Source organism: Marmota monax, unplaced genomic scaffold (genome assembly GCF_021218885.2).
Source record: "Marmota monax isolate L192 unplaced genomic scaffold, Marmota_monax_Labrador192_F-V1.1 WCK01_AAM20220418_F8-fsc00071, whole genome shotgun sequence".
Lineage (NCBI taxonomy): Eukaryota > Metazoa > Chordata > Mammalia > Rodentia > Sciuridae > Marmota > Marmota monax.
The window spans coordinates 8328756-8616089 of NW_026695217.1; the positions used below are offsets into that span (position 1 = coordinate 8328756).

General features: G+C 52.5%; 2 protein-coding genes across 3 annotated transcripts; both read right to left on the reverse strand.

Moving 5' to 3' along the window:
• Positions 1 to 13465: 13465 nt before the first annotated feature.
• Disc1 (DISC1 scaffold protein) lies at positions 13466 to 214145 on the reverse strand. 2 transcript variants are annotated; one of them, XM_046432128.2, is made up of 13 exons: positions 213939 to 214145; positions 179409 to 180424; positions 177619 to 177688; positions 158244 to 158391; positions 148617 to 148746; positions 146254 to 146489; positions 140892 to 140946; positions 137475 to 137577; positions 124640 to 124828; positions 70493 to 70553; positions 38151 to 38388; positions 25064 to 25181; positions 13466 to 17072 (listed from the first exon to the last, which is right to left on the reverse strand). In XM_046432128.2, exons 1-13 carry the CDS (start codon positions 213991 to 213993, stop codon positions 16777 to 16779), a joined length of 2715 nt encoding a protein of 904 aa, XP_046288084.1. In that variant the 5' UTR covers positions 213994 to 214145; the 3' UTR covers positions 13466 to 16776. The 2 variants fall into 2 exon arrangements, with proteins under 2 accessions (XP_046288084.1, XP_058430987.1); XM_058575004.1 differs by lacking the exons at positions 13466 to 17072; positions 213939 to 214145 and adding an exon at positions 210212 to 210702 and having other exon boundaries at positions 23490 to 25181.
• Positions 214146 to 249925: 35780 nt separating this feature from the next.
• Tsnax (translin associated factor X) lies at positions 249926 to 276756 on the reverse strand. Its single transcript, XM_046432110.2, has 6 exons — positions 276598 to 276756; positions 276315 to 276419; positions 270659 to 270773; positions 268718 to 268848; positions 256152 to 256279; positions 249926 to 251667 (listed from the first exon to the last, which is right to left on the reverse strand). The coding sequence occupies exons 1-6, from the start codon at positions 276611 to 276613 to the stop codon at positions 251290 to 251292; spliced, it is 873 nt and encodes a 290-aa protein (XP_046288066.1). The 5' UTR covers positions 276614 to 276756; the 3' UTR covers positions 249926 to 251289.
• Between the last annotated feature and the right edge of the window lie 10578 nt (positions 276757 to 287334).

Genomic DNA, 287334 nt, shown 5'->3' on the forward strand with positions numbered 1-287334 from the left:
CACCCTTGCTCACCTGTCCTGGAATGTGTCTTACTGTTTGCTCTCCTGGCTGTTTCTGGGTGTCCAGAACCTGCTTTCCACGTTCTCCTCAGCGTTGAAACCAGGTGTTGACTAGATCCATCTTACCCTCTGCAACCTATGGGTGCAGAAGACATCCTTTCACCTTACTAAACAGACAGGAGAACCACTCCTACTCCAGCCATGTCAGTTCAGTGACTTTGATGTGCATGCATTTGGGGACTTTTTTTTTTTTTTTTTTTTTTTGCATTCAGAGTTGTTAAAACCCTAGTCAAAAGTGTACACAAAATTTAATATTATTTTTTATTCGACATCATATTAACATTGCTCATGTGGTTTTAAAGGTCTTAGAGTCCTGCTTTGTAATGACTGTATGATATTCCGTTAAGCTAATTAGCCATGACTGATGTAACCACTCCTGTCTCTTTGTGACTTGTTACTCCTAATGCTTATTTGCTAATATAACATCTTGACGCATGCATATTTGTCTACATTCAGATGATTTAACTAAGATAAATTCTAAGAAACAATAGTCTTTTTGTGGGGGAAGGCATTTTCTTATAGCTTTTGAAAGACATTACAACAGTTTTCTAAAATTACCACATCATAAGGCATGATTAGCAATTAATGTGAGGTTATCCCTTCTGTCATCTATAAATGTATAACTGAAAGATGTAAAGACCACTTTCAGACATCGCATACCAGGGAGCCTAATTGTGACATCTGACAAGAGGGAGAAAAGGAGCCCCCGGCAACCCAGCTCCTCTTGGGAGCCCCTTCTATGGTGGAGATGCAGAGAAAGCCCCAGGCCCTGCCACTTCACCTCGCCCAGAGGACAGGTGTGGTTGGGGGACTGAAGCTGCTGGAATGTACAGCGGGGAGAACAGAAGGAACTGGAAGCTCCAGCTAAATGCTGCATTCTCCTGGGCAGTGCAGGAAACTGCGGGTTCTAGCAGAAGCAGCCATTTGGGGTCCAGAGCACCGGGGAAGAACCCTATGTGACCGTGGGATGAACAGCCACCTGCCCTGCACACAGGAAGACATGCTAGGCCCTTGGCAGCAGGCAGGAGCTCCCTGTAGAAGCACTCGTGGGGACCCCTGCGAGACCAGGGTGGTGCTGCGGGAGCAGGGATGGAAATTTGTAGCTCTAAAAGTGTTTATTAGAAAAGAAGAAGGGCTTAAAACCAAAGTTCTAAGATTAATTGTTAGAGGCAAGAAGGAGAAATTAAATCAAAGCAAGGGAAAAATCTAAAAAGAAGAAATCAGTGAAAGAGAGAACACAGAGCCAATGGAGAAAAGTTTGTTCTCTAATTAAAATGGAGACATTGATCATCTCCAACCAGAAAGGACAAGAAGAAAAGGGAGATAAAATAAGGGTCCTGGATAACAGGACGACGTAAGACATCACTACAGATCCCACAGAAGTCATAAACAACTAGGACAATCAAATCAATATGAAAGATTGATCTCCCCAAGCCACGCCTTATAAAGTAGGGATTCTGAGTGCTCCTACACCTGTTGAAGAAGTTCAGTTCAGCTTAAAAATCTCCGCAAGGACGCTTGCTTACAGCCTGGAGCTGAGGCTGGAAGGCAGAGCGCTGCTTGTGAGCCGAGCTCCGGCCACTCCAGCCTTTACTGCTCTTCTCGTGTCCATGATGGCCAAAGGCTCCCCGAGGCTCACACCACCTGGGGTAACAGATGCTTCTTGAGACCAAATTTGCAAACACAGAACCCGCCAAAAATGAGAACCAACAACATCAGATTGCCCACGAGCGTGACCTCGCAGGACAGGCAGAACCCACCAGCAGGGCAGGGCTGCTTCTTGTGGGTGGATCACAGGGTGGTCCTCAGACAAGGGAAATACTCTATATCCCTTGGGGTGTGGGATATGGGGGACTGAGGGGCTCATCAGGAACCTCTGGGGCTTGTGTATGTCACAGTGTGTGAATGAAACCCCAATAAAATAATACGCTACCAAAAGAAAGACCCCTCCACAAAAAGAAACAACAAAATAACGATTTATCAAATTAAAAGGCAAATTGCAAACTAAGAAAATTTGCAAGCATTTAAGAGACAATTAATATAGATGATGTTACAAATTAATTAAAATAGATTCTTTGATAGAAAAAATGAATAGATATGGAAAACTGAAAGAAAAGTGACCACAACACTCAGAGCAACCAAGAGATCTTTATTGCAGCAGTGCAACAGAGGAGAAAAGAGAGAAAGAGAAGAGAGAGAGAGAGCAAGAGAGAGAGAGAGAGCAAGAGAGATAGCAAGAGAGAGCAAGAGAGAGGGGCCCGGCAGGAGGGAGTTTTTATAGCCCAAATCTAACAGGGTCTCTAGGTCTGCAAGCTGCCTTGTTGGCATACAAGGGGGTTAAGTGTTCGGCCTTGAGCGGCAGGCTGAGTGTTCAGCCTTGAGCAGGGGGGCAAAACGCTCAGCGTTGAACGAGGGCTTGGGCATTTGGGCTTGAAGCAAACAGGTGATAAAGAACCAGACAGAGGGTTTGAGTGGCCAGGTCATCCTGCTGCTAACTTTGTTTGGCATGCCCTGCAGACAGCTTACTCAGCCTGTCCTGCACCTAACAAAAACCAAGTCACCAAAGAAGAAATGCAACATCCCTTATGTAAAATAGGTCAGAGTTGCACAATTATGTTGTTGAAGAGCAAGGACTAAAGTTAGATGTCCCAATTCCTTTTCTAGTATGTCAAGAGAGTGGCAGAGTTATCAGCAATTTTAAAAGACATTTGGGCGTGAGAAGACTTGGTGTTATAGCAATAACAATACTCTCTAAATGACAAAGTAGTTGTCAATAGAATTTTCTTCTCTTCTTGGGTTAATAAAATTCAAGTAATTTTGAATTTTATCAGAATAATAATAGGAAAAAAATACTGAACAATTCTGTGAGACAGATTTTAATGATAGGATAATAAGTAGCAAACATATTGTGATGCAATGCTAATTAAAGTGTACAGGTACACGAATATCCAGAGACTCCTGGAACATAGTGTTCCATCCTTCATATACAACTTTTGAGAGGAGGAAGCCTATTAGTTAATTTTCTTGAGATAATAAGCAAGCAGTTGGGGAACAAATTCAGTTTAGATTCTTATTACACCACACGTTAGTACAGTTTTGACACAAAAATTCAACCGTGAGGAGCATAGTATCAAATATAAATAAAATGTTTGAGATTAACAAATAGGCACAGAAGCAATTTAAAAAGCCTTGCCAGAGAAGAGACTGAGGATTCTTAATTTGTTCAATTATGATGAGCTTGAGCTGATTGCTCACTGATTCAAAGATGAAACAAGAGGCAGATTTTGCCAAGGAAAAGCTTATTTTTAAACAAGATTCTAACTTTAATTGAAGTAGGAAACTTATACAGAATGGTATACAAATCCTCCTGAGTGCAAAAGTAACCTACGTCCCAGCTCCTGTTCACATATTGGTTTGCACTACTGTCAAGCTTTGCCTGGTGTAGGCCGCTTTGTGATGCTTCAGTCAACACTGTTTGGAAACTCCTCTCCTTCTTGTGCATCACAGCTATCCATTTCCTGGCTGTATAGTATTCTTTCTGCTATTTGCAGTTTTCATCTATTTTAAATATTGCTGGTAGTAACAATATTGCACGTGCCTTTTGGTGCATACATGTATGGGTTGTTGGTTCAGAACGAATGAGTGTACATAGATGTCCCGAGCAGAGTCTAGAGTCCACACTGTTCCACGTTCTGATCCTGCTGCTCCCACACAGGGCTGGGGTGTGTCGGTGCCTCACTGTGATCTCATTTTCTGTTCCCTGGGCTGACCGTGTTGCTGAGCTGTGGTTCCTCTTTTATGAAAGTACCCATTAAAGGTTTGGGCCCATTTTTGAGTTGAGTTGTCTGCTTCCCTTAATGACACTTAGTGACACTTAGGGTCTTAAAGACACTCCTGAACACGACTCCTGGCTCAGGGGGCTTGTTCCTGTTCTCCCAGGTGCCTTCCTGTCAGCAGGGCATCTGCATTTTAACAAAACCCATTGGCCAGTCCTTTGTGCCATGTGTGCGTGGTGCTGTGATTCCCTGGGAACCTCTGCCTCTCTGGGCGGTGGCCTCTCCTGTGTCCTCGGAAGTTCCTGTCTCACCTGCACATTGACAGCTGCGATCCACAGGCAGCTTGTCTTCTGTGGGACACGAGGTGTGCTACCCATTAGCCAGCCATGAGACCACCCATGAGATCACCCTCCCCATCCTGCAGGAGCAGCCTGGCTGTGACCCGAGTGACCCAGTGACCACACACCCAAGGCGCAGGCTTGTCTCACTGTCCCTGTGGCCTCTTGGTCCTTGTGCTATCTGTGCCCAGCACGCCTGTGCTCCCTGCAGCCACCTGTGCAAATGCTGGTGCCCAATGCTGCCAGTGCTTCACGACACTTTGGTCTTCTCACTCTTTTCCTTGTCACAAAACTCTGAGAATTCGATCGATTGATTGATTGATTGATTGATAGATACTGGGGACTGAACCCAGGAGTGCTTAGCCACTGAGCCACATCCCACGTCCTTTTTCTAATTTTTATTTTGTTTTGAGACAGGGCCTCACTAAGTTGCTGAGGCTGGCCTTGAACCTCGGATCCTATTGCCTCTGCCTCCCAAGTCACTGGGATTACAGGGGGCGCCACTAGGCCCTACTGAGAATCCCTTTTAAATTTCAATTTTTAAAACTTGCTTGGTTTTTAGTATGATTCCATCCAATCTATAGATAAGTTGAGAGAGAAGTTGCATCTTTGAAATAACGAGGGTCCCAGCCTTGGTGTCCATCAGCAGGTAATGGATAAAGAAAACCTAGTGCAGACATACATGGTGTCTTATCAGCCTTGAAGAAGAAGGAAATCATGTCATTGGCAGGAAAGGAATGGGACTTGAGGCCATGGGGTTAAGTGAAATAAGCCAGACTCAGAAGGTCGGGGTCCTGCGTTTCCTCTCATATGTGGAAGCTCAAGAGGAAAAAGAAAAAGGAATGGGGAAGGGTCTCATGAATTCAAAGGAAGAGGAGCAGAAGAGAGGAAATGGGCGGGAGGGAGGGGGAGGGAGAGGGAAGAGAGCTGACCCCCCACCCAGGGCAACGAGCAATTCTGTGGGAAGGAGCCAGCTCTGGTCCCCAGGGCAGCCACCCAGCGGTAGCCTGACACATCCCCACGCCCCACATCCCATGAGTCCAGGTAGCAGGACTTGCCCTCCGAGAACACTGGTCACACGCCACAGGAAGGGGCTCTCCCGCCAGGGGCTTGGTCCTCAAGAGCCCTCTCCCACTAAAGAGTGTTCACCCTGTAAACATGGACCCACAGGGGGTCACACTTCTGCTGCCAGTGGCCAGGGAGATGGCTCGTCTCCTGGGTGACAGAATCACACTGGGAACCTTAACAGGCTGGAGTGGGGAACCTCGCCGGAGACAGGGGTTGAATGAATCCACAGGAAGCCCTAACTCAGGTCATGGTGACAGTGACGTGGGAACCGGCAATGGCAGTGCCTTGACAAGGACCCTCCAGGCTCGGCTGAACTGCAGCCTGCGGGGAAGTTCCCAAGCAGGCTGAGGCAGCCAGGCAGGCTCACAGCATGGCCGCCCTTGGTCACGGGTCACTGAGGGCGACATAGGTTATGTGACCACAGAACCTTGGAGGTTAGACTAAGAGCAGGTGGCAGGATGCCAGGTAGGTCCCCTCTGGGAACTGCTGCTGGAGGGAAGCCTGGGAGGGCTCTCAGGAGGGAGGCCTGACAGACGAGGGCTCTGCACGGGCTGGAAGGGAACCTGGTGCCCCTCAGACTCCCGCTCACACCTGCCCATCACCTTCCTCATCTGCACTCTCAGGCCGCAGGAGACCAGGGAGGCCAGTGTCCCCGATGTCCCGCCCCCTCCACAGAGGTCAGTGCTCTGAGGTGCCCTGAGCTCTCCCACGGCCCACTGGCCGCTGGGCTCCCCCGTCACCCACTCTTTGCATGCCTTTGCCTGGATTCCTTTCCCTCTGTCCCCACTCCCCAGCCCCAGCCCCCCAGGTCACCTGGAGCAAACTTGCACTCAAATCCTCATTTCAGATCAGCCACTGGGGCCTCTCCCAACCCAGCTAAGTTGCTGTCCTGAGAGAACAGAGGAAGTGACCATCACAGCTCTGGTGGGGACAAGGAGGACGTGATGGACACCAGATCCCTGGCAGACTGGGATGGGAAAGACCAGGGCTGGGAGGGGCTGGGTCCCCAGTCAGTAGGAGGCAGCAGATGCAAGGGTGCCAGTCTAGGAAAGAGAGACCGGAGGTCAGAGGTGGTCTCCAGTGACACAGAGGCCATCCAGCACTGAGGGTGAGCATACCACTGAACCTGGCCACCCTGGGCACTGGGCTCAAGACTGCCACCCACCAGGTGGGCCACTTGGACAGTTTCAAACAGCACCTCAACTTCTCAGACCCTCGTGTCCTTGTCTGTGGTACAGGAACTGGAGCCCCTTCCACCTCTACCTGCGCCTGTGAATGAATGACACACTGCCTGGCCCAGGGCTAGCTCTCAGGTGGACAAGTCCCTTCAGCTTGTGTGGGAGACAGGGGACCGGGTCTCAGCCATCCAGGTGCAGTCACCATTTACCACCCTACTAATAACCCATTGGCTTCCTGTGAAGGGCCAGCAGGAGGCAGAATGGCTGAGCCGGGGGTCCAGGGCTCCTCTCCCTGCCCCTCACAGGCCTCTTCCTCCAGCTTCTCCTGGATTGTTTAAATCCTCCAGGGACCTCTTCACTTTCTGCTGTGTAAGCGTTCTCCTGGTCAATGGGAATCTTGAGGGGCTAATTTGGTGCCATCTGGACCCGGCACTTGGGCACTCGCCTCTAAGTGGTGTCTGCACCAACCTGAGGGCAGCCAGCTGGGCACACAGGGTGGCCAGCTGATCAGGGCTGGGACCAAAGGTCCATGCAGCAGGAAAAGCAGCCAGCAGTGATCCCACGAGGCTGCCCATCAGCACTGGGTGGCTAGGACTGTGGGACTGTCATGTCCACAAGGACTGCCGGCCTGTCTCAGCTCCCGGGGTCCCTCCTGCCTCTGTCAGCTCCCCACACCACTAGAGGGCCATTTATCATCTCTCATCAGAGGATGCGCCAGGACACACCGCCACTTTAGAAAATATCTAAAATATGAAAAAAATGTGCTCACCACTACTCACAAAGTCCCCCGCAGACATGGACGCCACCCACAGGCTGTATGCATGCCCTTACGTCAGTTCCATCAAGTTCAGAGTGTTACACGTAAAAATATCACAACACATGGAAATGATTTGCGGCTTGGGGTTTCTAGCCTCCTGGGATTCCTGAGGGGATTTCTAGCTGGCCATGGCATCTAAGTGGACGCAGATGGCCACGAACAAAGCACACTTCCTTCCCACAAGCCTGGCGGACGGTCTACCTGCCAGACACTGTTTTAGGAGCTGGGATTGAAGGTTGAACACAAAAGACATCTTTGACCCTGTGGAGAAGTTATTTCAACCATTTTTTTTAAATTTCAGTGTGGCATGAAACTGCCTCCTGATGCTTGCAATGACGAGGTGGGGCTGTCACAGAGCGCCTGGACTGAGCTCCAGACACAGCCCCATCCACGTGGACACTGTTCACACATAACTAAGAGATGAACAAAGCACAAGGAGAAGTTCTCAGCGCGGCTCCGTGTTCCGTCCATCCGAGGCGTCTGGAGGAAGGGGCCCAGCTCACGGGTCCCTGAGACACAAAGGCACGTCTTGTTTCTATGTCACACGCGCCTGGCTATCACAGGAGCCCACGTGTTGGTAAAGCTGAGAGCCCTCACCTGGGGGCTGGTGTTACAGCTCCTGTCTGACCCTCGGGACCTCTCTGTGGGACATGGCTCTGTTCCCTGGGATGCACAACCCCCTCCAATGCCACTGTGCTAACCGCAGTGAGGCACGCAGGTCCCTAGCTTCCTTATTCCTCATCTTATCCACTGAAGACTTGCTGTTAGTTGCAAACTAAGGTAGAGCTGTTGCAGAGCCATCAGAGAGCACGTCCATCAGAGGGACAGAGGGTCTGCTCTCCTTCCTGCCTGCAGCCTTCCTGGTACAGGTATGGGCTCAATTTTCTCCTGTACATTTTGTGAAGTGTAACCGGAGAGAAAAAAAAACCCTGACTCATACCACAGGGGACACAAGCTGGTCACTTCAATCCACCAAGATCAGCGGCTAATCAGGCCTGAACCTTCAGTGACTAATCCTGCCAGGATCCATCTGCCCCGGGGCCACTTCCAGACCTATGTGTGGCCCACGGTTGGCCGCTGAGGTGGATGGCTCTGATGTTGGGCACCATGCTGGACACTGCTTCTTAAGGACCTGGAGAGCCCCGGCAGGACCTGGGTGAGGCAGGAGATGCCCATGTTGCAGGCAGGGACCTTCTTTACCTTGTCTTTCACCTGGACTCAGAGGGGCAAGCCTGCAGGTAGGTCCTGCACACATCCACTGGAGGTCCCAGGAAGAGTGAGGTAGTCCAAGCAACCTACCCCATGGGGGCAGAGGGATCACACTCAGCCTGAGGAAGGCCCTGCATTCCTGATTGCACGCTGGACCTCCCCTGGGGCATCATCACTGGATTCAGAAAGCGAGAGCAGAGGGGATTATTACCCCAGAGGAGGGAGCAGCATCCCCTGGGGGGGGGCATGGAATTTTTCAAGGGTGGGTGGTACCTTTAAGATAGAGGAGAGTGGCTCTCGCTAATGCAGGGGCAGACCACCTAGGCACCCCACCAAAAAGTGTAGCTTCCTGCTTTTCTTCTCCCTTGGGCTCCTTATAGCCACACTTAGCATCCAGGGTGACATCCCCCTACTGTCCCTCCCTCTGGTTATATCCCTAACTCCAGCTCACACACACACACACAGGCAGAGTCACAGGACATGACGGACATATGAAGGGACAGTAAGGAAGACGTGTCCTCCATATCACGATGTTGCCATGGCCACATGTCCGGAGGCGACTGCTGTAGTTGGGACTGGGGAGGTCCCCAAAAGCCGGTGTTGGTAGAACCTTGAAGAGATGGAACCTGGCAGGGGCCATTGGGGGCAGGTCCTCTCTGTGACCGGCCCTCCAGAAGGACTGGTTGGACCTGGGACCCTTTCTCCTCTCTTGATCCCTGGTCACAAGGTGGGCGGTTTTGCTTCCCGTGTGTTCCCACTGTGATAAGCCTCCAAATCCCAGAGCAATGGGGCCATCAGCCATGGACTGAGCCCCAAGACTGCAAGCCAGGTGAGGCTTTTCTCTCTGTGAGTATCTCAGGTGTTCGTTCCAGCAACAGCGAGCTGACCCTCACAGTGGTCTCCACCCAGATCCCAGAGACAACAGCTCTTCCTGTCCAAGAGCATGTCAGGGTTTACACGGACAGTTGCAGCTGGGACTTTGAGCATACAGTGTGTGAATTATTGAGTTTTGCAGATGGGAGCCTGTTTAGCTATATTTCCCCCTGATTCAGGTTTGGAATATAGTTATATTTGACACTGATTAGGTTACTGATATCCAAGTGGGTCTGAAGAAACTTATTTTCAGCCCCCGAAGTATGTTTTTCCAGTGTAAGAGGAATCTCTCCTTCTAACCTTGTCCTGGCTCACATGTTTCTTTTTCCTGTGTGTCCCTGTGAAAATGCATTTTACTTCTCAAATTTGCGATTATTATGCTTGTTCTCTGAATGGTTTGTCTCCTTCTCCTCCTGTTATTCCTTCTTCAAAAGTTACTGTCATGGGTTTTTTCCTTTTTCTGAATATTTATCCCACCAGACTCTGCGTACTGCCCCCGGCTCTAGGACTTCAGAGCCTCCCATGAGCAAGACCCACCTCACACCAGGGCTGGACAGGACCTGTGTCGAGCTTGGACCTGTGGAGGTGCAGGAGTGGTTTATGCTACATTTGAGCAGAAACGGAGCCTCTGCAAGTCCCACCACTTGGAGCCTCTGACCTGGAGCCAGGCCTCCCCAGGGACGCACTGCAAAACGTTTTTGAAGCTCCCTTTTGAAATTGACTTCAGAGCCAGTTTTTAAAAATCTTTTAATAGTTTCAGACTTGGTTTCTGGAAGGCACATGTACTCTCTGGAAATGACCAGGTCAACTGCAGCCGGGGACACTGCATGGGGCGGGGGGGTGTGTGTGGTGCACTTCTAGTCAGGCCGGCCTGGGTCCATGCCAGGGCTCTGCCGTTGGCTTCTGGGCAGTTTCTTCCATAATCAGCCATAAATGGGAGCAAGACTGTGACTGATGGTATCTGTCCCCTGCCCTCATCCCAGTCCCTTATAATATCTTTCCCGTATCGCTCCACTCCCAGGCTCCGACTCCTGGAGGAACAGTGTGCTCTCACGAGAGTGCTGGACAGGGTGGCTGAACCACATTACTTCCCTGGGGGTGGGAAGTAGGATCCAAACAGTGCCCCCAGGCACATGAGGCCCTGGGTGGCCCGAGGTGCTCTTCCTGCATCCCAACCCTCTGCTGAAGGTCATCTCTGACCACTGCTACAGTCTCCTGCGGTCTCCTAGTATGGGCAGGAGCAGTGAGTTCCGGAATCTCTAAGCCACGAGGGGGAACCTGAAAATTTGCGGTGGCCTTTCTCCATTTTTCTTTTCAGCCCTGACAGCAGGTAGTTCCCAGTACCACGTCCCCATCGGTTTACACCACTAGCAGTGTTTCCAGTGTCCTGAGTGACCAGATTTGCCAGAGGGTTAGTGAATAAATTGAATGAGATGAAATATTTAAAACACTTAGGATGGTGCCCCAAATATACCATAGCTCCTAGTTCCTAGTGCTGTGAGGATGGTGACCAAAACAGGCAGGATGTCATCCAGTCAGAGGAGAGGTGGCTGTCCAGCTGAGGTCAGCACCCACACACCCACATGCCCACCGAGGGAAATCAAGGTCACCTCTCCTGATGAACGATTTCTGCACCTACCCATTACTGAACAACGTTCAATAAAGAGAACAGGAACTGCCGTGTGTTGGCAAAGGCTGCTGTCCTGATCGTGAGCAGGACAGACCTACTTTCTGCTCCATTTCTGCACTTGGGGTCAGCTTCAGGATCCAGTAGGTCCTCCTGTGTGTTCTGATCAGGATGCTCACATTTCCTCATTGGCCCTTGGAGTCCTGAGCACAGGCCTAATGGCCACACCCTGCCCTGTGCCAAGCCTGCTGCTTGCTGAAGGGACACATGTGGAGTCCCCAGGCCCGGGGTGGACAGGTTCATCATGGCTTCCTGGACAGCAGGGCGTGTGTCTTGTGGTCCGACAGGCTCTGACCTTCCTGGGTGGAAAGTGGGCACCAGCTCTGGAGGGTGGGCATGTCCTGGTCCCCCCGGAGCCACAGGGAGCTCCCTCTCTGTTTGCTCTTAAGAGTCAAACCCCAGCTGGCTGGACATCATTGCCACACGCCCTGTGTTGACAATGTCCCTCTCAGGAGAAGGAACAAGTCAGAGTCAGGCTTCTGCCCTGTGTTTCTCTCTCATCCCTCATTTTCTGAGTGTTTGCTTTGCTGCCATCTTCATTTCACACCTCCCCTGCCTTCAGGGAGAGTCTGCCCAGAGCCTGTCCACCTGTGTCCCTCTCAGGCCCCTACCCATCCCACCTGGTGAGGAGACCCTGGACCAGCCAGAGCATGGCTGCCTCTGTCCAGCCAGGGACCTGGGCCTGGGGCTGCCCTTGCTGAGGGTGAGGCAGAAGCAGAAGCACATCTGTTCCGTTGTCCCCAATGTGTGACAGTTACAGATGTCATTGTCCCCAGGAGTGGAGGCCCGCTGAGCAGGTGAAGAGGTTCTTTGGCGTCTCTGCCAGCCCACCAGCAGGCTGTCAGGCAGTCAGGCCCCCATTGCCCTTCTCCCCAGAGAGGCAGAGAAAGACACCAGACGGTACGAGCCAGCCCGCAAGGCTGCCGAGTGGGACACGGATGAGGAGCTCATGACATGGGTGGGGGACAGGACTGGTGGCTCCAGGGGGCAGTTTACACGTGCACCTGCGAAACCCACAGGGCCTGGAGTCCACAGTCCCATTTGGCCTGGGGCTTACGATCTGCAGTGGGTGGGGGAAGAAGGCTGGGGCCAGACTGCCCAGCCCGGCTCAGGTTGGAGATGACTCTGCTTTGGGGAGGGTTTTACACCCTTGGGTGCTCACGAGTGCTGACCCCTCAGCTCTGCTGGGTACAAGCTGCCCAAGCGCTAGCTCAAGCATTGGAGTTCTCCCGAGTGTGGGAGACCAGTGTGGTGGACAGCGAAGTGGGGCCACAGAACCACACATTGGAAACACTCCCTTTATACAGAAAACAGCCAGAAAGGAGGGCGCCTCTGAGAGTCAAGCCCTTCAACACGGCACCACGTTTCCCCCAGGGTTCATGTCCCTTTGGTTGGTTCTGTTGGCTTCCATAGAAGAAATGCTCCTCATTTTTATTTTTATTTTTCTTGGTACCAGGAATTGAACCCAGGGGTGCTTAACCACTGAGCCACATCCCCAGCCCTTTCTTATATTTTATTTAGAGACAGGGTCTGGTGAGGTGCTTAGGGCATTGCTAAGTTGCTGAGGCTGGCTTTGAACTCTTGATCTTCCTGCCTCAGCTGCTCGGAAGGACCAGGGAAGGGCAGAGTGTGGCTCCTGCTCCCACCTCCCCCCACCCACACCGTCACCTTCAGATTCCCTCCTCGAGGACATGCCTGTTCCTAATCTGAACGCACCCTCACTTCCTCTGCTGTGAGGCCACTGAAATGGGTCTTTTCTTACCCCTGTCTTGTGCCTACAGTCCATCATCCGTGATGATCATCCAGCTAACAGGACATCCCTAGGCACACTGAGGCTGTGTCCCCTCCTGCTGAATCTGACCCTCACACATTTCTAACTGAAGCAGCCCGTTACCCAGGGAGATTTGCACCCATATGTGGGAGGCCATCCTGGCACGTGATTTGAGTTACCTCCCTGGCTGGGTGAGAGGCGCTTAGGCACATCTTGGGTCCAGAGCTTTCCCCACCCTTCTCAGGTCCAAGGGCTTGTCCGTGCGGAGGCGTGTCTGGCCACTACCCTGAAGACTCAATTGTCGCCCCTGACCTTGGGATGCTGCCCCCCTTAATCCTCATTAGATGGGATTTTCTCCAGAATTTTTTGTTCCCCAATAAAAGTCCACTCCCTGGTGTGTTCTCTCTCTCTTGTTAGCCTCTTCGTAAACCTTGCTACCACAATAGGTAGCTTGAGGCTGGAGCTAGGAGGAGCCATCCTAGAGCTGGTTTAAAAGTAATTAGAGTCTTGTCTCTTTAATTCAAAACTCCCTAGAGGTTTCTCACATTTGGAACTTTCATCCATGAAGCCTACGCTGGTCGCGGGCTAAACCCATATCTTGTAGTGCTAATGCCACCTTCCCTATCTGAGGGCCCAGGGTAGAAGGGTCCATGGTCCTCTGATCTGTTGGAATTTGAAAGCACATGGACCCAGTTTTAAAGCATGGCTTTATTACAAAGGTTGGTGTGATGAGAAGAATAGTGCAGTTAAGCACCCTGTAACCCAAAGACGAGCTGAATAAACCTGGTGTTTTCCTGTCGTCTACACAGCAGAAGATGAAAACCTTGGGCAGAAGACGAGAACCCTGAGCAGCACCCTGGTTTACATATCAGTTCTACTTTTATGAAATGAAAGGGAAAATTACAGGAGCAATAAGCTACATGACCAAGTTCACAGATTAGACAGGGCAAGGACATGGACAGCTGTACAAGGTGGATGCAGACGGGAGGCACTGACCATAGGGCATGGGCTGCTTCCTCCACAGTAGGTTTCACAGTTGGCTCACAACGCTCTCTGGAGAACCCCTGTCCTGGGAGGGTTGTCAGGAACACCTGCTGGTGTCGGGCAGCCAGGGGCTGTTCCTGGGTGGTGGGTGCTCTGGGTCAGGACCAGTTGGGCTTCTGGGTGCTGACCCTGTCCAAACCTTGACTGCATGGGGGGGCTCACCTGGGCCCACGAGGCTGGTTTGTCTCCTCCAGTTTCTGACTCTCTGGTCAGGATTCTCAGGGTGCAAGTGTGCTTTTAACTGGGTGAACAGACAAGTTCCAGTCTCACAGTGCCCAGGGACAGTGCGGCACCAGGAAGGCGTAGCTGGGAGCAGGCGCCTGCCTCTGGTGGCCCCTCGCTCTCAGCCCTCCTCCTCCTCCAGCTTGGGTTGGGGGGATCTTCCTGGGCCTCTGTCACCCTCAGATGTCCTCCCAAGGCTGCCATGAGGGTGGCTGAGCGTGGAGCCGCCCATGCGTGTTTCTGGGGGGACCCCAGCTTGCCCTAGAGGAAGACGTTTCCAGTATGACACATCCACTTGATCTGGGGAAGGGGCAACTCAACCCTGGAATGCCAGGATGTTGGAAGGAACCCTGACTGTGATGGAGAACGTGCTCTAACTGGAGGCCCTGTGAGGGCAGTGGGCCGGCAGGTGGCAGTGTGATAGATATGTCACTTCCTCTCTCCTGCTACGTCTTGGTGACACGTCCCAATGTAATCAGGCTCTAAGCCATCAGAAGGCCACTTGCTGTGGGCTCGGCTATCTCCACTTTTGTTAAGTTGCTTTTAAGTCCACGTTCTAACCTTCCTTGCCTATTTTTACATTGCTCTGTCAAAACCTGTTCTGTAGCCGGGCACAGTGGTGCACACCTGTGATCCCAGCTACTCTGGAGGCTGAAGCAGCAGGATGGCAAGCTCAAGGCCAGCCTCAGCCACTAAGCAAGACCCTGTCTCAAAATAAAAAATAAAAAGAGTTGGTGACGTAGCTCAGTGGACGAGCAGCCCTGGGTTCCATCCCCAGTACAAAATAAAAAGGAATCAGATAACCCGTCCTGTAGTGTGGATAGGGATGCAGGGTCCTAGGTATTCTGGGATTGGTGTGGCTGGACAGAGAGGGGTTGCCATGAGGAGGTAGTATGGCCAGAGGGGGCACCTGGCCCTAGCAGCTTTCCTGGGTGACAATGCAGGACCAAGCAGCAGCTGGAGCGCAGGCACAGTACGTGGTCACAGACATCTGGGCTTGGCCCAGAGCCTCAGCCAGGAGGGAACACCCCATCCCCGAGGCACCAAGGAGCCCTTATTTGAGACACACTCAAGGAAGTTATTAGTTTCTGGAATCTTCCAATACATCGCAATCTCACAGAAGCATTTCACAGGCTGTCAGTGACACAAAACACCCAGGCCAGGGCCTGTTAGGTGTCTTGAGCCCGGGAGGCTGTTTAAAAAACTTGTCAAAGTAGGAATTTGTTCCTGGCAAAACGGCTAGTCCTGACTCTTCAATTTTGCCTCACTGGAATACGTTAAGGATTCAAGAATCCCCGTGCCACGTGACTAGCTCATGATACTTTTTGAGACACGATTATAAATAATTCAGGGATTTGGTCCATTATTGAAAATTGAGTCCAAGAACAAACTAATTACACCTATTATTCAAATATGCAGAATATACTTTTGAAAACACCCAGGATAAAACTGCAGGACACACAATAAGCTTGTCCACAGACTGTGCTTTTGCCTGGCTGCTGGGCCCAGGATAGTCGCTGGTGAGAGCAGGGCCTTATCCTTGCCTGAGGACCAGGGTGCCCATGCACGGAAAGGCTAGCAAACAGAAATGGCAGCGTGGCCAGGAAATGACAAAACTTGCTGTGCGTCCCTGGGTCCTGGTGAAGGCGGGAAGGTCACTGTCCCCGACACAAAAAAGAGATGCACAGAAGCAGTCGTCGCTCGGTTGACCTTGCCGTCCGTGGCAGGTGGCTACGGGGCTCAGAGCTCTGCACAAGTCAATGTGCACGTGACCCAAGTCTACATTCACACCAGGATGGCCCCAGAGAGCGTAGCTGCACCACCCGTGACTGAGGAAGGAACTGGGTTTATTGGGGGGTGGACAGATGCACTCAGTGTGGGAGGCTCAGGGTAGACAGTTGAGGGGCTCCTTGCTGGCACTCGCAGGCCCACGTCAGGTGTGCTGCCCTGTCCACACAGGGGTGAGGCCTGGCATCTTGACCAAACAGACCTTTGTTCTCAGAGCCTTTCTCTGGAGCGCCTTTCTTGGTGCACGTGGGATGCGATGCAGGTGCCCCGGGAGTCCCAGGGGCCTGCGGTGGAGGGTGGAGCACTGGTCTCCCGCCTGGTCTGCCCTGCTCAGAGGGTTCCACGCCGGATTCTCCCATCACAGAAGGAAACAGATTGGGCAGGAAATAGGAGAGACTCAAAAGGGCCCACATCTCCTGGTTGGTTCCCGTCCCCGCCCCAGTCCCTGCCCCATGGTGAACTTCAAAAGGTCCAGACTGGCATCCTCTCCATAGGTGCCCCCATTGCCAGGAAAACCCCCAAAGCTGCAGTTGCTGAGGCTGGTGCCTTGAAGAGCACCAGCCTGGAAGCTCAGGTCAATTCTCTGGGGAGAGGGGAGTCCAGGGAGTGAGGGGAGGACCAGCCAAGCCCGGCTGGGGTGACTGGCTCTCGGGGATAAGGTGGAGGGAAGTGCGACAGATGTCCTGAGGCCTGTGCTGGTTTCCTTTCCACAGGTTCTTAAATCATGAAATATTCTAACTGCAGCAGAGTCCAAGTTGAAACTGGGAAACAGACACTCTTCCACCAGAATTCCCTCTAACCCCTGTCCAGTGGGGGTGGAGATGAAGACATTTCCAAATCCTGTGCAGCACACACCCATAAATGTCATGGAGGTGAACCTCTAAGTGACATTCAGAAGGAAAATCAGCAACCCACTCCAGTATTCCAATTTGCAGACGCCCCAATTCAGCTCATGAGAATGGACGACCACCCCCCCGGCTGGGAGACCCCCAGGCTCTGCGTCTCCACGACTGTTCCAGGCATATCAGTGAGGCCCCGGGAGCAGGAGCCTGAGTCCACCCTGATGACAGAGTGGCCCACCTCCTCCCGGCCCCTGCCCTCAGGCTGTTCTTCCAGGACACCAGCTGCTGGGCAGGAGGCCGCTGCCTCTCCTCCTCCCGCCTCCTCCGTGGCTGTCTGGAGCGGCAGGATCATGGCCTGCAGTGCTTCCTTCACCATCTGGAGCTCTCCCTTGAGGGACTGTGTGAGTTGTTAAGGAGCAGGAGAGGTGATCAGCCCCACCCCCGGAGACCTCCGAGAACCAGCGCCTGGAGCAGATGGAGCCATCCAATTGCAGTTCCGAGCTCTTCCAAATTGTAGGAATTAAATATTGATACAAATTTTACACTTCTTTTAACAACGGCTGAGATTTCTGTGAGGCCTGAGGTTATTAACTATCTGAAGCACAATTCTGAAATGTGGAAGGAAGAGTCGGTGCCCAGGCTGAGACAGATGGCAGGGCAAATGCTCAGCGATACGTGGTTACCAGCACAAGGCTGGGGAGCCCCAGGCCAGGGTGGGCGACTGCCAGACATAAGAGCCCTGGTGGCAGAAAGGGAAGGATGCTTGACAAAAGAGCCTCCCCAAGAAATCCAGGACCTGGGGCCACTACAAGTACAGAGGCCTAAACAGGACCAGCTCCTCACCAGGAACCCTGGGCCCTGCTCACTGCTGGCCAGCCTGGTCTCCTTCAAATCTTTAAACCTGGCTTCTCAGGGATGACTCTGAAATGGCTCTGGGATCTCACCTGATGCCCTGTTGCTTTACTCCCAGGTAACTGCAGGGAACCCAGATTTGATGGAGTACAGGCACCGGCCTTTTCTGGGTTGTTTGTTGCTCTTAAACTGATTTTCTACTTATAGAGTTGTTTCTCATATAGAGAAAAGTAACAAAGAACTCAGCAAATCAGAGAACAGCACAGATGAGGCTCTTCTGTTAAGAAACCGGTTCACTTCCTGCAATCCCAGCAGCTCAGGAGGCTGAGGCAGGAGGATCATCAATGCAAGGCCAGCCTCAGCAACTTAGCAAGACCCTGTCTCAAAATAAAAAATAGAAAGGGCTAGGGATGTCACTCAGTGGCAAAGCACCCCTGTGTCCAATCCTCAGTACCAGAAAGAAGAGAAGAGAGGAAAAGGGAAGGGTAAATCATCACAGGAGGTCAGGCTGCTGGAACATTCCAGAGGAGATGTGGAGGAAGCTTGGGGAAGGCTGTCAGGGAGGGCTGACAGCTCACAGGCCACCGCCTGCAATGCTGCTCCACCTAGGAGCAGTGCCAGCGCAGGAAAGAGTGACACCCACAGGGTGTGACCCTTCTAGAACAAGGAGCTCAGAGGACCTGGGATATGCCAAGGAGCCTCCCCAGCAGAAGCAAGGGCCCAGCCACCTGCAAGCTCCAGGTAGCTCTCGACTGCCCCGGGTTCCTCCTCGCCTGTCATTCACAGACATTTTCTACCCAGGCTCACTACTTGCACTTGAACTTGAGGGGGGACAAGAGTGGGGTTGGGAAAGCAAGAGAGGAAAAAACCAGTTTCTCTCTCTTTTTTTTTTTTTTGAAAGAAGCTTTGCTTTCCCCCATTTGTACTCATCTTTAGTGAAAATTTCATGCAAGCCAAAGCGTAAGTAGGCCCAGCACAAATACCAGGCTGAGTTCAGCACGAAGTCAGGCTGACCACAAAGAGTGATCCTGGGGAACCCCGGGACTTAATCACCTCGGCTATGCAGCCTGGACTACACACCAATGTTCGCAATCTGGTAAGTGAGGACCAAGGTTTTCAGAGAGAAGTTAAACCAAAATGTGATGTTTCTTTAAAACTTCAGGCACTGACAGAACAAACTGAAAAGTATAAAGAGAGAAAAGCTGCAAAAGGAAGTGACTGTTGCCCCATTAGCCATCGGACGGCCCTCAGACGACGCTCTCTGCTGACCCTCATCCCCTGCATTCTGGCCCGGCCAACTCTGGGATCCAGCAAACCAGGTCTGGCCACCCACCCCAAAACCAAACCTGTGCCTTTCTCACAGGCAAGGACTGAAAAAATAAATGTCTTCCTCCCTGGTGATAGTATAGTGCCTTGTGTGAGAGATTTAAGGTTTACTTCCTAAGATAAGGTGGAGTCAGGGCAGCCACAGGAGCTGTGGGCCATGGCCTGGGCCTGTCCTCCAGGCCCACAGGGGAAACCGCAGTCCACTTCAGGCTTGGACAGCACTGGCTGCTCTGCTGCTGAGGCTCATTTTCAAAAAGTTCAGGGTTCTTTCTCTTCCCCTCTCCCCTCTCCCTAACCCGGGGAAGGGAAAACAGGACCCCCCGTCTTTCCATCCTGGGCAGAGTTATCTGTCCTGAGCACATGCCCCCCACAGGACCAAGTGATCCAGATTCGGGGATGGCACCAGAAGATCTCAGACATGACCATCTCCCAGATTAACAAGTGAACCCCAGCTCTGCACAGAACACCTGCAATAGCCTTTGAATCACCTCCTTAAACCCCGTTCCCCCTGATGGGGGAACCACAGCCTCTGGGACAGGAGTCTCCTGTGCTTCCCCTTTGCTGACAGAGCCTCGTCCTCACTAGTGGATGGGCATGGGGGACGAGGACAAAGCTCCTGGTAGCAGAAGGACTCTGAGGTCAGTGAGAGCAAGGGGGGCTTTGCACAGCTGCCCACGCTGTGGGCCTGGTTCAGACAGGGTCTGTCCAGCACGTCTCAGGATTTGTGGGCGGGGCTTGCGGCAGTGAGAAAGTTGTTGGGGACAGGGTGTGACTTCCACCCATCGCAAGAAGGTATGGATCAGACCTGTGTTCCTGGAGTCCAGGATGACTCGGCAGAGGAGGCAAATTGGAATGGAGGCAGAGTGAAACCTAAGTCCTCATAACACTGAGGAGTCAGAAAGGTGGGATTTAGGATTGCAACTCCCAGGGAAGCTGAGAACACGGTGACTGCCTGGTTGTCCCCATCATGAAGCAGACAAACTACCTGTGCCTTTCTCACAGGCAAGGACTGAAAAAATAAATGGCTTCCTCCCTGGTGAGAGTATAGTGCCTTCTGTGAGCGAGTTAACGTTTACTTCCTAAGATAAGAGATGTAACAAACAGGGCTGGGCTGGGCTCAGTGGTGGGGCACTCGCCTCGCACGGGTGAGACCCTGGGTCCCATCCTCAGCACCACATAAAAAATAAATAAATAAAGTTATAAAAGTATATATTAAAAAGAGAGAGAGAGAGAGAGAGAGAGAGAGAGAGAGAGAGAGATGTGATAAATATCTTCTGCTCTGTCAGGGCAGAGCCAGACCCCAGAAATCCTGGAAGCCTCCCATGAGATAGTAACCATTAGAACAATTAAAATCATGTTTCCAATTACAAGATCTTTCTTTCTAACCACCCGGCCCCACGCTTCCTTGCCAGATGGGAGTTCCAGCACATTTTGGATGTACTGAAATGGAAGAGAGTCTAGGATAAAATATGAGCAAGGGGGGAAGAAAAAGCAAATTGCAGAACAATTTTATGGAACAATCTTAATTTTGCAATGACTACAGTGATAAGCCATTGACAGCTAGAAGGCATTTTAGGAGGTCACCACCATGTCCAGGTAGTGGCCCTGGGAAGGAGACCGCAGCTCTGTGATATTCACAATGGATGTGCACGGCTTTCTTATTTAAATCAGCACGTTTATAAAAGAAACCACTTGCAACATTTCCTGTAAAGCACGCAGGAGAGATGACAGCTCAGGTCCACATTCTCATCTTTCCTTTCTGTCACTCAAATATTCAAATGCTGCCTGACTCGAGCCATGCATTCAGAAATGCTGTTGGCTGCACAAGGGTGAGCCAGGATTGCTGTCCTGGTCCAGCAGAAAGGGACACTGAGGGGCGGGTAGCCTGCCCAGGAAGACTAAGTGCTCCAGGTGAGCTGGGAGCAGAGGGGCCGGGCAGAGGCACAGAGAGCAGGGAGAGGCTGCTGGTATCGAGTGTGCAGGGGAAAAGTGGTCACCGCTTGCACAGGGCAGTAGCAATGACGCTGAGAAGTAGCCAGGCTCTGGCTTTAGCCTGATGATGCAGCCCACAGCCGTGGTGTCAAGAGGGACACCTGATCTTAATCTGAGCAGCGAACCTGTGGGATCCAGCGGGCTCGGCCTGGACGGGGAGAGCTGGAGAAGCCCATCGGCCAGCCACGAGGAGCTGTGACAGGAGGCGCAGGGGTTGGAGATGGGCATGGAGGGTGTGTTGAGCCTCATGTTTGCACAAAAATGAGTTCATGTTTCCTTATTGATTCTCAGAAAAATGAATGATCCTGTTTGCTACAGGAGCCTCGGTTTGTCGAGCAGCAGAAGCTAGTCTCTGCTCACTAATCCACCGAGCTCAGAGTCGAAGCCCTCTGGTATGTGTGACCTTGAGTTTTGTCCAAGGGCTGGACCCAACCGCAGGAATGACGGCTGAGGCCTCTGTAATTTAGGTGCTTGCTGCACTGGAATGAGGGTGGGGGCAGACCTCTAGGAGCTGAGTTAGCCCAGGGACCTGTGCCCGGGAACCTAGAGGCTGAGTTTGAATGTCCCCAGACATGCCACCAGGTAGCTCAGTATCTAAGAAAATGAGCAGGCTAGTTAATCATGGCCCAGGGCTTGGCACTGCAGTCTGCAGAACGCCCCTGACCCAGGGCCATGCTCTAGCACCTGGGGCAGGACCACCCTCATCAGGCAGGGACGTGCCATGAGGTGCTAGTGAAGGGGTCCAGGAGCACAGGGCACTGTCAGGAGGGCAGCCACTGTCCAGTGGAGTCCTGTTTTTATAGGACAGCACTGAGCTTTTCTGTCACTGGGGCTTCCTAGTGGGCACTCATGGCTAAGTCAAAAGTGGGTCCCCTGCTCCTCTGACCTGGCTTGGTTCCAAAAGGAGCCAGAGGGTGGCTTTGAAGCTGCTAGAGGTTTGCTCCACGGCTTCTTTCAAGCCACACTGCTCCTCTTGTATCCACTGTGGCCTGTGGTACTGGGGAACCACCTGGAAGGGACAGCAGCAGGGACCTCAGCCACTCGTGGGCAAGGAGGAGAGCCTTGGCCACTCCAGAGCCTGGGCCAAGGGACTGGATGACCTGCCTACACCATGCCAAGACCAAAGTGTGCCCCTCTCCACGCTGTCGTCCCCAGCTCTTCTCACCCCAAGGCCTAGGTGGGAGCCACAGGGGAGCACTGTGGCCACCAGCCCTGTATAGTCCTCCTGTCGGTGAAGTGAGTGAGCTCTGGGTCCTTGAGCTTCCCCCCTCCAGCTTTTCAGCCCTAGAGGCAGAAAGCGTGTCCAAGAGGGCAGGGCACGCTCCCACAATGGGCTACCTTGGTCTGTTCACGCTACAAATTAGAAAGTTGAACCAGAGGAGAGCTGTGGGATTTCTGCACGAGTCTGGATGCATTTAGACTCTGCACACCATTGAGCACCACCGAAACTAATCCACTGGGCGCCAGACATTCCACACAGCAAGGAACAAAACTCCGCCAGGGCTTCCTAGACACGGATGTAAATGCAACCACAAATAGAACCAGGCTGTCCCCACCTTGTCTCTGACCCAGACTGGCAGAACTGCCCTGGGGGCTTTGCAAGATGCCCCAAATGTGCAAATCCAAGGTGAGCTTCATTTCCTGTGATAGTGTGTTGCCACAGTTGAAGGAGAAAAATGGGGAGTTCCCTGCTCAGCTCCCCTGCACTGCAGGGTTCTCAGTTTGCACCTTGACCGTGGAGAAGCCATCGTACATGCTCAAAAGATTCTTCAAAATGCAACAGCTAATTGGGACACAAAATGACTGTGAAATTGTCCTGGGGCTGAGACGGCTGCTCCTGGAAGCCCAGCTGGCAGGCTGTGAAGTCTCAGCTCCCGTCCTCTCCTCTGCTGCTAGAGTGGCCCCTCTCTGCTGCTTGCTCTCCTGGTCAATGACACAGACTCTGTTGGATGCTCACTGTGCCGTGTCTAACAGGATGTTTAGTCCTGCCACATGTGAGGCAGTGGGCCTCAGGGTGATGAGGAAACGTGGCCATCCCTGTCCCTCCTCAGGTTGGTCAGTCCAGTGCCCTCTTGGGAGAGGCCAGGGGCAGGCTGTCCATAGCCCTGACACAGAGCAGGATGTGTGAGAACCTGCTTGTGCACAACCACACTGCCCATCACTCGCTGGCCACTTGCCAACACTCTGTGGTGCACACGCTCGGCCTAGGCAGAACCCAGCGCCTTCCACAGGAGCGTGGACAGGAGCGCAGGGGACACAGTGTTCTCTGCTGGCCTATACCAGCTACACCCTTGTGTGGCTTGCAGCAGTTGCTCTGTGTGCACACCACGTACACAGAGCTCTGGCAGTGAGTCCAGGAATCAAACGTGGTGGCTCGTGGTCAGCTCTCCCTGCCGTGGGCAGCAAGTGCTTTCCTCCAGCCTCACTCGCAGTGGGTTGCCCATCAAGAATGAAAACTAACCAGTTGGGCTTCAGCTGGCAGCCTGGAATCTCCAGATAAGCCCTCATTTCTTTTGTCAGGAGGCTGCAGAGAGCCAGGAAAGATGCGTCCTGTCTCAGGGCATAACGTCTCACCCAACACTGGGTGCCACTCTGAGCAGGCCCAAAGGCACCTTCCCAGCATTTATTCCCAACCAGGCTACAGAGGGAAGGCTAGTTCTGTAAGAGGCAGGAAACTGTGAGGAACAGAACATCAGTTTTTAGAAATCTACCTTGAACAGTGTTAGAATACTTGCTGATTCAGTTAAAGAAATACCCTGCTAAGCTTAATAAGCAAGGTCAAAGACTTAAAGCTATAGCAAGGAAGGAACAACATGGATCTATTATGAAACCATAGATCTGAATACTTTTGATTAAGATGAATCCTTTCCCATTCAGGATCATTTACACACACACACACACACACACACACATACACACACACAGAGTAAGGTGAGAACTGGAATTTTAAAAGGAAGACAGTAATAAGAAGGAAAGTTCAAATAGCTAAATTTCCCATGAACACATCAGTTATGGTTTAGGTGTGAGCTGTCTCCCAAAAGCTCATTTTCAGAGGTGAAATGCCCGGATTATGACAGCTGTAGTCTAATCAATGGATCAATCCACGGATGCATTAACTGGGTGCTAACCGTAGGCAGGAAGGGTGTGGCTGGAGGAGGTGGTCACTGGGGCATGCATTTAGCGGGGCTCCCTTTGCCTCCTGGTGCCATGTCCTGAGCTGCTTTCTTCCTCCACGCCCTTCTGCTACGATGCTCGGCCTCACCTCGGGCCAGAGCTACAGAGTCAGCCACGTGGACTGAACCTCTGAAATCATGAGCCAGATAAACTCTTCTTCCTCCATGATGTTTTTGTCAGCCCTCTGGTCACAGAGAGGAAAAGCCACCTAAAATACCTAATAAAAGTCACAATCCTGAACAGAAAGAACAAAATGAAGAGAAAAGTGCACGTTAGCCACAAAGTGTCCATAACACTTACTCACCAAAAACATGCAGGGTGGGTTGCACATCACTGTATCCACCTGTGCACCCTCCACCTGCCCTAGAGAACTAGCCAGTGGTAAACAGCCCCACGGATCACCTGGGACACAGGGCTTTTCATGGACACCTGCCCCAGCCAACAGTCCTCCTGCCCTTGCTCACCACAGCCAACTTTGACAGAGGAGACACCAGGATATGGAGCCGTGTGAGAAGATCCTATCGCTAGGAATTAGAAGGGACTGGTTGAGCTTAACCCCGTGTACCTGGTTAGACACTGAGAAGGACTAATCCAAAATGCTGCTAGTTTGGATACTCTGTAGCCCCGTTACCTGGCGGAATGGTGGAACCAAGAAATCAGAGGGTGGGTTTGGTTTCTGGGAGTTAGGAAAGCTCTTAAAAACCAGAGCCCGTCTAGAGTTGGCCCTGATCACTCCCCATGGCCACTCAGCTCAGCTCTGCACTCCCCAGAAACTCCACCTTGCTTTGGCTTCATTGCATGCATGTCTGGCCTCAGTGGCTAATTTTTAGTGGTCAGACTTAATAATCAAAAAAACATTGGATGGCTTACCAAAGACTAGAGAGAAAATACTGGACACGGGCCGCCTCAGACCCAAGGCGCACTACGGGGCAAGCAGCAGCCCCGCCTGCTTCCACCTGCTGAGGCCTGGAGAAGTGAGGCAACTGTTAAGACTTTCTTTTACAAAATAATCTTGCAGGTATTCAACCCGCAAGCTGCAAGGATATGAATGAGCTCTCCGTCGTGACTGTGCATGGCCGTGTGAAGTGCATCTTCCAAGTCCAGCAGCTTCCTGCCTATGGCTTCACATTGTTCTTCAAGTTCTGCAGACAAGATGTAAGATTCCTGGCCAGAGAACAAGAAAAGGTCATGAGTGCGCCACAGGGACTTCAGGACTCTGTGTGCAGGCAGGACACATGGGGAAACATCTCAGGCTTCCTTGGCTTCCACACCCCTGGGAGTCACACAGGAGCCTGTGCCACCCTGGAGGAAGTGACGGGGAAACGGAGCCCAGTTCAGGCTGTGATTGCATGAGGGGGCTCATCCACATAGTTCCCCAGCCCCGCTCCCATCTGGTCATTTCCAAGCCTGACTTCCCGAGCATCAACTCCTGAAAGGGTTTATCAAAAGGAAACCTGGACTTTCCAGGTGCCTTCACAGGGGACTCATACTCTTATTGGAATTCTAGCAAAAGCTGGGTGGGAGAGGGTGTCACAGGAGCAAATGGGCTGAGCTTCAAGGACAGGGGGTTTTCCTTGAAGGGCACAGGAATCTGACTGGGTCTGAACACTGGCCACCCCGAAGCACGTGGGGGTGGAGACATGAGTGCACACTGTCTATTCTGCTGCCACCTCCTCCCTTCCCTGGAGCACAGGCCCCGCAAGAGCAGGGATGACCATGGCACCTGCTGCTGGGTCCCCCTGGGCACCTGGCACTGGGCAGATACTTAGAATTCATCAGTTTGGTGAAGGAACAGTTGAGTCTCAGAATCGCCTGCTCCTCTAAGACTTCCCCTCCAAACGCGTGCCCCATACAGGAGCCAGTAAAGGGCCCTCTGTGTCACTGTCCTGCACAAACCACCATAGAGCAGAGTCCACGCTTTGCAGTCGAACAAACTGGTCTAAACCAGTTCCAGCTCCTCAGCTCTCGGCTGTGGTCTGACATTTGCCACCTGCCCGCACCTGAGTCCGCAAGCCCAGTTCCTCCCGCTGTCATCCTGTACCCCCTCCCCTCCTTCAAGCCCCACAGGATGATCCCCCTTCCTAACTCTCCATTCTGACATGTGCCAGGTCCACCGGGGCGACTGAGAACTCGCTGTGGGCAAGGGCCTTGGGCTGGCCACTCGTCCCAAGGCCCCAGCGTCAATCCTGAGTTCTAGAAGCCCACAGATTCTTAAAGGAAACAAGTAAACAAGACCAAGAAAATTCAGAGAGAAAACAGTGAATCTTGGTATAAAAGGAAGAGAAAAGCAAGAAATCCGTCCAGAATTAAAACTTGACCAAATGTAGAGGCAGTATTTTCCCAACTAGCAGCGAAGGGCTTACAAGATACACTAAAGGAATTGTTCATAAGGGAAGAATGAAGGTGTGTGTTCAGATTTAAGTGCTGGGCTGCCACAGAGCAACATGGGGTACCTAACAAGGACCCCAAGGGCCCAGGTGTGGCAGCGACACTGGGCAAAGCCCTTAGTCATCAGTGTCTGTCACGTGATGCTGAAGTCAGGGTCTGTGAATGACACTGAAGGCCAGCCATGTTCTCTGACATTGCTCTGTTAGCTGTGGAAGGCTTTAAAGTTCACGTCCCAATGGTCCACTGTGGTGGAAGACAGCTGTGCCCATGGGAACCGTCATCACTACTGTCACCAAGCAGAGGGCACGTGGAATGCAGGGAAGTGTATATATGAAAGAAAGGGATCTGGTGACAAGGTCACTGTATTGAAGTAGAAGATGGTAATTATGCAAAGCCGATGGCATTGGAAGTCCAGGAGGACTTCCTGTCCTCACAGCTCAGCCCACTTGCTCCTGTGACACCCCCTCCCGCCCAGCTGCCAGATTTGTGATTAGTCGTTAAGAAGACTTAACGCAAGAACAGCTGATCACAGGAAATACTTAAATGGGCAAATAACTGCAATGATTCACAATTATTTTGAGGGGTGGTATTATTGAACATTTTTATTTTCTTCTCTATACTTTCCTAAAGTTTCCCATATTTTTAAAGTATAGTTAGAAAAAAATTACCATAAATATTATTTCAAACAATAATGGTACAGTATGGAAGCAATACAGTGGAATTTTTTTTTTTAAGTTTTTTAAAGATTACAAAGACACAAACTCAAAGCACCATGTCTGGTGACAGAAGGTCTGATTGGCACACACTAGTGGGGTTGGTTGCTTTTCCAAGGCACAAGTTAGAGAATCTGCCAAGCCCTGCACCAACCATGCTGGTGCACAAACCTCCATATTGCAGGTTCTGCATCTGTGGAGTCAACCAAACTCTGGATTCTTGCCCCACCACGTTATCTGTTCCTCATGTCGTGATGTCATCTGCCATGATGTGACATAGCCAAGGGGCCCTCCCCAAAGACCAAACACATGGATCTGCCTTATTATGAACTTTCAGCCTCCAACACTGTGAGCTAAATAAAGCTTTTTTCTTTATTAAGTATCCAGCCTCAGGTATTTTGTTACAGCAACAGATAATAGACTGATACAAAGCTTTTGAGGATGTTTTGCTCTTTCTCAGACTGCACTGTCTAGGAAATAGTCTTTCCGTGGTGTGAGAGCCAGTGGGGGAACTGGTATAAAGACTTTTCCAAACGCTGCCCAACTACAGCCAAGAACAGTCTTGTCTGGGATAATCCCTCAGCCTCACAGCAGCCTCTGCATCCTGCATGACAACCCCAGTACTTGACACGTGTCTCTGTTGGCCTCAGAGAAAGCCCTGCAGCCTTGCATGGGAAGGAGTCAGTAGCACGGCTTAGCCAGGCAGCATCTCAAACATAACTTGCTAAGCTGACCTCACGAGCAAACCTGAAGGCTTGAATGAAGGGCCGGAAAGGTTCAGCTGTGTTGACTTAGAGCTGACGTCACCTTTCTGTCCATGTCTCCCACCTCAGGGAACACGATTTAAAACAGAAAACAGGATTTCCTACGTCGAGCAGGATTTTCTCATTAAAATGAATTTCTAAAAACACTTGTCTGTGAAGGTGTGGGCTTGCACCCACGAAGGCACCCGGCTGCTGACCTGAGCAGGTGCTAAACCATGCACACTGGTAAAGCGGGTATAAATCCCTGACCAGGGTCTCGGAGGGCTCTTTTTTTTTTTTTTTTTTTTACTTAGTTTTATTTTCCACAAACAAGGCTAAGTCCTTGCCTGTGGCATTTAGAAAATACCAATATTTAAAATGTTAGACTTGAGCTCATGTTCAGAGGGCAGGGAGTGCCCAGCCAACAGCCAGGGCTCTTCCCTCAGTGAGGACACGTCCCTGCTGACAGTGGCCACCAGGCTGTTCGGGGCCATGAGACAGCGTGTGTATTGTTTCTGTTCTGAACAGAACCTGCACTGGGAACAGGAGATGTGTCCAGCTAAGTGTCTGGGGTGGGCACTGCTGCAGGGCCAGCTCTGCCTGGAGCAGCGCCAGGGCTTCTGGAGTTGCTGCTCATCCCGGAGCTCACCACATTGAGTCGTGGCTGGGATAATCCAAGATGGTTGAATAGTTGGCTTCTTCAGTTGCTGGGGAAAGTCCTTCCAAGGGAAGAGGCAATGAGAGGCCCAGCAGGAGCCACGCACAAGATAGAAAAAGTTTCATGGCCACAGCAGCAAGTGCCACTATCGATCTTAGTGGAGCCTGGGAGGCTCTGGGCACCCTGCGGATCTGGCTCCCGTGGGAGATGCATGTGCTGCGGCTGTGGGTGCTGGCCGTCGCGCTCTGCTCCTGCAGGTGGGGGTGGAGGGCACGTGGTGTCCAGAGCCCTCGCCTGAGCCCCGCCTGGGTGCTGGGCTCTTGGCTCTTACCTGGCCAGCACACCCAGGTCCCCACTTGCCTTGGCCATGGGTTGAGGCTCCACAGTAGCTGCCCACCCATGATGACCTGGTTCTAGCAGCCAAAGCCACAGGTGACACAGTGAAGAAAGGACAGGGCAGAGGGGTCCCCCCTGATAGCGCAGCCTTCTGCGCTCAGGGCCATCTGCGGCACTGCTGAGGTTTGACGAATCCTGGAAGTAAAAGCCCTGCTCCGCTCACATGAACCCTGACCCACACCACGACTGAGCCTCAGGATGTCTGTTCCGGCCCCGAGTCTCACCCCGCTGTCCCCCGAGGTAAAGCAGACATGCTTGCCACCCTCATGGGCTCAGCGGGGGCTGAAGGCGTCTCCTTGGCTCAGACGTGAAGCCACAGCCTTCCACATGTTCTTCAGGCCATTTTCCAGAACATTTGCGTGGCAAATGCATTCCAGGAATGCTCCATGATTTTCTCCGCCTTTTTAAAAATATGGTCCATAAGGAATATTTACCCCAGACAGTGGCCTGTCTGTTACACAAACAACGTGTTCCACATCTATTTGGAAGAGATTTGTGGTGAGCATTCCCCTTTCCTCATAAACGCTGAGGGCCACAGGCAGCGTATGAACACCAACAGGTGCAGAAGCCCAAGCGCCTCTTTGTTGCTCTGGATAAAAGCTGTAGCTCCCCAAATGCCCAAGTCATGTGGCTACACCCTGAGCAAGTGGGTGTGGCCCTGGAAGCACCCAGTGGTTGGAAGGGGTGAAGAACCCACCCGAAGTGTCCAGACCCCTGTAGATCACAGCCGGCAATCTGCTGTCCCCAAGGACCCTCACGCTTGTCTCAAAGAAGGCATGAGAAGGAGTTCGGGACAGGAGGAATCAGCAGAGCCAAGAGAGCTGGTAGGAGAAGCTGCCTCATGCTGGGTCTGCGGCGACCGGCCTGCCATCTCTGGCCTGCATGAAGGATAGCCTTAGAAAGCCACTTTCAGTGCTACATGGCCACTCAAGAGCTTCTGGACTGCTGCCCTGTTGCACACTGGGCTCAGACTTCAGAGCTGAGCAAGGTCAGACCCCACCAGCACCATCAGTAGATGGGACCCTATTTCAGCTGGTACCTGAATAATCGCCACCCCACAACAGATCCAGATTCTGGGGACTGTGACATCAAACTCCGAAGACATACAGGAAATAAAAGCAGAGCACCGCAGGGGGATGCTTCAAGGGATGTGCCTTTGAGCTGCCTGTTGCCGAGAAACACCAGACTGCAAGAGGGAAGCGGAACTAGGAGAACTAAAGCCAACGCGAAAGTTGTTCATTTTTGTATTAGAAAAAAAATGAAGTTCCAAGTGTTTTGTGGAAACCACACAACATGAGACAGGGTTACGTTTCCAGGGCCGCTGCTCAGGCACCTGGGCTCGCGGGGACTTTGGTTGAGTGGCCCCTGCTCTTCCCTCACAACGCACTCCATGCATCCCACAGACGGGGAGCGCCGGCCACTCTCCTTCTCACACAGTTAGGTGGGATAATTGCCCTCAGGCTTCTAATTATGCCAGAGAAACGACAGCCGCACATGGCTCCCAGAGCTACCTGGGGCGGGCGTAGCCAACAGCCGGCAAGGCCAGGGTCCCAGCGTGTCTGGACGGGAGCGCTTCACACTGTTGCCACTGGGCAGGGCAACTCCATGTGGGAGTGCCACAGAGCTCAGCCCAGGCCTCCACCTGGGCTCCCTGCTGGGACATGCGTAGTGGTCACCTGCTGGTGGCTTGGGAAGATCCTATTTCCAGCAGCCCTGTCCCCAGGCATGATGAGGGGCAGAGATGAGCTTGTTTCCAGAAGCAGGAACCTCCAGATTGGACGCCCTCAGCTGCACTAGGAGTCCACTGAGCTGTCGTGAAGAACGTGTGGTATCCTGGCCGCTGGGGGTGGCCATCCCGTTGTGGACCTCAGTCTTCAACACTGAAGGACAACAACCTCCACCATAGTGGCAGAGTCTCCAGGACCCCAGAGGGTGTCCTCCTCGGGGGCACCAGCTTGCTTGGTAAGGGAGGAAGTAGCGTCTGCACTGGAGCATCCAGGTGGTGCCTCAGTGTCCCAGACGGAGGGGAAGAGAGTGGGCCTCCTCCCTGGGGCAGGAGGAGCTGGGAGTGAGGACATTAACCCAGGGGCCAGGGGGAGCCTGCTGAGCCCAGTGAACAAGCCCAGGCAGGCAGGGAACTTGGGCTTCCATTGGTGGAGCTGTTTCTAACTCTATTCATGCCAGTTGTAGGTAAAATCCTAATTAGACAACATAAGCTCATACTATGTAAATCCATGAAATATTGGTGTGAAAAAAGTTCTTATTTCTGAAAAAAAGAAATCAAAAACCTTGGAAAGACTGAGTTGTGTTGAAGCGAGGGAAGGGAGACTGAGGATTGCCAAACAGGAGCGTGCTACAGGTCCATCCCCGGGAAGGGCCAGCACTGGAGACCGGGTGCCACACAAGGCGAGGATCACGCAGGAGGGGCCTGGGACGGGCCCAGAGGAGACCCAGGCACACAAGATCAGATCCATATTAAATGATTGGCAGATGTACGTGTTTTTAGTTTTAAAAGGAGATTTAAAGTGCACTTTTAAAAAAAATTCTCCCTTGTCTGACTTCTGAATGGTGAGCACCAGGCTGGTGTCCTGATGGCTTCCCTGCTCGCTCCTGGGTGCCACGCTGCTCTGCCATGCCGGGGGGGTGGCCTTTCCTCACCCCACTCTCTTCTTCTCCCTAAGACATTGAACCTTGAGAGCCATGCCAGCAACAGGAAGGTACCCGCCCCCGTCAGCTCACAAACTCTGAGGCTGTCGAGAGACCAAGGCCAGCACAGAGGGGAAGCAGGCCCGTGCCCGCCGTGAGCCCAGACGCAGGGCGCCCATCTACTAGAGACATTTCCAGGTGAGAATTCAAGCTGGGAGGACCCACAGCCTCACCGCGGAACCTGGGCAGCACAGCTGAGTAAAACGAGCTGGCTTCATTCCCAAGTCTGGGGGGATTTTTAGGTTATTGTGAACGGGATAGTTTTCCTGATTTCTTAGTAGATTCATTATTGGTGTGTAGAAAAGCTATTGAGTTTCATATACCGATCTTGTACCCTGCTACTTGGTTGAATTTATCAGCTCTAGAAATCTTCTAGTAGAGTTTTGGGGTCTCTTAGATGCAGGATTATGTCTTGAGCAAACAGAGACAGTTTGACTTTTCTTCTATTTTAATTGCATTGAATGGCCTCCTCTTGCTGATCACTTTGGATGTTAGTAATACTCCTCAGTATTTATCCAAAAGAACTGAAGTCAGCACACTCCAGAATACAGCCACATCGTGCTTATAGCAGCACATCTCACATGGCCGCGCTGGGAACCCGGCCAGGGGGCCGTTCACAGATGAAAGGACAAAGGAAAAGTGGTGTCTGTGCACAGTGGGGCATGACCTGGCCATAAGGAAGGAGGAAATTATGGCATTTGCTGGGAACTGGAGATGGTCATGCCAAGTGAAATAAGCTAGTTCCCAGAAGTTAAAGGTCGTCAAATGCTTCCTCTCATATGTTGAAGCTATACCAAAATAAGGAAAGAGGGGAGCAGGAATCCTGTGAAAACAGAAGGAAGGTCAGTGGAGTAGAGGGGGACGGAAGGAGGAGGAGGGGAAAAGGAGGAACTGCTGAATGAAATCCACCCAACTATGCTACGGACACACACGTACACTAGGGTGGATTCCACCTGCATGTGTCTCTGTGGAACTTGTGTCCATAACATCATCAACGAACAGAAGGAAGACCATGGGGAGAGGAAGGGGAATGGGGGAATGGGGACAGGGGGGCAGTGGGGAATGACACGCCCTGGGGACTGACATGGAGCAAATCACAGCCCGCACAAGTCGTCACGTCCAAACGCATCCCACTGTCACGCATGACTTAACGCACTAAGGAAGACATCCGCTAAGGAAAGGGTAGAGATACCCGTGGGGTGCAGAACATGACGCCCCAAAGGGCACACCTCGGGGTGCTGCGTGTTGGGACTGAAAGGCATGGGCAGGCCTCAGTCGCAAGGCCTCCTGCCTTCCTGCTCCCGGCCCCTCCGCCTCACCTAAAGTGGGTCACAGGAACAGCACTCCCCGCTCCCAAGATGAGCCACAGAAGCCAGAAGGCCCCTCCCTGAAAGCCATCGTATCAAGGACAGCCCCTTCTCTTTGGAAGACCCTCATTCCAGAGGGCTCTGCCCCCAGGCAGGGGAGGACTATGACACAGAGAGAATAGTAGGGACCTTAGGTGACCCCTTGGCCACCACACTACACGGCTGTCCATCAACCCCAGCACAGAGCGGTTCTCCCTGAGTCCCTGGTCCTCGTTTCTCTAGGCTCCCCTGTCACACAGTGTCAATCTATCAACCTGTTGTTTCCTCTGTCTACCCGTCTTGCGTTTGGACAGCTGGCCATGACGCTGAGGGTGGGCCAGGAGGGGATCACACCTTTCCCCTCCCAGACCTACATGCTCGGGGGACTTAAATCTGACAAGTAAGGCTGCCGTGTCTAGTGAGCCTTGTTGCTGGATCCTCTGGCTGCTCAGACACCACAGGAGGTGGCTGGAAGCTGCCAGCTCCTCTCTTGGCCTCTTTTCTTTCACCTTCGTGGAGGCAGCTACTGGCTCAGAGAGGAAGCAGCTGGGATGTGAGGGGTGATGCTGCCCAGGGACCCTGCAGGAGGGGAGCCCATCATGGGGCAGAAACAGAAAGCACCCAGGCAGCACAGGCTGCAGATCGTGGCCAGAACAGCATGTACAAGGGAAGAGCTTCGCAGCGGGGCAGCTGCCCACCGGCTTCCCAGCCTCTGTCTGGCCCCGTGCGACTCCTGGAGCATCCATAACCAGGCTGACAGCAGCCAATGGTTTCTAGGGTCCCCAGAAACTGAGGAAGCTGAGATGAGAGGAAGGGCTCTTACAAGTCGACAAGGCACAGCTATAGCGGGCCCGAGCCCCTGCTGACCTCCTCTGAGACAGAGCCCCATGCAAATTACCAGGCCTTCACAGCCCTGCTGTAAGATGGGGGGCTGGTGCCAAGCAGCCTGGCATGGACCCCCAATGCCAAGGTGTTAGTCCACAGCAAAGCTCCCGCAGAAACAAAGTCCCACCACAGTGCACACCCTCCCCTTGGCCAGCCACACTCAGGGGAGGCTCGAAACCCATCTCCCTGCAGACCTCTGAAAGGAGCCAGCAGTCTCTCCTGGAAGATCTGCATCAGAAAGAGACTGACTGCCCAATGGGTGTCGCGCTCCACTGGGGAACCCGTGTGGGTGGCCATGCCCAGCAGGCCTCCTGGCAGACCTCAGCTGGCAGCAGCCACTTTAGCTACAAGATAATACACCTCCCCAGACCCCAAAGACTCCCTGGAAACCAGGGCAGGAAACAAAAAATGCTTGCCTCTGAGATCTTGGGTCCTCTCTTGTCTGTGCCACGGGGGTCTAGCATCCTGGGCTGTGGCACAAACGGCTTTCCCTGTGCCAAGTGTCTTCCCCTGGGGGCCTCCACTAACTGCCCGGGACACTGCTGCTCCTTGACAGAAGCATGTGCAGCATTTGAAAATATTCCAAGGACGCTGTGACTGCCAGACAGTGAGCCCAGCAAGACCTGCTCCCTGAGCTCACAGACCGAGACTGGGGTGGTGCCCATCTCCTGCTCTGCTCTGTTTCAGCAGAAGAGGACACCAGGCTGCCAGTGGCCATCTGGCACCTGAGCAGAGGCCTCTTGTTCTGTTTTGGTCTTTGCTGAGACGGAGTCTCGCCATGAGGCCAGGCTGTCCCTGAACTCCTGCCTCCCAGCATGCCTCCGTGGGGCCTGCAGAGGGTCTGGGACTGTGGCATGTGCTCCCATGGGGCCCACAGAGGGTCTGAGACCACAGCATGTGCTCCTGTGGGGCCCACAGAGGGTCTGGGACTGCGGTGCAGGCCACTGCGCCCACCTCAGCCGCTGTCTTCTGCCACATGCCACCATTCAGACCTCTACAGCTCTCATCTTGAGTAGGAAGGCATTTTAAAAACTTAGTCACTACTACAAAGTCACCCACAGTAAAATCCACTCTTTGGGGTGTAAAATTAAAAATTCCTATCTATGTACACAGTCGTGTCACCCCACCACAAGATACAGGGGCTCCTTGTCCTCCCTGCAGCTCCCAGCAAGCTCCTCCCCTCTCTGGCAACAAGGATTCGTTTCCTGGCCCCATAGTCTTGCCCCTCCCAGAAAATGTCCATCATCTCGAGAACCTGGACTCACAATTCCCAGGAACGGCTGCCCCTCTGCGGGCACCGTGGCCCACGCAGAGCGGATTCGCTCCAGGACCCCAGTGTGTATCCAAAACCAAAGGTGGCACTCACCTTGTACACACTGCCTCTTCCTACACATGCACACCTGTGGCGAAGTTTAATTTATAAATTAGGCACAGAAAGAGAATAACAAAAAGCATTACTAATAAAATAGAATAATTATAACAACGTAGTGCAATCAAAGTTGTGTGAAATGGTCTCTCACTCTCTAAATATCGTGCTGTCCTGGGGGTTTTAGCAACCTCCACATGTGAGTTTTTTTTTTTTTCCCTTAGTTGGAGAACTTCTATTTTTTCACTTAAAGGAAGTACTTTGCAGCTTCTCTTTGGTACATCTGAATTGCCTCCATCACTACTCCTGTACTTTGGAACCATTATGAAGAAAATAAAGTTTACTAAAACAAAGCACTGTGACCTAGCTACTCAGTGACTAACGAGTGGGTAGCACATATAGTGTGGATACCCTGGACAAAGAAATGGCTTACATTCCAGGTGGGCGAGAGCAGGAAGGCAGGAGATGTCTTCATGCTGCTCAGAGTAGCACACAATGTAAAACCCATCAATTGTTATTCCAGGAACTTCCCATTTAACATTTTCCAACCACATTTGACCACAGGTAACAGAAACCCTAGAAAGCAAAACTGGAGATGAGGGGGAATCACACCATGGCAATACAGGAGCAGAAGATGATGAGGCCCCCACTAGGGCCCTCCAAAAACGTGACAAGCAATTGACGGGGCACCTGGTCAGTAGTGGGGAGGGCCCAGAGGGCTGAAGCTTGGAGGAGAGCCGCTGCAGGACCTGCCATCAGGCAAGAAGGCAGGCGTTCTGTGATGCGACCCTTCTCCTCTTCGTCCTGGACCTGGGGTTTTATACTTTCCAGCAAACAGCTGTTTCCCACAGCCAAAGACTGAAGTTGGTAGGTGCTTCTGATCTGCTGGATGGAGACCAACCCCTCCACACTTGGGAAAGCCATCAGAGAAGCTGAAGGGTGAGACCACGGAGGAGGGAGAGGGAAGGAGGCTTCAGGACATACCACCCCAAAGCTCAGCCCTTTGGCCCCAGAGGCAGCCACAGAGCAGGAGGTCTCCCAAGCCTGCTCTGCCCTGTCACCTGGGGCAGGGCACAGCATCCCCCACCTGCCTTTGAAGCAGGCCCTAAGACCCTCCCTCCACCTGGAGGGAAGGAACAGCCTCGTGTCAGAAGGTAGGGGACACAGGGACCTGAACAGGCCTCACGAGGACCCCAGGCCATGAGCCTTGGTCCTCACCCGCTGACCCATCACAGTCCTCCACTGCCCCCTCCCAGTCCGTGGTCAGTGGGTGGGCACGAAGGCTGCTTGTGTCCTTGGCTCTGCCTTTCTGAAGGCCTGTGTCACTGAGGACTCACTCTATGTGCTTTCTGCTGCCATCCCTCTTATTACAGGTGCCTCGGGGCAGACTTTGAATGGCTCCAAGAGGAGCGGGCAACAGGGCACTCCTGACAGGCATCCTCTGCTGTGTCTGGGTGGCCCTGGCCTGGGCAGCCCTGGCCCAGGAGACCCCTCCCTAACTGGTATGGCCCCCTCCACGCAGCACCGTGCTCCTCCTGGGACCTGCCACCATGCAGCTCTCAGAGTCCCCCAAAGGCCCAGGGGTTGAAGGCTCGCCCCCAGCACGGCACTGTTGGGAGAGGGTGGAAATGTATGGGGCCTTGGGAGAGGCCTTAGGTCCTCGGGGTGCACCCTCCAAGGACAGCTCTTTTCTGCTCCAAACCACCCAGTAAATGGCTCTGCTCTGTCAAGTGGTTCTGCTGTGATGGCCACCACAGGCCCCAAGCATCGGGCCCATGACCATGACTGAAGCCTCCAAGCCACGAGCCAGAGACAGCCTTTTTTCTCAGCAAGAGATGGTCTCAGCTTTGTAGACGTGACAGAAGCTACTGACACAGTCACCTTGGGCAGCCAGCCCTGCCTTCAAGGACACGGCCAGGGCCTGCAGCTCGTCACCCAGGGCCCCACACCCATGCTCAGGTGGTGCTTCCCTCACACGGGAACATTCTCCCAAGCCACCCGCAGCAGGGACAGGTTTTCAACCCCTCTGCCTTGAGCTCAGGAGGCCCAGCCTGGGAATGGGAGGTGGCCAGGATCAAATCTGAGCTGCTGTGTCAAGCCCTAAAAACACTCACAGCTGAAAGGTCACAAAGGACACATGGCTGCCAACCAGAGCTACTACACAGGGCACCAGAGCCTGTGCAAGGACATCTGTGACGACGTCCTGTTCCACCTTGGATGGCACCACCCTGCGACAGGCCCTGTGGCCCAGGATTGCTGGACTGTCCGTCCCTGTTTGGCTCCTCATTTAGCCTTTAGGGGCCTCCTGCTTCAGCGTCCTCCACAGTGCATTCCCTATGGCCAGTGCCCACTGCAGCGTCCCTTCCCAAGCTTGCCACCTGGCCTCTGAGGACCTGCCTCTGCTGCTCACTCAGGCGACAGGAGGTTCTGCCTGCCAGCTGGGTAGCAGAGGAGCTCCCACAGGAGCTGGGCGGAAAACCTCATGGTGAACACCATGTGTGCGTAGAATTACACGTAAGCACATAGAACACCTGTAGAGTCACTATATTTGACTCTAAGTTAGAATAAAAATAAAACTAATAGCTAAAAAATTTTCTCTATTTCTCTATAATACTTCTACCAAAAAAAATGGCATTTTTTTTTTACTCATATTCAAGAGTTATTTGGGCTGGGGATGTGGCTCAAGCGGTAGCGCGCTCGCCTGGCACGCATGCAGCCCGGGTTCGATCCTCAGCACCACATACAAAACAAAGATGTTGTGTCTGCCGAAAACTAAAAAATAAAATACTAAAAAATTCTCTCTCTCTCTCTCTCTCTCTTTTAAAAAAAAAAAAAAGAGTTATTCAGACCTTAAAGTTTGCATGGTTGATGGGAGCCACCCAGTACTGACCACCCAAAAGGTGCCCCAAGAAGCCACGTGGAAAAGACCAACCTCTTTCTGTTCTCCTGCGCAGTGCAGCTCAGGGGTGTGGTGAGCCCTCCATTCGGGTGATGCCTGCCACAGGGCCTTCCCCTGGTCCTCGGATTGGGCCCAGCTCAGGCCGTCCCTCGGCCCCTTGTCTTCTGCACATGGGCTGCCCACTGCCTCCTGGAGCTTCAGACTCTGCAGCAGGAGCCGGCAAGCCTCCAAGTCAGCCACCCACACCTTCTGGAGCAGCGGATTCTCGCAGCTAGGATGGGGAAGAGGCAAAAAAATGAGGTCAGTGCTGTCTCCTGACACATCTGGGCCTGTCAGGCAGGATAAATGTCACTTGGCATGCGGGCATGTGACAAACTAGCCTCACAGGGTGATGGGGCACTTCAACCAGAGGACTCAGAGGGGCTGGCTATGTACAGCAAGCTGCTGGGACACAGGTGTCAGCCCTTCCTAGCTGCTTGTCTGTAAGGCCACCCAGAGTCCCATCTGCATCTCCAGAAGCATCTGCCCAGTCCCACACAGTCCCTGAACGTCCCTGCTCCAGCCTGCCGCAGTCTGGCTGGGCACAAATCACCGAGCCACCACAAAGCACTTGTATGTTCAAACAGGAAACTTTATTGCCTGAACTCCAACAGCACTCCACGCACACTCCCCGGGAACTCTCCCGAACGCCACCCATGCGGCAACTCTCCAGCACCCCACACACCAACCAGAACTCCCCACCGGAACGTCACCAACCAACGCGAACTTTCCAGGATTCCCCGGGAGAGCTCCAAAGTAGCAGGCACCCAAGGCAGCAGGGGCTGCCCTATTGACACAGCTTAACTTAATTATCATCATCTTAATGGCTCGCCTCGCAACCATTACTTCTGGCAAAATGCCAGGGGCCATTCCGACTTGGCTGTGGCTCTCAACACCAGCCAGCTGACTATAGTCCTCAGCTACCCAACCCCCAGACCAGGCACTTATATCTATACTGCCCCACACCTAGACTGTCACCAGCACCTCACCAGCACACCCACACCCAGTCACCCACCACCATCCCATCACCCTCCACCACACCAACACACACACCCCATCACCAGGCCAACCAACACACAAATGCACCCTGTTCCTGATTGCTGGACCCTATCAGCACAGGTGGAGAGCAAATTCCTGGTGTGCCCGACACTCAGTGTGGACAGGAGCAGAGAAGGGCCACAGAATGATACGATGGCTTTGCACAGAGAGCAGAGCAGGGCAGGCACCGCAGCACCCTCGGCAGCCCTTGGGGAGCCTGAGAGGAGGAGTGATCATGCAGTAGGAGGGCCAGAGCCCCACAGGTCACATACAGCCGCTCAGGAACGCGGCCCAGCAACGCAGAAAGTCTTACCTCTCATGCAAAGCAAGAACCTGGGATCTTAAATAAAAAATTCATCTTTCATCCATCCATTCAGCTTCCTGATAGATATTTTCTACAGACCTGTGTTCTATTTAATAATCCTTCCTTCTACTGTGTCTGTTCTGCTGATCCATTTACTGTGTTCTGAATTTCAGTTACTTTTCAGTGTGATTTCTTAATATATTCCAGTTCTTGGTTGAAATTCTCCAATATGTCCTCTATATTCCTTTTTTCTGCTGTGCTGGGGATCAGACCCGGGCTGTGTACGTGCCAGGTGAGCACTCAACCGCTGAGCTACAGCTCAGCCCTCTGTTTTCTTCAACATTTCAAATCATCACTATTTTAAAGCCCATGTCCATGAAGGATGAAATCGGAAGGAAAAAGAAAGAGTGAGGCAGAAACTGTATTAGAAGATCTGTCAGCCAAGAAGTTTTGAGTATTGACAAGGGGCAAGAAACCACAAGTTCAGGAAGCACGGCTCTACCACTCAGGAAAAAGTCCAAGGAAGAACACACGCGGCTGGTCACAGCGGAACTGGTGGCCCTCAGGGCAGAGTGCCACCCAGCAGCTCCACAGGAACCAAAATGTGGGTGACAAAGGGCAGAAGCCAGAACACAGCCAAACCACATCCTTCAAATATGGCAAGAACTAATTGCCCATCTAGGAGCATACAGTTAGTTTTAACTTTCCTCAACAGTAAAAGTAAAGTAAAGACATTTTCGGATGAACAGAAACTGAGAGAATCCATCAGTACTATGCTCATTACACAGGACATGATCCCGGCTAGGAATGAGGCCGAGAGTCCAGCAGGGAAAGGCACAGGGGAGCTAAGAAGGGACACCCTCGTTAGTGGTCCACCCGTGTGGAATTAAGGCACATGACCACCAGCTCACAGGAGCAGGACGTGAAAGGAACAGCAATGTTCTCAGGGCCTTGCACTGTCCAGGAGCAAGAAAATCCTGGTTTATATTTAACTAAAAAGTCAAGGATTCATATTGAACTCTTTAGGGCAGTCAAAAACAAACAAAAACAAACAAACAAACCACAGGTGCTAAAGGAACACATAGCTGGCTAGCTAAAATGGGAGGAATTTTTAAAAATTAAAAATACTGAATTGACAAAGTATGGTTTTAACAAGAGCCATAAAGGAGAACTGAATAAATGTGGTACACATGGGAAACAGCAATATAGAGAGGCATATGCCCAAGTACACATTAAGGACAGACAGACAAGTGCCGCATTGAAGAGGCAAAGATTTTAACCCTGATAAAAAAAATCAGAGTCAGGTTACATGCTGCTCACAGGAAGCAGACATTAAATACCGGGAAACAAGCAGGCTGTAAGTGCAGGAATGAGAACGAAAGGCCGAGGGGGGGGGGGAGGGCTGTGCCTGGGAAAGGACAGTCTATTATCTCTACTGGGTACAGCTAAGGGAGAAAGACTGATCACTGGCTCACAATCGTCGATTCTGGATGGATTGTAGGTTGAATGTGGAAGGTAGACTAGTGAGACTCCTAGAAAGTAACAGGATGATATTATGAGTTCACACTAGGCAGAATAAAAAGATGATATAACAGTATAAAATGCACTAACCGTAAACCAATGGGTAAGGTTTGTCTCATTGATAGTAAGAACTCATATTGATTAAAAAACATGGTTAAGGGGGATAAGAATAGATGCTCACTGGATTAGACAAAGGGGAATGAAGGGAAGAGAGGGGAGGGAATGGGGAAGACAGTGGGATGAATCAGAACCTTCCTGTGTCACCTATGAATACACAGCCAATGAAACGCCACACCACGTACAGCCACAAGAAGGGCCAGTCTCACTCCATGCATGAGTGATATGTCAGATACACTCTATGTCAAGGGAAAAAACATGGTTAAGAGAATGAGATGATAAACCATGGCACGGGAGAAATTATGTGTCATGCAACAGACACCAACACACAGATCCAGAACACGGGAATCCCACAAGTCATGAGAACAGATGGAAAACCCAATAAATCAGGGAACAAACACTGGTCACCAGGCATTTAGCAGAAGAGGGCATCTGAGTAACCAGCCCGAAGCTCATGGAAAGACACTCCAACACCACTGATCGTCAGGAAAAGGCACGTTAAGCCAGGGTAACGCATGCGGCATGTCGCAGTACCAGGCGTTGGAGAAGGTGGGCCATGAGGACTCCTGGCTCCCGGGGAGTGTGTGCACGGATGACAAGCTTTTGAGATCTGAGATCTGCCGACCCGGAACATGCGTCAATCATCCGGCCAGCCGCTCAACCTCCAGGTCTATCCTCCACAACAGGCGTGTGCCGCCAGTTCTCGTTATTCATGGTTGTCACACTACGTGAAGCCAACACAGACCTGAAGTAGCAAACACAAAGCACCAAACCTCCAGGAATTCTGGGTCCTGTTCCCACAGGCCTCTGCTCCCCCACTCCGTCACCAGTCAGTAGTACGTAACCAGTTGTGCTTCTCTCCAAAGGCAGCTCATTTCATAAAGACTTTGATCCATCGACACGGAACCAACAGTGACGGGACCTAATCGCAGCAGAGCAAAGCCTTCTCCACGCAGAGCTGCTCTGTGGGTGCGTCACAGCCTCCTGAGCTCAGGGGCACCAGCTGGCTTTTAAGCACAGAGCTTTGAGGCCATCTTAGAAACACTGACAAGAGCCACAAAACTGAGAAAGATGTGTCCCTGGGTGGAGGCCAAAAGGACGCCTATTTCCAGTCTGAGAGCTGAGACAAGGCACAGCCTCCTGGTAAAAGGCACGTCGGGAGGCGTGAACTCCTTTTGCCAGTCTGCACTGTTCTGTGACTGGCAATGGAAACTGTGGGCAAAATGATGTGGGGGTACAAGTAAATTTCAGAAAGCAGGCAAATCACAAATACAGATTCCACAAGAAAATAAAGGTCAACTGTGCGTACGCATGATCACACCATGTCACTTGTCAAAAACCTGGGGGCTTGAAGCGCCCATAAACAGAAGGATGGATGAACAGGGGGAGCAGACTCTGTCCAGTGGACTGCGTGGTGCAGAGATGGACAGGTGGTGCCGTAGCAACAGGCCTGAGGAAGCTCACCCACACGGCTGGGAAGACGCGGGGAGCACTGTGACTGAATCTGCAGCATCAGAAGTCAGGACAGTGGCTGCTTGGGGAGCAGGGGTCAGGACAGGAGGGCACCCAGGCCCCTGGTGTATAGGCAGTGTCTCTCTCCTGACGGAGGACGGCCGTGAACACCTTAATTTTTGGTGAGAAGTCTCCAAGCAGGCGTGGGTGGGGTGTGCCCTTTCCCCCGTAGACAGGCAGGGGAAGAGAGGATGAGAGAAGCCAAGTAGCTGCTCGGTGAGGTTTGACCTTGAGAAGCTTGGGAGCCTTGCCCCTGGTCTATCAGCATGATGGGCCCTGCAGCCCTCCAGCTGTCTGTGCCTTCCGCTCCAGCCCCGTCCTGCACCAAGGGCATCTGCTGGAGGGGACCTTGTACTGCCATTTCAACATCTTTAAATGTTATCATCTACTTAGAGTTTTCCATTTCTTCTTGTGTCCACTTTAGCACTTTATATCCTTGGTAGAAATAAACCCATTTCCTTGTGGATTTCAAATGTATTCCTACATGTTTGTCTGTAGTTTTTATTTTTAAACCTGTCTCTTAACTTTCCTGGGTTTGGGGTCTCTCTCTCCTTCACACTCTGTGCAGTCTATTGACCAGTCTCATCAGGTTGGTCATCTCATTAGTCATTTCAAAGAACCTATTTTTGCTTCACTAATCCTTGATATTGATTTTTGTTCTCTCTTTCATTGACGTTAGCTCTTATCTCTGTTCTCTTTTTCCTCATTTCTTTGGATTTATTATCTCACTTATTAGTTTCTGTCAAACACTTCACTTTCTTTCTTTCCCTCATTTTCTCCTCTTGCTATTTCAATGTATTAATAAATATATTAAAAGATCTATATTTTTGTTCGAGTCATTCTTTAACAATATCCATAAATGTTTATTCAAAATTTTAAATATACAGAAAAATGTGGGAAATAATCTTAAACATGGAAAATAGTCTTTGTGTGCTGGCCAACAAGCTTATGGATTTGCAATACTTTCCTGTAATGGCATGAGATCGATTTCCAGAATTCAGAGCATTCTAGTCGGGCCCATTTCAGGTAGTATTTTCATTCTTTTCCTCCTCTTTAATTTGGGTCTGTGCCTTAGTGCATCTTGGTTTCTGGACAGAACTGACTTTCTCCAGCTCCCTGTCTGTCAGGCTGGCCTAACTTCACACACTCCTAATGCGCCAAGGCTTCCTCTAGCACCCAGTGCTCCACTGATCCCGGAAGGGTGTGCACTCATTTGCTGTAGGAAAGATGAGGACAGAAGACGTATTAAAAATGAGTGCTGCTTATTTTTAATCTGCACCCTCCATCAGTTTGTGAGATGAGCGTTTCAAGTTCCAGCTGCGGTTCCTGGGACTGTCACTTCTGTCGGCTGCTTTGTGGGTCTCTGACGATAACGTCAGGTGCCTGTGGGCTTCCATTGAATTTCCCACCTTCCCTGTGTCTGATGCTCTTCGTCGGGGGCATGATGTCTTAGACTTAAAGGTCTTTGTCTAATATAAAATTGTCACTCCAGCATTCTTTTAGTTCAATTTTATCTACTTAACTTTTTACTGACTCTTATTTTCAACCTTTTAAAGTAATTTTTAAGTGAATCCAATACAAAATCTTCTGCCAAATTTTATAAATTCTGTTCTGAATTTTTTCTTTGGATTGCTGCCTTTAACCCATGTAATCTCAATAATAGTAATTATTTTGCAGTTACTGCTTTTGTCTAATGGTTTCAACCAAGTTTTTCAATTATAAAAAATTTAATTTTCCCTACCTTCCTTTTTTTCTTTTTATTAAATCCACCACATAATCCATAGAGACCCTGGGGACCTTTCCCGTTTCCCACAGGGGCAATGTTTTGTGAAATTACAGCACAATATCTCAGCAGGATCCCATCCACTCATCTGGCTGGATTTCCCCTGTGTGTGGGAGTATATGTGTGTGTGTGTGTGTGTGTGTACGTGCACAGAGTTGGCATACAGTTCCATCACTTGTGGAAGTCCGTGTGCCCATCACCACTCTCAAGATGCAGAATGATTCCACAAACTCAAAAATTCTCCTCTTATAACCACACTTGCCCGATGCCTACCTGACCCCCAGCCCTTGCCCCTGGAAGCCACTGATTTAAAAATATTTTTCATTTATAAATGCTTTCTGAGTGAATCCCAGCGTGTGCCTCTGGAGAGGTCTTTCTCTGAGCACAACTCGCAGGACACTGGCGTCTACACCGTCTGTTCCTTTATCCTGCCGCAGTCTTCCATGCCCGTGTGTACAACGGAGCATTTGACCATTCTCCATGGAAGGGGACCTGGGACATCCCCAGATCGGTGACACTGGGAACAAAAATGCTATGAATATTTATGCGCGGTTTCCTTGACTTTCATTTCTCTGAAGTAAATGTCCAAGATGCGATTGCTGGATTGATGGTGGCTGCGTGCATGATTTTGTCACAATCGCCAGCTGTCTCCAGACAGTCAGACCTCTTCATATCCCACCAGTGACATGCACCTGACCTCGTCCTTTGCACTCCACCAGCATTTGGTGTTGTCACTATTGGCGTGCGTTGTTTTAGCCCTCGTGACATGTGTGGTTCTCCGGCTGTGGCTTTATCCGCACCACCCTGATGTGATAAAGGGGACGTCTTCTCCAGCGCTTCTCTGCCCCCCGCCTGCCTTCCTCCGTGAGACACCTTTTGCCTGTGTGGTGAGGGACTGATCTGATGCTGTGCTGTTGTCCATTGAGCTTGGAGACTCTGTACTCTAGGTAAAGCCCTTTCTCAGGTCTACGCCTCCCACGTGCCCCCTGGTCTCTGGTTTTCCTTGCCCACTCTCTTCATGAGCTCTTGGAGAGGAAAAGCTTCTTACTCTGATAAGTTTCCATCACAGTGTTTACCCAGGCCTGGCTGGCTGTTGATGGGAGGGGGACTCACAAAGGGTCCCCTGGCTGGGTGCTTGTGGTGGTGAAATTCCCTGTGCCCCTGGGGGTGGAGTGTGCTTCCCAGGCTGGACATCTGTTGAGGGAAGGACCCGCTTGCCAGGGCGCAGGAAGAAAGTGCTCAGAGACAGCCTGAGAGACATATGGTTTGTTGGAGAAAGCTCACAAGAGATCAGTTGCTGCAAGAAGAGTTCAGTGGTGACAGGCAGACAGCACCTCTGTCCCTCATGATGCTCTGCCAATGGTGGCCAGCTGGAGGAGTGACCCGTATCCTTCCACACCCATCCCTCTGACAGAGGGGTTTCACATGTCAGGTGCAGAAGCTGTGATGTTATCAACAGGAGCTTGCTTAGGGTCTTGTCTGACCAGCACCCCAGGGAGCAATGTCCTGGTACAGGTGCAAGGAAGCAGCTTTCAACAGATGACAGTGGCTTGCTGGTTCCCAGCATGCGGAGGAGCTGTGGCCCTCAAGACAGCACGTGTGGCCCTTCAGGCCCAGGCTCACTCTTGTCCCCTTGCCTAGGTTTTGGGAGCAGAAAGGGGCGCTCAGGGCAGGGTGTCATCTGCCCCCCTTTCTCTCTAGAGGGTGCTCCAGACCAGGTCTCTTTGGTCACGTGGGCTCACGTGGCTCCCGCCATGCTCCTGGGTTTGCTATTCATCTTGTTGAAACGTGTCCCCAAGAACTCCGAGAGGTTCCTGCCTGTGACACTGCACTTCACCCTCACCTCAAGACAACGCTGCAGCTCTAAGTCCTGGTCCAACCTTTGGGAACACTGCTGCACAGCCTTGCCCCCTGTGTCCTGGCAGCTCACCGAGGCCAGCCCTCTCTGACCCTTCCCTAGTGCTCTGTTTCAGCACTCTCTCCTGCCTTTGCTCTACATAAATCCCAAGACAACACAGGCTGCCCCTCCTGTCCTGAGTCGCTCTCCCTGAGGCCTCAGATCCGTTCCACCATCCTCCATGGTGACTTTCCCTGCCTCCGTTGGTGACTGTCTCCTCCTCCTGGGCTTCCTGCCTTAGGAAAGCGGATCCAAACTGCTTTGCGCCTTGCACACTTGTCTCGAGCTCCTTGCTGTCCCCTCAGTGTCGACGGGACCTCCTCAATGGTTCTTCAGCGGACTCCGTCTGGCATCCAGCCCAATCGACTGGCAGTTAGGACAGTGCCCCTACTTTGCCTTCTCCGTATCTCCACCTGGCTCTTCTTCAGGGCTGCATGTCAACCTCCTGGTCCCAATGTCCACTCATCTGGCAGCAATATCTGCACGGTCTTGTGTCTGGTCCACTGAGTTGGCCTCCCAGGTGTAAGTCCGTCAGATCTTTATTGTTCCGTAGAAGGCCTCCCAGAAGTCTCCTTTATTCTCCAAATGGGGTCATATTTCCTTAGCCACTGCTAAGTGGTGACAGTCTTTGGAAAGGGGAGTGTGCCAAGGCCCACCTCACAGGCTCAGCAGGTGGGAGGCGCAGGGAAGGATACTTGGGTACTGTGTGCACCTGTGGAACAGCCCACCAGGGCCAGCCCCCAGGAGCAGGGAGGGCAGGGTGCTCAAGTCCTACCCGACACCTGCCCCAGCAGTGCCCCTCCTAAGCTCCTGGTCAGGTCCTGATCCCAGTCTCACTGCCGCCAGGAGCCTGTTTCTCCAGAAGCTAGTGGGCATGGGCCTCCCTGTGCGTGGGAGGCAGACAAGGGACAGCAGAGACCTCTGCCCACCTCATTATCTGTGTCTTTCCAACAGGAGACCAGATCACCTTTGTCCCTGGGGTTCCATTTTTTGTCCACTCTGAGCTTGATGGATCCATCATGGCTCTCCATGGCTGTGGCGTGTGCAGCACTGGAGCCAACAGGAAGAGCCTCAGCCCAGTCGTCATAAGGGTCCCAAGGGCTGGGCACGGTGATGCACACCTGTCATCCCAGTGGATCTGGAGGCTGAGGCAGGAGGATCGCAAGTTCAAGGCCAGCCTCAGCAAGTTGGCAATACACTAAACAACTTAGTGAGATCCTATCTCAAAATTAAAATAAAACAAAGTAAGGGCTGGGATGTTTCTCACTGTTTAAGTACCTCTGAGTGCAATCGCCATACTCCCCACCCCCAACAAAAAAAAGTTTCCCAAGGAAAACTGCCAACCACCTCCCAAATTAAAGAGAGGAGCGCTGTGACATGGCATCTCCTTATCATTGCACAAAACCGTAGGCGCCCCCCTGAGTGAAAGCAGGGCATGCCCAAGAGGTCTCACGCGCCCGCCATCCTGCACCCGCAGCCATGTCCAGCAGAAGGCTGAGCTGTCATCAGAAGGCCCTGCAACAAAGAGCGCCAAGAGGCCAGCACAGGCCGGTGCAGCTTGCAGTCGGCTGAACACTCTAAATGTGAGAAGAGCACAGTGTGTGTGTGTGCATGTCTGCCCAGGGCGTGAGGTGGCCCTGGAGGGCACGCGGGAAGACCCTAACAGCTTCCCAGGCCTGGGGAGGGGCAGCGGGCCTCTCTTGTACATTTTACCCTTTCTGTTGCGTTTCACTTATTTTTATTCAGGTAAACCACACACGTCCTTCACCGTCACAGCAGGAACACCAGGATGCACTGCCCACAGTTCACCTTTTGTCCTTCTGCCAAAACACATGATGTCCTCAAACTCGGAGCTAAACGTCCCCCTTTGCACAAAAGTCCACATGATGGTTTGTGGGGCCTGTTTTGAAAGTCAGGGAGCCGGTCCCCTAACAGGCACTCTTCAGAGGTGCCAGGGCTGCCCGGCTCCTGAGAACCAGGGGATCAATGGGAACACGTGCCCATGTGAAGTGGCCAAGGATTGTCAAAGGGAAAAGGAGCAGGACAAGGAGAGGGGGCTCCCCCACCGCTGGTCTCCACAGCACACCCTGGTAGCCCAACCCAGAAAGGGAAGGGCCAGGAGCCCAGGTGGACACAGCTCTCTTCCAGATCTCGGATGTCACAAGGACTGAGAAGCTAGGGTGCGGGCTGAGAAGGGGACTGCGAAGAGCACATGCCCTGAGTACTTGCTCTGACAAATGCATACCCAAAGAGCAAGGAGGCCAGGCTCACGTGCCACCTCAGGTCACACATGCCTAGATGTTGCAGAAAGGAGAAACCGTAGTGTCCCCAAACCATGATGTGACATTAGAGACGGGTACCCACCCAGGCTGCGCGGCTGCCGGCAGTGCAGTGAGGACCCAGGACCTGACGCTGGGGGTGAGGCCATCAGAGACAGGGACATTGGGGAGAGGGCCACTGGGGGCTGGGGGTGTTGGGAGTGGTTTTGGGGGGAGAGGGCTAGTGGGGGGAGGTCAGCTGCCTCTGTGGAGTCGCCCATCTTAGAAACACTTTCCCCTCACGCCTGGTCCCTACCAACAGACCAGAGTTGGTGACGCCACTGCCACAGGGTGACTGCAGCTCAGGAGATGGTGGCAAAGTCAGGAGGGCAAGGTCCACGCACTGGCCAGGGGAGGGCTTTGTTGGCTACCAAGGGAGTGGGGGGCAAAGTCCACACTAGTGCCAGGAAACATGGCCCCTGAGCAACTTCTACCACCAGCAAAGGAAACCCAGTGTGGCTACTGTGCAAATGGCTGGCCACATGGAGAAGAGAAAGGAAGAAGGGAAGCAGCGCCGGTCCTCCTGATGGCTGTCACCTGTCACCCACGTGCACAGAGGTGATGACTGTGGGAGCAGCATAGTCCCATCCCAAATACCTCCCATCCAAGCAGCCTGGGGCCCCACCCAGCCCCCAGCATGAAACACCTGAAACACTGGGGAGCCTGGGCATGGTGAGCCCGGTGGGAGAAGTCCCCCTGGGCTGGCATCTCTCCAGGACCCTCACAATGACAGGGCTCTCGGTCTGCACCAGGTGACAGGCCTCCTTGGGTCAGAGGGGGCTTGGGGGCAGGGTGTGGCCAGGTTCCCACACCGCGGAGACAGCAGCAGCACTAGGCCACAGAGAAGCACCCATTTCTCCCAGGGGCCCCGTGGTCTGCAGCCCTGTGCTCACAAATAGCTGCTGAGGATGAATGCCACTCACTGGGGAAGCCAGGGGTCTGCAGAGACCACAGGGGGGACGGGAGGGAACCGGCTTCAGGCCGCAGCTCCGAGCTGCCGGTCATCCTGGAAGTGGAGGCTAACTGCAGAGCTTCCGAGACCCCAGCAGGCCCAGGCTCAGGCAGGCAGTGAGCTCACAGGACCTCTTCCTCACCCTCACACTCCTGTTATGAGCAGAGACTGCCACGGGCTCTGTGTGACACACCCAGACCCCCATGTGTCCCCAGCAAGCACCTCCCTGCCCGCTCCGGCTTCCGCTCCTCCAACCTCCCCACTGGGTCCCCTGCAGCTTCTCACAGAGTCTCGGGTGTCCTTGCCCTCAGCCACATCCTGCCGTCCTCCATCTGAAGCAGACCCTCTCAGGGGAAGAAAGTCCACAGCTTCATGGGACCCTGCCTTCGTCTGTGCCAGCTACTCTAACTACCAGAGTCTATGCATCTCATTGAACCATGGAGATTCATTTCTCTCAATTCTGGAGGCTGGGAAGCAAAATCAAGACTTGGGCAAGCTCAGTGTCCAGCAGGGGCCTCCTGAGATGGTGCCTGCTGGCTGTGCCCTGTGAGGCGAGATCTGCAGGGAGCTCTCTGGGGCCTCTTTTACCAGGACAGTAGTTGGCACTGACGAGGATCACACCCTCCCGGCCTCCACACCTCCCAAGACACCTCCTAACCCCAACCAGGGCTCAAGTATCAACATGTTATTGGAGCCATAAATATGCAGACCACATCACATTCTAGAAAAAGGACTATGGTTTTAAAAAGAAAAAGTGACTGATACACAAACAAATCCCTCTGAGTTGCATAGGGAATCCCGGTGAGCTGCAGGCTCTGTCTGGAGGTCACAGAGGGGCCGAGAGTCTGCATGTTCACATCCCTGGGATGCCCATGGTGTTGTGCAGGGCACACTGGGGGCGGCCAGCACCAGGCTGCGGGTCAGACACTCCACAGCCAACTGTCTCTGGAGCCCCATCACGCTCCCACGGGACTCGGCACAAAGTGATCAGAGCATGAGTACACTGGCAGCACACAGAGCCTAGCACCGGCTGGGGCAGAACACGGGCATGTCCCAGGAGCCCTGGAGTCAGGCCCTGCCCTTCCCTGACAGCTGAGAGGGGACCTGGCATCTGGACGCCTGGGCGCTTCTGGGTGGTTCTGAAGAAGGTCCTGTCGAGAAGCCTCCTTTCCCCATTGCTGCCTCCATCAGCCACCCTGGGAAGCTGTCCAGAACTACAAGGGTGGCCATGGACCTGTTTGTTCCTAGAGTTTGTGGGGCGCTCCTTATGTGTGCGGTGAGAAGCCCAGATGATAAGACCCTCAAGGGCGGATGGAGGTGTGAGGCCGCGGGCAGCAGGGACGCACGGTCGACCTCCTGGCAGAGTGCTCAGCCGCCCAGGAGGGCAGTGACGGGGCTCGTGGGGGCTCACACTGCCAGGAACCCTACCAGGCATGGGTAGGACACAGCAGACCCAGCTGTACCACAGAAGGGCGCATCGACAGCTGTGTCCCCAGGTCACCAAGTTTCATAACTGCTGAAATTGAAAATGCAGTCTAAAAATAGCTCCATAAAATGACTTTCCTCTTTCAGGCCACCAGACAGCAAATGGGCTGACACCAGACACCGCAGGGCAGGACCGACTTCCAGTGCCCGCCTGGACAGAGCGGTCACACAACTGCCCTGTTGCCCGCACAGCCCAGCAGCCCAGAAAATGAGGGAGGAAAGCAATTACCCTGGAGCTGGAAACCAAGGGTGGATATTGGATCATGATTATTGATGGGGAGGCAGGAGAGAGACCACAGAGCACCAGACCCTCAAGGCAGTCGGCGGAGGGTCCCGGAGGGGAGTTCGGTTTGGCTTTCTTTTCATCTCTCTGCCAGTCATTTGAATGTGTCACTGACTCTAAGCACGGCCTGTCCCATCCTTATCAATATTCAATACCACTGTGCCGTTGGCACATTATCTCCCCTGGATACACCAAAGTGACAGACTCCTTGCTGTGGGGACTGCTTTGCCTCGACTCTAAACAAGAGGCACATGGAGCCCATGAATTCTCAGAGGCGGAGCCGCATCCTCAAGCTCTGGAGAGCCATTCTGTAGCAAATATTTACTTCTCTGTTTGTTTCCTACGGATGCTGAGCACACAGCATCTAATCTGGAGGCACAGAGGTGCCGTGGCTCATTCTAAAGCAGGCAGTGCCATCGATTCCATCAGCCTGGGTGGGAACAAAGTCCCATTTGGCAAGAAGGAATAAAGGGACCATGCAGTGTGGAGGCAAAGAGAGGGTGTGCGAGTTCTTCAACTTTGCATTGCACTCTAAAACCCAACTCCACGTACCGCCCTACCTGTCCAGTGAGTTTCCAACAGAATGGCGGCCTCCAGGTCCACATTAAACAGCAGCTTCTTCCAGAGGTGGCCACTAATGACTCGAGATCCCTGGGCTAGGAGCACTAGGAGCAGGGGAGGTTAATGAAGTCACCTCTGTGCCCAGCGGGGCCCTAGGCACTTTCTATCAATTATTTCGTTCTGTTGTACAATTTGATGAGAGACGAGTTTCATGGCTCTGGTTTCCACCCCGCAGATGGAGACAGGGCTCGAGAGAACCTGCATTTGCCCAGTTAAGCATCTCACCAGGTGGTGGAGACGAGATGAAGTCCCCTCCAGACGACACTGCCTGTGGCAGATGGCAACAGATTCTCTTTTCCACTCCGAAACCTCCTCTCCACCTGGGAAGCACAGAGTCCTGCTCTGCTCTAAGCCCAGCAAAGCTCGTGGGGCCTCACTGACTAGGCGTCTTGTGCCCCAGACCCAGGAGACACCCAGAGAGCCACCTCGCTTGGTCATTTTCTCACAGTAGGTGTTGCTCAATTTTTGTGCAGACACAGGAACGTCTCATGAGATGATGGAAGCAACAGAGGTCGTGGTGAACAGTGACAGATGGGGTCATTCCCTGAGTGTACAGGGCTGACCGCTCCCCAGGCCCCGATTGCAAACTCAAAGTTTCCAGCTGAAAACGGGGTTCATGCACACATGTGCAGGGACACACTGCCCATCCAGCCTGGCTGCAGCTGCTTGCTCTGGCCTCCAGCCCAACAGGGGTGCCACTGGCAGAGCTGTCCACAGCAGCAACAGCGGCTGCGCACAGGGGTTGGAAGTGAACCATGCTTCCCTTACCATGGTCCTCACAGGGGCTCTGAGGGTGAGGAGGGCACTACTTGATGTCTCTTTATAGATAATTCTCTCAAGGTCACAAACTAGAAGGTGCCAAAGTGGCCAGCCATGGGGTTGGCACAGCGCCGGGCATGGGTCAGTGCCCCACGCGCCTTTCCTTCAAAGCCACATGAGCTCCAGCTTTGCTCTGTGCCCTCTCTGCCCACTGGGGACCAGGGACAGCTCAGAGGGACCGGCCACAGGCTCCTCAGGGACCAGGAATGTGTGTCAAGGGCTTCTGGTGGCTTTTAGAGCCACAGCAATGATTCTGAACGCCCCTTCCCTGGGTGTGTTGGATAAAAGGCCCCACGTGCACCAGACTGTCCTCACACCCTGATTCCAGTGTGTCAGTCGCCTCGGTCACCCGGCTTTTCCATGTCCCCAGCAGAGTTCAGTTCTGGTTTAGGTTCCCTAGCAAATCCTGAATAATAAAATAGAGATAATGGGGAGGCTGGTTCAGCCACAAAGGGTTGGCTACAAAGCTCATGTAGTACTTGTCTTTCCTGATTCGTCCATTAGTCTGTCGAGACTGGGACAACCTGAGGGAGCTTAGGAAGCGATCTGGAGTCAGCCTGCCCATGAGTGCTCCTGGCTTGGCCTCCCTGGGCCTCAGCCTCCTATCTGTACTGCAGAGATGACGGGAGTGCGTAACTCTTCAGACTGTGAGGTGAGGGGGTTGAGTGTGCAAAGCACTACGGACAGCACCTAAACATGACTGATACCCCTACTAGTACCCCTCCTGTCCCCACCATCCCCCCACCACAGCAAGGCCCCCCACAGTCAGACTTGAATGCCTCCACTGCCAGTTACCAGTTCACCACCTCTCTACCTCTCAGCTCCAAATTCACCCTTCATTGCCTGCTTAGCCCAAGGGCAGCTGAGCCCTTCAAGCAATTTCCCATTGCCATCTGGTACAATATTAAGTTATGTCAGTGGAGGGAGCCGGACACACCCTACAGGGAACACTGGAGAGACCTCGGCCAGCTCAAAAGGACTGACCACAGGATCCTGAAGAGCAGACGCTTCTCTAGACCCGGCTCCTGCTGCCTGCACAGCTCTCCCCCATCTGCTTGGAGGCTCAGTGGATACTTGGCTCTGCTTTCTGCAGAAGAACAGCCTCTCCAGCCCCAGCCCCAGCCCCAGATGCAAAGCAATTTTATTAGGAACCAATTTCAAGCACAAGAGAAGAAATACAAATAGAGAATCACAGAAATGAAGCAATGTACTTCTTTGAATAGGAAATAATAGCATAAACCATAATTTCTTTTCTAAAAATGTTATAGCTCTGTCTGATGACAAGGCCAGGAAACAGTGGCCAGCCCAGTAGTCCAGAGCTCCTTGGAGCAAAGGCTGATTCCAGACCTGGGGCAGGAAATGCCCAAGATGAGCCAGAAACCCCCGATTCCATCATAAGATGGGGAAGCTTCTTGACTGATGTCAAAAAATTCTAAAGCCAATTCAAAGAGTCTCTCACTGGCCAAAGAGGGGGCAGTGTGGATGAGGATAATCCCGCAAAGAACTTCAGTGCCACAAACGTGGGAAGCCGTGACGTGGCAGCAGCACACGCACACCGAGGCAGCTTCCTGGTCACCTTTGGTGGACGCTAGGAAACGGTGCTACTCTGAAAACCAGGTTGCTAGGGAAAGAATCACAAATTCAGTTTGCCTTTCACAAGTAGTTCCTCAGGATCATCAACTAGACACTGAAAGGAAACTTGTTCTTATAGAAAGCTCCGGCTACATTTGACAGAATTGCAAGATAAGAACGCTGCTCCTTGGCACCCTGCTGTGGTGACAGAGCTGGGCCACCAGCACCAGCATGGGGTGAGCCTGACGCAGAGGCCAGGAGGAGGTAACACCACCCCAGCCCATGCTCCACGCAGCGCAGGAGAGTGACCGCAGACACCTGGCCCCTGGAGCTGCGTAGACAGCGCTGCTGGCCCGCGCTGGGCCACAGAGTCCAACCTAAACGTGACCAGCCTCAGGTCTGACTTGGGGTTTATGGGAAACCCAGGTAAAAAGGAAGCACACTGACGACTGTGGGGACAAGTTAGCCAAACTATGAGGACAAACTAAGCACAAAACAGCAAGCAAGGACAGAAACAGGAGCGTGGAAGTGAAGACTTAGCAGACCTAGGGCACCTCCTCGTTTGCTGAACAACCTGAAGCCAAAGCTCTGACTGTGGGAAAGCCGGAGCGCCGCTGAATCACCGGGCTTGCCCAGGGACTTCTGCTTAGGCGCGGCTGCGGCTCTGCGTTTATTTTTTTTAAGTCATTATTTTTTGTGGATAAATATACTGATGTGTGTATGGATTAAGTAGAATGTCTGAGGTCTGCTCCCAAATATTCTTGCTGCAGTAGTGTGGGTGCAATAGACTAGCTCACGGTCCCAGGCTGCCCATGTCCTGGTCCCGGGAACCTGTGGACTTTGCTTTTTATGGCGATGATGTCACCACGCGAAGGAACCTGAAGTGGGGTGATCCTGCCCTTGGGGATCACAAGGTCTCATCAGAGGAGGCAGGAGGTCGAAGCAAAAGGCCATGTGACGATGGAAGATGAGATTGGAGGCGTGTGCCTGGGAGGAGGAAGGCCATCAGCCAGGGGAAGCAGTGGCCATGAGGAGCTGCAAAGGGCCAGAATGATTGTCCCGAGAGCCTCCAGCCCTGGGCACTCTGTGACTATGACTCAGTGAGCAGCCATGGGATTTTGGCCTTCAGAACAAGGACAATGGTTTTGTGTTGTTTCGAGACACTCAGTCTGTGGTCACTTGTTACAGCTGCAGAAGGGAACAAGTACAATGAAGAACAGGTGGAGTGGGGCTGGAGCCAGGTGGCCGGGGCCAGGGCCTGCTGGACTTGCTGATGCACACATGGGGTTCCTCTTAACTCCTCTGGTTTATACGTGTTTGAAGATGTCCATGGTAATGCTCTTATTGTTATTATTATTTCTGTGATGCTGAAGATTGAACCCAGGGCCTCCCAAGGTTAGGCAAGTTGTCTACCAGTGGGCCCCATCCCTAGTCCTGTAATAAGCTTTTCTTTAAGATTAGCTAAGTGGATTCAAATCAGAAAGTCCATTTCTAAGGGTCAGTTTTCAAGTCTCACATGGCAGTCCCTGTGTAAAGCTGGGTGTAAAGCCACCCAGCTTTACACAGGGATAGTGTTGGTCCCTCAGCCTGGGCCTCTGAAGGTGGCCAAGAGAGACGGCAGGGTCCACATGAGCTCCTCAGGACCTCGCAGGGCGTGAGGCCGGGGTCTCGGGCCTTCCGGGTTCAGGTGAGCTCACATCTGGTTGAGCTGTCAGGAGGCTGGCACCCAAAGGTCCACATGGAGTACTGAGAGGGTTATCTGACAGCACTGGCCTTGCTAAAGGTCAGCTAGAGGTACTCTCTGCCTGTCATTTTCGGCTTTCCAACAGCACGTGAAAAATGTCTTGCAACAGTCTCTGCAGGAACCACTGCAGTCCTCTAAAATGTATCTGGGCCACAAGTACTTCAAGTCTATTTAAGTCACAAATACTCTTTTAAAATGCTCTTATTGTTTTCCACATGTTATTTTATATTATTTTATTGTTAACTGACACAATAATTGCACGTATTTATGGTGCACAATGTGATATTTTGGTACATGCACGCAATGAGTGAAGGTCAGATCAGGGTAATTAGCATATCCATGACCTCAAATTTGTCTCCTTTCTTTGTGGTGAGAATGTTCAATGTCCTCTCTTCCCAGTATTTTGAAATACATAATAAATTATTGCCAACCACTGTTCCCCTGCTGTGCTACAGAACTCTGGAAGGTATTCCTCATCACTGTCACTTTTTATCCACCTGGAGCCTCTAATTCATGGCCCTCCTGTACTTGTTTGTTTGTTTCAGCCCCTGGGGTGGGACCCAGAACCTCCTGCATGCTAAGCAAGCCTCCACCCCCAGCCCAGCCAGCCTCTCTCCTTCCCTCGCTCCCCTCTACCCTTCCCAGCCTCTGGTAACCACTCTTCTATTTTCTATGAGGGCAACGTTCTTAGTTTCTATACCTTTCTGTGCCTGACTTATTCCACTTAACACACCACACTCTAGGTTCACCTGTTGCCACAGGTGACAGAACCCCCTTCTTTGCCATGGCTGAATAGTATTTCATTGTGATATACTATTTGTAATCCATTCATCCATGGATGGACACTTGGGTTGATTCCACACATCGGCTTTTGTGAATTGTGCTCCAATAAACACAAAGGGGCAGAAGTCTCTTCAAATGCTGGGTCGATTCCTCTGGATGTGGACCCAGTGGTGAGACAGCTGGGTCACATGGCAGTTCTAGTTTTTGCTCCTGATCAGCCTCCCTGCTGTGTTCCACCAGGGCTGGGTGAATCCACAGTCCACCCACAGAGAGCCCCAGCTCCCCCTCCGCGTATCTGACCGTAGTCACTTCAGCGGAGGTGAAATGGCGTCCTCTGTGGGTTTGGCTTGCATTCCCCTGGTAACTAAGGAAGCTGGGCGTCCTTTCATACCCGGTTGGCCAGCTGTGTCTAGTAGGTCTACTGCCCTTTTATTAATTGGATTATTTGGGTTTTCATCATATGGAGTTCAGTTCCTTATATATCCTGATATTAACCTTTCTCACATGCAGAGTTTGTGAATATTTCCTCCCACCCTCAGGGTGTCTCTGGGCTCTTTGATTGTTTCCTTTGCTGCCAAGAGTGTCTTAGTTTGATAAAATCCCTTGTCTTCTTGTGTGTGTGCTGTCACCTGTGAGAAAGTTCATGTTTTGTTTGATTGCTTTGTCTTGCTGGTTTCCTCAGAGAACTCAGAAACAAAGGCATGTTGTTAAGCAAAACAGGGAGACCTGAAAAAAACCTGTGTCCCATGGGGCAGTGGGTCCCTCCGGCCTTTCTCCCCAGGACAGCTGTCCGCATTCCTGGTTTGCTCCTCAGCCTGGAGCTGGGGACAAGAATTCTTCCCTTCCTGCTTCTGAAGGCGCATCTCCCTCCAAGGCAGCCAAAGGAGGGCCAGGCCCCTCCAGGAATGAATCTGCAGTATGGTTGTGTCCCTGATCTCTCTCACCCCATTTCTGCTGCATGGTGACAACAGGCCCTGGGGCTCAAGGCAGTAGTCTCTTGGAGCTGGAGGTAGGCTGGCAACTGGGCACCCATGGGCCACAGCACCTCCCCTCTGCCCCTGAGGAACTGGGAGAAGGGAGGCAGAGCGTCTCTTAGGCCTCTCCCCAGTGTTAGGAGGCACAGGACTGGTGCAGCCCGCGGAGCTGATGGTAGACACTGAGCAAAGGCTGAGAGCAGAATGAGGCTTCTCCCGCAGGCTTTGGTTTCCTGGAGAAAGCCACAGAGAAGGTTGGCATTACCCTTGCACATGAGTGCTAAGCAGACATAAAGGAACCCACCCAAAGATGGCTGGGTGACAAGATAGCAGGTCACAAAACCCAGTTAGCTACAGAAACTTACATCAAGGCCTCCACCCTCCTTCCAACACACAGAGGTTGGTCTGGGTTTCCTGTTACGGACGTGAAGACAGCAGAAGCATCCTGAAGATAAACCAGCTCTCTCCTTCTACCCTCACGAGAAGAGCTGGACCGGCTGGCAAGGTGAGGTGAGTCTGTTACCAGGTCTTCATTTGGCTCGTTTCGCATCAGCTAAAGACCTGGAGGTAGAGCCAACGTTTATTCCTGTGACAGGAAAAAGACCAGCGGGGGGCCAAGTGCTGTGACTCAGCAAACCAGGAGACTGACACTGGAGGATGGCAAGTTCAAAGCCAGCCTCAGCAACTGAGCGAGGCCCTACGCAACCTAGAGAGAGTCTGTCTCAAAATAAGAAGTAAAAACGGGCTGGGGATGTGGCTCAGCGGTTAGGCTCCCCTGGGTTCAAGCCCCAGTACCAAAAACAAAAACAAAAAAAACCCATACAATGGCACATTAGTCAAGATCAGGAAAAAACAACGGGAGCCTGCTTCTTGCCACGCGTGGTGGACCTGGAGCTCAGGGAAAGAAACCAGACACAGACAGAAAACACCGCAGGGCCTCACTCAAGGAGCCACACACACCAAACACAGAAGAAGACAGTAGTGTCCAGGGCAGGCGGGAGGCAGCGGAGGAGATGAGGAACGGCCAGCCAGTGGCCTCAGAGGAGCAGATGTGCAGGATGGACAAGTTTGGAGGCCGCCGTTCAGTGTGAGGTCATTAGGAAATAACACTATCCTACCAGAGATTCTAAATAAGCAGATTTTAGCTGCTCCCGTCACACAGAGTGTATAGAAGAGAGAGATACGTCCATTTGTTCACAATCGGGCCCTCTTCACTGTCTATTCATACCCCATAGCATCACGTAAATCTCAAACACACACAGTAAGATCGACTCTTAACCATGGCCAACGGCATTGGTCACGAGGTTTCCGGTTCACCTCACTTGGCCATAGTGCTTCCAGTGTTTCTTGTTGTTTTCAGTCAGGCTGAGACTCAGACTCTGCAGAAGAAAACTTGCGGAGAGACAGCAGGGAGGCCCGTGGGAGCAGGCCATGCGCCTTGGAGCCCTGGCCTGCCCTGCGCCTCCACTGCCCCTGCACAAGTGAGCTCCGGGGAGGAAACCAGAGGGGCATAGCCGGGAGACAGGCTGCAGACACAGGCAGGTGCGCTGGTGAGGAACAGAAGCCACCATCGGAGAGCCCAGAGACACCCAGCTCAGAGGACAGAAGGCGAGTTTGGGTGAGGAGGTCCTCGGTGTCCCGACCTGCTCCCAGTGGATACACCTGGCGTTTTTGACCTGCGGGCCTGGAGATGCTGTCTGGATGGCCGTGTGGCTGTGGTTCCTCTAGCCTGGATTTTGCCATCCCCTTGGCAAGGAAGCGGCAGCTGGCTGTTCAGGCCGGGGAAGGCAGCTGCAGGAGGGGGAGAGGCGCGCCTGCACCACCACTCACCACCATCAGGATCCAGGGCCTCAAGGCTTGGCGGGTCCTGGATGGTGTCACCACTCACATCTCCTGAGCTGCCTGCCCCACACTTTGAAACCAGATCAGCAGCATCGGTGTCCTGCATGACTGGCAGATTTAAGGACACTGGGAAACCTGCCCTGACCTAACTGACTCCTGGAGGAACAGGCACTATCCCCGAACTCCTGCCTCTGGACCTCTAGGGGAAGCCAGGGCCACCTCCCAAGCGCCTCCTTTCTTTAAAGAACCAGGTACTGGCCCTGATCCAGGGGCTAGAAGCCACTGTGAATGAGTGCAGGGTGGTTCCCAGAGGGAGGAAGAGTTCGAGCACACCAACCTGCTCCACATGGGAACCACTGGCCATTGGTTTCCAGAATCTTCCAGCCAGCTTCCTTCATTTCTTAGTCTCGGGTCTGGACACACAGCATGGACCATGGCGGCACAGGCTGCCATGTTCCTTTTCTGCCTCCCAAATCCTGTCCCAGGGTCTGGTAGTAAGGGTTGACTTGGAGCGAAGAACACAGGGTCGAGGCCAGGAGAGCAGCCAGGCTGCCTTGAGGAGCCACCACAGGATCAGAACCTCCACCACCACCTCACTGACTCTGGGGAGATCCTGCTTCCTGGACAACCAGGGTGGCCTGAGAGGGGACCCAAGCGCCTCTATCATGTGCTGACGACCTGGGCAGCCATGACAAGACTACGCTTATTCTGAAGCCCAGTTACACTTGGGCAGACCCTCCTCATTAAGGGTGCACAGTCCCTTGCAGGTGGGATGAAACCCTCCAGGTGAGATCCCCCAGCAGCAGGAGGCCAAGACCACCAGGAACACCGCCCTCCCCTATATGCTCCAATAAGACTCACAAGTGAGCTCACTTGTGCCGAAGCGCCCTTGGGAGCAATCTCCATTCTGTGAGCAGGAGGGTCAACACAGGCCATCAGGAAGACAAAAGCAACTTCTACTCAACAGCAGTAAATCAGGGACAAAATGTCAATTAACGTGCACAGGCTTGAGTTCATTTGCGAAGCGAGGCTGTGAGGCACCATTAGCATCTACAGCGGTGGATGAGGCCACCGCAGGACCCGGCAGATAACCAGAGGCTGGCTCCTCGTCCCCTCTGCAGAACAACAATGAGGGGAATAACTCAGTCCAACTGCATCGTGAAGTTGCCACAAGTCATCATCCTAGGCATCCCCGTCTCCTCCCAGTCCAGTAAATAAAAGTGCAATTTCTACCGGGGACTTTTTTCCTAAGAAGCACAACTGAAAGGCCTGGTTTTCATGATGAATGGGGCTGTGGAATTATCCTCAGAGGCTTAGCATACACACAGTCACATCAAATTCTCCCAGCTCAAGAAATGTCATCTTTACATCAACTGCAACAGAGGGACCGTCCCCGCCTGAGGTGGCTGTGATAAGGGATTTAGACGCATCCTGGTGTGAGCTCCAGATAAGGACAGAGCCCAGCACCTGAACCAAGCGGCTCTCACCCCGTCCCTGTCCCTGTTAGTGCTCAGGTAGCTGCTCTGGGAAGCAGGGAGGTAGAGGGGAGGGAACGAGAGAAAGGAGCCTAACAGTGGCACAGCATGCGATAGTTGATGTCACCACACCTGCGATGGCTGCTGCAGACGTGTCATCAATTAGGTGGGAAGAGGACATCGGCTTCATGACTGCCCTGCCACTAGAAGGCACAGCTGAGGAACTGAAGGGGCTGTTCTGTTTTCACTAATCACACGTTGGAATCTAATAGTTCGTACCGTGCTAGCAAATTAAAGCATCCAGCAATCTTTTTTTTTTTAAATGTTTTTAGTTTTCAATGGACCTTTATTTATTTTATTCAATTACTTGAGGTGCTGAGAATCAAACCCAGTGCCTCACACATGCTAGGCAAGCACAGTATTACTGAGCCACAACCCCAGCCCACTTCCTGCAATCTTGATGGTGCTTCCCTGAATCATTAAAAAGTCTTCTCCTTTAATAACTGGATGTCTACTGACAGGGTTTCCACTGATACAGCAATTAATCTTTCTCCAAGATTTCTCAATTCTCACTCAAATGCGTCAAAAACACTCAAGCTAAGGTGTTTTCTCTTGGTCTGTAAACATCATCTGAGTCTAGACATTCCTCATTCATGAATTACAATTGTCTTCAAACACGGAACGGGCACCACGAAGAGTGAGCCCCTGGCAGAGCCTGGGCACAACCCCAGCTGGGCACCATCCTGAGTGGAGCCTGACCTGGCGATCTCCCTGATGACTTCCTGCCAATCTGTAACTAAACAGAGGAGGCAGGTGTCCTCGCCCTGGGCACTGCCTGGTGTCCAACCTCCTTAAGTGGCGCTGATGTCTTCACGGCCCTCAGAGGGCAGAGGGCACTGCTCCAGAGAAGAGAGGCTGGGTCCAGAGACCCCTGCTTTACTCCAGAACCTCTTCTCATTTCCATCCGCTTTCTATTCCATTCCTCAAAATGACATTTTCTTTCCCAGACTACCTTTTAAAAACAGACTCATGCCCTCTTGAGTGGAAAACATCAATGACAAAGGACAGGAGGGCAGCCGACCCACACCCCTGCCTCTCCACTCAGAAGCACCTGCCCCGCAGGACCGACCCCTGCGCCTTGCGCTGCCAGGGTCGCTCCATGGTGCGAGCACTAGGAAAAGCCCCCCCACCCCCACTGCCATGCCCACAGGGCTACTCTTCTGACCCCTTGTCTCTGCCGCCCACCTGTGCTCCCAGGCAGCACTCAGCTCCCCAAAGACACCATCAGGGAAGGGGAGCCCATGTATTGGAGTTCATTGCCCACCCAGTACTGTCTCTGAGGTCTGAGGTCCAGACGCCAGGCACGGAGGCCCCGTGAGTCACTCCCTAGCCTCTGGGCTCAAAGCAAAACTCAGGGCTCTCCCAGTCTCAGAAGTCCCACCAGGATCCATAGGCCCACAAGCCTCAGTTGCTCCAGAATCTCTCCCCTGCCCTGCTCTGGCTCTGGGAAACTCTGCCCGCTCCAAGCCTCCTGCCACATGTGAAGGAGGACTTGGCTGCTTCATTTCCCTCCCTCCCGCCCTCTGCAGGAGGTGCTGACAGCAGGTCAAAAGGCAGGCAGCAAAAAACTGAGTGTGGGTACCTGAGCAGGCTGGCCTCCCTGCTGAGCGTGGGTACCTGAGCAGGCTGGCCACCCTGCTGAGCATGGGTACCTGAGCAGGCTGGCCACCCTGCCTGGCAGGGCGCCTTGTGGGGTAGCAGCTGCAAGCAGACCACTCTCCTCCTTCCCTCACCAGGAGGAAGTTCCCTTCCACTTTTGTAAACTAAGGACTGTTCTTTCAACAGACTGCCTTTATTTCATCATTCTCACTGTGCCGGGTGGCAACTAGAGTGACAGCAACCGTGTATCGTGCCTTATTGCCAACAACAAATATTCTTTATCCTTTTCTTTATTAGCCCATTTTTATATGGGAAATTGAGTCTTGAGGTGGTGTATTATTCTAGCAAAGGCCCTGGACTCAGAGGTGGCCTCACTCGAGTCTGTGTCTAGCATCTCCAGGCGGAGCTCGACTTCACCTCTGCATGCCTCAGTTCTCTCTGGAAGTCAGGAGAGAGGACGAGGAGACCTCTCCAGAGGCCCTGCCCCTGTGAAGCCCCCAGACTGACCTCATGTCTCCTCGCTGACATCAGGAAACAGGAGCAGGTGGTGTGGGATGCCCAGGGTCCTCTTTGTTTTGAAGTGATGGCTCAAGAGAAGGGACACCATTTATGCTACTCCAGAACCTCTTCTTCAGCCCTGACCCTGAGCTGGGGAGAGCAGCCTGGTCCTTCCACTGGGCCCTGGCCCTGCGGAGGTCAGAGGATCAGGCTTTCTGACCGCCCTAACTAGGGAGCAGGACTTCTCCTTGGAGCTCTGCACGATCTTTCTGAAGAACTAGATCTCATCATGTGGACACTTGGGAGGAGAAGCAGCTATTTCTGAGTAAAAATTCATCACTGGTGTTTTAAACAATGGAGAGTATTATACATTAGAAGTCAAGTTTATTAGAAGACCTGCCAAGTTCATTAGAAGTCTCTCATTTGCATTGGCCTTTGCGTTGGCCATAAATTTAGTAATTTTTGTTACTAAATTTAGCTCAGTATCCAGAACAGTAACGTCTGCAGCAGGGAGTCTGGTCCTCATCTAAGACTACAAAATCTCCCCATCTTTGTTTTTCCTTCCTTTTCTTTTTACTGTTTTTAATTCATGCCACTTTGTTACATTTTATGTATCACTTTTTCTGTATGTATGCTTGCTAAAGCATCATTACTTTAAGAATACATAAGATTTTTCTGCATGAGAGGAAATAATATAAAAATGAAACAATCAGTGGTGACTTATTAAATTAGTAAGCATGTAGTGATTTCCATTTTACCTGTTCACACCTAATAAAGCATTTTCAATCCTTGTTTCTCTTTGAAAACCAGACAAACAATCCAGCCAAATGGCCTCAAAGTTCAAAGTGGACAAGACCCACAGTGAGTGTTCTCATGACCACTTCCCCTGTGACATGCAGGATTGAATTACCTGCTCAGAAGGGAAACGGGGCCCTGCGGCCATGTCTCCACCCATGGCTGGACTTCCATGCATTCATGAGCCCCCAGAAGCAGTGAGGTCAGAGGCAGAGTTTGTGCCACAGCAGGCCACTGATGCCTCAGGGCTGCAAGGAAACAGGAGGAGCCAGAGAGGCAGAGCTGGCCTTCAGCAGAATCAGCAGGATAGCCACTCCGCTCAGAGACGAGCCTCAGGAGAGGACAGAAAGGATGCTGCACCTCCCAATCTCTGCACCCTCACTGCCCAGGAGAGAGAGAGAGCTGAAACTGTCCCCACCTGGGAACAGAGGTAACCGACGGGGAAAGAAAGGCCTGCACTTCCTGCTCAGGCTCTCCAAGGCTGCAGAAGGAAGAGGCAGGGGCCCTGCGTGGGGAAGCCCTGGCTCTGCGTGAGGACTCTGTCCTGAGGAGGGCGTGTTCAACTTGTGCCCACCAAGCCCAGAGGGAGAGGTGTCCATCAGCAACCAACAATCGAGTGAACTGTAGGGAGGGACAGGGAGGCCCTTGCTTGGTTTCCTCTGATCCCCGGGGGGCTCCCAGCAGGCAGCTGCACACCTACAGGCAGCTGTCTGTCAGATCCATTTCCTTCCATTCCCTCTGCATTGCTGAGATGTTCCTGGGGGTGGGAGGAGCTGGGTGCCCAGGATGTTCAGATTGCCTGGCACAGTTGGTGCATTCCATGTGGCTCTGAGGAGCCCACTCCTCACTGCAGACCTCCCCCTAGGAAGCAGACAGGGAATCTGGGTAGCACAGCGGGGTGGGCAGACTCTAGAGGGCCATGATCTGAGCAGGTCTCAATCCCTGCCTGGAGGCCCCAGTGCAAGCTCAGGTAAGCTGGTTCCCTGCCCTCTGCCCTCTAGCCCCCAGTCTCTGCCTTCCTCACCCCCTGGGTGCAGCTCCAGTGCGACTCCTCCAACTCCTCCTCTAAGGACTAACTAGCTCTTGCTTCCCTTTGTGGATGTGGGACACAGAAGGCCGCTGGGAGAGGAGGCCACTTGCTGGATGTGAGACTGGATCGGTGTTAGGAAGTAAGGAAATGGACATTCTCTCCAGCACTGTCTCTACATGTTTAAATGACTCCTGCGCTTGCAAAGAAAATGACACGCGTGTGTTCTGGTACCCATTTCCTCCCTGATATTCATGTGTGACCTTCTTCATATGTAACATTTCTAAAGACAAAATCTCAATGGGTGAAATGGAAGCATGAAGTACACATTCTAAAATGTCCTTCCCACCTCTTTGGAAACAACTCTCCAGAGGCCCTGTCTTCAACCTAAACCCATCTTCACCAAGCTTGGCAGGTGGCCAGCCACCCTTGTTCTCAGTAGTGACGGAGAAGCCAGGGAGCCTGGGGAGGGACAGGTCTGGGTCTCAGAGAGCATCCTGCACATGCGCAGTGCCGCCTCAGCTGGAGGGCGCTCCCTGGAAGTCCAGCCACTCAGTAGGCTTCTCCCTGCCATTGCTGACACTGCCCGGCTGACGTGGAAGGCCAGCACCATTTTGCCAGATTCTTCCCGTTCCAGGAAGCTGTCTGCTCCTCTGGTTTTGCCAACATCTGGACCAGAGACTGAATGACCACACAAACTGGCTGAGAAGGGGCCGAGGCAGAGACGGCCAGGGCCCTCTCCAGCCCACCTCCCCCCTGCAGCGACCTCTGGGCCTCCTTCAGCAGATGAGTTCACAGGCACCATGACTCTTGGCCTATCCGTGTGCACATTTCAAGATTATTAGAAGATAAATGTGAGTTGTTTTTTTTTAAAAAAAAAACAAACTGAATTACCTTTAGAGCAATTTGTCAGCCTCTAAATTTCAAAGTAAATTTCAGGTGAGACCAAAGCGCTCTCGAGAGTTTCTTCTAAAGCCAAGAAAACCTCTGAAGAATTTTCCAACTACCTCCAAGCTCAAAGCAGATTGTAATGATTTTCCTGTTTTCTTTTCTGATTATAAAAGTGTGATTCACACTCACACACTTGAGAATTGCAAGCAGAGTTCCAGGAAGCAAAAATAACCCACAATCCACAAAACTGCATTCTCTCCAGCACCGTCTCTACATGTTTAAATGACTCCTGCACTTGCAAAGAAAATGACACGCATGTGCTCTGGTACCCATTTCCTCCCTGACATTCATGGTTTATCTTCAACTTCAGGGAAAACCAAGCAGAGAGAGGACGGGAGAGAGTAGAAAGAAGGGGGCTACCATCGGTCCTGCTTGCAAAAGATCCGATAAGTTTACCCAAAACCAGCACACATGAGGCAGGGGGTACCCGCCAGAGATGGGAGTTTGCCCTGCACAACAAAGAATCCCTTTTTACAGTGGTTAGAGACACAAGATTTGAGATTGATGAAAAAAAAGTAGCCCGTCTACAAAGTAAAGATGGAAAGCTTCTTTTGACCCCATGATAAAGGAAGATAACAAAGAGCACATAATAACTGAGATAACCCTTCAGCCACAAGGGAAAGAGCTAAGTCAACACAATCCTGCACTGTCCCCTCTGAATGCAGGCCTGGAGGAGGAGAGTACGTGGCACGGAGCTTCAAGGGCAGGATTGGCTGTTGCCATCTGTTTTAGTCAGGTGTTTCACTTCTGTGACGAAAGAACGCCACCAGAGCAATTTCAGGGGAGGGAAAGTTTATTGGGGGCTCACAGTTTCAGAGGTCTTAGTCCACAGAAGGTCAGCTCCATTCCTCAGGGGTCAGGGTGACGCTGAACACCATGACCGAAGAGTGTGGCTCACATGATGATCAGGAAGCAGAGGGAGATTCCCCTGCCAGATATGAATATATGCCCAGAGCCACGCCCCAATTCCCACCCCTCCAGCCACACCCACCACTGCCGTCACCACCCAGTTAATCCCACCAGGGAATTCATTCACTGATTGGGTTAAGACTCTCACAACCCAATCACGGCTCCTCTGAACCCTCTTGCATTGTCTCACATGTGAGCTTTTGGGGGACACCTCACCTCCAATCTCTCTAATCTCCCATCATTACCCCTGAGATCTGATGGCCAGGATGTGGGTTTGGATGCTATGTCTTCTCAAGCCACTGACTTTTGAATCTAATAGTTAAGAATAAAGTGTCCAGAGGTGACCGCTACTGATCCGTTGATCGGAACACTGAATCTGATTTAGGCTCTCCATGTGCCGGACAGCCTGCCACCTCCAGAACACCAGGCTGGTGGGGCAGGGAATACGCCCTGGAGGAGCAAAGTCTGCCAGAACCAGACGGCCCTCACAATGCACTGTTGCGTGTGGCTGCCAGGTGGTGCCCGCAGGAGCAGGAGGGGCAGGCAGGGCTTCGCAGAGGGGCACGTGCGCTGTGTCCTGGTGTAAGCGTTCATGGGGCAGCAGGGGACTCCGCAGCGGTGCTGCATAGGTGACTGGGGCACCCAGGGAGTCCAGCAAGTGGGGCGCCTTGGGCACCATGCGGTGGGGACTGCAGACAAGACTGGGCCAGCAGGCTGCAGCCCCTCACAAGAGCCCAGGGGACGTGGCAGGGCCAGCAGCTACGCAGGAGGGAAGGGAGCCCAGCAGTGATGATGTTAGTCCTGCTGTGGAAAAGTGCAGGCTGATGTGGGAGAGGCCTTTAGGAAGAGGCTTCACTGCCCTGTGGGAAAAGGAGGGACACTTGGAGAGTGACTGCAGAGCCTGGCTGCTGCCTCCCTCTGGCTGAGTGACACAGAAGAAAGAGGCACCTGCACCAACAGGCAGAGGTCAAACAGAGCTCTCCTGTGGTGTCTCCCCTTTGTGGAGGAAGGAGCCATTATGCATGTGCACCTGACTCCAAGGCAGAGGGCCGCAGCCAAGCCCTGCTCTAGTACCCAGCTCTCTTCTGTGCCATGCAGATACCCTGGGTCACTGCTGGCCTCTACCCTCCTCCAGCAGCTGACTGACTTTCCCACAGACAGGGACACTGAGCCCTCTGACTGCACCTAGCGTCCAGGTCTCTGTACACCTAGAGAGTGACAAAGCCCGTGTGGCCATCTGCGTGTGTCTTTGAACCGCAACTGGCCAGATGGGAATCCCTGTGCACTGCCCTTTAAGGGCATCCCCTGCAGTGGCCCAGCAGGAGGGAGTGGACCAGCCTGCTCTCAGCAGCTTTCTTTCCAAAGCCCTGTCAGGCTACAGGATGCCACGGGGACTTTGGCCAACATCTGCCACCAGCTTTAGTCACTTGATGCCTTGCAGTATGCACTGAGCAGTCACCATGAGGCCAACGGCACCAGGGCAGAAAACCATTTCTGTGCCTCAGGTGTTGTTTCCTTGGAGAGGAAGAGATGTGATGGACCATCAGGGGAGATGGTCATCAGGGCATGTGAGCACAGCCATCACCACTTGGGGACAGCACTGCCACATGAGGGGCTGGCCCTTACCACCCATTTGGCAGTGTCCACTTTGATCTGAGGCACCTATAAAACTGCCTTCTTAAGAGTATACACCCTGGCTGCCTGGTCAACTCCCACCCCACCAGCCACCACCCTGGCCACAGGACAATGTGGAGGCCTTCTAAGTGCAAATGGACGTGAGTCAAGAGGTCAAGGACAATTGGCTTGGGGGCATCTGCATGGCTGAAGAGGCAGAGAGAGCGGCGGAGGTGATGGGAGAGGACATGGGTATCTACCACCTGGCTGTGTTTATTGAACCATCTGTGCAAGCACAGGCTTCCGGGCACCTGACATCAGCACTGGCAAATCCCTGCGGATGCACTCCTGGACAAGACAGGTGGCCTCGTGGCCCTGCCGGATGCCCCAGGCAGCCCGGACAGCACGGTGCAAGACCACTGCTCAGGGGTGGGCAGCCACAGCAGATTCAATGGAGGCACTTAACCCTGAGGATGGGCGAGGACTGGACCCACCAAGGTCCAGTGGTGTGCAGCTGGGCAAAGCCTCGGGAGGCCAGGCGAAGGAAGAGGGGTGGAGCCGCCTGGCACATGCCAGGTGCCCTGGGGAAGGATAACATCTCCCCTTTGAGGTGGCTCCTCTTCTAGGAAAACCCAGAGGCCTAGAAAGAGCAGGAGGACCTGCACACTGGAACAGGGGGATGGCTGGTGACGGTAACCCCCAAGGACGCAGTCACCAGGAGAAGCTATGAGCATTGGGAAGGCATTTGGACATGAGCTGAGGACAAAGGGCAGTCACCTGCAATGCCAGGCTGTGTTTAAGACACACGCTCAGAGCCCTCAGGACTGAGGACAAGGAGGACCCTGGAGGCAGGGAGACGCGCTGTGAGCTGAATGTTCCCGGAGAGGACAGTGCACGAGCAGACAAAGGTGGCCCTGCAATGTGCCCAGGAGGCAGGGTCGACCAGACTTGGGGTCTGAGGGGGACAAGAGGGCAGGGAGCCAGCCTGAACCCAGGGTTCTTGCCTCAGCCAAGCCACACCGATGGGCAGCGCCTCCCCCACTCCCCACTAGCCACTTTCAACAGTCTGAGGTGTAGGAGGCAGGGAATGGCCAGGCAGAGAGTGTGTCGCTTTCCACAAGGAGAACAAACCCTCTAGAGTGAGTGCCCGGCTCCCCCTGACAGCAGGCTCCACCACCTCCCAGGGAGACCTGTGGGCCCAGGGCACTGTCCCAGGACAGGTCCCAGGCATGGCCTTTCTGAAGAGCTACTTAACCACTTCCAAAATAGTAGCAACACATAGCCCTAAAACCAAATGCCTCCCAGGGTGGAGAGCACATTCTGCATTCCCAAACTTGCTCCTTAATTAGGAGCAGAGCCCGGTGGCTGGTTCGTTTTCAGAAGTACGCACGAGGAGAGCCAGAAACATCTCGACATGCCACAGCTGCCAGAGGGTCCTCGTGTCTGAATTCCTAACTGGGTTAAAAAAAAAACAACCAGGAATGTTCACGCTGGTTGATTCAGGATTCAAAACAGAACCTACGACGTGCATTTCTGTATTGTTCAAACCATGTCTAAAAGGATTCACAAGGCATGAGGCGGAATCCCATGCTTGTCCTTACCAAGGGACATGAAGGCTGTCCTGTGTTCTCCCCAGGACACAGCAAGCATCCCAGGCGATTTGCTTTGTAAAGGTGGAAACCTGAGCCGAGAGATATTTGTATGGCACCTGCTCCTCCCCTGGGGGCCCAGAGGACTTCACTTTTTCTTGGCAAGCCCTTTTCACGGACTGGACTAAATTCCGGTGAACCCTCGTGGAGCCTCCAGGTGCACCCGGGGTCTGTGGTGCAGGTATTCTCCTCACCTGCGCAGGTTTCCCTCAAGCACCTCCATGTACTTCACGGTCTTCTCCTTCACACTCGCTTCTGCAAAACAGAAGTGCAACATGAATGTCCCTGAAGTGAGACAGAAACCAGAATCACACAGGCCGGGGACATGTCCAGGATCGTGGCCACGCCTCTGGCAACAGAGGCCTCCTGTGTCAGGAAAACACTGAGGCCCATCACGGCAGGGACCCGTGTCCTGTGCAGGGAAGGAGGCTGAGGTTTCAGGTGTCTCTGAGGGAGTCAGAGATGGGGCACCCTCACTGTGCTGTCCTGGCTTGGTTCCTTCCAGGCCACACACTGACCGCCCGCCCATCAGTGGTCACGGGTGCTCCATCTCCCCACCTGCAGCCAACTTGGCTGTGGGACACAGGGAAGAGAACAGAGTGTGGAGCAACCTCTGCCCTACAGAAGATGCAGCCGAGGACCATAGGCCCACTCACTGGCATGACCCTCCAGTGAGGCCAGCCACCCTTTGACCCTCCAGTGAGGCCAGCCACCATCTGAGTCGATGCAGAGCACACCAGTCACCAAATACACACAGAAGGGGCAAGTGGCAGCGAGCACTGGACATGAGGAAGACCTGAACCCCCGGGCAGGCTCTGAGGACTGGATAGCCCCTCCCCAGGCGCTGAGTATGGGCATGAAGTGCTCCGAAGGGCACCCGCAGGGGTGGCACTTGCAGAGGGGGCTGTAGTGGCCATCCACTGTCAGGGCAGCTTCCCTGCTGGCCTCATTCTGGACTCCGCTTAGTCTCCAGGTAGTCCACATTGCAGGGCTCACTACCACTGTGAACTGGGAACCCGCAGAGCAGAGGCCCGCCTGCCCCAAATGGCGCCCCTGGAGTCTGGGGTCCTACTCTGCCAACGTGTATGTTGGAGTAGGGTCAGGTGTATGGAAGAAGCTGGAAATGCACCCTGGACCTCCTTGCAAAGAAACTAAATATTTACTCAAAAAAATAAAATAATCAGAAATGTTGGTTCATTGCTTCATAAAAAGAGATATTTGGGCAATTAAACTGTTTATGTCATGTGCTAAGTGTTTTTCCAGGTGACTTGTTCAACATAATCATCCCTCATGTCCAGGAGGTGGGCAACAGGACCCTTCCCAAATGCCAGAGTTTGAGATGCTAAGTGCCATCTATAAAAGGGCAGAGAACCTGCATATAACCTATACACATCCTCGTGCATGATCCAAATCCTCCTGGATTCCTGGCAATGCCTCAGACGGTGGGAATGGCCTGTGAATAGTTGTTCCATATTTAGTACAGACCCGGGTTTTGTCAAATAGTCCCAATCTGAGGTGGGTTGGATCCATGGATGCAGAACCCCAGAACAGAGGGCTGACTGGCTTTCCTTTTATTTTAACACCTGCCACATGCCAGGTATTGTCTGCATGTGGGGATTTGCCTGTCACCAGAAGGCTCTACAAAGCAGAGCTCTGCTCAACAGCCGATCTGGAGCAAGTACAGCAAGTTCCAAAAGTCCCAGACGGAGAAGCTCTTCCTGCTCCACATCCCATTCCCTTGGGAAAGGTCAGCAAACAGAAAAGCTCAAGACTCCTGCTTCTGCAGCGGTTACATCCTGACTGGGCGATGATTGAAAGAAGTTCCCTAGAAACTTAAGGTAAGTACTGTGGAGAGCAAGTTAAAGAAAGACAATCGAGGCTGCAGAGCGGTGAGAGCAGGCCTCCTGGGAAGGTGACGCCTGAGTAATAGCTTGCAGAGGGCAGGGGAGAGATGGCAAGCGTCCTGAGCTGAGCAGGGCAGGCGGAAGGGCAGCCAGTCTGAAGGTCCCAGGGCTGGAGCCACCCTGAGTGCACCACAAAGTGGCTGGGGCCCAGTGCTCCACGGAGAGAAGAGACAAGGCAGGCAGAACCTAGGCCCAGTCACGTGGCCATGAGGCAGACTGTGCTCCCAAATGGGGCCCCAGCATGCCTCTGTTCTAGAACCTTCCATTCCCCATCCAGAGGCAAAGCCCATTTCCCTCCCAGGAATCTGGACAGGCTGTGACCTCTCCACACCCAAGTGTAATGGGATTCCATGCGACTCTGCCTGGCCCCCTCTTCTGGGAGCCGGCCACCATGCCATGAGGAAGCCCATGTCCCATGGAGCCACGTGCAGGGGTGGAGGCAACAGCCAGGCACAGGCCTTAGCCCGCAGCCAGCATCAACCCCAGACGTGCCTGACAGGCTGTCGGTATTTTGCCTTTGCACCAGAGGGACCCAGACATCACGGATAGACAAACCAACCCACACACCTGTCCAAATTCCAGCTCTCAGAACTCACAGACCTCAGTGATGGTGACACCGTGCCATGTGGCTGCAAGAATCAGAAAGTCTCTGCCAGGGTGTAAGTCCCAACTAAATGGGAGATGCTACAGAGTAAGGGGGACTGGCTCATAGTCACCAAGCTGAGGATCACAGAGGACAGGGTGGAAGCAGACAGATGCTGGGAAGTTCCTATTATCATCCAGGAGAAGGCCACCAGCTGTCAGGGAGGAAAAGGATTGCTGTACCTCACCATCAAAGTGTCATAGCCCGTCTCAAAAGACCACTTAAGAAGAGAGGGCATAACAGGTTCACCTGGCCAGTTTTATGTCATGCAGGACCCAAGAACCCAGGGAAAACCATGGGAGATGCTGGGTGGTACAGGAGGTACTGGCTGCCAGGGAGGTGCTAAGTGCCACAGTTAATGCTAAGTGCCACAGAAGAATGCTGAGCACCATAGTTAGTGCTGAGTGCCAGGGAGGTGCCAGTGCCACAGTTAGTGCTCAGTGCCGTGGGATATGCTGAGTTCCACAGTTAGTGCTAAGTACCACGGGAGATTCTGGGTGCTGTAGTCAGTGTTCAGTGCCACAGGAGCTGCTCAGAGCCATGGGATATTCTGATTTCCACAGTTAGTGCTAAGTACCATGGGAGATTCTGGGTGCTGTAGTCAGTGCTCAGTGCCACAGGAGCTGCTCAGTGCCACAGTTAATTCTAACTGCCAGGGAGGTGCTGAATGCCAGGGAGAGGCTGAGTGCTCCAGGAAACGCTAATGGATCAAAGAGAAGGGACCCCAGGGCTCCTGATAAAGGCAGGAAGGCATCTGCTTCTCCCCTTTGCCAAGTGATGCTGATTACGTGATCCAGGCCACACCACCAGAGTGGAATGCACGTAACTAGGTTACTCCAACTAAATAAAAACCAGTTGACACTTGAATGTGGTTAATCTGTGAAATGTTTACAGAGTGTAGGCCACAAACACAAACCACCATCCAGGTGTCCAGTCTTGGCCCACTTCACACAAGACGCTATGCCCGACATGCCAAGGACCCCACTCCAGGGACACAGAGATGGCTAGGGCCAGGCGCTGACCCTGACTTCTCCCTGTGGGGCACCATAAACAGTCTTCATCAGAACCAACAACCCCAAAACATCCCATGGGCCTGATGGGAACCCTGACCGAGGCCCCCGCAGTACCCTTTCAGGGTAGGCGTGGCGGGAGGGAGAAGAGCGGTGCGGGCCCAGCTGGGTTTCCGCAGATGACAGCCTGCGTCTGCCTGACAGAGGGCAGCACTGCTAGTCATGGACGTGGGCAGGAGGTCAGCAGCCTCTGGCAGACTGGCCGTGAAGTCGCACAGAACACGGCTTCTGGGAACTGAAGTGGTCAAGAGGGCAGCCGCTGATTCCGAGGCCTAAACGTGGACAGGAGCCAGGGCTCTCCGTGGGGCCGCCCACTCATGTGGTCAGACATTAGCTGCTCCACTGAGGGGCTTGGCCATCACACAGCACCTGGAAGGCCTGGCCTCACTTTGGAAAAACAAGACATCAGATTTCAAAATTTCACTCCTCACTGGCAGAGGTGCCGAGAGCAGAGTATGGGAAAATGCCACATGACCCCGGGACTCAGCTGTCCAGACAGGACCCAAATCCAGTGCTCATCCCTCCACCTCCACTGGCCGCCCTGTGGGAGGCACAGGCTGAGGTTTTCCTTCAAGTCCACTCAGAGGGCTCTGAACAGCAGCCCTGCGCCCAGAGCCCATCGCAAGGGCCAGCCAGTCCTCTGCCCAGGTCTGTAGAAACAGAGCAGGCAGCAGAGAAGGAAGGAGACAGAGTAGGAGCTCCATGGCCAGCGCTCACACACGCAGCCCCAAAGCCCCCGGTCTCACCAGCTGGGCCTGTTGCCAGCCCACACACCTCCCCTACTGGCCCCTCACCTGTCCCCTGCCCTCACTCCCAGGGGCAGATGCCAGACACCACCAGCTAACAGATACCACCAGAACAGTCACTCACACCCCAGTTAGGCCTGCTGCCCTGTGCAGACTCCTGATGCCCTGGAAGCCCTGGGCCCAATAAATCAGCAGGTGTCAGGACAGAAGGGAGAGCCAGCCGATGCCACAGGGTGGAAGCAAGCCGGAAGCAGGAAGGTCCCTTCCAGCCTCGCGCATGCCTCGTCCGATATCCTTGCCAGTGGAAAGAAGCCCCTGCCCACATCGATCCCCACCGACCCTGGGGGCTCCCGGGGCTGATGCTCTACTTTCCAGCCTGTGACTGCAGGGTGTGGGGTCTGGTAACTGAGCTGAGTGTCAGACCTGCTCAGCGAGCTGCTGACTCCCTCTAGCACTGTGCAGGTAAGAGCAGCCTCGTTCTCTGATTCGTCCCTTCCTCCCTCCCTCAACATAACACACATGCACACACACACACGCATACACAGGTGCACACACGTGCTCACACGAACACACACGTGCTCACACGAACACACACATGCACAGATTGAATTCTCGTCCTTCTTGTTGACAGGACAAGGAATGCAACCTGGAACTTGCTTTTTAAGATGAAAAACTTTCTTCTTGAAATATTTGATGTTTAAAAAAAAAAAAAACACCATATCCACCTGATCTTCCTAGGCTAGAGAAAGTAGCCCCACCCCCTAGCTAGCGTGATGCTTCCAGCTGCGTCATTTACTTCATTCAAGTCTCACAATAATTCTCGGAATCCCTTTTGAGGATGACGAGGCTGAGGCTGAAGGAAACCATTTCACAGAGTAAATGAAAACCTCAGGCCCAGCTGGTTTATGCCAAATCTACGCCTTTAACCAACCCACACTTCCGAGGCCCAGGTGAGGAGGCCGCTTATGGACCTCACTGGGGCACTCTCAGTTTCCAGGAGGGAACTTGCCCTCTGGAGCCGGGGCTCCCGTACATGACTCTGGGAGTTTTTCTTGCAAGAGGGTCCTGCGACACCGTGTGTTAGGCTGGGGACAGGCTGACTCCCTGCCCCTGCACTTCCTGGCACAGAACCCAGGGGTTCAACAATTCCCAGGTCAGGTCTCCTAGCGTTAAGAAGCTGCGCTCACCTAGCATCTGAGTGATGGCTTTCATTTCTGTGTTCTGGTGGGGTCTTGCTGACCCCACAGGGGTGGACCCTCCTGGAGTCAGTGACTCCTACAGAACCCGCCCTTCCCACCCCAGCCAGAGCACAGCCCACACACCTCCCCTGCTGGGCCCTCATCTGTCCCCTGCCCTCATTCCCAGGGCAGGTGCCAGACAACCAGGGACCTCCCCTGCACCAGAGCCCTAAAACCTCTCACGCTGGCTGCCCCAAGCCTGCCTGCCCTGCCTGGCCCACCTCATCCCTCAAAAGCGACAGGGAAAGCTCTGTCAACATCTCTCCCTCTCCTCCTGACTACCCCAGTGCTTCCCATGTGGCTTTGCAGAGCGCAGCTGCCCCTTCTTCTGGAACGGAGAGCACCCAGCTCCCTTCTCAGCGGCAGGCATCTCCTGACCTGGGGCCTGGCCACACCTGGCTAATGTCAGAGCCACATGCTAACATCTGTGGGGCCTGCTGCATTTAGCCACTTGCTGGTCATAGCTTCAAGTGCCTGGTGTGTGGTCACCTACTGTCTCTGCCCCTGCCCCATGCTATAGCAATGAGCCTGTTCCTACCCACATCTGCAGTCCATTCTGAAATGGACGAGGGAGAAGAGAAGGGCAAGCCTGGCAGCATGAGCACGGTTAGCAAAATGAATTTCAACCATATGGAAGTGGCTGATGGGGAATGCAGTCCTTCACCTCCACCAGGGTGTGGCTGTGAGCCCCGGGACAGCACAGGCCTGGCCAGCTCTGGGAAGGCAGGCAATGCCCCTGGGCACCAGGGAGCACCTACCTGGTGTGCCTCCCGGTACCGCGGTACAGTGCCCTGACACTGGGCTTTGCATATCTGCCTGTCATGTCTTCCATTCCACACAGCAGAGCTGGGAGGCAGGGAAGGCGGAATGCAGAGCTCAGACAGGAAACGCAGGGTCGCCCTGCCGCATCCTGAGGGGTCAGGTACAATGTTCCACGTGGCTCTTCCCACTGGAGAGGGAGCCCATGTTCCTTCTCACCCCTGTACTGGTCTCCTGGGCCTTGGAACAGAAGCCAAGCACCCACCCAGGGCCTGAAGGGCCTGCCCCCGCATGGGCCCTGTCCCCTCTCCCCTGGTCTGCTCCTTAATTCACCGCAGAGCCCTTACCCCTGCCCCTGCCCGTGAGCACCACCACCCCAACTTCCCTGCCAGGGCTTTCCCGTCCCATAGGCCTCAGCTGTAAGGTCTCCTCCTTTGTGGACGCTCCCTTCCAGTCACTGGCTGCCTGGGACTTCCTCTGTGTTTCTCAACAGTTGCCTCCAAGTCCTTACAACAGTGGTGACTTCCCCTGCTTTTGGTCTGTCTCTCCTATTAGAATCCAAGTTTCCTGACGACAGTGTATCAGCAGCAGGGTGTCTCGCCCCTTGGGTTCCTTGCTTTTCTGGCCATGCTCCTGGTTCCCACTGTCCTTTGTCAGAGCATAGAGTGGCATGTGGGAAGCACCCTGGAGGTGAATGCAAGTGGGGGCTCCTTGTCTCCCTGGGGAAGCACCAGGGCCACTTGTGCCATGCACTCACAGGGGTGGGGTCACAGGGCCCCAGTGTGATCCCAGCACTCGGCCTAGAAACCCTCACCAAGGCCAGCAGAACAGCCACGTGTATCTCTGTGGGCCTGACGGTGGCTGAACGAAACCCTCCCTGGGAACCAGGATGCAGGACTACTGGGGGCGCAGCGGAGCAACCTGCTGCCCACCTGGTGCCTTCAGGCAGACACCTGTGCCCCTGCTGAAAAGTCGCACTCTGCTCTCCGCCTGCTGCCTGCTGCTTGCTGGGTGGGCACAGCCAGGGGACCAGGGCTCCCTGGGAGACAGAATGAAGGAGGTCAGCCAGGACAGGCTGGCTGGCTCTGGCCCCCCACAAGTGGGGAGTGAGCTGCCATGTCCAGGCAGGAGCATGTCTCCAACCTCTGACTCCGGAAATCGTATCTGGGACAATGCTAATGTGAAATCTGGACACACTGAAACAGACGGTGGCATGCAGCGTCCCTAAACATTTACAGCAGTGTCCCACCCGCCCACCCCTCCCTCTTACCCCTCAAGAGCACCAGGTCGTCAAGAATTTAAAAATAGCCTAATATGGATTTCAAGTAGAGTAAGCTAAATGAGCCCGATTTTCTACGCCTTTCATTTTGAATTATGCGCTGGATGTCTAGAGGCACGAGCTTGAGTGAGGAGGATGCGACATTTAAAATCTAATTTTCAAAAATCGGGTCCTAAGGCAGAACAGTGAAAATGCATTTGCACATATAATTGCGCCTGCAAATCGACACTGGCAGAACAGCGCCCGGCTGGCTTGCGCAACGGCCTGGCCCAGGCGCACCAAGCCACGGGAGCCAGCTCACTCGCTCGGTGGGTACTAGCTGAGCCCTGCCCAGTGCCAGCTGGTGCACCCCATGCCCAAGCAGATGTGCTCTGAGCTCACAGGCTGGAGCCCCTTGGGAACTGGCAAGGGAGTGGCTCTGGTGAGGGCCTTCACCACAAAGGGGGGGGGTGGGGGTGGGGCAGGACAGCAGAGCCAGTGAACTGAAGAAAAGCACCTTCTCCAGGCAGGGCAAGGCGGAGGTCGGGCCCTTCGCCCAGCAGAGTGGAAACCTGCCCAGAGAAGGGAACAGGGAGGAGCAGAGGCAGCATGGCCAGGAGCCTACATGCAAGGCCAGAAGCAAAGGCGGACGGCACAGTGGAAAGTGGAACATCAGGCTGACTGAAGACCAAACTGGGCACCAGAAGACAAGAGGGCAGCGGCCAGAAGCCAGCATGGACACAGGTGGTGCATGGATTCAGCTTGACATGACCTCAGTCATCTTGATTCATAGCTGCCACCACCGTCCCTGCCTGCATAAGCTCCCAGCACAGTGTGAGCAGACTAAACCACCAGAGTGGTATGTGGAGCTTGGCAACAGGACCCTGGGGCCAGAAAAGTGCCCTTGGTATCAGCTGGAGATGAACCAGGTGTCTCAAAGTCACTTTTTTCCTGAACACCCCTCTTTCTGACCACATCCCAGGGACCCTCTGGTCTAGCTGCAGCCCAGGGCCATACTGCCATCAGCAAGTTCCCAGCAAACCCGCCCCCTGCCATCCTGGACCTGTCTGCTTCTTTCTTTAGTCGCATGCACCTTCAGCCAGTTCTCATACCCAGACAGGGCTGTTTCAGAACCGGTGTGTGATAGGAGAGGTGCTGAGGATATAGACCTGGCAGGCATTATGGTCAGGTTGGATGTATCACCCACCCAGCTACTCACTGAGCACCTACTATGTGCTGGGCATGATTCATGTATCACCCACTCAGCAACTCACTGAGCACCTGCTACATGCTGGGCACCATCCTACAGCTAGAGCTGCAAGAGCAAAGCCGTGTCAGATGAAAAGGTATCTGTGAACTGCCGAGAGTCCAGCCTGACTTGGAATCCGCCTGTTACTACCTGCTGAATAGCTGAAGGAAGGGCAGAGGGAGCTGGCATCCAGGAGGGGACACAGAGAACGGCACAGTGAATGCCTGGGGCAATATAAACCTGAAAGGGACCATGGGAGCACAGAGTGGCCAGGGGAGGCCCCTGAGACGGAGGCGCTTCCACCAAGATGACAGAGAGTCCATGTGCAGCAGGAGAGCTTGGCCATCTGGTGGACAGCACTGGGGAGGACGGGGACGAAGGCAAGTTCTTGGCCTTTCTAACACTTGACGCTGGGTGTGTCTGGGCAGTTGTGCTATAGAGGGTGGTCGAGGGGCTGAAATCAGGGAGGTGGAGAGCAGGGCCCCTACGTGTTTGCAAAGCCCAGAGAGGAGCGGGGCCACTCAAGATGGGGACAATTCATGCTGCCACAGACTGGATGTTTTAAAGCCACATGACAGATCATCTCCCCATCTGGTCAGCTCCCTGCTGAGGGTCTCCCAGGCTGAAAGGAAGGGTCCTTTCTGGGGACTCAGTTCAACCTGCTTCCAGGAGTTGGTGGCGCGCGGTTCCCATGGCTGTGGGCAGAGGCCCCATCTCCTCCCTGCACAGCAGCTCTCCGGCTCACCGTCCCTCCCTCGTCCCCAGAACCAGCAGTGGCATGAGCTCTTCTCTGCTGGCTCTTCCCCCACTTCTCTCCTGTGCCCACCAGGGAAAGTGTTCCACGTCCAGGGCTCGGGTGGTCAGAGTGGGCCCACTTGGCCATCCAGGATGGTCCCTCAGGATCCACAGCCTTCCTCAGGTCTGCACCATCCTGTGGCCTTATACTAAACGTCTTCACGGGTTCTGGGGTCAGGACATCCTTGGGGACTTACCTACCATGTGGCCTTGTAGCACATCTTCAGTGTCTGGGGTCAGGCGTCCTTAGAGCCGTCATCTGCCTGTGTCATCAGAGCCAACAGAAAAGGAGGCTGGAGACAAATCGCAAGGAACAAAGTCTTTGAAAGATGGGGGAGGAGGAGCCAGCAAAGATGAGGGCGAAGGAGTGGGCAGAAGAGGAGGACCCAGGAGGGGCGTGTGACCACAGGGCTCCCAAAGCCAGCCCATGGGCCAGAGGCCACCTACAGAGCTGGGGAGGATTGCCTGGGCTCCACGATAAAAAGACATTGTGATCCACAACCACCCTCACACACATCCTTGCACACACACCCACGTCCACACACACGTGCACTTAGAATCCCACCAGGTCTGAGCTCCCAGCCCACGGCCGCCCCAGCCTGCTGACGCAGGGCTCTTTCCACCCAGAGCCTTCCCTACCTCAATGGGGCCCCAAGGGCCCTGCCACCCACAGCCCTCACAGTGACCGTCTGCTGGCCTTCACAGACCAGCTGGCAGGCCTGGCGGGCGGAATGACTCTTAGTGCCGCTGGGCCAGCAGGGTGCAGGACCTCATGAGCCGGGCAGCAAGGCCGGCAGAGCCTGGAGCTGAGGAGACAGCCGGCCTACCCCACGTGCCAGTCCTCACTCCTGCTGGAGGAAGGGGCAGAGAACCCAGCTCTCCCTCTCCATCTGCTGAGATGGGTCCCCTGACACCCGAGAGCACTCAACGCCTCATGAAAATCTACCCCTGAACCCGAGGGGGTCTGGCATTTGTTTTACGTGTTTAAAGCACATTAAGCTTGACACCAGAGTAGCTGATAAGTTAATGTCCTAGGTATGAGGAGAAAGGGATAAAATCATTGGTTTAGAATGATCCCAGCAAAACCATTTCTTCTAAGATCGCCAGATGCGCTGTTCCAGTGAGCCATTCGTAACAGCTCGGCTGTGATCAGACGGGGATCGGGTGGATGGAGGGCTGAGCCAGCAGGCTGCAGAGCCAGCAATGCTCCTGTCCCCTCTCCCCCTGCTGAGGACTGGCGATCGTCCTTTTCCTGATACTCTTTCTGTCACTGGACCCAGAGATAAGCTAGCAGCTTCTGCTCATCATGGGGACAGGCTCCAGCTACATGGGTGAGAAACAAGGGGAATAGAAAGGCTAAGCCCAGTTTTTGACTTACAGAGAGCATCAGGAAGGCCTGCTGTGTGTCACCCTAGAATGCCATCGGAGTTTGTTTTAAAGGGATTGTGAAAACACGCTCTGGTTACAGAGTAAGAAATTCGTGTGGAGGAGAGTTCTGCGGGCTTGTTCTTAAGGTCAGTGTTGAGATTCAGAGACACACAAGGCAGCAACCTCAGCATTGTCACATGTGGTTGCTGTGTGACATCAGTCCCCAAGTCCTCAGGGATAGGACTTGGATAGGTCTGCAGCCTTTGTGTGACCCTAGCCCTGCCGTCCATCTCTGCTAGCTTTCCCCTCTGCCACACTAATTACACAGTCCTTCCACATCTACCAATAAAAATCATTTGCTATGAAGAACACATTGCTGCCCTCACCCTCTCCTCGTGGCCTGCAGGGGACGGAGGCGGCTGCCCGTGGCGGGGTGTGTCCTCACAGTGCCCTGTACATTGCTCTCCCTGTGGCATCCCCCTCCTCTGCCCACCCAGCTGGACATTGGCAGCACTACTTAGTACCCTCTATACAACCTCTGCCAAGAGCTGGGCTCCACGGGTGGGGCTGGGATGGACCTCGGGTCTGTGTGGGAGATAACACAAGGCGGCTGGGCACCAGGGCGGGGCACCAGGTGACACCATCGCTGCTGAGGCAGGGAGCACCAGGGCAGGGCTCGCCAGGGCTGGGCCTGGGCCAGAGCACTCTGGGGTCAGCACAGGCGTCTGGGGACTTCCTGCAGTCATCCCTCCCCAGAACAGCCACCTTCGCAAAGGACAGCCCTCCACAAAGGACCCCAGGCCCCTGGCAGGATGACCACGCTGAGGGCAGCCCCCCCCCCCGAGTGCTGGATAGGAGCCCCACGGCCTGTCGTGAGCACAAGGAACACGCAGCCAGGTGTGCTGCATGAGTCCTGGCCGAGCACTCTGGGAAGTTCGACTTGGCCATACACTCGTGTCACTGAGAAGACCCAGTACACAGACCTGCTGCCCTGCTTCGTGGGCAGCAAAAGGAATTCTTGTTATGGGTCTTTGTTGGTTTGTTTGTTTTTCTTTTTGGTCCTGGGGATTGAACTCGTGATCCTCCGGCCTCAGCCTCCAGAACCACTGGGATTATAGGTGTGTGCCATGGAGCCTGACTTGAGGAAGTCTTTTTTTTTTTTTTTGTGGTGCCAGGGATTGAACCCATGGCCTTGTGCATGCCAGGCAAGCACTCTGCCCACTGAGCTATCTCCCCATATCCCCAGCCCCATGACTTAAGGAATTCTTAAGGACAAGCTTAAATGTGCTTGATTTATCCTTGCCTTTTAGTCGTAATGATTTTACTTTCCCCACTCACACACTCTGTGTCTGTGTGTGCGCACGCGTGCATGCACATGTGTGTGGTGCTGGGTACAGAAGCGAAGGCCCTGTGTGTGCCAGGCACCTGCTCTACCACTGAGCCACGTCCCCGCCCAAGTGTGGCTTCAGCACGCAGCCCCTCCTGGCACAGGCCTCCGCTGGCTGAAGTGGCTGGCTGAAGTGGCTGGCTGAGGCCACCAGCCCTCACCAGGAGCAAGTATGGGCTCACCCTCACGCCCTCCATGTCACCTGTCCTTGTTGCGTGTGAAGGACAGCCTGTGCATTTATGAGGCTTTCCCCACCTCCAGCCCAGTCCTTCTTGCTTTGGAAAGTCCTGGATCTGAATTTTGAGAAGTTCTTTAATAAAGTCTAGTGCTTTCCCTTCCCCGACCCTTTGTGGATTTACTTACTCTATGTAAATGACAAAAACCAGAGGAGCCACCCAGAACTGTTCCCAAGCAGGAACAGCCTGCCCGCTACATATTAAACACCCAGTCACACCACAGTCCCCGGAGGCTTGGTCAGTGGGCCCCAGAAGATCCAGGGAGCAGACCGTCTCATCCTGGGTATTAAGACATCTGAAATCCCTTTAGCACGTTGGCAGGAGCACTCGGGGCTGCGTCATCGGCCTCTCCGGCCCAGACTCGGGGAGTCAGTCCCTGCAGGCTGCTCATACGCAGGCGGGGGCTCCACCATCAGCCCCTTCTAAACCTCTCTAAATCAACTCCTGTGGAAGTCACATCCCAGCTTAGCTCGGTCCCTCGGGAGGGGGGCTGGACACCCCCTCGCCCGCAGCTACCTGCAGACCACACTCCAGGAGCTCCGACTTCTATCATGAACCTAGACACTCCCAAGCAGGGAGCTTCCCATTTCACTGCAGAACCAACAACCACGGGTTCTCCTTGCAGGTAGGGAGCGCTGCAGACACAGCGCCCACTCAGCACACGGGAGTACGCTCAGGAGGACCTCACCACAGGGGTCGGTACCGCTCCTGATGTTTGTGCTGCTTTGAAAGCCATTCCCTCTCTTCCTCTTACTGTGCGCTGTGGCATCCGTGACTGCTCAGACACCTCAAGGTCCCTGTGTTCGGCTACAGAGACTCCAGACCTACCTCCATGGAGCGGCCCACACGCAGGGCCCCGAATCTACTCTCACCAGTAATATGGAGCCCCTGAGACTTCCGCCCCATTGAAAGGAGCATGTTTCCACATCTAACCACCCAGGAGGCATCAAAAGGAGGGTCAAAAGGAGAGGAGGGCTGCAGAGACGTTGTCCACGGACCCAAGGGCACGTCCACGCCACGGGCCTGGCGGCTATTGCCTCCTGCACGGACTCTTCTTTCCCCTTGGGCTTCTCCTTCCTTGCCTCACTTTCTTCCTTGTCCCCCGCCTTTGCCTTTTTCCAGAAACCTCAGGGGATGAGTCTCAGCCAGATTGGAGGTTGGAAGGCAGCTGACCCTTGCTTCTCACCCTCTGCTTCCTCTTTAAGTTCATGTTCACAGCCAGAGCCAAGCCAGAGCCAGGACCAGGGCCATCGCGGGCACACAGAGCAGCTCTCCCCAGATGGACCAGGCACCCGTGGAGGTGCTTGGTGACCCACCTTGGCCCCCAGCCGTGGAGGCCCGGAGGCTGAGCCAATGAGAAGACACTGGCCAAGGAGGAAACTTCCCACTTCTGCCCCGGCACACATCAGGGTAGTAACTACCTGCACATTTAATTTACGACATCGTCTTCCTCACCAATGTATTTGGAGACATACATGTAATTTTAAAAGATGCCAGGTTAAAATAAACTTGGACACTGTTTTTTAGAAACTCATGGAGATCCTTACAACAATCAGACATACCACGACATGTCTCAAAGCCAGGGGTGAGAACGGTGTTTGAAGGCCATGCAGCAGGCATCCTAACCAGAGCGGCAGACTGCTCTAAGGTGGACATACATGAATGGATTGTCATTGTGGGCAGGACGTCGTAAGGCTCATGGTCATTGCTACCTGGTTCTAGTTCTGGTTCTGCTTTCTAGGACCCAGAGCTGTCCTCTCATGGGTCAAGACTGTCCCCCAGAAGCTCTGTGCAGCAGCATTCAGAGGTGTGGACTTCGGGAAGTGATGGATTAGGAGGGTCAGAATCTTCATCAGTGGATTAATGCATTTGTAGATCCATAACTCAGTGAGTTTGTGGGGAAGATGTTGCTATAACACCCAGATCCTCCCTGCTTCCCAGCCTCCACGAGGGAGCAGCCCTGCCCCACCTGGCACTCCCCGCCACGCTGCCTCCCCACAGAGTGAGGCCAGGTGATATGGGCTAAAACCTCTGAAACAACGAGCCTTTCAAGTCATCTACCTCTGGCATTTTGTCACAACGAGGCAAAGCTGACTCAAACCCTGCAACCAAGTGACGTTGGAGTGAAAATGAAGTGTATGGCTGGCCCTCAGCTGGTGGGGCGAGCGCTGAGACTTACCAGCTCAGTCCACCATGCTTGAATAAACTTGGAGACTGTTTTTGACCTTCTGATCCACTCTGGATCAGAAGGCCTTTGGAATCTCTGCACCCCACTTCCTTATCTGAAGGTTGGGACAACTCTGTCACTCCCCTCCTAGGTTGGCTGCATGGGTCCTCCATGGTAATGACAGGGATATAAGTTGAGAGTGGTGACACAAGCACATCAGCAGAAGAGCTGGGCAGACTCACCCTGCATGGGAGAGGGACGGCACCTACAAGCCTGGGCAGGTGCAGGCAAGGGCTTTGAACAGCACTGACCCCAAGAAGTCCAGCCTGGAGTGGGCTTCTTTTGTGCAGGGACTGCCATGAAATCAGGACAGCCTTAATTCATGGGTGGGTTCAGCTTAGTCTAACCCTCTGAGAACCACCTTGGCCTCAGAGTAGCCTCTCAGGACAAACACGACGGACTCAGCTAAAGAGGTCTCAAAGGGCATGTCCCAACAAGCATTCAGATGAGGACCAAGGGCAGCACAACCAGAGAAGTGTCCAGCCGGCCTCATGGTCTTCATGAGGTGCCAGGGGTGATGGTGGGTACTCCAGTGGCTCCTGGGAGCCAAGGACATCCTGAGTGGTGGCCTGGTTTCTGGGCCTCCATGAGCAGACCTCTGAGCCTAGATGTGCGACAGGTTTGCAACCTCCTACAGCGAGCTCCCAAGCCATCGGGTCGACAGGTGACATGCTGCGTTCCTGTAGCAGGTGACAGGGTCTGCTGTTGAGCACCTGGGCACACTTTCCTGCCCCAAGGGGATGGCAATTAGGACCACAGAGAAGCCACCTAACCCCACCTGGGGGCAGTCCTGCCGCCTGGGGCAGGTGGGAGGACTGCTCTAGGACTCCCAACCTGAACGTCACTCCCTGGTGTGAGCCTCTGGGCTCAGACTTGGCCACACCGGGCCACAGTCACCGTCCCCAGAGTGGATCAGAAGGACAGCAACAACCTCGTACCCTTACAGGATGATCACACACGTGAACATGCGCCATGCATGCAGAGCTCTCCTGGCAGCGAGAACACGCCAACCAGGAAGGTGAGGTGGAGAGAGCGCTGGAGTAGATGCCCACCTGCCGTGGGCTCCCAGGAACCCATTGGCCCTTGGCCGCCACTTAGATCTCCTGACCTTACTGTAAGCAACGTCTCTTGTCTGTACAGCAACGCATCAGATTACACCATCACGAAGCTCCTTCTTGGTCAAACACCAAAGAAAATAATGGGTCTGTCCTGTTGGGCTGTTTTCTTAAAATTCCCTTTTAAACACTTTCTCTTGAATAGTGGTGTGGGCAGTGAGCACCTGGGGTGGCTATTCCCCAACTCACTCTGGGCCCTAGGGGCTCCCCGGGCCACACTTCCAGAGAGAACTGTTGTTGGCAGGCCGCGCTGCCACAGGGCTCCGGCCAGTGGGCAGCCAGGTTCTACCAGCCGCCGGCCTCCTCTCCAGAGGCCCTCAGGTAGAACGAGGCTGCCAAGGCAGAGGCAGGTCTCCTTCAGGAGAAAATAAAGGTGGGGCCTCTTCAAAACACCATTGTTCTGCCAGACTCAAGAGAAAGCCAGGGTCACCCCAGCTTCCCTCCTGCCACCCAGCCACTAAGCCCGAGGCCCGGCTCTGCCTCTGACCTCCCAGAGCCACACTGGGCTCCCCACCCAGGGCTGCCAAGGAGCCGCTGCTCCCTTGGCGCTTCCCAGCACGGCTGCGACGTGCTCATGGGGGCTCGCTGTGGCTGGGCCGGGTGGTCCAGGGCACTGCCAGCGTCCTGCTGAACCTGGGAAAGCAGCAACCCGGTGGAGGACTGCCCGTGGTAGCGTGAGAGTCAGAGGTCAAAACATTCCTTGGGCCACGAGATGGTGTTTTGTGAGGGAGTCCACGTGGGGACAGGATTCCCATATTTTGTCAAGAGTCGGGAATGCAAGGAGGAGAGGAAGGGTGACGAGAACAGTGACGCTCCCGAGGGCGGTGTCCGCGGAGGGCGAACACATTCAGGACACAAAGGGCACAGCCCCCAGACTGAGGGCACCTGTAAAGAAACGGCCAAATGGCACCTCAGAAGTCACAGTCCTGCCACAACAGGAGTCCTGCCTCTAGGAGCCCCCCCCACGGCAGGGGAGTAGAGATGGAGCGCAGATGCCCATCCAACTCCCAGGCCGGCCTCCACCAGCATGGGAGAGCAGGGGTCACGTCTGACACTCTGCTCTTAGGCCCTTAGCATAATAGGTGGTTTCTCCACTGGATAAACACAAAAGTGGAATGTCAGGAGGCTGCAGAGAAACCTCAGGAGAAGTTCCCAGAGCATACGCTGCCAAGCAGGCTGGCATGGCCACATGCCCTCAGGGCCCGGGTCCAGGTAGGCAGCACGCACCCTAGCACAGGAAGGGGCAGGGACTGGGCATGTGTCCTCACCCTGCCACGGAGGAGCCCGAGTCTGCCCAGGGAAGGCCCCGCACCACTTGCTGACCCCCTGCTCCATAGAAACCTGCCAGCAGCGCTCTCCGCACTCAGTCAGAGCTGGCCACTGTGTTTCCTCGCTGTCCATCAGCACCTCATACCCTGAGTGTTCATGTAACACTCAGCATAGCTCTGGCCCAGGGTGGGGCACAGAGACGGGCAACCTGGGGCAGGGTGGGGCATGCTGGCAATGTGCGCTGGTGGGTGAGGGGCTTCCAGGCCCCTCCACACAACACAGGGGCGCTCCACAGGTCCCTGCCCCAGTGCTCACAGCAGCAGATGTGTTACCGGGATAGAACGGGGACCCGGGACATGACAGGGTTCCAATCCTCAAACACCAGGTGTGGAGAGCTGAAGCTTCAGCTTGCGCGGGGCTCTGTCCAGAGCTAAGCACACCTGCCAGTGGTGCATTTGAAAGTCCCTGGCCAAGACCTGTGTGAAGATGCCTCACCTGAGGGTCATGAGTCAATGGCACTGAGCAGGACTCACAGGCCCTGGCAGCAGTGAGGTGGGAACCCTAAAAGGAAGGAGAATGCTGAGCCTTCTCATCCTCTGTGTCAAAGAAAAGCAGGCCCTCCTTCCTAACTGGAAAGCCACGAGGGGGTAACCGTGCCCTGGCTGCCCGGGGCCCTGGGGCTCTAGCCACGCAGCAGCAGCAACACCCACACAGGGAAGCCAGGGCACTTAAAGAGCCTCGTTGGACTGTCTGAAATTCTCAGTAAAACTCCAAGAAGCCAAGAGACTGCTGAGGAAACCACACAAATAATAAAGGAAATGCTCTGTCCCCTGGGGACGTCCCATTCGGGCTCCCTGGCCTTGGTTGAGGAGATCTCCAAGCAGGTGTGAGAACTGTGTGTGCACAGGAGTCCTCTCACACACCCCAGGTCCGAAGACTTGGAGAACCAACACAGGCTGCCCTGACCTCGACTCCAAGAGCCCTCCCTCGGGCTCCCCTGGGCTTCCTCCTGCTGCCCGTTGAAGGTCACCACTGCCCCGGCCCTCCATCAGCGCTTGCTCTCAACATCTGGACTCAAAAGTGGCCAGTGAAACTGACTCCTCTGTGTGCTGGGCCAGGTGCAGATGTGACAGCCTGGGGCGCGTGGTCAAGCAGGTAGACCATGAGACACTCCCTGGGCTACATGTACCTTGGGAACCACAAAATTGTCTTCCAGCCTCAGCTCCACGTGACTTGATCCTGGAAACGCACACTGAGAAAAACAAGTCCCAGCAGCGATTCTCTGTCAGCGTTCAGCCCCATGGTGCACAGGATAGCCCCTGCAAGGAGGGCCCATCGACCAAAGTGTCACCAGTGCAGAGGTTGAGAAGCCCTGGCCAGAGGGGCTGCCAGGAGGCATCACTGCCTGCCTAGGGCAGGGACACTCAGCCTAAGCCACCGATTGCAAAGAGTGAGTCCTCAACAGGAAGGAGAAGTACACAGATCCTATGTGAACAAACGCACACCTACACTTGTCCTTTAACACCTTGTGCAAACTTCTGTTTGTGGACTGCAACAGCTACTACACAGAGGCAAAAACAGAACCCATGTGGGCTCAGTCCAGCCAAGGGGAAGCTCCTCCGCCCAGGCTCGGCATCCATACTCTTGGCAGCACACTTCAGCCTTAAAACCAAACTCAGGGAGTCAGCAGGACCCCAGCAGAGCTCCACGCACTTGCCACGCACTCAGCCTCTGCTCAGAAATGCCCGACGGAAAGCCAGCATGCCGGGGGAGCTCAGCTGTCCCCACTCAACCTCAAACATGTGGCCGAGCCCTTTAAGCACAGGAGGAGAGGGAGACCCCCCAAGAGCTTAGACATGAGCGTGGCTCAGTCTACAGCAGAGAGTGCAAGGGGCAGCATGTTACTGGCGCTGAAGTAGGGATCAGGACAAAGCAGCAGCTGCTGTCAAAGCAGGGTGACAACAACACACCACCGGATGACTGAGCTGACTGCATGTCGCCATCCCTCAAGGACACCCACCACTGAGGACCCAAGAGGCCCTCTGCTTCTTCACGATGGTCAAGATCCGTCCGTCCACAAGCCCTTCGGCGTGGCCAGTGGTAAGATCTGCAGGCCATAGATGCGGGTGAGCTGAGCCCTCATGGGGGTACAGAAAGCCTCAGGGTTCAGAGAACCTCAGGGTGCAGAGAACCTCAGGGTGCAGAGAACCTCAGGGTACAGAGAACCTCAGGGTGCAGAAAGCCTCAGGGTGCAGAAACCTCAGGGTGCAGAGAACCTCAGGGTGCAGAAAACCCGTCCACAGAACAGCCCCACTGCAGGGAGACTGGGAAGGGGAGGCCCTGCTATGGCCACAATTAGGCCACCCATGACAGCTGCCCGAGCTGGCCTAGGCCATGGAGCACACACAGGCTGGGCAAGGCCTTCACCTCTGCCGCCCACTCCCTGCTTCTCCCTCCACAGACATCTCGTCCTTCCTGCTGACCTGGGTGTCACAGCCCTTGGGAACCCTCAGAGACACTGAAAATATCCAGAACTGTGAGAACAAAGACCCGCTTCTCCTTACTGCAGGCAAAATGGAGATTTAAAACTGTACTTGGATTCTGTAAGCATTGTGTTTCAAAATCCTGTTACATCTGTGACCAGTCACAAATACAGGCGTGGTGTGCGCTGCCACCTCACTTAAATGGGACACAACCGTGAGGTTCCTACACCTGGGAAGCCACCAGAAGCAGGGGTGAGACCCACCAGCCCCCAGGGAACCCCAGGGAGGGCTGTGAGCTTGACCGACCAGCCACTGGGCTTAGGGTCTGTGATTCTCTCCTGCTCACGTGAAACGCTGGCTCATCTTGGTGACCTTGTATTTAAAGTCCTCACAGACGAAAACAGAGCCAAAAGGAAAGAGCAGAAATAGAACAGCTGTCAGACTGTATGGCCCACAGCCTGGAGTGGGGGACCAGGAGGGGACACGAGAGGAGACGACCCAAACCCAGCTGGCCAGTGGGGTTAAGGAAGGCCGGGCACACGCCACATCACAGGCCTGGGCACAGAGAGCACCGAACAGAACAGGAGCCAGACGTGCTTGTCCAGCAGCAATGTGGACCTCAGCGGCCTCCATCGTCAAACGGAGGCCCTGAGTCACCTCCTCAGGTCTTCATGCTTGGCATGCAAACAGCCTCAGGTCAGTTTAATTAACAATTAGGGTACGTAATACGGACTCTCGCCATAGGGAAGACATTTGCTCACTGCCCTGAAATAGGCTCGGGGCATCCACAGCCAAGATGGACGGTTAGGGGTGTTCTGCCCATCTCCAGGCCCCGCCCACTCCGCCCATCACAGCTTCCTATAGGCAGGTGCTAGAGAGGTGGCCTGCAAGGTTCAGAGCTGGGGGACACATTCCATCTGGTTCCTCCAGCCCCTGGCCCCTGGAGAACAGGAGTTTGACACACTCTGGGTGCATCTGGCTCTTTTTAGGACAGTCACACTTAATATCTGGGGAGACTGGCTCCGGGACCCACCAGGGCCACCAAACCTGAGGATGCTCAAACCCACTGAGGGAGTGGCGGGGCATGTGTACTAACTGGCACCCACCCTCCTACATGTGCCCCAACATCTCTAGATGGCCTTTCCATCATCATTACGCCTGACGCAACGGTGCGCCTGGGTGCACCCCACCCTGCTGCCCAGGGGTGGCGCAGGCAGCTCCTACCTGCCAGCGTCTGCACCGTGCTGCACAGGGCTGGCGGCATGTGAGGCGCTGTCTGGGCAGAGGGTGCACGGCACTCCCACGGGCCACCGTTCTTTCCAGCCAACATCAGTGAGGTTTAGAAACAGGACCCTGGTCAGGTAGCTGAGAATTTGCCACTTTGAGATAGGCTGGGTCCCAATGGCTGCCAAGCCTGCACCTGCCACTCCATGTGCCCTCCAGGGAAACGAGGGGCAACCAATATTGGTGAAAGGAGAATTTTCTTCCAAATTAAATGCACTTAAGTTTCAGTTCTAAATAATAATAATAATATTAATAATAATAATAATAATAAGAGGTGTGCAGCACTTTGTACTAACTGTCCTTGTCACCAAGTTTGGAGATTAGTTTTCTCTGCAAGGGAATCACTCAGCTGATGACTTTGTACCTCACTGGGAGTGGTGGGAACCTAAGAATATCTGAGCAGCTATGGCCAGTGGCCCACTCAGAGCCACCACTGCCCCAACGCTGCCTGAATGTGTTGCCTCCAAACAGCAGCGTACCAGTGCAGGGTGCATCCCCCCTCCCCTCACAGAGCGTGTGGCTGACTCCACCCACACCATACCCAGGGGGAGTATACGGGTGCCACAATAGTGCCCCAAGTTCGTCCAGCATCATGGCCACAGTGTCCTGTGTCTCTGAAGCACTGAGGCAGGCTGGGCCCATCCAGTACCTGTCTTGGGAGGTCTGCCTGGCAGAAGCGGCCGCAGGTGCAGGGAGGTAGGCCTTTCTCCTGCCAGGGCACTTCCGACTGGGCAGAGTCCATGTGTGGCTCTTGGGCCTCTTGGGCCTCACCAAAACTCTGTAGCTAAGCAACATCCCCCAAGAAATCTTTGCTAAAGAAGGAAGGCTGAGTCTGTTGCAGCTTTGAAGAGACATCTATTTTTTAACTTCTATAACACACACCTTGACAAGTGAACCTAAAGGATCACTCTGACTGTCACCATTAGTTGTTGTAGCAATTGGAAGACCACCTGGGCCTCAAGCAGCCTCCCTGCTTTCCAACCCTCGCCCAAGAAACCAGCAGTAATGCTGAAGAACTCTAAGAATCAACAACATCTCATCCGGCACACACGAGGTTTGCCATGCCAGATGAGTGAGTGGTCTGCCGAGCTTCAAGGAGCAAGCGCTGACTCTGCTCCTAAGGGAGCAACAGAGGGACAGTTTTGCACAGGAGGCAACAGTTCCCAGAGCTGTGGTTACCTGGTCATGTTGCCGTGACCTTGGGCAAGTCCTTTAGCAGACTGATCTCTGCAGGAACCCGGGGGTTTTTTTCTGAAGGACATCAGTAGGAGGAGGGCCAAGCACAGGCTGTCTGCCCAGCGGCTCCCAATGGGACTCACGCCCTGCAGACCCCCAGGACCCAGGCTCAGCAGCAGCAGCCCTCTTCACTGAACAGGGCCACATGCTGACCTGACCATGGACAAGGGAGCAGGAGCCATGATCCCCACCTCACAGCAACAGGCCAGGTGAGCAGTCCCAGCCGGGCGCGAGCTGGACCTTCAGACTGCGTTCCTGGGACGGCTAGCTCTACCTGCACCTCCTGCCTGTAGAAGCTACACCAAGGCCTCGGATATGCACCTGCCCCCATCTCCTGACTGGCCTTGGCACTCCCTGGGTGGTGCCACAGCCCGCCTCTGGGGACTGTCAATGACCCATCTCTCCCTGGCAGTTGTCCCCAACCGTCGTGTGCTTCTCAGTGTCAGGTTGATACTGGATTTCACGGTGGTGAGAAGCAGGGCCCCCTCTCACTGGGGGAGGAAGGGGTGATGCTGGGTCACACGGGATGGGGGGGCTCTCGGCCTCTGGGTTTCCATGGCTTCCCTTGGACTGACGGCGACAGGCGAAGGTAGCACGCTGTCCCTCTCCTCGTCATGGGAGGAAAGCGTGAGCATAGCTTTAACTATTAAAAGATTAAAAATGCTGAGCACAGCACCCAAAGGAAAAGAGTGGGAACACATTCATTATGGAAAGAAAACACAGCCTCGGGTGGAACTATCAGCACACAGATTTCTCTCAGCCCTTTTCCCTTGTGGTGTAAGACACACAGCATGAAATCCACTGTTCTCCCTGCTCCTGGTGCAGGCTCCAGGGGGACAGCCCACCCGGACTCTGCCTCACCAGTGAGCCACGGTACCCCAAACACCAGCTCCCACTCCCTCTCCTGAGCCCTGGCAGCCCCCACACCACTGTCTGTCTTCACACAGTCAAGAGTCCAGGGAACTCATGTAGGGGGAACCGTGTACAATGTCACCTTAAAGGAATTCCAAGCCCTTGGTAATATTAAAAGAAAATAATAACTAACTGATATACTTTTTCTCCTCAACTTTTGCGTTTGCTTTGCAAAGGTAGATTTCTGCATCCTGTATTTGCTCAGTGCATAATTTCACAGGGTCTTTACTGAAAAAGAAATTCCCATCCCTGTCTTTCAGCAGTCACTCTGCTTCTTGCTTTCCCAAGGTCAGAGCCAGACACAGATCACTCACATGCATAGTGTAAATTAAATACACAGTTTATATTAAAGCTCTGTAGAAGAGAGCCGCCTCCACGGAACTTACGGCACACCTCGAAGAACAATCCATGAAAGAAGAAATGAAATTCTAGCAAATCAAAGGGAAAAAAAAACACTCCTAAGCAACTTTGGGGCTTGAGGAGAAACAAGATCTCAGAACAGCAATCCCAAGGCCCAGGAAAAACCAGAACAAGAAGCAAGGACAAAACACAGCCCCAAGCATTGACCGCTCCTCCTTGCTCTGGAGCTCAGGGGTCATGGCAGGTGCAGGCCGAGCGGTCCTGCTGTGCTCAGAAGGCCACACTCCTCACAGGTGAGGTCCTCACCAGTGGCTCAGGTCTCCTGTCACAGCCCCACATGCCTCAGAGCCAAGGGGATGGAGCAAGAGAGGGGAGGTGGGAACTTGCAAAGAGAAGCATCTGGCAGGAGGAGGCTCCCCACCCCATCCTCTGCTCGGCCAGCTGAGCCCTTTGCTCTCAAAGCCAACAGTGCCCGACCGCAAAGCAGGAAGGTTCCAGAACAACAGCTCCTGTCTCTAAAGGAACATCCATAGTTCAGTCACCAAACGCATTGCCTGCAAGTCTTCCATGATCAGAGATTCCATGTTGGACACACTTCCCATCATGGGAGAGCTCCACCCACGAGCCCGTCCTTGGCCTGGCCTCCCACCTCTTGGGCTCCCAGCAGCCTGGCAAATCCGTTCCCCCAGGCTTCAGCCTCCGTCTTGGCATCACGTGGCCACATGCCACACATGGGCAGCTCATCCTGGGGTGCCCATGTTATCGCCCTGGCACAGGAGGGCACTGAGGCTACAGGAGAGAAGCACCCACCCCGGCACAGCCAGACTTTCGGGTGCTTTCTGGCTGATGCCCAAAGCCCTCTACTGACAATCCACAGAACGTGCCTCATGGGGGTGTCCAGCATTAAGAGGGAGCTCTGGGGCAGTAGGACATGGCTCCCAGGCCCCAAGAGCCAGCATGGAGGCACTTCCACACTCAGGGTGGCAGGGTGGCAGCCCGCCTCCCTCGGAGCACCCCACACAGGGGGTCTGCAGGACTACATCAGGGAGGCCTCAGCACGTGCTCTTCTGGCTACAGTGTACCACAGAGACAGGTGGGACAGGACCCCTCAGGGGAGCACACCTCTGAGTGGTGGCAGCAGCTCTCCTCCCCGCACCCTGCTCCTTCCCTTCTGTGCCCCTGGTACCTTCCCTTCTGCTCATGCAACCAGCCCCTGCCCAGGACCCTTTCCGGTGCTGCTCAGTTCCTCTCCTGGAGAAAACTGGACTCAGTGCCCGGTACCCAGCCACTGCCTGCTGCAGATCCCCCTGCGTGACTCACACCAGTTCAGGAGCAGCATTCTGGGATGAGGGCATACAGCACCCAAGGGTGCGCCCGGACTGATAACTCCACAAAAACAAAGGGAACTCTGTGCAAACAAAACTCCATCTGCCACTGGATAAGACACTGCATCTGGCCCTTAGGTTCATCCACCTTCCTCAAGTGGGAAAGAACAAGTCAGCTCTAGGTCTCCTGGTGCCAAGGAGCCTATGGCTGGCACGTGGAGCCACGCAGGCAGGGCCAGCAGAAGCCAACGCCGTGAAGAAACCGTCTGTCCATCTGTCATCGAGATGTGCCTGAAGGAGCCAGACGCCTGACGTGGCAGAAAGCAGAATACTAACTGGCATTAGGATAAGTCACATCAGGGGGCAGCCAAGGCTGCTGTTGGGCTTCATGCCAAGCACAACCAGTGTCTTGGTCCTGTGTCATTGGCTTTTGGAGGTGAGCATCAAGTGCTTTAAATAATTTTGTGAAACTCAGCTTGGGGAATGAATGATCAGAATAAAGCTGGGGGAGGAACGGGTTGCACAGGCATCCGGCTGACCCACACCTGCTGGCTCGGCTGTACCACAGGGGCCCCGGGGCCTGGGCAGGAGGAGCAAGGAAAGGCCAGGTCGGTCGTCCTGGGCTTTCAGTTTTACTCAGAAATCAAACACACCTTCCTTCTGTGCAGGTTCTTTCATTGGCAATCGCCTCACTGAGAACTTAAACCCACAGAGCCCCCGAGAGCTCTGGAGACCCACAAGCAGATCCTAGGGAGGGAGCCTCGCCCAGGCCCCTGGGTGCATAGGGTCACCACTAGGCCGTCCCCAAGGTTCCTGGTTGGAAACCGAGTTCCCAGGGTGGCCATGTTGGAGGCAGCCCACAAGAGGGTCCAGGGCACACGCAGGGCCCTCAGCCCATGGAGGCCATCACCGCAGGAGCAAGGGTTCACTGCAGGGACAGGTCAGGCCCTGCTCCCTCTCTCCCTCTCATGTCAGCAGATGACAAAACCAGGAGCCATCACCAGGCGCCAGCCCCACCTAGCACTTCCCACCTCCAGAACTGAGGAAATTGTTTCTGTTCTTCATGGGCTTCTGCACTGGGAGATGGGCTACTGCATCTGGGTGATGGGCTACTGCGTCTGTGGGATGGACTACTGCATCTGGGGGATGGACTGCTGCATCTGGGGGATGGGCGTCTATATCTGGGGGATGGGCTACTGCAACTGGGGGATGGACTACTGCAACTGGGGGATGGACTACTGCGTCTGTGGGATGGACTACTGCGTCTGTGGGATGGACTACTGCATCTGGGGGATGGACTACTGCATCTGGGGGATGGACTGCTGCATCTGGGGGATGGGCGTCTATATCTGGGGGATGGGCTACTGCAACTGGGGGATGGACTACTGCATCTGGGGGATGGGCTACTGCAACTGGGGGATGGACTACTGCATCTGGGGGATGGACTGCTGCATCTGGGGGATGGGCGTCTATATCTGGGGGATGGGCTACTGCAACTGGGGGATGGACTACTGCATCTGGGGGATGGGCTACTGCATCTGCGAGATGGGTTAATGCATCTATGGGATGGGCTACTGCATCTGGGAGATGGGTTACTGCATCTGTGGGACTCCAAACAAGACATGGAAAATGACAGCCAGTGCGAGCCGCTGGCTACCGTCCTGGTCCCTGCTCCTTCCAGCTCTGGCCCTTGTGTGTAGGGATATCCCCAGCGGCTCTCCAACTCATCTGGCTGGTTTGGCTGCCAGAGTGAGAGAAAGTGGGCCCGTGAAGACTCTGCCCCTGCACGTGGTGGGAATAGGCAGGCGTGGCCTAGGGGAAGGGCCCTCTGTGGTTGAACTGTGTCCCCCAAAAAGGTAAATTTGAGTCCTCAGCCCCAAGGACCTTGGGATGGAACCTAATTCAGGACCGGTCTTCACAGAGGTAATCAGAGTTCAGTTGAGGTCACTGAGTGGACCTTAATCCGATACAACGGTCTTCTAATAGAAAGGGGAAATTTGGACCCAGAAACAGGCCCGCGCAGAGGGAAGAGAGTAAAAGAGATGCAGGGAGAAGACGGCCATCCCCAGGCCCCCATGCTGGACAGTCCTGGGCCAGCAAGGCTGGAAGAGAGCTAGTGTCCCACGGCTCACCCAGGGGATGTGCATGTGGCCCTCAGGACGGAGCTCGTTATTAGAGGAAACGGTTGAGGGCCTCCCTAGTGTCCCATTGAAACCATGATATTCTTGGTAATTGATGTGGCAGGCACAGGGAGGGAGCATGTCTTTTTTTTTTTTTTCAATCAGAAAAATCTAAGGGAAAAAAATGGCTTAGAATAAGAGACAAAACTACCAGGAGTATGTCAGCTTGCGAGTCTGGGGCCAGGCCCCGCATCTGGGCGTCACTGGTCACGACTACCTGAGACCCTCGTGCAGTGCCCGAAGCCTCCAGTGGCCCTGAGGACTGTGTTCTCTCCAGTCCCTCAGCTGTGGGTGAACCTGCCGTCCTCTGAGCTTTCCCAGGGTCTCCCTGACCTGCCTTCTCTGGGGGGTGCCCCCTTATTGTTTCTGACCCTCCTAGTCCAGCTCCTTGTTGAGTGCTCCCCTGAGTCCCACAAGTGCTCTGCTCGCCCTGGGTTTCTAACCACTCGAGGGCCTTGCTGAGGATCCCCGGGAAGGGTGCTGGGGAGGCAGGGTGGGACACTAGGCATGGACATCACAGAAAGGTGCCGAAATGCAGTCCTGCGACAGCCACCAGGCCAACTTAGCTCTGCCTCACTCTGCCCGCTGTCATGAACTGCTGGACTCTCTGGCTTCGCATCCCTGATGGCAGCCCCAGTGTCCGGCCTCTACCTGTCCGGGGGCTGTGGATGGGAAAGGACTCCTGGACTTTTGTGACTCCATAGGAGATACTGGGTTTTTCCCCCCAGAGTCTCTTTAAAATGGTCCCTTCACGGGGCAGGAGGTCTCGGCAGAACCCTGGTCACCATATCCCGGGCACCGTCGAGTGCAGGCCCGTCATCTGGGTTGGCTTAAAGAGGGACACACAGCAAACAGCATGAGACGGCACAGTTCCCATGGCGTGAGGGGAATGGGGGATATGGAGCCCCAGACCCACCTGGAAGGATGGTGTGCAGTGCCACCTGGCCTTCCTGAGGACATGGGGACATTCTGTGCACAGAGTGGGGGCTGCGGGGGACTAGGAGGACTGCCACCCGCACGGGGCCAGCGCTCGGGGCATCTGCAGAGATTCTATCAGTAAGAGAAGCTGGGAGCCACTGGGAAGCGTTTTCAAACAAGTGCAGAGAAATGACCTCACAAAAGGGCCACACGATGGGCAATGTGTGTTTCATTTCTTGCCAAGATGGGGGCTAAAGAAGAATAAAGAAAACCAACGCTCAAAGCGCAGGGTTCCCGAGTCATTCCTGAGACGGGCATCAATCTGCCCCCCAGGGGAGCCGCCTCGCCTGCCGTCCACAGCGTCCTCACCAGCTGCTCCGTGCAGCTCGGGGGCTGCCCCCTGGACTGCCAGGCCACTACATGGTCCCCTGCCATCCCCCCCAAAAAGGCCAGAGGTGGCCCAGGAGGCCCCAGAGTGCAATGGTTTCTCTGGCCTCTGCAGGCCTACCGCCAACAGCAGCTCTCCTCCTGGTCATCACCCGCAGCGGGCAGCAGGCAGTGGAGACCCTTGTGCAGGATCTGGCGGGGGGCACCCAGGGCAGCATGAAGGTATCCAGAATGGCGGCCACTCTCCGACCCCCCACACAGGTCACACACAAGAATCACACCACAAAACCCACCACACAGCCACACGCACACAACACACAACAGCCACACACACCATATCACATACCCACGTGGACACGCCACACGCCACAGACACCCCGTCACACACAAGGCCCACTCAGCACGGCACACGCCACATGTGGCCCTCCTCCACTGTCTCTCTCCTCGTGGCCTCTTTCCTCCTGCACAGCCCCCGGGACCCTCAGAGGTCTCAGAGCCACTGCTGTCCCCAAGGTTGCTGACGTCCTCCAGGTCTGAGGTGGGACTGTGGCTGGCCTCAGGGGAGTGGGGCTGGGTGAGCGGGTGCAGGGCTGGCAGTCACGCCGCCCATGCCCACAGACCCCTGAGTCCACGCGCCCTGCTCTGTGGCAGGTCAGCTCCTCCCAGGGCAACCTGGCTCTGCTGCCTCGGTGACATTCAAGTTCAGCATGAAGCAAGGAGGCTTTGACACCAGACCCGAGCCAAGGACCAACAGGAGCCGGCTGGACTCCATGTTCTGTGTTCAGAGCTGACATTTCAAACGCCACTTCTCCTAGAGACTCACCACAGTTAAGGGCTACCTACTTCCCGGAGCCATATCACGTGGTGACCAGGAAACCTGGGAGATGGTAGAGCCATCCAAACACGGGGAAGCTGGGCAGAGGCAGCACTGGCCAGGTATCTGCAGTCAGTTCACCAAACATGCAAGCCCAGAACAAGACCACACTAGACCCTCCCAGAACAGAGACGGCCAGCCAGGCCTCCGCGCTGCACAGCCAAACGACCTACCCCATGTGGCATCATCCAGCCAGGTGTAGACCTCAGCGCTGGACATTCAGTCTGGTTCCAGGTGCTATGGCTTTGTTACCTAAAAACCAAGCTGATCCCAAAAGAAGGAGATAATGGGAGAGGCTAGCCACAGCCCAGCCCCCAGAAGCAAAAGCCAGTCAGCTTCCTCTGACAGCTAACCTCAGGCAGGAGATCATCAGCCATCTCATAAGGAAGATGGTGACATAGTTGGCACTTGCTATCTAGCTGGCCTAAGAGGACTTCGAATCCTAGTGCCTGAGACCCTGTATCAAAATAAAAAATAAAAACGGTTGGGGATGTGACTCGGTGGCCAAGTGCCCCTGGGTCTAATCCCCAGTATCCCCACATCCTAATGTTCTGTCATGGGTTTGTTTTTGTTTTTTAAAACACTAACTCTTTTTGTTTTGTGTTATCTTTTTTTTTTTTTAGTCATAGACACAATACCTGTATTCATTTATTTTATTTCTATGTGGTGCTGGGGATCGAATCCAGTGCCCCACACATGCAAAGCAAACACTCTACCAACTGAGCTACAGCCCCAGCCCCTGTCATGGCTTTATTCTGACCTCTAGGTTGGGTGCCTGGGGCCCTGGGCACTTGTCAGGCTGGCCCTGGCCTCGCCCCTGGGCACAGGTCTTTGCCGCCTCGGAGTCCCACTGGGGAACCCAGTTCCCGTACAGGAGCCTCCCCCCTGTCTTTGCTCCACACCCAGACCCCAGCACCTCCAGACCACAGCCTCTGGGTGCCTGGGAGGCTCCTTTGCTGCTCAACTTCAGCCTGGGCCCTGCTTGGTCAGGAAAGGCTCCCCCAGGGCAAAGGTCCTGGGGTTTTCCTCCCCACAGAGCAAGGCAAGACACCCCCAGGGGCCGGGTCCAGACCATTCATCCAGAAGCCTTTAAGAGACTCCAACTCCTGGGGAGTGCCCTCCGGGCCAGGGCTCAGTGGCCTTGGTCAGGGCCACCTTCACTCCTCTCACTCACCCTCCAGCGACCGGCCATCCTGCCTCGTGACAAGCGTCTTGGGAACAAGGGAGCCTCCCTCTGCTGGAACACCAGTGCTCATCTCCTCCCCTACTCCTTCACCGGCACTCAGGCACTCACGGCCCACTGACCCTTGAGGGTCCTGTCTCCTGGACCTCATCTCAGGACTGGCACTCTGCAGGCCCCTGCGAGCACCGTGTCGGGTCCAATAGGGTGAGGGCATACATGCCTCGTGGCCCTCACCCTGGTTATCGGCAACCACCGCCCAGCACTGCCCAGGACTCGCCTCAAACCCAGGCATCCCTTCTAAAGGCCCTAGGTCTGTTCCTCACCCAGTCTTCTTTACCTCTCTCAGAAACGGAGGCAGGGCTGGAGGCTGGTCCCACTCACCGGGGATGGGCCGCCCCCTGAGGGCTACTGAGAGCCCAGCACAGCCCCATAAAACAAGGGTGCTTGAGAGGAGCTCGAAAAGGACAGGGAATAAAAGTGGGGAAAGGAACCCGGGACAGAGTGGGAAAGGGCGGGGAGAAGAGAGGCCAGCCAGGGTGGGCAGCCAGAGCCGTGGGCAGGGAACCGAAGCTGGAGGAGGCAGAGAAGCGCGGCGTCCAGCCAGGCCCTGAGCTCCAGCCACATGCACAGGGCTTTCTTCACAAGCAGGAATGGCCGTTTCTTCTTCCTCCAGATATGAGTGTCCTCTGGGGTCGCTTGGTCCTGTGCCCCGTCCGCTAAGCGGGAGCTTGAGCCTGGCTGCAGCCCACAGTGGCACCAGCAGGAGGCACTAGCGAGGGCCAGACCTTTCCTGTCCCTCTCAAGGGCCTGTTCACCTTCTACGAATGGTTTCACCAGGCTATAGTAAAAGGATATTTTTACTGCAGAGTAAAAGGATATTTCCACCCATGAGTTCACTCGGGTGCGCTGAAGTCCTGCCCAGGGCTTCCAGTGGCTCTGGCTGTGCTCGCTCTGAGGGCTTGACTCTTCCCAGAGGACAAGGAGGGCCAGCCACAGTGGGAGAGGGACCCACAAGAGGTTACAGGGCGGCAGCATGGGCCATGGGCTGTGCACCAGGCTGGGCAAGGACCCCCTCCTGTCCCGCACACTCGGGAGGGCTTGCCAGCAGCCTAATTAATTAAAAACATCTATGCGCCTGACGGGGCCTCACCACAGCCGGGACGGGAGCGCTCTGCTCCTCCCGGGTGCCTCCTATTCCCTCTATTATTACTACTTCTTAAACACAGCTCCAGCGGCTGTTCCGGGCTCTGCCGCCTAGCCGTGGGGAGCTCCCAGGAATCAGCCCAGCTCTTCTGGGCTGCCTGCTCTGTCTGAAGCCGCGCAGGTACGTCGTTTGCATGCTAAACAATTACTTCTGTAAATCCTTCTCGTTTCGGGTCACATGGAACGGCAGTGTGATTGCTAACCAGACCTGTGAGTAGCTGATGGAGGAGTTTTGGAAAAGCGGATTTAAATGGAACATCCGAGTTGTCGTGCTGAATTCCATCCACCGCCGAGAGGCAGCTGCCTGGAGACCACCGCAGTGAGTGTGCAGAGACTCCGGGCCGGGACGCAGCAAGGCCAGGGAACTGAAGCAGGGCGCAGGAAGGCGTGTGATGTACACAGCAGCCCCTCGCTGTGACTGCGTGTTCCACAGGAGCAGACTAGACCCCGAGGTAAGAAGGCTCCAGAGATGCTCATCTCAAGTTCATGCAGGGAGCTGAGCCCAGCGGCCGGACAGCGCCCTCTTGTGGGCAAAGCCCCGCATGGCACTGGGCCCTAATCCCCTCCCTGAGAACCCTACTACTTAATTATAGATTAATTACACCCTTTCATCAAGTTAGGGGGAAATCCACACAAAGCCTGACGGCTAGAGCAGAAGGCATGCGTGCCTTTCTTCTTTCTTTGTACCGTGACGTGATTTCTTTTCAATGCTCCTCCGTTCAGCAGCAGTCAAGAGCTGGGCGCTGAGGTCCGCTGGTCCAGGGTCCCAGTTCTCTGGCTCGCAGGCTGTCTGTGGGCAAGGACAGCCCCTGAGGAGAGGACGCTGCCTTACAGAACGTGCATGCCAAGGCAGCCGTGAACCTGAACATCGTGGACCTTGAACACAACACACCTGGGCCCTGGTAAGAAGGGTTTGCTGTCTTGTTATTGCTACTTTTGTCAGTTAATCAAAGAATGTTATCACCCTTGGGCTTGAAGTGACTTCATAGATAATTAACTGCAACTTTCTCATTTTACAGGTAAGAAAGCTCCAGTCCAAAGAAGCAGAGTGAACTGTCCTTAGCTACCTGGTCACTGGGGGGCAGAACTCAAACTAGAATATAATTCTTCTGGATTTCAAGGTCCAGGTCCCTGGCCTCCTAGCAGAATGGCCCTGCTAGTGAGCAGGGGTGCCCTGCCAGTGTTACCATCCACTGTCAGCCACGGGTGCCAGGACAGTGAATGCTGCAAGACTAAGAAAGACTAGGCTGATGTGGAGTCCAGTCTGTGGGGAATGCTGGCCTGTCCACTTCGGGGAAGGCTGAAATGGCTATACCCCAGAAGTAAACACCCAGTATTCTAGATCTTCTTCCCAAATACCAGCTTCCCAGCCTGCAGTGTCCAGCTGCACAGGCCAGGTCTCAGGAGGGCTCTGTGTGGACGTGGAGCAGCAGTGGGCGGGCACAGAGCTGAGACCTCCCACAGAGGGGTCTGTTCAGTGCACCTCAAATAAGACACTGGTCCCAGAGGACACAGGAGAAAGAACATCACTGGAGCAGAGACGTTCTGGGAGAAAGCAGAGCTGAATCCCTGGGGCTGGGCCAGGGGCCTGGCACTGTTGGAGGTGTATGGCCCACAGTGCCAGCGATGCCTGCCAGGTTTTAAAACCCCACCTCAGGTTTGGGCTGAGGAGCATTCTATCTTGGACAAAGATGCCTAAAGCAACCAAGGCCTGCCCCTTTGGTAAAATCTCCTAGGACGCCACTCCTTTATGGCTCCTGGACACACCTAACACAGAAGAGCACACGAGCAGGTAAACTCAGCAGCAGACCAGGATGAGGAGCCACACCGAGAAGTTCCTCCAAGCAGACAGAGACTGGGCTCCCAGCAGGGAGCAGCAGCAAGCCCGTCAGCCTGCTTGTCTACACGGAGCGTGGGGCAGGAGCCAGAAAGCAGGGTCCCCCAGGGCCTCACCACTCACTCCCTGGGGACCCTGGCAGGAAGGACAGGAAGCTGCCCTCACCCACCACAGCCAGCCCTCTCTGGAATGGGGGCTCTGCTGGTGTCTCGAGACGATCTGCCATCATCCAGGGAACTGGGTGGACATGGGCTGAGTCCAAGCAGGGGACTGTCCACAGCCACGGAACTGGAAACTGCCAGAGATTGGCAAGATCAAGATGACAGTGTTTGTTTATTGAATAAAAACATTAAACTAACTATAGGAAACAATAATGGATTGCACACATCAAAAAGCTAGAAGAAAGAGTTCTGATGTTTCGCAATGAAGATGTAAATAGGGAGACGGCTATGTTCCACTCCGACATCACACAGAGTGCACTTGCATGAAAACATGACTGGTACCTCGCTGCATTAAGGTGCATGATTTTTAAGTTATGTGTCAATTTTGAAAGTTGATTTGATTTAAAAAAATAAAACAAAGTATTTCTCCTTTTAAACAATCAGAGCGCCACCTTCTCTGCAGAATGAAAGCTGCATGCAGGATTGCACACACCAGAGCAGGAGAAACAGTTGGGCATCACTCAAGACTTGGTGTGAGATGGTCCTGATGCCCACCCAGTCCTTTAAATACCCATGCCTGTGTGTCTGTGCCGACAAAGGAGCTGTCAATACCGGTGTGAAGGAACAGAAGCAAGCCCGACAACCCACTCAAACACAAGACAGAGGCCTCCCTGAATCAGAGTAGACACAGAGCAAGAACACAAAAGCTCCTAAAAGTTCTTTCTGCTGCCCTCTGAAACCCTCCAGAAATGAGATGAATCCAAGGTTATGAGTCATTTTGTAGGTATGTCCCAGATGTGTGTGTTTTTCATAGTCGAGTTTGTGTACAGAAGTCAGGTTTAAGCTGAACTGCTCATGTGCTCTGATCTGACTGGACTCTTCAAAAGGGCATCATATAGAGATGTGCACAGTTGACCATTAGTGTTACCCTCTGTGTTGGCTGGTGCCAGGTCAGAAGTCCTGAGCGAGGGCAGCTGGTGTCTTCCTCTAATGGGCTCTGTGAGTCCCCAGGAGAAGGAAGAGCCACGTACTGTTCTGCTGTGCTATGGATGGCTGATCCAGGGGGGACATCCCTCTGCATGACATGAAGAGGGCCAGGAGCAAAGTGGGCTCGGCCCAGGGTCTTTCCATGCTATGGAGATCAGGCACCAGGGACTCGTGCTTTTTCTTAGAAAGTCCAGGACAAAGGAATCATGAACTGTCTGCAGACTGGTTCTGAAATGAGCCGAGACCTACCTCTTGGCAGTTTTGAGTTCAGTCTACCCGCAGGTTCTGAAGGAAACCCTACTGTCACATTAAAAGTCACCGTTCACATTTATCTGAATTTGACATGAAAACTATATTTTGTTTCAAAAAAAGTTTTATAAACCATGCCAATCACAACGGAATTCTGAATAATCTAATTTTGGGGGGGTCAAGGATCTGCAACCCTGAGGGAACTTCACTGTGAACTGTGTGAGCTGCTCCGTGGGGCGCGTGCCACCTTCTGCAAGCCAGCGAGGTGCACTTGCCTCTCGTCATCCCTCGTCACGGGGTGGCCACATTTATCACGTGGACAAAGAGCAGGTCATTCTGCAAACAGGAAAACTGGCCCACACACGGAGCCCAGAAAGCTGGTGGGGACACTGCTGGGGACTTCGTGCCAACATTGACAGGAACAGGAGAAAATTCAGAAAGACTTTCTTTAGATGCAGAAAAATAGGGAAAACTGATGTTCCATCAATTTCACTTGAAGGCAAAAATCTCCTTCAAAAAACTTGGGAAGGCACAGAATCTGTCCCAGACACTTGGCCCAGAAGCATCCAGTGTGGTCAGGTCTGGACTCCACCAGACCCATCCCATGCAGACCCCACTGGCTCCAGAGGAAGCTCCAGATAAGGAAGATCAGCCCCCCGTGCAAAGCACAATGGTGAGAGATACAGGGCAGGGGAGGCGTCCCCTTCAAGCCCCATCTCAGGTCTGTGCACAAAGGTGACAAACTCAAGGAAAGAGAGGACGAGAAGAAGTCTGGTGCTGAATCTGAAGACACAGAAGAATGGACTGTCCTCGCGATAGAGATGACGTCACCCCCGGGCTCCTCTCCCAACCTGTGCTGGGGTTGGACATGTTGGGCAGAGGACTTTCAGTAAAGCCCTGAAGTACTTAATGGTAAACTTGAACCACATGGAAGAAAAGACCATTCTTCACACCCGGCTCCTTTATCTCCATGTCTGAGGTGTGGAGCCAGATCTCTGTGCACGCCCTACACAGAGCTGAGCCGGCCTCCTCCCCCAGCCTCCGGGCCTACTGAAGCCACTGGAGGCTTGTCCTGAATCTCACCCTTGCTCCACTCAGCCCTCAGAGTGTGGGCTCCAGGGTGGACAGAGGGAGGAGGCCCAGGCTGCCTCAGGGCCCTTCAGTGTGTGACCAGCTCAGATCAGCAGAGGACCCAGGCTGCTGGAGCCTTGGGGCTCACACTGTCCCCATGCTTCCTGTTCTCTCAAGAAGAAAAACGCAGTCGAGATGCAAAATAAAAGAGAAGCAAGGGTCGTATTGAGATTTGCTTTCAGAAAGAACCAGAAGAGATGTAAATGCAATAACAAAATCGGCAGCAGGCCTAAGACAGATGTTCTGGGCTGCATGTTGGTGTCCTGCCAAAACTCACAGGTAGAAATCCTCCCCCTGGGGGGACATATCATCCTCACAAACAGGACTGACCTTATAAAAGGACCCAGAGGGCTCCCGCCCCTCCCACCATGTGAGCACACAGTGAGAAGGAGGCCTCTACACAGGGGCAATCAGCCTCACTATACCCGTCTGCCTGCATCCTGATCTTGGACTCCCAGCTCCAGAGCCGTGAGCAGATGCCGTCTGTGGTACTCAGTCAGGGCAGACCAACGGCACCGAGGCAGTGCTGATGAGCAGAGGAGGTGGATGGACATGGATCAATGGACAGGAGAAAGAAAATGAGCTGGACAGACCCAGGCCCGCTGCAGAAATCTTGGCAGACACAGGATTGTTTCTCAGCTGGGTTATCTGGGCAAACAGGCTTCCAAGATGGGGTGAAGGGACGCAGCCTGCTCAGCCACCAGCACCCAGGCACCCTCTGCATCAATGACCCATGGCCAGTAGGAAGCCCTCAGAGGAGACTTTCTAAAGACCTTGACCAGTCAACACCATTTGTGGAAGCCACCCCAAAGTTCTTCAACACCTACACCCCAGGGTCCCTTCCCGACAGTCCACTCTCCCAGATGGCAGAGCAAGGCCAGCCCAAGTGACACACGCCAGTTAGGAGAAGACCAGAAAAGCCAGGGCCGGGCAGCAAGGGAGTTCTGGGAGGCTACAGGAATTGACACCAAATTGTCACCTTCACCTAAGCAGCAAAAGGAGCCTGTGGTGGACGTGTGAGAGGCGGTGAGGTGGCACGCGCCCGGTGTGTGCGTGACCAGAGGGCAGAGAGCGCGCATCACGTCCAACACACAGCCCGGCTCCTCAGACTTTCCTCCTAGAGAAGCCAGTGTTACCCACGAGAAGTCTGAAACTCGGCCCCAAACGAAGCGCAAACTGACCAAACACTGGACACCCTGGGGACCTCCAAACAAAGGCCCCGTCCAGCGCCACCCCCAGAGGTAGGACCCAAGCGGTCCTGAGGCCACAGGCCAGTAAAGGACACTGCTGCAAGCACACTGGGGCCGCGTGTCCATAGGAGGACAAGATAGGAAATGGGCGAGGCTGTCTACTAGAGGGCACCTAAACTACTGAGTGGGTGACATCTGCTGTCTTTCACTTTTTCGTTGAAACGGCAGAACTGACAGCACTGCGGGTGGCATTGATGTCCCAGAGTCACTCGGCTCCAGACACACCTGCCTCCTGGAGCCGCTGGCCCTGTGGCCACACTTGCTTCTTACACACTTAACGTCATCTTAGAAAATGCAGCTCAAAAGTAGATTCGGAGGCTCCTACAGTCAAAGCTGCAGATAGGGAAGGATATTTCCGTACAGCTGTCTACACTCGGCCGCAGGGCACTGCCCTGGAAGACAAGCCCGTGGAGCCCAGGGGCACAGACTTCACCAGTCATGGGCTCCTGGGAAGCACAGTGACCTTGCTGTGCCCTTCACTCACAGCCAAAGCTGGCTCCTCTGTACGGGTGTCTGAGATGACGTGGTGACAGTGACAGCCTCAGGAAACCTAAAATTAAATCCATGAGCCGGCGGCTCCTGCTCCTCTGACGCTGGCTGAGAGAAAGCAGAGCCAGGACTGGGTCCCCAGGACCAGATACCAGAACCATTCACAGCTGCCAACACCCTCCCTTTACATAGAACCTCCCCTTACCATACTTACAGAAGTTCTGACCTGGCCTTTCCCAGCGTCACAGAGCAACCTGCTCCTCCCGTCCTCCCCTCCCCTCCTCTCCCCTCCCCTCCCCTCCTCTCCTCTCCTCCCCTCCTCCCCTCCTCCTCCCCTCCTCCCCTCCTCCTCCCCTCCTCCCCCCCTCTCCTCCTCCTCCCCTCCTCCCCTCCTCCTCCCCTCCTCCCCTCCTCCTCCCCTCCTCCCCTCCTCCCCTCCTCCTCCTCCCCTCCTCGCCCCCTCTCCTCCTCCTCCCCTCCTCCCCTCCTCCTCCCGTCCTCTCCTCCTCCTCCCCTCCTCCCCTCCTCCTCCCCTCCTCTCCTCCTCCTCCCCTCCTCCCCCCCTCTCCTCCTCCTCCCCTCCTCTCCTCCTCCTCCCCTCCTCTCCTCCTCCTCCCCTCCTCCCCTCCTCCTCCCCTCCTCCCCTCCTCCTCCCCTCCTCCCCTCCTCCTCCCCTCCTCCCCTCCTCCGCCCCTCCTCCTCCCCTCCTCCCCTCCTCCCCTCCTCCTCCCCTCCTCCCCTCCTCCTCCCCTCCTCCCCTCCTCCTCCCCTCCTCTCCTCCTCCTCCCCTCCTCCCCTCCTCTCCTCCTCCTCCTCTCCTCCTCTCCTCCTTCCCTTCTCTCCTCCTCCTCTCCTCCTCTCCTCCTTTCCTCCTCCCCCCCTCCTCCTTTCCTCTTCCCCTCCTCCCCTTCCCCCCTCTTCTCCTCTCCTCTCCTCTCCTCCTCTCTCCTCCTCCTCCCCTCCTCTTCCCCTCCTCCCCTTCCCTCCTCTCCTCCTTTCCTCTTCCCCTCCTCCCCTTCCCTCCTCTTCTCCTCTCCTCCTTCTCCTCTCCTCTCCTCCTCTCTCCTCCTCCTCCCCTCCTCTCCTCCTTCTCCTCTCCTCCTCCTCTCCTCCTCCCCTCCTCCTCCCCCCCTCTCCTCCTCCTCTCCTCCTCCCCTCCTCCTCCCCTCCTCCTCCCCTCCTCCTCCCCTCCTCCCCTCCTCCCCTCCTCCTCCCCTCCTCCCCTCCTCCTCCCCTCCTCCCCTCCTCCTCCCCTCCTCCCCTCCTCCCCTCCTCCTCCCCTCCTCCTCCCCTCCTCCCCTCCTCCTCCCCTCCTCCCCTCCTCCCCTCCTCTCCTCCTCCTCCCCTCCTCCCCTCCTCCTCCCCTCCTCCCCTCCTCCTCCCCTCCTCTCCTCCTCCTCCCCTCCTCCCCTTCCCTTCCCTCCTCTTCCACCCACCCCCTCCCCACCACCTCCTCTCCCCTTCTCTCTCTCCCTCCCTCCCTCCCACCCCATGGAGAACTCCATGAACATTCCTGGACAGCAGCACATTGCAATGCATTCCTGCGGGGTCAGTAGCTCTGCAGTTTCTTTTCTCTCCTGTCACCAGCCATGCAATTATCTCAGAATGTTCCTTGTCAGGGTCAAACAGAGGCTCTAGCTTGTGCCTCCCAAGCCCCTGCACCCAAAGGCACTGAGAGAAAGGCATGGTTTGCTGGGATTGCAAACAACCAAGCCCAGCACGTGGGGGCTTCAGAGGGAAGGTCAGGGCCTCTCCTGAGCCTCCCCTGAGGGCCTCGCCAGCACCACCCCAGCTCCCCTTCCTGCCTCCTTCTGTTCCCTGACTAGGTGACCGAAAAGCCACTGGGGATGGGATAAGGTCAGCCATGGGGAAGGTCCCCTGTTTCTCCAAGCAGCTGCCCTAGCTCCTAGGTCTGTCCCTCCCTTGTGTGCCACTCTGAGCACAGGACATGATCGATTTAGCCCAGCTGACCAGGTTGTCAGCAAACTGCCTGTGTCCTGTCCAGGTGGGGCCTGGCCCCAGAGCATGCAGGCCTCCACACACAGCATTGCACAGGGAAGCTACTCAGGAGAGAGGCATCGAGCAGGCAGCAGCGACCTGCCGGGCACTGCCGGGCTCCTTGGCACTGTGGCACCCTAAGATATGGAGCTGCCCCTGCTTCCTAAGCTCTGCTCGAGCAAGTCACACCTGTGAAGTCGGGGCCCAGACTGCAGGGAATGAGACCCAGTCTTCCTCCTGAGAAGGCCACAGCCCACGAGAGTCCCGCAGGAGAACCCTGAGAAGAGGAAGCCAGGGCCTGGCGAGGACTGTGCACATAAGAAGGACTCTGAGGGGACTTGGGGTAATGACAAGCCACACAGCCAAGCACAGAGCAGGGGGCCACGTACTTTGTCCTTGGCCTAAAATCCTGAACCTAGAAAAAACTTGAAGGGTCATTTGACAAGCAGAGAGGTATAAGGAAAGCACACACGTGCATCCACCATGTACACACCCACATGTGTGCACCTACATGTGTGGGCACATGTTACACAGGCACACACATGAGCAGACACCCATGCACACACTCACACATATATTACACACTCACGCACATGTGCATGCACACACACACTTACATATGTGCATGTGTGCCCATGTATACATATGTGTGCGTGCACATGTGTGCATACAGATACACAGATGCACATGTATCTACATAGTTGTGTGCTGTGCAAGTATGCACATGAATATATGCACATGTACAGGTGGGTGTACATGTGTGTGCACTCTCACATGTATGTAAGCATGTATGTGCATGTGTACTGGTATGTGTGTACATGCATGTGCATAATCATGCCTGTGCATACGACATGTACATGTGCATGAACTCATGCGTACACACATTACAGGTATACATACACTACATGCATGCATTTGCAGAGAGTATATGCACATGCATAGACTCATATACAGTTGTACACATACATACGCGTGTGTGTACATTTACAGATGTGAATGCACATGTATGCACACATGAAGCAATGTATACACTGAGACACAGAAATATCACACACATACACACACCTACATACATGCTCATACACACATGCATACACTCACAGATACACAAGACACATACAAGTACACAAAATAGAAATACACATACTTGCATACACACTCATACACACATGTATGTATACCCACATATGCTAAGACACACACACACCACAGACACACACCTGCATACACATATGTGCACATGCACACACACATTCACACTCACACTCACATGCATGCTCACTCACATACACACTGTCAGAAGCTGCTGTGGGCTCCTGGTGACCGACGTGGGCTGGGGGTCTGCTGGCTCATCTCTATGAGCATCCGTTTCCTCCTCAGTGCAATGAGGACTCTGCTCCCACCGTGCAGATTACTGTGAATGCAGAAGCAACGTGGGACAAAGCCTGGCAGGGAGTGTCACGGGGACATCACTGCTCAGTAGTGCACAATCACACTTGCCATTGTTTAGACCAGTGGGCATTTGAACCCAGGTCTTTTGGCAACCAGTAGGCCCACAAGTTCCCCTCTGTTCCTGCCGCCAGAGCGTCCTGCACACAGTCCAGAGCCTGACTATGCAGAGGAGCAAGGACCTGGACAGCCACTAGGAAGGAGCTCTGGAATCAGAATCAGCCCGCTGGCCCCCCAGAGGTTCTTGCTGAGGTGCAGAAGCCCCATCCAGGGATCTGAGAAGCTCTGCCCAGTCGGACTCCGCTCTCTCCTTCCTCGTCTCCCTCTGCGAACATTCACAGTCAGCCCACGACGTACAAGGCACCAACACCATCCCAGCTGATGTCAGAGTCCACGCTGCCTGATCCCAAACACAGGGCCTGGCAAGGACAGGAAGGAAGGCACAAGTGCCGCCTCCAAGCCACCCATGTGCCAAAAAGTCATGGAGTGGCAAAATGCTCTATGTCACCAACAGGCCACCAGGGGGTCAGATAGCTCTGCTGCACTCTCCACCCAGGGGCAGGACCTTAGGTAGCGGCCTCCCCACAAGGGTTCCCACCTGAAAACAAGGGTCTGGACTTGGGAGCTCTCAGGTGCTGCCGGAAGTGTCTCCCTAACCCGCCTGCTTGCCGTCTTCCTCTCAGACCGGTTTGGCACTGTCTGCCGAGGACACTTTGGTGCTGGCAATGCATTGGGAAGAGGTGACAAAGGAGCATAAGTCAGCGATCAGGGCCATGCCAAGGACAAGGACAGAAGGGAGCACTGACAGCTGTGTGGCTCCCAGCTGCAGGGGCGTGGGGCAGGGGGCTGGGGCAGGATGAGACCTGGGCCGGCGGCTGAGGTGATCTCTAATTCTGCCGATTCCCAGGAGGACCCTGGGTTCCCAGAGCCAGAAATGGGTCCCTATGCGGCTCCTCAGGCTGCTGCCTGTTGAATTCTCCATCGCTGTCCTCGGCAGAGTTTCTAAATTCCCACATGCCCTGTTTTTCCACCTTAAAACACTTCCAAGAATGGAGGTGTCACATGGACTTAACCAGAACGTGCAGCCTCAGGGACCGTGCCTCCCGGAGCTGCACCAGTCTCCTTGTGGAAGCAGGAGAGCCCAGGCGTGTCCTGTCCCCTCTGAGAAGGCCACCACAGCCCATGCAGGTGCACTCTGGGTCTGAGCAGAAGCAAGAGCAGAGTGTGGAGGCAACGGAGGATGGACAGAAGGCCAGGGTTCAAGTCTTGGGTGGGCGCCAGGTGGAGCCACCGTGTCCCCCCACAGCCTCCTGGCCTCCTGGAACCTCCTTCCCTCGGTGACCAAGCTCTTCACGCTGGGCCCTGTTGAGTGATCCGCCTCTGCCCAGCAGGGACCTGGTGTCCGTCCAGGTTCCCATGGCCCTTCAGGGTTCCCACACTGGCCTAAGCGGTCGGCGTCCTTCAGGTCTCTGATGAGGCTGTGTCCTCGTGGCTGTGTCCTCTGCTGCCCCACGGCTCAAACCTGCTCACCCCGCAGTGACATGAATGGGTGGTGGAAGACAGGTCCTTGGAGGTCAAATAGCCCCCTCACATCATGTCTCTCTCAGGGGGGCACGGCCAGGTCTGGCCACACAGCTCCAGGCATGTCACCAGAGGTCAGCTCTCCCCTCAAGGACTCAGTCTCCTGCTTCAGGTGGGAGAACATTTGCACCCTAAGATCTCACAAGGAAACATTCAAACGGCAGTGCAACTTACCTGGCGAGGGGTGGGCAAATGGGTGACCTGGGGTGAGGGTCTGTGGATGAGGGGTGCTTGAGATGCCTTCCACCTCAAGCTCTGCCTGGTTCTCAGGCTCAGCCTCCACAGAAACAGGGTTCTGCCCAGGCAGAGCTTGGCTCTTGAGCCCAGGCTGTGCCCCCCACAAATGCTGGGGAGGATCGGCAGCTTCCAACACCGGCACAGAGGCTGGGACAGACCTTCAACAAGTCACCATGAAGAGGGCAAGAAGAATGAGACGTCTCTGCCTTGCTGTCCTCTCCACTCAATATTCCACCCTAGGGTCCTCCGGCCCATCCTGAGGCTGGGAAGTGGGTTTGTCCACAGCCCCACTCAGCCGCAGAGCTGCTGCGACTCGACCTGAGCCATTCTAAGGTGACTCAGAGTGAGCTGAGCCACTCCTGAGCAAGGTGTTCCCTGGGGACCCCATGAAGCCCTCTAGGAGATAGCCACCACTGGACAAGAGGCGGGTGGGGCTGGCGGGAGCTGGGGGGCTTCATCACTGATGATAACGTTTGCAACACTCTCTAGCAGGTCAGGTTGGCCCCAGCAGGATGCTCAGAACAGGGACTGGTCAGCTCCCTGGCTGGGGCATGGCCTGGACCCAGGCCAGGGGCCGTGGCAAAGGCCTATTCTGTGGCTCTTGGGGTGGAACAAAATGCTGCAGAGATGCAAGGCCCAGGGGAGATCATTGTGGCTCACGCCTGACACCACATTCTGGAAGGGGGCCGGCAGGGCAGACCTTGGGGAGCCTCTGGGAGGAGGCTGGCAGGGCGGACCTCAGGGAGCCTTGCCTCGACTATGGGGACAGCCATAGATGAGCCCACAGCAGAAACTGCCATGGTGTCAGTCTCAGGGCCTGAGCAGGCAACGCCCTGACTCACCAGCATGAATTTCGGCACCTTTGAGCATTTTACTTATCCACGCCCAGGAGAACCCACGGTGGTCATGGGCTTAATACACGGAGGATTCTTGGATCCAGTGCCACAACCCGCATCCAGGATGATCCCTAACAAAGGCCTCACACCCTCACCCCCACCATCCCTAGAGGTCCCTGTGGCCCCGGTGGATGTCAAGCGCTCCCATAGCAAGTGGCCTCTCCAGACCAGCTTGTTCCACAGGCATATTCGCCTGAGACAAACCCGCGGGCACCTCAGCAGTTGCTCCTTCTTGGGTCTGAGCCACCCCACTGCGAGGACACACGGTCCGCTACTCGACGTTCAGTCCACCTGTCCCCAGTGTTGGCAGTTGAACTCGCGCTGCTGCAAGCACTGGTTGTACCTCCTGCAGGCATGACCTCTGACCTCTACAGAAGTGGGATCGCCAGGTCACATGACTAGTGCCACGGTTAACCTGAGAGGGAGCTGCCCAGGGTTTCCCAGGCGGCCCTGCCCTGGACACCCACCAGCACCCATGGAAAACTCCCCACTGCACGCTCCCGCCAGCACTTCTCCTGGCTGTACTTCTCATCTTAGCCACAACAGTGGGTGATGTTTTTTCTTTTTCAAGCGAAACATTTACAAACGTAAGATCACATCTAATCGTCTACTTTATGAAGTAAGACTGCTCAGGAACCTGGACATCACACAAGTCAAGTTTCCTTAATGGCTAGACACCAGCTTTGTGGACAAAAGGCCTGTCGGGTCCAGCCCCTCTCACTAGTGCAGCCTCAGGTCCCGTCTCCCACTCGGCCAGTCCTGCCAGAGGGATAACCACATGAGCGATGGCCACTGGGGCCCTGGTGTGAGCTGAGCACCAAGCCTCGTCTACTACAGACATCCTTCATCTCCCCAGCTCACAGCCGGTGAGGCAGACACTGTCCACACAGCCGCCCCTTCTTCATCTGTGGACCCCAGAGGATGCCTGGAACCGTGTTAATACTAAATCCCACATACTCTGCATTCTTCTCACATGTGCACTTGATAAAGTTTAATGTGTAAACCAGGCACAGTAAGAGATTAACCGCAATGATCCTAAAACAGAACAACTACAGCATACGATAGACGGAGTTAGGTGAACACCACGTCTGGCTCTCCTTCAAATACCATACTGTACCTGACCTTCTCAGGACAGTGTGGTATACAGTGCCAAGTGAGATGGAGTGGGTGGGTGAGGCAGGCACTGGACGCCATGAAGGACACTAGGTAAGTGTCCAGTTGATCCAATAACTGGGGCCACTTCTGCATGACCAATGGGAGGGTAGCATACACAGTGAGGATACACTGGACGGGGGCGTGATTCACACCCCAGGCAGGTCGGGCAGAACAGCAGGAGATTTCATCAAGCTACTGAGGAAGAACAGCACGCTAATTAAAACACATGAATTGCTTCCCTCTGGGATTCCATTTAGCATGTTCAGACTACAGTTGACTGTGGGTAACTAAAACTAGAAAGTGAAACCTCAGGCAAGGGGGAGACACAGCCAGGGACCCCCATGAGAAACAGGGCCTCAGGATAAGGGAAGAGACCTCTCGGGGGATTACAACAGCACAGCCAGGCTCAGTCGGACGGGTTGACAGTCGGCCCAGCACATCAGGAGGCAAAACAGGAGGCAGAGCAGAAGCTCAGGGCAGCACAGGACTTCAAACATAAGCCTGCCCCACAACGCACCGTCTCAGAGGTCTGCGGGGGCAAATCAGCGAGTGGAAAAAGGGCCCGAGCCACGCTTACACACAGCTCCTGGCACAACTAGACATCTGTCCCTGTCGGCACCAAGCAGACCCTGGGACGTGACACGGGCTGACAGCAGGGACCCATGACCTTCACAGCTGAGGGGCAAGCACGGGAGGGACACGACGGGCCACCTCTGTGGAGGCCACGGCTGCTTCCTTCTCATGCACACTGGGGCACAGCTCCTCTCCTCCACTGGGTAGGCAGTGAGACTGACTCTCCCTTCCCCTCCCCCGTCACTATCAGGGAGCAAGAACCATTTCTACCACTGAAAATTAGTGATGGTTCATTCTCCTGGAAACACCCAGGGAGCTCCGCCCTGCAAATCTGGACACGAGCCATTCCAGGCACGAGTACAACACACCTTACTTCATGCTCTAATGCAAACGGTCAATTTCTCAAGTGAGGCAGAAAAAACATAGATCAGAAACACACCAGTGTCTTCACGTCAAATTCCTCCACCCTATGTTTAGTGACCTCATGGTGTCCTGCTTCATGGAAGAGGAAGGTCTCAAGCCAGACAGTCAAAGAGAGAGCCGGTGATTTGTTTCAGGGTTCCGTGCCCAGATGTCACTGGAGGCCAAATAGCAGGCATTAAGGCTTGGATATGAGGGATGCCCCCAGAAGGTCACATTGTGTGAGACAATGCAAGAAGGTTCAGAGGTGAAATTATGAGAGGCGGAACCCTAATTTCAGATTAATCCACTGATGGATTAACTGGGTGAAGGCTGCAGGCAGTAGGTGTGGCTGGAGGAGGTGTCACTGGGGTGTGCCTGCAGGGTTTATACATTGTCCGTAGTGAGCAGAGTTCTCTGCCTCCTGGTGCAAGGTCCTGAGCAGCTTTCCTCCTCCACGCCCTTCCACCATGATGTTCTGCCTCATCTTGGGCCCAGAGCCATGGAGCTGGATGACCGTGGACTGAACCTCTGAAACCTGACCCAAAATAGACATCTCCTGCTCTACGTTGTTCTTGTCAGGCCTTTTGGTCACAACAATGAGAAGCTGCCTAAAGCAGCAGCATTTCAGGTTTGGTGATTAGGTGCAAAGAGCCACACTTTGGGACAGAAAGTCTCGCATTGCCCCTGTATTTGCACAAAGTGCCCTAATACGTTTCCCAGGGACAGCCATGGCTAGTTCATACATCTAATGGAGACCAGCAAGACAAGATGACCTTCCTAATTATCGTGATGAGAAGCACAATTGCAAGTGACTTTAAAACACATGGTGAACTTCATTATGCTAAAATATAATAGCTTCTGCTTTGGGGCTCATGATGAATATTAATGTGGGGACTCCAGAGGGAAATTGTGCTCTAAATTTCATATTGTATAAAACCCTTTCAATACCAAAGAGAGCATTTATTTATAGTCATCAGGCTTCTTCATAGATGCTATTAAATATTCCATTAAACATGGCAAAACGGAATGAGTAATTACAGAACACTGAGGGAGGGATAATGATCACCTTTCCCACGTCAGCCCAAATGCCAGGCAGAGTGGGAGCACCAAGGCCCACCAAGCAGGACAGGGAGGGTGCAGAGGGCCGGGTCCTGCCCCAGCTCAGGTGGGGGGGCCGTGGGTGGGCATGGTCCACTGCTCCATCAGAGCAGGGGATGCAGTTGAGAGCAGAGGTCCAGGGCCTGGAAATGCACATGTGGGGTGGGCGTTGGCGGCTGGGATGCGGGCATTCCAAAGGTGGAGGGGAGAGTGAGAAGCCAGGGGAGAGGGGCTGGCATGGAGGGAGAGTCTGGTGCCCTGCAACAGGAGGGCAGGAAGGAACCTTCTGGAGCACAGTGGGTCCTGAAGGGTCCTGTGACTTGTGAGGACAGATCCTTGGAGGAGGGGGCTCAGACTTAATGCCAACACTGCTGGTCTCCCTGGCAAACCCTTTCCCGTGCCTGAAGAGAAGAGGTGACGTGCTGTCTGGCACCCCTCCTAGACGGGGACGGCCTTCATCTTCTTTTCCCAGTACCTCCTCCTTCACACTGCAGCTTCTGGGGCCACGGGAAGGGCGGCAGACGCTCTCCAAGGTCCACTGGATGACAGCAGGCTTTGGGAGGAAGGAGTTCCTGTGGTGGGGTTTCCCTGGATCTGAGTAAGGAAATGGGAACAAAGGGGCGGGGGAGGCCAGAGACAGAGAAGGGCTGAGCAGGAGCCACATCCTGAAGGGACACGTGGCTCCTTTCCTCCACCGCTGCTTGGTGGTGGGGGAAGTGCACACGGAGACCCTCCCGGGCTGATCAGGAGGACCCATGGCAGCAGCTGCCTGCACGGTACGTTTGCCCTTGAGGCCAGGCCCACACAGGAGCCTGTCCGCGTGGTATAAGTCTCCTCTGCCCTCCGCACTAGGAAGGTCAGAGTTCATTCTGAGTGGTGGCCTCCGTGAGCGAGCTCCAGCTACGGGGATGCGAGTGTGTGGCAACCGCCTCAACACAGACGTGGACTTACGGCCCTGCTCTGCCGCCGCTCAGTCTCTGGGAAGGGTGGGGTGCAGCAAAGGACAAGCTGACATTGTCCAAATTCTAGCGCATCTGTCCCCTCCCCCAGCGTGACGGACACACAAGGACCCAGGTCAAACACTGGGCCAGCACAGAGCCAAAGTGAAGGGCTCAGTCACCTGCCCAAGCAAGACAGCCCCCCACGGCCATGACAAGTGCACCTGTCCTCGTTGGGGAAGGAGAACACGATATCTGGGATACATGGGATGTAAAGCAGCCATGGGAAACAGGAAGAGAGAGATGTTCAAACAGGATAAAATAGCCAAAAATCTTAACATCGCTTTGGCAAGTAAAATTTGGGTGCAATTAAATTCAAAGGCAGAGCACGTGGTCATTTGTTGATGACTTAGAAAGACTTCAGAAACAACAGTGCCAGGAGGAACATGAAAGAAGCAGTGACACCACCACCCGGTGACGCTGGAGGAGAGTGGGTCGGACGGAGGCCACTCCGAGCCAGATCAACAGCACAGGAGCTGACACTGCCCACCTGGTGACGCTGGGATCTAGAGAAGAGTGGGTCGGACAGAGGCCACTCCGAGCCAGATCAACAGCACAGGAGCAGATGGGCCCGGAGGCCCACGTGGACTCCACAGGGCTGCATGTGCAAGCATAAGAACACCCAGAGGTCACCAGCAACCGGCGGTCACCACACACAAAGGTTGTCCCCCCGGGGGTGCAGTGCATGGGGGCTTCAGAGAAGAGGAAGTGGGAGTGGAAGGTCAGGGGCTATGCAGGAAGCTGACTTTGTTGTGTCAAAGAAGGAATCGAGGTTCCTACAGAGCTCGTCATTGAAACACTGACAGCTCCCAGGTCGCCAAATTTAGCTGGCCCCAGGGAAATTAGCCTGCCAGGCCTCGGAGAGTCAGGTTCAGTTAAAATGATTCAGGGCCTCACTCCCCAAAGCCTGCATCACACAATGTCCTGCACAGCTCACCATCAAGAAGCCTGGAAGATCACAATCTCGTTCCCTATGTAGCATCCCCCCACACCCGGTGATTTACAGGACAGCACATGGGTCTTCCTTGGTCGGCAGGGCTCCTCACTCCCTCCCCAGGAGCCGAGGAGGTGCCAGTCCTCCAGGCAACGCCTTCCTGACAGGAGCACAGGGCAAGGCTGAGCCGCATTTGGGGCAGGGGCAGAACTGTTGGCAAATACGCAGAAAGTGTTCCAAGAATTACAAATTTGTGTCCAATTAAATGATCATAGTTCAACATCTTTCTGAATTATGGTTTCCAGGTTCCCTTAGTGACCATTCAAAAGTAAAGAATTTGGGTTTTAGTATAAAGTAAGTGATCACCATAAAAGTGACAATCGACAGAGCATCCTGTCACTTAATTGATGCAGAAGAGGCTTGTGTTCAGGTCTGGAATAAAAGAAGGCTCTGGAAAGTTTCAAAAATGAAGAAACCTGCCTCTCTGTTCAGGGTGCTTGACCTGGTCCACAGGGCACTCAGGGTGGGCTTTTCACACCATCAGGAGCCTGTGGCGTGATATTCAAGTTTCCCAGAGGGGCTGAGAAATGGCTAAGACTCAGGTCAGGAGTCGGCCATAAAAAGCCCAGAACAGTTTCATGAGGAAACTTTGGATGCAGAGAGTCAGCCCTTGGCCCTGGTCCTGGCCCTGTGTTGCCACCACTACCTGGGCGTCTAGACCACATTAGTGTCCAGAAATGAAATGACCTAGTTCTGGGGGCTTTGCAACCAAAAGAAAGGGGTCAGCACTTATAACTAAAAAGGAAGTGACGGCATGCAGGGAATCCCTCCTTCCTGTCCAAGAACACACTGAGTCCACCTTGGCTCGTCCACACACCGTGAAGCTCAGGAGCTCAGCCAGACACAGGGCATCAGGGAGGAAATCGCAGAGTGTCCTGTTCTCGTTCTTAGGGCAGTGCTGGGCTGAGCCCAGGGCCTTGGCCAGGTGAGCTCTCTACCACAGGCCATGCCCCGGCACAAGCACTCCTATTTAAAGCTCCAAAACTCTACATAAAAGACAAGGCAAATAATGAGATTAGGTTCTGTCTCCAGGTGGTTCTAACAACCATGTATTTCTCATCATACTGATATGAAAACAGAAGCATCTCACTGAGGTGCTCAGGCACCTGGGGGGCAGCCATCCGGGGCCACATGCTGCTGGGGGTGGCAGGCAGGTTGGGGTTCAGTGGCAGGGAAGTGACAGAAATGAAAAGTGCCTTGTGTGTGCTACAGTCAGTCTGCGAGGACTTTGCACAATGCTCTCAAGCAGTCTTTAAGAATGTTGTGCTTCCCATTCCCCAAAACTGCCACATGGGGTCACTTTTGTGGCAGATGGTACTTCAACCGCAGTTTTTGCTCCTGCTCCTAGGATGCTCCTCATCATGTCATAGTCTCACACCAAATAATTAACACTTGTCATTAGCACTGTCTTCTGTTTCCTTTGAACACAATTTTTATATGATTTTATTATTTTTTATCTCTGTTAGATGAACCTTTCTGGTTCACCATTCCTTCCCACTCTTATCAAAAAAGAATGCGAGACACAGATTTCCTTCTCTTGTTTAATTCATCTTGACAGTTTTTGCTAAACATACCTGACAAATGCATGTGGATCTGTGCGTCTCGGGATCCCTACACCAAAAGCCCTGTCTTCACAGGGTGAGGGAGTTTCTGCAGAAAGCTGCCTCAGTGGACTTCAGTGTCCCCCCCCCCAGGGCACCACTCCCTTTCATTAGCCAGTCTCCAAGTAAGAGCAGGGTCTTGCCACGTGGGCAGCTGGCTCTCAGCCGGAGCCGAGTGCCACCCTCAGCACCCTCATCTGCTCTCCCTGAGGGGCAAACAAGCCAAGGTGGACAAAGTCATTCCCAGGAACATGAAGCCCTGCAGCTGACCCGCTCCCTGGGCATCTCTGACCCACCTGAAGGGCTCACTGGGCCACGGACCCAGCCAGGCTCTGAGCTTGTCTTAGTGCCAAGCAGCCGGCAGCAACTGGGAGACGTCAAAGGTGCCCTGTTTAGAATTCCAGCCCTGATCATTCTGTGGTTGAACCTCTCCCCAGACACCGGCTTGCTTTATAACTGAGTTACACACAAAATCAGCATCATTAATAAAGGATAATACAGGTCACCAAGTTACACACAGGAGATGGGAAAACACGCACGTAAATCGCAAGCTAGTCTTCTTTTCTGGAAAGCAGACATAGCCCACTAAAGAAGTTACCAATTGTTTTTAACCCCACTTTCCCTTAAAAGAAAAAAAACTGCTGAAATCCGTACTAGCGAGAGGGTCTCAGGTAACTTCCGTAGGTGTCTGAGTGGAGGAGCTGGCTTTTCCTCCTGTCTCTTCCCACCTCACCCTGCTCAGGACTCTGCGCTGCTCTCCCAGCCCAAGAAAGACACAGCACTCAGGCTGGCTTCCTCCCACGTCCTTGCAGGACCCAGTCACCACAGTGACAAAGCCCTCGAGCAGGGATGCCTGCCCCTTGCTTCTCCAGGGACTTCCTGTTGTCATCCTGTGCTGTCTGCAGACGCCCTGACCTGAACCTCCAACTCAACAACTTGTCACCTCCCATGGGATATTTCGAAGCCACCACTGGGAATCGAATGAGAAGCCAAAGCCTGGAGGTCCATCTGCGTGATCCAAATCCAAGGGATGGAGCTTAGTCTAGCCAACGACCCTGGACCCTGGCCTATAGCCCCCCAAGTGCTCGTTGGCCTTGAGCGTCTGGTGTGAGACACCAGAGACTGGCTGGCCCCGGATGTGACGGCAAATCCTCCCTGACAGGGCCACTGGGTAAGGGTGCTTCCCACAACCCTTGCCTCTGACTGTCACCACAGGCCTTGGCTGTGGCAGTGGCAGGGGAGTGTGCAGATGTCTCAAAGGGAGCCAACAGGGCTGAGCTCTCCTCTCTTGGCTCCTTCAGGTCGGACCTGGACACACATGTGACTGGCTCAGCGCCATGGACTGAATGGCACCTGCAGGGGCCTGGGGAGCAAGACGGATGAGTCTGGGCCCCTCACACTCTGGGCTGCTCCTCCCTGTGTGCACTGCCCCTTCCCAAGGGCCACTTCTACAACCATGCTGAAGTCACACTCAGGACCACAACGCAGTGCTCGTTCCTGAACATTAGACTTCAATATGTCGAAGGCCAGGGGGAGTCCATCACTTAGCAGGTACAAACACAGAGCATCCTGCACTGTCAACACCCAGCACCCAAAAGCGGCTGGACAGACTCGGCCTAGTTAATTACACTCCCTTTTATTATGCAGCTTGACGGACTCGGGAGTTTATACCTTACTTATCTGTCCCTCGCACGCTTGCAGTCTGGGTTAACTAATCTGAGTCACCGGAGCCAAAGCTCCTCAGACTGGGTAAGAATCAGCTTGGCCTGTGGATACATCTGGGACCAGGGGAGCTGACGCAGCAAGATCCAGGCGCCAGACACAGAGCTGCTCCCCACCCTTACGTACAGCGCCACCGACAATCCAGCACCCGCGGCGGCCACCAGCTCCTTCCACCTGTGCATGTTTTATTCATCACTGTGAAAATCCTTGGTGAAGTGACAAGGACGGGATTCAAAAAACGCTGTGCAGCCCTTTTTAGAAAGGATCTTAATAGCTTTCCAGAGCTCCGCCATTCACATGGAAACACTGCTGCACTCTATTTGCCCAAATATGTTCACAGCCTCTGTATTCCTAGAGCTAATCTCTGCCCCCTCGTGCATGCTGATGCCACGAGAAATCTCGTAGCTTTTATAGTTTGTACACTTAGAAATCCAACAGCAAAAATAAGTACATGATGCTCATCCCTCATGCCCAGTTGGCCAGGCTGGAACGTCTCAGGAGAGCACGTTGCCCCTGATTAGTACTGAAGTTACCTAGGCTCAAGTGTACAGTCTCCTGTTACATAGTTGGAAAAAAAACAAGGCTTGATCTTTAAAAGTGAAAAGAAACTCAGAGAAGCCCTGAGTTGCTGGGCCAGCTTGTAGTGCTGGTTACCAAGTGACCCAGTACCACCAAGCACATTCTGACCCGGGAACTCTGTAGTAACCACAGCCCCTGCAAGCTGATGGACCCACACAGCAAAGTTGATGCACCCTAAAATGTCACACCTAGTTCCTACTAGCTGATGCTACATTCCTTTTTTTGGTTTTTAGACACTAATTTTCATGTCCATCAGCTGGGCACGGTGGTGTACACCTATCATCCCAGCAACTAGGGAGGCTGAGGCAGGAGGATCATGAATTCAAAGACAGTCTCAGCAAAACTGAGGCACTAAGCAACTCAGTGAGACCCTGTCTCTAAATAAAATACAAAACAGGGCTGGGGGTGTGACTCAGTGGTTGAGTGCCCCTGGTATCAAAAAAAAAAAAAAAAATCACGTACATCAATTTGTGGGATATTTTCAGAGATCCTCATTTCAGATCCGACTCCTAAGATCCCACTTCCTTCTTATTTCTCTTCAGGTAAGCATACTTTGTAAAATGCGGCCGCTTATTCACATCTATTTATTCCATCAGAATGGTGAAGGACATTTATGAGGGACCCTGCTGTGCTGTCTCGTCCTCTGCCCTCCACGCGCACACGCCCAGGATGTTTTGCACACAACTCCACGGCACTGACCCCCCATGAGCCAAACATTCTCATCACCAGTGAAGAAGCAAGTTCTAGCATCTATTACCTTTTAAATCTGATTTGCTTCTGATGATTTCATTCAGCATTTTGGAAGGAAACTCGTGAGAAATCCTTCACTTTCTTTAGAAGTAAATGTTTGCTGTCTCTGCTTGGACAGAACCAGGATCCTTGGAGACCCCGAGGCTGGGCCCTCAGGTGGCCTCCGCTCTGGACCACCAGCACAGGAAGGACACAGCAGCACCTGGGCTCTGCTCCTAGCAGAGCCGGGCAGAGGCAGTACCTGCGTGGATGACCTTCCCCAGGAGAAGCCCTGAGAGGCACCTGCTCTCCCTAGCCAGGCTGCAGTGCAGATGGGAAGACTGAGCCTGGGCACAGAGGGAGAGGACTGCCCCGAGGAGGGGCTACAGGCCTGCCCCCAAGGAGGGCTGCTCTGCACAGTCAGGAGCCCTGGGCAGATGCAGGCGGAGGACAGGGTGTCACCCCTGAGTGGCACCACCCTGTTTGCTAAAGCTTCTGACAGAAAATGGAAGCTGTGTGGCCCATGGCACCCCCTCATCAAGGTCCCAGAAGCACAGATGGTCCCGCCTGGCCACCTGCCAGGAGATATGGAGCTGGACATCCCCCCGCCACTCACCGTAGGCCGCAGCCTGGCAGGCCAGCTCCCGGCACAGCCTGTCCTGGTCCTCACGAAGGCGTCCCAGCTTCCCGGTGCTTCTGGAACTCAGCCCCAGCATCTTGCCCAGGAGCGCCTCCAGCTCCTCACGCTCACTGCCCAGGGAGCGGATCTCCTCAGCCAGGTCCTTGGCCGTGCAGAAATGGCCTCCTATAGCACAGGGCGGGAGAGGAGAAAGGAGGCGGAGGCAGCTCAGCTGACAGGCCCCGTGCAGCAGAGGCTGCTCAGCAGCAGCACTGAATGGACCCGAGACCCCAACCCAAGGACCCTGCCTTAATTAAGCCTCCCTTCTTGTCAGGAAATGTTTACGAGGAATGTCAAGGTTGGTAGGGTGTCTGCAGAGGGCTCAGGGAACTGAAATGTTAGGTTTGTCGACATAAGCTATGGCAGAGTCCATCCCAAGCTCTCCTAAGAGTGGACAGAGAGCAACTGTTGCATTCCCACCCACCGTCAGGTAACCATCCACCCCACTGAGGATACGTCCAAGACAATCTCCAAACTCAGGGCCCAGAGACCCTGGCACCGGCCCCTCCGGGCACTGCAGCCTCAGTAAACCTGCTTCCTGAACGTGCCCAGGCCAGCCTCACCCACCCTACCTTTAGTTCAGCATTGCTGTGCCAGAACTGAAGAGGCCCCTGCTTCACTGAAAATGCCCTCTGCACCCCCCAATTCTTGAGTCTGTTCCAGGGGTCCCCTCAGATATTCCTGGCCTGTGAAAATGATGACACGAGACTGTCCCTGTGGGACCCAGGAAAGCCACAGGCACTGCTCCCAGTGTCCAGGAGGTGTGGCACCTCCCTCAGGATGGGGAGGGATGGAGCCCTGGAGTCGGACTGGACCTAATTAACACCCCAGTCATGTTCCTCAAGCTGTGTGATGAGCAGGGAGGAAATCAGCATGCCCAGGACAAACTTTCCATAAACCATTATTGGAATAACACCTGAATCATGGGTTGCTACAGAAATAAACAAGAAATTCTATGAAGCTAAGAGAAACCCCGACACACGGAATATAGCTAGGTTGCAGGGTGCAAAGTCAACATGCAAAAATCAGTAGTGCATGGTGTGTCGTGCCAGAACACCATAGGAAACCATTTTGCTGTGGGATTAACACGCACCAAGGAAAAGGAAATATCCAGCCAAAGATCAGTGACCTTCTGAATTTTCTTGGTTGCCTACATGCATTTAATCATTAAAATTATTTATAAGACATTAAAAAATTATCTACATATCAACAATAAACTATTGGGAGATAATTTTTTTTAAAACACAATTTATAAGATATTTTAAGATGAGAAACACTTAGGGAGAAATTTAAAGAAATATGTGGAAGAGCGCTCTTTTTTAATACGTACTGAGAGAAAGTAAAGATTTAAATAATTAGAAAGACAAACCACAAACACACATTGGAAAACTTCATGTTACTGAGGTTTCAGCTTCTCCAGATTGATTCACTGATTTAATACAATTCCAATCAAAATTTCATGAGGTTCTTTGGCAGAAATTTATGAGCTTATTCTATCACATGAAAGAAAATGCAAAGGCTTAGAAAACTGGGGTGATCCTCAAAAAGTCCATCTTGGTTTTGAGACTCATGCTGTGGTCACCACACACCACGACAGTCCAGCTTCAGCAGAGGTGGGCAAACACATCCACGGAGAGGAACAGAAGACCCGGAAGTGGACACAAACTCAGAGAGTCGACTGCTTTTCAATCTAAGTACAAATCCAACCCAATGAACAAAAGGCAGTATTTTCAACAAACAGAACAGCTAGTTATCTCCATGAGAAAAGGGCCGCCTCCCTCCACACTTCAAACCACACACCAAACAGCACAGAAACGGCCACAGGTCTAACGGTGGTTAACATGAAAGCTTCCAGGGGAAACAGGGAGACCCCCTCCCTGGCTTTGGAGCAAGCATATCAGAGAACCCTGAAGACACGAACTACAAAGGAAAATGGGAACTTTGTCAAAGGTAGAAACTGTGCTCCTCAAGAGACCCGTAGGAAAACAGGAGGAAACGGCCCAGAGCAGGAGAGAGGCTCACCACACGCATCCCTGACAAGGGGCTTGAACGTGCCACACGGCCACCCAGACACAAATAGCACCACTGGAAACGGGAGGAGAACTGAGGCAGACGAACGCCAAGGAACAAAGGCCAGAGGCACTTGTCACAATGCTGCTGCCACTCCTGGTGGCCCCAGGCACCTGCGGCTCCTGGTAGGTTCCAGGACCACTGAGCTCTGACTGTGCAAGTGGGTGTCCAGGATCAGGAAAGCAGGTGCATTTAAGTGTTGAAGTGTCAACAACCCAGCAGAAAATCCTACAGCAGCTTCCTCCAGCAGCACAGAGGACAGGCTGCATGCTTGTGGGGGACAGGACCCTCGACAACTGCAGCCCAGAGCTGCTGAAGAAGTCTCCAAGTGTGACGACCAGCCTTCTCCAGGCACCCCAATCCATACACTCTCCTTTCCAAAGAATGGCCAGGGGGAGAGGGGCAGGTACACATCCCCAGCCCTATTTTGTATTTTATTTAGAGACAGGGTCTCACTGAGTTGCTTAGTGTCTCGCTTTTGCTGAGGCTGGCTTTGAACCCACGATCTTCCTGCCTCAGCCTCCAGTCACTGGGATCCAATGTGCCCCGCTGGCCCATGCCCAGCTGGCCTGTGGTTTCCTGAAAGCCTAAATGTATCTAAGAGTTACTTCCATGAGCATAAATGAAACATTGAATCATTGTTTCATTGACAGCAATTTTTTTTCTCTGTGGTATATGAAAGACTGGCACTTCTCGATGAAATACATATTGTTGCCTCTATAGCTAAGAAAGCCGAATTCTAGAGAATTCCATATCTTTCTGAGGTCACATAGCAAAAAACAACAGGGCAGTTTTCAAACTCAAACAACCCCAGAGCCCTCCTCTTAAATGACACCTGTGGCTGTTCGCCTCTTTGTCATTGACCAACGAGTACCTCCAAACTAATATAAATATCGAAAGTGTCCCAAAAGGTCTCCTACCTTGGGGGCATTCTGAACACCCTGCACAAGCCACTCTGACCTGGAATCGTGGTTTCTGATCCCAAGATGGGGTGGACACGGCTTGACTGCTTTTCTGTCACTGCATTAGTTGATGTGGCAAATACAAAAGAGAGCAAGGGGCTGCCCCTGCCCTCCAGGAGGTGACCGTGAAATAAAGGGTCAAGATGGACTGTAAAGGGCAGGCAAACAAGCCCCAGGAGAGTCAGAGAAGACAGACCACTCCAGAGGGCGGCTGAGGCAGGTTCCACGAGGACGGAATTTGAGATCGCCAGAAGAAGAGACGGGAGCCCCAGGAGATAGCCAGGGTGGGTGGAAGGAGACGGGTGACCAAGGAGGACCAAACCGTGGTACCCACCTGCCTGGGGAAACCAAGAGTGACACTGCAGGGGAGCAGACAGGGCCTCTCCAGTTTTAAACACAGACACGCTAACTCTCCCTCCGGCAGGTGCTTGCCAGCCTGCACACAACCAAGCTGGCCATGGAGCAGAACCCTCAAGGCCCACAGAGAGCCTCAGGGACCCCAGGCTTGGGGGCTTGCAGGAGGATAGCCAGAGGTGTGGCTGATGGCCCCTATACAGCGTGGCGCCTTCCCCTGCCCCTCAGGCTGGGTGAAGGAAGCCCCAACCTTTCTCTGGGCCACTTTTTAAGTAAAAGGTTCATGAGGGCCAGGGCTGGGGCTCAGTGGTAGAGCTTTTGCCTCGCCCATGTGAGGCCCTGGGTCTGACCTCCAGCACCACATAGAAATGAGCAAATAAAAATAATGACATTGTGTCCATCTACAACTAAGAGAAATATTTTTTGAAAGTTCATGAAAAGTGAGGTGGGACAAACTGTGACCCCAGAGACACCATGCAGGACCGCAAAGGTTCCGTCTCCTCGGGCAAACAGCTCAGAGGAATGAGGCTTCTGAGAAGAAACCAACAAAGATGCCGTACACAGAGCAAGTGCCCACGCAGGTTTGCTGGGGACATCCTCCAGCCCCCCACAGCCCACCCGAGCTCCAGAGCCAGGGTCCTTAATAAAACTCGGGAGAGATCACTTATCAACCTGACCTCCCCTGAGCCCAGGGCATAGGGCAGAGGACCTGCTTGGTGAGAAAAGGGGACATTCTGTGTGTGCAGAGTGAATTCCCATGGCAGCATCACAACTTGAGCCACAGTAAAAGGCCACACTGTCCCCAGATGACCTTCTATAAGCACTGGGACCTCTGAGCTAAGCCCAAGACGCAAACCTTGCTGGGTGCAGCTGTCCCCAACTGCCGAGTTGGCTAAGCCTGTGGCAAGACCTCAGAAATCAGAGCTGGCCCTGAAGGAAGCCATCAGTGACCTGGGACCCCAGGCTGCACAAGTATGTGGGTGGAACTGCACCCTGGCCACTGGCCACAGGCCACATGCCTCCTCGGTGAGGACGCTGCAAATGGCAGCTGCCTGAAGCTTCGTTCTGCACATCGTGCAGCTGAGGCCATGGCAGTCTCACTCAGCCTGGTCTTCCTGGCTCTGTGCACCTCCACGCTCCCGGCCCAGCATTCACCCCACAGTGGGGGGTGGGGGTCATTGCACACCTCTTCCTTCCCCAAGGTCACCATCTAAAACCCCAATTTACAGTTTGCTGTGCTCCCTCTCTTCATATGATGGTCTCATTTGACCTCTCCAGCAGTCCAGGAAGGGAGCCTCTTGACAATTGGCCTGAATTTCCACTTGAAGAAACTCAGACCCAGAGAATGACCTTGTCAAGGTCTCAGAGATTTAGATTCCATGAGTGCACAGAGCAGTGCTGATCATGAATTTGGTTCTTCTGGTTTCACAGCAATAAATGATCTGGTCTGAAACATTGGCCCCATTATCCGTGAAGGGAGGACACACAGGGCCATGCACCTGTGCCCACACTGTCTTCCCCTGACCAGGCCCAGGCCTTACTCTATCCTTCACCTGGGCGCCTCCCACATGACCTTACCTGTGCCCACAGACATGTCAGTGTGCAATAATCCTCCTAAAACTCTCCACTGTTACCTACCCCCATTTCAGCTGTACTTACTTACTAGGCAAAAAAACACAGTCAGTGCTGAAAATAACCCTAAAATGAGAAAGAGGCCCGTGTCTTTTGTCCTGCATGACCCCAGATCTCTTGGGGAATGGCAGGCTCCAGTCCACAGGGGATCCTGGTCTGTTTTCTGCTTCTATAACAGAAGCCACAGAATGTAATCTAGAAGCAACGAGGTTCCTTTGACTCATAGCTCTGGAGGCTGGAAAGTCCCAACACACAGTCCACGTCTGGTGAGGGCCTCTGAGCTACACCCCAACATGGCAGAGGGCAAGGAGCAGTTACCAGAGACACAGGGAGTCATGGACAGACTCACCCTTTTACCAGAATCCGGGCTGGCAATCGTGTGCCTGCTGTGCCATGCTGGTATTAATCCATTCGCCAAGGTGACGCGTCCACAGCCTAATCACCTCTGAAGGGCCCACCTCTCAATCCTGCTCCTGGGGGTTAAGTCCCCAGCACATTCAGACCGCAGCACCAGGCCAGGGAAGACCTCAGCCTCGTGGCTCGGCCTCCAGTGTCGAGGCCCAGGCAGCCTGCAGGAGCTGGGCTCATTGAGCAGGGCCAACTGAGGCTCTGAACAAGCCCCTGCTGATGGCTCCCCACCCACCTGGGCCTGCAGGCTCCTTCCACTGGCATTTGCCACTTCCTGTCTGTTTTGTTTCTTCCAGTCACCTGATTTCTAGAGAGAGCAGGAGAATTTCCAGTGAGCAGCACCCAGTGCCAGCGTGCCTGAAACATCTGAAGTGACCCGGGGGACACAAAGCTGGACACAGGAGTTTACACAGAACACGAGCTGCTTCTAAAAGTGGGGCAGTGCGGTGCCTGCTAGAGATGGAACATAGCAAGGACCAGGGCCAGGTGTCTCTCAAAGCAGGACTTGCCCCAAACCTGCAGCAGCGGCCCAGGAAACCGGCCAGGAACAGCCTGCTCGAGGCACACGTGGGAGAGTTGGACACCTTCACTATCGACTGTGGACTTCAACCATTTTTATCTAGAAAGTCTAGTTCATTTCTAGAATGTTCCTACTTCCCTGCAAATCCTAAAAGATTTCAGGCTGCTACTTAGACGACACATTTGTCTTCAACAAGTGCATTTTAGGTGTAGAGAGTTTTCATTCTATGAAGGAAAGGTGAGATTGGATACAGCCATCCTATAAAAATAACATGGGGTCTGAAGGACCAGGAACATCCACGTGCGCTACTTAAAGATAAATGATCTGGACTCTTGGTTCCTTGAAAACGGGTGCAGGGAGCAGGTGAGAAGACAGCATGCCACAACCTGAGGTGGCCCAGAGACACCCAGTCTAATGGGCAGAGAGACACTGACACCCGCCACTCAACCTTCAGTTCTCATAACAAATGCCCACATCACGTCATCCTAGGAAAGGCTCACAGTCCCACACAGATTGGAGGTTCAGTCCTTGATGGATCCGTCTTTGTGGCTTTGGGACCTGTGACAAGGCAGAGCTTCAGAGTGGCAGTGTTTGGCAAAACCACTCACTGATGGCCGGGATATGAGGGCCCACCTCCCAACAGTGCCACACTGGGCAGGGACCCTTCTGATGCATGGCCCCGGGGACACTCCAGGTCCAGGCCACAGCACACGGGGAGGTTCATTCATCAGACCCCTGGTGTGGGCCACCAACTGTCCCTGAGGATCTAAGGCCATCAGAACTGCCTAGTGACAGTGGAAGGGTAACACACATAGCAGGTGCTGCCTTGGCATTAGAACCCCAAGCCCAAGTGGCTCAAGCCAGTGGCTGGTGACCAAGAGTTAGAGGCCTTCCTCTGCCAACAGCCAGGCCCTCACCCCGTCCTGCTTTCCTGATACTTCCCTTAGCCTGGCCATTTAGGGCTTTCCCTCGACATTGAAGTGACCCACACCCCATGTCCTCATATACAGTGCTGGTTTGTCCCCACCCTGCCCCCCCCAGGCCCTTCATCTGTCCTATGTCACCCAGGATGGGGGACTGCCCGCCTGCTTTGTTGCTCCCTCCCTGTCCAGGACCTGTAAGTAAACATCTCTGAACTGCAGCTTCCAGGGGAAGCGCCAGGGTTCCCCAGACAAGGGTTTCCCTGGAAGCTGGGGAGAAGTCCAGGTCAGGTGCTAGGAGTGAGAGTCAGACAGGAGCCACAGGAGAGCTGTGTGGGCGACCCTGCGTGGTCACAGGTGGGATAAGTGGACATGAGGTTGTCCCCCAGGTGACAGAAGCATCCTGTGAAGGCCACTCTGTGAAAGACCCAGCCGGCTGCCCCTCGGTTCCCAGCAGGGCAGGGCTGCAGCTCCGTCGGTGCACCCCAGTTTAGCTGGGCTCTCGGCCCAGTGAGGCAAATAAAGTAAGGAAGGCTGTTGGCCTCAGGCACCCCTCTGGGAAGGGGAAGGTGAGGGAGCAGGCGGGTTCCATCACAGCAGCTCCCAGAGGACTCCCAGCTCACGACTCCACCAGGACCACTCTAGGCAGGTGGCGAGACATGAAGAGGACAGCCCAGCTTCCTCTGGCTGGTCAAGGTCCCGGGAAGCCTTAAAGCCACCTGGAAATATGTTCTCATCCAGGGGCTCTGGCGGAGGAGCTGGAGCTGGAGCTGGGCTCTGGGCATCAGTGCTGTGAATTTCCCTGTCTGTGGTCAGAGAGAGAGAGGCTCATCTGGAGGTGAAATGAACCCAAAGCTCCTCTCCAAAGCACAGGTGGTGAACTCAAAGCCCTTCTGTTGGGGATGGAAAGAAGAAAGAAGTGAGATGGGCACTCCTCACTGCCACATGGCCGGGGTCCCAGTAAGCCGGCAGGAACCACAGGCTGCCCCCCTGGCCCCGGGACCCATGCAGGGAGTGTTCCCACAGCTTTCTCACCACGTGAGACTGGCCTTCATCTTCAGCCAAAACAGCAGGGGCCTGTTGATTCAGCCTCAAGGTGTCCAGGACCAGCTGATAACAGAGGTAAGAGGCCTGCAGCACCCACGGAGGCTGTGATCTGGGTGGTGGCTGCAGAGGGCATCCAGCACCTGGACGCGTGGACATCAGTGGACATGGCCACCTGACAGGATGGGGCAGATGAGAAGAGCCAGGGCTGAAGCCCAGCTGGGGCAGGGCAGGGGGTAGGAACCCTAACCAGGCCCCACGGGTGCAGGCTGCACAGATGCCACACATCCCAGGAACCAGCCACCAAAATGCGAGTGTGTGTTTGTCTTGGCAAATACCCTGTGCTTCCTGTCCCCGGGTGCCAGCAGCAGGCAAAGTCAGAGGAAGGACAGCAGTGTGACTCAGTGGAGGGCCACATCAGCCACAGCCACGGGCCGGGCCTCAGAACCATTCTGGACTCATGGACTAGTACACTGCCTCACTTAACCCTTACCCTAACCTCCCTGGTAGGCATGAGCATTATTAGCCCTGTTTTACAGATGAGGACACAAGGCTCAACGAGGTCAAATGAATTGCCCACGCAGGTAGCACTAAAACTGACCTGAGCACAGGACTCTTCCCCCAGGACTCTAGGCTTCTATCTGCTACACTGCCCAAACTGCCCAAGACCCAGGAAGCCTCTCTGGACAGGCAGCTTCCCATGCTCTGCCAGTGTAAACAGCACTCAGGGTGCTGTCCAACCAGGACAGCGGAACACCAACCCCCTCCTGGGTGCTTCGCACCAAACCATTCTTTGTGGAATGACTTGAGAGTCGAGGCTGAAGTAGAGAATGGAAAGAAAAGAGATGGCCCAGGTGCAGCTGAGTCAAGGCACATGGGCCCCCGGAGGTCTAGGTCCTCAGGATGCTTAGAAGCCATGGGAGCCATGGCCAAGAAAAGTCTGATGATCACCAGGCAGCTCCACGCATAGGGAATGAACTCCAGAGCACAGTGGCTTGCAGAGGCCAGTGTGCTCCACTACATGCCCAGTGGCCTCCAAGGGTTGAAAGACCCCCGATGCTCTTGCCCTTCAGGGCAGCTCAGAGCCCTGTCCCTCCTGGCCCTGCCTAGCTCAACCAGCTTTCTCCATGGCCCTGACCCTGTGCCCAAGTCCATCCAGACTCCTCCGCCTCTTCGTGGCCCAGCTGCGCTTCCCACGGGCAGCCCAGCCACAACAAGCACTGCCCAGGTGGCCAAACCCAGGACAGGACGTCACACTGGAGGGTGTCCCGCCTGCTCCTACAGTATCCAGAACCAGGCTGGCACTTAGTAAGCGCTCAGCGACATCCTCAGGTAAATAAAGCACTGAGGCTCTTTCCTCCAACTGAAAACCTCTCTGTCCACATCTTTGGCTCTCAAAGTCCTGCTGGTGCAGTAGCACCGTGGCACTTTGAACACAGCACCAGAGTTCTGTGGCCACATCCCATGCAGAGTGGCCATCTGCCCCCTCCCCTCAGGGGCCCAGGACTATTTGATGAACTGAACACAACAGGAGTGGCAGCAAGATGGATTTCCATGTGTCACCAAATTCCTTAATATTCCTCCCTTAGGTGGAGCCTGTCTTCCTACTCCTGAGTACAGGCTGAACTTGGTGGCTTGCTTCAAGTCACTAAAGCAGAAGTGACAGTTTGACGGGGGGGGGGGGGGACTAAGTCCTCAAAGAGCCCTTTGGCTTCTGTCTTTTTTGATTCCTCTCTGATGGGTTGCTGTGTGGAGATCCACTGCCGTGCTTGAGGGGACCAGCCAAGGGCAAGGCACTGAGGCCCCATCAGCAGCCACAGGTGACCTTGGAAGCAGTTCTCAGAACAGCCATGCCTCAGAAAGGCTGCACCCAGACCAGTTCTCCATGGCTCCCTCACACGCCCTGAGCCAGCTGAGCTGCTCTAAGGGCTGTGAAGAGACATAGCTCCTCGTTTTGTGCTGTGCAGTTTAGGAGTAATTTATCACACCTTGAAAGAGAAGCAGGGCAGCTTTTTAGACCAAGCTTTAAGAAATAAGCAATGCCTGCTGCCTGTGCCTTGGGATGCTCCCTCCTGGCACCAGCAGCCAGGGTGTAAGGAAGCCAAGCCGGCCATGGTGGGACCGGTAGCGCGCAGCCCACCAACCCACGTGCCTGCACAGCCTTGGAAGTGGTGTCACCAGCCCCAGGTCAGGGCCTCAGCTTCCCCAGGGCAAGCCCAGCCCAAGTCACCAATACACAGGTTACATAAATGACTGTGACATGTTAAGTCCCTAGACCCTGGGGTGGTGCGTTATGTGGCAACAGATACAGAAGACACTGGGCATCTGGCTACAGGTGCCACCATAACAAAACCCCAAGCTCGAGACACTGGCCTTGGTGCCAGGCAATACTTGGGAGCGTAACAGGGCCCAGTGACACAGGAGGCCCTTGGTTTGGACAGAGCTCCTGCACGAGGCCCAAGAGATCAGCCAAAATGGGGTGGCTTGCACTGAAGGCCACCACATCACACCGCAACTACCCTGACCATCCGAGAAGTCGGGAGAGGGAACGGCCAAATCCCCAGACGACTCAGTCCTAGCCGGCACGGTGGGACAGTCACTCGGTGGAACTTGTCAGGAGAGATTGCTCCAAGGACCACCCCTTTGGGCTGTCCACTTCTGCTTTCTCAGCCCTTCTCCCCATGAGACCAAACCTCCGCCTGGTTCACTGCAGAGTTTGCTCGCTTTTATACAATGAAGTGTGGTCTGATTCCAGAAGTGCAAATAAAATCCAATTATCTTTAAGCTAAATTTGTTGCGAGGTTGCCTCTCGAGGAAACTAAAAGGAAAGTATCATGCAGAGCCAGAGGGAAGGGGACTCGTATCCTGGTGGCAAAAAGTCCCCCAGTTATCCTGTGCGGTGATGTAGGAAAGGGCTCCTGATAAATTTAATCACACTGCCAAGGACGTTTCAAGGCAGGTTACAGAAGTGTCCACCAGCTTCCTGTCACTGCCTGTGACAAAATGCCAGGGAGAGATGATAAAGAAATGTTAGATCCAAAATGATCCAGGACTCGCCAGGTTTGAAGATAGAACTATTTCTACTCTCAGCCTCTGCAGATAGTGAATGATTCTCAAATTAAGGAAGGGCCTCAGGCCCTGGATCAGACCCAGGATGGGTCTCCGCATCTGAGACAGCAAATCACAGAAACTTCCAGACAGTCCAAAGGCCCAGCACACTAAGGAAGGGCCTCTAAGAATCTCGGGGGCACTGTCCCTCAGCACTCCCCTGGAAAGCCCAGCTAGAGGAGGGCTTCTTGGCAGAGGTATGTCCCAGTGGCCATGGTCCAGTGGACAGAGAACCTGCCACCCCAAAGGTTCTGAAGCAGGAAAAAACAGAAATGGAATGGTGCAGAAGGTGAAGAGGGCTGAGCTCCCGGCCACCAGTACAGCCCCAGGACAGCCGCAGAGAGGCCCGTCCTGCCAGGAGCCCCAAAGGGAAATGGGAAGCAGAGGTCAGTCAGTCTGTTGGGCCTCACCCATTTTCTCAGCTGGCCCAGGAGCTGAAACAGAAAACCCAGAGCCGCCTGCAACATGCCATCTGAGACTCTTCCCCAGATTCTGAAAAGAGCTTCCAGGCTGGAGTGAGGGCTCCTCTCCTAGGTCTGCAGGGAAGCCATCCACCTGTGCTCCTGCAGAGACACATTGACTAAGACAGAACAAGGCCCTGACTCGGAAGTGAGGCTGTGTTCAATCACAGCAAATGGGGCCATAATTCCAAGTAAATGGCATGAGAGGCTGAGCCAAGCCTCACACCCACAGCCATGTTTCGTGGTTGTAAATTACTCATGTGGATGCACCAGGGACCAAGCTGCTCGTTAGCCGCCAACATTAGCTGCTTAATGATCCAAGGAGCAGAAGCTGCCAATCACTGCTTCCTTCTTAGAACACCATCTAAAACCCACACATGCAATTATTACACCTCTACTAAATGTTTATGATTTCTCTGAAGCTCTGGGCTGTGGACCCTTTCAACCTATAAATTCAGAGAAATCCAGGCCGCCACACTCCCTGGGTCACACATCCATGGATCACATCCTGAGGCATCTGGACTCTAGCCCCTGATCTGCCAGCACTCAGCTGCCCCAGTGAATGTAACCAAAGGCCACACCCCACACCTTGATCTCCCCACCAGGCTGTTGGTAATAGCCTCTCTCCCACTTAATAATTCAGTTGCCACAGAAATCACATAAAATGACAAATCGGAATGTTTGAAAGCTCTATTCAAATGACAGAATAAGGCACTGTTTTCAGAAACGTGTGTTTTCAAGCTATGATTTAAATACACCCCTTAGTATCTGCCAGAGGGAGAAGAAACGACCATCTCCTGAGAAGTCTCTGGCTCCACTACTGGACCTCACACAGGCCCGTCTGCTGGTCTAGTGTTGCCCTTCCCTTAAGAGAGGCCTGGAAATGGGAGTTCATAACCCACTTGAATCAAATGTTTGAAATACGATATGTCAAGAGCTTTGTAATGTTTTGAACAACCAATAATAAAAATTTAAAAAAAAGAGAGAGAGAGAGAGGCCTGGGCCCTCCGGCAGCCCGGGAGGAGGTCTCACCTCACAGGGCTGTACAGAGCAGTACCTCCACCCCCCAGTCTGTTGGAGGAGCGGGAACCAAGACCACGTGGTCACTGCACAGACAGGCATGCAAAAGGTACTTTCCAGGTTCATCCCATCCCCCCATGAGGAAACCTTACTGCCCCCCCCCCCCAGAACATCTTCCGGGTGCCTAGTGTAAGGACCCTAACAGCAGAATATTAAACTGAAGGCAAAGCACCCAAACACAAGGGGGCGCTGTCCTGAGCAGCGGGCAGTCACCTGATATGGCAAGCGCTTTGGCTTCATGCAGGGCCGGCAGTCGGGTTTCCAGGTGGCTGACTCTCCTCCTCAGCCTGCTGCAGAGGCTCCCGCTTGTGCACACCTGGAAGGGGAGAGACAGCAGAATGGTGCATGCTCGAAGACCAGAGACGGTGGCAGAGCCCACTCACTCCTAGCAGCTGGGCTTGTGGAGATAGTTAAGAGCGACGGCAGGAGACCTCCCAGCAAGACATCACAGGCAGAGGGAAACAGAGAAGAGGGGGAAGGAGGGGTGGCCAACATGGCACATGCCAAGCAGACCCCAGACCCTTCACCGCACTCAAGTGGACCAACTTGCCCACGCGCAATGGGAAGGAGCCGCCTCTGCCCTCCCGGGGCTCCCTCCCTCTGAAACATGCCTGCCCAGTGGCTAGCACACCAGCACCCCTCAGGGCCATCTGCCCACTTCCTGGGAAGAGAGGCCTCACTGATTACAAGCCCAAAATAGCAGACCCTCCTGCCCCCTTCGCCCCCTTGTGCCTTAGCCTCTTCTCCAGGGGACACACCCTTCATTTCCATTCCTTATTTTACCCTGTCTCTCTCCTCCAGGGCTCAAGCACTCTGGGCTTTGGTCCCTGGCACGTAGTAGGCAATAGATTAAGGTATGGCCTTTGAGATCAAGGTCAGAGCGGCAAGCTAAATTAAATTACTAGTAGACGGTCTCTAGGGAAACTCCAGGGCAGATCCTTGCTGGCAAGTCAGATTTGAAAAATAGACCAGCCGCTCTCAGGAGGTCTGCTGCTTTTATCATTTATCTTCCCCCTCCAAACACTTCCTACAGTTTTCTTTTCATCTCAAAAAAAAAAAAAAAAGTCTTAAACCTCAATCTCTTTTTTCAAATGCCTCTGGGTTATCTTTTAGTAATGATTTGAGGCTAAAATATCACAATTTTTTCCCTTTGTCTAAGGCTAAAATCTCATATTCATCCGTTATCTATATGCGGATTAATGAGCTACTTAGAAGTGTTTCCTCTTCGACACAAGCACACAGCATAGTGTTAGTAAGAATGAAGAGAACTGCGGAGCTGTCTGGATGGGCCATGGAGGGGGTCACCTGAACCATTACTCTTTTCTTGCCAAAAAATCTGAGCCTCCATTCAAAGATAAAATCAGCCTACCCAGGTTCACAGAGCCCTAAGGATAAATTTAATTTCCACAGAGCAATTGAGAACACATGGGTACCATCAGCTCAAGTGCTTTGCCCATGTCAGATGGAAGAGAGGTGGGTTTTAGGACCTACAAGACCTCGCCCAGGTTCCTACAGCCATCCATGGACTGCATGGACTCAGGGGCCCCGGCCTGCTGGGCAGCTGAACACACTTGCTGGATGAAGACATGGTTGGCAGCCTGCACACCAGAGCCCCCGCCAGCAGTGCCCTGCATCCACACGTCACAGCGATCCATCTCCAGACCCTCTCAATGACTCAGGGTTTGTCAGGGTGTCAGAACCAGGAGCTGAAAGGAAGATGTCCCCAACACCTTCTCCAGCTCTAAGTTTGGGTTGGCTCCGTGACCGGTGACTGGCCCATCCCATCCCATCCATCTAAAACTGTCAATGGAAATCCAAAAGCATTTCTGTTAATTCTACGACATGAGCCAGAATTCTAGATCTCATTCAATCTGTGTCTAACAGTTCCGGTTTTAGTTAATGGTACCTGTTAATCATAATCGGGTCAATTTCTCCTTTGTTGAGCAAAGCCATCCTTCAAGCTGTCACTATCAACATGAAACACCCTTTCTACACTTTCTTATAAGGTTGCAATGTACATTCCTTCGGGCTCTGCTGGATGTAATCTAATATCCACCAATCTCCAGGTATTCCACTTATTTCCAACTATTTCTTTCATCTTGTTTATCCCTTAATTACCTTTGGTTTGGGTAACCCCTGAGAGTTGAAGGAACATGGCGTGGGCAAGAAATTCTCTCCCTAAGAACACCAGGGCTGTGTGTGCCTGGCAAGCTGAGACTTGTACCTCATGCCACCAGCCAACCTGGTCTAGAGTGGAAAGACAGTGTTCTGCATGGCCAGAGAGGTTGGCTGTATTCACTGTGGGCTCACATGTGCTCTCCAACACACACACCATGGATGTGTACAAACACAGGCCCCCACACACATGCGTGCACACAAACCCAGAAAATCTGCACCACCTTCTTACAAATAAAATTAGACCCTGAGGAACTCATTATTAAATGGAGATTTTTATGTTTGCATTTTAAACTCTGAGGCATGATTTCCTTAATTTTATGGAAAAGTATTCAAGTTGTTATAAATATACCAGAGATGGGTGTGTGACAGCTGCAGTGCCTGTGTCCCCAGATGCACACATTGAAACCCTAACCCCTGTGAGCTGGCACCAAGAGCTGAGGCTGTGGGAGGTGGCACAAGAGTGAGGCCTCATGGAAGGGATCAGTGCCCTATGAAAGGGACCCCAGACGGCACTCCTGCCCTCTCTCCACCAGGTGCACACTGGGAGAAGCCGGCCATCTGTGACCACGGGCCCTCCCCAGAGCCTGACTGTGTTGGTACCTGGGCCTCAGACTTCCGGCCTCCAGTGCTTTGAGAAGAGAATTCCTGTTGTCCAGGGCCACCGAGCTGTGGTGCTTGGTTAAGCAGCACAGACAGACCAGGATGGCATGCAGACAAAGCAACCCAGGTCCTGAGCGAATCCAAGGTTCAGCAGCAGCCGGGGATAATCGTGGGGCTGCCTCCTGCTCCTCTCTCTGAAGGAGCACCCCCAGGAGGTGCTCAGGAACACCAAGCAGGTTTCAAGCGTCCCTCGGTCCCTGGGCCTGTTGCCCTCTTACGGACACCACGGCTCCTCAGAGAAGCTCTCCTTCTATGCAAGTACCACCCTTCAAACATACTGCCGAGTGTCCATTAGAACATCACTAGTGCTGTTTTTAGAAATGAGTGAGACCCAAAACCTGAGAAAAGAGCCATAGTCACTGTTACATGCTTGCCAACAACACATCCCAACGTGGATTAGCTGCGGTGACCACCAGGCCCTTAGCACTCCTCCTCCTCCAGGGCCCGAGACTCTCCTTCTCTGGATGAGCACTGCTCTTTCATGACCCGAACACCTTAGGACCTCCCAGGCTCCCAGACCTGAGGCCAGGGAGGAGGGGTTGTTCCCAGGCTCTCTGCCACAGCATCTGGCAGAGAACCTGTTAAGCAGAGGCACTTGATGTGCACAGGAGCCCCTGTCCCCGTCCCTGAGCCGAGAGCCTTTCCAAAAGCCAGGGCCCTGTGGATGGCCACAGATCAGGACCCACCAGGATGGCAGCCCTCCCTGGCTCTCTGGGCTCCCCTCCTCTCTTCCTGAGCCTACATGGTCTGTGACGTAGATAGAAAGTCAGAGAAAACCTCTGCGGTGCTTACCTCAGTGGTGACTTCTTTAAGTGACAGGTTGAGGGATTTTATCCTCTCCTGGAGGCTGGAAGAATCAAAAACAGGACATTGGTCTTCCTGGAACCACAGATGGACACCCCCACATCAGGAACACTGAAAAGAGTGAGTGCTCACCACCTGGGGCCAGAGAGGAGCAGCGGCAAGAAGATGCCAGACTGACCCCCTGGGGCATGGTGCTGACGTGACGCTTGGGAGCAGAGCTCACCTCCTACTGACGCTTTACTTGGCCAGTACTACACCCGCCAACATCCCCAGGGCATGTCTGATGGCACAGGACCGAGACCCATGGGCTCCCAGCAGCAAAGCACTCAGACTTCCTCCCTGTGACCAGCTCCCACTTGTGGGAATCAATCTTCACGTGGGTGCCATGGGCTCAGCGCACGTGCGCGGGTCCCTGCATCAGGGCGGCCTGTTGGAGATGCGCAAGGAAAGCATGTCTGACTCCGTGCCAGCTCCTGGCTCCACCCTCCTCTCTCTCCCGTGCACTCCTCACCCCCACAGAGTGCACCTCAGTGAGTCCACGAGTCCACGTATCGGTGTGCTGCCTGCCTCCAGTTTCCCCAGGGCCCAGGGCAGTCCTGGGGTGGATTAGAAGGCTCAAAGTACACGGCACGAGTAAATGGACACCAAAGACCCGGATCTTGTCCTCAAGGCTGCTTCCCGGTGGAGAAGGCACATGCAGACCACCAACCACAGCACAGAGTAAGATGAGGAGGACCACAAGGTGACATAGGAGGGACCCGCTAAACCAAAGCTGCCACAAGGCAGAACCTGGGGGCAGTTCAGAAACCAGGGAGCATTGGAAGCCACCAGGAGAGGTAGGAAATGAGCCCGGCCTCAGAGCAGCAGGGAGGGCCACAGTGTGGGAGCAGGCGGAGCTTTCCAAGTGGCCCCATGACTAGCTGCACCAGACACAGGCCAACAGGAAGGAAGGTGCGGGGGGTGGGGTGAGGGGACCAGAATGAACAGGGGATGGCGACGCCATCTAATCTCAGTGGGGACAAATAGGCAGCTGGCATGCCGTCCAGGCTGTGTGACTGCTATGCGGGAGGTGACCCCTGAAGGATCGCCAAGCTCTGGTTGGCCTTCAGCAGTCGGCTGAGGCGCTAGAGCTTCCCCAGGCACCAGGATCATTCTGGTATCATTTTGGTTTGGGTCGTGAGAGCAACAGGGAAGGGATATTTTTGGTTTGGGGAAAATTAATTGGGAAAAGTGATGAAAAAAGACTTTGAAGAATAAAATCAGTGTGAAAACCAGGCGTTCCCTCCAGCTAGGCCAGCCGAGGAGTCTGAGCCTGCAGAGTGGAGGTCGGAAAGGAAGGGGAGAGTCAGACCACAGGGCATGGCGAGGTGAAGAGCGTTGAGGAGCCTTTCTCCTTGATGCACTCAGGAACCCACTCATCTTCCAGTGCTCAGCACAAACCCGTGGCCCCTGCTGTCCACCACCTGCAACTGCTAAGAGTGCAAGACAACGTCGTGGTACAGAAAGAGGATGGCCCTTGATAAATGGGGGTCTGCCGAAGGCAACGGCCAGGATACAGGTACCCAGGAGGGACACTTGGAGCACCTCACCAAGCAGGAGTGGCGAGGTCTGGATAGGAGCCGAGCGGCTGGTTTGCCGGGCTTGCTGCCCTTCTCCACCTGTTGCGAGCACACGCAGACTCATTTCAGGTGCCAGTCCCCAGAGCCGGAGCAGGCACAGCCGTCACCAACCTGAGGCCTGCTCTCACCTGTGGAGGGTCTTCCACCCAGCTGAAGTCAACCCACATGAGGTGGTGAGGGTGACAAGAGGCAGAGCACGTGGCACCAGAGACCTCTGATTCGGGTCACAGTGAGGGTGACAGTAGGCACAGTGAGAAACAAGTCGGCTCCTGCCTGGAGAACACCCTGCGCTGCCTGGCTGCAGCCCGGATTTCTGAGAGAAGGTAAGTCTGAGGGTCCCGCTAGCACACAGAGCAGGCAGGTCCAGCCACAGAGGCTCCAGGGACAGAAGGGCAGAGCTCTTCAGCCAGGGCCTAGACTGTTCTGCCTCTGACCCCAGCAGCAGCAGCACCAGCTCCAGGTAGTTCTGTCCCTCTCCAGGCCCAGGGAGTCCATTCAACTCACAGGCAGTTAATAAAGAGTTCCCACAACCTGGACCTGCACCTGCATCCAACAGCACAGTGTGAGCACAGGCTCCTAGACACACCCAAAGTCGAGCTCATACATTGACAGCTGAGTAGAAAGGAGGCTGCTTTTGGATACTGAAACTTAGCTGGCCCAAGTGCCAGCGCCTTGGGCTGACGTCTAACATACCAAACTGAAAACCAGCCAAGCTCCACCTTTCCAGAGGTTGATGTGGTTCACAGGCCTGGACAGATCTGGCCCTGCTCTGGAAAGAACACTGATCTCCTGTCAAACATCCATGATGGACCAAGAGGCAGTGAGGCAGATAATTGGATGCATTGTTTTATATTTGATTTGATTTACATTTAATTTATGCTATATTACTTTTTCAGTAGATTTACCTTCCTAATTATGTTTTGCTCAGACTAATATTAACATAGTTGCATCCCTGGGGTACACACGGAATGAGAGCAGTGGGGGGTGAAGAATATGAATCATCATCACCAGGCTGGGGTTTTCGAGCTATTTTTAGAGTGGTGCCTCTCAAAGTGCTGCACAGAACTGACACATCATGTGGGTTCCAGGGCTCTGTCCCCAGCGCAGGGACACTATGCCCACTGGGCACTGCTGCCATCATACTAAGGTCCCTGAAACACAGCTCCAGAAGCAGGTTTTGAATAGGAAACTGAGTTTAATGCCCCGTGGGCTTCAATCATCAAATGGAGTCCCTGTGTTTCAAGAGCACTCCAGGTTGTTTGTGACGACGGTGAACTCTGCTCTCAGATCCAGTCATGCCGTGCCCCAGAAACACCTGCGGTCCACTCAGACACTGGACATGTTTCCACTAGCATCTGGGTCACTCTATGGTAGTGAGTGTCCTCCCTTAGAGCAGCTGCCTGGGAGCAGCAGAGGCTAGTATTCCCGGGGGCTGCTGTGTGTGGGCACCACTCCCCGTCCTCCACACAGACGAGTGGATCTGGACTTCCTATAGCTCTGAGATGCAGGCGCCATGATTATCACACTTCCTGGCAAAAAAAAAACTCAGAGAGACTCAAGCAACCTGCCAGGGCCAGCCAGCTGAAGAGCCAGGGCTAGGGTTCTGGATCCTCCTGTGGGACAGTGGACAGCACTGGTCCATGTCCAAGGCCATCCTCACATCCATGGGTTCTGTGTCCTCCTGTAAGACAGTAGACAGCACTAGTCCATCTCCAAGGCCATCCTCACATCCAGGGGCTCTGGGTCCTCCTCTAGGACAGTGTACAGCACTAGTCAATCTCCAAGGCCATCCTCACATTCAGGGGTTCTAGGTCCTCCTGTGGGACAGTAGACAGCACTAGTCCATCTCCAAGGCCATCCTCACATCCAGGAGTTCTAGGTCCTCCTGTGGGACAGTGGACAGCACAGACCATGTCCAAGGTCATCCTCACATCCAGGGGCTCTGGGTCCTCCTGTAGGACAGAACTAGACCATGTCCAAGGCCATCCTCACATCCAGAGGCTCTGGGTTCTCCTGTGGGACAGAACTAGACCATGGTCAAGGCCATCCTCATATCCCACAGTTTTGGGTTGTCCCCAGATTACTCTGGACACTGCTCACCATGCTCAAGGTCATCTTCATGTCCAATTTCCCTAATAGCATCATATAGTAGAAGTCACAGACTTCAAAGAATTTGTCCACGCCATGGTCACACATCTGAGCCCTCCCTGGATCTCACCTGGTGTCACATCAGGCTGGAGGACATAAGCCGGTGTACTACCTATAAAGTGTACAGTCCAGGTCTCCGGCCCAGATCCACCTCCGACCACACTCTCCATTTCCAGGTTTCAGACCATACCCAGCATTAGCAAGGAAAGCCCTTGAATGGGCTCTTGCCCTGAGTCGGACTCACAGGCAATGCAGAGGTTCACAGGAGGGTCTCTGAGGAGTGCACTGCCAGGAACATCCACTGGTAAGGCCAGAGCAGCCTGCGTGTTTCCAGGGTGCTGCCAAGAGGGTCATGGAGGTGCAGACAGACAGGAGGACGGGTTTCAATGGGCCAGATCCAGCCTCAGCCTGAGCCTACGCCCCTCCCCGAGGAAGGAGCAAGGCCGTGGATTTGCACAGGGAACTACCAGGGCTGGGAGGGGAATGGAATGTCCTGGGCAGATCCTAGGCTTGCTGCTGGAGTCTTTGGGAGGAGTGACCCCCAGGTGACAGAGCCATCACTTGCTGAACATGGAGCCATGGGCCGAGGGCCAGGCTGAAGCTTCAGGAGACTGACCTTCCTGTACAGAAAACAGCAGCTGGAAGCAGGAGAGAGCTGAGAGGCTCCACCTGTTACTCATTCTCCTGAGCCAGGGGTCACTGTCGTCATCCTCCCCCAATCAGTGGGTGGGGGAGAGGGAGGGAGAGGGAGAGAGAGGGAGAGGGACAGGGAAGGTGCAGAGGTCAGAAGTCCTGCCTCGGCGCGGTGTGGAGCCCCACTGTATCTGCCTGCACGGTGCCCACAGGGCTGCCACATCACTACCCACCTCAAGCCCTGGGCACCACCCGTTTCCCTGTCCCTCGTATCTCAGCGTGTCTTCTGTCTGTCCAAACTAAGATGATGAGCTCCTGAGCACCAGGGGCCGTGTGTCCTGGGAACCCTCCACAGTGCAGAGCACAGGACGCCATCCATGGTAGACAGACAGGCGAGCTGCAGGACAAGGACAGACGCCAGGCAGCAGTTTCCCTCTACTTATCGAGACCTCAGGGAAATTACTAACCTGCTCGCACTTTCCCTCGGCCATGGAATGGGCACGGAGATGGAGCCATTCAGAGAGCAAAGCTCGATACACTGTGTGGTATGGACAGGCTCCCCAGATCCCGGCTGCCAGCACGTCCCCTCTTCCCAGTGGAAGTACCTAGACTGGGTTGCCCTCTCTGTGGTGCCTGTCCCTTGGTGAGCAGCCACCTTCTCCTGATGTCGGTCCTCAGCAAAGCTGGCATCAGAATCTCTAGCCAGCCGTGCCCAGCAGTCCTCAGAGCGAGAAGCTGCTCTGGGGATGTCTGGAAGCTGCCCGTGGGATAAGCTGCCAGGCGGAGCTCAGGACGGCCCCACATGTGAAGAACCTTCCCACCCAGACTCTGATAGTGCTTCCGTCAAAGCATACGGAGAACTTAGGGGACAGCTGCAGCCCAGGGCGGCCAGCAAGCTCCTCCCTCGCCCAGCCCCACGGGGCACGGCCCACAGTCCCCAAGAAAGATACCTTGTTATGTCTTCCAGTGGCTCCGCCTGGAAGTGCAGCTGACCAGCTGCGGCCAGCATGTCCTGCAGGGCCTTGCCGAGTGCCTGCAGCTGGCCCAGGGGCAGCCGGGCCATGGGCTCCGTCACACCACAGCCCTGGCCCCGGAGCAGCTGCTCCTGCTCCTCCAGCTCCCGCCCCAGCCGCTGGTCCTCGGCCTCCAGCACAGACAGCCTCGTTTGAAGAGCTTCCATTTCTTTCTGCAGAGAACCCGGAGGGCAGAGTTGGTGAACTGACCCCACCCCATGCAAAGGGACGCTGACGGTGACAGGTGTAGGTGAGGGCAGGCGCAGGCACCGGAGCCACGGTCGGCCCTCGGAGCCTGCAGGCTCAGAGCTGGCTGACCTCGGAGAATCGCAGCGGCCTTCCATTTCTGGAGGGTTGACAGAGCACCGAATAACGAGGGGGGCAGGCCCCGGATCGGACTGGAAGGGCAGCACATAACAACGGGCTGACTTCACACCAGATGGACAGACAGCAAGGACACGGCAGCAGGCTTCCCACAGAGACCTGAGCCACAGGCCAGGACAGGGAAGGCCGCTCTGTCCCCAGACACAAGAGCTTACAGAGGAAAATGTAAACCTGGCTCTTGGGTCTGCAGGTTGAGAGGCACCGAGATGCTGCAGAGGGGGGTGCCTGGCCCCTGAAGCAAACCCAGGAAGCAAACCCAGGTCCACACGGCCCATAACTGTCACCTGAGCTCGCGGTCAATGAATAAAACAGCAGCAGGTGACGGAGCACCAGTGTGGGCACCGTGTCACGGCCAGAAACCACGGCACCGCCTCGGGCTCCTGAATTAAATCAGAGTCTCAGGGTGCGAGCCCCATGTTCCAGGCACTACTCCCGGCCGAGGAGGACACAGCCTCACCCCAGAGTCTCCATCCCTGGTGCATGTTCTTTCCTACCCCGGGCCACAGGCTCTCTAGTGCTTCTGCCTCCTGAACCACCTCCTGCCCAGGAGCAATGAGAGAAATGTCAAGGGAAACAGCACCCCAAGTCTCCGCACAGTCCACAGGGCCCCTCGACCATCCTCTGGCTCCTCTCGACACCAGCCACATTCCTCACCTTCTTGTCTCTCTCTCTCTCTCTCTCTTTTTTTTTTTAACTGTGGTAAAATACAACACAGGATCTGGCACCTCAGCCAGCTCTAAGTACACAGCTCGGTGGTGAGGTACACACCCAGTGTCCCCCGTCTCCTCCACCACCCATCCCAGAACCCTACATCTCCTCTAACTGGAACTCTGTGCCCCATAAACACCAACTCCCCCGCCCCTGGCACCAAGCACCCAGCACTTGCTGTCTATGCACCCGGCTCCTCTAAGAACCTCAATGAAGTAGGATCACGCAGTCTTTGTTCTGATGCGACTGATGATCTCACTCCCCCATGCTCATCCACATTGTAGCAGGTGTCAGGACTTCCTTCCCTTTTAAAGCCTGCATAATACTCCCTCAAATGTCCACACCACATTTTGTTCATCCATTCACTTCTTGCAGAACCCGAGGGTTGCTGTCACTTTGGCCCATTGTGAACAATGTCCCCATGAACGTGGGGTCCAGAAACTTCTTCCAGTCCGTGCTGTCAGTTTTTGAGAAACATGCCCAGAGTCAGACTGCTGGGTCATGCAGAGGTTCTATTTTTTTTATCTGGAGGAAACTGCATGCTATTTTCCACAGGAGACCTCTATCCCAATCCCAAGATGGAAGCCACCATGATTCTTTAATGTGTGGTCAGACCTGGTCGTTTCACTGCCTAAACACCCCAGGGGTCCCCACCGCAGTCAGCGGAAAGCCCAGGCCCTGAAGAGGCCCTTGCCCTCAGCCCAGCACCCCTGCTCCAGCTGCTCAGCCCCTCCCCAAAGTTTCTGCTCCAGCCTCACTCCTCAACCCACCACCCTGGGCTGCACCCAATCACACCAGTCACCCAATTAGGTTCTTGGCACAGTGCTAGCCCCCAGTGGTCCCGAGCACAGAGGGTCTCCTGCACGTGGTGGGCACTCAGGAAGGCTGTGGAGTGTGGGCCTCCGCCGTTCCCTGAGCGCTGCCCACACTGTGCTCTGGCATCACCGTGCCTCCAGCACGAAGCCCCTGGGCTAACATTGTTTTTCTGTCGACTTGGACATTCTCAGCGACTGTGCAGACCCCTGACTGGTGACCATAATGAAGCATGAGAGCTGGATCTCACGTCTCCTCGCACCTGCCTCCCCACAAGCCCTCCAGTCACTCCCACCCCTTTCCTTTCCAATCAAGCAAAGCTGAGACCCCCTTGCGCAGTGGACTTCCGTGGACAAGGAAACACCTGGCCTGTCTAGGGCTCTTCACTGGCTCACCTGCAGCTGCTGCCGCTCCCCAAGCAGCCAGTCCCGCCGCGCGGCAGTCACACGCAGGCCGTCCTGGGCTGTGGGCTCCCGTGGCCACGGCTCTCCTCCAGGTGGGGCTTGGGTGTCCTTGCTGCAGGCCCTAAAGGAACACACACATATTGGCACAGGGGTACAGAAGTGGATGTCCCCAGGACCACAGGTTTTTTAAGAGCAAGAAGCTTCACAGAGCAGCCCAGCTGCTCTGACCCCTGAGGGAGCCCCCTGTGCGTTTCTGTTAATCACGCCGTCGAGGCTCTAGCTTTTTTTCCAGGCGGATTCCACCCATCGGACCTGCTCTCTGCCAGACAGCAACCCCCCAGCCACATGTGGCTACCAAGCACCTGGCACATGATTAGCCCAAACTAAGCTGTAGTGGGAGTGTAAAATGCACATCCGATTTTAAAGACTGCGTGTGAAAACAGTGTGCGGTAACTCACTAGGGAGGCCTCACGCCCAGCACACATTCCCACGTACAGTTGGACATATTGGAAAGTCGGTTTCACCTGCCTTTTACTTTTGTTTACTGTGACTTCTAGACCTGTTAAGGTCACGAGCAAGGTGCCCATTCTGTTCCACTGGGCCTCACTGACTTGCACCGAAAACAGCAAACGCCAGGCAGAAGAGACCCGAAACAGTTTGGGGTGACGAGAGAGGCTTGGGGCCGGGCTCTGCAGAGCAGTTTGCCGAAAGGCTCCTCAAAGCCCCTTAGAACCCTGGGGACACCCCGGCTCTCGCGGGAGCCAGCACCCTCCTCCAAGCCCCCCCACGCATCGGCCTCAAAGTTGGCTCCTCAGCCTTACAGCACTCAATTTCTACCTCGATGCAGGAACAACTTAGAGCAGAACCCTGTCCAAAGTGCAAGGATCCCGTCTGAGGGACATGTCAACCAGACTCCAAGGCAGTGGCCGTGGGGAAGGCAGAGCCAGGAGGGTGCGGAATGCGAGATCCGGCTCCTTCAGAAAGCTCTATCGATGGAGAGAGAGACACAAGACCCACCAGGCATCACAGAGAGGGAATTACACAGGGTCAAAGACGCAGCTGTCACCAACGATGGTCTAAATGCAAACCCAAGCAGCAACAAATGCCACTGCCCACCGACCAACAGTCACAGGTCCCTGTAAGCCGAGTCCCTGGTGAGAGCAGAGTGTGGGATTGGAACGCAGCAGGACTGGATTCTATGCTCCACCTCTCAGAACCTAGCCTATGTGAACCGCATGGCTGTGCATAGAGTACTACAGAGACATCACAGGATTCCTAGTGGCCTTGCTCTGAGGGCCCAATCACACAGCCACCTGAGGGCCAGAGTGGTGAACCCCGACCTAAGGAGGTCAGCCAGCAAACCTGGGCCCCCAGGGGCCAGCAGCCGCTAAACTAGGTCAGGAAACAAGGCAGCACGGTGGAGAATGCCCCTGCCCACTGCCTTCTCATGAGGGCAGATTTTACGGCAATACGCACAATGTGAACCAACTGTTTACAACAACATGCGCCTGAAATAGGAAAACACAGACTGGCTACCAGCTCTCCTCTCAGGCCAGTCTTGTCTAGGGCTGCGAGGGTGAGCACCCACTGTTTTCTAACAAAAATAAAACACGTTTTCCACTTGTTTCCACACATGCTAAGCAGCTACACTTTGACCTGAACATGCCCCCCACCAACCTGCCCACAGCACGAGGACTTGTCTCAGTTCCAAACAAATCCCACCAATACCTCGACTACAAGGGCACGTCCCCTGCAGGGATCCACACCTCAGACAGCCTAAAGCATAAACTCAAACCCCGCACACTATGCCTGCCTGTCTTCCTCCTTCCCGGCTCATCAGGGGGAGCCTGAAGCTGCAGGTGCTTGCCCGTGCATGACCACAGGCCCTCTGCCCCTCCACAGATTCACGCAGGACCGCACCCCACAGTCCTATAGAGGAAATGCTTAGGGAGCTCTCACTGAGCTGGCCCTGAGGAAGTGTTGGGGCCTGTGAGAGGGTGAGTGCTGCTCTCTGGGGAGTGGGCTCCTGCCCTGAGGAAAGGGATGGTGACTAAGAGTGAGCTGTCGGAAGCCAGCTGGCTCCCTGCTCACTGTCCTCTGCACATTCTCTCTCCCCTTCTGCTTCCTGCCATGTCATGATGCAGCCAGGGGCCCTCACCCCCAGTCAGTGCTATGTTGTTTGGGTCCTCCAGCTGCCAGAATCATAAGCCAAAAGAGCCTGTTTTCTTTACACATCACCCAGCGTCGGGTATTGTGTTACAGTAACAGAAGGTTCAAGACAGTGAGTAACAAGCCTCAGAACTGTTGTGCTTCTGTCCCCTTCCATTCCCATCCCATCCTGGGTACACCTTCGGGAGAGTATCACTGAGCCCACCTACCAAGTGCTAGGGGTTGTGCTTGCTGCTGAGGACACCATGGTAAACAGACTCCGTCCTTCTGTGGAGCAGGAGCAAATCTATCAACAGACACATCACCCTGTAATGGAGACACACTCCACCCAGGGAGCTCGCCCCGGACCCAGCGCCAAGGCGGGACATCCTGGCTTCAGACCTCAGCTGAGCCCACCATCCACGTGCTCAAGAGAAGACGAGGAGCATGTCAGCGCAGCTCCCCAGGGGGCCTCAGCCCTGTGGAGAGGAGAGCATGCCTCCATTCCAGGGCCCAACTCATGCAGAGCCCTGGACACTCTGGGGATGGCCACTTACCAGGGCATTCCCCACGACTGAGAAGACTACCTCCTGGGCTTAAAGGCAAATAACAGCAGTAGTAACAAGAAGCGTTTAGCTATGGTGACATTGACCACCTGCGCTGGGGACGTGCCCCTTCACTGGGCTCCACTGTGTCTGTCAGACCTGAAGGAAATGTCAGTATTGAGCTTGCCGACGAGGGAGCTGTCATGGGAGATGGGGAGGTTTGCTAGAGGAGGCTCAGTGAGATGCCAGGAGAGGGGCGGAGCAGACCACTCCACACTGCGGTTCTCACCAGAGTGCCCGGTGCTGGACCCAGGGGGTCGGCCTGGCCCAGCCCTCTGGACTTTTATTTGGAGACAGGGTCTTGCTGAGCTGCCCAGGTTCCTCAGCCTCCTGGATTGCCCCCAGTGCAGGTGACATCCCATCCACCTGGTGAGAAGTGGTCTGCTGGCTGCTCCCGGGGGCCAGACATCAGGCAGAGGCACAGTCGTCCAACTGTGTCCTTGGACTGACCGGCCCTCAAGTCTTCCATCCTCTTGACGGGGAGGGCAAGGACAATGAGGCCTTCCCTCCAAGGCGGATGTGATAGTCAAGCTTGTGCAAGATGTGACGCTGAGCACCTACTGTGTGCAGGCCCTGTCCTCCCACTGGGGCCACCTGGGAAAGGAGAGGGAGTACCTCTCCTCGGGCAGCTTGCTGTGCCCTTCCTGGCATCTCCACACTTGCCTCAGGAAACAGGAACTCCTGAGTGATGGGCATGTTGTCCTGCACAGGGTGGAGAAGGTCAAGGGCCAGCGGGCCTGAGGATGCCACACAGCCTCATGGCTCCATGAGGCCCTCGGCCCCTTGGCTGTGGGAGAGGGTGTGCATCCTCTCTGGGCCCCATGGCCCGGCACATGCCCGTCCTTGACTACGAGGCAGATGGAGCCAGCTCTCGGTACTGCCCCACTGCCCAGCACGGGGAAGGTTGAGCCAACGTCTGTGGACTGAAGGAAAGAGCCGCAGCCTAGAAACCTGAAATTTTGCATTGTTCTTCCCCCTCTGGTCTTTCTTTGCACTCATTCATTTCCCAATTTGCTCCGCTTGTGCTAATTCAGAGAGTTTCCTGAGGGGCTGTGGCTGGGGCTCAGTGGTAGACGATGGTTCAGCACGGGGTGGGGGGCTGGGTTCTATCCTAAGCAACACATGTAAATAAATAAGATAAAGGTCCATCGACAACTAAAAAAAATTAAATTAAAAAAAAAAAAGTTTCTTGAATTTCCTGAATAGACGCCCCCTGGGTGGGGTGGGAGTCACTGAAGGAAATCGCAGACAGCCACGGAGGAGCTCCAGTGCGTTGCTGGGGATGCTCCGAGTGATGGTTAATCACAGTCATTACTTAATCCATGAGAAAAGCCCTCATGACCAGCCACGGGCCTCTCTAGCTCACTCTCATGTACAAAAGGGCTCCTCAGAGGACACGGCGCAACTCGATAATGAGGCACCTTCCACGTCCTCTGTCCTCAGCACCAGGCTCCCTCTGCCCGGAGGATGTTCCCTTCACATTCCACGAGTCTCCACCCGTAATCCCCCATGTTGGTGCCAATTAGCATCGTGGCTGCAAGCTGATCAGGATGTGGAATGAGCAAACCCGCAGCAGCGAGAACTGAAACCCCACAGTGCACAGTGCCAGCAGGGACCCGGTGTCCGAGAACCCATGCTCAAACCCAGGGCTTCACACTGGCCCCATCTGGGCGTGCCCAGTACCAACAAAAACCTGAGTCTTCCTACTCCACTGTCCCTGCCAGCAATAATTTGAAGAACAAAACCTATTGTTAAAATAAGATCCTTTGCCAAAGAAAAGAGGGGCTGTAAACTGCACAGGAGACAACTCCCCATTCCCTGGTCACATTCAGGATGCAGCCGTTGTGGGTGGCTGTCCCATGATACTGAAAGGGGGCTGCAGCCCCAGTGCCGTGCAGGCTGCAGATCCCATGCAGGCTGCAGGGGGTGTGGCCCAAGAGGAGCCACACACCACCTCCTTGGCAGCATAGCGCCCAAGCTCAGGGCCTACAATGCCCTTGACCTTGCAGGCTGGCACCTCCAGAAGCCTTTGCCATTGAGAATGCAGAGGGCTGGAGCAGGGGCCCAGCTCTGCCCACGAGGTCCTGCCCCACTGCCAGGGTGGTACCTGGCTTGCACAGCCTCATGGGTGAGAGGAAGAGCCTCTGGTGGGGTCAGTCTTCGTGGGGCCAGGGAAACAGCTGTTTTGTGCCACTGCTGGGCCCAGACAATTCTAGTCTCAAAAAGGACCAAAACCTCCAGGTCAGTGCTGGCTGCCCTCCATGGTTGGAGGGAGGCCACTGGGTCTAGCAGAGCCAAGTGAGCCCTTCTGAAGAGCACCGTAGTCACCACCTGGTGACACTCTGGACCAAATCCACGACACACCACCTGCGTGTGGCTCTGTCCCTCAGGGAGAAGTCCAGCCAGTCCTAGAGCCCCGAAGAGTGATGCAAATCTCAAAAGAGCTTCCTCAACCAACTAACAACGTCTCAAGTTACCTGGGCCACTCGGAGCAGAACGGGACGTGGGACAGTTGCCTGGATGATCCAAGCAATATCAGTGTTCCTCCTTGCGGACGTGGTTGGTCTAAACACCAGAGGGAGAAGGCAATAGAAGTCACATCCTTCCTCGTTCCACTCCTGGAAACACCCCCAGGAGGGAAGCAGGATGTGTGCCTGGGCTTGGGCAGTTATGGTGGCCTCAGGACAGGCTGCGGCTGGGTCTGAACCAAGGGGGGACCTGGGAGAGCTTTGTCTGGGAGTTGTAGTTTATGACCCACTAATTCCAGAGCAAGCCCCGGGAGCCCCTGTGGCCCAGTCGACTTACTCCTCCCCTTCTCCCTTCTCCTGGCTCTTCCCAAAGCCATGACAGGCTCTGGAGGGGGACTCCAGGAGTGGGACACCACATGCCAGTGTCCCTTCTGGGTCACCCCCCCCTTCAGCTCCAGTTCAGGATTCAGAAACACTGCCTGGCACGTGTGTAATGATTGTCCCGTGGGCATGGCAGCCACCTGACTCATACCCAGGAAGGTGCACGTGGCCTGCCTCACTCAGTGAATGCCACCTGAGCCAGGCACGGTTGCCACTCCCTGTTAGGAGGGCCTCTGGGGAACCACCTGGGCCTGCAGGAGAGCCAGCACATGGACCCCTGCATACGGAAGGCACAGAGCCTGTTGACCAAGGAGGCTGTGGTGACGGAGGGACGGGATCAGAACCCAGGCAGGGGACACTTTGAACTAGACTGCGTGAAAATTAGTGACTAAAAATGACCTGGACATCTGTGCCTTCTGCCCAAGGCATCCTTAAGAGACAGGAGGAGCTGCTTCAGCAGGTAGGAGAATTACAAAGCATCTGCATTTGTCCCCACTGAGGGGAGAGTCCCAGGGAGTGAGTGTCAAACAGAGGGACACCCACACCAGAGCCACACCAGGAACACAGGGTCCCCAAAGGCAGCCCCCCATAATGTGCCTGCATGAGCATACGTGGCTGCTGATGGAAGTCCACAGTTCTCATCAGAGTCTCAAAGGTACACCTGCTCCCAGAGAGGCTGAGAGGTGTTTATTTGTGTTAGTGTTGAGACTTAACCAGTTAATGCTACTGGTTTATTTCTACAGGAACAGCCCAATTCCTTGGAAAGTTCCTGACTTGAGGGGAACTTTGTGTCCGCGCCCCTGGTGGCTTCTGGGAGAACTGCAGGCGCCTCCCTCCCAGGAGGCCCGGAGTCCAGCCAGGTCACTGGCCGCAGGGGCAGCTGGCTTGCTGAAGGACAGGCTTCTTTAATTGGTAACTATGCAATCATGTTAACATGCATTAGGAGGAGGTAATAAATAAGAGGACTTCAATGCACTGTCGTCTAGCTATGGCAATTATAGAACAGGTGGCCGTGGCAAAAGCAAAGGCAAGAGAATAAAAAACGACCACAGTCAGGAGCACGATCTGACCTGCCCCCTTTTTCTCTGATGAGGGTTAGAATGAGAGGATCTGACCAGAGGAGCCATTGGACTTGGAGGTCAGGGCTGGGGCCCAGGAAAGGGTCAGCCAGGGCCGCCTTGCAGTCCTCCTGGGGAACCACACAGGAGAGGCCACTGAGATGGGGACTCAGGAGAAGGGCTGAATGGGGAGAGGGCAACACCCGTGGACAAGGCATGGATAAAGCGACAGATACTTTTGTGGGTGAAAAGACAAACTCAGAAAAGGCCAGGGAGGTGTCCCGAGGGAGATTGAGGCGTGGGCAGGCACTGGGGACCAGCAGAGGGCAGAACTGTGACACTGAGGGCACCCGACACCTGGAGGTGTCTGAGACCACCCAGATGGTGCAATGTCCCACGTTGTGACCTAATACAGTCATAAATGCAGGATACCAGCTTTATTTTGGTTGATCCCGTTCTATGAGGAGCAAAGCCAAGACTGTAGCAAAAGCCTCACACTCTGTCCACCCTGCATGCCAGGCTGCTGTGGCTCAGATGGGAGGTGTCCCCAGAACACCTGTGAGAGACAGTGCAAGAAGGCTTAAAGGGAAAGTGATCAGCCTAATCAGTGGTCCCTGACAGGAACCACTGGGTGGCGTGAGGCAGGTGGGTGTGGCTGGAAGAGGTGCGTCCCTGGGGCTCCTGGAGTATATTTCTTGACCCCACTAAGAGAACGGTCTCAGCTTCCTGGTGCCATATGCCCAGCTGCTGTCCTCTGCCATGCCCACCCACCATGATGTTCTGCCTCATCTTGGGCCCAGGGCCATGGAATCGGCCATCTACGGACTGAGACTTCTGAAATCATGAGTGACTAATAAACTTGTCCTCCTTTAAACCTGTTCTTGTCAGGTCTTTTGGCCACAGCAGCCAAACACTGACTGAAACACAGGCTGAAGGGACAAGCCTCTGCCAAATGCCCGGGAGAGGTGGCCTGGGGGCCGATCACCCACTACTGGGCCTGCCCAAGCCCTGGGCCTGGCCGCCTCACCCTTCCATCCAGACACAGACGTGGGTGGTTAGGGGAGACCTCCGGTACTTGTGGCCATCAATACACAGAGGTACCTAGCCCCCAGAATCGCCATGACAACTAAGTGACAACTCCTGCCTGTCTACAGGCGAAGGGACACACCAACCGAAGGCCATCCACACAATGAAACTCCATCAGCCTTCAGAAGGAAGGACGTCTGACACCTGCTGCAACATGGTGGACCTCAGGGACGTCATGCCAAGGGACAGATGCCAGTCTCTAAGGACACACACTGTGACCGCACCTCCAGGAGGCACCCAGAGTCTCAGAGGCACAGAAGGAACAGTGACGTCTGCAGGCAGGGAGTGGGGGTGCTGTTAGAGGAGGCAGAGTTTCAGTTCTGTGAGACAAAACGTCCTGGAGATGAAGAGTGGTGACAGGAGTGTCCTTGGCACCACTGCTCTGTGCACCAGACGGTGACTACAGGTGGGTTGTATGTTGTGCACATTTTATTACAACAGAAATTAAACTAGTTACCGAGAGCACTCAGTAACTGTTACGCACGTGTTTGTTAAACAGAGACGATACACAGGCTGTGCAGACTTGGGTGGGAATGAGAAATAGTCCAGGATAAAGGAAGAACTATGGAGAAGGTCAGGCTGGAAGAGTCCCCGTGACCAGGCGGAGGACCGGGGGGAGCAAGCCTGCAGAGAATGGGACTGGAGTAGAGCTTGCCCCTAAGAGGCCACCTCACAATTCCTCGGGGCCCCCACGGACAGGACAGGACCTACAGTGCCCCACCGTGCACGCCACTCCGGGATGCCAACCCCGGGGAAGGAGGGCCTTGCAGTCCAGCCAGGCTTCAAGGAGGCACCAAGAAGAACCGCACAGCCAGTGCCCTGTGCTCAGCAGGGATAGGCCAGCCTTGTGCTCGTGAGGGCAGCTATAAGAGGAAACAGAGCAGGATTGCTGGGTCCACGCATATGTCCAAGTAGGAGCAGACCCCAAGTTGGTCCGTGCCATTGACGAGACACCTGCCCCGCTCAGGCCTCACCACGGAAGGGTTAGGCAGACAGTGGCCCTCCCACCTTTTAAATATGCCAGTAGCGGGGACCCACCCCCAGAAGTCTGGCTTAGCTCATCTGTGGCAGAGCCTGGACAGCAATAGCTTTAAAACCCTTTGGCGGTTCCAGCATGCAGCCAGGTTGAGGCCCACTGGGTTGAAGGTCAGTGCCCTCCATGTCCCTCCTCCTCAGCAGGTCCCACATCTGCAGCTCAACCAACTATGGATCCAGAACAGTCCCTGAAGAGTTGCATGGGTGCTGAACATCACAGGCTGGGTTGCCTGTCGATATTCCCTTAACAGTGTGGTGGACCACACAGGGTGTTCCCATTGTGTTAGGTGTGGAAAGTCCCTAGAGGTGGTCTAGGACCCTGGGAGTTGTGCACAGGCTCGTGCAAACACTGCACCATCTGATGAGGGACCTGAATGTCTGTGGGTGGGAGCCCCAGGATGTTGGAAACACCAGTCCGCAAACTCAGATGACAACTATAGTGCCAATACCAGGGAGCCTGGGGGTCAGCAGCAAATCTGCTCAGGAGCCAGAGATAAGCTCAGGACTGTGGGGCCACCCATGGATCTCACAGGATGCTCAGGAGACCCGGCTGCCTGGACAGCCCCCCCACCACCACCTTCTTGGACCCTTGGCTCCCAGTGCAAGCCAGCACCTCGCTGCCCCAGGCCCTAGTTGAGGCTCTCTCCTGTCAATCAAACAGCAGAAAGGGCTTCTTTCTCCAGCAGCATGACCCCCAGGACACCTCCCTCTGGAAAGACCCACCTGCCCCAACAAGGGACACCTCCCAGAAAAAAGCAGCTGGGAGGTCTCCACGGCCAAGCCCCTCCCAGCCCAAGAGAAGATGAGGGGGTGTGGTGGTGACCACCAAGTACTCACTGCTGAGCAGCAACCTGCAGGATGGCCTGGGCCTGCACCGCCAGGTGGCCCAGGAAGCTGTGCAGAGCCGGCTGCCTCGAGGGGAGCCCCAGCTGCAGCCCGCCTGACTCTCGCTCCAGGTCTTCTAACCTCTGTTTCAGCACCTCAGCTGGGACCCCAAAGCAGAAGAGAGAAGAAAGACCATGAGACTCAAGGCGGATAAGCCAGGACCTCTCCCCACAGCCCCAGCCCTCCCTTGCCAGAGTGAATCAGGGGAAGGGGCTGGTTTCCAGGCCACGACCCCCCAGGGGAGCTTCTGAGAATCGACACTCCAGCTGCAGTGGGGCCGCCACCTCACATCAACTGGGAAACAAGCCAGTGCCCGAGATTTGATTTTAAGACTGTTTCCTCCAACACGCACATCCAGGTAGAGCCCGTGACACCTCCCGAGGCAACGGAGGCAGAGTTCACCTCCCCACGCTGGCCGCACAGCCACATCTGCCATAAAGTGGGGGTCCTGTGATGGGTCCCCTGCCCCCAAACAAGGGATGAATATGGAGTCACTGCAGAAGCCGGGCTCCCCTCCCACAGGGACTCGCCTCGTGAGCAGATTCCTAAAGAACTAGAAAGCTTCCCGGGAAGCTCTGTGGCAGAGGTCTCAGGACACCATTCCTCAGGCTTCTGTCCTGGTGGCCCTTGCCAGGCAGGTACACCCTGGCCACAAACCTCTCCCCCGGAGGTCTTGGATGGGGGACAAGGTCCCAGGGAGCCACCTCTAGCCCGAGCACACTCTGCCCCCCCTGAATGCCTGCACAGCCCCAGAGCCCAAAGGCCATTTGCCAACACGGCCACTCCCATGGATCTTGTCCTAAATTAAAAGTTTCAACAAGCTTGTCACTTTGAACAATGCCTTTCCTCAGTCACAGGCAGTAAACACTAGCCACAGGGCACCTCTGGACTTGACTCTTTTCCCACGCCGGCTCTCTCCCAGGGCACACCCTGGATGAAGCAAAGGCAGTGAGCAGGTGTCCAGGCAGGTGCCCCGACTCGGTGCTGACCACTGACAACCCTTCCCACAAACTGCCAAGAGCACTGGAAGCAATGGCCAGAAGCTGCCTCGGGGAATTTAGCAAAGGTCATTCTCAGGGGTGTGGTGGCCACACCTGTAATCGAGGCCACTCGGGAAGCTGAGGCAAGAGGGTGGCAGGTTCCAGGCCAGCCTCAGCAACTTAGCGAGGCCCTGTCTCAAAATAAAAATTTTAAAGTCTGGGGATGTAGGTCTGTGGTACAGCACCTGGGTTTGTCCCTGGTACCACCAAAAAGAAAAAGAAAAAAAAAAAGAATCATTCTAAGGACACTGGCCAGAGCCCCATCAGGATGGTCACCAGCAACGTCACAGCCTCACGGCTCCCAAAGTGCCTCTTAATCCTGCAGTCCACCAGCCATCAGCTACTGGGGCCAGCTTCACATCTGGATGGCGCTAAGGGTGTGCTACCCGCTGGGTTTCCCAAGTTATTCCCCTGTTCCAAGCAGAGGGAGTTCCTGGCCAGCGCTAAGGCCCTGAGGTGCCACGCACTCCAAGTCTAAGGGACATTCTAGTGGGAAACCAAGGAGACAAGGAGAGAGGGTGTGGGATGGGCTTGGTCATCAGAGCCACACGGACTTGTAAGGACTTTGGTGTTGACCCCAAGAAGATAGGAGCCATCGAAGGGTTTTGAGTGGGAGAGTCCATGACCCAACTCATGGTCGTAGGATCCCTGGTTGCTGTGCTGGAACACCTGTGAGAGGGCACACTGAGGTTCAGTGGAGGCCACCCGCCCGCTGCTCCTCAGCACACCACGTGAGTGCCTGTCCTTGAGCTGCAGGGTGGAGACGAATGACAGGGAGCAGCCTCCTACATCTATGAAGGAAGAAGCCTTCACATGCACTGGCGGCCTGCCGAGCAGGTTGGTCCCCGCTGCTCTGTGGGGTCACGGAACACGCGGCGTGAACTATCTGAGAGGCAGGACAGTCACTCTACGTTCTGAGGGCCTCCAGGGCTGACGTCTTCTCAAGCCACCATTCTCCAGTGTTTACGGAATGGCCAGGAAACGCACTTCCTTGAGAGCTGCTCTTCAACTCACATAGCCACACTCGCTATGTAGAGGACCAGTTTGCTGAGAGTCACGCTGTGATGAGATGCGACCCCACCGTCCCAAGCACCCGCTGAGCCTGTCTGCTCTGGGTTCATTTCAGGTTCACTGCAGCCTCCAGGCACGATGACCACTGCTAGTGTCTGCCACGTGCCCAGGTTTACGTGCATGATCCCCAAGCTTCTCGATGACACACAGAGTGAGTCACCCATGTGGAGAGGGAAACGCCGAGAGCTTAAGTGACCTGCCCAGGCCTTGAGGCCCACCTGCAGCGGAGGCAGGTTGGAGCCGGTCTTTTCTGGCGCCAACCTCTGAGTTTTTCTATTCCGCTTCACAGGAGCACCCCAAAGCTCACCTGCCCTATCATGCGCCTGTGATACAGGCGTCTTGTCTGCCTATTCACTTGCCTGGGCCCTGGAAGTGATGAGACCCACCTGGTGGGTGCTGAGCCTTATCCACCTGTCTTGCCAAGAGCGGGCCTAGTGCCAGCCACAGGATAGGCACTGAGGGCGTGCTGGGTGAACAAGTGAACCAGCATCTCTGTTTCTGTAAACAAGGATGCCACCACCACCTGGGAGCTCTGTGGGTGCCTGGCACAGAGCCGCACGTCATCCATTTCACCTGCAAGGAGGCCCCACAAGGGAGACTGTGATTTCCACTTTGCAAATGAAAAACTGGGGCTTGCAGAAAGCTGAGGAAATTCTTCTAGGTGCGAAACACAACCGTGTGGATTCAGAAGCAAAGACAAGTCTGTCTGACACCAAAGTCCCATCCTCACCCCTGTTCTTCCCATGGGTGGACGTCACCCAGGTTTCGTGTGGCCACTCAGCCAATGTCTCAGGCCAATGCGGACTACACAGCAGCTCGTCCTCCACAATGCTGCCCCTCTCTAACAGGAGGTGCCCAGCAGCCACAGAGCACACATAGGGGTAGTCAGTAGCCCTCAGATGCCCACTCCTGGTAGGAGGCAGCAGGGGGTATTTTAATATTTCAAGATGGAAACAGGGTGCAAAACAACAGGCAGCACATCATCTGCACTTGATGACTACAGGGATGTTCAATGAGAAACAAACCTGAGAGGAAACAGGAGTGTCCACCATCAGCCATGTGATGGGGAGTGATTTCATCTCAATTTCTCTCTCACTGAATCAGCTGCGCAATCTTGAGCTGCTTTTATTTAGAAAGTTATTAACTTGCTGGTTCCTTATGCTAGTCTTTGATTTCTGCATAAAAGTGGAGATTTGGTTTCCTCAGATTCCTGATGCTAAGCTGCTTAGAGTAAGCCTGGCTTCTGTGGGTCACTCCTCCTTTCAGGGGACACCAAAGAGGATTTCTGGAAGCTCATCTTCTACGCGTGCGAGGTGTGGAGGGAAGGCTGGGAAATTGCTCTGACGTGGCATCAAAGGGAAGCAAGCCTCGGGAGGGATGGGAACGCGGGCAGATGAGCACTAATTTGACGGTGATGCTTGCCCACTCAGCACTTCGCTGACGGCCCTGTCCTTGGTATATACTCATTGATTTGCTCTGACAATATTTCAACAGAAGATGAGATTTGAAGCATCTGTTCTCCCCCAGCAAAAATTTACCATGCAAAATAATTAAATTGTGAGTGATCACAAATTGCAAAAGTAGGGGGATTTCCAGTGCTCGCCCTAGGTCCTAGGCACGTGGTAGGATAAGCAGCCTGTGTGCAGGGACGTGTGGGTGTGCATGCATGCTGTCAACACGCCCTGCAGACAATGCTAGGGCCGCAGCGCATGGGCATATCAGAAACCACATGCCCTGAGGGGGCAGCTTCCAGGAAGAGCCCAACTCTGCATCATTCCAGAACCTTCCTTGCCTTGACACTCCACCTGAGTCCAATGTCCCTTCACCGGAGTCCAGTGTCCCTCCACAAACACCAACCACCCAAGGTCCTAGGGAAGCCACTAACCCACCAACTGAAATTTGGTTACTTTTCAGTAAACTCTCATATTTTCAGGATTGTACATAAAAATCCGCCCTAGAGTTGTGTTTTCACAGTGGAAAAGTGGTCACTTGCATATATGGTCCAGGTTTATGGCTCAGAATCAGGGGTGGAGGAATCTCCACTGGCACCTGTCCAGGGAAAGAGGGATGAGCTCATACACCTCTTCCTAAGTCCATGGAAGCCACCAGACCATCAGTGCTACAATTGCCACCACCTCATGGCTATCCCCACCATCATCACCACCAATAATCACCACTACTACCACCATCACTACCATCTCCTCCATAACCACCACCACCTCCATCACCACCACCTGTCACCACCACCATGAGCCCGCCCCCGTCCACCAGCACTCCCACCACCATTGATGCGCAACACCATTCCTGTGGCCCTTACTGATTACCAGGAGACAGAGTCACTCAACTCTCTGCTGTTTGTTAAGAGACCTGAGTCAAAAGCTCTTACTAAAGAAGGAGACATGTTCTTCACATCATTTCCAAGTTGTTATGATATAGAGAACTCGCAAGAATGGGCAAGAGAGGAAACTCCACTCCCGGTCAACAGAAGCCCAAAGGGACACATGGCACCATGCTGACAGCGTCCACAGTGGCCGTGACTCTGTCTGGTATATATTTGAACTGTCTAAAGACTAGATTCAGGGTTGGGAATATAACAGTAGTGTGAGGCGTGGAAAGCCCCACGTCTCACGAGGCTGCTTTACCTGTCGAGTCCGTCCCTGCCCTCCAGCTCAGCTGTACAGAATGTGCCGCTCACCTCCCTTCCTCACAACCCTTCAAGCCTGCATGACCTGAGAGTCCTCGTGACAGTGGTCACCAAGAGGGGACTTGCAGCTTAGCAGGGTTCCCACACCCACGGGATGGGGTTGGGGCTTAAGAACAGTCTGACACCTGCCTCCCACCAGACCCGAGACCTCTCCTGAATGGCTGTGTGGTCTTGAACTGTCAGAACCTCTCTCAGCCTCTGCTCCTCCACAACGAAATGGACTCGCCTGGGGACATCCCTGGGCAAGAGGGCCCAATCCTAGGTCAGGGCTACCAGATCAGCACAAGGCAGGGTGCAAGATTTAGCTTCAAGACCCTTTCCAAGTCCACTCCCTAACATTGTGCCCAGGCTGAGCATGACACTGAGAAGGCAGTCCATGGGGAACTGAACAGATGGCCCTTCCAAGGCACTCCCAGCTGCAGTAGGGGACCTCCATGAGAGTCACAGCTCTTCCATGTAAGAAGTGAGCATAACCCAGAAGCACAAAAAAATATAGCAAGGCTTTAGCAGTAATACTGCTTAAAAACTGGGTTACAACTTAATATCCTTTCCAGGCCCCTCTAATCCTTAAAGCTCCACAGGGCAGCATCAGGAACCCACCAGACCCAGAGCTGCCCCCTTGCTCTGCATTACAGAGACACATGAGCCTTCAAACCCACACAGAGAACTGGGGCTTGCCACCCGTTTAAAAATGTATAAAGTCTGAAAGAGAAGCTCTTGCTAAATGCAGTGAAGGTCCTCCTACATGAAATAAGGTCCATGACAGTTTTCATTTTAATGGAACTGAGATACATGTTCAGTCATTACGGAAATGGGCTGCTTGCTTGGGCAATGGCGGACTCATTTGGCAATCCAGACACACAGCTGACAGGTGGGTCAATTCTGTTCACTGAACACAGGTGTTAGCCAGGTACAACCCACCTAAGAAAATCTTTAGAGCAGACAGGCTAAAGTGCCCCATCAGCTACCTTCAGGACCGTGGGGAATTTCTGCAAGCAACACTACAACCTGAAGGTCCAGCTGTTTCTACAGCAGCAGTGACTTTGAGAAAGACACCACTGAAATCTGGATGTTCACTTTTTAAATTTCTCCTTCACAGGCTCCTTTATCTTCTTCCATTTTCATTAGAGGTTCCAGGCCATTAGTAGATTGTCGTGCCTCTTGGGTGATGTAAATACAACTGGCACCAAGGTTATTTTTGGAAACCACACAAATGGAAGACTCCAAACATCTACTCATTATTTCTCTCTATTGATTTTTGGCCGCACTCGGTTTGCACTATTAAACCAACATGGCACCCAATTAGTTCCTATGAATAGACTTTTCATGAGTAATTTGCTCTGCTGGTGTTTTCATAAAAAATTAGCTGGACACATCTGTTTGTCAGCGCTCAAAACCAGTGCTCATTCACCCCTTTAATGGCAATGCTGCAACCCGCAATCTTTGAGGACTTAATTGTTTTTTTATAGAACATCTCTGAGCAGATTCCTCTCTAATGGAATTTGGGATGTTAGGAGCGCACCATTGAACAGCCACCAACATCATTATTTTAAATACATAATGCAAATCCTGCTGTGTGCACAGCCCTGTCTGGAATGGACGAGTGAAACACACACCAGCGTTGCCTTCAGTGCCAAGGGGATTTCACTAAATTGGTCTCATGTCAGCATGAACAGCTTAAATTCTTTGAGTGGCATAGAGGGATCTAGACACAACAGCACAGTCCAAAAAACTCAGAAGATTAAATTGTTTACACTAGCCTGAGTTCTTCCAATTAGGATGAAATCCAATCCAAAGGAGCAAGGCATGCTAGACTATTAGCTCCTTGGAACCAAGTAGAATTAAGCTGTCTTCTTTTGGCAAAAGCACTACAACGTGAGTAAACATGACCTTCAATTCAAAGGCAAAGTTAATCCAGAAAAATCACAAAATGGCACCAGTGATAAGACTAATAAAGAGTCATGCTCACCAGGTGCCGAGGTCCACGCCTGTAATCCCAGTCGCTTGGGAGGCTGAGACAGGGGATACAAGCTCAAGGCCAGCCTCAGCAACTCAACAAGGCCCTAAGCAACTTAGAAGACCCTGTCTCAATACAAAAATAAAAAGGGTTGGGGAGGTGGCTCAGTGGTCAAATGCTGGGTTCGATCCCCTGCTACCAAAAAAAAGAAAGAAAAACCGAGCCTTGCTTCCCTCTGCCCTGGCTGCAAGCGGCACCTCTGTGAACTGAAGTGGAATCCAAGGACACAGAAGGCCCCACAGGGCAAGCTGGAGAAGTGCCTCCAGGCTTCTCAGACCCTAGCAGCTCTCACAGGTAACGGGCCTGGATAGAAGCACTTCCCAGAGCAGGAACACAGTGGGGAGAGGTGCAGGTGTGAGAACCCACTCAAGCCCTCAAGTGGCTCCCATGGCAAGAAGGCAGCCCAGCCACCAGCCCTCCTGGGTCAGCAGGTTACAGGACGGCACTCCGAAACTCCTGAGCTACGAAAGGACCCTTGGAAGCTCCAGGACTCTTCCTGGGAGATGAGGCCGAACTCCTGGGCCAGATGGAAACTCCCAGAAGGTGCTGTCCGGCTATAGGCCAGGGGTGGTGACACTGGTTGACCTACCTCCCAACCTACTGCGCCTAAACAAAAGGCACATAGTGGGCGTGCAGTAGTGAGGGTGCAGAACAGCACTCAAAAAACAACTCTCCACTGAAACTAGAATCTGAAAACTAAGCATCATAGATCACGCAAGATGCTACTCTAAAGACTAACACCTGGGGTGAGTGAAAGCCAGAAGGGGAGCGTGTGACCCCGCCTCTGATGTAAGAAGCAAATAAAAAAATGAAACCATCCATTTGCTTTTAGGGTCAGGAGACAGGTTTAGTCCTGGATCCATCCAAGCAACTCTGTAGCCTGAGGATTGACCAACCACAGTCACTCTGCCCCTGTGAGGATAGTGACACTAGACGAACCTGTGCCAGGGGTGATCGTGACGAGGAGAGAAGAAAGGGCTGTTAAATACAAATGAAGGGTTGCTGCGAAAGTCAGAATGGCCCTATGAGATGCAGCCACGGTCCCAGCTTGTTGCTGGGATAACTCCACTCTACAGGGGTCTCACACTCAGCGTGGCCCAACGCCTGGGGGACTTCACATTGGGAGGAGCTGACGGCCAATCCTGCTCAGTGCTCCCAGATTCTTAGAGGTACCACATACAACTGCCCCGCCCTCCCAGGCTCAGTTCAGGCCTCCAGCACATGAGAAGGCAGCACAGGCTTCTGCTAGGTCCCGGGTTCTAAAGTACTTCGAGGAACAATATGGCGCATGGAGAGCTAGGTTCCATCACATACATCAGCAACAATATCAGGACAGACACGGGAAGCCGTTGCAACAGGAAACCACTGTGGAAAGCCCAGGTGCTGGACTCCTAGTTCAACTCTACCCAACACAGAAGCCCGCTCCTAATTAACAGGCCTGCCATTACCCCAGATCCTTGCAGGTGAGGGCCAACAAAGAAGTGTGAGGTGTCCAGGAAGATCATTCAAGTCCATCCACCACTCTTCTCCTGGAATCCTAAAGCCTCCTCCTGAACTGGGACAGGAGACCACAGTCTGGGGCCACCTGCAGAACTGGGCCTGCTGGGATTCCAGTGGAGTGACACCATCAATAGCAAGTATGCCACCCGCAGTGGGGAGACGGTCCCTTTGTCACAGGGGAGGGCACACATCTTCCCTGTTCCTTAGGTGCCACAAGGAGGCACTCCCTGTGCCCCAGTTTGTGCACATGTCCCTGCTGGAGGCCTGGGAGGGGAGCTGAGCAGCAAGGCTGGGCACTTCCCCTCCTGCCGGTTGGCGGCTGGACGCTTTGTGGCTCTCCTTCTAGTCTGTCCTCTGTGACCCACGCTTACAAAGCAGGCCCAAGATGGAGCGCTCCTCGCTGGGGCTGGCAGGCAGGTCTCGCTCTGGGGCTTAGTACTAAGGTCCACCTTTGCGGGTTGCCTGAGTCAGACTGGCCTTCTCAGCACTTAGGGCAAGTGTTTCAGAGTTATCTGGGGCTGTGCCAGTTACTTTTCGCTGGCTCTCCCCTCTGAGCCTGCCTTATACCTCTGCTTCATAATGCCGAGCTGGCCTCTGCAGAAAAGCCCACTTCCAACCTGGCTGCTCACGTGGGGAGACTGCCAGGCTGGAGAGGGCAGGGCCGCCCCTCCACTCTGCTCGCTGCTCCTCCTGGCTGCCACGCCCCAGCACTGCCCTCCAGGAGATGCAGGCGACGCCCGTGGGTGGCATCCTCAGAGTGCACAGAACCAGCCTCACCCCTCAAAGACCACCCCAAGCAGCCAGCCTCATGGGCCCTCCGCCTGCTCAGGAAGTACCCGCGGAACTTCCTCCCAGCAAGCCAGGCAAATGCCACACTATTCCAGGCCACCTCCTGTAGGTGAAGACTGAGAGTCCCTGGAGCCCATGCCAGAAGGACCTGGTTCTCCAAGACCATGCCCTCTCCATGGAGCCTGTCACAGGGGCGTCACTGTAGTGGGTACAGAGTGGGCCCGGCCCCCTCCCCACACCTGCTCCCCCGTGTCCCCGTCCATGTTGCACAACGGACAGAAGCTAGGCAGAGAGCCCAGAGCCAACCGTGGCCAGGAGGGCCATGACTCAACCCCCTAGAAACAGACAATGCCCCGTGGGCAACAGGCAGCTCTCCTACAGAGAGTGGCAGAGAGAGCACCAAGCAGGGGGACAGACTGGACACAGAAAGTCAGCGAGATGTGAGGAGCCCTGTATTTGCAAGAATGAGGTTATCTAGACACGAACCAACAGAGAATGAGTGAGGGGCAATGGTCAGCCAGGGTCTGTCCCTCTTGGGGACAGGTGCCAACACCTCAGTGGGGAGATGCCAGTTAAGAATGGAAGATTCCAGGGCCCTCATTCTGAGGCCCACTCTGGAGTTGGCTCTCCTGAAGCCTGGGGTTTCTGGAAATGTTCCCCCACACCTGTACTCAGAGGACGATGGCAAGCAGGAGGGAAGGGGCCACCTGGGGGAGGAGGCAGGGGGCAGCCTGGGGGAGGCCCAGACACTGGAGGGCTCTTGCCCTCCCCATCCTGCAGGCAGGGTTATTGCACACGGTTCTCTCCCCTGGGTCAAGGGCTTCAAGAAAAAATCACCTTGAAATTTGGAGGTGCCTGTAAGAGGGCAAAATGGGGTGTTATCTGGGGCTAAGTGATTCAGAGCCACTCTACTGCCTTCTTCAAACAGAGTCCTGGGGAGGCACGCAGTGTGGAGTGGTCCGGGAGGCAAAGGTCTCCCCCTACCCCTGCTGTTCCTGAAGAACCAGGGACTTCCAGGCTCCCAAGGACCCAGCAGGCAGGGCCTAGCCTTGTCCCAGGAGACAGTCAGGGAAGCAGCTCTGCCCACAGCCAGGCAGGGCACACCAGCTGAGCCATTGAGGCCAGCCCAGGCCCCAGAGCAGTGTATTTGCTGGTCCAGCCTGTGCACGAGGGGCAGCGCCCATGGACTGGATGGCGAGCACATTCGGTCTAATGGACTAGAGGAAAGCCAGTATGCGTCGGAGCGGGCTGTGCTTTTGTCCATGTACGGGAAGGGTCCTGGTGTACTTTTCCCTGGAGGTCACTGTCACAAACTGTGAAAGTCAGTGGCCTAGAGAATTCATTGTCCAGACATCAGCACTGGGAACAACCAATGCTGGAGGTCGCTTGCTTAAGCAGTGACCACCCAGAGGAGGAGGAAGCAGGGCGGAAGGACGGGACAGCAGCTCCTGCCCTGCAGGCCCACAGGGTGGGGCTGCAGAAGTCACCTGCTGGGAAGGAAGGAGAGGCCAGCAGAAGTCAAAGCTTGAGAATGGCAGGGGCAGGGGTGCAAGGACCCCCCTGAGAAGGAAGTCCCAGAGCAGACCACCCTGTGGAGTGGGAATAATATCTACACATCTGCTGTGAGTGGTCATCCAAGACGTCAAGTGCCAACAGACAGGCCGTGACAAGTCTAGACTTGAGGTGACCGGGAGGCTGCATCGAGTGGCTCCCCAGGCAGCAGGACCAGACGTGGTTTTGTAAGAGAAGGCTGCCCGTGGCCAGGGCCTGGGACCTCATTGCCACAGTGATGGAGGAGAGGGGAGACCATCCCCATGCCATGGCCCTGGCCTGGTAGCCAGCCACCACCTGCCCAGGTGTGTGCCTGCAAAGGGTACTTGCAGCCAGCAGGGTTGAGTCCTGACAGTGGCCCCAAGGCCCCGAGGTTTAATTCCCACAACCAACGTGACCAGATGCTACCTTTCCATTGACTTCTGGTTGGGTTATCTTCTTCCCTACAAAAATCTAATTGTCCAAACACAAAACAGTAGTGGTTTTTCACGCCATGACAGAGGCCTGGGAAACGCAGGGTGGGCGGAGTGCCTGCTGGATTTCCTCGGGCCCACGGCCAGCACTCACATGGCTGCCACCCTGAGAGCGGAGGGAGAGGAGCAGGAGGCAGCCAGCCTCGGCAGCCTATTCTCCCGCTGAACCCCCTTTTCCCCATGAACCCATTTGCTGTGTTCAAATCTGGGGAGCCTCATCATCAGCATTTGGCTCGGCGTCTTGAGGCTAGCAGGTGGGTCCTACACAACAGGTCGGCTGCCAGCAGGAACATGAACACAGAGGACGACCGACCCCTGACCAGCACTGACTGTCGGCAGCACTCCGATGCTCCTGCTGGAAAAACCTCTTCCACCTCACACTGGCCCAGCAGGTAGGCAGGGAAGACTCCACATGCCCACATGCCTCTGGGCTCGGTAGGCTCCACAGCTCGGTCCTTCTAGGCCGAGCGCCTCCAGCCAGCTGGCTTTGGACCCTCCTAAGTCGAGTTTCTGCTAAATATGAAAAGGAACCAAGTAAGGAGGGGTGTCACCTTCCACAGGCCTTCCAGGGGTCACTTTCAAACTGAGGGCAGTGCTTTTTACATGCTGTCATTGCCCACCGGGTCTCCTTCGTCTGTCTGCAGCGCAAGCTTTCTGGGAGGAGGCCTTGTGGCCCTCTGACCACAGGCACAAGCCAAGGCACACTGCTACAGCAGGGCCTCCCGCAGCCCCCCTGGGCCCCTGTGACTAGCCACACACAGTTTGAGGACCATGGACTTCTGGCATTCTGAAGAAGACACCTGGGTTCAAAAATGCAGCCACTGCCTATCGCAGCCCCACCGCAAGTGTCTGCAGCCACCCCATGTCCATGTGACACAGGAGCGATCCACTGGCCTCTAAGGAAAAGGAGAGCCTGACCTCTTGACCTCTTTGCCCATGGCATGGCGTGACAGATACCTCTCTCTGGTGCAAGTGGACGTCTGCCCTGGACAGGCCCCCGGCATCGCCCCACCCCACAGCTATCTTGCTGGAATGTCCAACCCAGGGCTGAGGCCCTCCCAGCCTTCTGTCTTCCCATGCATGTCCTTGTGTATTTCCTTCTCATTTTTCCTCTCTTAAAACCTTTTTGCTTTTTGTTAGTTGTGAGGGGAAAAAAATGAAAAGCAGAAAACTTCATCTGGAGCTCCCAGTCAGAGCCGGCCCTGATGAACATGGGACGTAACCCTCCATACAGCTCCCCTCTCTAGGCTGCCCTGGACCTCACACTGGCCCAGCAGGCAGGCAGGGAAGACACCACACGCCCATGTACAAGGTGGAGGCAGGACTCCTCATGGTGCCATAGACCTGGCTCTGGAGGGCAGCTGGGAACAGAGGAGGAGGACACCCTGCTTCTGCCTTCCATCCGTGGCTGAGTCTCCCACTGCCCCTGTCCCCCTCCAGTGTGCTGGAGAGCTAAGTGATCCTGTGGCCATCCATAAGCTGCGCCAGGGCCAGGGACGCAGACTGGTGGCCGGTCCTCAGCAGCAGCTACCTCCAGCACCTGCAGGCTGCACAGCAGTCCCCCACCTGCGCCCTGGACAGGAACAGACCTGCAGAGGCCTCACTCAGCCTCCGAGGGACACCTCCAGGGCATCACGGGATGGCAGAAAACTCCGGAATGTCAGCAAAGCTTAGAGAAAGTCAAAAGTCAAGTCATAGAAGAGAAGAAAACATCCTGCAACCAACAGCCAAGAAGAGGAAGAGAGGCCACGAAGACGGAAAATCGATAGGACGTGGGCAGAGCGGCCATGTCCTGGCAGTAGAAACCCACAGCCGGCCGGCCAGCCTCAACTAAACCAGCTCCCAGAGAAGCTCATTACACTGAGTGTCTGGCGGTGAGTTAGCAGCCGTCGAAGGGTGCGGAAGGAACTGCAGGCCCTGGCCAAGGGGCAGCCTCCCTGCCTCCCTCCCCGCCCTTCCAACAACAGCCGTCTCCACGTTCCCTCCAGCCGTCCACAGCTTCATACTTTGAGTTACAATCAAGCTGGCACATCGCGTAAAGGTCAAGTGGAAACTGTCCCTTCTGCCACATCACTGTCACTGCCGCTAAAGGTCATTCCCCCAAGCAGCCCCGTGACTGTCTGTCTCCTGTGAAATAGTGAAAAGCCCCTCTGTGTGGGCTTTCTGACTTCTCTTTTCTCCCAAAGACATCAAACTAGGCACGCTCAGCTACCCAAGAAATAACCTGTCCGCAAACAAATTGGAACAGAAAAACAGAAAGTTACAAATCCTACCTGTGCTGACAAGTAGTAGGTAACATCTTGCCAGTGTGTATCATCATGGCAGCTAATGTTCACCCAGCGTAGATACAACCCAATACCCAGCAGGTACCATCCCCATCAATTCTCCAAACTACGCTGCCAGTCCTCTTTCACGGGGGAAAATTCAAGTGTGGGAACCGAGGAGCCTGTCCAAGTTTCCAACACCAGACAAGGGTGGAACTTGACTTTGTGGACAAATTGTTAACTAGGTTGACCTGAAAGGGCTAGAACTTTATTATTCACAGACATCGACTACTACTGACTCCATAATGGTGACATAACCATCATTTGGAGATAAGAAATATTTGAATATCCATTTGTTCATCCAATAGCCGTTTCTCTAGATGCTGGGGAACGTTTAGATAAAGGGCTGTTAATTTTTTGAAAACTAGCTATCTCCAGAGTTTACAGAATTTTCAATTATTAAATTATTTTCTCTCTTCCCAGGGAGCTTACATAGTAGCCAAGGTTCGGCCAACACCCATGTTGGGGTGTATAGCCTGTGGGTCAAAAAAATACACAAAGCCACTGAAAAGGGACGTGGACCAAGGGAAGGGAACTTAAGTCAGGCAGAGGCGCAAAGCAGCGTGGACCAGTACACACTCAGAAGCAACGGGGACAGGAGAAAGTCACTTGGGATGGGGAGGGAGTGGCAGGAAATGCAGTTAGGAAGCTGGGCCAGGGCCAGGGCCAGGGCGAGGCATTGTGGCAGGTCCCACTGAGTTGTGGCCAGGAGTAACGTGGGGAAGTGGTTCCAAGGGCACATCAGGCCCATGGCAGCATGGAAGATGGACTGGGCTTGGGGGTGGGGTGGGGGGGTGGTGAGAGCAGAAGCCAGGGCCACGAAGGGACTAGTGCATTAGCCCAGGTGAAAAGGGAGTCAAGGGACACTTGGGAGGCTGAATCTAAAAGACTCAGCAGCCCCACGCACAGGACAGGGAGAGCCCAGGGCCTCTTGGGCACTCCTGCTTGACCTGCCATTCACAGCCCCAGGAAATACAGCAGGAGGAGCTGGCTGGGCTGTAATGGAGAGGGGACATTTCAGAGGGACAGCAGGAAAATGCCACAGTCTCCACCTGGTACTGGAGCTAAGGAGATGCCACCAGTCAAGACTTTTTTCCTGTTAATGGAGAGATCGGGCCTGCAGGATACCACTGGGCAATGAAAACAGCCCCCGGCTGGGTGAGCAGGCGAGGGGGCAGGGGTTGCAGGACTCTGCTGGCTGCCTCCACAGAGCGTGCAGAACTGAATGGCACGGGGTTGGGAGACCCCGCAGCTGGGCGACTGCTGGTGGTTTCTCCTCTCCCAGCTTCTTCCCTCACACCCCCATTCCGTCCAGCCTGGGCCTGGTCTTGCTGCCTTGGCCCATCTGGCCCACCTTTCCTCACTGTCACTGAGACTGACGTGGCCATCGCAGGACCCCATGGCTCACAGCAGGCAGGACCAGACCCCTCCGGCGGCCTCCATCACATATCAGCTGGAGGCCCAACTGCCAGCACCTGCGCCAGAGCAGAGGCGGCGATTCCTCATGCCCGCCTTCCCCCTGAGACGCGGGACAGGTCCTGGGGTCCTGCTGAGGTCTGCCCCTGGCACTGAAGACGTGGTCAGCCTGCAGACTGCTGTGTGCCCTGCCATCTAGGGCGCTGGGAGAGTGTTTGTGGTTGGTTTTCTACTAGATTGATGCAGGTTTAATTAAGTGCCTGAACTGTTTATAAAAACAAATTAGCTGCCTAGCGACGTGTCACGCAGCGCAGGGAACCCCGCGCAGGAGCAGGGCCACCATGTCAGTGTCATTATGCAGAGGAAACGGCCACCTTGTTTGTCAATGACCGTTTTAAATGGAAAGTCTACCCAGTAGTTGGGACAGCTCCCCAACCCTCTCTGCCAATAGAACGAAGACCACACAAAGCAGAGGCCCACAGAGAAAACCGGACACACCCCGGAACAGAAGCTTCGTCCTCTCCCGTCTTGTCTTCCGTGCTCCATACGAACAGGAACACACCCCACTCTCCTCCTTCCTCTTCTCGTTTTTTCCCTTCCACTCCCAGGATAACCAATCTGGGCCCTTGTGCAAAGCCCAAACAGGGTTTCGATTTCATTTTCCCAGTGTCATCCAAAGTCATGCAACAGAGCCTCAGGCAGGGGACAGGAGACCGAGAGAAGCAAGGTAGTGACATCCAGACAGGGAGAAGGAAAGAGTCTACTGTGGGGATGCCAAGAGCATTCAAGTCCAAGTGGTTCACCGTCATCCACGTGTTTTAATGTGTCTTGCTTTACCTCCTTTCCAAATTTTTGTGCAGTTTAAAAGAAATCAGGCTATGTGCAAGTAAGCTACTTACTGCCAAGGAGAGAAGAAGCAGCCAAGTCATCCCATCTTGCTTTCTGCATGCTGCCAGTGCTTACGGCAGAAGCAGCCTTGCTGCATGGGGTCTTCCAACATGTTGTATCCAGGGCTGTGGCGGGGGGGGGGGGTGGGACAGAAAAGGCAGCAAGTAATCCCAGCCACACTGCAGACCCTCACACACGTCACCACCCACACATCAGGACGGGAATCATCACTCCTGCTTTATCCAGGAGCCAAGTGCTCGAGGACAGAGAGCAGGACAGAAGCTGGCTGTCTCCTTACCCCTCACAGGACCCTGAGCAGCCCTCACCCAGAGGGGCCGAGATGGTCATTAAATATTCCACAGTTCACAGCCATGAAAATCACACCACAACTGAAAAAGCACACAAAATCTAAACTAAATATAAAATTGAAGCTCTTGTTACATTTTTCACAGTTCATGAAGGTCTTTTTAATTATCTCAAGCTGAACAAAAGAATTATTTCTCAGTCACTTTATGCAGAAATAAGAGTCAATCCTGCCCACAGAACCCATCAGTCAATTCAGGCCAGGATGGGCCAGCCCCTGGGTATGTCTGTAATCGCCAGGTACAGAGAGGACCTTCCCGAGCCCGACACACAAAGCCCCCAGGACTGCCACAGTCAGAGACCAGCCAAGCATCCTGGCAAACACGAAGGACAGGCATCTTGCACAGGAAGGCCATCTGGGCTGGCCCCAGCTCAGTGGTGGGGTGCTTGCCTAGCCTGCGCCTAGCCCTGGGTTCCATCTGAAGCAGCATTTCAAGAGCCCAGCGGTGACCAGAGCGTCCCTTTCACTCCACCCTGGGATGGCCAGATTTCTCTCCCCCATCTTCTCGGGTGAAAGGCAATGGGAAGGAACCTGGTATCCTCTCTGCTTGTCACATGCACAGTTCTGTGAAGAGAAGGCTGGGACCCTGGGGCTGATATTAGTTCCAGGTCACCACTCGGGCCCTGAGCAGGGAGTGGGGCAGGCTGCCCAAGGAGGCAAGGGACGTTGGGCTGGATAACAAGCATGCCATGAGGGGGAGCAGCCGCAGAAGGAGAGGTCTCCTCAAGGCGGAGCTCAGAGGATCTGGATCCCCTCTGCTGGCCCCTGAGGTGGTCACTTCTGTCAACACATCAAATGTTCATTACAGCAGACTTTCTTTGTAGTGCATGGTGGCCGAGACTGAGGACAGAGGAGCTAAAGCAGGGCTGGCCAGTTCCTTTCCTAGAAGGGAATTCTGAATAGGCAGGGACAGGCCTGGGTGCCGCCTGGACCACAGGGACAGCAGAGCCGACCCCCAGTCTTGCTCTTCCCCCTCACATCATTGGCTCATTTTGGAAGTGAAGCGGTGGATTTGGTCTCTGATGGGCATGGAACATGGGCAGGCGAGGGACACTGGGGCAGAACCAGTGAGGAACAGCTAGGACAGTGGCCACATGGACACTCGCTGCCAAGCTCTCCTTTTCTCCCTCCCAGCCATGCCTTGGGGCTGAACGAGGCACCTCCGGTCTGGGCTTTGGTCCCTTTTGTGGGAAGCTGGGCTGTCACACCTGCCCCTCAGCTGGCCACAGGCCCTGGGCACATACGAGGGTGACGGAACTGATGGAGCCTCAAAGAAAGAGCCTAAGCAGACACTACCAGCCTTGCTCACCCAGGCCTCCCAGCCTCCAGCCTCCAGCCTCCAGCCTCCCAGCTTCCCAGCCTCCCAGCCTGAGGCGGTAATAGAAAGGCCTGTGAACTTTCCTCCCTGAGGAAGAGACAGAGGTGGAGCCCTGGGAGGGTCCCCACGGGGCCTGGCAGGGGTCTTCCAGTATTTGGCAAGGATGTGGAACTTTCTAGTCTGCTAATCGTGCCTTCGCATGGAACACAAAGTCATCTTTATGAATGAAACTAGAGAAAGAAAGAGAAGAGCAACAGAGACCCAGGGACACGGGTCACCCTCCAGCTCCTCCTGGAAGACCCCAAGACGCCGGCAGCCCTTCCCAGCACAAAGCAGGGCAGGCTGGCTGCTCTCATGGCTGCCGTGGAGGAGAGGCTGGTCCACACTGGGTAGACAACTCCCAGCAGTTCCTGCTGGTCATTAGTCACTGGGCAAGGCCAGGAGGAGGGACGTCCCACTCGCAATGCATTTCAACAGACCTCACTGCAAAGCACACCCCTCCCCAATGGGTGCAAACCTCCCCGATGACCCAGCGATCCCTCTGTGAGAACACCTAGTCACCTGCAGTGGGTCAGGCCAGGTGCTGGGCCAGACAAGAGCCAGTGCCGAAATTCAGTGCAGATGTCGGGGAGGCTGGTGGCCACCTGCTCACCTCTGGGGGGCCTTCAGGCCCCAGGGGTCTCTCTCCTCTCCGCTTCCTCCCCACCCTCCCAACTCCAGCAGAAGAAAGCTCCCCCTCCCGGGCCCCGCTGCCTCTCTGTATTTGAGGGACATGTTGTCCACAGCACTCCCATAACTGTGTGCCCTGCTACACGCCCTCCCGGACGTTCTCCCCGGGATGAGAACCTGGGGGACACTGGTGTGTCTCTAAACGTGTTTGCTTCCTATGTCACACACTACCAAGTGTGGCTCACAGGCCAGCAGCAGGAGCTTCACTGGGGAGCTTATTAGAAAGGGGGTGTCCAGCCATGCCCAGACTTACTTATCCAGGATCTGCCTGCTAACAAGCTGCCCAGCCAGGCCACTCCTACATGCACTAACACCTGAGAGGCAGCGTCCTTGCAGTGGATGTGCCAGGCAGGCCTCACATGAGCCAGCTCTGACACGGGACAGCCCCTCGTGCCCCTTCTCTTTCCCTGGTAACCTGAGCTAGCCACCTGGGCACACAGGAGAAGCTCATCTCACTCCTCACACACCCTGTGCCAGGAATCCCAAGACTCACCAGGACAGTTAAGATTCTTCCCAGGCTGACCACAACGCCAAGCCACCCCGCCTGTGCCCAGTTACCCCGCCTGTCTCTGTCCCAACTCCCTCCTTGGTGCCTCATTCTGATTGGTTTTTTGGGCCTGGTCGACCACTGTCTTCTAGTCTCATGTTGCAAATTTCCTTCCTCTCCGGGGTATTTTAGGCCATGCAGGTGGAAATGCGAGGCTTTGGACCCCTTCAGCACAGCCTCACATCTCCAATTGACCCCACTCTGCCTCTGGCCCTGGTGGGGACACAGTCAGAGAACCCCAGACGGCCTCCACTGCTGGCATCACACCTGCAAATGTGTGTCCAGCTTTCTCCTGTCACCTCCTGCGTTACCACCACCCGCGAACACCCTGATGCACGGTGAGGCATAGGTGTGCCACACGCTGGGGAGACGGTGGGTCTGGGGATTCTGTGTTCAGGTTCTCCACCAGCTCTGGACAATCATAACACTACACCTGGGCCCGAGGTGTGCAAAATCCAGAAGACAACCATGTGCAACGGCCAACTGTTCCTTAGTGGAGACAACCAAAGATGTGGTCTGACTCAGTGCGGGTGCAGAAGACAGGACTGATGGGGAGGAGGAAAGAGTCAATCACCCATGAACAAATGAAAACTCACCTTTGTCAAAATCATCATCCTCAATTGCTGCTTCTTGAAGTTTCTGAAGCTTTACTCTTAAGGAGGTCACCTGTGTTGGTTTGGAGGGGGAAAAGGAAAGACAAGTCACAACAGCAAGCTTATTTTATGAAAGCTAAGAACATAAACTATCTCAAAGTGAACCTCCTGTCAGGTGCAGTGGTGCACACCTGCAATCCCAGCAACTCCAGAGGCTGAGGCAGGAGGACCACAGATTCTAGGCCAGCCTCAGCAACTTAGTGAGAACCTATCTAAAAATAAAAAATAAAAAGGCTGGGATGTAGCTCAGTGGTAGAACACCCTATGTAACATCCCCAGACCCCCAGAGATCTGGTGGCTCAGAGAAGTGGCACGAAGACCCTGGGCACAGCTGGACACCAGAGAACCACACTGCTTAGGACCTCCTAAGTCCCAGGTATCCAGAGCCCCAGGTCCTCAGGATATGACCTACAGCCAGATAAAGAGTCAAAAGGAAGGAGAAGCTGCCTGTCGATCTCCGGGGCGAAGCTGGCAAACTGCAGCGGAACCCTGACCAGGGCAGGTCTCCCTAGGTGCGTGTCTAAGGGAATGAAGCTGGCCGTGCTGGCCGCGCAACCTGCAAACAACAGCTGCCTCCCTCGGGCCACACCTGGAACTGAGAAATGCAGGTGGGATGCTAGGTTTGCACAAAGTCTCTGGCAGAGCTGGGCCAACCTCTCCCCAGCACCCTGTGCTCTGTGTCTGCTTTCAGATTCTCTTCCCCTGCCTGGGACATCAGCTCAAGAAATGTGTCAATTAGGTACCTGTGGCCCATCTAAACGAGATTAATTAATTTGCTTTTAAAGGTCAATCAAAGGCTGGGGCTGTGCTCAGTGGCAGAGTGCTTGCCTAGCATGCGAGAGGCACTCACTCCCTCACACACCTCCGCACACCCAGGCTCAGAGACTTGCACACCCACTTCCTCACACACCTCCGCAAGCCCAGGTTCAGAGACTTGCACACCCACTCCCTCACACACCTCCTCATGCCCAGGCTCAGGCACTCTGCACACCCACTCCCTCACACACCTCTGCACACCCAGGCTCAGGGAATTGCACACCCACCCTTGCATACACAACACAATGAAACCTCATGCAGCCTGGAAGTCCAGTCTGGGGTGGCCCTTGTGGCTCCCTGGTGTAGAGCCGCCTCCCCATCCTGCTGCTCCCCCTCTCCGATGACAGACAGCACCTCAGTGCCAGGGCTCCCACCTCCCAGCTCGTCCTAACTCCAAAGCACCTGTCTTCTCACTTGAGCCTCAGAATGTCCTGAAAGTGTCCCCTCTGAATAAGGAAACTGAAAGCCAGAGACATGGAGTGGTCAGAAAGAAACCAAGTGTCCCAATTTGGTGGCAAGGACAGGAGTTGCTCCTTTTGTAGCAGATGAAATGGGATGAGTGGGGCAAGAGCAGGTGACCATCGATTGGGCTGGCCCATGCAGGGTGCGGTGCCCATTTCTATATCGTGCACCCCAAACCTCAGCTGGTTCAATCTCCCCTGCCCCAGTTTCCTGTTCCTAAGCTGAGAAAACCACATGGGGCCCCAGGAGGGCTGTGGAGGAGCTGCAGCCAGAGAGCAAATCTGCACACTTGGGCCACAGAGAAGGAGAGGCAGAGCACGCATTCAAGGGGGGAGACACAGTGTGGCACTGCTGCTCCCAGGGAAGCCGTTCCAAGCAGCATGCCCGGCTCCCGGCCCTCTGCCTGCTGACCTGAGCTCCTGACCCTCACAGCAAGGGCCGGCAGAGACACTGACCTCCAGATGCCTTTGGGTGCTCAGCAGGCTGTCCCGCAGCACGGGCTCCCATCTCTTGAGCAGGGTATCCCAGCCGTGGACGTCCCCTGAGCCACTGCCCTCATCACAGCCACAGCCAGCCAGCGAGGGATCCAGGGAAGAGGAGCAGCCAGTGTCCATGTTTAGGGAAGAAAGCAGACCACACTCCGGCCCGGAGCTCTTCTCCAACACCTGGGCCAGGTCTGCCAAGCCCTGGGCAGCCGTGAGACGGAAGGGCTGAGGGAGACCAGGAGGGTCCTCGTGGGACCTGTCTGGGCTGGTGGCTCTGACTCCCATTTCCTGGGGGCTCTGATGAGTGGTCTCCGCCTCCCTAGAAGGCGGACAGCCTTCTGCTTCCCCACGTTCCCCGGCAGAGCCAAGAGAGAGGCGGATGAAGCTGAAGCTGGAGGTAAAGCTCTCACAGGAGCCAGGCAGGGTGTGGGGGGCTGCAGGGCCGCTGCCCAGACTGCGGCTGCTACCACACCCCTCCAAAGGCGCCTGCCCCCTGGAGGCCCCAGCGCCCCTTGCTCCTGCACACAGGGTTGGGTCCTGGCTGGTGCCTGGGGCAGCAGAACTGTCCATGGATAAAGACTCTTGCTGCCCCCAGGCATCGTCGGGGCCACGCAGCCCGGCAAGCCTGGCAGGCAATCCGGTGCCAGCTCTGGGCTGAATCCAAAAGCCCATTGGGCTTCCTCCTGCAGAGGTCTGGGCCAGGCTCCGGTGGCCCACAGAGGCCACAGCAGGGGTTTTGGAGCTGTTAGGGACACAGCTCCCCAGCAGGGGTTCCCGGTCATGGCTACTCAGGCCAAGGTTGCTTTGTCCAGCCCTGGATGCGGAGTGGTGGAGCTCCTTGCTGCCCACCCCTCTCAGATCCTGGAATGGCGTGTCCACTGCTGGGAACCTGATTCCGGGCCCAGCTGTGCTTCTCATGTAGCCTGGCCTCCGTGCCAGCCGCCGCCTCCGAAGCGAAGCTGCAGGTGGTGAGCAATCCCAGCTGCCTGGAAAGGAAAAGAACAGCACATGGCCCTGGCTCCCCTGGAACAGCATTTGGAGAGTGTGCCCAGGGCTAGAGGTCACTGATGGGTGCACCTGCCAAAGACACGGGTCGGCCCAGAGAACCAGGGACAAGCCAGTATGAAGATGCTGACGATCCTCAGGAAGCATCTGCCTTGAATGCACAGAGCTCGGCCTGCCTCCCAGGCCCTCTGGCACGGAGCAGCTGGCCCCCCAGCAAGCTAGGCCAGCACACCAGCGTGCACACAGCTCGAGCCCCCAGCACTCCCGGGTCTCCCCTGGAAGGTCAGCACCTATTTATCCTGGGCACGGAGAGCAACGGATCTGAAGATGGACAATAGCACAGAGGGAGATCCAGCTGTCTGCTCCAGCCACACGATGAACAATGCCCTTCGTCTCTGAGCTGTCTGTGTCCCCCAGGCCCCATCCACTGCCTTGGGCCATGAATGTCCACCATTTCATCCACACAGGGGCTGCAGGAGACCTTCCTGTGTTCTCCAAGCCAGGCCCGAGTTCCACGCCCAGTTCTGCTGATGCTGCACCTCACTGCACACTTGCTGGATGGGTGACCTTATTTACCCTCTGTGTGCCTTGAGTCCCTTCCAGTAAAGCTGAGTGGGCATGGAAGCACCACCCACAGGGCTGCTGTGAGCACCCGATCACAGGGCCATGCTATGCAGAGCACCTGTCCAGCGCTGGGCAAGCATGAGCCTGCCAGGCAGTCACCATCCTCATGTGGTGCTGCTGCTCGTGACAAGTGTCCTCCATGGGAACTTCATCGCTCCCTACCTTGTGGATCAACCAAGCCAGGAATCACAACCCTCCCTCCCTCACAAAGGCCAGGAGACTTGGAGAAGCTCACCTGGATGTGGCCAGTTGAGAAGACCAAAGCCTCTCGCTCTAGCAGACCTCAGGTGTTCTCAGAGGCCAGCCAGATACTTGCTCCTCCTCCCAAAACATACATGTCCAGCCCTTCGTGCTGTTGAGTGGGGGTCATCAGGCGCTGATCCCACTGAGCTACCATCACAACACATTCAATCCCAGGTGACAAGGGGCACTGATAATGCTGGGGACGTGAGCACAATGGCCCGTGGCTGCCTGTCCCCTGACTATGCACTAGGGACAACAGAGGTCAAGACATGCTCTTGCCAACTGCAGGACCCAGGGAGAGTTATTGCCACCCAATGGACACAGATTCTGGACGCTTACAGCAAAGGGCAGACCAGACCCAGGGACAGCGCAGGGTGGTGGAGGAAGCGGTATCGGCAGGGAGGGGTGTGGGACTCTGCAGCACCCGAGAGCTCACCCTTGGCTTTGCCTGACTCCCCTAGCAGACCTGCCCAAGCCTGGCCAGACAGGGCCCGTGTGATTCGAATCACATCCTTCCCTCCCTCAGCCTCCAGCTGAACCAGCTGGGTCGAGGCTTGAAGGTTAGGAAGGCAGCGGGATTTCAGTCCATTTTCCCGCAACCGAGGCCACACCAAATTGGAACCACAGGGAAAGGAAGACTGCCAGAGGGACCATGAACAGGCCAGGTGGGCACCCTCGCTCTGCTGGAAGGGACAGGGTCCACCTTTTCCTCCAGGGGGTCTTCCTGCCAGGGTGACCCTGGCAACATCAGAGCCCAACCAGCCAGGAGTGCCAGGAGGGGCTGGGGGAGGAGGAGGGAGTGAGGGAGAGGCTCAGAGGTGCCACACTGCCACCAGGTCAGGCTCGGGTCAGACTGGCAAGACAGCCTCTAAGGAGCAAGGACTCCAGAACAGAGAGAACCCTGAATTCTGGCTTCAGCCTCCAGAGAGAACAACTCACAACTGATACCTTGGAAAATGTGTCCAGTGAAGCTAACATTGTCTTTTAGCTGTTTTTTTTAACCCAGTGGCTCTCACCTGAGTGACACTCCTGAAGGTAGAAGATATTGCCAAGGGGGATTGTCTGCTCAAGATCTCACTCCTTTTCTCACCTGGCACAGCCTTTTCTGAGACCACCCACCAAGGGTTCTGAAGCAGAGCTGGGGTCCAGCTCCTATATGATGAGCTCCCGGGTGGGAGCAGTGTTCCCACCAGGGTTCGGGAAGGTGCAGTGAGGCACAGGTGCCCACCACTGAGCTGTTACCATGTGGGGACCTGGCTCCCTCCCCTTCCTGCCGCTCACTAATCCCAACCCTGACACAGGCCTTCAGCAGCAGCTGAAAAGTGGAGGCTGTCCCAGGGTACTCTCCCTACCCCTTGGAGCACTGGAGAGGGCAGGGGCTGGACAGAGGGGCTGGAGCTGTCCAGAGAACCCTGCTGGGATGGGCTACACAGGGCAGATTGAGGTCTCTAGAAGACGCCTGGGTTTTCCTGCAAAGCCCCTTCACCTACCCTTTTTCCTTTCTTCTTCTTACCCTTGAGGAGCTTATGCTGTCTGCTGCAACCAGAACCCAGTAGTCCCCCGATCATCCTCCCTCAACCTCAGCTCTGTGGTCTGTTCAAAATCCAAGCCCTTCAGCTGAGGGTGGGGTGAGGCTCTCTATCCCTGGAGGCAGAGCCTCCTTCCCACCCAACTGAGGTGCAGTCAGATGCAGCAGGACCTTGGTGGGCAGGAAGGACAACAGAGCCAGGAGGGCAGAGCCCAAAGAACAGGAAGTGCAGGTAGGCTCTGAGGGCCATTGGGGAACAGCTGTGCTGCCCTTCCACGTGAACCCAGAGGTGGCTTCCTTCTGCCTTCTGGTCAGGCTGGGCAGGGAGAGGGAGCCCGGCGCACCGTAACAGACTCTAGGCACAGAGCACAGGCGCCTCGCCTCCTCCAGGATACAGACTTGCTGGGACCCATTAGGTGGCCCCGTCTCCACCCACCCAGGCCAGTGGGCCACAAGCTAAAGCAAGTGCCAGACAGGAGCTCAGGACAGACCCGGGTGTCAAGGGGGCTCTAGCTATAGCCCAACAGGGTGTCTGGAAAATCTGCTTAGGGAAACTGGGAGATGCCAGGATCCACCAGCCTGGTGGGCAAGAGTCCTCTCTGCCTCGCCCCTTCCACTATCCCTCCGCCTGCCCAAATCCTTCCTCTGTCTCCCGCATCAGCTACCTTTCCCCAACCAGCCAGTTCTCGTCACCCCTGTGCCCTATTGTTAACCCCTAGCACCCTAAGTGTTTGGTGTCTATCAGGGAGGAGGCTCCGAGGTCCACAGCAGGGCGAGGTCACTGTTGGGGAGCACAGCCAGCTCCAAGGACTTCAGAGAGACCCTCCTCGGGCAGAGGGACCAGCTGTGGAGGATGAGCAGACACCAGGCTGGGGACAGGATAAGAGCAGTCTGCAGATGGGGCTGGGGCCTGGGTGAAGCAGGGCCTGCCTGGAGAGAGCGGGGAACTCCTGGAGACCCAAGGAAGCCACCTGAGAAAGAGAGAGCCTTGGGGAAGAGAGAATGGGAAAGAAGAGGATGGAAATCACCCAGGAAATCGCTGTGTGGCTCCAGGACAGTCAGGGGACATCAGGCACAGTACGCGCATCCCTGGCTGCCCAGCTCCGCTCTGTGGAGCTAGTGGGCTGTCGCCGCCCATTGGCTTACTCTAGCTCTTCAGATGGGAGGGGTCCCAATGTGGCTGTGCACTGGAACCACCAGGATATCTTTAAAGATCCTGGAGTCCAGGCCTGAGGCTGCTGAAATCACAGTTAGGGCCCAGGGCTCAGGGTCTGGATTTGGGGCGATGCCGTGGGTGATTCTGGGAGGCAGCCAGAGCCGGCAGCCTCACTTTACGGGAAAGCCCTATTCAGCCTCCTCTGCACACGAAGCTCAGACCCATCCTAAATGTGACCTCACAGCATCACAGAGGCTGTGTCTTTGCAAAAGCCTTCTCTCCCATGCTTTTTGTGTTGTAAGATACAAATTAGCTTCTACTACAGGTGCATAAAGTGTGGTCTGTATGTGTTAAAGTCTGTCCCCATACAGCTCTTCAAATACTCTGCCCAAAGAGGGCTTCCACTTCCCGTCAGACCACAGGCCCACCAGAGACGTCACTGCCACGGTCTCCTCTCTGATCCAAGGAAGGAGAGCAAGGCCCCCAGCCCTGCACACATAGTCCGGTTGGTGCTCACAGGGCAGAAGTCCTGCGTGTGACACGCAGCCTGAGGGCCTGGAACAGGAGAAGGCTGCTGGTGGGAAACAGTGAGGTCCACAGGCACCTGCAGTTGAGTGTCTTGTACCAGAGGGACTTTATGAGTTTTGATAAGTGGCTGTGATGAAGCCCTTGGCATTGGAAGAAGCTGGTGGAGGGAGCCCTGCGCCCACTTTGCAGCTTCTCTGTGCACCTGCAATCATTCTAAAACAAAAAGCTACTGCAAACCCATGCCACACGGGACATGTGAGCCTGTCCTTTGCTGTAGCAAGGAGTGCAGCTCCAGAGAGATGGCCCAGCTCGAAATCCAGCGCTGCTGCCTCTGAGAACGCAGCCAAGTGCCTCACTCCCCTGCTCCCACCCTCATCTGGACGATGAGACTCCACCTCACAGAACTGCTGGGTCGTGGCCTTGATGTTCTACACTACTGGACACAGGGCAGCTGAAAAAAAACCAAGTAGATCCCCTTTGGCACATGGACAGTTTGAGCAGAAGGTCCTTGGAAACAGCACTTGCAAAGGGCATGGTCTCTGAACTCCTGGGTCTGCCCACAGATGCAGGCTCCAGGAGGTCTCCCCTTCCTGGGTGACTTCTGGGGTGCTGCACCAACCAGGAAGATCAACCAGAAACGGACACCATGCTGAGACGAACCTTCACAGACTGTCCAGCTCCCATTTGCTCTTTCATGGCTCCTGAAAGTCACCGACTCTCTCCCAAGAGGCTGAGGCCACCTCCCTTCCGCTATGAGGCAATGCCCCTTTGGGAGATTCACTTACTTTCCTTGCAAGGCCCCCATTCCACAGCATAAGGACCAACCGACCAGTGTGCCTCCCCTGCCAGCCTGCCTGTGGGCAGTCGCACACCCAGCTTGGCTCCTGGAGCAGCAGAGGAAGTCCTTACTCCTGCATCACCATCCAGTGACTGACATCATGTTCCACTCGGGAATAGAGACCCGGCTCCTGGACACGACCACCTCAGTGGGGGAGGCACAGTCAAACTGGAAGACCCTGCGCTCTGAAGACAGCCTGTCCCTATGCTGACGGGCTCTGGGTCCAGCTCCATCTCACATGCAGCATGCCCACGGAGGGCCACACGGACCCGCAGCCCATGCTCCCTGTGGATTAGCATGTCCCCAACTCTGCTCCATCCATGTCCTGCTTTCTCTCTTTTCAGCCTGGAGCCCCAGCTGAGAGAGGAGATGGAGAATCAGCAGCCGGAGCCCACCACGCGCAAAGGCAGCTCTGGGGTGCACGCTGCAGCCCCCTCCCCTGTGCTGTTAACTCTGGTAAACGATCGTCTTTTTCTGTTCGTGTAAAGTACCACTGCAAATCTCATGGCCATCTGACCCCTTCAAGAGTGCTGCTGGCTACAGATGGGTGTCTCTAACGACATTTTTAACTGCTGCCCTAATGAAATATGGATGAACCAGAAGCGAGCTCTCTGTAGCTGTTATCTCAAAACAACTCAACAGTTTAGGTTTCTGCTTTGTCGTGGTTGTTCAGCCAAGAGCCGCGAGGCACCCAAGGCAGAGGATCGATTGCCTTTTCCCAAGTCCCTCTGTGAAGATCACTTCCCTTCCTAGTGCCATATTTTATTCACGGCTCATTTTCATGCTTTCTAAATGCCCTACTTTGCATGCAACTCAGGGATGTATTTATTTAGAAATGATCCCACATTGTCAGCACTTCACACCTAAGTAGCTCCCTGCAGGCTGGAGCGTCTTCCAAGTATAGTCCCTACTTGGGGACTATAATTCATAAGACTCAGAATTTAAGCTCACATCAAAGGCTCATGCCACTCTAGACGCCTGACCTTAGAAGTGATATGATTACAGCTTTGCAGATGTCCCGCCTGGTCCCACTGGAAAGCAAGGGAGAGGTGGTGTTCTCCCTCCCATTCCAGGCCTGGACCCTGGTGCCAAAGAGGGGACCAGCATGCCATGGTGGCTCCGGGCAGTGAGGTTCAGTCCTCCACACAGCCCTATATGAGGAGATCCTGCCCTGGGTGCACGGTGCAGGTCCTCCAAGCAGTGCTTATCAGGAAGGTGTGCCTCGGGGAAGGGTCAGGGCCTCTGCAAGGCTGAGCCCCCAGCAGGTAAGCACTGGCCAGTAATGTAAGCCCACCTCACACACAGTTCTGCACAGTTGGCCCTGGGTTGAGCCAGATCAGATCTGGGTCTGAGGCGTAAGGCAACACCCATGGTAACAGACCCTGCCTTCAACTCCGCTGGAGGATCCCTGACATATGAACAGCTGCAGGCTCACTTCATGCTGAGGCCACAGCCACGCAGCAAAGCCCAGAGCTGGGCGACTGAAACAGCAGCAGCTTTGGGAGCTGCTGATTCCTTTGCAGGGCTGGACTGAGGCCAACCTTGTGTACCCACAGACTGATGCTTCAGGAAGATTATGGAGGGAAAATTAGAACCCTCGAGACAGCACCTGTTTCCAGAGATTTGTTCATACCCACTAACATGAAGAATTCTCCTTTCTGGCCCTTACAGTGCCTCTTCACCATGGAATCACCTGTACAAAGCAATAATGTGACCGTTAAGAGTAAGTCTCTGGGCTGGGAGGGTGGCTCCATGGTAGAGCACTTGCCTAGCCCAGGTAAGGCACTGGGTTTGACCCTCAGCACTGCATAAAAATAAATAAACAAAATAAAGGCATTGTGTCCATCTACAACTAAAAAGAATATATTAATTAAAAAAAAAAAAGTAGTCCCTGAGGCCTGGGGTGTGGTTCAGTGGCAGAACACCAGCCTGGGGTCAACCCCCGAGCTGCAAAAAAAGAAAAGAGCAGATCTCCAAGGAGCTCCGCTGCCCATTATCCCAAGTGGTCGTTGGCCACCTCCCGTGTGTCCGTGTGTCCGCGTGGTGGGGAGCACAAGAGTCTTCATCTGGCTGCTGCTGGGAGCAGGCATTATGGTCATTAAGTTATTAAAATGAGATGCCAGTGTCTCCACTAGTCGCTGCTAACAGACAGATGTCACAGACACCCTGGGACCCGGCCATCTGCCAGAACAGGCCGAGAGCCTCAGGTGTAGACTACCCCGCCCCTAGGCTGGATGTCAGAGTGTGGTGGTGTCTTGCTCTTGGATGTCACAGCCAGGAGCAGACCTGCCACAGGTCAAGGGGCTAATTGGCCAGTTGGAAATCAACCAAGGGAAGACGCAGTTGCACCCGCAGCAGTGAAAGTGCCTCGGGAAGGGTCCGGCATCTGCAAGGCTAAGCCCCAGCAGCACACGCGGGCCAGAAAGTGTGACTGCCCACTCACCAATTCAAAAGGTCTCCATAGTCAACCCTCCATTCCTCGGGATGGCAACACTTTAGGACCCAGAACAGTACCGCCACATGAGTTCTGAAGCTAACTGAGCTACACCCCCTCCAGGCCCCCACAGCTCTCTGACCTGCCACGTGCCCTCTCTGAGCCTCAGTTTCCTCATCTGGGGAAAGCTGATTGGCTGACTCCTTTGCAAGCTGATGGTGAAGACTGGAGATCGAGAGCCCTTGTCCCTCAGAGTGCCACCTGTCCACACTGCTGTCCCCAGGTGTCAGTGACTTCAGCCACCTGACATAACAGGCGTCTCCGCCACCAAAGCGGCTACCTGCCACCGCACACTGCCTCTCGCCCCCAGCCCACTCCAGAGGGTGTAAACCGCACACCGATCCTAGCGGACCTCCCAGATCCAGGCCAGTATCACGTCTGAGGCCAGCTCCTTCTCTTCGGTCTCATCTGGGTGCTGCATTCCCGGCCCTCACCAGTCACCCGGGGTGCAGAGTGTGCAGACGATTCCTGCGTCACTCTGAAGGTGACCAGTCCCATTGACATGCACCTGGTGGACCGTCAGAGAGGTCTCCTGAGGAGTCAGAGGGGTGGACGTTGGCTCTCAGCCAGGCCTGGCCACACCTCTGTCTGGTCAGGAGCCAGAGGGCACCGAGAGGACACAACTCAACCACCAACATACCCCTTGAAAATCAGAGCCAGTGGCCAGTAACGGTCCAAGCCCAGGAGGCTTTAGTTTCAGCTCTTTCCCAGGGGCTTCTGGGTGCTCGGAGACCACTGTGTGAGTAGATGGGGGATTTTCTGGGCACTGAAAGAGGCAGGACATTGGGCCCCTTTCCCTGCTTGGTTGGGAGTCTGTTGCTAAAGTAGCCGTGTCCAGAGGTCTGCCCCAGACTTACCCCTGAGGCTCTGTAGTTATCTTCCCAAGAGGGTCAAATGCAGTAATGGAACATGATCAGGTGGATGCAAGGACATGGAAGACAGCGGACACTGGCCAGCTCTCAGGAAACACCTGAGAACCCACTTCAGTTTCTGAGAAACCCAGGCGCTGCGGGGTTTCACCAGGTCTGTGTCTCCCCGGGGCAGCAGATGCCTCTGCTGGCTCAGGCCTCGCCCACCCGCTGCTCCTGGACCCCCAGCTCTAAGGAAAAGAGCAGCATCAGCCCAGCCCTCAGGATCAGGGTCCCTCCTTCACCACTTCAGCCTTTGGCAATTTCCTCACCTTCTGGCAACACCCAAAGCCTATTTCTTTTCTAAAAAGGTCTTTAATAGTGAAAATAAACCAGATGAGCCTGTTTCTCTAGAATGGCTTTAAAACTCGAGTTGACTCTCACCGAGGGACTCGAGATTCCTTTGCTTGCAGCTTATTTTGAAATAAATGAGGCAACCTGGGGTAATAAATTGGCTTTAATCCACGTGTTATGCTGCAGGAATGTGGAAATGGGGTCAGCAAAGTGCCGTGGGGTCTTTGAGGAAGACAGGCGGGGAGAGAGACCACAGCTGCAAAGACACAGACACCTCCCAGTCCTGAAGAAGAGAACGGGCCACGCTTGCAAGCCAAAGGTCACAGATTCACAGACCAAGGGCGTGACGCAGACACCAGGCATCTCCCCAAACAGTTTCTTCTGCAAGCACCCAAGAGCCTAAGTGGGTCATCTAGGAAAACAAGAATGTCAAACGGACTGTATTATATATAAACAGGAAGTTAGAAAATGGGAACAATAGCGTTTATTGAGACCCCACCACGTGTCAGGCATGGAAAAGCAGGGACAGTGGACCCCTAAGTCCCAGTCTTCAGCAAAAGAATGGGAGGCGCTTGCTCTGGCTCCCCTGTGCACCAGGAGCGGCAGGAGACATGGACAGGCCAGGAGAGGGGCAGATGGGCAGCTAGTGAATTCTGTGCCAGCCACAGCACTCTGAGACCTAAAGGGATGGGAGGTCCCAGCTGCCTGACCAGGGCTCTTCCTTCTGCCCACCTTCTTCGCCATGCCAAATGACACCATCCAGACTGGAAGCTGCTCCGGAAGGGATGAGACTGACGTATAGCTGCCCTATATCCTGAGGGGGTAGAAAAGCCTCTCCTGGGAGGAGAACAGAGGTACAGCGCAGGGCCAGAACACAGGCCAGGACCAAGACATGACACTGCAGCAAGGACAGAGGCAGGCCCCAGCACAGCCAGCCTCCAGGAGGCCAGAAGAGCCCTGGCCTCTGCAGTGACCTTCAAGTAGATCTCCCAAGATGCAGGCCAGGGGCACACAGCACCTGTAGGCACTAGGCCATGTCGAGAGGCCCCGGGAGCTATGGAAAGTTTGGGAGTATGTTTGTATGTACGATGAGAATTCACGAGAGTGTCTGTTTGCACACACATACACACACACAGGTACACACATACAAACCTGGTTGTAAAGTACACTATGTTTTTCGGGTCAAAAATCCAAATCAGCTGCGTTCACACCTTGCGCAGATCCCCAACTCTAAGGACCAGCATCAATAACCACCGCGGCACCAGAGCATGGCTCTACTGAGCATCGTGACAGGGTGTTGCTGGGGACAAGGGCTGGGTGAGGGACACCAGGGCTGGAGTCTTCCCCAGGGGAAACAGATGTGTCATCCCAGCAAGACCCCAAGCCGTGGCCACACGTTGTGGGCAGGAGTGGCCCAGGATGGCGAGGCAGATGCCATGGGCGGTCGCTGCACAGAGCCCGCCAGCTGTGTACTGCGTGTCAGGCTCCCAGCTTTTCACTACCGACAGCACCTTCCAGAGAGAGATTTTCTCTTCACAGACTCAGAAGTCTCTAATCAGCTTTGTTTCAAATCCACCAATTTGGAGGTCACGCTCATGGGCACACTTTCAATTATACGCTTATCTTGAGAGAGGGCCAGACAGGATTAAAGTGGCCAGCCTCCAAAAGAGCCCCGTGACAGCATAAGGGACATGCAGGTGGGACTGTAGGTGGGTGGAAGCAGAGGGACCTCGGGGCCCGCGTGGCCCACAGTCCATCAGGAAGATGCGTCTCTCTCCTGGAAGGATTTCTGTCACCAGCCTCTGCCATTGTCTGGGCGACAAGTCCATTTGACTGTGTTCCTCAGTGGCACTACCCACAGGCGTGGAGGAGAAAGCTGCGCCTCCCACAGCCCCTGCGAAGCTCAGCACGGGCCTCACTGCTCTGTGTACCGCTCACATCCACTCCACCCCAGAGATGGCTCCATGGCACCTGCTCGTGGACCAGAGACTGGACGTGTCACCACGCCCAGTCTGGTGACAAAACATGAGGAAGTCAGTTGGCTCTCCATCTTTCTGTGGGCTGAGATGAGGTGAGGCCAGGGAAGTACCACCGACTGGAAGTGCTACTTCCTAAGACAGATGGTGGGTGGCCCAGTCTCTTCCCAAGACCTTGTGGGCCAAGCATTGGTACAGCAACAGCCTGACATCACCCACTGCCTCCTTTCCCCCAAGTCACAGGCTGGATGACACTCAGACAGGCGTGGCCTAGGTAACAACTCGGGGCATGAGTGGGGCCAGGAAACAAAGCTGGCCTGATGAAGGCGACATCCTTGAATGTCCCTTTATGCATCAAACACTCACTTGGCACCTTCTATGTGCAGACAGTTGTACCCTTAGCAGGTCTGCCCACTCCTCACCACGCCCTCCTGGGGAGTGTGCTGCTACCACCTATCCCTCAGTTAGATCACTGAGGCCTGCGAAAAGAGACTGCTTAGTCCAGAGGCAGGATGGCCGCCCAGGAAGGAAGACGGCCCTCTCACTCCTCTCCTGCACGAGTCGGGCTCTGACCTGGATGTGAGTCCGGGGTCACCACCCATGTTAGGGCTGTGCCTGGACCACCAAGGCCTCCATGTGTCCAGTGCTCAGATATGGTCCCCAAAAGCATGCTTGCTTGTTAGAGCCTGTAAACAAGTCAGGATGGCGCCTGGCATTTTGCCAGAGAAATGTTAGAGTCTGTAAACAAGTCTGGATGGTGCCTGGCAAAATGCCAGAGGGAGTGGTTTGTGAAGTAATGCCATCGAGCCATTAAGTGTGGAGACTCCTTATTGGTTGACTGATGTATCTAGTTTATGTTAATTAGATAAGCTGTGTGGAATGTATAAATACCTCTGTTGTCCTACAATAAACGGCTTCCACTCCTGCTGTATCAATCTACACAAGTTGTTCGTCACCCCCCCCCCCGGGTTATTTTGCTGCAGCCGGACTGCGGCACTTGCTAACCAAAGAGCTCTGAGAGAACGACTCAGCAGGTCCAGACGTGACTTCCTGGCTCTGTGCACACCGTCTCCTCAGCACACAGGTCCCGAGCTGAAAAGGTACACAAGTCACCTGGTTCCAAGCAGAACTCCTAGTGAATGCTCCTCCTAGTGAATGTTCCTCCTAGTGAGTGCTCCTCCTAGTGAACGTTCCTCCTAGTGAGTGCTCCTCCTAGTGGATGCTCCTTAGTGAGTGCTCCTCCTAGTGGATGCTCCTCCTAATGAATGTCCCTCCTAGTGAAGAATGTTCCTCCCTGCTGAATGCTCCTCCCTGCTGAATGTATCGGAGTTACCCTGACAGCCATCCAGAACTGGTGGGTTGTATGGAGGAAGGGGCTTCTGGAGAAACTGACCAGGTCCGACCGAAGCCAGGAATGGCCAGAGAGGGATGCTGCACAAGTCCATTTCCCACCTCCCAGGAGAGCACAGCCATGGTGGGCTGGAAAGCTGGTGGTGTAACAATGACACACTAAAACTGTGAGCCATTGAACTTGCCATCATAGAACAATTCATGCTGCCGCCACAGGACCCTCAGTCCTTCTTAGTTACCTCTAACTGAGTGGGAAAGGAAGGAGGAGATTTAAGTCTGACTGTAAGCCAGGAACACTGCGTTTCCCCGGGAATAAGCCCAGGGGTCCCCAGCGCTCAGCAGAAGTCACTCATCAACTAGGAAAGAGGTTGGAGCTTCTGCCATGCCAGCATGCCTCGAGTGTGGTCTCGGACACCTGCATCGCAATCACCTGGGAGGCCTGGGAAATGCAGGTTTATGGGCCTCCCCAGAACCCCAGGAGGGCAGGAAGCCAGAGAGCAACATGTATTTTTCATAAGAGCCCAAGGCTCTCATTAGCACAGTGATGCCAAGGCAGGCAAGGAGGGCCAGGCTTTGCGAGTCCTCCTGAGCCTGCCAGAGAGTCCTGGGCAAGGCCAAGGTACCCAGGGGACACCTGCCATGCACAGAAGGGAAGCCGCCCAGCGGGAGCAGAGGGGTCAAGCCATGTGAAACATGGGCAACCGTGAAAGGCCGGGGTGAGTATCTCCTCCAGCAACCACGTTCAGGACAGCAAGAGGTATGCTCAAGGCAACCTAACGGGCAAGAAAGCTGGGCAAGAAGGACCCACTGCCTAGAGTGAAGAGGGTTAGACAAGAGAGAAGACAGGGCAGAATTACACAGCAGAGTTGTCAGCCTTCGTCCTATTAAAGAAGGGGACAGGGTGGCATCAGGTGGCAGCAGGCCACTCCTGTCGTGTGAACCGCTTACCCTGTAGGCACAGCCCCAGCCGTGAGGCTGCGTGTTGCAGTACCTGCACTTGCCCCACGGCCTGCTCCTCAGTTGCTTTCTGCAGGGACAGTTGGCAGACATTGCATTGGTGGCTGCCTGTAATCTGCCCAGCTCCTGCCTGAGTATACATACATGGTAACTGTGCAATAAAGTCAGACCTGCTTCCTGCTTGGTCTCCAGAGGTCTTAAATAGCAACTCCACAGTCACACTCTCCTCTACCCTGTTCTGTGGACCTCCTCGCTGGACGAGAGAGAGCCCATGCAGCATCACTTAGGAGGACCTGAGGCCCAAGAGAGGTAAAGAGATGGAAAGCAAATACCCAACCATTCAAATGGCTCTTGCCCCCAAGAAGGTCAGGCTGACCATGGTTTAGTACCAGCACAAGTCACACTGGGTCACAGAAACACCCTTCAGAGGTACCTTTTCTAATGGTTTCAGCTAAGACTCTGACAGAACTTACAGAGCCAGCAGAGGTGGCCAAGGCACCCGACTCCCTCTTCTGGGGGCCGGAAGCAAGGCTGGCTCTGCTCAGCACTGTGCTGAGCTGCCCACAGGGATTCCCGTCCTCCCTCTTGCCTCAGCATGTGCTTTTCAGCCAAGCATGCCCAGAATGCAGCCACCTCTGCTCATTCCTGACTACGAGCTTGAACTGAGCACGCTGGGAAGTGGCCCACCCCTGGATTGCTGTCCTAGATTCCTGGGGGAGAATGTGGCTTTGCAAATGAAAACCAGTGCCCTCCTCACCTGCCGCAGGTAAGGAGCCTTTTTCCACTCTCAGCTGCTGACAGGGCTCTGTGGCTTTGCACTCACTGAGATGCTGACCCACTGTGTTCAGCTACGCGTGGGTTTGACGAGCACTCCACAGAGCTAAGAGCTATAGATTAGTCTAAATGGAGGCTCAAGCAAACCTGGTATGAGGCAGGAGAAAGAGCTGGGACAGGCAGACAGGAAACTTGGGCCCCACCAAGGTCTGATTCCTGTGTAACAAAGCAGAAAGACCAGCGGCAAGCGAAAGCTTAAGAAACTGATAGCGAAACCCCTGTGAGCGGGTGCCCAGACCCTCTCTCAAAAAGGACCGACTGCAATGCGGTAGCCTAAATGGCCAGGGGGCACACAGACACCAGGGGCCCCAGCATGACTGGACTCAAAGACCCACTGTTTTTAAAATCTCTAGCCAGTGGTCTTCAAGGCCACCTAACCCCCCTCTGGCCTTATCATATAAACCTCTGGGTGACAGAAACCTGTGGCAACCTTCTCTTGGAACCCCTCCCTCTTTGGGAGCTCTGCTTTTATTATTTTAATAAATCCTGCTACCTTGTTCTCACCCTTGTGTCTGTGGATCTCATTCTTTAAGTTTGAGAGAAAAGGGGCTGGGGATGTGGCTCAAGTGGTAGCACACTCGCCTGGCATGCGTGCGGCCCGGGTTCGAACCTCAGCACCACATACAAACAAAGATGTTGTGTCCGCCGAAAACTAAAAAATAAATATTAAAATTCATTCTCTCTCTCTCTCTCTCTCTCTCTAAAAAAAAAAAAAAAGTTTGAGAGAAAAGGAATCCACCCAACCCCACTCGGGGCTCCAGTATTGCTCTTGGTAGCATAACCAGGAAACTTGCCTGGATCCCGGCTGGTGGGACTCAGCTGCACCCATATAAGAAAGAGGCAAATGACGTAAAAGGAAAAAGGACTTCACACATTGCAATTAAACTAGGGAGAGATGCTTCTCCAGGTTCCTACAGGCACAGTTACAATTGACAAGAGCCAGGAGATGTGGATTTAGGGAGCTGAGCTAGCCAGAGAGCATGTCAGCTCCCCTAGGGGTGGCTTTTTAGTTTTCCTCTCAGCATGAGGAGTTCTGGATGCAGAAAAGCAGTTATCAGGAAATTGCTTTTAACTTTATTATGAGGAAAACAAATCCAACACCCTCTGAGGCAAGACAGTGGAGTCAGAGGAGCCAACAGCACATCCCGATGCCCATGGAGATGCACAGAGAGAGGAAGAAACTGGGGAGAAGAGCAATGCGGGGCCATCTTACACACACAGCTCTGAGCTGGGCAGGGTTCTAAGATTCTCGTTCCCAGGCCATCACTACACAGAAGGGGAATGGAGAAGTCGGGGACATCACTGGTGGGGCTGTGAAAAGCCCAGGCAGTTGGCTCCAGAGCCACGTTCCTCATCTCCATTGCTCTGCCAAGCTATAGGGACTTCTCCCAGCTGCTGCGAAGCAGGAGGGTGGTGGCAGACTCCGAACTCACACAGCCCACGCTCGCTCCTGAGGAGGAAGGAGGGCTCCGGGGTTCACTCTGGAGCAGGAGTTCCAGGGGAGAGGAGCTGGGGTTGCCAGCACAGTCGTCCATGACTGACACCTGACAACCCACAAGATGTATCAGAGGCCACCCGATGCCACTTTAGGGCTCTGCTCAGGTCCCAGGACGAAGCCACCTCAGAGCAGCAAGAGGTACAGCGCACTGGAAACCATCTATGACAAACACCAGCTTGGGAAAATGATAAAATGCAAAGAAGGAGAAGTCAAAAAAAAAAAAACATGGAAAGGGGGAGACAGCACACTCACAGGACACAGACCCGTGTGGACGGTAGGAGCCCCTTGGGAAAGAGAAGGGAGCCAGGAACCAAATGGCAGATTCAGAGTTCACCCAGTGCCCAGGAGAAAAGTGGAATGTGGTGGCCAGCACCAAGGAGGCCGGGGAAACACCAACCTCAGATAAAAAGAGCGAACCCCAGACTCAGAGCAGAAAGCAGAGATCCGCCAGCCTGGGTGGGTGTGATGCCCACTTCTTGGTTTTTGTCGGATTCCTGGCTCATGACTCCACTGCCCTTGTCATTTCCTAACTGAGCAGAACAATAAGGTTAAATAAAGCTTTGGCCTTTTGTCCTTGGCTCCCAAAGCAGCTTCGAAATAGCTCTGAGTGATAGAAGTTAAAGGTCACCTTTAACCTCAGGCTCCTGGGACAGCAAACCTGTTGACCTTCCCTGCCCTCCTGTCACCTGCCCCTTTGCTCCCCACAGTGGCCCCTCAACACTAAAATACACCCCGACTCCCTGCCTCGGAACTGGCCATGGAGAAATCCTCTGACCTGCTTGCCTGAGAGTGCACCAGGAGACCCCTTTGAGAAGGTCCTGCCCACGCTGGCAGGAAGGAGACACCTCACTGTGTCTGCACCACAGCCCTGCTGAGCTCCCTCGTCCACCAGCCTCACGGCAGACCTCTGCCCACTCCCACTGCTACATGCTGTCCACAAAACCCCCAAAGGACAGCTAAACACAGGGAGGTCCTGGAGGGCGTGCGCCTGGGGGGCCGTGGGAGCTCCACCTCCCCCCTCCCTGGACATCCCTCCCTCTGTGTTCTTCGAAATAACCTTTATAATAAACCATGAGCGTGAGCAAGTGTCTGCCTGAGTTCTGTGACCACTGGAGAAAGTCAATCAAACCTGGGGGACCCTGATTTATAGCTGGTGGGTCAGAAGCTCAGGGAAAGCAACCTGGGGCTTGGGGTCAGCACCTAGGTGGGGGTCCTTGGGGATGGAGCTCTGAACCTGTGGGGTCTGCCATTGACTGCCTCCAGGAAGGGACGGTCAGAAGAGAAGAGCATTAGAGGACACCCAGCCAGTGTCCACTGCAGAGCTGATGGCCTGCTGTGGGGTGGCCGAGGGGTCCCTGGAGTGAGAGCACAGGGTGGGGACCCAAGTCTGCTTCTCATCTACACCTCCAAAAAGGCGACAGGCAGTGCTGAGTGACACTCTGCAGGGTGGGGGGCAGGGGTGGGGTCACTCACACACTCTGTGCCCAGCCAGCTGTCAGATAGGACAACAGGAGCCACCTGGATGCTATAACAGCCATGGGCTTTCCTGACAGGATCCCCTGGGTGACAGATTGACACCCGGCAAAGAATCCCAGTCACAGACAGGGGACAAGCAGCCTCTGGTGCTCAGGAGCTGGGCCTCCTGCATGAGCATAAAGGCTAACCACCATGAGAGTGAGCACGGCAGACAGAACACGCTGCGGTGGGTGACGGCATAAAACGTCACTAACAGTGCTTCCCTCACACACTGTCCCTCACTGGGCCAGAGGCCACAGGAGCAGAGAAGCCAGCTGTATGGCCGCAGACCTCCCAGTCAACCTGCACCCTGACCGCACTGCCCACAGAACACTGCTCCTGCATGTCCCGTCACGTTGGCCATGTCGTGTGGACAGGAGGACACGCAGGACAGAGCACTGCCCTGAATCCTACCTGATCGTTCCCAGGCTCCCTGGAGCCTCCTCGCCATGGTTCTCCTAGTGTCCTGGCTGCCGTCCGTCCCAATCCCAGGAACATGTCATGATCCTGGCAAGGTGTCACCGCCCATAACCCCACGAGCAGGGAGTTCCCAGAAAGGGACAGACTGGGAGCATGCAGTGAGGGCCCTGTGGGCACCAGAGCTGCCCCCACGGGAGGGAGAGGCCACCACATGGAGCAGGGCCAACTGTCATCGTCCCCTCCAAGGGCAGTACAGGACCAACAGCGGTCTCCCAAGGGCCATGCAGTGGCCTGCACACCCTGGTCACCTCACAGGGCTCACCACAGCCCAGCACCACCTGGGTCCTGTCTAGCCCTCTGCTTAAGCTGCCAACACATGTGGCTGAGAGAGTACAGCTGGCCGCCATGGTGGGGAATGACGGCTCCGCTCGGCTGGGAGACGGGTGCCAAACAGGCAGAGCCCCAGGCAGAGCTTCTCCACTCCTCAGCCAAGGGTCCTGGGACGGAAGCCCATCTGCTTTTCTCCGTGACTCCCTTGCTCTTCATCAGAGAAGGACAAGGACCCATGGCCACAAATGGAGGCTTTCTGCCTGGCAGGAGAGTATGCAGTGAGCGGCAGTGTCCCCTGCCATGTCCTTGTGATGCTGGAGGCCACCTCATGTACCACAGGGGCACATCCCATGCCACGTAGGAGTGACTGAGGTGAGAGACTGCCAGGGGGAGACTGCCAAAGTCACCCTACCCTGTACTCCCAAGAAGCCAGGCAGGATCCAGGGTGAAATGCACGCTGAGCCATGTGCACACAGCCCTCACCCACCGCACACAGCAGTGTGTCCAATACGCACACTTGTCCATAGGATGGACTTCATGGTAAGGACTTTCCGGAAGGTTAGTTATAATGATACTAGTGAAGGGGCAGGGGAGATGGGAGGGGACAGGTCTGTGCAGGCCTTGACGGTGGTGATGGTTTCACAAGTATGTCCTTAGCCCCATTCTCCTCAGATAGGTGCACTAAATACATACAGATTTTGTACGTCAATCACCTCAACAAAGTCATTCAAAAACACAAGCAAAATTGTTAACAGTGAAAAAACGCATCCATATTTGTAAATGCTGACAATATTCAACCTTCCGTAAACATTCTGCAGACAACACAACACACTTAGAGTTATGTCGTCACAGCCGACCCGTTTATGGCAATGGCTCTACCCTGGAAGAGTCCAACGGAATCATTGCCCAGGACTGAGGATGGGCTTCCCATACCTGCAGGCTCAGACCAACCTGCTCTATCACCTCACCGTTTGAATTGCTAATTCTTAAAGGAAAAGGGACTTTAAATTAAACTTTAACCTGAATTGGATTTTCTGAAGTAGAAACCAATTTGATCTCAACTCCACGAAGATGGTGCATCCCGGGAATCTAAGTGACGATCCCTGGGTGCAGAACAGAACCCCTCCTGAGCAGAACCCTGCCCTGCAGCTCATCTGAAGAGGAGGCCAAGGAAAGGCCGCTAGAGGTAGGACTGATTTTTCCCTGAGTCAGCAGTTAGAAAGAGGGCCGCTCGGAAGGGGCCAGGCGACTGGAAAGCTCAGCATGCAGATTCAAACCTTCCGCCTGCCTCCTTGGCAACCTCGGATGCCCTAGATTTATCCAAATCGAGGAGAATGAGAGGCGGTGGTCCTCATGGGTGCCTTCAAGACATCAGCTTCTCCTTTTACTCCTTTTCCTCCTTGCTCTGCAAGGACTTTCTGGGATATGGGCTCTCAGCCCCCAAGGCCACTGCATGCTACGTGGGGAGACGGGAGCCGGCTGGCTCACTTGCCGTCAAGGGGCTGCATCTCAGCCACGGTGCTTACTTCCTGGGACACTTCAACATTTAAATACTTCATAAGCCTGGGGTCAGGAGCACAGCAGGATTCAACTTGAAGCGTTCTGCTGTCTCTAGAACTGACCAGCACGCCCTCCCTCTCTGACCAGCATTCTGCCCTCCTCTCCAGGCTCCCCAGGTCCCCGGTCCTCCAGGACACCATGGCAACCCTTCTCCTTCCCTAGGAGCCTGTCCCCTGGTCCTCCAAGCAGGCGAGGTCAACAGGCGTCAGGGATTGAAGTGGGTAAGGCCCGAGACACCTGAAGGGTGCTTGAGGGAGCACGTGAGAGGCCCCAGGCATAGACACTGCCCTCGCCCCTCTGCTCTCTGGGCCCTCCTCTGTGGCCGCTGCTGTTTGTTAAAAGATAACATTTCTATGAAATTCAAATAAAATAACAAGGCCAGATATTTGCTGAGGGCTTCTAACATGACGCTGATTGTCTGGTCTTACTTATGTACCACGGCCCCCTAATCAGAGTAGCTGTGGGTCTGCCCCTTCCTCCAGAATGCCATCCGTCTCTCCTGATTAGCCTGGCCTTTAAACCTCCCCCAGAGGGCCTGACCTCTCCGAGACAGCAGCCGTGGGCCGCAGGATGACAGTCATTCTTCATGACACAACAAGGACTCAGAGTGTCTGAGGACATGAGAGCTGGGCGCGGTGGCACACGCCTATAATCCCAGCAGTTTGGGAGGCTGAGGCAGGAGGATCACAAGTTCAAAGCCAGTCTCAGCAAAAGCAAGGAGCTAAGCAGCTCAGTAAGACCCTGTCTTTAATAAAATACAAAACAGGGCTGGGGATGTGGCTCAGTGGGCGAGTGCCCGAGTTCAAACCCCGGTACCCAAAAAAGAGGACACGAGAATCTCAGGGTGATGGGTAACAGTGACCTCAACCAGAGTGACTGGGTCACATGGCGTGGCACCTGAGCATCTTCTTGGTCTGCACTGAACACCTGGCCCTGGGGTCAAGGCGGGGGCTGCAGAGACCACAGCCGGACATATCCTCCTTTCTGAGGGCCACCTTCTAAGGGAAATGGCTCAGAGGTGGGAGCAGGAGGCAGGGTCAGAGCAGGTCAGAGGTCCTGGCCTGCTGGATTAGAGAAGGAGAAGGGAGCACAGCAGAGGGACCCAGCTACTTCTCGACCTGGGAAAGGCAAGGAGCACAACCCCACAGCTGAGCTCTGGCCAGCGGGGCCCACTGGTCTGCTGAACTCCGAGCTGCAGAACGGTCCATTTGTGTGGCTCCAGGCACCAAGCTGTGGTGGTTTGGTGGCAGCAGTGTTCTGACTCACGGCTTGGGATTCTCACTCTTGAGATCCGAAGAAACCAGTTGTTGCCATGGCAGTTCTAGGGTGGAACCCAGGCCCCCCTGCCAGGCAGCAGCTCCACCACGGATGGTGCCCCCGCCCTTTACCTTCAGTCCCCACGTCACCTGTACCACCTTTGGTTTCTCACCCTTAGGTTTTACCTGTGCTCTATGCTTTCAGTCCACAGTACTGAGTAAGCTTCCAGCCCTGAGGAAGGTAGCCCGAATCCAGCCAGTCTACCCACCCCTGGCTGTGTGACCTTAGGCCAGCCAGCTACTTAGCCTCCCTTTGCCTCAACTCCACTTCTCACCTCATGGAATATAACGAGTTAATAAACAACAGCCCTTCAGAGAATCCCTGCTGCACAGGCACCGTAGCCAACTGGCAGCTGTCCATCAGCTGGATTCCTTCTCCAAGACACACATTTGGGCAGTGTTTCCCAGCCTCCCTTGGCTTCATGTGGCCTGGTGACTGTGTTCTGGTCAATGAAGTTGTGGACAGAGGTGATGTCCCCACGCCGAGCGTGGCCAGTAAAGGTCTCCTCTGCAGGGGTCCTACTACCCTGACTCCTCCGTCTGCCAGGAGGTGTTTGTGCCCTGGGAGACTCCAGAAGCCAGAGTTGAAAACACAGAGCCTGGTGTGCCAGAATTCCTGAAGACCTACAGGGTAGAGACCCCCCAGACACTGGCAAGGGGCTTTGAGCCTGAGGGGCGGCTGACACTTGGGCTTTGTATCACATCAGCAGGTGCTGGGTGACAAGGACACCAGCACCTGGAAGTGAGAACTGCCCGAGGCCAGAGCCTCACTCAGGCACCAAGCAGTGGACAGCACAGGATCACAGGTCCAAGGCTAGGAAGATGGGGCCAGGACGTGCAGTGGCCACATATTTGCTAAAGCCCTCACCTACAATGACTGGGAAGAGAGACTTGATACCTTCCAAGCCCACAACTCCAGGGGGACATGGGGAAAGCAGAAAGTCAGCAACAAGGGCAGGGCAGAGCGCTCGCCCAGCATGTGGGAGGCACTGGGTTCGACCCTCAGCATCGCACACAAATAAGATAAAGGCCTGCTGTCCAGACACAACTACAGAAAACTTTTTTTAAAAAAATCAGCAACAAAATGAAACATGGTGAAGATGATGTCAAAGTAACAGCAAAGGAGGAGAGGCTCCTCAGACTTGTTGGCTTTCAAGCATCAACCAGAGGCCAGGGACTCTAGGAACATGGGCTGGAAGGGTGGGAAAGCTGCTTCCAATCGGTGAGGTTGAAAAGCTCCATGGGAAGGCGCAGCCCTGTGGCAAAGGACCATCTGCCCTCCATCCCAGCCCTGGGCCTCGAGGCAGCCACCTGGCATTGAGAGATGAGGGTCTGGTGAGAGAGCAGGGCAGCAAACCAAGGGTGGTAATAGGGCCCCGGAGAGCTTGAGATCACCTCCCAGCAGAAAGAACTTACCTGAAGAAAATGGAACAGACCAAGTGGCAGACAGAAAAGCACCACGTGGTCTCACCTGCACACGGGAGGGAAGACCCCAAGGCAGAGGCCAGGGCGGCAGCTGCTGGCGTCTGGAGGAAGCTGCCCCCATCGGCTAGCTTCTGGGACACACAACACAGCTGCGTGGCCACAGCCAATCATGAGGCAACATGTATTTCAAAGTGACCAAGAGCACTTCCACACCATGCCAAAAAGCCGGAGTGTGAGCAACCGGAACACCACCTGACTGAATGTTCCCTCGGGGAAAGCCGGCGTCAGAGCGTGACACCAGGTCCCAGCAAGAGACACAATTATTATCTATCAAACAGAAACCTATTAGAATTTTAGCAGAAATGTGTGGCCAAAGAAACCATGAGCCTGGGGTGGGGGGGCGGGGGAGGCCTCTCTGAGTCTTAAACAAGCTCAGGAGGCCAGGAGGCCACAGTGGCACAGCCTGCTAAGGATGATGGTGCCACTGCCACAGTGAAAGGGAAATGCCCGGGCCGGGGCACCATGCCAGGCACTCCCCCAAAGGCCCAGCCCGCAGAGGGTACCTTCGTGCAAACTTCAAAGGTACCCTGGGGTGGACCACAAACAGATGTCCCCTGAGGAAGTGACTTAGCAGAGGGTGGCCTGTGCACCACCCAGTGAACACCCTGCAGGGTCCTAGGCTGCTCTGGGCACAGCTAGTCACTCTGGGCACAGCTGCTTCCTATCCTTCATCTGTCATCTCCCATCATTCTTGCAACAGTCTCCTGAAATAGGCACTGTCACCGCCATGTGCATGTGAAAAGGCTAGGTGGCCTGTTCCCACTCAGCCAGCAAACCCAGGAAGGCCAGGGTTTCCAGCCCAATGACAGCTACTTGGGGAAACAGGGCCACAGGCCAACTCAGCTCTCATACACTGGGCTGCAGGCGGCCCCCTGGAAGGAAGGGAGCCAGGAGCCGGCTGCTCAGCCCAGGCCGGGAAGGCTACCACCTGCGCCTACAGCATGGGACCAGCTCTGCTGTGGCCACTCTGGCTGCACTTATTCTTTGCACTAGTGGTTGCCACACTCAGAAGGGACCCAAAGCAGTCACATCTGAAGGGACAATGGGCCTGGGGTGGCACAGGAAGGCAGCACTTCCTGTGGGCTTTTCTGAGGCTGAACAAGGAGCCCTTTGGCTCCGGGTCCAGGGAACAAGCTCATATTGTCTCTACACTGAGGGGCCTTGGACTCCCACTGCTGAGGCTGGTGATGCAGAGACATCCAAAGGGCTGGGACCTGCTCTGCCATGTCCCCAACATCACAGAAGTTGTCCCCAGCAACAGACAGCTCCAAAGGTTCACAGGGAGCCAGCGAGGTTCAGTGGGAGGAAAAGAACTGAGTCCCGCTCCTCCCAGGGGCACATGGCCACGTCACGCTCTGTAATTTTTATTAACTGCACCTGGACGGTGGCTGTTTCCTTCCCAGAGCCAACACACCTGCCTCGGAGAGGGGCCGAGGCAGGCGGCAGAGCTGGCTTCTCCAAGGACAGAACGCCCTCTGTGGGTGTGAAGCCATACTGGCAAGAGCAAGGACTTCAGCAGAAGTCGACCTCCAGAGGGATTCAGAGAAAGCAAGATCCAAAGGGGGTTTCGCAGAGCCTGTATCTCACTGGATGAAGACTTTTATAAAGGCCAAACAAAATCAATCACCCAGTAAAGGCACAAAGATCTCCCGGGCCTGCACTTGCTCTCCTTGAGCAGGGACAGCCCACACACTGCTCTGCAACCTCCACTGTCCTTATCACCCTGCTGCCCCTGGCATGGCCAGCAGCACTGGGGTCACTCAGAGCCGTGACAGCACCCTGCAGGAGGAGGAACCACTCACTCCCAGACCTGCAGGGCCTTGAGAGCATGGTACAGGGCATGGGAGGCATCCTGTACCCTCAGGCTGCAAAGTGTGACATCAAAGGACTCACCTGAGAGGCGACAACAAGAGAAGAACCAAACCCATCAGGGAGTCCACGCAATGGGGCCGGCAGACCCGAGGCCCGCCTGCTGGGAGCAGCTTCGGAAACCGAGTGAGCACCCCCACCTGAGTGTACTGCCAAGCCCCTGGCAGAGGAGCCCGCTGGCCCTGTCTGGGACATACCCTCCATGACACCCATCCTCCTGTTCCCAGGACACCCCATGTCCCTCTGCCCAGCCCTATGTAGCGCTGGGCTGGAGGCAACCCAAGGGAGAAGGGTGGCCTCTGAAGAATCCACAGGACAACAGCCAAGGCTAAGACCAGGGTGTGGAAGGAGGAAGGGAGGAAAGAAGGGGCCGAAGAAGCAGCAGCAGCCATAGCATAGAGTACGATCTGGACACACCATGTCCAGTCCCAAAGCCCAGGGCTTGGAGAGACACGCCTCCTCTGGCTCCTCTGCAGCCATCTGACCTGACTGGACCCACCCGGCACCAGGACCTCCTGTGCACAGATGTGAAGCAGCAGAGTCCTCCTCTCCCCCTTGGTGGGAACAAGCACCAGCATGGTCCAGCTAAGGAATGAGGACCTGGGCCAGGACCCAGGGCGCCTGGCAGAGGTGAGCCATGAGCAGACGGAGCAGAGGCAGGGCTGGCCTTAGCAATGGCACCAGCAAGGTCACAATGAAGTGAGGGCTGCAGGTTGCAGCCAGGGCTGATGGGGAGCATGGTGCTGGTCTTTGTAAACTGAGGCTGATGGTATGAGCCTACACGGGGCACAGGGTGGACGATGAGGCCCAGAGAGGTTAGAGGACTGGCCCAGGACCTGACCCCTAGCCAGTGTTCTTTGCAACTCGTCACTTGGTCAGTCCTGGTTAACCATCACAGTACACAATGGTGAATAAAAGGAAGTATCTGTGTCGTGGTTTGATGAAGGTCACCTTTGGCGTGTCCCTCTGTGCCCCCATGAGAAGATGCACCTGTCCAACGTGCCCTGCATCATGGAAAATATCAAGCCTCATGGGAGATGGGGCATGGGTACTGTAGTACCAGCAGGGCCAGCGCTGCCCCATGGTTAGTCCCCGTCTACTCCAAATCAAGTCAAGATAAGGAGCTGACGCAGGCACATGTGGGTCTTATTATAATGATCTGTGTGGGCGGAAATGTGTGCTGCTTTTACTGATCTTGAACATCAAATCAACACAGAGTATACTTGTGAGCAAAAGCAGCTTCAAGAAAAAGGATCTTTTACTCATGAAAGGATGTAATCAAGATCTGGGGCTGGGGCTCAGTGGTAGAGCGCTTGCCTAGCATGCATGGGGCACTGGGGTCAATCCTCAGCACCACATAAAAATAAATAAATAAAATAAAAGTTTTGTGTCCATGTACAACTAAAAAAAGTATTTTAAAAAACTGCAATCATAGGCTGGGGATGTGGCTCAGAGGTAGAGCACTTGCCTTGCAGGTGTGAGGCACTGGGTTCAAGCCTCAGCACCATGTAAAAAATAAATTAATAAACAAAGATACTGTGTGTCCATCTGCAACTAAAAAATATTTTTAAAAAAAAAACTGTAATCAAGTTTGAAAGGCAGCCTCAAGGTAGAGTCACACCAAGAGCAGCCTTAGGCAGAGTGACTCCCTGGGACACCTTCTGTTTCCCACGGAGCCTGTGTTCTGGTGCCCCAGGGAAGTGGTAAGATCTCTGCCTTTGCCATCTCTCCCTTATGTCTGCACACAACAACTACTTGGATGAATGCACCTGGGTAGTCCCAAGACGGGGTCAGGAAAGCACGGCTGGATTCGAGGGACAGACCTGGTCCACTTCTCCAGTCACATCACTGAAGTCAAGACAGCCATGCAAGTAAATAGCAGACTTGGTTCAGCTCCTCCTGGGGACCCACCCGCACCCTAAGGAGGAGCTTCACTGCCTTGGTGAGAACACAGGGAGGGAGCCCTGGGTGCACTACATAAGGGGGAGGTGACCGCAGCGCTTCCTGGGGAGCGCCCACAGACTGGGAAAATCGGGGTCCACCAGAATAGCAAAAACAATGCTAAGCAGGAAGTGTGAATCAGGCGGTATAGCAATACCAGACTTCAAACTATACTACAGAGCAATAGTAACAAAAACAGCATGGTACTGGTACCAAAACAGGCGGGTGGACCAATGGTACAGAATAGAGGACACAGAAACCAATCCACAAAACTACAACTATCTTATATTTGATAAAGGGGCTAAAAGCATGCAATGGAGGAAGGATAGCATCTTCAACAAATGGTGCTGGGAAAACTGGAAATCCATATGCAACAAAATGAAACTGAATCCCTTTCTCTCGCCATGCACAAAAGTTAATTCAAAATGGATCAAGGAGCTTGATATCAAATCAGAGACACGCCGTCTGATAGAAGAAAAAGTTGGCTACGATCTACATACTGTGGGGTCAGGCTCCAAATTCCTCAATAGGACACCCATAGCACAAGAGTTAATAACTAGAATCAACAAATGGGACTTACTCAAACTAAAAAGTTTTTTCTCAGCAAAAGAAACAATAAGAGAGGTAAATAGGGAGCCTACATCCTGGGAACAAATCTTTACTCCTCACACTTCAGATAGAGCCCTAAGATCCAGAGTATACAAAGAACTCAAAAAATTAGACAATAAGATAACAAATAACCCAATCAACAAATGGGCCAAGGACCTGAACAGACACTTCTCAGAGGAGGACATACAATCAATCAACAAGTACATGAAAAAGTGCTCACCATCTCTAGCAGTCAGAGAAATGCAAATCAAAACCACCCTAAGATACCATCTCACTCCAGAAAGATTGGCAGCCATTATGAAGTCAAACAACAACAAGTGCTGGCGAGGATGTGGGGAAAAGGGTACACTTGTACATTGCTGGTGGGACTGCAAATTGGTGCAGCCAATTTGGAAAGCAGTATGGAGATTTCTTGGAAAGCTGGGAATGGAACCACCATTTGACCCAGCTATTCCCCTTCTCGGTCTATTCCCTAAAGACCTAAAAAGAGCATGCTACAGGGACACTGCTACATCGATGTTCATAGCAGCACAATTCACAATAGCAAGACTGTGGAACCAACCTAGATGCCCTTCAATAGACGAATGGATAAAAAAAAAAAATGTGGCATTTATACACAATGGAGTATTACTCTGCATTAAAAAATGACAAAATCATAGAATTTTCAGGGAAATGGATGGCATTAGAGCAGATTATGCTAAGTGAAGCTAGCCAATCCCTAGAAAACAAATGCCAAATGTCTTCTTTGATATAAGGAGAGTAACTAAGAACAGAGTAGGGACAAAGAGCATGAGAAGAAGATTAACATTAAACAGGGATGAGAGGTGGGAGGGAAAGGGAGAGAGAAGGGAAATTGCATGGAAATGGAAGGAGACCCTCATTGTTATACAAAATTACATACAAGAGGAAGTGAGGGGAAAGGGAAAAATAATACAAGGGGGAGAAATGAATGACAGTAGAGGGGGTAGAGAGAGAAGAGGGGAGGGGAGGGGAGGGGGGATAGTTGAGGATAGGAAAGGCAGCAGAACACAACAGACACTAGTATGGCAATATATAAATCAATGGATGTGTAACTGATGTGATTCTGCAATCTGTATATGGGGTAAAAATGGGAGTTCATAACCCACTTGAATCAAAGTGTGAAATATGATATATCAAGAACTATGTAATGTTTTGAACAACCAACAATAAAAAAATAAATTTAAAAAAATAATAATTTAAAAAAAAAGAAAAGCGGGGTCCAGCCACAGCAGACCACACCTGCAGAAGGAAGAGGAGGCAACTCCAGAGAACCAGGGCTGGGAAGTCTCACTGGTTGGATCAGGATGAGGGTCCCACTCTGATGTGCCCACAGGGGGCAGGAGGACGGGTGCCATGATATTCTTGAAGGGTGAGTAAGGCACACAGAAAGTCCAGGGTGTCGGTTTCAGGTATGCAGGGACCAGGCGCAGGGGGCTCCCCTGAGACCTCTGGGAAGAGTCTTCCTCAGATCTTCCCCCAGACAGGACGGTCCTTGAAAACAAGCACCCACACCTCTGCCACCCTGCAGAGCACAACTTGGCAGAACAGACGGAGGTGATGAATGAGCTTTAGAACAGAGTTATGAATTCAGCAGAACAGATCTATGGATAAGTTATAGAGAAGCAGGAAAGAAAAGGATCATGGGGTCAAGGTAACTCAAAATCCCTGAAACTACCACTTAACATTTACTGGAGACTGTCCATCCCCCAAGGGCAGCCGTCTCCCATTTCACTTTGGTTAGCCTGTGGCCATGACACAAAGCATTGCAAAAATATTAAGAATCATACAAACATATGCAAATATTTTCATCAGAGGATTTGTGATCACAAAACCACTTTCACAATTCTGTTTCCAGTGAATTGGAAACTTGAGAACCCGAACTTACCTTGGTGTTTGCTATCTTTCATTTTAATTTGACCACTGTAAAATAATCCTCCTTCTACCAGCATTTGAGAAAGATGCTTTAGTCTATGAAGGCAAAAGCCGCATTCTCTAGGTTACAAACAAAGCCTGTGATTATGCCAGGTCATCTCACCACTCCACTCACAGGTTGGGCGGCAAGGAAAGCTAGGTGGGCGTGCAGGTCACAAAATAAAATTTCAACTCCTATTCCACAACTGGGACACAATTCGCTCATTAAACTTTAGATGTCATGCATGCAACTCATCCCAGTCTCCACGCAGGACACCTGTCAAACACAGGCTTCTATTACTGGCAGAGCTATTGGGGAGTGGGGGCCGGACCACGCGATCCCAGCAGGTGCTGTCCAGGTCGGGAACGGAACCACCTGGGGGCAGGGGCGGGGCAGGAAGGAGGTGCAAGGTAGAGCCCAGTGAGCAGGGGCAGGAAATCACCAATCCCCACCTACCACAGAGCCCGGGAACTGGAGGGCTGCCCATACATCTCAGCAGACCCAGACCTCCTCACAGCCTCCCCAGACTCATCCAACACTGGCTACCTGCTTCCCTGCACAAAAGGAATTCCACCTCTCAAATGGGCCCACTCCGTCAAAGGACAGCTGACTTCCTCTCACAGGAGTCACACATTGACACCTTACCAACATGTGACTCTAATGCTGCTCCTGATTCTGGACCAGTGAGACAGCCGGTCAGTGCTACATGAATGAATGAGGAGAAGGCCACTGAACCTGAATAGCAAATGTATATGGTTGGAAATGTAAGTTTTCAGGAGCCACGATGACTCAAAAAAAAAAAAAAAAAGATTGGGTTGACTTGACTTTGTACCTGTCTTAAGCGGAGACGGATTGCACAGAACTAGGGCTGCAACCCAGCCCCCGGGAACCCTGGGGCCAGGAGAAGAGAGCCAGGTCCTCCCCTCTCTGCTGCTGCCCTCGCCTTCCTGTCCTTTGAGCACAGAGCAGATCCCTTGAAGCCATATTTAAAGTTAGGTAGTCAGTGTAGTTAGGTAAATCGGGTCTAATATCAAGTAAGATCAAAAATGGAGGCCATGTTTAGAATGAATTCTGGGAAAAGTTGAACAACTCTTGGAATGTTAATGAAGTATGGAAAAGTCCAAGGCCCAGAGCCCATCCCAAAGAAGTGTTAATGAACAGCCCCCAGCAAACTTGAAGATGCTGACTCAGAAGTCCTTCCTGACCAGATCACTTCTTTGGCCCACCTGTGTCCCACCCCTCGGGCCTTCCCACCTACATCCCATCACTGAAAGAACTATAAAAAGGGGAAACAATCGCACTTCCACGGATTCCATCTCTTGGGTCCCCTTCTTCCTCCGGGAGAAGTCTTTTCTGCTGTCCTTTAATAAACTTCTAATTTCCACTCTGACCTTGCCTCGGTGTGCTTCTCTGGTGTTATTCTTTAACATTGGGGAAGCAAGGACTCGTCACCGGTCAACAGCAGTAACACCCTGACCTCTGCTGCCACGCACACCCTCGCTGCTCTGTGCCATGAGTGACGGAGCTGGCAGTCCCTCCCCTCGAGGACTTTGCTGCCTTACCTTTGTGTCTCCAAGAGCTCAAACCCATCGACCACAGTGGGGAGATGCTTCCGCTGACCAGAATTTCACCCACATGGTCTCAGGACAAGCACCGTGAGGCTGGGAAATTAGCCTGAAGTTGACATGGGAGAGGCAACGTAGAGTTCTGAGGCCTCCAAGGGCACAGCGCAGAGATGTGTACCCGCTGATGAGGGCATCAGGGCCTCGCTGCCAGAGCACCAGGGGCTCAGCCAGCAAGAAGCTCTGTGATCCTGCTTGTTCCCATCGCTGGCCAGTGATCCTGAGGAAGTGGCCATGAGTGGCTGAGGAAGCAGCAGCACATCACAACCCATTTCTGAGCCATCAGAAGATGCAAGTGGCCAATGGGGACGAGCAGAGGGAAAGGAAGCAGGCACAGGCCAGCGGTCACAGGAGCAGCGGAGCACACCACGTGGGCCCTGGCTATTCCCCAACGCCGCACACAAACACTTCATTCACTGTCCAGCCACAGTCCTTTCCTGCCTCTATCAGGAAATGGAAGCTGACCCCAAAGTCTGCACTCAAAGAAGCTCTGGTGAACTCTGATTTCGAAAGAGAAATTTGGGTTTGAAAGCCTGAAGCATCTGATATTAAAAAAAAAAAAAAAAGTGCCTAATTCTTGCACCTAAGTCACCGGCCAAGGCCTGTCTACCACAGTCAAGAAAAAGCCACACAAGATGCCCAAGGATGGTGTCCACAGGTGGCCCCCCAATGTGCCTAGGACTCGCCTGTCTCCAGGAAGGCTGCCAAAGTCTTGGGGCAGTGGGCTCTGCCTGGGCTGCCTGCAGCTGCTCATAAACTCAATCATCATCAGCATTAAAGAATGACTCCAGCTCCAGTCTACTGACCCTGGTCCAAATGTCACCCATGCTTAGACTCAGAAACCTTGCTCTTCCTGATCTTCAGAGCTCAGAAAGATGCCCACTATAGCATCAAACTCTAAAATTCAAACAGCAATAACTGAACTTCTAATAGTTCTCCAATCAAAATGTCAAGATCTGAACTCAGTGATGGAGATGGAACCCAGGACCTCACTCCACCACTAAGTCACATCCCCCTAAAATTTTAGAATATTTTTTAGCAAGGAAAAGTTTTAATGAGCATACTAATTTGGTTCCCTTTTGTACACTGATGTCTTTGTTTTGAGCAATGAACAAGTATCACTTGTGTTCACTGAACAAAACAATCTAGCTTGGATCCCATGTTGGGAACTACTAGAAATCGATGACACATCACAGAAACAGACAAGAACCGAGATGCCAGGCTGCTTGGGAGGTTGCAGGGTGGTTGTTTTTTCTTTTGTACCAGGGAATGAACCCAGGGGTACTTAGCCACTGAGTTACGTCCCCAGCCCTTTTTATTTTTTATTCTAAGACAGGGCCTCACTAAGTCCTCAGGGCTCAGTAAGTTGCTGAGAGTGGCCTTGCACTTGTGATCCTTCTGCCTCAGCCTTTCACGTCGCTGGGATTACAGGTGTGCACCACTTCGCCCAGACAGATCAGTGTTTTCAATGCAAGATGGTTTTTGCTCATTCAAAGTTTTCTGTGCTTCCTGTAATAAGCATGCATTGCTTTGGGGGAAATAAAAATCAATAATAGAAACTTCATCTCAGAAACAAATGAAGCAGGAATTGTTTCTGCAGCAGAAGCCAGCTTTCCCTCTCCTCTCTGAAGGTCCCACTTCTCCCCAGGGCGTCTCAGGTAGGTAGTAAGGTCCTGGGGGCAGTTAGCCTTGCAACACCATCACAAGCATTCCCCACCTGGCCTTTACCTCAGAAGTCTCCTGCGGGTTCCAGCAAACTTAAGTGTTAAAACCTTGATCCAGGGCTGAAGATGTGGCTCAAGTGGTAGCGCACTCACCTAGCATGCGTGAGGCACTGGATTCGATTCTCAGCACCACATAAAAATAAAATATTGTGTCCACCTAAAAAACTAAAAATAAATAAATAAATGAATAAATATTTTTTAAAAAAATCTTGATCCAGTTTCCACTGAGATTTCTGAAAAGATTTCAAGAGCCAGTCTTTCAAATGTTATTTTTTTTTAAAAAAAAAAAGGTAGTTTTCAACGGGATTTCACAAAATAGGGATGAAAGAAATTAAGATTATTTCAATTTCTTCTGCCAAGGCTAACACTTCACTCTTACACTCCAGGGTTTCTAAATATGTAGGGTGCATTGCCTACAACCTAACCTAGGTCTGCTCTGAACTCAGCCCCACTCAGCAACTCCCAATCAACCAGTGGCTGGGATCACACTGTGAGAGGGACCCACACCGAAGTTCTAATCCTGAGTGCCCGCAGAACAACTGTGCGAGCTGGAACAAGAAGCAGGTCCCTGGAGTCCAGCTGCATCAGAGGGCAAAAGAGGACTGCAGCAGCAGCCTGGGGAGGAGTTCATCCAAGGGACTCATAAGAGTGCAGCTGGCGCTCTGGAGTTCTGCACCACTGCAGGCGCTCCATTCCTTCCACAAAATGTGGTGTCATGTTTGCACACACGACTCCAACTCCACAAGTTGTTTCAGATGTTTTACCCTGTTTGATCCACAGGCAACGCTGTCAGTGCAAAAGGCAGTAATTACACCCCTCAATTTTCCTTCTTTCTTCTTTTCTTTCTTTTTTCTTTTCGGGTTTTTTTTTTTTTTTTTTTTGGAAAGCATGAGAAAAACTGAGGTTCAAGGTCACAGAGCACAGAAATCAGTCTCAACTGAACCTCAGAGGATCTCATGTGCCACATCTGAGCACAATACAATTAAATTTCTCTTAAGATGCCCTGCTATTCATGCTTTAATCAAATCGAAGTGGTGTCCTGACTTACTCCAAATTAATTAGGTCTGCTTAGGGAAGATGGCAGCTGAGCTGTTTCCTGCAAGCTTGCTGTATGGCTTGTGCCTGGGGCCAGAAGCTTCCCTCCACCACACTGGAACTGCAGGGGCCTGAGTCAGTTCCATCTTACATGTGAGCAAACTGAGGCTGAATCCAGGCCTGGGTGCAGAAGGCCCTCCTCCAGCGCTGACACCCTGATACTCTCCAGCTCCCATCTGTGCTCCAGCCACACACACTGCAAAGTGCTTTCACACAGCAACGCTGAGGCCATGTTCCAGGAAGTGGGCTCCTGGAGTCCAGTGGTCGGCCTCTCCTGGCCGGGCAAAGCTCCAGCTTCCTGCTGTCGTGTATTTACGGGTGGGATGGTGGAAGTCCTGTCATTGTTGGCAGTAGCCATCCACTTATGGCCCCATGTCGTCACTGGGGGTTGGCAGGTGGTCCGTGCTCGGTGGTGGAAATGGAGTAGTCTGTACTGGCCCAGCGGCCAGGCGTCACTGTCCCAAGTCGGAAGTGGGCGGTAGAACAGGGCGCCCAGCAGCCGCTACGGGAGCCGTCTGCCCCAGCTCTCCCTCCCATTCCCCACCAGCTGCCTGCGTCTGGGTGTCTCCAGGCACGGGCGGACACGCTCGGGTCCCCCGCCACAGCCTGCGCCTTCCCCGCCCCGTGGACACCGACTACAGGATCCGCACTCTGGGGCAGGGACCACAGGTCCGCGCTGTGCCTGCAGCCAGAGGCCCGCCCTACCCTCGCCCCACGCAACACGCGCCCTGCCTCGGTTTCCCTCCCCTAGAAAGGCGCCCGCTGGGCCCGAGTTGCGACCAGACTAACGCCCAGGCTTCAGGACTTCGAGGGCAGCACGCTCCCCTCGCCGGATCCCAGGTGCCTACCTGCGCGATGGCTCCCGCTGCCGCCAGCCGCGCCCTGGAGACCCGCGCCCGGCATGCCCAGGGCCCGCCGCTCCAGCCGCGCCCGCGGGAGGGAAGCGGGAAGTGGGCAGGGGGCTGACGCCGCAGGGGAAGCTCCTTCCTCCTCCTCCGCGAGGCCGGCGGTTTCCTTTCCAGCTGCGGCCCCTGGCACGCGCGCGCACACCCAGGCACGGGGCTGGCGCGGGTGGGACTTCAGGAAGTTTGCTCTTCACTCTCGCCAATTTCTGGGGAAGTGCGGGGGAGGGACCGGTGCCCCGGGAAGGAAAGGTGGGGGGGCCTCCGGAAGCCTGGATTGTGAGGGGCCAGGGATGGCTGCAGGGAAGCGACAGATGGCAGTGAGGGGAGAGTGCAGCAGCCATCCTGAAGTGAAATGCAACTCCGACTTTTGAATCTCTGGCAGCACTGGGCTATGATCCATGCCAAGCTCCGGGCACTGGTTAGCGCCTTCACCCCTTTCCTTTGGCAGTTGGAGAATGCACCTGTTACAGGACAGTGGGTACAGGAAGTGACAGATAGAGTTTCTGCCCTGAGGAACTCAACTCTGGGCGGCAGGCACCATGCACATAGAGAACTAAATAACATGCCTTAGTATTGGCCAAGGACAGAGGCATGGCACAAACCATGCTGCTGCAGGTGCTCAGGGATCGGAGGGGTCTCATGAGGTCAGGAACACCTTCTGGGAGTATGAGAGGGACTTGTTAGAACTGGATACGGGCCTTGTGGGTGAACCCACAGGTATGCATGAAAAACAGCAAGCTGTGGGATAGGTGGACATGCGCGTGGTTACAGGGTGTGGGCGCAGTTGGATCAGGCTCAATGTGTTGATTGATACCACTAGGGGGAGATTCTGGACTCAGATGGCAATGGGCAGGGTTGGAAAGGGCTCTAACTTTGGTTGGTTGACTGAAATAGGGACCAAGAGGTGGCACACACTAGATAACATTGAAATGTCAGAGCTGCTCCGGTCCACTCTAGAGCAAGGGATCCAAGGCTTCAGGAGACTGAAATGTCAGGGCAGATGTCTCACGTAAGACCTGCTCACCTGCCCTGGATGGGCCCCAAGCACTCACCTTTCACAGCTGTGAGAAATAAATGTGTCACCCAGCATCCTTGACAGCTCTCCAAATATTCCTACACACTGGCTCTGAACTGCAACCAAATCCAGGAGACCAAAATGTCACTGGACAACCAGTCAGAGTAGGGGCTTATGGAGGCCGGGTGCCCTCTAGTCCATCCCATGAGGGGTCCATGGATCACTGTACACATCCTATGGTTGATACTTCAGTTCTGGAAGCCATACCTGAAACTAATGGAATGCTCCCATAGCTTCCCAGACCTGTGGACAAAGGATTATTGTGGAAGGAAATCACCCATTGGAAGCCACTCCAAGTGTCTCTAGCTGGGAAAATGGCCAAAAATGATCCCTCATTCCACGAAGGCTTGAGGAGATTAAACCACTACCAGGAGCTTAAAGAATGCAGGGATGATGACACCCACCAAATCCTATTCAACTCATCTATTTGATCCTTGAAAAAGAAAAAAAGAAAAATATGTCAGGCACAGAGCCACATGCCTATAACTTCTGTGATTCATGAGGTCCAGGCAGAAGAATCACAAGTTTGAGGCTAGCCAAGACAACTTAGCAAGACCCTATCTCAAATTTTTTTAAAAAGAAAATAAAAAGGGGTACGGATGTAGCTTGGTGGTGGAGCATCTTCCAACTCAATGGGCTTCCTAGGGGTCCAGTGGCATTCAGCATGTTCGGTATCCCTTCCAAGGTGAAGGGCAGGTTGTTAACCATGAAACTGACCATGCAACCTGAGCTCCCCATCATGAACCAAGTGCTCAGGTCTGGTCTCATTCATACCATTTTCATTTCATGGCGAGTATTCTGTGCACACCCAACTTGAGTGTGCACAGAATACTCAAGTTGGGTGTGCACAGAATACTCGCCATGAAATGAAAATGGTATGATTGAGACCAGACCTGAGCAGGGCCTGAAGGCACAAGCAATTGATTACATGAGAAAGTGGTCCAGATGCCACAGCCCACCCTGGATACACTGCCCTCTCTCCCAGTCCACAACCACAGCTTCACAGGGACCTCCCTACAATAAGCTGACAACAGAAAACTCAGGACTGGTTTTCAGATGGTTCTGCAGGATATCAGACTCTCCAGCTACAGCCCTGTTGTCCCTCTCTGACCCCCTGAAAGAACAGCAATGAAGCACAATCCTCTGGGGGAGGGGCACAATCTCCAGCAGGGAGCCTGCTTAGTTGGCTTGGAGGGAGAAACGTCCCATCCCAGTGTGTAACTAGGTACTGACCCAAGGGCTGTGCCCACTGGTTTGGCTAGATGTTCAGTATTGGAAGGGAGCATGACTGGAAAATCAGGGCCAACAGGTCTGAGGAGGAAATATGTGGATAGCCCTCTCAGCACGCATCGAAAAAGGGAAGGTACTTGTATTCGTGTGAATGCTCACGAAAGGGTGACTTCAGCTGAGCAGTTTGTAATCAAGTGATAGGATGACACGTTCTGTGGATACCAACCAGCATCTTTCCCCAGCCTCTTTCCTGTCACTGCCCAACGGACAAAGTGGCCATGGTGGCAAGGAAGAAGTCTGCTCATGGGCTCAGCAGCAGACATCCATTCACCAAGTCCAGCCTGGCTATGGCCATCTCTGAGTCCCGAGTGCCAACAGCAGTGTCTCCATGTCTCCAATATGGCACCATGCCCCAGGGTGGTCAGTCAGCCGCCTGGTGGCAGGCTGATTCTGCTGGACTGCATCCACCATGGACAGGCAGCCCCAGGTGCTCACTGAAATCACATCCTGGAATGCCCCTCTGTCCTCCATCACACGCTGTCTCTGTGGAAACACAGGGACTTAGAGAATGCCTTGTCCACGGAAGTTCCCTTTATCCTGAAATCCACGTAAGGTAGAGCGAATTCCTGATGTCCCCTCACAGCACTGGCAAGGCTGGTCCAGGTGCTCAGAGCCAGCATCCAATATGCCCTTGCCCCTCCTATAGGCGGGAGTCTCGGGTCCAGGAGCTGAGGAGTGGACGTGGATAGAGTACAGTGACTCACAATGAGCCCTGGTGACCCCTAGCAAGATGCCTGCTTCCTCTCTCCATAGACTGGTGCTCCCTTGGCCTGCCTTCCCCGGGGACATGGTGATGCCACTGAACTGAAGGAAAGATGCCACCCAGTCACTGAGAGGCACTTGGAGCTAATTCCAAATCCCTGGGAACAAGATCCTGTGTGGTCCAGATTAGGTCGGAGCCCATGTCTTACACCATCCAGGGTAAGGGGTTTGGCCACAGGGATGTAGGACAAACACAGAGGTCAGGAAACCACCCCTGAACACAGGGCAAGGTCCACCATGAGCTGGACAGTCATCCTGAAACGTGTCTGCTCTAAATGACATGGTGAGGACTAGACACCGGGAATCCAGACACTTGTGAGCAAAGAAGACACCCTTCTTGTTTCCTCTGCTATGGTTTAAGTCCTGGAGGCTGAGACATGTAAAAGCACCCACTGAGAGGGTAGCTGAGAGCAATTAATTATGAGGGATGATCGTTCAATACTTTTTAATTTAAATGAGTTGTGTTATGGTGTGGCTATGGGGTGTTCCCCAAAAAGGTGAAATGATCAGGTCGTGGTAGCTGTGACCTAATCAATCCACCTTATAGATTAATAATTTGAAAGGACTACTGTGCCCAGCAGTCCCTGTAGGCAGGTCTCTAGGGGTGCCTAGGGGATTATCCTTGTCCCCTGGCTCTCCTCCTCCCTCTGCTTCCTGGCCACCATGAGCTGCAACATCATCCTCTACCACGCCCTTCAGCCAGATGCTCTGCCTCACCTGGGCCCACAGGGAGGGAGTCGCTGTCTACGGACTGAGACCTCTGAAGCTCCGAGACCTCTGAAGCTGTGAGCTCAAAATGAACTTTTCCTCCTCTGAGTTGTTCTGGTCAGGTGGAGCGAATTCCTGATGAAAAAAAGCTGACCTAACAAATTGGGAAACTCTTCCTTGTCTTCATGGGAGCAGAAATGGGGTGGCCAAGGGTGTCAGTACAATCTGAGGTCACAGCCTGGAACCTCTGCATCTCCAGCAGTCCTCAGTGTGCTGGGCAGAAACTCCACACATCTGAGATCATATTACACACAACATTCCACGCTAGAGGTATGGTTCTGCAGCAAGGAGCCAGGAGCTCAGAGGAGATAAAATGTCAAACTCTTTGACCAGATCGGGGCATTTCAACTTTGTATTTGGGAATAGAGGAAGCTGCTGAACTTCCTCAAAACCTGCTGAGCTCCTCCTACCTGTCAGACACTGTCCTACACCAGTGAAGCTTATCAGGTCCTTTACAGCAGCCCGATTTTACACCCATCTTCAGACAGGCAACAGAGGCCTGCAGGACTAGAACTTTCTCTCCCACACAGCAAGGGGCACAGCAGGAATTGGAACCAGGGGAGCTATTGTGGCGTGAAGCTTCCCGGCCACCATGGCAACTGTCCCACCAGATGAAATCAGCAGGCTGACCACTGCCCCCAAGTCTACTCTCCCTTCACACAGCAGGACATGCCGCTGGGCGCCTGGCCACTCATGCTGCTATATCTCCTTGAGCACCACACACACACACCACATCATATCACACTCCACATATCATATCACACACCAGGTACACCACACACACATACACAAACCACGCACACACACACCACACATCATATCACACACCATGCACACCACACACACACACCACATCATATTGCACACCATGCACACCACACACCCACATACCCACATATCATATCATGCACATGCACACACCACACACACACACCACATCATATTGCACACCATGCACATCACACACCCACACACCCACACACCCACACATCATATCATGCACCATGCACACACCACACACACACATCACACACCATGGACACCACACTCACAAACATGCACACACCCCACACATCATATCACGCACTGCACGCACCATGCACACCACACACACACCCCCCACATATCATATCACACACCATGCACACCACACACACACACACACCACATCATATTGCACACCATGCACACCACACACACACCTCACATCACATCGCACACCATGCACACCACACACACACACCCCACACATCATATCAGGCACCATGCACACCACACACAAACATGCACACACACCACACATCATATCACACACCATGCACACCACACACACAAACATGCACACACACCCTACACAGCACACACCATGCACACCACACACACACACACCGTATCATATTGTACACCACACACAACCCACACACATACAACAAACACACACACACACACACACATACTCTCTTCCCCTAGTTTGGTCCCAGCTGCAGGTGGGAAGAGAGCAGGTGAGTGTGAGAATTATGCCCTGTGTGGCCGGGTGTAAACTGTCACCTCATTGAGACCAGAGGCTGGCTGGGAGGAGTGTGCTGACCTGGGATCCTGCTCCTCAGCAGGCGGCAGGTTCACTGCTCAAGGGTCTGCAGTCCGCCCAGGGCAGGGACAGGGACAGGGGCAGGAGCATTCTCGCCAGGCTCCACACAAAGTAGGTATGACTCCTGGGAACAATAACAGGCTGAGACAATTCTGGGAAGTTAGTTGTCTAAAGGAGATCTTTTCCTTAAAAAATAAACTTGAATGAATTGGGGAAAAGAAATCTGTCTTAAGTCAGGAAATAACAGACAACACGAGACTCTCATTCGTCAATGCCGGGAAGCAGGAAGTTGGTCAGCTGCCAGCCCATCAGATAACAGCCCTGGACGTGCTAGTGGCCTTCCTCACACAGCACACGTCCTCCAAGCCGTCCCAGTGAGGAACGCAGGAGGCCGGCACAGGCTCCCCGTGAGGGCACGCTGACCCCCCAGTGACTGGCTCTGCCTCTCTGATCAAAACGGCTGAGGCCAGTAACGAAGCACTGGATTCTACTGGGCGGAAACCCAGGACTCAGTGGTGGCTTCTAGCTGTTCAGCCTTGATACACATACAGTAGGGACAGCCAGTCCCACTGAGCCTCCCCCTGCTCGGACTCTGGGCCTCCTTGCCACTCTCCGCTGGACAGGAAGGCTCTGCTCTGGTCAGAAGTTCAGTGTGGACGCTTGCTCCGACGTCCACGGAGAGACGCCTGTCCTACTGCACAGCCCTCAGCAATGTCTCACCTCCCCCCACAGAGGCAGCACTACGCAGCTCACTGTCCCCACCTGGAGTGGCTCCTGCAACCCTCACCAGATCATTCTTTGTCCCAGGTGCACCAGAGACAGCACAAACCACCCTGCAACCCTGTTGTCGTTAGAACCCACCCCCACCCCCGCCACCTTCCTTCTCTGATCCTTGACTCTTCAGCAGGCCTCTCACTGTCCCATGAACCCTCTCTCCTCTGGCGTCTGGGTTCCTGAACCACCTGTGCTCCAAGGAGGAAGGGGGCCTCCCCTCAAAAAAGGCACAGTGTGACTCTCAGGAAGGAGGCTGGAAGGTCCCCACTCGACAAGGTTGTGTCCCCACAGAAGGCAGTTCATTGACTTTCAGGAAGCAGTGCTGACAGCTCTAGAGAGGGGGAGATGCCAGGGGTTGAACTCAGGGTTACTCAACTGCTGAGCCACCTCCCCAGCCCTATTTTGTATTTTACTTAGGGACAGGGTCTCTCCTAGTTGCTTAGCACCTCGCTTTTGCTGAAGCTGGCTTTGAACTTGTGATCCTCCTGCCTCAGCCTCCTGAGCCGCTGGGATTACAGGCATATGCCACCATGCCAGGCCAGAGAGGGCTATTGAAAGGACCACAGCCACAGACCCTGAGTCAGCCAGTTACAAATGCCTGATGTGCAGCCACACACAGAGTCCTGGAGGCCTAGATCCCTGTGAAGCATAGGGAGCGAAGTAGGTTGTTTGTCCTCTCTGGCAAGTACTGTCACTGGGCAGGCCTCTCTAAGGCTGTCCTAGAGGGAAATATTCATGCCACAAGACCTATTTGAGATTCTAATCCAAAATCAACTAAGGAATCTTTCTCCAGTTAAATGTGCACATATGGGGTGGACCTTTTCCCCCAGTTTCCTTCTTGAAACAAAGGGGAAACCAGAGGAATGGCCTTTAGACTGCTAGACTTCCTGACTGGTTGATGCGATTTTAAGAAAAGCTAAGGTCAGATATTTAATATCATTAACATTTTTAGTTTGCCAATTCATTTTTTTTTTAAATTTCACCAAAGCCAGACACAGTGGCATACACCAACAATCCCAGTGATTTGGGAGGCTGAGGCAAGAGGATCACAAGTTCTAGGCTGACTTAGCAACTTTGCAAGACCCGGTCTCAAAATAAAAAAATAAAAGGGCTAGAATGTAATTCAGAGGTAGACTGCCTTTGGGTTCAATACCCAGTTTCTAAAACAAACAAAAATCCACCCATTACCATTACTATCATTTAATAAAGAAAAGGCTTCTTAACTCAGTCTACTATAAAGATGTGATAGTAGATTAAAGGACACACCCCTCAATGGAGTGAATTTTGCTTTTTCAAAAACCCACTACTTTTGGGGGCCGGGGTTATGGATCAGGGGTAGAGCACTTGCCTAGCATGTGTGAGGCACTTTGTTCAATCCTCGGCACCACATAAGAATAAACAAATAAAATAAAGGTATTGTGTCCATCTAAAACTAAAAAAGTATATATATTTTTAAAAAACACTACTTTGTCATGTTTGGGGGTTTTGTTTGGTTTTTCTTTCTTGTTGGGTCTTGGCCCTGGGAGGCTTCCCTGGTGAACTGGACTGGCCTTCCAGTGGGCTCAGTGCCTAGCTATCGAGGCACTCAAGCCGAGATCCCAGAGGCCTTTCCTCATGCAGCACAGAGGTGATGGAAGCCCGTGGTCACCAGCCTTTACATGATGGTGGTGTTCATCGGCCTTTGAGGAACAAACCTGCACACATGGTTTGTGGATTTTGGATTTAGACTTTGAGAGGCTGAAACGGGAACACAATTGGGAACAGTACTGACCCACAGTGGTCACAGTGGCATTCACATACCTCCAGCCCCCTGATGCAGGCACACACGGGGACAACCTTTAGCCCCTGTAAGGCCAGGAACAGCCATGGACTGGCTCAGGCAATGAAATGTGGGCTGAGGTAACATGTCACAGCTCGGGGGCAGCTTTAGAAGCTATTGCTTTACCCACCAGGTTTTCTGCCCTGTGCTGGAAATGTCATCTGGGAGGGTTCTTCTGCTGAACTCAGGTAGAAACAGCCAACAGGCAGACGGCAGCTCCCTGAGGTCAGCAGCTCTCAGCGCTCAGTGTCAGCTGCCCTCGCAGCTCCCCTGGCAGAGTCAGCAGCTCACCCACAGCTCTCTGGAGCTCTGCCAGAAGCCAGCAACACCCAGCAGCTCCAGCACCAGACAGCCCTCACCGTTGCTGTCCTCTGGCCTCGGTCCACTTGCGTGGCCACTTGGTGACACCAGCATTACCAGCTTGTACTGCAGGCTGCTCAGCCTGCTCCACTCACGGTAGAAACCACAGATGGACAGAGGGCTGCTCCTTAGTGTTAGCAGCTCTGGGCTCTGAATGCCATGGCTCTGTGATCCTGGAGTGGCAGCCCTCCTCGTGGCCATCCTGGCAGCCACAGCCTGCAGCTCCCACAGGCATCAGCACCCTGCAGCTCTCCACAGCTCCTTGCTACTCTCTGGCTGCTGCCTCAGGGTCGCCAGCTCAGCCTGCTCTGCTTGAGATGGGGATCATGACAGGAGAAATACAATACAATCGCTCAGAGGAAGACCCTGACAACCTACACTGCCGAGTAAAGGACACAGGACACAGACTGCCCACGGAAAGGAGGAGAGACTCAGGGAGGAAAAGGGGAGGCTCCCACATGCAGTGTCCAGAGGCTAGTTGCAGACTTTTTGCTTAGTCGTGGGGAGGGAGGAAGGGGCTCTGTGGACCTGGCTGGGGACAGCTGAGGGGCTGAATAGGGGCAGGATCCCTGAAGCTGATATCTCAGGAGGCAGCTGGACATCTGTCCAAATGCCACTTAGATGAGGCATTTGGGGCAGCGACGACCATCAAAGTTGGAAGAGTAAAAAGTACCCCTTAGGGAGCACCAGGGCCTCCTCCTCTGTCCCATCTCCACCTGTTCTTCAAAGAAAGTCCTTCTAACATCCAAAAGCACATGCTTTCCTTAACAGCCTTCCAAGAGTGGCCCCCAGGAGAGCAGCTTGGAAGGAGGCTTCGCACCGCTTGGCACCTGCCTGGAGCCTCCTCCGCCCAGAATGCCACTAGCAGAAGCCAGTGCCCATCAGAGCTGCACTCACAACGGTCCCAGCTGCACATCCTGCCCATGCCAGGAGCACAATGCCTGTCTCCTTCCAGGGCCCTGGAAGGAGCAAAGCTGAAGACCGATGGGCCATCACCCTCCCCACAGTCACTGTCAGAAACTGTCCTTCCTGCTCACACGGAGCTGACCCAGAGCACCCTGATCTGCTTTGCCATCTATGCCTGAGCACAGGGTTGTGCACTGATCAACCTTAAATTGGTGGTTGCACCTCCTCGGTGGCTGTTGCTGCCAACCAGCCCACCCAACAACAGGCATACGTATCATTACCACCCTCGGGGCACAGCCAGTGCCAGGTGTCGTGGTGGATACAGCAACACACAGGCTGGCAGGAGGAGAGGGAGTGGGGTGAACAGATGGAGCACGGGGCTTATTAAGTCTGTACACCCCATAGCATAGTAAAGGTGGACACGTGACTGGACACCCCTCCAAAACTCAGAATGTGCCACACCAGGATGAACCCATGCAAACCATGGGCTTCAGTTTGTAACAATGTATCGGTATTAGCTCATCAATTGTAAAACAGGCCACACCAATCAAGACGCTAGCAATACTCCCATTTTCCTGTGGTCAGGAAAGGAGTATATGGGAACTCCATCCTTTCCAAAACCACTCTAAAAATATACCGTCTGCTAATGAAAAAGCACCAATCACCAGCTGCTTGGATAAATGACGTTGCCCATGTGAAACGGGACAAGCAAGGAGCCACTGGGCAGGTGTGCCACAGTGACATGGCTGAGGAACCACGTTCTGCCAATTCTCATACTCCTCACGTTTTTAATTCTCAGGCTGTGGACTTCACAGCAGTGAGGGCCAACCGTGCACAAGCCGAGGAGTCATCCGGAGAGCCATCAAGCACTGTACCTGAGGGCAGCTGTAAACAGGTCAGCAAGCTGTTTCTAACCCCAGCTTGGGGGAAACTAAGAGGAAGCCCCGAATGGCACACAGGAAGCAATGAGAGTGTGTCTGCCAGGTGGAAAAGAACCCTCCCTGACATGGCCAGTGGCAGCGGTGGCCACCAGAGTGAGCAGAGAAGGGAGGTCTGCTTCCTCCCGTGACAGAAAATGCATGGGCTAAGCTGCTCTCACAGAGCCCCGTGCTGGAGAGAATCGCCCTGCACCTCTGAGGCCTCGAGCTTGCACCATGGGTGAGACACATGCTGTGAGCTGAGAAGCGGGGCTGCATCCTTGAGTAGGAGCCAGACTGTGACAGATGGCCAGGACCTGCTCCTCGGGTACCCGTCATCTGAGCAGCCAGAAGGAGGAGCCAGCTCACCTCGCCCAGCTGCTGTCTTCTGTCCTGGGGCTTAAGGGGCAACACCCTTCTGCAAGTGTATCCAAGTGAGGCTTCAGTCGGGACGTCTGGATTAGACCTGCTTGTCTAGTACAGAGGAGAGGCATGGTGGACAAATAGTGGGGCTGCTGAGAATCAGCAGTGGCCAACGTTCCTATATCCTTAGGATTCCAAGGCATTTTCTCATACCTGAGTCCTTTTGATTATTACAATCACCATCAAGAAAGCAGGAAGGAATCGCTCCGGTTTATAACAGAAGAAACTAGGTGCAGAGCAGTTGCCCTGAGCCGGTGCAGGATGTGGCCATGGCCTCCCGCAGGGCGGGACTGCTGGGCAGCTCCCACAGGCATCCTAGCTCCTTGGAGAATGCACAGAGACACATAGAAAAGGGATTGGGGGTTTAGGGGAGGCAAAAACACACGGTGGGCTCAGGCAGCTACAGAGAACTCCCTAAAAGGGGGAAGAGGGGAGGGAGGGCTTCCCAGGAAAGGGACTGTGGGAGACGCTGGTGGAAGGGAACCTCACACCTGCTACACCTGCACGGAGAGCTCATTGCAGGAGGAGAAGCGCAGCCTCCAGGGTGACAGGGCAGTCCGGGAGGGCCTCCCACTCGGCCACAGGGAAGAGCAGAAGTGATCCATGCAGCCAAGCATTTGGGGAAGAATGGCCCTGCGGAAAAGGAAGGCAACAGAGAAAACAGCACAGGCGAGAAGCAGGAGGGAGGGAAGGGGTCCACAGAAGAGAACCCTGTGCAAGGAGGGCACCCAGGAGTTAGGCGGAGTCAATGGCGGTGTGTGGGGATGTCTAGCCAGACAGAGAAGACATCCACACACACCGCCATTGACTCCGCCTAACTCCTGGGTGCTAGTGCTCAGAAGGAAGGCGGGAGTTATCTGTGCTGATATGAGGGCTGAAGCCTTGGGAGGGAGAGAAGGTGGAATGAGATCAAAGCCCTGGACTAGGACTCTGCAACCTCTAAGGGGTGGAGCAGGGAGCAGAGCAAGGGGAAGATGGGAGGGAAGGAGGGAAGCAGGGCAGAGGGATGAAGGCCCCCAGGAGGCCTCCCACCAGCCTCTGGCTGCAATCCTAAGCCCCATGTCCAGCTGGGGGCATGTTCTGGACCTCTGCACCCAAGAGGGAAGCACAGGCCAGAGATGGCTGGGAAACTGGCAGAGTTCACAGACCTGTGATGATCCAGAGCAAAGGTATGAAAACTGGACAAAAACAGTTTCAAAAGAGGAGAGAGCAAAAAGAAAGCCTGCAGGCATTACCAAACACGACGACAAAGGGGAATGGCTTGCAGGGGCCACTTCTCGCGGGACTCCAGTAGATCAAAAATGTTCAGGTGCTCAGAGGGCGTGCACAGCATCCAACAGAAGTCCAGCATGAGCTCACCCCAAGGATCTGCAGAGTGAGAAGGACCCAGAGAGCCCTACGATGCACCCCCCCCCCAACGTTCTTCTTATTTTGGCAGCTCTCGCCACCCACAGGCCTTGTGGCAGTCACAGCAGACACCCCCACTGCTCAGAGACAGGGGCCTCCACTGTGGCAGCTGCTGTCCAGGTCTGCCCCCATGACCCCACCTGCAGCCTCCCTGGAGGACCCTGTCCACTGCAGCCCCTCGGCATCCCCAGTCCTGTCTGCAAGGAGCCCCTCCCACCCGTGACTAATCAGAGTCCTCAGTCAGCTAGAGAACACTGAGCACATAAGCCACCTTCTTCTGTGTCTATCAGCCTCTCCTCTCCGCGTCAGAGCCACCTGCACACCGGTTTCCCTTGTGCCTCAGAACGAGGCCTAGCGAGGCCTCCAGTGACCGGCTATGTATCACAGGCTGAGTGTCCATCTCCAGCAGGCCCAGCTGCCACATACAGAGAGCTGGCAGCACTGTGGCTGCACCCTGAGAGCAACCACCACTAGGGCTGGTGACACCACGGGCGGCCAGCTGCCAGAGCATGCTGGGGAGGGTGGAGTCAAGGGAGAGTTTGGGAGCTGTTGGCTCTGGCTGCCAAGGAACCAGCAGGGAGGGCCAAAGCCACTGAGAGCTGGGAGCGGCTGGTGTCCAGAACCCAGGGCTGCCCACTCGGAGGAGCTGCACGCATCCAAACCGAGCAAAGGAACCTCAGCAGATTGTCCCTGGGAGGGAACAGAGGTTCAATCAGCAAGCATGGTCCAGCTAGGTGAGAGGCCCAGGAAGGACACGGCAGTCGCAGGGAGGCATGTGGAGAGCAGGGCTTGCATGTGAGGAAGGGCCACAGTGGAGGGCACCTGGGAGCACAGGCGCCCGAGGTCTGCCAGACTCCTCCCTCAGGGGGCAGGAGAGAAGAGCCGCCCAGCAGCCCCGCTAAGGGCCATGAGATGGACAGGCACTGGAAGGACACTTCTCTTTTAACTAGATGAATACACAGGGGCGGCAGGTCCTGGAAGCAAGTTAAAGCCAAGATAAGAACTGAAGCCCTGGAGCCTGCCTGTGGCTGGGGCTTCCCTCCCTGGCTGCATCATCCTCCGGCAACCACGGACTAAGGCAATGGGGAAACCAACCTCTGTGCAAAGACACCCTGTGGACCCCAGAGATCCAGTGAGGTAAGTGCTGGCTGACTGGCATCTTAAGCTGTCTTAGAAAATCTCTAAATTCTGTTATAGGACCCCATGGCTTTAGGGGTCTGTTGCTTAGAATCCAAACTAAGGTAGAACTAGCAGCTTATTCACTGAGCATCTGCTGCATGCCCAGCATCACACCAGGGGCTTCCCACACGTGGCCCCAAACCACGTGCTTCTGCAGTTCAGAGGTTACTGTCCCTTCTGCTCCCAACCTGGCACTGCAGGCTGAGCCATGTTCATACACAGAAGCCCTGGTACCTCAGATATGGCGTCTTTAATTAGGTCTTAATATGAAATGAGGTCATTAGGGTGGACCCTGGGCCAGCATGACTGGCCTCAAAGGTAGGTCAGGGTCAGGCGCACACAGAGGGACCACCTCGTGAGGACACAGGTGGAGGAAGCCCACACTGCCCACACCTTGACCTTGGACTTCTGCCTCCACAACTGTGACAGAGAAAGTCTGCTCCTCAAGCCACGTGGTCTGCGAGCTCCTGCGTGGCAGCCCTGGGGACTGCACCCAGGATGGAGCCTGGCCACCTGGTTCTTGTGTGTCACACAGACCACAACGATGCAGGGACTCTGACTCCAGGATCTCCCCCGGGCCTCTGTGTCCCAGAAGGGCTGGGCCAGGCCCCACCAGTGAAGACGCAGCGGTGCCTGAAGCTGGTTGCCCTTGCACAACATACTTCAAGCAAGGAGACGGCTGGCATTGGAACTGGAGCTTGAGAGGAAACTCAACTGCTGGCTTCTGCTGGCGGGTGGGGGCTGTGCAAGCCGGTAAAGCCAGATTCTGACCCACTGCCATCGAGTGGCACGTGGCAGCTTTGGGGTAGCAGGTCCAGGTGGAGGGCCACGCCTGCATGTTGTGACAGACCCAGCAGCTCACCGCCAGCTTCTGTCCAGGGTCTTGTCTCCTCACAAATCTGAGGAGTGAGATGCATGGGATGAAGGCCAGAGGGAAAGCAGCAGGATTCACTCCAGCGTGAGAACAGGAAGCACTGTCACAGGAGTGAAGAGACCTGACAGTGCTTACACCTGAGATAACTAGTCCGGGGTTCCCATAGCACATGGGTCAGTACTATTGGTCCAAGTCCATGCTAATCAGGGTTGGAAAAATGGTAGAGCTGCTGGTCAGCTCTTGAGTCTGAGCTTCCATTCAGGCCTGCCCCACTACCCTGATGATTTCCCTTTGAACTTTTTTCACATTCACATTTCATGCTCTTTGCCCTAATTGCCATAAGGTAGTCCCTCCAAGACACCTATTCATAGTCCTAACAGAAACTTAAAATACACTAAGAGCATCATAAATACACGGCAATAAAATTCACATAGTAGGAATACCTCCTGCAGGGTGGGGGGGACTGGAAGGCCAGAAGCCGCTCTGGTACTGCCCAACCCACCTCTGGCTGCTGGTTCTCCTGGCCGCTACTCCCTCGTGGTGCCTTGCGGTTCTGTTCTTAATGTTGGTTAAAGAAAAGGTGGGATGACAGACACAGCGTCTTTGCATATATCAAAATACTTTTTCACTTATTTATTTTGAAAAGAGAAAAGAGCTTCTCAGACTTGGCCACTAGGTGGCAGAGGTTGACTATAAGTGCGGTATCCAGAACAGCCCTCTGGGTTGCTCCCAGAAACTTTTTTCCTTTAGTTCCTCCAAGACAGGACTCCCAGGTCCTCTCCAGACCTCCTCCTGGGCTGCAGGGTGGCCATTTCAGATGCATACAGGTCAGAGTGACACACCACCCACTCCTGAGAGCTGAATGGGCTTCCAGGAAGATGGTCAACAGTGATAAGCACCGTCCACACACTATACCCCAGGCCACCAACAAGGGGAGACAGCATAAAGCCAGCTGCAGCCCAGCTCTGGCCCAGGAAAGACAACTACGCCACCCAGTGCTTAGGAAGAACAAACTGATTCCTCACATCTCACTTCCTGGACATTTCCACACTTGGCTCTGTGCCCTCGTACACAGTAGGTGCTCAGCAAAGACTCTGAATTGCTGTGGTCTGGAGCCCACCTCTACACAAGGAAGGAGCAACTCCACTCCCCCACATCCCCAAGCAACACAGTGCCTGAACAACACGGGAAGGTCTCAAACAAGCCTCACACTTACCCTCTCCACATTTCTTTTTGACCAAAATGTTCCATGACTCTAAATGCTGAGAACAACAGCAAGCAAGCAAGAGGAAGAATATTTAAGAAAAACGAACATTAACAGCTCTTTATCCCAAGCACTTTATTCCTAGAAATTTATCCTAAAAAAACATTTAAGACACCAGAAAACCTACAAAAGTAGATCCAGGTGCGGTGGCCACATGCCAGTAATCCCAGCAACTTGGGAGGCTAAGGCAGGAGGACTGCCAGTTTAAAGCCAGCCTCAGCAAAGTAGTGAGGTCCTCTCTCAAAATAAAAAATAAAAAGGGCTGAGGATGTGGCCCAGTGTTTAAGTGCCCCTGGGTTCAATCTCCAGTACCAGGGGAAAAACCTACAAAAGAGGAAATGTAAAACTAATATAAACCTAAACAGCCAATGGTTAAGTAATTACTTAAGTATAATTTATTAGGTCATTGCATACTGAGAATCAATGCAAAGCCAGGGGACAATGAGGAAGTGGAGCCTACGTCTATGGTTGGCTTAGAACACCATCAGGCTGAGAGGCGAGCAGAGCCAAAGGTGTGTCCATCACCATGCAGGAGCGAAGTCCAGAACCCACCAGGCATTGAGCACTCTCACCTCAGGACTTCACCCAGCTGAGCGTCTGCTCAGGGACTGGCCTACGTCACACTGTGGTGGCCTCACCTGTTACCTCTGCATCCACGCTGCCCCAGTAAGAGGCATCTCCAGTCAAGCCATTCAAATCCCTTTCACTGATGAAAGCCTGTATTTGTCTTGAAACCATGGCAAAGCCAGATTTTCCCAGCCAAGCTACACTCCATGCTTCACATTGCTTCCAATGTTATGTTTATAATGAAATGAAATGTCTATAAACACATATATGTCCTTCGTGAGCGACACAGGAAGCTGTTTAAGCATGGTAGCCAGGACTGAAGGCCCCCAAGCTAAAGCACACTGTCTGTGCCAATGTCCACATGGACAGCGAGTGGCATGCAGACACTTAAAATTTTTTTAAAGAGAAAAGGTGATCTTCTCTGTTTGCGAGGAGCTGGAAGGACCCTGAACTCCTGCCAGCTCCAGGGTCTCTGAGAAGACCAGCAGGTGCAGAGGTGGATGAGACCTGGCAGACGGATCTGCTTCCTGGCCCAGGCACAGCCCTCCACATCCTCCAGGCACACAGCACACACAAAAGGAGCAGCAAGCTCCAGGGTGGGGGTGGAAATGGCCTGTGGTCCGACTGTGTCCTGCCCACCTTCCCCCCCGGGCTGGAGGACTGTCATGGAGCATCATGGGGTCAGGAACTGTGTGGCCCCTGAGTCCCAAACTCTTACGTCCTAAAAGCCTTTTGTTCTAAAAAAAACATACATGTGTGTGTGTTTGTATATATATACACCTACACACACAAAACACACATGCATACACATGCACCACGTGCTATATATGTGTGTTCATGTATAGGTGTATGTGTGAGTAGCATATTGTATTTCTATCTATTTTATATAAAAATTAAACAAATATTGACTACTCTTAAAGAATTAGATTGCCCATTAGGAGTTTTGTGATTATGACAGAGTGAAGTAGAATTGAGTCAAATTTTGGTCCCCTAAGATCATGGACAATTGCAGACAATCTTAAATTAATCACTTTTCATTCCCATGTAGACTAAAATGACATATTGTTAAACATAATGAAAAAGACAAGAGTAGAGAAAAGTGTGTATAAGTTAAGAATAGGTAACTGGGCAGAAATTGGAGTTTTAAAGAAAATGTATTAATTGAGAGGAAAACAAACTAAAAAAAAATACATATTATCATTATACCACATTTCCTCCTGAAACAAAAAAGCCTAGCAATCAGTTTAATGAAGGACGTGTGTGTGTGCGCGTGGACTTCCAATTACATGGCTAGGCTCACAGCGAAGGGGCTATTTGGTGCAGTGCTCTACAGCTTATCTGGGATGGCAGATCTTTGCAAATGGGAATAAGAAGCCAGGTGCCTATTCCAGGAAGGAGGTTTTGATATTGAAAAACACAAAGGGCCTATGCACAAATAAATAATTACCCAAATTAAATGGAGAGGTCAAAGACCACCTTGGCAACTAGAACAAAGAAAAGTCTGTCATCAAAACTCTTTGGACCTTCTTTCCTAAAGTAAATTTGGAGCTAATTAGCTTTCAAGACTTTTCCGGGATTTTTTCCACAGTGACAAGACAAAGAAACACACTTAAGTTGAAAAACAGATGTCTAAGTTCACTGGTCATCCGTTCGTGTGTGCTGTGTGGCCGTCCTTACGGTCAGAGCTGCGGTGTGGCCAGTGTGATGGACGTGCACAGGATCTTCCTCCGGCGGTGCGTGAGCCGCAGCACGCTGGCACAGCCTGGCTGCCCGGCCTGAGAGCTCCCGGCGAGGTTCAGTGTCCTGGCCATGTCCTGGGCTGCTCTTACAGTGTGTGAGAAAACAGTTCTGTAAGATCCCTGTGAGGATGGCCTTAGGCCTGAGCCTAAGCAACTCCATTTTTAAAACTCCAGTTTGAAACCTGCAGTTTCACCAGGACACCCACAGAGCCCTCCAGTATGGCCTCAGTCAAGTTACTTCCCCTCACCCTGATAGCGAGTGAAGCCCCTGGCAGGCTGTCCTCCCCTGATAAGAGGGAAAGGAGAGAAGATCAGGGTGGAGACCACCAGACCAGATGTTTCTGACCCCAGGGTAAATGATGTCACTGATAAATCCGGTGGTAGCTGATAAGGATTGAAAGGGGGGTCAAAAGCCCCCAAAATTAGTATAAGTAATAGAGCAAATGAACAGGGGGATTCAGCCAGCCGAACCAAGGATGCACTCGAGCTGGAGAATCTGATGAGGACCTGACATCCCATCACTTGTCATCGTTCCTGATCCTCTGCGTGATCCTCACTGCTCTGAAACTCTACCGCCTCATCTGGACCTTGGTGAGTGCCGCAACTTCTCCCTAGACCCTCTCCTCAACTGGCCGTCCACTCCACACTAGGAAAAGCCTGCCTTGGTTCCAGACCTGATCACCGCAGTCTGAGTGAGTGTGCATCTGCTGGACATAAAGCCTAAGGCTTGAGACTTTTGAACTTAGCATGCAGAGGGAATGTCTGTCACTAGCCTGTCATGATTAAGTGTGTTTTACAGTGCTTAGAATTAATCTAGAATTGTTTGCTGTTAATTAATTAATCTAGAATTGTGGCTATGAATTGATTATGTCTATTACAGTGCCCAGCATTAAGAATTGTCGTTTTCTTGATTAAGAACCTATAGAGTGGGGCTGGGGATGTGGCTCAAGCAGTAGCGCGCTCGCCTGGCACGCGTGCGGCTCGGGTTCAAACCTCAGTACCACATACACACAAAGATGTGTGTCCACCGAGAACTAAAAAATAAATATTAAAAAAATTCTCTTTTTAAAAAAAAAAAAAAGAACCTATAGAGTGAAACTGTAGTGAGTGATCTGAGTGAATAAAGCAATGAACAGGGCAGAAGCACGTGGACATTATTTCTCCCCTCGCCTGCATATGTTGAAATTATGCCCACTCATGACAATCTCCAAAAGCACAGGACCACCGGTGTTGGATCCACCCACACTGTCACACTGTCCTTTCCTTTCGAGAATTGTGGGACTACAAGAAGAAAACACAACTGCATTTCCCCCTGTGATGCCAAGGAAAACCCAGCAAAAGCAGACTGTAAAGATGCGCAGGACACATCCAAGTTCCTCAAGGACCTCGGTCTCATTGTTAGATCTTGAACTCGTGTGTATCCTGGGTTGTAACTAATAAAGTTTAATTTAAGCTACACCACGACAAGCAACCCCATTAGAAGAAAAGGTTTCTGTACAACCAGGAGCCCTGGTCAGAACCTGATCACAAAACACAGAGTCCTTTGTGGAGGCCTTGAGTAGCTCTGAGAGGGAAAAATGGAGGTTTCTTAGTGAAATGCGTTTGAGCAAATGAATTTTCATTTGAATAACTGCTCATTACAGGTCTGAGAACTTCCCTTTTGCTCTAGACTGGCCCTCCCCCATCATTTGTACCTCAAGTTGGTGCCAACAGTTATCCCCTAACACCTGGACGCCTCTCAGTGCTCCTCCAAGAACAGATGGGTACAGTAGGTGTAGGACTCACATATCCTGGGTCGTCCAGGACTCCTGCTGTCTAGGTCTCTGGTTCCTCATAGGATCCCCTAGAGCTCCAAGTCTACTAAGTCTGAAAACATCAAATCTGGTCTGGTTTCCTGGCATCCATTCCCCCAATGGTCTTCAGGGAAAAGATTTCATTATTTCCCTCCGAGTCTTCCCAAAGGGTACAAAGAACCAAGACACTCTTGAGCATGCTCAGGGCTGTGGACTGACTCACCTGACACCAACCCTCTGGCCCCTTGTTTTGACTCAGAAAGAAAAATGGGGAGATCTTCCATCTGGATTTTTCCTGTTACTTAAGTGTGCTAAGATCCCTGCTAGGGCTGGCAGGTTTGGGGGGCAGGCGGGAACGTTCCCAGTGGGGCAGTCACCAGCAGCCCCTCTGTAGGCATTCCCTTGGGTCAGTCCAGAGTCAGAGCCTCCTCTCCTGGGGTCTGTTTCCAGCTGCCCACAGGCTGAGCCTCTGGCAGTGCAGAACTACCTCCCTCTCCGGCTCTTCCTCTGGGAACATGAAGCTGTGATCTCTGTTATCCAGGACACACAGGGAGAAGCAGGGGAGGCCTGGGGTCCTGAAGCCCCTGCTCCCTGGGTCATGGCCCCCAGGAGTCCAGCTGTCCTAGCCAGCATCTGTCCAACAGCCAAACCCCACAGGGCTCTCCGTGTGGACCTAAAGAAGGCACGTGAGCCAACAAACCAAGTGGTTCCTTGGTTGGTAATTATTCACACACAGGGCAAAGGAAGGGAGCAGAGGAGATTCCACAGCAGGAACAGAGGAGTGTCCATCAAGGTAAAGATCTGGGCACAGTGAACGTCCCTCACCCACACTAGAGACAGCCAGGGCCTTGCAGAGGACACCTGTAGTGACCTGTGGCTTATCGAGAGGCGACTGTCATTCCTCGTCCATGGTTTCCAACCCTAGGCCTAGATTATGCCCACCTCCAACTTATAGCTCATGGACAGCTACGACAGTTTCCCAGAGATGCTGGAATAAATATCAGAAAATGTTGTGAAGATACACTGAGAACAGACGGGTACATCTGCATGTTGACTAAATGGGTTTTGTAACAAAAATCAATACTCGTCTTTATTTTATGTATTTATTTATTTCTTTGGTCTCTCATGGTGCCTTCAAAATGTGCTGGTGGAGGTGATTTCCTGTCCCGGGATACTGGCAGATCCCAGGACTTCTTGGCTCACTCGCAGATGACATCCGCATTCAGTACGGCCAATGCTGGTTTGGCAATTCCCACACACCCATCCAGGAGACCCGCGAGTCTCCCGCTCCCTGTCACACCATCCAGCTCAGCCAGAGGCCCAGCTTCACGGGGCCACAGACCTAGACTGAAACCTCCAAAACCGTGAGCCAAGGTAAGCCTCTCCCTGCATCAGCTATGGTTCAGGAATGCCATCGTGGTGGCAGAAGGCTGGCTCGCATACCCAGTGCATTCACCTCTGCCCCACAGGAATAGCGCTGTCCAGCGTGGTGTGCAAGAACCCGTGCGGACCTTCACATGCTCTAAATTCTGCCCAGGTAGGGCTCGGTCTTGAGCTCACCTCCGTGTTTGATGTCCACCACCTCAGTGACTCCGCTGAGATCCAACTGGGGAGAAACCATCTCCCCCGTCAGGGAAGGACCCCACAGCAGCTGCAGGCGCGGTCTCAAGCCCTATTGCTGTGAGCGCTGTGCCAGGGGGTCTCCCCCCACCCCCAGGGAGGGTCCCTGGAGGCTCCTGATACCTCCTTCCAGTGGAGATTGATTCAGTCCCAGTCAGCTCTGGGAACTGCCACCAGGCCTAGGGTGTGGCTCAGTGGGAGTGCTTGCCCAGCATGCACGAAGCCCTGGCTCCAACCCCAGCACCACAACCAAATGCTGACACAGCCTCATCAGGTGACCCAGGAGAGACGAAAGTACACGCCCACATGAAACCCTGTAAACAAGGGAGCACTCTCAGAGCTGAGAAGTGGGCTCAGTACAAGTGCCCCCTCACTCAGCTGGCAAGAGACAACAGAGGTGGAGCGTCCAGGGGACTCACTCAGTGGTGGACAATGAAAGACTGACTCCTGCAACAATGCAGAAGGGACTGAAGCATCACAGGACGTGCAGCAGGCCTCGAACAGAGGCCGGGGTGCTGCACCATGCCACCTATGTGTGGTGCCCAAAAGGGTGACCCTGAGAGCAGGCAGACTCGCAGCAGCTGCACACACCTGGGCTCTGGCCAGGGTGCAAGACCCTATGGTCAGATCAGAGGCACAGAGATGATGCACAGCTCTGTCCACTAGAGACCACCAGACAAATCCTGTGTTCAGTTCGTACCTCAATAAAGCTATTTTAAAATGTAATTCAAATTTTTAACAACTCGTTTCACAACAATCAAAATATCAAAACACAGTCTTGGGCTCTGTGGTTGAGGGCTCACCTGGCATGCACAGGACATGGCTCAGTCCCCAGCACTAAAACAGACACACCGCAGTCTTAATTACTGCACAGTGCTGAGGGCCGAGGTCACAGCGACCAGCTCTGCAGTGAGACTTTTTATAGGATTTTTTTCACTGTTTTGCTTAAACGCATCTCATACACTTTCTGTGTTAAACGTGTGACTTTCCCAACCAAGTGGCACTTTGGTTTTGAGTGAGCTGCCGTGTGATCTTGCGATGGGGAAGACCTCTCCGAGGAGCCAGAGGTGCATGATCCTGAAGGCGCTCAGCCAACTCGGCCACACAGGCGGTTCACATTCCTGCTGCAAAACCAGCAAACAGTAGCTTAACATGAAGGATGAACTGGGGGACGTCCAAGAAGCACAGGAGGCCCAAGGGACGCTCTCCTACACTGAGGGAACAATGCCCACCAGTGTGAGAAGCCACCCAGAGGAAAGGCGAGTGAAGGACACGAACAGACAATTCCCAGACAGAAATGCTCACTGCCACTCACTGGAAAGGTGGCTGGCCTCTCACACCGTGGAGAGACTATAACCAGCCTGATCTTTTATTTATTTGGTGGAGGGGGTACCAGGGATTCAGGGGCACTGGCCCACTGAGCCACATCCCCAGCCCTATTTTGTATTTTATTTAGAGACAGGGTCTCACTGAGTGTTCAGTGCTTTGCTTTTGCTGAGGCGATCCTCCTGCCTCAGCCCCCTGAGCCACTGGGATTACAGGTGTGCGCCACCGCGCCTAGCAGGGCCTGATCTTTTTTAAAAGAACAGCTTGACAAATGCCTTCCTTCTGCCAGTTCTGTGCCCCCGACTGGCACCTCCACTCGCACCTGCTGACCCTGCAGACAACACCAGTGAGTCTGGTCCTGGATGGACACAGGCTCCTGCTCCTCCTGGGCAACGTGCAGCAGAGGATAAGCCAGAGAATGACAGCTGCAGGCAGACTTAGGACGTGCTTGGAAGGCACAATCCCATGTGAGAGTACCGAGGAACAGGAGGCAAACCAAGGGGCAGGGATTGACGGGCACAAAGTACACACCGCGTGCACTTGAAGGGAGGAGCGCACACGTGGCTGTTAACATGCTCCAGACCCAGTGGCCCTCTGTGAAGAGAGGCGCTGCGTGGAGAAAGGCCGGCACTCCATGAGGAGCTCTGCCTTGCTGTGCTACAGCTGCAAGGCTGGGCCTGGAGCACTCAGTGTCCAGAGAGGATGGCAGGAGGTGAGGCCATGAAACATTCGGTTTTGATTTTCTACTTATCCATACTTAAAAATAACTTGGTCGTTTGTTACTGGGATGTTGTTATTTTCTGTTCAACCTGCTCTGCAGAGGTACAGCTGGGGTCAAAGGACATCAGATGCTGGAGGGAGGTACTGAGGCCATATGGGCAGCAGGGCCACCCAGCAAATGCAAGCAGCACCCAGTCTAGCCCACAGCCCCAGTCACAACAGCCCAGTCCTTACTGCTCAGACCCCACAGCCAATGCAGGCCGGAGGCCAAGTCAGCTGGACTTGAGACACTGGCCCTAAAGGAGGGGACCCAGCATTTCAGGGGCCCCAGCTGGAAGACTCCCAGGGAGCAAGACAGTGGTCAGGCCTGCTGTGGGCTCCTTTGGGACTTCTTGCCTTACCCCCTCTGCTGCTGCACCCTTGAGATGGAAACACTGTACCCTTCCTCTTGTCCGTATGCTCCAAGTGAACATGTGCTATTTTTACCATCTTGGAAATTTTTTAAAGGTGAGATCCACATTTGTGAAGATATGACCGCTACTTGAGTCCACAAAGCGCTCACACGGATCTGCCCTCTCCTGAGGCATTATCAAAGGTTCTATGTGGACAGAGCACAAGGAGGTACAGGGATGTGACCAGGCGTAGGGTGCCCAGGGCTGGTATGCCCTTCTCCTGGCAGAGGCACAGGAGCGAGCAGGGGAGGAGCTGGAGGACAGCAGGGGTGTGAGTGCCTGGGTTCACATAAGCCAAGTCCCCAACTCTCCATCCTCGTCAGCCCTCATGGGCTTGTGGTGTCTGTCCACGGGCTCCAGCCTGCCAATCCCGTCACCTTCTCACACTGAACCAATATTCACACACTGGCCAGGAAGCAAGCAGTGGGAGCGGTGACCCCAGCTCTGGCTGGCCCTGGGTGGAGCTCCTGGAGACCCTCCTCCAATATGCAGCAGCTGGACAGCCTGCTGGGGAAGGGCCGGACCCTGGGGGACAGCCTGCCAGCAGTGCCGAGGCCTCGCCCACCTCTGGGTCATAGGTAGCAGGGGCTCCAGGGGCTGGGGTGAGCAAAGGGGGCCTTGACTTGTAGGAGAGTGAGGCAGAGACGAGAGCAGAGTGCGGCTGCCCTTGGGCACAGTGTGCTGCCCACAGGATGTTCACAGTGACCTGTGCGCTCAGCAGGGAGGGAAGGTGAAGGGCAGAGGGTGGGGTGATGGGGCTTTGGCTCAGTGTGCACGGGAAATGCCACGTGGCTAGCCCTGGCAAAGATGAGTGAGAGCACCCACCACACGTTCAGGAGACCTCAGTACACTGGTGTGTACTTTCTTCTTTATGCTCAAGATGAAGGATGACGAGAGACACCAGTGTCCACCAAGACTGGCACGGCTCTCCCAGTGTGTTCACACAGGACCTGCATCACAGCTTCCGACAACACATGTATGAGGGGCCCCCACCCCATCTCCTGGACAGGGGCATTCGGGCTCAGGTCGCTCCTTCCCTCAGGACCGCCGGCCCCCTGAACAGGGGCATACTTGGAGGGGCTCTTGAGACCTCTGTAGCCAATTCTTCTGTTTTGTCTTCCTCACTCTTTAACATCAAGCTGCCTGCTCAGTCATTAACACAATGTGTCCCCTGCTTTTGTGACAGTCACGGATTCCCCCTGCTCCCACGGCCTCTCTCCAACTTGGAGAATCCACCTCTCACTAAATCATGAAAAGCACCACGTTCACCAGTGAGAAAAGCACAGCCAGTCAGTGTGGCCGGCAGGGACACCAGGAGCTCTGCCACACCTGCTGCCCCTCCACAGCCATCTCTCCTCCCTCCCTCTCCTCCAGGCTATGCCCCTCATGTTGCAGCACATGCATCTGAAGGGATGGCCATGTCCACATGCACATAATGCCACCCAGAACCATGACTGTCCATGGCTTCCTGGAACCTCACTGTGCCTCTTCTCAACGTGTTTATGGAAGAACAATGGCAACTAGTTACATAATCCACAACTTAACACAAAGCATATTTGGAAGGACTTTTGGGCAGCTTCTGACATGGTGCTGTCCTCCACTTGGGAGGAGGGTGGACCGTGCTGTCCAGCCTCAGCCCAGGCCAGGGGGTGCCACACTTGATTCTGCAGCACCAGTGCAAGGCTGCACCCGCAGTGTCCTGAAGAAGAGTCAAGAAGTCACACCTGCTGACCTCGTTAAGTTCACTGAGCCAGCCGGGATGGGGCTGGGTGCTGGAAAACACAGCAATAGAGCGAGGCAGGGGCTTTATTCTGCACGTTGAAAAGTCATCACAGAGAGCCTCTCTCCCTCAGTGCACGTACTGATGCTTCGGAGCACGTGCGACACGTGAGATTCCACCACCAGCTGGGCAGGGCGGGGGCAGGTCGGCCTGCCAGAGGCTCCCTGGGGACCCTGAAGAGCATCACATAGTGCCTCCAGCTCTGGGGAGACACACGGTACGTGGCCTTCCCTGTGAAGCCACCTGTCTGGGAACAAAGATGCAGCAAAGGGAGTCTGGTTCATAATGGCCCAGAAGAAATCGACCCACTTGTCAGTAAATAAAAAAAAAACATTCCTCTCGGGCTGGGGCTGTAGCTCAGTGGCAGAACATTTACCTTGCATGAGCGAGGCACTGGGTTCGATCCTCAGCACCACATAAAAGTGAACAAATAAAAGAGAGGCATGCTGTCCATCTACAACTGCAATAAAATGGTTTAAAAAACAAACAAACAAAAAAACATTCCTCTCACCAGCTACTCCACTTTCACAATCTGTACAAAGGAAATAAACACAGAAGCGGGCACAGCTACACCTACAGGGATGTGTGTCAGTACTGTTTGTCATCACGAACATGCCTGAATGACCCCTTCTCAGCCACAGATCTAGTGGGACATGTTGTAGCCAATAAGAATCACCTCACAGGAAAACACTGATCCACATGTAAATGTTTTGGTATTATCTTTAGGGAAAAAAAATCATTTTACACAAGAGCATGAAAAGCATGATTCATCTTTAGTTCAGCTGTAATTATACATGTGTGTAAACACCTGTGTACACATGCATGCACACACACACACACACACACAGATTAGAAAGATAACTACTGAAGTTATCTCTATAAGTAGTATTATAAATGATTTTTTGCCTGCATATTTTTCTGCAATGTACATACAAAACATGTAAAATATATTTTTTCTTTCAAAGGAGAGATGTTGATTGAATGATATATAATTGCAATTAGTAAGAGGAATGTTTTTAGATGTGTAGAATGTGTAGAAAGAGACAAAAAGTACATAGGTGATGGCCAGGGCTTGAGTGAAGGGCAATCTAAATATAAACTGTTAAGGATATGAGAGCAAGTAATTTATAAGAGAAATCCAAGTGGAAAAAAATTAATTGTAGGGCTGGGGTTGTGGCTCAGTGCTAGAGTGCTTGCCTAGCATGTGTGAGACACTGGGTTCAATTCTCGGCATCACATATAAATAACTAAAAAATAAAAGTATTTAAAAAATTTAATTGTAAAGATATACTTGATTAGATTAAAAGTCACTGATATTCAGCAGTTCGGGCTTACAAAGACACAGCTCATGTAGGTACCACTAGTGGCAACAGTGAGAATTCAGAGCAGATACACTGAAGACCCATTAGGTTCAGTCACACAGAACCATGAGCTCTCAGTCATGGGAGCCGAGATTGGTGAAAGCCCTCTGGCTGCAACTATCCATGCTGCCCAGGATCAAGCAACTTTACCCCTGCAGACTTACAGAGACTCCTGCGTGTGCTCAGGAGATCAGCTGGGTGTACTGCACCAGTCAGGGTCCCCCAGGGAAAGAAAGCCAACAGGATGTGTGTGTGCTTGTGAGTTAACAACAAGGACCTGGCTCACAGGACTGTGGAGGCAGAGAAGTCCCAAGGTCCAAAGTGGTCAAGCTGGACACCCAGGAGGGCCCCTGGGTCAGTGCAGTTCCAGGTCCAGCTTTAAGGCCTGTGAAGTAGGAGAGCTGAAGGCCCTGGTCAGTTCCAGTCTGAAAGACAACAGGCTCGAGACCCAGGGAGGGCAATGTCTCGGAGCAGAGGGCCAGGCAGGGGCCCTCATTTCAGCTGTCTGGTGTTAGGTCAATCCACTGGACAGGCCCACACTGGAAAGGTAATCTGCTGAGTCAGTCTCACCCAGAAACACCCTCACAGGCGCACCCAGAATGACAGCAGGCACCCGGGCTCAGGCAGTTGACACACGGAATCAACCACCACAGGTACAGGTGTCAGTATAACTTGTCATAGTGACACCATGGGAATAACCCAATTGCCTGTTCATCCTAAAACTATGCACTGCAGTGGTCGGTGTCAGCGAAAGAGCCAAGCACCCACTCTGCTGCAGGTACTCAGAGCCAGCCCCGGGGCAGACAATGGGCACAGGCGTGCAGCAGTCGCGGTCCTCACGTAGGCAAGGAATGCTGCTTCAGGAACCCACACAGCACCTGGGTAGTGGTGAGGGGCGAAGTCAGGTGGCAAGTGCTAACCTAAACTACCAGGTCCATGTGGCCTTGGCAGGAAAGGGAAAGGTTAGCGCACACGTCAGAGCGCGGGCAGCTCCCGTGCAGATGTCGGGAGAAAAGAGCAAACCAGACAGAAGGCACAGACCCTGCTGGCCAGAAAGCCAAGGGCAGGCAGGCGAGGATGAAGTCAGCAAAGGGAGCTTCGGGTTCAAACCACGCGGGGCGGTGGGCAAGCAGGTGCGAGCCAGCATGAGGCCTGGGCGCTCCAGTCTGAAGGCAGGGAAGCAGAGGCATCGACCGCATCTCGAGGGTCATAAGCTACTGTGTGGGAAGCAGGATAGAGGCAACTGAGTGGCCCCAAGGGGTGGTCAGCCTGGCTAGGCTGAGGAAGGCTGGTGGGCCCTGTGTGTGTGTGGTTGCCGGGGACTGGACCCAGGGCCCTCTACCACTGAGCCACACTCCCGGCCCTTTTTACTTTTTATCTCAAGACAAAGGCTAATTAAGTTGCCCAGGCAGGCCTTGAATTTGTGATGCCCCCGCTCAGCCTCCCCAGCAGCTGGGATTCCAGGTGTGCATCACAGAATTCCTGACAGACCTGATGTGGAATGGGAGTCACAGACAGGGAATGAGGCTGACGGACAGGAGAAGAGCTGTCGCTGGGGTGTGCGCAGCGGGGCAGCAGGTGTGGGCTGGGGACAAGTGGGACCTGGGTGCATCCCTTGCCAGACACGAGACATTCAAGTGCTGCGGTCAGTGAGCAGCTGAACATGACGCACCTTGGGTTCAGCAGAAGTCTGGGCGGGCAGCATCAGCACAGCAATGGTTATCTAACCCATGAGACCTTGAAAGACCACAGAGGTTGAACGCAGGGAAAGAAGAGGCGGGAGCATGGGCCATGGGCTCCAGAGTCAGAAGATTAAGGCAAGAAGGGACAGATGAGCCACCAAGAACGGGTGGCCTGCAGGCAGGGGGAGGTGCGGTGAGGAGGAGGGCATGGCTGCCTGTGTCAACTGCTGAAAAAGCCAAGGATGAGGTGACACCAAGAGGCGTCCTCAGAAGAGCATCCCTGGTGAAGAGGGACAAAGTCTGAGCTTCAGGAGAGAGGCGGACTGGACTCAGCGGCACACAGCCCGCTTCCCACATCAGCCTAGCGTGCCTGCACTTCTGTCCTAGCCCACCGGGAGGGTGAAAAGTGGTAGTCAGAATTTGGAAACCTGGTGTTAGGAGCGGTAGTCCCCGTTTCCTGTGCCTGAAGCCCCTCAGTCAGCATTCAGTCGGGAAAACAGGCAGCACCTGAGGTTTCCCGCTCAGGAAAGGACTGCACATAGGTGCTTCCAAAGCCCTGGGAGGGCAGAGGGCGGAGGGCTGGGAGTGCTGCCAGTGAGCAGGAAGTGCAGGAACCGCAGGAAGCCACAGCTGATGGCCTCCGCTGCCCGGAGCAGAGGCTCCTGCAGGACTTCACGTAGCAGCCACTCAAGCTGTGCCCCCACCACCAGTGCTGAGGAAGGTTGGCTCTTCTGCCTTCCACGTGGGGCATGTGCCCTCGTTAGTAAAATGCAGGAAGACCCTATGGGCAAGAGAGTCCAGAGGAGAGGGAGAGGGGTCTGGAGGGCAACAGGCAGCACGCCCACTCCACCAGTTGGTCTAGACCTGCAGACTTCATGCAGCGCCCTTCACCTTCCTCCCCCCAGTCCTCCCTAGATCTGCTGATGCCTTGAAGCCATAACAGCAGGCTGGCCACCACCGACACAGCCTGCATAAAACCAGGGAGGGTAGGAGAGGAAGCAGAGACAACCAGGTGCATGTAAAATGCACACATTACCCAGAAAGAAAATGCACGGCAGCTTAAGTCCTCATGTTTGGAGGGGCTCCTAGGCCGCCCTGGTACTTGCAGCTACCTCCCCCTCCCACTGTTCCCTTCAGCCACCAGTACACCAGCCAAGTGCTTCCAGGCAGTGGCCAGCCCTCACCCCTACAAAGTGGGTGCTCAGGCTCTGCCTGCAGGGAGCTGCTGTTCCTCCATCACCTGCTCTCCAGATGGGAGGGGCTAAAAGCAGCTCATGTGTGTGTGTGCCTGCACACACATGTGAATGGGTACACCACACAGGCAGCTGTTTATTTGCACAGTGGATATGGAGAATGTCAGCTGAGTCCTGTGGTCTTGCATCACCTGGATGGATGTGGCCCTGCTGTGTTTTTTACAGCCACGTGTGACATGGAGAATGCAACTGCCTTTGTCATTCAGAAGACCAAGAAGGGTTACAAATGAGGCTTTCCAGGAAAAAAGTGGACCAGTAGAAAAAAATACTTACATTCTAAAATTTGGAAATGACACACAGCTGTGTGTCATTGGACAAGGATGTTGAATGGTATCACCACAGGTGTTGTGGGAACATCACAGGGTGCACCCACATAATCCTGATGCTACAATGAGGCCCTGTGACATAACCTCATGGCATACCCTGCCTGTGGGCCTTCGCTGACTGAAATCCTAGTGGCTTGATAGTGACCAAAAATTAAGGTGCATATACTTTCTACAAAGGCAAAAAACATTTCTCCTGAGACATGAGTTATATATATATATACACACAGAGAACCACCACAACAGGTGATCCCTAATTGAAATTGGTGTGATTCTACAGAGAACTGTAGGCACAAGGGATACATTGTGACTTGATATGCAGTGTCCCCAGAAGCTCATTGTGAGGCAGACCAAGAACAGTCGCAGGTGAAAAGATGAGATTATGAGCTGTAGCCTAATCATGGATTAATCCACTGGATTAACTGGATTAATCGTGGATTAACTGGATGGTGACTGCTGACAGGTGGGGTGTGCTAGAGGAGGGGGTCACTAGTCAAATGCCTTGTGGTTTATATTTTGTCCCTGTGAGGAGAGCTCTCTCTGCTTCCTGGTTGCCATGTCCAGAAACCACTTTCCTCCTCCACGCCTTCCACCATGATGTTCTGCCTCATCTTGGGCCCAGAGCTACAGAGCTGGGTGACCGTGGAATGAACCTCTGAAACCGAGCTAAAATAGACTTGTCCTGCTCTATGTTGTTCTTCTCAGGTCTTTTGGTCACAGCAATGAGAAGTTGCCTAAAAAGGGGGGCCTTGCAATTGTGAGGTCACCCACAAGGTTCCATCCATTGTCTTTGGAACATATGGGACAACCCAATGTTACACACTGCCTAAGAACTGCCTTGTAGTTAGGGTCCCAAGAGATGCACTCAGCCTTCCATGGGACGGAACCTGGAGACATTGCACAGGCCAGCGAGTCTTACCTTGTTTAGGTTCCAGACAATTCTCTCTAGAGACACACCAATGAAGTACAGAATTCAGTCCTACAATGTGTGTGGCAAGGCTGAGTTCTGCCCCTTTTAAAACATCACCGTGGAAACTACTTTCTCATACAAGGATAGTGCATAAAGATATTTTGATTCTCCTTAATAATGGGGGTTTTTAATCTAGGTTTCAGGGACTTGGTTTTAGAACATCCACAGATAGATTTCAGAGGGTCAATGAATCTCTTTAAATCATGTGCAAAATATAGTTGCATGTAATATACATGATATGTTATTGTAGACAGTCCATTCAATCAGTTACACTCCTGGGTTCCTCATGCCTGTAATGCACGTCACATAGATAAGGCAGGTCATGAAAACACTTGAGAAGGGCAAATACTCCTCAACAGATGAGAAAAAATGAGGCTCGGAAAGCATACGCCATGATTAAGGCACACCTGCCCAAGGTCGGCAGAGCCAGGACTGTGCTGACAAGAGCAGCCACGGTCTCTGCTCCATTAGCCGTGGCTCCCAACCCCAAGTCCACATCTCACACATGGGACACAACAGTGGGCAAGGTGCTTATCCTCTACAGATCTTAGCTACGCTACTTATTAAAAGGGAGGATAAAAAGCTGTGTGTTTGGGAGAGATATTACCAGATCCTGCCTTCCTCAAGGTTGTGAGAATCAAGTGAATTTCTACAAATGCACTTTTAGACAAAGGTAATGCTATTGTGAACTGGGGGGTTGGAATGTAATGTACAAGTCATGTAAAAACTTTGTAAGTCTTACAGTTAAAAGAAAAAAAAAAGATTATGGGCTGCAAATGTGATATCATATCATATGGAACAGGCTATCTATCAACTGCAAAGAGCTTGGCAGACAGACATCTGGGTCTCAGTTTAATGGTCTTATCTGTAACCCCACTGAGAGTACACTGACCTACCTGGACCTCACCAACCATATGAACCAGATCTCATCTACTGCGCGGGAGCCACTGCAGACCAGAAATCAACAGATGTGCATACTGCTCCCGAGAAGCCAGCAAGCCCCAGGGTGACAACAACAGAGTTTACTCTGGGCTGCAGCAGATGCCAAACATTCCTGAATTCTGGACACAACAAACTGAGTACTCGATAAAAGAATCAGAGTGTTCGTTTAAAATTAACAGACTTCTACAAGAATTCAATGTTCATTCAAAATTACGGACTCCTACAAGAAGTCAATAGTATCTTTCTGAACAGACTTTTGGAAAGATTATCATGAGACAAAGTGTATTTATACTCAAGTCACCTCTTCCACATAGAAAACCTCCCACTAGTGTCTTCATTTGACAAACTGAGCCCATTCTACAAGTCTCAGTTTGAACTCTACTTGCTCCACAGTTCCTTATTTTATTCACCCAATGGAACTGATCTGGCCATCTTAAGCCATGAGCATATGTCCATCTCTCACAGATATTAGACTGTAAACTCCTCTGAGTCTGGTCAAGAGTTTTACTCATCTTTTCAACTTATAGAACTGCTGATACAGTTCTTTATATATTGTTATTTTTGTTGAATAAAAGTTAACAAAACATAAAAAAAAAAAAAAAGGAGCAAGACAAAGAAGATACCAGCAGAAAACAGAATTCATAGCTAGATCAGGCAGGAACACAATGTCAGCCTGGAAGGCCAGCCAAGAACCTAATTCTGGAGCAAAACCAATAAAGTCAGGCCGGGGCTGTAGCTCAGTGGCAGAGCACTTGCCTAGCACGTGCGAGGCACTGGATTCAATCCTCAGCACATTATAAACATATGCAAATAAAATAAAGGCATGTTGTCCATCTACAACTACAAAAAAAAAGAAAGTCCTTAGTCATCTAAAATTAAGAGCTCAAAGTAGATCAATCCAACCCACAGTGAAAGCAGATTGCTTGAGACCACGTCTTATTCATAACCACTCTAAAAGCCCTTATCAAAATTAATCCTGAAACTAGTGTTCAAGACCATGGTGGCCACATCTGTGATCCCAGCAACTCAGGAGCTGAGGCAGCAGGATCACAAGTTCCAGGGCCAGCCTCGGGAACTTAGCAAGACCCTGTCTTAAAATGAGAAAAAGGGCCGAGGGCGTAGCTCAGTGGTAGAATGCTTGCCCAGTATGCATGAGGCCCTGGATTCAATCCCCAGTCTGGTACTTGTTTTAGTCAGCTTTTCTGCTGCTGTGACTGAAAGACCTGAAAAGAATAATTAAAGAAGGAAAGTTTATTTGAGGGCTTATAGTTTCAGAGGTGTCAGTCCACAGAGCCAGCTCCATTCCTCAGAGCCCAAGATAAGGCAGAACATCATGGTGGAAAAGTGTGGTGAAGCAAAGCAGCTCAGGACATTTCCAGGAAGCAGAAAGAGCTGTGCTCAACAAGGACATAATTTATATTCCAAAGGCACACCCCAGGGACCCACCTCCTCCAGCCACACCCTACCAGCCTTCATCACCACCTAATTAATCCCCATCAGGGGATTCGTGCACTGATCAGGTTATAAGGCTCTCACAACCCAATCATTTCTCCTCTAAACCCTCATGCACTATCTCACACATGAGCTTTTAGGGGACACCTAATATATAACAATACCAAAAAAAAAAAAAAACCAGTGAGAAAGTCTGAAAAAGACTAATTACAAACATAAAAAACTATTTTTAAAATAGAAAATAAACCCAAAGAAAGTGGAAGGAGATAAAAATAAGAATATGAGAACAAACTGGGAAACACAGACTATTAAAAAATAAACATGGCAAAAGTTAGTTCTTTGAAAAGACCAAAATAAAGGAGAAACATCTCACAAAACCAACTTTAGAAAGTGTATTGAGGGACTGAGGACATAGCTCAGTTGGCACAGTGCTTGCCTCGCATGCACAAAACCCTAGGTTCAATCCCCAGAACCTCACACATACCAAGTATATTGAGGGATAACAAAAATAATGCTATGGCTACAGATGTAGTCAGGAAATAAACATGGTAAAAGAACACAACCAATGTGTGACAACAAATCAGAAACCAGGGAGAAAATGGACTCACCCTGGGAAGAGCCAAACTTACCACACTTCCATCAGGAAGCGATGAGAAGTTTGCAGTCCTTTGCCATTCAAGGAATTGAAGAAATGGGTTTAGAAAAGAAAGAAATCTCCTCTCTCACAAGCAAGACACCAGGCCCAAACAGTTTTACAAGTTTCTAGCAAAATTTCAAGGAGCAAACCAATCTTTGTAAAAAGATACCATTTTGAGATAAACTCATAAATTTCACTCGTGGAAAGTGAGCAGCAACTTGGTTTCCCTGTTCCCAGGCTGTGGCCATCCCTGTGGCCAATGACACTTCCATCACCCCAACAACAAACTCCACACTTGCCTGGGGGCAGTCTTCCTGCCCACCCACTAGTACTAGTTCACACTTCCCGAAACACTATAGCAAGTTCCTGCCCCTGTGGACATTTGTAAAACGCTCTTTGAGATTCAATTCTACTAGAAGTGGAATTGTGGGTCACGCGGGGATCTGCTCAGTTTTCTGAGGAACTGTCCCACTTCCAAAGTGGCTGCGTTTACATGCCTGCCGACGCCGTAGCTCCAACCTCTCCACGTTCTGTAGCTGTCCTTATGAGGGTGAGATGGCAGCTCACAACTTGACCCATGTCAAAACTGAACCTTTTTCATGGACCTTTGGCTATCTGTCATCTTTCAAGCTGTCTTTGCCAATCCTTTGCCAGTTCTGAACTGGTGGTCTTCGTCTTTCCTTTGTCTTTGCTGGGTTGTAAGACCTATTGTATTCTGGATTCGAGGCCCTGATCAGATCTCTGATCTGTAGATACTTTCTCGCATTTGGGATGTCTTTGCACTTTCTCAAGTGTCCTTCGGTCACACAAGTTTTTTTACTTTGGTGGCGGTCTACTTATTTTTCTAATTGGATGCTTATGTATGTCGGGTACACTAAGAAACCACCAATGCCGCAGTCTGGCTGGGCACAATCAGGAGCCACTTGTCAAAAGAAACTAACTTTATTTTTAGAACCACACACGCCAAACAAAACAGCCTCTCAGGAAAAACCCTCAGAGCCTCAACTGCCACCACCGGCTTTCCACAAGCCTCTCTCTCCCCCACAAGCTTCTCTCCACCTCCCACAATCCTCCTGCTCTTGAGGCCGATTGGCTGGGTCATGTGGGCGGAGCCAAAAAAAGTCCCCCAATGAGCAGCTCCGTGGTCTGAAAGGGCAGGGAAACAGCCCAATGAGCATCACCGCAGAGGAGCCAATCAGCTAGATGTTGCTGGGGCCGAGGAGCCAATCAGCTAGATGTTGCTGGGGCCGCTGTGAGCCAATCATCAGCCGGCAGCTGGAAGTTTGCTGGGGCCCCTTGGCTGTGGCTCTCAACACTACCTTATCAAAACACTACAAAATGTGCACTTGTTCCTTCTTAACTGTGTAGTTTGGGCTCTTATATTTTAGTTTTTCATCCTAAGTTAAATTTTGGATATGATTTGAAGTAATGGCTCAACTTCAGTCTTTTCCACATCAGGGACCCCAGGGACACAGCAGCAGCAAGGGCTCTTATCCACTTGCAAGAGTCGCTCTGGCCACCCACCCAGAAGCCACTTCCTTTCTGACAGTCTGAGCCAGTCCCTCACCTTCGAAGGTCATTCCATTCCCCTCTCCAGGAACCAGTTCACAGGAGTGGTTTAGCTGTTTAGCTGGCGTGGATCAATGTGACGAGAAGGGACGGCCTCCTTTGTGGGAGCTGTGGAAGTCAGCCCCGGGCCAGCATCTCCATGGTGTCTCTACACCACCATCAAGGGGGACACAACCTGAGGGGAGTGTCGCTGAGCTTCCGAGTGAACCACCTGGACACCTCCCCACCTCTGAACTGACTTTAGAAATGACAACCCGCCATATTCAGCTAGTCTGATCAGGATTCCTGTTTCAACAGAAGTCCTAAACTTCAAGTATTTCTCAATAGGATCAAAGCAGTGAGCTTAATTTCTTTATTTTATTCAAAAGACTTATTTTAAACATCTGTAAAACATTCATCAATCCATTACCATTTTATTTTTATTTAAATTCAAATGGCAGAAGTAACAAGAGTGTGCAGAGGAGCTGATTCCATACAACGGTGCCCTGGCGCAGGACCACCCACCTTGTAGCAGCCTCTGCACCAGGTCCCTCGACCTCCATCCACTTAGGTGACACTGTTCGAAAAGGGACACTGTCAAGGATTAGCTCTTACCAGCGGAGATGACCTTTCCCAAAACAAAACCCAGTAACTAGATCTTAAGCCAGCGCTCCAGTCACTTCACTCAGGGCAGTTCCACCTCTGAGGAGCATCGGAGACCACACCGCCATTCTCAGCTGCCCAACTGTGCACCACACATCTTCTTTGGCAACTTTACCAATGCCACAGACAACTCTAAAAGTTGGGATCAACTTGAGTGTTTCAATATTTCACTGCAATTACCTAAATGTAATTTCTAATAGATGCTAGAACAGGAAAGTCTTCAAACATGCCTCTAATATTGGCAAGGGGGAAAATCCCGCTAAATACTCACTAAAAGCTTGTTAGTTACATACACATACATAATTCAGCTTAACCGCTGAAAACATTAAAATATTAGCTCCAATTCCCCACCATATCTTCTACAACAAAAGGAAAAAAAAATGAGGAGGGGCTGGAGATGTAGCTCAGTGGTGGAGCGCTGGCCTGTCACGACAACCCTGGGTCCATCCCCAGCACTGCAGAAAACAAAACAGTGAAGACATTAATATCTGGGCATTTGTCCATTTTTTTCTGGAAGGCTATAAACTCAAAACGGCCTAAAATTAGCCAGAACTTTATACAAATTCTCACAAAAATACCTCAAAACTTATAATTTTAAAATGTTGACAGGTTATTAGTTTTTACTCCTTGCTCCATGAATGGAGCCAGTTCTGGAGGTGTGGAAGTTCAGGTCCAGAAGTGCAACTAAGAAATCTTTTCTATCTAAAACAAAACCACCAACTTACAATGGCTGCCACTAAAAATGATCACCACAACATTCACACCAAGTACATTAAAAGGGGTACCGCAGAAAAAGCAATACAAAGCACATTTACCTAGCACAGATAAATGGTGAAGGTCAGCCAGCAGAGATCTCAAACAGGCACACATGCAAACGCTTGTGCCCACACTTGCACAAATGATAAGAGGGCCTCAGCTGAAAACTGTATGTACAGTGTGCGTACAACTGAGAAGACAAACAACTGAAAACACTTCAAGGCCAATGCCACAACAAAGTCCAGTGAAATGCTAAGTGACAGTCTTACAAACTGGTCTCTTGGGATCAGCCAGGGACGCTGCTCTAGGAGATGCCCTCCTCTTGATCAGGCATTTCTGTCTTCACCGAGAACACGTCTGCCAGCATGTGCTTTGGGATCTCAGAGCCCCGGACCTTCAGGGCGTAACAAGCGTTCTCCACTTTGGCTAGACTCTGTTTCAGGGTGTACAGCTTCTTGGAGACCTCATAAGGCCCAGTGTTGCCAATGAAGGAGAACCCATCGTACACCTGGCGCAAAAACTGGCTCACTTCAAAGGGGGTATCGATGTCCCCATTCCCCACACTGTTAATACACATCCGCATCAATTCTCCAGTTAGATCGGCCACTCCCAGAAGGTAATCCACAGGTGTGACTTTCAGTTTCCAAGTGACAAGATGCTTATCTTGTGCATCCAAGGAGGGCTAGAAAACAAAAAACAGAAAGCAATGCACACAAAGAAAGCACACTGGAGAGCGCATATGCGGGAACCCAGCCGCCCCAGTCCACTGTATCCAAGTGGAACGCAGCACCTGTGCTAGGGAAGAGGAACCCGCCCGTGGCCTGGGAAAGAGTGACCAGAGGCCCAGGGTGCTGAGATCCATACTGCCCCAGGAAGACCAACTGCCTCCAGCTTGACTAGACAGAGGAAAGTGTTCTTCAACATGGCCTCATGATCTGGCAGCACAAAAATCGCCATTCAACCGACAATTACACAGCCTTCCCAAGCCAGTCGGCCCCTCTCCACTCAAAATCAACCACCATGACTGGGGGCCTCTCGCTGCAGCACCCCGGCTCTCTCACACTCCTGTGCCCTTCCTGCACTCGGCCTATGAAATCAGAACCTGGAATCAATACTAAAACCTACCCATGGACCCTTTACTGGGGAGGACGAGTGCAGCGATCACACCCACGTGGAATGTGTTCCGCTAGGAATTACTCACTAGTTCTTTCAGCGCTCCTTGGTGGTTCCCTCTGCAGCCTCCTCAAATACTCCTCAAACCTTTAACTCCCCTGAGCAACCCCCTCTACCCCAAGCCTCTTGGTATCAGTACAGCTGCCTACTCCCTGGCACCACCTCTCCTGCCAACAGAGCCCCACTGCACCCCCAGATGCTTCGCCCTCCCTCCTCCAGGCCAGTGGTCCCTCTTGCTTTGAGGTTAACACTTCCAAGGATCTCGCGGCATCTCCTCCCACCTCTTCCAGCACCTTTCTGCATTCGGTGTATGCCCTTGGCAAATTATCTCATCTAAAACCTCAGTCTCCTCATCTGTAATATGGATAACAGGACCCTCTCAGAGATTTATTTTATGGATTAAATGAGACAGCACTGACCCCATCCTCAACACAATGCTCCAACACAAGTACACACTCAGTGCTGGCAGCAAGCATCCACGTGCAAACCCTCTCTCCACATCATTCTCTCTCTTCCAGATCACCTTTGTAGTGGTGAGGTCAGACTATAAACTGTATGAGCCCTGGCTAGGTGACGGTGCAACTACAGCCGAGACTGTAGGAAGCAGGAACCGCACAGGTGGGCAGGTAAGAACTGTGCTTATATAACCTGATGAACTAGTGCACTATTTCTTTTGAGGAAAACTTAAGGTAAGGAGTAGGGCAGGCTGAGGCCAGAAGACAGATGGGATTCAATGTCACATCAAGGAATCTTTTCTTAGAGGTGATGAAGAGTCTCTGAGAAGTGACTAAGGACACGGCAGAGCCCAACCTGCTTTCATCACGATCAATGTGGCTGCTGTGCAGCCAGTGCAGGAATCCCAACGCTGCTCCTCAGAGACCATCTGTCCCCTTCCTTATCACATAGCAAAGGAACGTGGCCCAAGAATCAGCAGAGGTGAGAGGGCTGGGGCGGTAACAGAAATGGTATGTATCCAGAGCTGGCTTCCCAATCATTCCGATGCTTTAAAATCACATCATGAGTACCTGCCATGTTCCTATCAGAGACTGGCACCTTTTAGAAAAGCAGGCTGGGGGTGGAGGGTGGAGAGGAGTACATTTATTTCACAAGCCATTCATAAAATAAACTTAAGGAAAATGCTAGTTCTTTGTTTCTACCATGATATGGAGGTTATAAATAAGTTGATTTTAGAAAAAGAAGCATGATTTAAAAATTAACAAACTTCAACAAATTGGCAGCAATATCTTCCTGAAAATTATTAGTAAAGAAAAGAAATTTAAAGTATAATTTTTTCAAGATGGATACTATAGTATTTAGGGTGAAATACCATGATATTGCTAATTTGCTTTATAATGGCTTAATTAAAAACATTTAGAAAATGCAAATATGTCACAATGCTAACAACCACTGAGTCCTGCTTGTGGGCACAGGGCCCTCACTTTGTTTTTACCCTGTACTGTTCTGTATGCTCGAAACTTTGTAATTTTTAAATAAAGTCAGTTTGACAATATCCTCAAGAGGCAAACTAGAGCACAATACCTACCCTATCAAATCCCAGCACCAAATACCCTCAACATTAAAAGGAAATGCCATTTAGGAACGTGGCTTGGCAACCTGACAGTGCATGTGACGACAAGCACCACACCCTGAAACAACCTGGTGCCAGTGGCACGGCAGGCACTCTGCTCCCAGTCTGTCTGCTTCCCTGGACACTCCTGTCTGGGGAGGAGGGAGCAGGAAGGGGGCTGTGGCAATCCCGGGTGGCACTAAGAAGCAGGGTCAAGCGGGTCGCTTGTTTCTCACGGCAGCTCACCCACCCTTTGCCAGCAGGCAGGAGCCTCACTGGTCGGAGCGGAGCTCCTCAGTCGGTGTCACACACTGCAGCGCAGCGCAGAGCAGCCCGTGGCGTCCTCAAGGCCCGGCAGTCATGCCACATTGGCCCCTGTGTCAGACTAGCTTCCAGCTGATCTACAGGAAGTCTACTACTGCAGCTCCTTCCACCTCCCACCTGCCTATCCTGACTCTCTGGTGCTAAAAGTAATAAAAGGTGGGGGAAAAGGCAAAAAAAGGGAAACAAATTTTATCAGAAGTTTATGTCACAATTTTACATCAAAAGGTACATCATTCAAAATGGCCCTCCCTGTGGAATTGCAAATTGATGCAACTACTCCGGAAAGCAGTATGGAGATTACTCAGAAAACCTGGAATAGAACCACCATTTGACCCTGTTATCCGACTCCTCAGTTCATACCCAAAGGACTTAAAATCAGCATACTACAGTAAGGCAGCCACGTCAATGTTTATAGCAGCTCAATTCACAATAGCCAAGCTATGGAACCAACCTAGGTGCCTTTCAACAGATGAATAGATATAGAAAATGTGGTATGCACAATGGAATATTACTCAGCCTTAAAGAATAAAATTATGGCATTTGCTGGTACATGGATGGAAATGGAGAGTATCATGCTAAGTAAAATAAGCCAATCCCAAAAGCCAAGGCTAAATGTTCTCTCTGACATGTGGATGTTGACTCATAGAATAGAAGTATTTTGGATTAGATAAAGGGGAATGAAGGGAAGGGAGTGGGATAGGAATAGGAGAGAGACTAGAATGAGTTGGACATAACTTTCCTATGTTCATATATGAATACATGACCAGTGTAATTCCACATCAAGTATAACTAGAAGAACAGGAAGTTGCACTCATGTATATACAATATGTCAAAATACATTCTACTGTCAGGTATAACCAAAACAAACAAAAAGAAAAAAGGGCCCACCCTGTTGCCTCAGTGTTCTATCTTAAAATCCAGAAAGAAAAAAGAAAGAGTGCTTGTTTAAAAAAAAATCTACCTGCAAGGGGGCTGGGGATGTGGCTCAAGCGGTAGCACACTCGCCTGGCATGCGTGCGGCCCGGGTTCGATCCTCAGCACCACATACAAACAAAGATGTTGTGTCTGCCGGTAACTAAAAAATAAATATTAAAATTCTCTCTCTCTCACTCTCTCTCTCTCTCTAGAAAAAAAAAAAATCTACCTGCAGGGACTGGGGTTGTAGCTCAGCAGCAAAGCGCCTGCCTAGTACGTGCGGGGCGCTGGGTTCAATCCTTAGCACCTCATAAAAATAAAATAAAGGTATTGTGTCCAACTACAACTAAAACAAAATATTTAAAAAAAAAATCTACCTGCAAAAAGTCAATTCACAAGAGCTACATAAATTCAGACACAAGCATCATGATCTAAGTGATTCAGAGCTCTCACTATGCAACGATGACTTCACTGGATCCCTTGGGTATGGAGTATGTATGTGGCCTCACTACAAAGCTTGAGGTCAAAGCCTCTCCAACAAGGCTCTGAGGCAGCACCTAGCACAAGGGACCACTGCAGCCCACTTTGAAAAATTCTGGCACAGAGACGAGACAGAGGCTAGGATGCAAAATGCCTGGTTTCAAATATCAGTGCTGCCACTTGGCTGTGTGGCTTTTTTTTTTTTTTTTTTTTTGTCCTGGGGATTAAACCCAGGGCATAACCACTGAGCTACACCCCAGGCCTTTTGTTTTATTTATTTATTTTTTAATTTTGGACAGGGTCTTACTAAGTTGCTGAGGCTGGCTTTGAACTTGCAATCTTCCTGATGGGATCACAGAAGCAAGCCACCATGCCTTACTTGTTGTGTGATTTCTTGTTAGCTATTCTTTAAAAGCCTAATTCCTTCTCTGTAAAATGGGGTTATAATTCTTATCTCACAAGGTTAATAAAAGAACTAATGACAGTGCTTGCTTTAGGCAGAAGAGTGTTTCTTTTCCCAATGTACCCCAAGCTGTTCCTCTTCTATCCCTAACTAGAACATTTAAAAGCTCTATTTCCCTGGGTGAGAATCTAAAATCACACGGATCATACCCATCTCAATCTTCTCCACATGGAGCCAGTCCATCCCCTACAACCATTAAGCCATTATGTATACTATACAAATGAGAAATATTTTAAGTTCTCACAGTCTTATTTTCTTTCCCACTGTCTTCTGTTGTAAATACCAACTCTTTATTAATTTCATCCATACTGATTAATGACCGTGTTTTGATGAAGTGTTGAAAAGAGACAGCTTCCACATATTCCTGCAGTCCTGAAAAAAAGAAAAAAAAAAAAAATCACTAAGGGAAGACTAAACGAATAGAACTGTCACAGTCCGAGACTTTCCCCGACCACATCGCACACTTTTTCCGAGGCCTTTGTACCAAGGCTGATGGGACTGACGGCCCCGGCTCTCATGGTTGGCTAGCTGGAGCAAGGCATGTGCTCCAGTGCTGTTCCTGCTGCGTCAGCAGTGCCTTGCACAGAGCAGACATAGAAACACAACTAAATAAAGACATCCATTTTTGAAAAAAAACAGGTAATGTAATGTAATTCCATTTAGTTGTGGAAGAACACTTAATAACTAGGAACACGCCTGTTGTGAAAACCTACAAAACACAGTAGGAGCACAGGTTCACTCTGGGAGGTGAAGTTCTGCATAGGGTGGAGGGGTGCTGGCACCACTATGGACAACCTGACACCAGGAGCTGCCCGGACCCAGCTCATAGAGGGGACCCTGTCACGGGCACTGTGCCTCGGGCTCTTCTTGAGCTGTTATAGAGGGTCCTGCCTGCACTGCTTTAATCATGTCCCCTAAAGTCTGACATGCTATATCTGACCTTCAAAAAGCAAGCATTCATCTAAAGAGTATCACCAAGTATTGGTCCTGATCTGGTCACGTCAAGCCACTGCGGAATAGACCAATTTATGAGGTCAAGTTTTCTTGGTCCAGTTTTTTTCTTTTTTTAATTTTAGATTTACTTAATTATGACAGCAGAATGCATTTCAATTCATAGTACACATACACAGCACAATTTTTCATGTCTCTGGTGATATACGAAGCAGAGTCTCACCATTAGTGTCTTCATACGTGTACCTAGGGTAATGATGTCCATCTCGTTCCACCGTCTTTCCTACCTGTGCCCCTCCCTTCCCCTTCCTCCCCTTTGCTCTATCTAAAGTTCCTCCATTGCTCCCCATGCCCACCCCCATCCCCATTATGGATCAGCATCCACACACATCAGAGAAAACATTCGGCCTTTGGTTTTTTTGGTCCAGTTTTCTTAAAGTGGCATGAATGTTTTATGAAGTGGTATTAACTTCAGAGCCACATGAAAAAAGGCACATGGTAGGAAAAAAGCTGGACCCCTCCCCATACCGTCTACTCTGCTGAATTTGACATTACTTCACACATAGCTATTTCTAAGAACACCAACATTTTTAGCAATACAATATTATTCTTTTGTATCACTTTTGTATCACTCGGGAGCACCGTGTTGCAGAAGCAGCTAGAATTCTTGTTTGATTGCCACATAATGTAGCTTCACTAAGATGGACTTTAAAACAAACGTTTCAGTAGGAAGAGCGACTCGTAACACTCCCACTGCCAGGGCAGAGACCACCGTGCTTGATGCACGGTATTCACACGGAGCTCCAAGCTTGGAGGTTGGTTCCACTCAATTTTACTACCTACAAATTAATTTTTTTTTTGGGCGGGGGGGGTTTTACTGGGGATTGAACCCAGGGGTGCTTAACGACTGAGTCACATCTCTAGCCCTTTTTTTATATTTTATTTAGAGACAGGGTCTCACTGAGGCCTAGTGCCTCACTAAATTGCTCAGGCTGGCTTTGAACTTGCGATCCTCCTGCCTTAGCCTCCTGTGCCGCTTGAATTACAGGTATGTGCCATCGTGCCCAGCTGCTAGTTTGCTTTCTGACTGATTATTGGCTTATTCTGTTACGGTCTACATCTAGGAACGTTCCCCAGAAGCCCATGTGCTGGGATATACAGCAAGTGGAAGGACTGGACTAAGACCTGTAACCTCATCAGTGGATTAATCCAGTTGATGGATTAGTGATCTGGACTCATTGGGTGGTGACTGCAGGCAGGTGGGGCATGATTAGAAGAGAAGAGCGCTGGGGGCCTGCCCTTGGGAACTCCACCTGGCTGGTCAAAAGCCCAGCAGCTGTCCTCTGCCTCCACCCTCCCACCTAGTGCTCTGCCTCTCCTCAGGCCAAGGGCAGAGGAGGCCCTGACCATAGGACCTAAGTGTTCTGAACCATAAGCCAAAATAAACTCTTCCTCTAAGCTGTTCTTGCCAGGCATCTGGGTGGTGGTGATCAAAGGCGAGCGTAGCTCCACCTATCACTGAACTGACTCCTCCTTAACTACACAAGGCACTCCAACGCAGGGTGCCTACCCTCAGCTCAGCTCCCTTCCTCCTCTTGCATGTCCACAAACTCCTTAAAAGGCTCTGCTCAACCAAGCAACACAGACCCAAGAAGAATGTCCTCGTGTACCACAGAGGACCTGGGAAGGCAGAATCTCCGCCTTTCACTGAGGCCCAGGGGTCCAGATTAGACCCTACTGGTCTCTGTGAGCAAAACAGCAATTTAGCAAGCAATGCTTGTTCACCATAAAATGAATTCTATCACCCTGCTTAGAGAACAATGGTGATTAGAATCCTTTTGATTTTGTTTTTAGAATTAGTTTCATTATTGCCAGGCATGGTGGCATACAACTGTAATCCCAGCAACTTGGGAGGCTGAGGCAGGAGAATCATAAGTTTAAGGCCAGCCTTTGCAACCTAAAGAGGCCCTGTTTCAATAGATAAAAAGGGCTGGAGGTGTGGCTCAGTGTTAAAGCACCCCTGGGTTCAATGCTCAATCCCACCAAGAAAAAAAAAAAAACATCTTAACCATTTTTAATTGTACATGTCAGTGGTAATAAATACATCCCTAATAGTGTACACACCATCACCATCTCACCTTGTGTGGGGTGGGGGCTGCTGGGGGAACCCAGGGCCTGTGCGTGCCAGGCAGCACTCTATCACTGCACTACGTCCCCAGCCCCTCCAGAACCCCCTCATTTTGCAAAACTGGGATCTTCTTTTAAACAGCATCTCCCCATTTTTCCCTCCTTGGATACTGGCAACCATCAGTCTTTCTGTCCCTGGTTTTGACTACAGACCTGGCATAAGGGGAACCACAGTATCTGTCCTTCTGTGACTGTCATTTCACTTAGCTTGAAGTCCTTAAGTCTCATCCATGTGCATCATGAATCAGAACTGCCTTCCTCTGTGAGGTGGAGAAACACTCAACGATATGAACAGGCCACATTCTGCCTCTCCGTCCACCCTTACTCAGGTGGGTTCGGGTCACCTCCAGCTTTTGAAGAATGCTGCCGTGGACAGGGGACAAGCACCCGCTCAAGCCCCTGCTGTCAAGTCTCATGGGTCTTTACCCAGAAGCCCCGGATAAAACAGCTAACAATTAAGATAAGACCTGAACAACAAGCCCTGGGCCCACTCTCTCAGTGCCCATCGAACCTTGCTTGGCTGCATTACCGATAGTCAGTCCTTCCTTCATGACAGCTGAGGCCTGAAGTCAAGTGAAAAGGGCTGTAGTTCAAATGCTCATGCTTTCCCCGGTTTCACCTGCTTTACATGCAGCTCCACATAAACACGCCCACTGTTCTTACCTTTTCCCACTGAATTTCCACTACAACTTTCCCCAATGCTTCAACATCATCTCCTTTTTAATATATATATATTTCTTTTTAGTTGTACACAATATCTTTGCTTTAGTTTATTCATTTTTATGTGGTGCTGAGGTTTGAACCCAGGGCCTCACACGTGTTAGGCAAGTGTTCTACTGCTGATCCCCGGCCCCAGCCCTCAATGTCATCTCCTAACACTTACTTTCACAGTCCCACACTCCTCTGTGCCTACGAATTCTCAGATCTTTTTCTACATATAAAATGTTTTGATGCATCCCAATCAAGGCAGCCCTCATAATTCCCACCACACAAAACTTGTGCTTCAGGGAAAAATGAAAGCCTGTCTGACTCATAAATGCAACTCCATCCCCTTGACAACTGGGCTCCTGGCCCTTTCCCCAAAGATAGTACCTTGTGGAAGAGACCAAATGCCTAATAAACTGATTCAAATAACCTTCTCTGTTCATTCTCACTAATCTTATGAAACTTTAAAGTGTCCTGGCAAAAATAATATAAATTTTGCTATTCAAATATTCTGAATTATCAGCCAGGTGTGGCAGTGCAGCATGTAATACCAGATGCTCAGAGATAAGGCAGGAGCATTTCAAGTTCAAGGCCAGCCTCGGCAACTTAGCAAGACCCTATCTCAAAATTTTAAAAAAATAAAAATAAGGACTAGGAATGGAACTCGGTGGCAGAGTACTTATCTAGCAGGCATGAGGCCCTGGGTTCTATCCCCAGGACCACAAATATTTGGAACTATCTAGACAGTTGTATTTGACTTATAGTTATTGCCACAGTCCGGCTGCAGCAAAATAACCGGGGGGTGACGAACAACTTGTGTACGTTGATACAGCAGGAGTGGAAGCCATTTATTGCAGGACAGGAGCAGTATTTATACATTCCACACAGCTTATCTAATTAACATAAACTAGATACATCAGTCAACCAATAAGGAATCTCCACACTTAATGGCTCGTTTTTGTTACTTCTCAAACCACTCCCTCTGGCATTTTGCCAGGCACCATCCAGACTTGTTTACGAACTCTAACATTCCCCTGGCAAAATGCCAGGTGTTATTTTGACTTGTTTACAGACTCTAACAAGTTATCTTGGATTTGAGTCCATTAAAAAAAATATATTGTTACAGAGAAAACTCAGAATCAGAAGTCCTGATTTATTCATTGGGAAAAAGTCATACAGAATAAGAGGACCCAAAATGTATCCGTGGTGCCACTCTCTGTCAGACATGGGTAGCTGTCTGATGTTAAGTTTTCCTGAGGTTAAGTTGTCATTGGGACACTCAGGATATGTTAACAAAAGTCACTTCAGAAGTAAGGTGGCCAATTCTGTTCCACAGAAATTAGGTTTCATGTTGTATCATCGAGAAAGTTCAAGGACAACTGGCCCAAAACACTAAACAGCATTTTGTTCACAAGTAGGTAAAAGGATGTTTAGACAAGCTGTGCTTAAACTTGATGACAAGGACATCCGTTATGTTCAGCATATAATCTCCAAGGTGAAAATTCTCAGCCTACTGCCACATGTCATCAAACAATGCCTTCCCCTTTGCCTTTACCTTGGATAAAATCCAATCAGAATTATTTACAGAATCAGCTTCCAGTAAGAGGGATGTCTAGAGGCTGACTTCATGTAATTTCTTTTTCTCCTTGTTTCCCTATTAGAACATATACAGGGAAACTCAATAAAAGGATTCTAAATATCTTTGCTCACTCTTTTTTTTTTTTAATTTTTTTTTTTTTGAAGTTGTAGATGGACAGACTGCCTTTATTTTAATTTGTATGTGGTGCTAAGGATTGAACCCAGTACCTTGCACATGCTAGGCAAGCGCTCTGCCACTGAGCTACAACCTCAGCCCCTCTCATTCTTAAATTACATCTTAAGCAATACACATTTAGTCCAATTCTCCATCAAAAACCATATGCAAGGGCTGGGGTGTAGCTCTGTAGTGGGGTACTTGCCTGGCATGTGAGAGGCCCTGGTTCTATCCCCAGTGCCAGCAAAACAAACAAACAAAGCATATAAAGGTAAACAGGTGAGACAGGCTTTGTGATAAATCACAACCTCACGTCTCAATTTCATTAGCAGGCTTCTGATGCTTTCTAGAAACTGTTTTCCACAGGTCTCAGCGATCCTGCCCCGAGCTGTACCTGAGAGGAGGGAAAGCAGGTGTCCACATGAAGGCTTGCAGGATGGTAACAGCAGTGCCACTCACAGGGGCCAAAGGGGAAACTGAGCGGCAGGTGAGCCAACGTGGTACCCTCGGGTAATAGACTGCAAACAACTAGCGTGGGGGACATGTACGGGAAGTCCCGACACATGCCAAGATACAGCCAGCCTTGAAAAGATGATGCTACCTGAAAGCAGCCTGACTCAAAAGGCCACATGTTGCTTAACTGTATTTACATGAGATGCCAGCGGAGAAACTCATACAGACAGAAAGGAAATTAGTAGTTGCTAGGGCTTGGGGCAATGGCAGATGATGTGGCAGCACACTTTGTGTGCTCTACCACAGCGTGATGCACAAGAGTCTGTGAGGAGAAGGAAGGGCCTCTCTGACTTGGTGCACCAGCTCCAAAACAATGAGAAGACCCATCCTTACCAAGTGAGACCTGGGCTCCAGAGAGCCCCAGGAAAGCAACAGGAATGTTCAGAGGTATAAAGAGGTTTAAAACACTTCCAGGGTGGGAGCTGATGTCCTCCACCACCCTTTGAATTACAAAATCACTTAAAAATTAGCTGAATACTCTCAAACAAAATGAAAATCTCCACAAAAAGCTTAAAATCTAAGAATAGGCATATACCCAAATTTTCCACTAAATCAAAAGAACACAAAATTACCACACTGGGCAGAGAAGAAATTACTAGTCATCCAACGTCTCTTGTTCTCCTTGGTACAGAGGGACCTTATTTCCCACTCTCCCCTGCAGTCAGATGTGGCTGTGACACTGGCCCATAGAAGTGGCCAAAGTCCCTCCTGCACGTCCACAGCTGCACCAGAAACCCTCAGCACCTCCCTCCACTCTCCTCCTTCCCCAGCCTCAGTCCTGCGCTGATGCCCTGGTGGTTCTGACACTGGTGACATCAGAGGCTGGACAGCCGCGTCCCTGAACGACCAGGTGGGCAGAGCACGCTCAGCACCACTACTACACAGTCTGCATTGAGAAGAGAAGGAAATCACTTCCACCTTGGCGAGCCACCATGATGCCACCGGCCAGCCATTTGTGTCCCCACTTGGCTTTACCTTAACTCACCAAGGTCTCTGGCACTTCTCTTAAACAGATACACAGATATTCACATCCTACTTCATTTTCTAGTATGCCTTCCCAGTTTTGCTAATATGCTGAAACTATCAAATTTCTCTGTACGACTATAATGGACTTCAGAACTTTCTTATTGGAAAATACTTGGATTAAGTGTGATACATTAATATCGATCCAATTCCAGCTACTATGTTTAATAGTACTGGAAACATTTTCTTTTAGAAAAAACAACAGTGAAATTAAAAACTCACAAAGCAAACCATCAGATAAAGGATATGGTTGGGAAAAAAGGGGGTCTTTTAAAAATAGTTTTGTTCTTCATTGTTTCAACATTTTTCAAGTACATACAAAAATAAAACCTTTGCAGAGACTTGAGTCTACATTCCAATAAGGGAGAGGGAGACAATGAAGAAACAGTGTAAGTTGTTTGGTGGTATGAAAAAAGAAAACAATTAACATATACTGGTTTATAAAGAAAACCTTAATATCTGGGGTAAGCAAGACAGAAGCCCTTACTAGGACTAGATTCTAAAGTCAAGAGGTAAACTGAATCCACTCAAAGACACCAAGGACACCCTTGGTGGCTTACTACCTTGGGCATAACTTCTGTGATCCTCAATTTCTTAATTTGTAAAATGGTAAAAATAATTTAGGGGTATTGCAAGAATTGAAAGAAATCATGAATATAAGAATAGTGGCTTAAAAAATACCTCCAACAAGCTCAGTGCGGTGGCACACGCTTGCACTCCCAGCTGCTTGGGAGGCAGGGAGTACAGGAGGACTACAAGTCTCAGGCCAGCCTGGCCCTGAATCAAAAAAACGAAAAATTATGGTGGTGTTGGGGTACAGCTCAATAGTAAAGCACCCCTGGGTCCAGTACCAATTTTAAAAAGGCTAGGGACAGAGTTTGGTGGCAGAGCGCCCTGGGTTCAATACCCAGTACTGCCAACCAACTAAAAGGAAAGAAAGCAATGTGTAGGAAACAGACCTACGGTTTTGCTGTTGTTCAACACAAGGATACTCATGTCTGTACCCCTTAGGAAATGGTCTGTGTGCCACTATACTTAATAGGCCCAGAACTCCTTTAGTTCAATGCCAGAACTGTTTTATCTCCAAGTCAAAAGAACAACTACTTGGAGTAACACCAAAACAAACACGTAACAATGACAAGCAGCAGGCAATTCGTAAGCACCTTATTGTTAACACACTCTAATTGTAAATAGTCAATTTTATTAAATAAATGTCAGAAAATTTTTAAGTCCTGGATACTCTTTGACTGTTTTATTCCTTAACTTTAAAAATCTTTATTGCTTCAACTGAAATAATTTTAAGGACTTTCTGCAGCAAAGTGGGCTATAAGGAATCAAATCCCTACTTTTTAAAATCCAAGAGTAGGTTCTTCTCAAAGAAAACTCCAATAAGGGCCTGAAACAGACAAGGTATGCACGAGCGTCCTCAGTGACACAGTGAACAGAAGTCTAGAACAGCTGTGCCCATCCCACTCCCTCCCAACCTGAGGAACATCACTGGCAACCAAGGCAAGCCACACCGCAGAGCTGCAAGGTGTCTTTGGAGTGGTTATGCACGTGGCCCTGGCTGCTGGCACTCTTTCCCCACCCCTCACCTGTGAGTTAAGTGAAGGACATGCCAAGTAGAGCCAATGGGCCAAATCTCAGATGTCCCACTCAGTGCCTGGGGAATAGTGCAGAACAGAGCATAGCCATAACCTGGTAAGAAACCGGGAAGCTTGATCCACTCAAGAAAAACTACATCACTTTTCACCTTTGCAACACCAAAACTGTGAGGAAAACACACAAGTTTTTATAAAGATACACAAGAGTATATACGTGTGTATGTATGTTACTGGGGATTAAAGTCGGGGCACTAAACCACTGAGCCACATCCCCAGCCCTTTTTAGATTTTATTTTGAGACATGGTCTCAGCAAGTTGCTAAGGGCCTCCCTAAGTTCTGAGGCTGGCTCTGAACTTGTGATTCTCCTGCCTCAGCCTCCTGAGTGGCTGGGATCACAGGCATGCGCCACTGCACCAGGCAAAGATACAAGTTTTAAGGACAGATCAACGTGACAAGTAGGGACAACTGTGGTCAGCTTTTATATGTTGCCATTAAGTTTTTGTATGACAGGTTTCCTGCATGATGTGAAGGAAACAATGACAGGAGTACAGAGCTCTTCAAACTCGCCTTCAGTCACTCAAGCCAACAGGAAGCTCCAGAGACCTGCAACTGAGACTCTGCTCACTGTGATGCAGTGAGACAGGCTGTGCTGCTGCTTCAATCAAAGTCTTTCTGGAAACCTGGCTCCCCAGCACCAACCCCAACAGCCAGTGTCCCTCAGGATTTCAAGTGCACAACCAACACAGCTTCTACTGAGACTGGCTACCTTTCCACTGCTCCAGCTGGCACTCCAGCTATGGGAGGTGAGGTGGCCGTAACTCACCAGGTCTCCCTTGAGAGCGTGGCACTCAGATACAAACACGCTTCTCCTGCCTCATCTCTGACAAGATACACACGCAACTGCGGCCTGCAGGGCACTTTGGACAGAGTTCCAATTTACCTTCTCCCCAAGGCACCTCCACTAGGAGGAGCAAAGGTGGAGGACAAGAGTGTGAGGTAGAGATGGCCACCAATACCGACCCACCACCAGCCAGGAATGAGAGCCAAGGGAAGCCACCAGAGGTTTTGACAGAGAGCACCACCCCTAAGAATGAATGGCTCTTCCACTGAGCACACTACACCTGTACCACAGCACTGCCAGAAAGGGAAGCACTGCCCATGTGGTCCCCAATGCAAAGAGCACCCTTGGTAAAGGAGCAAAGAACTCACGTGTCAACACTAGCTTTTCTTGGTTTTAAGAAAAAATGAGGTGCAGTTTACCTACAGCACTACACCAGTCAATAAATGAATCTTCACGTGTGTTTATCTATCTAACCACCCAGATCAAAATGTAAAACATTCCCATCACCTCAGGAGGTTCCCTTGTGCCCCTAGTCAACAACCCTGCCGGCCACTCCATTTCCTGGAAACCACTGTTCTCCCTTCTGTCTCCCACATCAGACCTGCCTGCACTCACATACCACCCAAGAAGAAAAATACAAGTGCTCTTCTGGGCCTGCTTATTTTGCCCAGTGACCATGAGATTCCTGTGACACTGCTGCAGATATTTGCCATTTTTATTGCTTGTAGTAGATTTCATAAAACTACGTCATTCGTGTATCCACTTTCCTACTGACGGACACTGTGATCACTGTTCAATTCAGGCATTATGACAAGAGATGCTCCGGGTCTCTTCAGGTCTTCTGCGTTGTACAGCGCAGGCTAAGGTCCAGATGCCGCCAGCTCATCCTTTAAGTCTCTATAACTGGGCCACACTGGGAGCAAGGAGAGCTCACTGTGGTCCTACTTCTGTGTTATGCAGTCTATCAGGACAACAGCACTTTTTCATATGTACATCAGCCATTTGACGGTCTTTATTTGGGTGGGGAGGACAGCCTCTGTTCAAGTTTTTTCTTCATTTTTACAATATTTTTCTTTTTGATTATTTGTAAGAATCTTTATCCAAAAGTGTATTTTAAATGTATTCTCTCATGTTTTAGCTTGCTTTTTCACTTCCTTATTTACAACTTTTGAGAAACAGAACGCCTTTTTTTTTTATTATTAGTTGTTCAAAACATTACAAAGCTCTTGACATATTTCATACATTTAATTCAAGCGGATTATGAACTCCCATTTTTACCCCGTATACAGATTGCAGAATCACATCGGTTACACATCCACTTTTTTACATACTGCCATACTAGTGTATGTTGTATTCTGCTGCCCTTCCTATCCTCTACTATCCCCCCTTCCCTCCCCTCCCCTCCCCTCCCATCTTCTCTCTCTACCCCATCTACTGTAGTTCATTTCTCTCTCTTGTTTTTTTTTCCCTTTCCCCTCACTTCCTATTATAAGTAATTTTGTATAACAATGAGGGTCTCCTTCCATTACCATGCAATTTCCCTTCTCTCTCCCTTTCCCTCCCCCCTCTCGTCCCTGTAGAACGCCTTAACTTTAATGATATTCAATTGATCCACTGTTCTTTAACAGGTACTGTATTCTGTCATTCTGAACTCTTTCCCACACCAGGTCATGAAGATATCTCAGATATTTTCTGCTAGAAGATGGGCTTAGCTTTCCCTTCACCTTCCCACCAACATCTCTGGCCTTCTCACCCTAGTGAAATCTGTCTTAGATCTGAGGTGGTACCTTCTGACAATACAAACTGAATGCATTAAACCACGCTCATTACTGATGGCTATTATTTAAAAACAAATAAGCTGTGGGAGGCCAACCTTGCACATGACTGGGTCACACTCCCTAGCTGAGTGCTGAGGCATTCAGTCACAGAAATGTGGCACCCTTCTTGGGTGCGAGGGTCCTGTCTCGTGAATGGGTGTGTCTTGCTACAGCCCCATGGGTGAGGCTATGCTGACCTGTTCCTTTGTAATATAACCCCTTGCCCTGTTTAGGATAGACTCTTCCATGTAAGTGCCTTGTGTTTGTCCCCTTCTCTCACTGTGCCCTTGGGTGTGGCCTACCCAGGTGTCAGTCAACCTGCTGACAGTGGACATCATGAAGATAGACTCAGCCCCCTGAAACCTGACCCCTTGCCTCATTTGAATAGCTTCTCCTCAATAAAAGGGGTCAGCGCATGCTCTCACGCTCTCTCTCTTTCTACGGACCCTTAAGGTCAGAGGAGCCGTCACAGCCCAAAGAAAAAGGTATTTGTGTCTCTTGTGTGGTTATTTTGTGCAGCCCAGTTAGCCCAGTTTAACTGGAATGACCCCTGAGCCTTTTAGTCAGGAGATTAGAAACCCGGCAATAAGCCCCTGATATGAACTAACAAATGACAGAGTTGGGTCCTTAACTCCTCTGGGAATGGCTGCAACAACTCCTCACAGACCTGGGCTTTCATATTAGTCTCCAACAGTGCATCTCACCTCCAAGACCCCACTGCACACGCAGCTACCATCTGACACCAAAGCTGAAAGACAATTCATCATTTCTGAGAAACAAGTGCTGAAACTAGACACACACTGAGCAGACAGACAAGTGAACACGTGTCCCAACCCTGCTACAAGTCCTAGGGTACACCTGGGTGGCACATCACCTCTCCCAGCAATGGACTTGGGTTCAGAAGAGGACAGAGGAAAGGACTGAGAACTCTGAATGTTCATTCAACTCATGGGACAGCGGTGACCACCAAGATTCTTTAAAATAAACAGATAAAACCCAACCCTATCCCCAGGCTCCCAGATGGAGTCACAGTGGGAGACGTTTGGGTTCATCTAGCTAAGGGACACACTCTCCTCCATGAACTACCAAAGTACAAACTGAGAATCACCATGAGACTTTCCTTTAGTGAGAAATGAGATATTCCCTGTCTACTGAATAAAACCAAGAAAGTTCATTCTACTACCTTTATATTTCCAATTACCATATTAGATCAGTAACTATTGTTACACAGTCAGAAAAACAAAGCCAACTGAATGTTTCTAGACGGTCTTCACATTACCCAAAAGACCCTGTTTTTTTTTTTAAAACAGCCAATGTGATTTTATCAGATATCAACTAAAATTCACGCAACTCAGACATAAATCATGTAGCATTTTTTCTAAAACAAAGCTCCCCTGAGGTGAAGGCAGACTCACCCGTGGTGATGGCTCGGTGGAACTGATGCATGTCTTCTCCTGACAGCTCCTGGGCTACCTGCAATATTTTTTGTCTGACACCATCCAATTTAACTTCTGATTCAGTGAGTATTTCTTCCATATCAGGAGCACTATAATTAAGATATTGGGAACTTTTAGAAATTCAGCTTTAATAATGAAAAACCAAAATCATCCAAATATGAGTTAACTGGACTAAATATCTATGTATTTGGATACTTTTAACCCTTATCTACAATTATATTTTATTAATTTAATGGAAAATGTTGTAATATACTATTAGCACAAAAATTGATTTTAGACAACTAAGAAAAAAATTAACTGCCACATTCAATGAATATGTACAGCATATATGTTTCCATTTAATGGAATAAAAATTAGAGTATTAGAGACTTATCTTAAAAGTTCTAAATGGTGGTGCATGCCTGTAATCCCAGCTACTCAGGAGGCTCAGAAGAAGAACTGCAAGCTCAAAGCCAACCTCAGCAGCTTAGGGACCCTCTGTCTAAAGAAAATAAAAGTGGCTGGGGATGTAGTTCAATAATAGAGCAACCCCTGACTCAACACCCAGTTTTAAGTTAGGGCTGGGGATATGGCTCAGGGATGGAGCACTGCAAGGCACTAGGTTTGATTTCCAGTATCACGCAAAAAAAAGTTTTAAGGGGCTGGGGTTGTGGCTCAGTGGTAGAGCACTCGCCTAGCATGCGCGAGGCACTGGGTTCGATCCTCAGCACCAAATAAATGTAAAATAAGGATATTGTGTCCACCTAAAACTTAACAAGAAACATTTTTTAAAAAAGTTTTAAGTTAGTGAAGGAATACCTCAATAATGTTTTTGATAAAAGAAGGCTATCACAGTTGGCCTTACCTAATGCTTGACAAGATACATAGTGGAACATCAATCACAGCTACCCCTCTGGAGTGGCATCTAGAATTTGCAACTAGAATCTCTTTTGGAACAGGACCCAGATATATGAGCTGGGAGCTCCAGGGCAGGCACCTTTTACCCCACATGGAACAGAGAAGCAAAGGAAGCTGGCCACATAAAGTATGAAGCAAAGGAAAAAGCAACAGTGAAAACTGCGAGACACACAGCGGCATCTGCGTAATCACTGCCGCGCACTTCCCTGCTCTGTTTACGCTACTCTAGGTGGTTTCTTTACTTTCAGGCAAGACATCAAATACAGACAGTCTGCTTAGAACGAGAACATAGTAAGCTGGGCACAGTAGCCCACACCTTTAATAGCTCGGGAGGCTGAGGCAGAAGGTTCATAAGTCCAAGGCCAGCCTCAGCAACTTAGCAAGATCCTGTCTCAAAAAAGGGCTGAGGATGTGGCTCAGTGATTAAGCACCCCGAGTTCAATCTTTGGTACCAAAAAAGAACAACATAAAGTCCTAAAGGAAGACAATAACAGAAAAGTCAAACAAAGAAGAACTTTCAAAGACAAGTAGTTGATAATACCATGTGCTACAAACAGGTAAAATAAAACGGTAGTACGTGCACTACAGTTAACAGTATGAAGGTAACAGAACAACTTTAACAACTGAAAGAGTGCAATGAGTTGGAAACAAATGAGGATGACCCTACCTTAACATTTATTTAATATTAAATTTCCACACCTATTACCAAAGTAAAATTTGAATGTAATAGGCTCTAATAAGTAATCCAAAATTTATTTTCTCAAATAGCTATATCTGAATGATCTTCATAAAACAGAAAATCCCTGGTTGCTCCAAAATTAAGAATTTTCCCCACCTATTTTTAACAAAACATTAGTTTTAAAATGTACTTGCTGCTAATACTCTCTGATCCCAATATATTCACAAAGACACCACATCTGACAGCCAGTGACTGTTCATTGAAGTATAAAAAATATATGTAACTGTATCCAACTGTAACAAATTTTAAATAGGCTTACGCACCTTGTAATCCTATGGAGGAGAAAAATGGTCCTTTTACTTTCAACGGTTATGTCCCGGCTGAGTTTCACCAGCCTCTCGTACTTGTCATGCCGCGCATCCAGTTCCTGCTGAAACGCTGAGAACACAGATGACCATAAGCAGGTGCGCGCTCTCTCAAGCCTAGCGACTCACACAGCAGAACGCGAGGCGAATGCAGGCGTGATCGCAGCCATCTGCCTTCACTTGACGAGGAACATGAGCAGAACACGCAGTCACCTAGTCTCAAACACAGGAGGCAGGACACTGTCCTCCAAATACCTTTCTGAACATGACAACAAGGCACAGAAACACACCATTCATGAATCCCTGAGGCTAACAGAGCCCATGAACTGCATTAAAGCAGCACTGGTGAACTAAATTAAGATGAAAGGAGCTTTGTGAACTACACCTCGGTTCCTTAAAAGCTAAAAATATGACTATCACACGTAAGTATCTAGTAATACTCCAGTCAATTTATTATAAATCATGTGAACCTGGGGGCTGGGCTTGTGGCTCAGCGCCACAGCGCTGGCCTAGCATGTGTGAGGCCCTGGGTTTGAGCCTCAGCACCACATAAAAATAAAATAAAGGTATTGTGTCCACTACAACTAAAAAATAAAATATTTTTAAAAATTAAAAAAAATAAATAAACCATGTGAACTTAAAATGCACATTATTTCACCTTGTTACTATACTGCATTCAAACCAAATGTACTTGAAAAAATACTATTTTCAAGAAATAAAGAGGAAAAAAAGATTAAAAATTCACAATCATTATATGAATTGGTTTTATTTTAACTACAGGGATAAACCATAAAGTATTCAGCAAACCAGAGAAAGTCATGGGAAAGTCAGTCTGAAAATGCAGTCAGAAACATCACAACTTTAATAAGACCAAGCGAAGACCAGCTAAGAACTGAGTCAGACAACACAGGATGTGAGAAACCTAGAAAGAGGGGCTGGGGCTGGGGTCAGTAGCAGAGCACTTGGATAGCATGTGCGAGGACTGGGTTCTATCCTCAGCCCCACATAAAGATGAATAAGTAAAACAAATATATTGTGTCCACCTACAATTAAAAACAAAATTTAAAAAAAAAAAAAAAAGAAAAGAAATCTAGAAAGAGGGGGCTGGGACACAACCCACTAGTGGAGTGTCTGCCTAGCATGTGCAAGACCCTGTGTTCAACGCCCAGCACCACACCAAAAAAAAAGGAGGAAAGAAAGAAAGAAATCAACCAGAGGCTGGGGCTGCAGCTCAGTGGCTGAGCACTCACCTTGCATGTATGAGGCCCTGGGTTCAATCCTCAGCACCACACAAAAATAAATAAATAAAAAAGATTTTGTGTCCCATCTACAACTAAAAAAAATATTTAAAAAAAAAAAAAAAAAGAAAGAAATCAACCAATCAATCTAGGAAGAGGAGAACCAAGGAAAAAACTAGAAAGTAAGAGTTCCCAAGAACAAGGGGAGGCTGAAAACAGCTGTGGTATCCAGTCTGATGATTCATCCTGACACTGTGAAGAGACAACACTATGTAACCACGAGAGTCTCCTTCCCCACTTTCACTCCTCTTTTCCTTCCTGATTATAGAACAAGGCATTGCACAATCTCTAAAACATCTCGCCCCAAACATCCTTTGCTTGAATGTGACCACTCTGACTCCTATACTTACTGTTTTTCCTGACCCTGTATGAGCAATTATTGCTCAAGGCACTACTGAAGGGAATTTCTGTTTATACTGGTGAAATATAATTGCTTTTAAACTAATAAATTTTCATTTCTTCTGCTCAAATTGCTTTTGACAAATATTAGGAAAGATTTTTATTCTAATTGCCTTTATTTACAAAAAATCTAATTTAATATTATCAAATACAAAGTGTTTTTTAAGCTTTTTTAATAAACTCTTCACCATGAACTGCTGTTTCAGTTCAAGATGTTTTCCTTACTAAAATCTGTAGCAAGTAACAAAATTATTTTTATTACTTTTTAAAAGACCCCATCTGAGGCATTGGTATACTTATAATGGAGAAAAAGGTATAATTTTAATTGAAAGAAAATGTTTTACCTTTTCTAGAATACAAAGCTCATTTTATTATACTACACAAACATACACATATATAAAAAAACATTAACTAAAACAGTCAAACACCAGGAGTCTGTAGACATATTAAGATCACCTGCAGGAAAAATAATGCGCAGAATCCAAGATATTCAAATAGTGAAATCACACCTCCCCTGGCCTGCTTTCCTGCTGCTCCTGATTCACACTGCTGCCTCTCTGTAACACCATTCCCACCGACCACCTCGTGGTCCACACTTCATCACTCAGAATGGCAGCTGCCCCTTCTCACTTCCTCTCCAGACCCTGACCATGCTTCCCTGGTTCCTTATTTCCCAACATTTATGCTTCACCAGCTAACATTCTATTGTCTACTTATCAGTGTGTTAACTGGTTCATTCAGGAAGGCAAGAGCTCTGTCCCCACCACCACATCCTCAGAGCACAGGATAGCGGTGAAGGCCCAGAGATAGATGTTGAAAAACACTTGACTTGCTAGCTAAAGTCACCGTAGTACAACATGCTGGACAAGAGCACATCTACAGTTTGAAATGAATCCACCACCTGCCAGTGGCATGCTATGTCCCATAAATAAAATTTATGAAAAGATACTACAAATCCACCTGCCCACTGAGCACTGCCTCTAGTATGCAATGAACTGTCCTACCCTGTAACTAGTGGACGGCAGCCTTTCTAAATGGATGTTATGCTGCTGGAATTCACACTATAACTATTCATTAGAGCTACTGATACAAATGAGTTCTAAAGCACTGTTCAATCTGCTGCACAGTCTTCCCTCATATCCCGCTACCTGCAGAAAAGCAGAACAATCCATTGGCAACTAAAAAATATTTAAAAATAAAATTGATATTGTAATGTGATTCTGCAATCTGTACAATCAAAAAAATGAGAAATTACACCCCAATTGATTCAAATGTATGAATTGCCAAGATTAAAAAAAACTGATATTATAAAATAAGATTTTAAGTTTCTTTACTCTTATGCGTCAACAGTAGTAAAATATTCATCTAATGACTCCTTTTAATGAAGTAAGTATACCTTTGACAGCAAAGTATTTCCTGAAGCATCTTGGGTTTAAGTTTAACCAACAACATCATCTCATCACATTTTCTCTGTAAGATAGTGTTCTCATTGAAGACCTTCCTGGGGCTGGGGCTGGGGCTGAGTGGTAGAGCACTTGTCTGGCATGTGTGAGGCACTGGGTTCCATCCTCAGCACCACATATAAATAAAACAAAGTTATTGTGTTCATCTACAACTTAAAAGAAAAAGAAAGACCTCTGCTCAAACCTCCTTCCACAGACCTATAATCTTTACAAGGACACTTGGCAATCTTGGAGGAGAATATTTTAATTTGCTTAGAATACAAAATGGCTAGAAGGCAAAAACTGCACTTAAAAATATTAATATGCACAAAACAATTATTTACTCTATAAAAATGAAAAGGACAAAATCACCTTATTTCTAAAGTACATGGAAATCAAAGGTTCTACTAGAAACCAAAATATTCTTAAATTGCAGACATGCCTTACTTGGGTTCTCCCACAGAGGAGGCTCACAATGAGCATTTTGTGAAAAATGTAAAGACATGCCCACCTTTGTGAACATGAGATGTGATCATAAAATGACACTAACTGCTTACAAAAATTACCTTTAATTAAGATAAATTAGCTTTCCACATAAAATATGTATATCTCCAGAAAAGAAATGCCTTTTTTCACATTGATGACTTTCTCCTGTTCTTTGCTTGTCTTCCTGTCCTCATGACTTCACCAAGCTATAACTGACACATCAAAATTGTGCACACAGGTTGGGGATGTAGCTCAGCGGCAGAGCACTTTTCCAGCATGCACAAGGCCCTGGGTTTAATCCCTAGCACCAAAAAATGATCATGAATACATACAGCACACAACCTGATGCTAGTACACATGAACATCGTGACATCCTTGTGCTAATGAGCACAACCATCACCTCACAAAGGTCTATTTTTATGTGGCTGAGAGTATTTCAGAGCTACTCTGTAAATTTCAAGTATCAGCTTTCCAAATTCTCAAGCATCATCATTGAAATGCCCATAAACCACTTACTTCTCTCATTAATGACCTTATTTCAGAAGCATTTTCACTCCAAAGACCCAGAAGTTGCCTGGCTTATAGGGAATCGACAGATGTGTTCTGCCAAGAATTAAAAAGCAAGAACTTAAATAAACTATTAGCCAAGTTAGTAGCTGGCCAGGACCTCAATTATAATTTTTATAAGCAGCTTTTATTACTAAGATGAAATTAGGCCAAGATTTCATCCAATATTTCAAGGTAATAGACATTTATTATTTAATCATACACTGTATTATGAATACTTTAAGGCTCACTGTGAGCTGGATATATTAATTTTACAAAATTAATATAAAATTAGATAAGATACAATTGTTATCCTCAAGGAACTCAGGCCAGTATCAGAGATAAAACAAATAAATAAGATGTAATTGTGTTATAGCAAATATACATATTAGGTTTAGCTGAAAGATATCAATAACCATCTCTTCACTAAGTGGATGGATAATGAACATGTTTACCACCAACAAGCTACTTGAACCAGATCTCAGAGAAAATCGTGATTCATCAAATAGGCAATGAAGGCACTGAATTAGGAGCAACTCCAAGCTGTACGAAGCTGTATCAGTATGCTCTCTGTTCAATTACAGCTAATTTTCTTGAATCATTGAAGATCACTGTAGGTACTGTGCTAGCCTCAAACTATCTGAGACTCTCCCCTTTTAAAAAAAAAAAATGAAACCTAATTCCTTTCCCCTTAAACATGAGGTGGTTTTAAAATTGCCTTGCTTCTAGCAAATACAATGTGGTAAAAGTGATAGTGTGTGATGTCTGAGGTTTGCAGGTTAAGGGCCTGTGGTTTCCTCCTTATTCTCTCTAGGGAAAGTAGGTGCCATTCATGAGGACACTCCCGCAGCTCTATGGCCAGGAACAGAGAGCTGCTTGTAGTCAGAAGGCTTAGACTGTGAACAGCTCAATCCCTCAAGCCCCAATCTAGCTTTCAATGACTGCCAGTCAGAACCGGCCAGGTGAATACTTTCCTTGTTACTGAACCACAGAAACTATGCAGTACAGGTCAGCAGACAGAGGGGGCAGAGGAAGGATTCTGTCTTGTGGTTTCAAAATGGGGAGAAACCTGATCAGTTTAGTAGGCTGAGAACAAGGCGACCGTGGATCTATACGCGTATGTAATTCACTAACAACGTTCCCATCCCGTGCCAGGTCACAACAGTCTGCCTTCAAAAGACTGGTTAACAAAACGAACACACACTGAACACGAACATGCTAGGCAACCAGCCGAGGCACCACGACCCAGGCCCAGGGCAACGTCCAGGCCCGTGCCGTGCTCAGTACCCACTGCCAGCGTGGGGCTGCGGGCCCTGGAGTCACGCCTCTGGACTTCAGGCTTTCCCGGCAGAGCCACCCGCGTGCCCACCGCGGCAGCCCGGGAAAGCAGGTGCACACGGACGCGCCGCGGCCGGCCCCCGCCCGCCAGCCCGGGGCACTTACACTTGAAGGCCAGCATCACTGGCGACGACGCGCTCACATCCTTGCCCTCTCTGCGTTGGCCGTGCGGAAAGTTGTCGTGCTTCCTCTTCCTGAAGCCGCCCGGGCCTGTGCGGAAGAGAGGGGCGCTGGGTGGACTCGCGCCGCCGCGCCCTCCCGCCCCGGCCTCCCGCGCCCGGGCTCCCCGGGACTCCCGGCGGCAGGCGCGGCCGCTGCGATCGGACGGCGGCGCAGCCCGAGACCCGACGGTCACCGCGCCCGCGCCCGAGCCCTCCGCGAACGCCACCTTCTTTGCCGCTCATGTCGGGCCGCCTTCGCCGGGACGCGCAGAGACTGCAGGCCGCGGAACGCAGCACAGCGCCGGCGCAGCGGTCGACAAGACAGGACAAGGGCCTGCGGGGCAACCGCGCGACGCGTGATGGCCACGCACACCGGAAGCGCGCTCGCGGCGCTTCCCGGCCGCGCACACTTCCGGCTCTGTCGCCGGCGCTCCCTGGGCCGAGCACACTTCCGGCGCACGTGCCGAGTCCTCGCCGGCTCTCTCCCGGCCGCTCACATTTCCGGCCCCGCCGCCGGAGCACCTCCACCGCCCGGAGCTGCTGCCCTCCGCGCAGTGCGCGCAACCTGGGCGTTCGGACGCAACAGTAGCCTGGAAGTCCGACGGGCGCCGGCAAAGTACCTGGGCCCGCGCTCGGCCGCCCTCGGGAGACGAGCTTCTGCGAGGACTTGAGGCCTAGGGCGTTCTGGTCGCGGCTCCGGGCGTGAGCCTCAGACCACCGCACGGCGCCCCCTCGAGGGCTGGCGGCAGCACCGCCGGCTGGGGTCCTGCGAAGGGCCCGCAGCCCGCTGGCTGCACCCTCGCGACGACCCACGAGCCACGCTCGGCCCGCCGGCCACTTGCAGGCACGTACTGCATGCAGCCTTCCTGTTGAGCTAGAAGCGAAGGCGCATCAGATGACGGGTTTGCTGCACGTGTTAGTGACGAGGCCTATCAGGAGTGCCCGAAACCAGGCGCGGAGGCGCAGGCCTGAGGTCCCAGCGGCTTAGGAGGCTGAGGCTGAGGCTTGAGGCTGAGTTAAAAGCCAGCCTCAGCAACTGCAAGGCCCTAAGCAACTCAGTGAGACCCTGTCTCTAAATAAAATACAAAATAGGGCTGAGGATGGGGCCTAGTGGTCAGTGCCCCTGAGTTCAATCCCTGGTACACGCCCTCCCGCCCCCGCCCCCCAGAAAAAGGAGAGCCCTGGGAGTGTTCCTTTCTTAGGAGAGTAACCCACGGAAGCTCGGCACACCTTTGCAGCGCTGAGTTCGAGCTTGACTAGCCAGATTCCTTGCAGATAAAGGAGGCCCTGGGGCCCTGCATGTGGATATTAGGCATATGTTTCTCCCGAGTGTGTGACTTCCGACCCTGGTTGACACCCACCAGTATTCCACTACTTTTATATATATGTATGTGTGTGTATGTATGTATGTATATATATATATATATATATATATATATATATATATATATATATATGGTTGTAGTCAGACACGATACCTTTTATTTTTATTAATTTATTTTTTTTATGTGGTGCTGAGGATTGAACCCAGCGCCTCACATGTGCTAGGCAAGTTCTCTTCCACTGAGCCACAACCCCAGCCAACCACTACCCTTTGATTAGAGGTGACAAGGCTATGGAAAATTTAAAAAGACTGATATAAATGTAGTAGTTTTTCTAAACATTTTTTTAGTTGTAGGTGGGCACAATATCTTTATTTCATTTTTATGTGTTGCTAAGGATTGAACCCAGTGCAGTCTACCACTGTGCCACAACCCCAGCCCCTAAATGTAGTAGTTTTAATGTGACTTCCTCTAGCCTCAAGGAATCCAGTAGTTAGAACATTTATAAAGTCAGTGCTTTAAAAAAAAAACAACAACAAAAAAAAAACAGTCTAGGATAAGGATTTTTCTCCATATCTTTTATTGGTTCATTAAAGTTGTACATAAGGGTGGGGTTTGTTACACATTCATACATGCACACGATATAACAATATAATTGAACCCATGTCGGTCTCTATGGGAAAAGGGTATTTTTCCTATCTCCTAATAGCAGCTCCCAGGACCTCAACTTTGCAAAACCTAGATCTCTTCTGTTTCCTTCCTTTCTGCAGTCACCACTGCCCTGGGCTGTTTTGCCACAGCTTTGTCACCTGAACTGCTTCCCATAGATTTCATGATTAGAGCACTAGTTTCATAACCTATAAGGACTTCTCAAAGCACTTGGTGGAGGTGAATCCCCAGGGCTTTTTCCCAGCACTTATTTGCATATGGCAGGTTTGCCAAGTGTCCCAAATGTAGCTACACCTTTTGTCAGGAAACATCTTGCAACCTCTGGCAACCTGCAAGCCAATCCCTCCTGTTTTCTTGTTTCATTGCTTCAGGTTCAGACACAGAGTTGGCACTTAGCCAGCTTGTTTTCCATCAGGGAAAGCAAGTTAGGGAGTTTCCCAAGACCTCATCTCTGGAATACTGCTCCTCCCTTCTGTTGCGTTCTGACCTCCCATATTTGATTCTGAATAAAGTGCTAAGCCTTGTAATCACACCTGTTGTTATCCAGTTTATAAGTCCTCACTCCAGTTGCCTTTATAGGAGGAATAAATACCACATGTCAGGATTGGCTTTGGATATTGCGGGGTGGGGGGGAATCATAACCAAGAAAGAATAAATGAGGCCCTCAAGAGATTATGTTTAAGTTTCTCCCTTATTGTGTGCTACTCTACTACTCAGCTATATTACCTCCCTTTTAGGTACAAATTCAACATAACAGACTAGCACAAATTGGAAACAATGTGTTAGAATAAGCAGGATTAAGGTATAAGTTATGATGTAGCCACGTGAAGGATAATTATGGGGCCATAAACACAAGGGTGAGGTGGTTTTACATATTCTACACAAATATTTTAATGTTTACTTCTCATGGTTAGACAGCTAAGCCAGTGGTTCTCAACAAAAGGTCATTTCCTCTTGGGACATCCGGCAACATCTAGAGACCTCTCTGGTCGTTGGGAAGTGGGACTGGGTCACACAGGCATCTGGAGTCCAGGGTACAGCTGATCATCCTGCAATGCACAAGACAACCCCAACCAGTGTTCCACCCCAAGTGTTAGTAGTGTGGTCGGTGAGGAACTGAGAGACCCTGCCCTAAATTATCAGGTGTGGGGGTTTGGGTAAGCTGTGGAGGGGGTCAAGGAGACACCAGTTAATTGACCTTGACTACAAAGGGAAAAGGAGACAATGGCCAAAAGTATCAGCAGGCTCTTGCAGCCTGCCACAGGGGGACCACCTCCACTTGCACAGCTGCTGTTCTTACTCCAGAGCTTTTCCTTTCCTTTACCTATGGAGTCATATCTGGGGTGTGATGGTGACCGTGCGTGTTCTCTGTGACCATGTTTATGGAGAAGGTGTCGACCAGGAACTGAACTAAGAAAACCACCCACTAACTTCCTAGCAAGTCAATGCCTGGCTTGACATCACAGCCCCTCATCCACTCCCATCCTGAGTAAGTCTGTGGTCCTAGAGCCCCTGAAGGAAGGAGGACAGCAACTCCTGAGGATGCCAGGACAGGTCAAGGCTCAGTGCAGTATTGTGGGCTAGTCTGCTCACTGTGTTCCTCATGTCTCCTGTGTCCTTACTTATAGAAGATATCTAATTTTGTCTACCTATTTCATCATTTACTACAAGAAATGTATGAAAACCCAGTATTATAGATTTGTAAACTTCTTGTAATTCTATCAGATTTTGTCTATGTCTGTCTAGAAAGGCAGTCCTGAAGTCTGTCCACTCCTGCTCAGCTATACAAGGGTGGGCCTTGGGCCTAGAACATTACTTATAAAAAGGAGCCCACACAGCTTAAGCTGGACTTTTTGTCCTGTGAGGGAACATGCTTCCCAGTCCAGTCTTGTGCCCAGTCTTGTGCATGCTCTGTTCTGCTCGAGGACCTGGATTGAGGCCCTCAGGCACATCCCCAGCTCTCTGGCAGCTCTCTGGGGTGAGGGGAGGCCTTCCACTGCAGCATGCAGCTAGTGAACACCATCATCTGTCACCTGCAGAACAGACCCACTGGCCATTGGGGCCAGTGCATTGCAAGGGGCTGGATCTATCATGTACTCTCTCCCCTCTTCCTATGTGGTCTTCTCTATACTGTCTATCCTTAGCAACCTCAAGTCACGTGCTGCTCTTCCCAGGTGACATCTGCCTTTTAACCTCAGCCCCAAGAATCTTACTGTCATCCTGTAGGGTAGCCTAACCACTCTGAGCAGAGAAACTATGAATTTAGACTAGTTACAAACAAATGAGTATAATAAGCATATATATTACAGATTATACACACCTGTGTGTCTGAATGTGTGCTACTGTTAAATTCAACTACTTTTTAATAAGACATGAACTTCTTTACCTTTATGGAAATGTTCATTTTAAAGACGTACCATACAGTAATATGCAAGCTATCTACTAGTATTGTTATAGCAGTGGCCAGCTTTCTTTGGGTTAGGGATTGCACCATGTATTCTTTATAACTTTTAACTTTCCTGCATGCTTATAGTTTAGATATATTACTTATAAAAAGCATATAACCTGCTAGACACATAATGTGCACACGTGGTCCCAGCTACTTAGAAGCTGAGGCAGGAGGATTACCTGAGCCCAGGAGTTCAAGGCCAGCCTGGACCACATAGTGAGACTCTTGTCTAAACAAACAAACACACATACATTTTTTTAAAAACCTGGGTTTTCTTCTTTTATTCAGCATGGAAATCCCTGTACTTTAGTTGGACTTATTAGCCCATTTACACTTAATGTAATTTCTGATGATTCAGCTTAAATCTACTACTCAGTGTTGCTGCTTGTTTTAACTGCTCTGTGAACCTCCTCTTCTTGCTTGACTTCTTTTGGGCTAAGGCTTTAAGAAATTCTTTTCCTCCATTGCTCAGTGTTATAGTTACACCCTCTTCCTCCAGCTGTTAGTGGATGACAATGTGTCTCCTAGACTCACCAAGATCTCATGTTCTTGGCTACTTTTACCTTTTTCCTGAACAACCGCAAGTAACCAAAAACATTTTTAATTCTATTTTCCCTCTTTGGATTTATATGTTATTTCATGTTTTAAAGTTTTCTGCATATTTTAAAGTCCATATGGAATAGTCATCAGCTCAGGTGATTGAGATTGATTGAACTACCTCATGTACTTTCCGTCTTCATCTTTAGTTCCTTTTGTTTTATTTGTTCATTGAGAAATAAAAATTGTTCATATTCGTGACATTTTGATATAAGTATGTGGAATGGCTAAATTAAGCTGATTAGTGCATCTGTTACCTGACACATTTATCCATTTTTTTGTGGTGAGAAGACTTAACATCTCCTGTCACGGCCATTTTCAGGTATACATTGTGATATGGTGACTAGGGTCACCAGGCCAGGCGTAGATCTCTTAAACTAGCTGGATCTTTTACCTTTGACCAGCAGCTCCCCAGGGCCTTCCTTGCCCCCAGCCTCTTCCCCATTCCCTGCAACCGCATTCTGCTCTCTGCCTCTGGGTTCAAGGTTCCCAGACTCCACGCACAGGTGAGATCACACAGTGTTCTCTCTGTGCCTGGCTCACTTCACTCCATGTTCTCCAGGGCTGCTGTTTCCAGGATTCCCCTTTCTCCCCTCTGGGATTCTATTTGCTCTTACTTGAGTAACATCCTGGAGTGCAGGACTGTTCATGACCAATTCCCCTAGTTTTTATTTAGGAAAAAAAATGTGTGATTTTATTTGTTTTTGTTTTGTTTTCCAATTGTTGAAGAATATTTTCTCTGGGCGCAGAATCCTAGGACTGTTATTTTCTTTCTTTCTCTGTTAAACACATAGTTCCACAGCAGGCTTCCCTGTGCCCACCTGCAAACGCTCCCCACCCAGTGGCCAGCAGCTGGAGGACTGTGGTGCCTGCTGGACAGTACAGGCTTGGAGAACCATGTGCAGGACATAGGAGTGGACTGGTTCTGCAAAAAGAGTGGGCAGTGGTCAGAGCAGCTTGTGCATCACATGTAAGGCAGTTGAGTACAGTCTTCTTGAGCCTGGGGGAATGTGGAGGAACTTCTCTCTGCTTGCAGCTGAAGGCAGAAAAGCTCAGGCTGTCTGAGGGGTCACAGGCAGCAGGTTGATCCAGCCTCCGTGGTAGGAAGGGAAGGAGAGAACAGTGAGAGGCCAGAAGACACAAGTTTCATGAACAAGGTCCCCTGGACTCAGGTCTTTGTAAAAACAGAATAGAAACTCCATCATCAAGCCAGAGGCGGCAGCCACACCTGTCACCCCCGCTAGTCAGGAGCCGGAGGCAGGAGGATCACAAGTTCCAGGCTAGCCTGGGCAACTTAGCCAGACCCTGTTGAAAAACAAAACAAACAAACAAGAAAACTCCATCATCACTGTGGACAGGAATTAGCTGCAAGAATGGACAAGTGCAGTTCAGTAAGCAAATCTCCACGTTGCTTTTAATTCATTTTGACTTTTTTTTTTTTTTCGGTGTTGGGATGGAGCCAGGGCCTCCTTCGTGCCAGGCAAGCCATCTACCACTAAGCTACACCCCCGGCCCCAGCTCCGTCTACTTTTTCCCCCATAAAACTATTTCAAAATGTTGGTTTAATTTGGATTATCCCTTTGGTTTATAGATAAATGTGTTTCTGATTAAAAACAAAACAAAAAACAAAAACCCTGTTGTTTCTGGCTTCAGCTGTCTTCGTGTTTGCTTGTCATTTAATTGTGGCTCTTTATTACCTTTTTTTTTTTTTTAGTTGTAGTTGGTTACAATATCTTTTTATTTCATTGATTTATTTTTATGTGGTGCTGAGGATCGAACCAGTGCCTTGCAAATGCTGGGTGAACGCTCTATTGTTGAGCTACAACCCCAGTCCCTCTTTATTATCTTTATTAACACATAATTTATATTTCTGCTCTGGTGTTTTGGAGCCGATAATTTAAAAAAGTGGAATGTTCAATCTCCAGTCCTTCTGTAAGCCACAATTCTATACTAATAACAGGCTTTGGGGAAAAGGAAAACATATTTTTAAACATTCAGAGTTATTTTTGATGTATCACATAATTATTATACATAAGTATTTGAAATCATTTTCAAATTATGTACCATAAATAGTCAAGCAGAAATTTCTCTTCATCTTCAAAAGCTATTAGATTTTCTTTATTTATCAAGCTCTATTATTATTTTTTAACTGCATAACACAGTGTGGGATTGTTCATATCTTGAAAGAACTAAATTATGCTATCAAGGTCCCCAGTGTCTGGATTTTGTTGATTTCAGTCCCATTTGATTACTTTCTTTGAGATCTCTGAATTATTTTAGAGCTCAAGTAAATCCTCAGGGAAATTTTTCTTTTACAAAATCAAGATACAGAATGAAATTTCTCTGAGAAATTTTGGCTTAAAAACACATTCAGAAAGTTTAAAGAGATTCACCAAATGCCAGTGAAAAACTGAGAACTGAGAATGAGCAGCAATGAGAAAGAGAACAGGACCAAGTCGGCCACCTGAGGATAAGAACAACTACACCCTCTCAAAAAAACAAACAAAAGAAACCTTTCCACAAGTCACTGTTGGGGGACAGTAAAACCAGCTCGTCATTTAAAACCAGTAAATAGAGGGAAAGAAGCAGGCTTTTTCTTTTCTAATATATACTCTGCAACTAAGTAACCAAATAGTAGATAAGAGGAAGTTATTTTTAGAGCAGTATTCCAGCTAATAAGCATAAGGGAAATAACTGATTTTAATATCACTAATTTGTAAGAAACCAACGGGTCTCACACTGTGCATCTAGTCAGTTGTGATCGGACATTGCCTAGTTTTTCTTTTTATTCCAAACTATTTTTAAACTCCTTAAACCATTGTCTAGCACCCAGAGGGCTCTACTCTTTGTAGAAGGCACTTCCTCCCAGAAGGGAATGTGAAAGGAACCAGTGCTAAAGAAGCTCTGAGGATCTGAGCGCCTCCTGGAGAACCAGCCCCAGCCTGTGTCCTCTAGGCCTAACCAGCATCTAGCGCTCCTTCCCTGGACCCCTCAGTTCTAAGAGCAGCTCCCTCCATGGCCGGTGGGGAGGCTACACAGCTTCTTTATTTGGCTTCCCCATCAACAGGAGTCTTCTAGGAGAGGTGCTGCCCTGTGGGGAAGCTCTCCTGTCAGGTCCTCGGCTACCTCTGTGATGGAAGGCCATCTTCTGAGACCAAGGCATAGGCCCAGAGAGCCAACCTCTAGAGCATACCCATATCTTATTTGAGGATCTTCATTTCAAATCTACTTCTTCCTTTTCTGGAAGCTTCTTTATTCTTTATTCTTCTGCTAGGAAATAGTACTCACTTATTTGCCCCTGAGTTAGTCAGCTTTCTGTCTCTGTGAAAAACATCTGAGATAAACATCTTGAAATGGGAGAAAGATTATTTTAGTGGGGACAAATTTTCTTGCGTTGTTTTAAGTTTTTCATTCTGGTTTGTGGTCCTCTTGTGTTGTGTATTCATCATGGGGCCCTCTTAAGAACCAAGCTGAATTGTTTGGCTTGTCCATATTTATCTCTCCCCAGCTGAGCAAGTATTTCAGCCGCCCTCTCCTCTCCTTGGTGACCCCTCTGCCAACCCACATTGACATACGGACAGTTGCATTCTGCGAGCTTTTAAATTCTTTTCTTTTAAAATAATGCCCTTTGGGGCTGGGGATGTGGCTCAAGTGGTAGCGCGCTCGCCTGGCATGCGTGCGGCCTGGGTTCGATCCTCAGCACCACATACAAACAAAGAAGTTGTGTCCGCCGAAAAACTAAAAAATAAATATAAAAAAATTATCTCTCTCTCTCTCTCTCTCTTTAAAAAAAATGAATTAAAAAAAAATTTAAAAATAAAATAATGCCCTTTCTTTCTTACTAAAAGTTTTTACCATATTTTCTACATTTATCATAACACACACGATAAATGTAGAATTGAATGATTTGAATGCTTTTCTAATAACATTCCTTAAATCAGTTCTGTGTGAAAAGCCAGAAGATTGCGTGTCAAAGTATCTTCAATGTCATCAGGACGGGCATTTAGAGGACAAAGTAGCCAAGTATACAGTGCCAGGCGCGAGGTGCTTCCTGGCTGTCTTGGGTCCGCAGTGCTGTGACGCGCATGGTGTCCCCACCCTGCCTTCATAGCTTGTGCACATTCATAACTAATTTCGCACTGGTCTCCACAATGTCCTCGGCTTTCTGTCCCTAACTAGCTACACCATCTGTGGGAGGGACCCGAAAAGGCCAGCTTCCTCTTGCTGATGCTAAGGTCCTACAGCTGGGGACCAAGGAACTGGCCCTCACCCTGCTTACTGCCACTGCAGGAAACTCCTTTGCACCCCACAGGCTGGGGCTGCCTCAGGTCACCCTGGGCACAGCAGGCCATGGTGCCCAGAATAACCCCTGCGAGGCAGGCCACACAGCTCTGCCCCCTTGCCCAGGCCACTGTTCCAGGCCCAGGCCTAGGCCCAGGGCCTCTTCTCCAGGCCTGGACCCCCTCCTTCTTCCCAAGCTGCTTGCTGCTCGTCTGCTGGGTCCCGATCTGGGGAGGTGGTACCTGCAGCCCACCTGGCCCCCTTCTTGCCGGGTGTGTTCCAGGCCTTTCCTCTTCAGTTTCTAAGATGAACTCAGGTCGAGTGCTGAGGTTGGGATGAAAGGCCCTTTGAAAGACCCAGGCACTGCAGAACCCAGTCTGGCTTTCCATTCTCTTAGAAGAGGCCACAGGCATAGGGTCCCTGGGAGCATCATGGCAGGGCCAAGCCAGAGGCCCGCGCACTTGGGAAGGCCTTTGTGTCCTTTCTGTGTTGGCTCATTCTTGGCACCGTGTCTTGTGCAAAATAAGACTTGATCAACACAGGCTGACTGGATTCGGCTCTATATTTAACTCTGCTGAGGTATTTTCGAAGGAACTGATAGAGCCATCTGTGATGGAAATATCTGCCCTTCTTTTCTTAGTTTGAGATTGTGAAAGAGCTAAGTGAAAACCATGATAAACGTATATGTGAGTGCGGGCACATTCTTCCTGTGATTAGTCAAGCTGCCTGACTGCACACAAGTTTCATTTTTTGTCTCTGTTACTGGTAACCTGCATGGCCCATTTCTGCTGGGCCCGGATCAGGTTCGATCCACATGTTTGGCTAGGGTAAGTCAATAAATCCCTAAATAAATCAACGTGTTTGGGCAATACAGAGGGCTCTATTATCACATGAGCAAAGCAGAAACTTCTCCTGCAACTTTTCTATGAATATGACATGTTGGATGTCCAAAGGTTCCGCCCACTCCTGCTGGGAACAGAGAGGTTGTACCTGCCTCCAAGCACGTTGATGCTGACACATGTCTAGGAGTCTCTGTCACACTGTTGCTCCTACTCAAAGCCCAGCAACGACCTGATAAAGTTACCTGGAGAACTTCCGATCTTAATCTCATGCCTGCCTCTGGTTTGGTGGGACTGTCAAGAGCTCTGAGATGAGGGCTGGGGATGTGGCTCAAGCAGTAGCACGCTCGCCTGGCATGCGTGTGGCCTGGGTTCGATCCTCAGCACCACATACAAACAAAGATGTTGTGTCCACTGAAAACTAAAAAAATAAAATAAATATTTAAAAAAAAAAAAAAGAGCTCTGAGATGAAAAACAGAAACGCTCTCCTGAACCCGTAAGAGAGAAGTGACACACACACCTTTAGCAGCAGACTTGAAGGTGCCCAGAAAGTCCTGTGAAAGCTGGAGTTTCGGCCATATCTGTGATGCCTGGCACCTCATTCTGACCCTACATGTGCCTGTCTCACCAGAAAGTCTGCGGCTCTCGGTGGTTCACACACAGCCTCAGGAAGTCTATGCTCAGATAGAGGCCTTTGAAAGGACTGTGGCAGGACGTCTGCCCTCGTACTGGAGCAAGGCTTTTACTCAGAGGCCACCATGGAATGAAATTGTAGTCTGGGGTTAGATGGCCCGCAGCGGTTATGC

What these genes read in the sequence shown, in the direction of transcription:
- Disc1 (XM_046432128.2), bottom strand. Translation starts at nt 213,993, where the DNA reads ATGCCGGGCGCGGGTCTCCAGGGCGCGGCTGGCGGCAGCGGGAGCCAT. An exon ending in CAAAGCGCTTGCCATATCAG is followed by an intron (nt 124,829 to 137,474) that starts GTGACTGCCCGC and finishes CCTGTGCTATAG; the next exon opens with GAGGCCATTTCTGCACGGCC. An exon ending in GCGCAGGAGAACAGAAAGAG is followed by an intron (nt 25,182 to 38,150) that starts GTTGGTCTTTTC and finishes TTCTCTGGCCAG; the next exon opens with GAATCTTACATCTTGTCTGC.
- Tsnax (XM_046432110.2), bottom strand. An exon ending in AGTGATGCTGGCCTTCAAGT is followed by an intron (nt 270,774 to 276,314) that starts GTAAGTGCCCCG and finishes CTGTGTTCTCAG; the next exon opens with CGTTTCAGCAGGAACTGGAT. An exon ending in CCACCGAGCCATCACCACGG is followed by an intron (nt 256,280 to 268,717) that starts GTGAGTCTGCCT and finishes TCTTTTTTTCAG; the next exon opens with GACTGCAGGAATATGTGGAA.